Source organism: Amblyraja radiata, chromosome 9 (genome assembly GCF_010909765.2).
Source record: "Amblyraja radiata isolate CabotCenter1 chromosome 9, sAmbRad1.1.pri, whole genome shotgun sequence".
Taxonomy (NCBI): domain Eukaryota; kingdom Metazoa; phylum Chordata; class Chondrichthyes; order Rajiformes; family Rajidae; genus Amblyraja; species Amblyraja radiata.
The window spans coordinates 32383611-32612730 of NC_045964.1; the positions used below are offsets into that span (position 1 = coordinate 32383611).

At 42.7% G+C, this 229120-nt stretch overlaps 3 protein-coding genes across 13 annotated transcripts in view; all 3 read right to left on the reverse strand.

Moving 5' to 3' along the window:
• Positions 1–21387: 21387 nt before the first annotated feature.
• pld4 (phospholipase D family member 4) lies at positions 21388–87840 on the reverse strand. The gene is made up of 11 exons (XM_033027021.1): positions 86299–87840; positions 60160–60237; positions 55110–55261; positions 52979–53162; positions 50445–50568; positions 40497–40624; positions 36251–36451; positions 24731–24870; positions 24472–24634; positions 23521–23617; positions 21388–21782 (listed from the first exon to the last, which is right to left on the reverse strand). The coding sequence occupies exons 2-11, from the start codon at positions 60235–60237 to the stop codon at positions 21604–21606; spliced, it is 1446 nt and encodes a 481-aa protein (XP_032882912.1). The 5' UTR covers positions 86299–87840; the 3' UTR covers positions 21388–21603.
• Positions 87841–91215: 3375 nt separating this feature from the next.
• On the reverse strand, positions 91216–161707 carry cep170b (centrosomal protein 170B). Of its 6 annotated transcripts, none has more exons than XM_033027024.1 (20): positions 161618–161707; positions 160021–160164; positions 141763–141852; positions 141389–141467; positions 140578–140636; positions 140350–140491; positions 129882–129995; positions 122027–122509; positions 120631–121427; positions 118291–118491; positions 115372–115489; positions 113390–115276; positions 108690–108801; positions 104288–104420; positions 103616–103654; positions 103354–103494; positions 98380–98468; positions 97208–97301; positions 94918–94969; positions 91216–94612 (listed from the first exon to the last, which is right to left on the reverse strand). In XM_033027024.1, exons 2-20 carry the CDS (start codon positions 160123–160125, stop codon positions 94323–94325), a joined length of 5025 nt encoding a protein of 1674 aa, XP_032882915.1. In that variant the 5' UTR covers positions 160126–160164; positions 161618–161707; the 3' UTR covers positions 91216–94322. The 6 variants fall into 6 exon arrangements, with proteins under 6 accessions (XP_032882915.1, XP_032882913.1, XP_032882919.1 ...); XM_033027022.1 differs by having other exon boundaries at positions 108690–108906; XM_033027028.1 differs by lacking the exon at positions 118291–118491 and having other exon boundaries at positions 108690–108906.
• A 52112-nt stretch (positions 161708–213819) lies between these two features.
• Positions 213820–229120, reverse strand: part of zbtb42 (zinc finger and BTB domain containing 42) — a 16224-nt gene continuing 923 nt past the window's right edge. Inside the window, exons 2-3 of one of the 6 annotated variants that reach the window (XM_033027032.1) lie at positions 218136–218348; positions 213820–217207 (exon numbers count right to left, since the gene is read on the reverse strand). In XM_033027032.1, coding sequence (XP_032882923.1) covers positions 215766–217190 — 1425 coding nt within the window. In that variant the 5' untranslated portion in view covers positions 217191–217207; positions 218136–218348 and the 3' untranslated portion in view covers positions 213820–215765. Of the gene's footprint in view, positions 217210–217564; positions 218091–218135; positions 218349–218448; positions 218762–229120 lie in introns of those variants that run through there. The other 5 variants (XM_033027034.1, XM_033027030.1, XM_033027029.1 and 2 more) reach the window with 5 other exon arrangements.

Here is a 229120-nt window from a genome sequence, read left to right on the forward strand (position 1 = left end):
TCCCGGGAATTAACCTTGTAAACCTACGCTGCACTCCCTCAATGTCAAGAATGTCCTTCCTCAAATTAGGGGACCAAAACTGCACATAATACTCCAGGTGTGGTCTCACTAGGGCTCTGTACAACTGTAGAAGGACCTCTTTGCTCCTATATTCGATTCCTTTTGTTATAAAGGCAAACATGCTATTCACTTTCTTCACTGCCTGCTGTACCTGCATGCTTACTTTCATAGACTGATGTACAAGGACCCCCAGATCCCGTTGTATTTCCCCTTTTCCCAACTTGACGCCATTTAGATAGTAATCTGCCTTCCTGTTTTTGTTACCAAAGTGGATAACCTCACATTTATTCGCATTAAACTTCATCTGCCATGTATCTGCCCACTCCCCCGACCTGTCCAAGTCACCCTGCATTCTCATTGCATCCTCCTCACAGTTCACACTGCCACCCAGCTTTGTGTCATTTGCAAATTTGCTAATGTTACTTTGAATCCCTTCATCCAAATCATTGATGTACATTCTAAATAGCTGCGGTCCCAGCACCGAGCCTTGCGGTACCCCACTAGTCACTGCCTGCCATTCTGAAAGGGACCCTTAATCCCTACTCTTTGTTTCCTGTTTGCCAACCACTTCTCTATCCATGTCAGCACTCTACCCCCAATACCATGTGTCCTAATTTTGCCCACTAATCTCCTATGTGGGACCTTATCAAATGCTTTCTGAAAGTTCAGGTACACTACATCCCTTGTCCATTTTCATAGTTACATCTTCAAAAAATTCCAGAAGATTAGTCAAGCATGATTTCCCCTTCGTAAATCCATGCTGACTCGGACCGATCCTGTTACTGCTATCCAAATGTTCGGCTATCTCATCTTTTATAATTGACTCCAGCATCTTCCCCACCACCGATGTCAGGCTAACTGGTCTATAACTCCCTGTTTTCTCTCTCCCGCCTTTCTTAAAAAGTGGGATAACATTAGCTACCCTCCAATCCACAGGAACTGATCCTGAGTCGAGAGAACATTGGAAAATTATCACCAATGCATCCACGATTTCTAGAACCACTTCTTTAAGTACCCTGGGATGCAGACCATCAGGCCCTGGGGATTTATCAGCCTTCAGTCCCATCAGTCTATCCAACACCATTTCCTGCCTAATGTGGATTTCCTTCAGTTCCTCCGTCACCCCAGATCCTCTGGCCACTACTATATCAGGAAGATTGTTTGTGTCCTCTTTAGTGAAGACAGATCAAAAGTACCTGTCAACTCATCTGCCATTTCCTTGTTCCCCATAATAAATTCAACTGTTTCGGTCTTCAAGGGTCCAACTTTGGTCTTAACTAATTTTTTCCTCTTCCCATACCTGAAGAAGCTTTTACTATCCTGCGTTATATTCTTGGCTAGCTTACCTTCGTACCTCATCTTTTCTCCCCGTATTGTCTTTTTGGTTATCTTCTGTTGTTCTTTAAACATTACCCAATCCTCTTGCTTCCCGCTCATCTTTGCTACGTTGTACTTCTTCGCTTTAATTTTTATACTGTCCTGACGTCAGCCATGGTCGTCCCTTTCTCCCCTTGGAATCTTTCCTCCTCCTAGGAATGAACTGATCCTGCACCTTCTGTATTATTCCTAGAAATACCTGCCATTTTTGTTCCACTGTCATCCCTGCTAGTGTATCTTTCCAGTCAACTTTGGCCAGCTCCTCCCTCATGGTCCCATAGTCCCCTTTATTCAACTGCAACACTGACACCTCCGATCTACCTGTCTGCCTCTCCAATTGTAGATTAAACCTGACCATGTTATGGTCACTCCCTCCTAATGGCTCATTAACCTCGAGATCCTTCATTACATAACACTAAATCCAGAATTGCCTTCTCCCTGGTAGGCTCCAATACAAGCTGTTCTAAGAATCCATCACAAAGGCACTCTACAAAGTCCCTTTCTTGGGGTCCAGTACCAACCTGATTTTCCCAGTCTACCTGCATGTTGAAATCTCCCATAACAACCACAGCATTACTTTTGCTACATGCCAATTTTAACTCCTGATTCAACTTGCGCCCTATGTCCAGGCTACTGTTTGGGAACCTGTAGATTAGTCCCATTAGGGTTTTTTTACCCTTACAATTCCTTAGTTCTATCCATACTATCCCCATCTCCTGTTTCAATGCCACCCTTTGCAAGGGACTGAATTTCATTCCTCACCAACAGGGCACCCCATCCCCTCTGCCCACCTGTCTGTCTTTTCGATAGGAGGTATACCCTTGAATATTCAGTTCCCAGCCCTGGCCCTCTTGCAACCATGTCTCTGTAATTCTCACAACATCACACTTGCCAGTTTCTAACTGAGCCTCAACCTCATCTACTTTATTCCTTGTACTTCGTGCATTCATATACAGCACTTTGACCTCCGTATTCACTTTTTCCCTCGCACCGCTCGCAATTGGCCCTGACCGTACTCTATTGTCCCTTCTCGAGCTTTCCTTCCCATTAATTCAAGAATCTTTTGTAATTTTTCCTGTAGTCACTTCCCCTTCAACTCCATCTTTATACTCTCAATTTGTCAATCCCTCCCCCCCACTATTTAGTTTCAACCTATACGTGTAGCCCTAGCAAACCTGCCTGCCAGAATGTCCGTCCCCCTCCAGTTAAGGTGTAACCCATCCCTTTTGTACAGGTCACCCCTAACTACTATTAATTAAAAAATGGTTAACTTATATCGCAAGATGATCTGAATGTGAATTCAACATCAGGAAAAGGGAATCATTAGGTGAATGGAGTGTTCATAATGCACTTTTTTGCTTACTAATTAGTAAATGGTAGACTCTAGAGACCAAATTAATATTTCTAAGAGAAAGAAACAGCATTGTATTAGTGCTAATTGTGACACATTCTTCCCCAGTTGTTCAAAACAAGAGTATGATTAATCCCACTTCCTCATTCCCTCGTCTTCTAGATTCTAACTAGTCAAATATTCTTCCAGGCATATTTTACATTTATTAAGGATTTTCTACCTTCACCTTCTTTCAGGCAACAAGTTCCAAGGCTCCGTGAATTTTTTTGTAATTAAACTTTCTCAGATTTTCTCATTTCTTTCTACCAAATCTACTTCCGTTATTTTTCAATCTTTTGGCAGAGGGGAATAAGTTCTTCCTTTCCACCATGTCAAGACCCCTCATAATTGTATACGTAATTCAGTTTCCTGTGTTACTCATCACTCAGCTTCCTGATGACAGATATTACTATTCAGTGTGGTGTTTTTTTTCTCTACCATCCTTCCATCCTCACTCTAAATGTGGAAAATTCATGGTTTTGCTCCTGAAGATAAGATTGCACTTGAGTTTGAGTTGAATGAATTTATGTACAGTGTTATCTCATCTGATAGGATAGTATGCAAACAAAGCTTTTCACTGTATCTCGGTACACGTGACAATAATAAACCTAATCTGGCAGGCTCTTGAGCCAACCTACACAACCCTAACCCTAACTCCACATTGGAACACTGTAACCCACCTCTGGCACTACTTTGGATTTTTTATTTCTAACTATGTTTTTACACTAATGTGTATTTGCACGGTCTTCTTTCTTTTAGAATTTCATGTGTGATTTATGTATAATTTGTTTTTCCATGCGTCTATGAGCTTGTGATGCTGCTGCAAGATTTTTCATTGTACTTGTATCTCACTATACTCACAAACTTGATATGTATTGCCAACATACATGCAAAATTCAATGATATTTCAACATTCTCCGTCTTTTCTTGACATTTATAATGACAGTAAGGATTCTTGTACTGATGAACTAAATGGAAGAACCATATTTAGGTTTTTATAGCCTTTGTAACTAAGGGGAAGAATAGAATCCAAATTCACCTTATGAAATATGAATGCACCTAAAATAAAAGTCTAAGTATGCACAATTGAAATTAAACCATTTGATTAAGGTAGATGCACTCTTGTTCACAGGAACAAAGTGGACATATTATTGAACAATCATTCTGAAAGTCACAGTTGTACTCCATAGAAATAGGGCTTTCAGCCTACCATGTCTCTGCCACCCATCATACCTGTCTATACTAATCCCATTTGCCTGTATTAATTCCATATCCCTCATTGTTTGTTCATTCAAATAACTGTCCAGATGCCTCTTAACTGTTGTCACTGTTCCTATCTCCACTAACTCTTCTGCCAGCTCATTCCAGTTACCAACAACTCTATGTTGAAAATCTACCCTTCAGATCCCCCTCAAAATCTTATCTTTCTCCTTAAACGACTTCATATTCACATCAGGTAGAAATGAATGATTCAATTCAATGATACTTTACTGTCATATGCATCTGAGTACAAATGAATGCTTTGTTTTGCATATAACCAGGTAAAATCATGTAGCAAACTTCCACGAGGCAGTACACAAGTGTCGCCAAGTTACAAAGTTCAATAAACATTCCTATCTACTGCCTGCCACCATACGTGGCAGCGGCCCTCCTCCCCCCTGCAGTTCCCCTCATTCTTGCCGCCCCCCTGCCGGACCTCCCCTCTGTTCACCACGCACCCTGCCAGGACCCCCCCTTCATTCTCTCTGGCCCTCGCTCTCTGACAGCCCTCCATGCTCTCCCGACGCCCCCCTCCCCTCACGCTCCGATGAGCTTCCATACTCCCCGACGGCCCTCCGCTCTCTGACGGCCCCCCTCTCCCTCCGACACCCCTCCTCACTCTGCGATGGCTTTCCTCATTCTTCAAAGGCAATCCTCTCTCTCAGCCTCGCGCTCTCCGATGGCCCTTCTCGCTCTCCGATGACCCTTCTAACTCTCTGACGGCCCTCCTCACTGAGCGACCTTCCTCGCTATGCGACGGCCGTCGGCTCTCTCCGACGGCCTCCCCTTGCTCACCGACAATCCTTCTCTCTGACGGCCCACTTCGTTCTCCGACGGGTGTCCACGCTTCCCAACGACCCTCCTCGCAGTGCAACTCCGACAATCTTCCACTCTCGACAGTTGCTCATGGATCCCTCCTCATTCTCGCATCATGGGTCATAATGCCGGAGGCCCCGGGCCGACTTCGGTGTCTGCGTTAGGCCAGCTGGGCCTACTGGGCTGGTCCACCATCTGTGGCAAGTGAGCCAGGACCTGCTGGAGGGTTTGGTATCGCTTTCCAGGAACATTCCCAGCTGCGCTGTTCTTAATATTACGACAAAGGCAAAGAGGCTTAGAGATGAGATTGGATCTGGTAACATTATATTTGAATTCTCTAACATTCCTTTTTCTTAATCTTATTCTTCTAATATTTCAGATCCTTCAGTTAAGGAAAAGACAGTTGAAGATTTGGATAAAATTGTTCCTGAAATGTCCCCAATTGATGCTCGATTAACAACAAAAGACAGCTCCATATCAAAAGAAAAGACAAGTTGGTTTAAATTTCCAAAATTTAGCTTTTCATCACCATGGAGAAAAGAGCATAACACAGATGGACAGAAACAAGCTTCAAGTGAAATTACAGTGGTTAGCGCAGAACCAGATAAACTTTGTTCCGAAACTACTGAAGTGACCAGTCAGGGTGAGGACAATTTACTTCATCTGTCTACAAATAAAGCAGCAGTTTGTGAAGATGCTGCAAATATAGCTGCAGTTAATGATACTGGTCAAATGGTAGCTAAGTGCAAAAACATTGATGTCATATCAGCAGAAATGGATGCGAAAAATTCCAGCCATGTGGTAACATCAACTGCTAGAACTGAGCTTGCTTTGCTAGAATCGGATGATTCCACTCTAAATGTAAAGTCATCCAAAGCAAGTAAAATGCCATTGCCTGAAGGTTCTCATCAAGGCCAAGATCAAACAAATGAAACTTCAACTGGAATTTTTCAAACTTCTTTGATTGAAAGCGAAGTAACAACATCGTTCAAGGAACAGCAAAATATAGACAGTCAAAGATTTTTTCAAGGCCCTGACTTACCGATATACACGCATCCTGAAAATTTGACGATAATAAATCCTGAGGAACATTCCACAAGTATTACAAAGGAATATAGGATTCAAGAACATGCCGTCAGTGAGCTTTCTGGATTAGTGAGCGCAACAAAAGAACTTTCTTCATTCCCAGCTGATTTCCATTTTACTAGATCAAAATGCACTGAATCTGTTGAAGACCATCTCTTCTCCAGCAAGTATACCAAAACTGAAGAAACTGTACATATCTTAACTGAGAATCCTAAAGTACAAGAAGCCGCAGTTCCAGAAACAGCTGCTGCTGAAGAATCATCTACTGTTTTCCAAAGAAATAAACAAAAAAATCAGAGTGAACAAAAGTAGTTTTTCCCTTAACTGAAACATCTCAAGCTGCTTCAATTGCCACTTCTGTATCCGAATCTGAGACAACACAGGTTAAAAATGCATAGTAGGATATGTATTTCAATTGTGATATGAAGCTTATACAGTGTACGTTGTATTCATCTGCTATTTTCTGCATTTAACCAAATATTAACTTGATTAGTCTATGTAAAATATATGTTCCACAGAACAATAAATATATTTCACACAGCATTCGATGCTAAAAAAGAAAATCACATGTTCACACTATAATAGAATTTGATATAACATCTGAATTACTTCAGTAAATTGTATATTATTTTACACATTTGTGTACAGGTTGTTCCAAACTGTTTTGGCTTAAATGTAAAAAGGCTTCCTGCTTCCAGAACTTATTTTAGCACCACATGTCTGTATGTTTATTTTTCGGACTTCATGTAATTTGATCCTTTTAGAATAGTCATCTTCATAGCCAATTTCATGAATATCTGTTTGTAAATAAAATACCTTCTCGTGAAAATTTATGCATGCAGCTTCCAAATGCAATATTTTAAAAGTATGATACCAGAAAGATTTAATCAGATAAACATCAAATTCACAATCAAGTGTTCATATTAAACAATATGGACTTGAATTATCTTTCTAAAGAAAAGTAACAGAAATCTAAAGCATTGACCTGGATAATTATATAAGCCATATTATACATGAAGAATGGTGATAATGATCAGAATTAAAATGTCTTTTATATATATTTCATAACAAAAGGCAACATATATCAAACATTTGCAAAAGTTCCTTTGAATCATTCAGAAACAGACATCACACCAAATGTTGTCTTATTTCCCATCTTAATCCAGATTGGATCTCTCTGAGAGACATTGGCAATAAGAATCAATTTGGAAGCAATTTTGTGAAGATTTTCATCCAGGGGTATAGAGTCTATATCTCTGTAATAAAAGCTGAGTGCCTAATCTACTGTACCACCTGCTTTTCACAATAATTCTCAAATGATTATATTGTATTTCACATCATTGATCAACGTATTAATTACCATCACATATTATTTTAAAAGCATTCATGCAATGATTAATATCCAATCAATAAAAATGTCTGAGAAATGATCTTCAAAGCAGTTAACACCTAAATATCGTCGGAGCTTAGCGAATAGAAAGCTAATTTGTTCGTATACTGAATATCCTAAATACGTTCCAAGATTTGTGTGAATATTTTTGTTGTAAATATGATTAACAGAAATTTGTATTCTGAAACAGCTACTGATTTATGCTGTGATTACTTCAAGGTATTACCATTTTGAAGTATTAATTTTGCATTGCTAAGTTACCTTATAGTTAATGCATCTGCCAACTTTACATATGTATCATCAATAAATTTGGTGCAGACATAAAATTTGATTTAAAACATTTTTTATTTAAGTGCCAATGATGTTTTAAAATGACAAACATCATTTATAACCATATAGCCATATAAAAATTACAGCACGGAAACAGGCCATCTCGGCCCTTCTAGTCCGTGCCGAACACTTACTCTCACATAGTCCCATCTACGTGCACTCAGACCATAACCCTCCATTCCTTTCCCGTCCATATACCTATCCAATTTATTTTTTAATGATAAAATCGAACCTGCCTCCACCACTCCACTGGAAGCTCATTCCACACAACTACCACTCTCTGAGTAAAGAAGTTCCCCCTCATGTTACCCCTAAACTTTTGTCCCTTAATTCTCAAATCATGTCCTCTTGTTTGAATCTTCCCTACTCTCAATGGAAAAAGCTTATCCACGTCAACTCTGTCTTTCCCTCTCATAATTTTAAAGACCTCTATCAAGACCCCCCTTAACCTTCTGCGCTCCAAAGAATAAAGACCTATCTTGTTCAACCTTTCTCTGTAACTTAGGTGCTGAAAACCAGGCAACATTCTAGTAAATCTCCTCTGTACTCTCTCTTTTTTGTTGACATCTTTCCTATAATTTGGCGACCAAAATTGTACACCATACTCCTGAATTGGCCTCACCAATGCCTTGTACAATTTTAACATTACATCCCAATGTCTATACTCAATGCTCTGATTTATAAAGGCCAGCACACCAAAAGCTTTCTTTACCACCCTATCTGCATGAGATTCCACCTTCAGGGAACTATGCACAGTTATTCCTAGATCCCTCTGTTCAACTGCATTCCTCAATTCACTACCAATTCACTACCATTTACCATGTACGTCCTATTTTGATTTGTCCTGCCAAGATGTAGCACCTCACACTTATCAGCATTAAACTCCATCTGCCATCTTTCAGCCCACTCTTCCAAATGGCCTAAATCGCTCTGTAGACTTTGAAAATCTACTTAATTATCCACAACACCACCTATCTTAGTATCATCTGCATACTTACTAATCCAATTTACCACACCATCATCCAGATCATTGATGTATATGACAAACAACAGTGGACCCAACACAGATCCCTGAGGCACCCCACTAGTCACGGCCTTCAACCTGACAAACAGTTATCCACCATTACTCTCTGGTATCTCCCATTCAGCCACTGTTGAATCCATCTTGCTACTCCACTATTGATACCCAACCATTGAACCTTCTTAGCCAACCTTCCATGTGGAACCTTGTTAAGGGCCTTACTGAAGTCCATATAGACAACACCCACCGCTTTACCCTCATCAATTTCCCTAGTAACCTCTTCAAAAAAATCAAGAAGATTAGTCAAACATGACCTTCCAGGCACAAATCCATGTTGACTGTTCCTAATCAGACCGTTTATCCAGATGATTATATATATTATCTCTAAGTATCCTTGCCCACCACTGACGTCAAACTAACAGGTTTATAATTGCTAGGTTTATTCTTAGAACCCTTTTTAAACAATGGAACAACATGCGCAGTACGCCAATCCTCCGGCACCATTCCCGTTACTAATGACATTTGAAATATTTATGTCATAGCCCCTGCAATTTCTACACTAACTTCCCTCAATGACCTAGGGAATATCCTGTCAGGACCTGGGGACTTATCCACTTTTATATTTTTCAAAAGTGCCAGTACTTCCTCTTCTTTGATCCTCGTAGTTTCCTTAGCTACCCTACTTGTTTCCCTTACTTCACATAATTCAATATCCTCCTTGGTGAATACCGAAGAAAAGAAATTGTTCAATATCTCCCCCATCTCTTTTGGCTCTGCAGATAGCTGTCCACTCTGAATCCCTAATGGACCAATTTTATCCCTCGTTATCCTTTTGCTATTAATATAGCTGTAGAAACCCTTTGGATTTACTTTCACCTTACTTGCCAAAGCAACCTCATATCTTCTTTTAGCTTTTCTAATTTATTTCTTAAGATTCTTTTTACATTCTTTATACTCCTCAAGAACCTCATTTACTCCATGCTGCCTATAATTATTGTAGCTCTCTCTTTTTCCGAACCAAGTGTCCAATTTCCCTTGAAAACCATGGCTCTTTCCAATTATTACTCTTTCCTTTCAACCGAACAGGGACATAAAGATTCTGTACTCTTAAAATTTCACCTTTAAATTTCCTCCATTTCTCTACTACATCCTTCCCATAAAACAAAATGTCCCAATTCACTCCTTTTAAATCCTTTCGCATCTCCTCAAAGTTAGCCTTCCTCCATTCAAAAATCTCAACCCTTGGTTGAAGTTCTGACCTTCTCCATAATTATATTGAAACTAATGGTATTGTAATCACTGGACCCGAAGTGCTCCCCAACACATGACCTGACCTGTCTCATTTCCTAACAGGAGGTCCAGCACTGCCCCTTCTCTAGTTGGTACCAAAAATCTATCCTGCACACATTTTACAAACTCCAAACCATCCAGCCCTTTTACAGAATGTGTTTCCCAGTCTATGTGTGGAAAATTGAAATCTCCCACAATCACTACCTTGTGCTTACTACTAATATCTGCCAATTATCGCTCCCCATTAGGCGGTCTATAATACACCCCTATAAGTGTTGCTACACCTTTCTCATTTCTCAGTTCCACCCAAATAGCCTCTAATCTATCCTGCCAAAGCACTGCTGTAATATCTTCCCTGACAAGCAATGCAACACCTCCTTGCGGTCCTTCTCCTTAACTCTCTTCCTAACTCCCTAAATTCTCCTTTCAGGACCTCTTCTCTTTTTCTACCTATGTGATTGGTATCTATATATACCATGACCTCAGGCTCCTCTCCCTCCCATTTCAGGATATCTTGGACACGTTCAGACACATCCCAGACCCTGGAACCAGGGAGGCAAACTACCATCCGGGTCTCCTGACTGCGTCCACAGAATCGCCTATCCGACCCCCTAACTATAGAGTCCCCAATTACTATTGCCCTCCTCTTCTTTTCCCTACCCTTCTGAGTAACATGGCCAGTCTCTGTACCGGAGGCCCGGCCGCTGTTGCTACCCCCATGTAGGCTGTCCCCCCCAACAGTACTCAAACAGGAGTACTTATTTCCAAGGTGTACAGCCACCGGGGAACTCTCTAGTTCCTGCCTCTGCCCCTTGACCCTCCTAACCGTGACCCACTTGTCTGCCTCCCGTGGTCTTGGGGTGACCACCTCTCTATAACTCCTCTCTATGACCTCCTCACTCTCCCTGACCAGACAGAGGTCATCGAGCTGCTGCTCCAGGTTCCTAATACGGTCCCTTAGGAGCCCCATCTCGACGCACCTGGCGCAGATGTGGACATCTGGAAGGCTATCAGACTCCATGACTTCCCACATCTGACATCCAGAACAGTAAACTGCCCCGGCACTCATACTCCCCCCTTACCTTAATTAAGGGGGGAGTGCAGGGAGTGCAAAAAGGAACTGCAGATGCTGAACCCCGGAACAAAATAGAAAGTGCTGGAAGAAATCAGCAGGGCCAGCAGTATCTGGGGTTACTCCCAATCAGCTGCTTCCTCTAGTCCTTTTCTTCCACCAATCAGCGGCTTCCTCTAGACCACATATTTTGAAGTGTGATGGAACGTTGCAGAGTGGGCACTCCACCCGCTCCAACCGTTCCTTGGCCTCTGTCGAACAAAGCCCCACGCTCCGTTTTTAAACTCACCGCCCGCACGCTGCTCCAACCGCTCCAACCGTTATAATATGAAAACATGTTAATTTAATATATTACACTGTATCCAGAAGCAGAACTAGTTGATGTGGATACAAACAAGTAAAAATACAAAGAAACATCAACATATGAAATAGGTTAAATAACTTGAAAATAACATTAAGAACAATTGAGAACAATGGGCCAACATTAATATTCCTCTGGAATGATGATCATTTCATATGACCAAATGACCTCCTTCATCTATTGTAATCTTGTAAATGTCAAAGTGGTACAGAAAAAACTAACATCAAGATGGCAATGTGCATTTTGTAAAGTCAAAAGTGTTGTGACTTTTACAAAGATGTTGCCAGGACTCAAGGGCCTGAACTAATCGGGAGAGGTTGAGCAGGCTAGAACTTTTTCCCTCAGAGTTAAAGAGGCTGAGGGGTAATGTTTCACAGGTACATGATGAGGGGAATAGGAAATGTGAATGGACAGGGTCTTTTTCCCAGGATAATGAAATCAACTAAAGGGCATAGGGTTTAAGGTGAGAGGGGAAGTCGTGGTGGTGAAATGCTTTGAGAGGTTGGTCATGGCACATATCAACTCCTACCTCAGCAAGAATCTGGGTCCACTACAATTTTCCAACCGCCACAATAGATAAACGGGGGATGCAATCTCGCTGGCTTTCTACACGGCACTGGACCATTTCGATAATAAAAACACTTATGTCAGGCGGTTGTTCGTGGATTAGAACCCGGTGTTCAACACCATTATTCCCTCCAAACCTGTTACCAAGCTTAAAGGCCTTGTCCCACTTACGTGTCCTTGGCACGCAAATTACACGACCTCGTCGTCGCGTTGAGGCGCACGGGCATCGTGTGGCCGCACGGGGCCGGTTCCACTGAGAAGCGCGGAGGGGTATGGAGTAGTGCGCGATATTGCTTCGAAATTTTGTAGCGAACAAAATCTTCGCGCGCCACCGGCCTGTCGCGTAACTGACGGCCAAAGTGGGACAGGCCCATGACTCTGGCACGAAGCAACGTCTCACCTCCAACAGCAGCAGAAGCAGGCAAACGATAGTCGAACTCAGCCTGGGGCTCAAGGCGATTGCAGTCCGGATCCGCCCCCATTTCGACTCCCAGAGCGGGGCCAAGAAAATTGAAGATAGACACAAAATGCAGGAGTAACTCAGCGGGACCAGCAGCATCTCTGGAGAGAAGGAATGGGTGACGTTTCGGGTCAAGACCCTTCTTTCAGATTGAAGAACGGTCTCGACCCGAAACATCACCCATTGCTTCTCTCCAGAGATGCTGCCGGTCCCGCTGAGTTACTCCTGCATTTTGTGTCCATCTTCAAATGATATCACGCGCTCCAGACGGCTGTGCGGATGCATGAAGTCGCGCGCGACCTTCGTGGGACCGTCGCACCTCAACCCGACCGCGAGGTCGCGTAATTAGTGTGCCAAGGACACGTAAGTGGAACAGGGGCTTAAGGAACTGGATTTCTGAGTATCCTAGAGCAGAATCAAAACTGAACACAGTAAGTGTGACCTCAGCAATGTCTTGTACAACCCTAACATAACATCCCAACTTCTATACTCAATACCCTGACTGATGAAGGCCAATGTATCAAAAGCCTTCCTGACCACTCCATGTACCTGCGACGCCATTTTTAGGGAACTATGTATCTGCACTCCTAGATCCCTCTGTTCTAAAACACTCTCCAGAGCCTTGCCATTGTGAAAATCCTGCCTTAGTTTGACCTCACAAATGACAATAACTTGCATTAATCTGCATTAAACGCGATCGACTATTCCACCACCCAGTTGCCCAGCTGATCAAGATCCTACTGTAATTTTTGATAACCATTTTCGCTATCGCTAGATTGGGTTTTTTTATTTATTGAACTATTTTTATATTTTATATTTATATTTAAAAAGATGGCGGACTGCAGGAGTGGGGCGCCATTGTGTATGGCTGCTCTGCCTGCAGCCCGTCCTTTCACCCTTTTTTATTTTTATTTTTTGTCCTGTTAAAACAAAATGTTTGAGGTCTTCTTTTATGTGGTGGGTGGGTGGGGGGAGAGGAAGGAGGAAACTTTATTTCCTAGTCCCTACCTGGTCGGAGAGGCGGCTTCCCTCCGAGCTGCTTCTTCGCCCCTTCCTCGCGGCCTACCATCGGATTGGAGCGGCGTTTCCTGTCGGGATCGGCCGGGACTACAGCTTCAGCGGCGGCACAGCGCTGGGACACCATCACGGAACGGGCAATGCCTTATCGGATCACTGTGCGGTAATCTCCAGAGTGCTGTGACCGCCGACTCCAACATCCGAGGAGCTGTGGCTGTGGAGTGTCCAGCCGCGGGCGGTGCTGGATTTAAAACACCGCAGAGCCTGGGATCTGAGAACGCCAGAGTCGAAGCTCCAACCAGCGCGGCCTGAGGACTTCGGGTGCCTCGGTCTCCGGGGAGGAAGCGGCCGTTCCAGACATTTCCAAGCCGCTGAGGAGTGTTCACCTGACGCCGGAGTTCCATCTTCCCGGCAAGAGGGCCTGAAAACATCGGACTGGCTGAGGAGGCCACAAATAGGCCCCGACCTTGGGTGATCACAGAGGAAGAGGACTTAACTTTCTGATGCCTTTCTCCACAGTGGAAAATGTTGATTCTGTTGTGGGGGGACGTTTACGTTGAATTCTATAATGTGTTGTGTCATTTTTCTTTTTATTAATTTTTCTATGGATGTACAGAAACTTTATTATTTCTTCTATGTAAAGCACTTTGGTTTCAACGCGAGTTGATTTAAACATGCTATATAAATAAAATTTACTTACTTACTTACTTACGTTTGTTATGTTATCTATTGAATACCGTTTACAAAACCATTGTGCCACTGTAAGTAGGAATGTCATTGTTTCATTTTTAACTATCTATCCATCTATCTATCTATCTATCCATCTATCTATCTATCTATCTATCTATCTATCTATCTATCTATCTATCTATCTATCTATCTATCTATCTATCTATCTATCTATCTATCTATCTATCTATCTATCTCCGCAAAAACGGTACACAATAGCGCTACACGATAGGCTCAAATTACATTGTCCTGGGATGTGCAGTAGCAATTTTCGTTCAGATTGATGTTATATTTTACAAGTTATTGACGTTTAAAACTTAAAAAAAATTAAAACAGTGCCCCCATTTGCCGTCTTTACTTGACTGGCGTCACAAAGGGTATCCAAAAGGTCCTCAGACGCGCCTGCGCAGCACATCATCCGAGGATGTACCTGCGGCACATCATCCGAGGACATACACACCATTGAGGATAAATGGGGTTCTGTGGATAGGGTGAGCTGTTTTAAATATCTGGGAGTCCACATCTCTGAGGATATGACATGGACATCACACGCCGCAGCATTCGGGAGTAAGGCAAGGCAGCGCCTTTACCACCTCAGGCAATTGAGGAAATTCAGAGTGTCTCCGAGGATCCTCCAGTGCTTCTACTCAGCGGCTGTGGAAAGCATCTCGTCTGGAAATATTTCCATCTGGTTTGGGAATTGCTCTGCCCAGGACAAGAAGGCTCTGCAGAGAGTAGTGTGTTAGGCCGAACACACTATGGGAACTTCACTCGCCCCCCTGCAGGAACTATACATCAGGAGGTGCAACTCCAGAGCCAATAAAATCATGGGAGACCCCTTCCACCCCTGCAACGGACTGTTCCAGCTGCTACGGTCAGGCAAACGCCTCCGTTGCCATGCTGTGAGAACGGAGAGGTTGAGAAGGAATTTCTTCCCAGAGGCCATTCGAACTGTAAACTCCTATCTCACCAGGGACTAACTTTACTGAACCTTTTTCCTTCCGCCCACAATATTTAATATGTAAAAGAATATGTGATTCTGTTTGTAGTTTGTTTGGTTGTTTGTTTGTTTGTCTTTTTGCACAAAGTCCGCGAGCATTGTCACTTTTCATTTCACTGCACATCTCGTATGTGTATGTGACGAATAAACTTGACTTAACTTGACTTGGCCTTTGCCGATTTTCAGACCGCCATTTTTTCCCCCTTTCACCTGTACTTGCCTGACCTCACAACGGGGACACAACAGCTCCACAGGTAAGTTTCCTTCCATTTTACAGATGCCTTCACTGGTCCTCTCTTCACTTTACTAACTTTAACTTAATTTCTGCCATCAACGGCACAACTTTGAACGCGACAGTTGCACCTGCGCAGTGTGGGCCACCATTTTGAGATTGCCATTTTAACTTGTGTCACAACGGGGCGGGCCCGCCGCCATTTTGAAATCACCAATTTTAACTTGCGTAACAACGGGGATCTCTGGCATCAGAGCGGGTACGGATGAGTGGAAAGGGACCCGACGTTGGTCTATCTAAACTAAACCTCTCAACCATCTACAAGTCTGAACTAAATTACTCTCCCTCTCCCTCGCTCTCTCTCTCCCCCTTCCCTCCCCCTCTCTTCCCCCCCTCCCTCTCTCTCTTCTCCTCCTCCTCTCCCTCTCCCCTCTCCACCCCAGACACTTATGTCTATGATGGGTCTCTGGCACTGGGCGCAGCGGGTGGAGAAGTGTTCAAGGAAGTCTCTTCCACAGTTGGGGTGACCCCCCTTCTGAAGAAACCCCCTCTAACAAGAGCAGAATGACAGAGTGGAGGAGAAATAGTCAGGGTGCCAGTACTGACCCAAAGCCAATACTCTCTGGAGAGGAGAAGAGAGGAATGGTGTGGCGAGGAGAGGGGAGGACAGGAGAGGAGAGGAGAGGGGAGGGGAGGAGATGTGAGGGGGCAGAGAGGAGTGGGGAGAGAGGAGAGGAGAGGGGAGGAGAGGAGGGGGAGACAGGAGGGAGAGGACAGGAGGGGGGAAGGGAGGGGAGGAGAGGGGCGGAGAGGAGAGGGGAGAGAGGAGAGGGGAGGAGAGGAGAGGGGAGGAGAGAGAAGAGGGGAGCAAAATGCCTTTATAAACACATAATTGGAACAAAAAAGTGTGTGCAAAAAAATGTTGTCTGCTTGAATAAAACTTTATTGCAAATCATTGGACATTAAGAAAAAAATGACCTTTTTTTTAGATACAATTCCAATCAAAATGAAAACTATTTCAAAAACCAGTCTGGGCTATTTACGGTTGCCTTTGCCGATTTTCACATCGCCACTTTAATCTACTTAATCCACGGATCGTATAGGTTTGAACCAGAAATAAAGGTTTCTATAATGATCATATTCCAATAACACTTTTTAACTTAAAACAGCGCCTCCACTTGCCGGGTCCGTCAGCCGCGCCTGCGCAGTTGGCCCGATATCCGCGCGCACAGTTAGGCCTTTTGCTGATTTTCAGATCGCCATTTCTCACGTGTACTTGCCTGGCCTCACAATGGGGACCCAACGACTCCAAGGGTCATTTCTTTAAAAAAATTTAAATTACCTTTATACAGAGCGCCCTCCATCAGTCGCATCACAATTGTAAAATTGCGCCGGTGACGTGGCAGTCACACAAAATGATGCCCTCTCCCAGCATGTGCACAGTGGGCTCGGTATCTGCACGTGCCCAGTTGTTACAACGGAGATCTCTGGCGTCACAACGTGAATGGGTGAGTGGTGGAATATTAAGTTGGGGGAACGGCACCCAATGGGTCTGCGCTTGGTTTATTTCAAAACCTAATGAAGGGAACTGAACCATAACAAATACCTAGCATTTTAAAATCTGCAACCTGTTCTTCCAAGCAAAGTGGATGAAAAAGACACATTAATGTGATTGCTAAATACATAATGAGATTACTAAAAGTATTTCTGAAGAAGATCCTGAAAAACTAAAGAAAAAGGTTGAAACCAAGATGCAAGCCTTTAAGGCATCGTATTGTGGATGGGGTTATGTCTTGAGGATCTTCTTGGAGCAGAAAACGCAATTATTTATTTCTGTCAAAGATAAAAATACAAAGAGGAAATATCGATGTTGGAAGCTGGAGTACAGGGTGTCAAAAGAGACAGTTAATTGTACAAAGGTACACAAAAATGCTGGAGAAACTCAGCGGGTGCAGCAGCATCTATGGAGCGAAGGAAATGGGTGACGTTTCGGGCCGAAACCCTTCTTCAGACTGAGAAGGGTTTCGGCCCGAAACGTCACCCATTTCCTTCGCTCCATAGATGCTGCTGCACCCGCTGAGTTTCTCCAGCATTTTTGTGTACCTTCGATCTTCCAGCATCTGCAGTTCCTTCTTGAACAGTTAATTGTACAAGCTTGATCCGGTATTGGAAGAAGGACTTCTGAGAATTGGCGGACGCCTGAAGAGGCTAAGCATCCTATTATTCTCTCGAAGGACTTTCATATTTCAACATTACTGTTACGACATATCCATGAACTGATCGGATATGGAGGAAGAAGTTTCATGCTGTCAAAACTTTGGACTTTTGAGTTTTGGTCTATATACTGGGTATCATGCCTGATGTTAATGGTTTGGTGCGTACAGTACGACTTCAGACTAAGAACAATATTTTGGTAAGACCAATAACCAAGATATGTTTGCTTCTAGAGGGCGAAGATGAAGAAGGAAGAATCGCTAAAGAAGTCAGAATGCTGATATATATACATGTTATTTTTGTTTTTTGATATATGTTAAGCTTTCATTGTTCCTTTTTTTTTGTTACTCATCAGTAATTGCCTCATTATATACTCAGAACAATTAGGGGCCTGGTGTGTTGGAGCCCTTTAGCTATGATCAGCATTTTATGTATTCTGTCTAGTTGCCTTTAATTGTTATCAGCATGCTTACGTGAAGGGGTGTGGCTTTCGGTGGAGCTAGGGGCTTTTTAGGTTAGTTGCAGTTTAAATGTTGCGGGACTAAGATGCCATACAGTTTTTTACCACACAAGCACTGAGTTTTATCGTGCTCTGAACCATGTGCTGAGCTATGGATTACAGATTTAAAGCAAGTTTATGACGTAATGGAACAGCAATTGAGATCGGAGTGTGATGAACCATGTCTTTGCTTGTATTACTTTATTAAAAGCCAATGAATCAAGATTCAATGACTGGAAGACTCGTTTTGTTATCACTGAAGATCGTTGAGTGCGTAAGCTAAAGCCATTCACAGTCGCCATGGGTTTTTATGGCTATCAGGGCAAGGCCTTGAGAACATTATCTATACGGCCATAATACCATCCTTGAACACAGGGATCAGGGAGTTAAACAACTAATCTTTTATTCTTAAAAAACACCTCGGAAATCTAATCTCTCAGCTAAAGGGAAGTTTTCTAGAAACAAAACAAAATTGGACAAGCTACCAGAGAAAGTGGCAGTAAGTACAATCATGACATTTAAAAGATATTTGGACTGGTAAATGGATAGGAGAGGTTTGAGGGATACGTGCTAGACATAGGCAAGTGGGACCAGTTCCATGAGGCAACTTGGTCTGCATGGACAAGTTGGGCTGAAGGGCTCGTTTCCATGCTGCACTGTTTTTTGACAGAGTGACTAAATGGAATTGACAAATAGTTTTGCATGTAATGCAGCAAAATTACGAGTCATTTTAAGAAAGTCCTAAACGGATCCTGACTAATCAGACACATAGTTTTATTTGGAATACCGACTGTAATCCTTTCAAGCACATCACCCTGTATTAATGCCTAATAAGGTGAGAAGTCTGAGGTTGCTGTTCATGAGTAAACTTGGCAGACGTGGGCAGCATGGATTATGTAAGCCTGTTCGACTTCTCTAAAGCAATACACAAAATTATGTAGAGTTTTGTTCTTCTACAGACATTTCTCTTCAGTTACAGCACCAGTCAATAAAGTTGAAAAGACTAGAAAAATACAATCAACCTTTATAAAAAAAAAGGAAACCGCTCAAAGGGAAATTTCAATTTAGTTATGAAGATTTGTCAATTGTATGTTTACTTTTATTATATTTGTAGGATGTTAGTATAAATTAAAACATTTCTTTCAACTTTGCGGTGATGATTTTTGAGTGCATGCAATAAGTATTCAATCAACATAAATAACTGAATTGATACAGTTAATTTTTGATGAGACAAATAGCTTCAATTTTTTGTGATACTTTTGACATATCAAAATCTAGCAGAAATACTGTGTGATCTGTTGAATGTTATCAAAATAATTTAATTAGTAAGAACCATTGGCAATGAGTTACAGAATAAAAAAGTACTGTAGAGCAGCATCTGATTAAGTAAATCATTTGTTGAAGCCAGTGACTGATTGTGCAGGAACTTTATTACAATTGCAGTTAAACTAAACTAGAGAGAAAAGCATATGTGCAAGAATGAAATCAGCCCAAAATTTACAAATTAGCTCCCCAATTGATATCTTTTATTTGATTGAGCTTAATCCAATTTTCTGCATTCTTATGGGGCTGTCCCACTTAGGCGATTTTTTAGGCAACCATAGGCGACTAGTTTGTTGCCACATGTTCGCCGGTGGTCGCTGGGAGTAGTCTCCTTAGTCGCGCAAAAAGTCGTAGCATCTTTCTGGTCGCCACTAAATTTTCAGCATGTTGAAAATGACTATGACAGTCGCAGGCAGTTGCCTAAAAAAATGGCCAAGTGGGACAGGCCCATTAGCATTTTGCTTTACATCAGCTCAACTTTGAACACCTTACCACCAGAAAGGTCATTTCTTCCTCATCAACAATATGTTACACTAAAGGGCATGTCCCACTTGACCGTCAATTGCGCCTCATTTATGCGTCATATGTAAAATAGGTCGACGCATTGTGACGCACGGGTAGTGTGTGGGTAGCGCGGGACGGGCGCATGGAGAGTGTGGAGTTGTGAGCGGTATCGCGCGGCGCTCCAGGATTTCGTACTGCACTAAATCCTCACGTGCCACCTGCGTGACGTATCGAGTATGCACGCTGATGCGTTGGGTACGCACGCTGACGCATTGGTGTCGCACGCTGCGTCCCGATATCTCACGTGTATCGCGAGGTGACGTATGGTTACGTCACCATGGGTAACCATGCGTCGCAGGGTATTCAAATGATGTCATGCGCACCAGACGGCATGATGACGCGTGATTTGCGCTCGATATCGCGCGTAATGACGTGTTGACCTATTTTACATATGACGCGTAAATGAGGCGCAAATGACGGCCAATTGGGACAGGCCCTTAACACTAACTTAATACTTAAGCCCATTGTTAACTTAATTTCTTCTCAACAAGGTTAAGTTCCAAAATGCCAGCATTTGGGTCAAATCAGTAATTCTGACATCCATATTACAATGTCACATTGCACAAAACTCTTTGATATTGACTACATACAAACAAACTCTTATCGACGCATCATTCAGAAGCAGCTTCTTCGTTACAACCATCAGGCTATCAAACACAACCTCCAAATAAGCTCCGAACGACATAGACTTGGGGGCTTATTTTTGTCTTTGCACTATTGTTTGTTTATTTGTATGTTTATATATGCGCGCACACACTCGCACACAATTTTAGCTATTTATTATGGATTTTACAGAGTAATATGTTTAATGATCCAAAAATACTTTATTGTCACGTGTACCTAAATACAGTGAAATGCTGTTCTGCATACAACCCAGTAATATCATGCAGCAAACCACCGAACAGTCCAAGGATGTGAGGATGCGATGGAACTCACATTCCACAGTGAGTTCAGTTCAGTAACAACACCCCCTCCCCCCCCTCCCCCTCTCCGCCTCCCCTCCCTCCCCTCCCTCCCCCCCCCCCTCACTCAGCTGCCATCAACAATCAGCATGTACCAAAAGCCTAATTACTCGTGGCCTCTGTCTCCTGCACTAGTCTTCACTGTAGGGAGACCCTGCCTCACACATTCCTCCAACTATTTAAGTTTAGTTTTGAGATGCAGTGTGGAAACAGGCTCTTCAGCCCTCTAAGTCCGAGCCGGCCAATGATCACTAGTTCTATCTTACACCCTAGGGACAATTTACAGAAGCCAATTAACCAACAAACCTGCACGTCTTTGGAATGTGGGAGGAAACCAGAGAACCTGGAGAAAGCCCACACAGTCACAGGAAGAACGTACAGACTACGTACAGACAGCACCCATAGTCAGGATCAAACCCAGGTGTCCGGCGTTGTACTCTACTGCTGTGGCACTCTTAACCCTTTGTGTTTAAGAGGAGCATGGGAGACAGAGGCAGTATGAGTTCAAAAGATCCTGTTAGTCTTTCACCCTGAAGGCACCTACAAAGAATCATTTTAACCATTAATTTTACACAAAAATCAACTAATCTTTCAAGTCGTCCAGCGTTATGGAATAGTTAGAATTCCAGTCTCTTTGAAACAGATTTTTTAGCTGAAGGTGAACTGTATTATCAGCCTCTTCCTTATCTTCTGAAGTCTGATTTATCAGCAAGCTCACGCCAGTTGTAGAATTGAAATAGTCAAAAGACCAATTTGAAGTACCTGGAAGACATTGTAGTGAATGAAATCAATGTACTTGCAGCTTCAAGTAAAGTAGAAACTCCCTCCCTCCAAAAGCTGAGAAATACTTATCAGTATATACTGTATAAAAACAATTGGGAGTGATTTTTTATTTTGCAAGTGTAAACACATTTTCTCTTGTATCCTACTACATAATGCAAGAACATTTTTGATTATAATTTCTATAGCATATCAAGGACTCTAACCATAAATCTCAGCACTGACTGGCAATCAAGGCCATCCACGTCTCACCAGTCCTCAATCAACGTATTGGACAGGCTGCATTGGATGTGGTACATTTAGTGATTTGCACACTCTGTGCTGATGATAACAATTGTTCCGGTGAACTAGAACTAGCGAGGCGAGTCCTAAATTACAACTCTTCATATTTAATCTGTTTACCAATTGCTGATTCAAGTGTAATTGACGCTGAAGGACAGTTCCTTTGCTATATTGTTCTACGTTCTACATTTTACAATAAACCACATTTGGTATTTAATCACCTCTACAATATTGGCATTTGTCCATATCTAAGATACCAAATTAAGATTTGAATTTATCTGCGTATTTCACCAATGTTTTCACTCTTCAATTTATTTTGAAGTGTAAACTACAGGGTCTGAAGAAGGGTTCACATATTCACCTACAGGGTCTGAAGAAGGGTTCACATATTCACCTACAGGGTCTGAAGAAGGGTTCACATATTCACCTACAGGGTCTGAAGAAGGGTTCACATATTCACCTACAGGGTCTGAAGAAGGGTTCACATATTCACCTACAGGGTCTGAAGAAGGGTTCACATATTCACCTACAGGGTCTGAAGAAGGGTTCACCGAAACGTCACCTATTCCTTTTCTCCTGAAATGCTGCCTGACCCACTGAGTTACTCCAGCATTTTGTGTCTACTAAAGGACATAGGTTTAAAGTGAGGGGGGAATGATTTAATAGGAACCAGAGGGGCAACGTTTTTACACAAAGGGCCCAAGTACGAGGGGGTACGAGTACAACGTTTTTACACAAAGGGTGGTAGGTATAAGGAACATGCTGCCAGAGGAGGTAGTTGACGCAGGTACTATCACAATGTTTAAGAAACATTTAGACAGGTACATGGATAGGATAGGTTTGGCAGGATATGGGCTTAAACGCAAGCAGGTGGGACCAATGTAAATGGGGCATGTTGGCCGGTGTGGGCAAGTAGGTCTGAAGGGCGAGTTTCCTCTCTGTTTGACTTTATCACTCTAATACTATTTGTAGCCTTTTTCCATTTATTGATCGATTAGAACACCAAAGCTTTGAGACAAGGACAATGCTCTTACCTTTCCGTATACATTTCAAGACCCGCCTCTATTTCTACAAAGCCCTCAATGGGCTTGCCCCCTCCTACATTAAAAGTCTTCTCACCCACCACTCCACCTCCAGGTCCCTCAGATCGGCCGACTTGGGGCTGCTGAATATCCCGCGGTCTCGGCATAAGCTTAGGGGCGACCGCGCCTTTGCGGTTGCAGCTCCTAGACTGTGGAACAGCATCCCCCTTCCCATCAGAACTGCCCCCTCCATCGACTCCTTTAAGTCAAGACTAAAAACTTATCTATACTCCCATGTATGTATGTATGTAGTTTGTTTGTTTATACTATTCTAATAACAAATGTAAAGCACTTTGGCCAATGAGAGTTGTTTTTTAAATGTGCTATATAAATAAATGTGACTTGACTTGACTTACCTATATATGCAATATTTTCTGTTACAAAGTATTTGCCATGACTCAGTCTTGCAAAAGGAATGTTGCTAAAGTTCCCCGTTGGAACAATGAAGAGCTTCTAGAAAAGGGGAATATTTCTGTTACTATTAATCAACAAGAATGTACATTGTGCATAAAATATTCAAAGCACACTGCAAGTTTAAGAACCTCCCCAAAATAATTTAACATCCATAGATTTTAAGAGCCCTAAAATGATTTTTTTTTAATTGTCTAAATATTCCTCACAACAACATTCCAAATATTTAAATGGCACGTAGATTACATTGGCATCGTTTCAGAGTACCAATTAAGTGTTTAAAATAAGAATTGATGTTACACCATATACATTTCTGTATTCTCCTTACATTAATCACAGGATTCGTCCCCTAGAACGGTTTACAATCTGAACAGTTTGTTAATCGGAAATGCAGCTGCCCGAAAACATCGGCCAGCCTAGGGCAATGTGTAGTTCAACTCAAATATTGTGTTTAACTCAACTATGAACTTTTTCACACAAGGGTGGTGGTGTATGGATCGAGATGCTGGAGGAGGTAGCTTAAGTAGGTATTTTTGCAACATTTAAGAAACATTTAGACAGGTACATGAATACGACAGGTTTGGAGGGATATGGGCCAAACGCAGGCAGGTGGGACAAGTGTCTGCGGAGATGTTGGCCGGCGTGGGAAAGTTGGGCCTAAGGGCCTGTTTCCACATTGTAAGACTCTATGACTCTATTCAGATATACTGCAGTCTGAGTTTCCACACAGCAGCCGGCAAACCCATCCCTCCTCCCCTCCAGACTCTCCCAAGCATTCGATCAAATATATATTAGTCAGGTGTTCTTAACCTGGGAATGACCTGTGAGAATGAATCAATTCTCGGACATTGTTAATGCAGCAAGTATTTTTTGAAGTAAAGAGTCATTTTAAATACCACATCAAAATGGACTTTCTTGATGTCTCTTAGAGCCTGCAGTGACTGAAGATAGGCCAGCATGGATTTATCTGAATGCTTCCAGTAACCGACCAAAAGTTGGATGTGAACACAACGCTCTATAGCTGCTTTCCTCAGTGAGTCATCAATAAGCGGCCAATATCTAGGTAAAATGCGAGATTTACAATCACATAAAAGGTTCCAATTACGTGAATACTGTAATTGTGTCCTTGAAGTACAAGTAATCCCTTTTACTTACAGTATATGCTTTAGAAAACGTGATGTTGGAAAATATTCCATGACAGAAATAAAGATAAACAGTCTGGCAGCATTTATGCCACTGAGAATAGCATCAAGGTCGGTAGTCCGGCCATTAGGACACATCCTTGGAGGAGAACTCTAGATAAATCAACAATTATAATTAGTACCTGAAAAGTGTTCTTTAATATCAGTTACAATCCAGTGATTGTTAATTGTTAGTTTGAATTGATATCCCTGGTTTCTGTATAATGGCTGAGATAGAGTGGATATGGGAAGGATGTTTCCAGTAGTGGGTTAGTCCTTGACCAGAGTGCACAGTCTCAGAATAAAATGATGTAGCTTTGGAATGGAGATAAGGAGGAATTTATTTAGCCACAGGATGCTAAATCCATGGAATTAATTGCCACAGAAGGCAGTGGAGACTTCTGCCTTGGTATTTTTAAAGTAGAAATTGATAGACTATTGTTCAGTAGTCAAATGTTATATGGAGAAGGCAGGAGAATAAGGTTGAGAGGGAAAACAGATCAGCCAAGATCGAATGGCGAAGTGTCTTGATGGGCCATATGGCTCAATTCTGCTCCTATGTCTTATGAACTATGTCTTATGAACTATATCTTATATCTATATGGCTCCAATAGTGCAAGTGCATTAATATAAATAACATCCTTGACATTTTAAACATGGCTCCTTGAACGATCGGTATTGGTTTTATTGTCATGTGTACAGTGCTAGCCAGGCAAATCATACCTTGTATCAGAACCATCAAACCATACGCATGTATAACAGGTAGTGCAAAGAAAAAAAATGAACATAGTGCAGAATATAGTGTTACAGCTGAAGTGAAAGTACAGATTTTAAAAAGTGCATGGGCACAACAAGGTAGACTATAAGACAGGGCTGTGGAGTTGGAGTCATCGAGTCGGAGTCGGAGTCGAAGTCAGAGCAATTTTGGTGATGCTGGAGTCGGTTAAAAAGTCCCGACCCGACCTCAACATAAATTTCAGAGACTGCGTAAATCGGATCAACAAATTTTGCTATCAAAGCAAGATTTTGTTGTTGAAAACAATAAAATAATAACTCAAACATTAGGAGTAAAGGTCACCAAGGCACATCATGAGAGCATTTATCTCCAGAACTTAGTGGAAGAAATTTTGAAAGATTTTGAAATTAAGAAAGACCAGATTCTATGCATCATCACTGCTGCTTCAAATATGCTAAGCACAATAGAAAAGGTTAATAACGTTGAAGAAGAAAAAGTCACTACTGAAAGGAAGATCTCTGATGCAGATTGTGAAACTGAAACAGCAGAAATAGAACACAATGATGAAACTTTAGATGATATTGTTGAGGGGGCATCTCAGCTCTGTCTAATCCAACATAATAATAATAATAATGGATGGGATTTCTATAGCGCCTTTCTAATACTCAAGGCGCTTTACATCGCATTATTCATTCACTCCTCAGTCACACTCGGTGGTGGTAAGCTACTTCTGTAGCCACAGCTGCCCTGGGGCAGACTGACGGAAGCGTTGCTGCCATTCTGCGCCTACGGCCCCTCCGACCACCACCAATCACTCACACACATTCACACACATTCACACACAGGCAAAGGTGGGTGAAGTGTCTTGCCCAAGGACACAACGACAGTATGCACTCCAAGCGGGATTCGAACCGGCTACCTTACGGTCGCCAGCCGAACACTTAGCCCATTGTGCCATCTGTCGTCCCAATGCATTGTGCTGTACATACATCACAACTAGCAATAAAAGATGGATTGAAAGAACGCCATGCAGCTACTCTGATACGTAAGAGAGGCAAATAGCCACAGCAGCCAGGATTCTAATATTGATGTTATCCTCCAGAGACGTGCAGGAAAGAGAGCTACTTTGGACCAAGCAACTCGCGGGGGCAGCACATATATGATAGTTAAGCGTTTGCTTGACCTGAAACCCTTTCTAGAAGACATTGATAATCCCAGTGTTTTACTGACTAAAAGTCAATGGAGGTTGGTATCACAATTAGAAGCTCTGCTTGCTCATCCTTATGCAGTCACCAAAAAGCTGCAAGCAGAGGATTTAACTCCTGGTACATTCATATGGGAGTGGAAAAAAATAATATTTCACTTATCCAAAGCTGGAGGATTAATTGCTGAAGGAATTGTATCGTCAGTGAAGAAAAGAGAGGGTCTGCTACTTGAAAATCAGATCTTGTTAGCTGCTGCCTACGTAGACCCAATGAACCGAATCTTGTTGAGCGAAGATCAAATTGCTCGAACAAAAGAGGCCCTCTGTGATGTTGCAGTTCAGAATAAAAGGGCTACTACCTGAAAAGTCACAACCACACAATGAAGATGGGAGTTCCAAATCCTTCTCATCCTCTTCAAATGATGGTCAGATTTTGCAAAATATTTAGATAGAATTGAACAGTCGATAGCAAAGCGTTCCCGTTTAAACGTGCGAAGGCAGCCTTTTGATGTTAAACTAATGGAATTTAAGCAAGATTTTCTTGGTGGTTTAAAAGAAGTAGAGAAATATGATCGCACATCTAAATTTACAGTACAAGAAGTCATCTCTGCTTATCCAGAAATAGTGAAATTTGCAGCTATGATAGTAACAGCCATACCACCCACTCAGGTCAGCGTGGAGAGACTGTTCTCCGCACTGAAAATAATTAAATCAGATTTAAGGGCTTCAACGAAAGAGGATCTGGCAGAAGCAATTCTGTTCCTCAGGAAGTTATTAATAAATTTTAGGTATGTACTTTTGCAGCAAACTTTACCTATGCAGTTAGTTTTAATTTCTATTGCACTTGAGAAATTATTTTTGTCATGATTTAGCCATTTAGCTCATATCTGTGGCCTTAGTTTAATACATTTTGGAATAATGCTTTTATAACTTTTATTTAATTCAATGGAATTTTAATTTTTTCATAGTCCTATATGTATTTCTTTCTTTTAGCATAATGAATTATTTATTTTTCAAGAATAAACAATATTCAGGGCGGTCACGGTGGTGCAGCGATAGAGTTGCTGCCTTTCAGCGAATGCAGCACCGGAGACCCGGGTTCGATCCTGACTACAGGTGCTGTATGTATGGAGTTTGTACGTTCTCCCCGTGATCTGCGCGGGTTTTCTCCAAGATCTTAGGATTCCTCCCACACTCCAAGGACGTACAGGTTTGTAGGTTAATTGGCTTGGTAAATGTAAACATTGTCCCTAGTGGGTGTAAGATAGTGTTAATGTGCAGGGATCGTTGGTCGGCGCGGACCTGGTGGGCCGAAGGGCCTGTTTCCGCGCTGTATCAATTAGCAAAAAATAATAAAGCCACAATAGCATAGCTACAACCATTAGACTCAAAACTTCAAGGACATGGGTTTAAAAGGTAGCCCGATGATTCATGTAGTTCTTATGAAATGCCATCTTTTGTAATGTCATCATAGAAGATTTAGAATTTTTATACCATGGGTTTGGAGTCGGAGTCGGAGTCAGAGTCAGAGTCGGATACACAAGAAATCAAGGAGTCTGAGTCGGAGTCGGGTGTTTTGGGTATTGACTACACCAAATGAACAAATCAAACAAAAATACATTAAAAGACATCCGTCAAGTATCAGGCTTATATAAGCTTTACTGTGCTCTATTACATTTCCACCAGACGTAGGGGAATAGGATCAGGGTGGTGAGGTGAAGGGGAAAAGGATTGGGCAAAAGTGTGAAGGAAAATGGAGGAAGAGGAAAGGAATGGTGTGGATAAAGGAAAGCAAAATGGAGGAAGAAAAGCAATGTACAGAAGAGACAGGAGAGAGTTGGAAAGCAAAGCAGTATAGGAGAAAAGAGTGAGTTTTGAAAAAATGGAAAGAAGGAAAAACAGCATGTAAGAGTGGGAAGTTAAAACTAAGGGGAGAACAGGAAATCCATTGCTTTGAAATGTATCTGCTTGGAATATCTGCCAAGAGAAGACACTGCGCTTTCTCAAGTAAACAAGGAATGTATCCAGCTCTCTAATAGTTTCCTCTGACTTGTGACTACAGGTTTGTGCACAGCTCTTTGGAAAAAGGATTTTGTAAGCACATCTATTATTTAGAAAGATTCAATAAATTGTTTTCAGATAAAGCCTTAACAGGGTGGCACAGTGATGCTGTGGTATAGTTGCTGCCTTACAGAGCCAGAGACGCGGGTTCGATCCTGACTACCGATGTCGTCTGTACAGAGTTTGTACGTTCTCCCTGTGAATGCGTTGGTTTTCTCCGGGTGCTCCGGTTTCCACCCGCACTCCAAAGACGTTCAGGCTTGTAAGTTAATTGGCTTTTGTAAAATTGAAAAGCTGTCCCTAGTATGTAGGATAATGCTAGTGTACGGGGTGATTGCTGGTTGGCATTGGCTCGGTGGGTCAAAGGGCCTGTTTTCGAACTATCTCTAAACTCTAAAGCTTTCTCCTAGAATTTTGAAAAACTGTTAAGGCTTTAATTGAAAACAATTTAGTGAATCATTCTGAATAATGGATGTACTTTTGACACACCTAATAGATCAAATATTTGTGGGAAGCATGGTACTGGGTGACCATATTTCTTACTGGTCAAAATCACCTCCATCTTCTAACATGTTAGCATTATTGCTTCATGTGCAGATAACTGCTTATAACATCAGAGGCTACAAGCACACAGTTCCATATTTGTAAAACTTATTTTCATGTCCTTATCACGATATTTCAAAACATTTTGCAGCCAATAAAGTACTTTGAAAATGCAGTTTCGTTGTAATGTGGGAAATTAAATAAACATATGCAGCAAGCTCCCACAAACAGCCATGGGTCATTAATAAAGTAATCAATTTATTTTCAAGCATTAATGAATGAAGAGTAAATTTTGGGAAGAACATTTAGATAATTATTTGTAATAAATAGATGTAATAAAAAGGAACTGCAGATGCTGTTTATACCAAAGATAGACAAACAATGCTGGGGCAACTCAGTGGGTTTGTCAGCATCTCTGGAGAAAATAAATAGGTGACAATTGGGTTCAGGACCTATACCTTTTCTCTGGAGAGGTTGCCTGATCCGCTGAGTTACTCTAGCATTTTGTGCCTTTCTTAGAAATTTATTTTGCTCTTTTTCAAAATAATTCTGAGTCATTTACATTAACTTAAAAGCACATTTGGTATAGATTGATGGAAACCACGCGTCACATGGAGAACATGCAAACTCCACACAGACAGTACCTGAGGTCAGATTGAACTCGGGTCTCTGCGCTGTGAAGCAGCAGCTTGACCAGATGTGTCACTATGCCACCCATAAAGGTAAAGGTTTTACATATTATCCAAAGGATGGTTTCCATGACAGACATCAGTGCAATTCTCCTTCAGGACTCCACTCAGGACTCAAGAAACAGAAGATGATATTTAATTTTACTTCGGAGTCACGTGAATGACTACGTGAAGAACCCGCTCAGCGCGCATGCGCGGCATTGCGTTCAGCAGTGCAACAGCGGCCGCAGCGGGAGTCAGGCGCTCCCGCTGCAGTTTAAAAGACGGACCGTCAGGTAAGTTACTCTGAGGTCGGCTTTTCTTTTGCAAGGAGAGCCTTCTGATTTGTTTTTCAGACATGAGTTCGATCAAGAAAAGGCTCTCGAAGAAATCTGTCCCCCGCTCGACTCCGACGGAGGAGCGTTCCATCTGTGGGGGGCAGCAGGCGGTAGGACCGCTTACCCGGCGCTCCGCCATCCCCGACACCGGGCCGAGCCCAGTCCCGCTAGCGCCTGAGCAGCGGACTGGTTGTAAAGCCACCAGGAAGAGCATCCGGCCGGTGATTTCCGACTCGTCGGACGGGGACGTCTCACCACCCGTTCGGGGGAGAGACAGCCGCCTGAGCCGCATGGAGCGGCTCCTGGAGCAGCTGCTCCAGCGAGACTCGCTGCGTGAGGGGCAGTCTCGCAGGGGGAGTTCAGGCACTCCCTCCACAGTGCTTTGTGCACTGGCCATCGCTTCCTCCTCACCCGAGGGCAGCTTTGGCGACCAGGACAGGGCTGGTCAAGAAGAGGGGACGCTGGCTGAAGAAGTCGGGAGTATGCAAGGGGTGCAGGACCAGGAAGAGCTGCTGGGTGTGGTGGACCGCTATGTGGCAGCCCCACGTGCAGGAAGGCCATTAGAGCCTAAACTAGCGGCCAGCATTAACCACCTCTCCAACAGGCCCTACAGGAGAGGGTGGTTAATGAGGCCTTAGAATTGTACACTGCTCCAGAAAATTGTGAGTCTCTCAAAGTGCCGGCTGTCAACAGCCAAATCTGGGGGCACGTCGGGACAAATATTCGGAACCAGGAGCTGAAACTGCAGCGGATCCTCAGGCTCCTGACGTCAGCCATCACATCATTTGCTCGTTCTGTGGACAATACGGAGATGACTACAAACCAACAGAACACTCTCGCGCTGTTGTGCAACACACAGTTCGAGATAAATAACCTCCGTAAAGAAATTATAAGACCTGCCCTAAATCCAAAATTCGCGGGGTTGTGCAAAACCCCAGCCACTGAGCCAGACATACTGCTCTTTGGCAAAGACCTCACGAAAAAAGTAAAGGATATGGAAGAGGCCTCTAAAACGTTCGGTCTCATGAGGGCAGGCCCCGGGACGAGCAAACCCAAAACAACAATACCCAAGCGGCAGCACCCCATCGCGTCCACCAGTCGACGTCTACCATATGGGACTGGTGAAAGCTCGGGGTCCGCATATTATCACCGGAAGTCTTTTTTAGACCAAGGCCCAGAGCGAACCCCATGGAAAATGCGCCACCCCCAAACATCACCGCCACGTCAGACAACGCGCAAGACTCGCTGGTCTGGGAAGAGACAGAAGAAACACCCATAACCATGGAGGTAGGTGGGTCTGGTTCCTACCAGCATATAGAAAGTAGGGGCGCAATACTAACAGGGGGGCGATTACACCTGTTTAAGGGAGCATGGGAGTCTATCACGAGTGACAAGTATATACTCAATAGCATTAGTGGATACAAAATCCAATTTATACTAGAAAAATTGCCACCAGTTCAACATTCACCCCAGAGGGTCTTTTCCCTCTCAGTTAAAGAAAAACGAGAGGGACAAGCTGAACTGGTGAGGCTAATCACTAAGGGTATCATCGAAAAAACAAAACATGAACCGTTGGAATTTGTATCAAATATATTCACTAAAACCAAAAAAGATGGTGGATGTCGCATCATCATTGACTTAACTTCACTAAATATGTTTGGTAAGTATGTACATTTCAAAATGGAAACGTTTGTTACTGCCAAACAACTAATTTCCTAAGGATACTTCATGGCAAGCATTGACCTCAAAGATGCTTACTATTCAGTACCCATTCACAAGGATCATCGCAAATACCTGAAATTTACCTGGATGGGGCAGCGATGGCAGTTTAAAGCGTTACCCAATGGTTTAACATCAGCCCCAAGATTATTCACCAAGATACTAAAACCAGCCCTGGCAATATTAAGAAGACAAAAACATATTGTCATGGCATATCTTGATGATATCTTAATAGTAGGCAAGACCATGGAATTGGCAATATCAGCTGTGTCAGCTACCAAACAGTTGTTCGAAACCCTGGGATTTGTCTTACATCCAGATAAATCTAAGTTGAAGCCATCCACAACCATGGACTACTTGGGCTTCACAATTAACTCAGTCCACATGTCTGTAACTTTGCCAAAAGACAAAACAGTTGAATTGGCACAATCATGCAACAATTTAATGGTCAACGAGCGACCAACTATCCGACAAGTAGCAAGAGTAATTGGGAAAATTGTAGCAGCATTTCCGGCTACACAATTCGGACCTTTGCACTATCAAAACTTGCAAAGAGCAAAGGTACAGGCACTAAAACGACATGCAGGTCATTATGATCGCATCATGAAATTACCCACTGAAGCAATATCAGAACTACAGTGGTGGGCAGAAAACGTTTGGCATAGTTTCAGCCCCATCATCATCATTAACCCTACTTTAGTTATCCAAACAGATGCCAGTGCTCAAGGCTGGGGAGCGACTAACTCCATATCCAGCATAGGTGGTAGATGGACTAACCCAGAGTCATCATTACTACTTACACTGGGCATTAACTATCTAGAGATGTTGGGTGCCTTTTATGGTTTAAAAGCATATGCATCAAATATGCATCACTTGCATGTACGGTTACAAATAGACAATACTAGGTGGTGGCCTACATTAACCATATGGGCGGCATAAAATCGATACCATGCGACAAATTGGTCAACACAATTTGGCAATGGTGTGTCGAAAGACATATTTGGCTATCAGCAACTTACCTGCCAGGTAAGCTAAATACAGTGGCAGACACCAGGTCACGCAAATTTAATGACAACACCGAATGGATGTTAAACCCCAAAGTGTTTGCAAAGATTATTAAGCAATATGGCATGCCAGATATCGACTTATTTGCATCAAGGCTAAATCACCAGGTACCTATGTATGTCGCTTGGGAACCAGACCCTGAGGCAGCAGCGGTAGATGCGTTCGCGCTGGATTGGGGAAATTTCTTCTTCTATGCATTTCCTCCCTTCTGCCTCATCAGCCGGGTACTACGCAAAATACAAATGGACTCTGCTTCAGGTATTTTGATAGTACCCGACTGGCCTACACAGCCATGGTTCCCATTACTCCACGACATGGTTGTTGAAACCCCGATGATATTTCCCAGTGACCCAGAGTTATTAACACACCCAGTGTCTGGCATAAGCCACCCGTGCCATGAAAAAATCAAACTCCTGGGTTGCAGATTCTGAAAAGACCGTTACTGGGACTGGGATTGTCAGAACAAACCGTCAACACCATGTCAGCATCCCTCCGAACATCCACTAAAAAACAGTACTTGTCCAGCATCAAAAAGTGGGAGAAGTACTGCTTGGATACAGGGACCACCTACTCAACCGCTACAGTTACCAACGTACTGGAATTCCTGGCGAACCTTCACCACGGTGAAGGACTCAGTTACAGTGCCATCAACACAGCTAGAAGTGCCCTGTCTGTCTATTTAAAACAAGCACCAGGACAACAGGCCATGGGGTCCCACCCGCTGGTGGTCAAACTAATGAAGGGTATTTTCAACTCTAACCCCCCTAGACCAAGGTACACCCATATATGGGATGTCAGTGTGGTCCTGACATACCTCAGGGGATGGCCACCAGCCGGATCCCTCAACCTGGAACAATCTACGCTTAAAACTCTCATGTTGATGGCACTTGTATCCGCACAGAGGGTCCAGTCACTACACCTATTGCGACTGGACAACATGATAACAGCTCCAGACCAGGTCTCTTTCATTATCCAGGGACTGATCAAACAGAGCAGACCAGGAACACCTAATCCAGTCGTGGAATTCCGGGCTTACCCGCTAGAACCACGGTTATGTGCCATGACCCACCTACTGTCCTACATAGATACAACCAAAAATATTCGAGGGAGTGAAAAAGCCTTATGGGTCAGTCATAAAAAACCTTATGGCCGGGTGACGAGCCAAACCATTTCGAGATGGCTCAAGCAGGTGCTAAAAGCTGCAGGGATAGACACTAACATGTACAAATCTCACTCCACCAGGGCAGCATCAACGTCGACGGCCAAAAGAATGGACGTGCCTATAGACCACATCCTGGCTACAGCAGGATGGTCGGTGAAAGAACATTCCGAACTTTTTATAATAAGCCGTTGGCAAAACCTGCTTTATTTGCAGAGAAAATTTTACAGACTGCAAATATTTAATTTAAGCCCAGGGGAGCAATTTAATTTCTTTGTTGTTATTGTTAATGAATACCGTTGTGTTTTTCTACAAACAGATTCATTGGTTGATTACGATAACACACTTCCTCCCTCAAGGACTTCGGCAGTGAGTGAAGTAATAACTGTTACACGGTTTGAAATCACAGAGCTTTAGAATCTTCACGTAGTCACTCACGTGACTCCGAAGTAAAATAGTAAGATTAAACGAGAACTTACCAGTTTGAAGTTTGATCTGTATTTTATGAGGAGTTACGATGAGGGATTACGTGCCCTCCGCTCCCACCCTCAATAATATGGGTCAAACTGATAACTGATGCCTCCTTTTCTTTACTATGTTTATTTCAATAACTGTGTCTATCTGTGATTCCACACCGCTGCTTTGAAGTATGCCGCGCATGCGTGCTGAGCGGGTTCTTCACGTAATCCCTCATCGTAACTCCTCATAAAATACAGATCAAACTTCAAACTGGTAAGTTCTCGTTTAATCTTACTATTTCAAATCCTTCACTACCCAGACATCCAATCACAGGCAATCTGCCAAAGATTCAGGCTTGAATTTATTAATGTTATTCTTTTTGTTTGTCCTAATAACTCATATGCGTACTTTGCAAGAAAATACTACACAAAGATATTGCGCAGTTTTGGTCACCCTGCTATAGGAAGGAAGTTGTTAAGCTGGAAAGAGTGCAGAGAAGATTTACGAGGAGGTTGCCAGGACTTGAGGCAGGTTAGGACAGGTTAAGACTTTATTCGTTGGATCACAGGAGGAAGAGGGGTGATCTTACAGAGGTGAAGAAGATCGTGAGGGGAACAGATGGGGGAAATACAAAAGTATGCATATGTCTTTTGCACAGAGTAGGGGAATCAAGTACCAGAGGCGATAGGTTAAAAGTGAGAGGAGAAAGATTTAATAGGAACCTGAGGGGCAATATTTTCACACAGAAAGTGGTGGAAGGAGTTCCCAGAGGAGATGGTTGAGGCAGGTACTATAGCAACATTGAAAATACATTTGGATGGGTTCATGGATAAGAAAGGTTTAGAGGGGTATGGGTTAAACGGGGCAGGTGGGACGAGTGTAGATGGAGGATCTTGGTTGGCATGGGCAAGTTGGGCTGAAGGGCCTGTTTCCATGCTGTACGACTGTAATATTAGTATTTATTTCCATTGTGTGTGTTTCAGCCTCAGAAGTGGAACTTAACGTTTCTTTCATATGTGTCTGCACAAATACCTCCCTTCAGTAAAGATGGTTTGGGTAGCACTGAAGCCATTGTTAAGGTGCAAACACCCTACTGGGAATTAGTACAGATGCACCCACATTAGGATTTAGATCCATGCTCACAGATGAAGTCCAGAAGCGACAATTAGAAAAAGGTGCTGATGAACAGTTTTAGCTAACCAACCTAGCCATGTAGACTTCATAAACCTTGTATTTTACAAAGTAATAATCCAAGCATTAACGATTTCTATAGCCATTATAGAATGCAGACTAAGCAAGGTCTGAGGGTCGATCTTCATAAATTCCCCAGTAATTGAAAAATATGCTCTCAAACCTTATGGCAATATCAATACCAGCACTTATCATGGGGTCTCGACCCCAAACATCACCTATCCATTTTCTCCGGAGATGCTGCTTGACCTGCTGAGTTACTCCAGCATTTTGTGTCTATCATGGACATTGTTCTTTCAGTTCACAGGTTGTTCTATCCAACACCCTCCTTTATAAAAAAAATCTACTCACTGAGAAGTACACCTTTGCAGCAGTTCCATTCAGTTTAACCTCAAGAGGTGTTTCTTTATTAAACTTTGTGGAATAAGAAGATGGCCATGGTGTGGGAATGGTGGCATTTGGCAGCCCAAGACTCCAATAAGCTTCAAATATTTTGGCAAAATCATTGGCAAGGCAGCTGCAGTTGTATATCACAGCTCCCAGTTCCTTCACCTGGGAAAAAAATACATCAAATAATATATGACCGTACTTGATCATGTAATAAGGTCTAATATCCCATTCATCAGGATGTGGGGGCACTGCAGTGGCAGCAGGCCTGTCAGCGGCGCGTTAGTTTTTTCAACTTTAAAATTTTTTTTTAGTATGTTTTAAAGTTTGTTTTAATGTTCCTTTGTGTGCTGTGTGTGGGGGGTGGTGTGGGGGGGTAAGGGGGAAACCGCTTCGGTCGCCTCCTCCACGGAGAAGCGACTTTTTCCAGGTCGCCTCCCCAGTGGCCTAACAACAAGGATCCGGCGGCCTTTCCCGGAGACGCGCTCAGGGACTTCAGCGGCGGGCGCAGCGTGGACTCTCGGCGTGGAGCGGGTGAGCCCTCGCTGGGGCTCGACGGAGGGGAGCGCCCCGTTTCGCTGTCCCGGGGCAGCCGGCAGCCTGAAGCCGCGGTCTGCACAGCTCCAGCTGGCGCGGCGTCTACAGCCCTCGTGGGGGACCCGGGGGAAGAAGAAGCTCCAATTGCCGGCCCGCGGCCAACTTCTACCGCGGGCCCGGCATGGACTTAACATCACCCCTGGAGGGGAGCTTCGACCGCCGGCCCTGCGGCCTACACCAGCCTGAAGCCGCGGTCTCCGGTGGGGAAGAGCCGATCCTGGACTTACCTTGACTTTGACTTTGTCCCTTACCATCTGGACGCCCGCAGCAACGGCTGCGGAGGGTGGAGGTCCCGACCACGGGGGGAAATGGAGGAGGACTGGCCAAGTTCTGTGCCTTCCATCACAGTGATGAATGCTGTGGTGGATGTTTGAGTTACATTTTTATTGTGGTTGTGTGTTCTTTATTATTGTACCGCTGCTGACAACCCAAATACTACCGACCCTGGTTGCGTGGCAATAAATTCTTTCTTTCTATCTATCTATCTATCTATCTATCTATCTATCTATCTATCTATCTATCTATCTATCTATCTATCTATCTATCTATCTATCTATCTATCGATCTATCGATCTATCGATCTATCGATCTATGGTTTAGAGTGACTAAATAAGTCAATTACGACAGCTATTAAAAACAATTTCACCGTTTTTTTAATATTGTGAAGATTACGTTTCTTGTTTCTCTTTCTTCATTGAACTGCTGGTTTATGGTTACTGAACAATTTAATTTTTACGGCAAGGTGCAAAGTGCTGGAGTAACTCAGCGGGTCAAGCAGCATCTCTGGAGAAAAAGAACCAATTTCTCCTATTCCATTTCTCCAGAGATGCTGCCTGACCCGCTGGGTTACTCCAGGTTTTTTTGTCTGCCTTCGGTTTAAACCAGCATTTGCAGTTCCTCCTTTTACTCTTCTTCAGACTGATTGCCAGTTATGAAGTGCTAATAATCCCAATTTTGTCCAAATGTCCATCATTCAGTCTTTTGCAGGGTGGGAGGATATTGGCATGGCCGTCCGAAGGGGGGGGGGGGGTGCGCTGGGTGCGACTGCACCCCCCTTTTCCCCCCCCCAGAGTAAGAAAAAATCCCCAGAATTTTTTTTTAAATCGGAGTACAATCAGCGTTTCCACTTTGTTGGAAATTGCCCGAAATTCTGGCTCCGGCCGCTGGTGGAGAAACAAATGCGCCCATCCGCGCCTGCGCAATTGGGGAAGCGACACAAAATGGCGCCGTCTATCCGCGCGTGCGCAGTGGGCCCGGGCGGGATCAGACTGCCATTTGGACGTCACCCATGCCTCGCGTCTACTCCAGGTAAGTTGTGGATAGAGGGGGGGTGTGCGGGTGCGGTGTCGCGGTGTCTGCCCGCCCGGTCCAATGTTTCCATCCGCGGCGCCGGAGCCTCGCCATCGGCCAGCCTGGCGACCACCAGTCCCTGCCTCTGCCCGTTGCCCTTCCTAACTGTGACCCAGTTTTCTGTCTCCCGTGGTCTTGGAGTGGTCTTGGAGTGACCACCTCCCTGTAACTCCTATCTATGACCTCCTCGCTCTCCCTGAGCAGACAGAGGTCATCGAGTTGCTGTTCCAGGTTCCTAACACGGTCCCTTAGGAGCCCCATCTCGACGCACCTGGCGCAGATGTGGACGTCTGGAGGGCACTCAGACTCCATGACCTCCCACATCTGACATCCAGAACAGTAAACTGCCCTGGCCCTCATTCTCCCCCTTAACCGAATACAATAAAGCCTTACCCGGGATACAAGCCAATCAGCTGCTTCCTCTAGTCCTGTAACGGCTGCTTCCTCTAGTCCGTTCGACCAATCAGAGGCTTCCACCAGCCCCCTTAATTTGAAGTGTGATCTTCGAATGAAACGTTGCAGATTTTGGTCGCTCCTCCCTCTGTAACGGCTCCCGGGCCTCTGTTGAGACAAGCCCCGCGATGGGTTTTTTAACTCACCACACGAAGGTCGCTCCTCCCTCTGTAACGGCTCCCGGGCCTCTGTTGAGACAAGCCCCGCGATGGGTTTTTTAACTCACCACACGAAGGTCGCTCCTCCCTCTGTAACGGCTCCCGGGCCTCTGTTGAGACAAGCCCCGCGATGGGTTTTTTAACTCACCACACGAAGGTCGCTCCTCCCTCTGTAACAGCTCCCGGGCCTATATTCAAATCCTTTTCCTATGAATGCTAACATACCATTCGCTTTCTTCACTGCCTGCTGCACCTGCATGCCTACTTTCAATGACTGGTGTACCATGACACCCAGGTCTCGTTGCATCTCCCCTTTTCCTAATCAGCCACCATTCAGATAATAGTCTACTTTCCTGTTTTTGCCGCCAAAGTGGATAACCTCACATTTATCCACATTATACTGCATCTGCCATGCATTTGCCCACTCACCCAGCCTATCCAATTCACCTTGCAGCCTCCTAGCATCCTCCTCACAGCTAACACTGCTCCCCAACAACAGGAAATCACTTGTCGTCAAGTCAAGGTAAGTCAAGTCTATTTGTCACATACACATACAAGATGTGCAGTAAAATGAAAGTGGCAATGCCTGCGGATTGTGCAAAACAACGGAACAGGTGCTCCTGAATGTATATTGCCATTTACCACTACTTCTACTAATGCAAGGGCATTCGTTGGCCTTGCCCTGTAAACCAACTCTGGTTCCGCAAATCCTGTCATGTCACCCCCCTTTTTGAAAAGCTTCGTACGGGCCTGATTGGGGGTTATCATTTTCAACTATGCACACAATTGGAAACTTGTAATTTCAGGTTCCGATTTTTGGGACCTCGTGATGTATAACATTAAGAAAAAACATACAAAGGGACCACTTTATTATGTAACAAGAGAGGAGGCTGATAGTAAAGCGTAAATTCCCTCCACATCCTTCCCTTCGGCTTTACATTTCACTGCATCTCTCCTCTCCTTATCTGAAACCCTTTTGTCTTTTATTCACCTCTGGCCTTACGCACACCGCATCCATTCACCTATCAATCCCCGTCTCCCACCCTCCCTATCCTCTCACCTGTATCCACCTATCACTTGCCAGGCTTTGACTACCCACAGCTCTCCATTCCAGCTTACTTCCCCTAGTCTGAAGAAGAGTCCTGACCCGAAATGGCATCTATCCATTCCTTCCACAGATGCTGTCTGTTCTCCTGAGTTCCTCCAGTATTTTTAGTTTTACATATATGTAATATTTGACAATAATTTTCAATTAGGATTGATGGAGATCTTACAAGGAGGACTACTTTATATTCTTCACAATGTAGATGCCTCAGGTTTACATTTGAGTTTGACCAAATTGTGCTGCAGACTAGATTAGTTTATTGAAATACACACCAGGGTGCAATTAAATTCATTGTTCACATGAAGCACTCAAACTCACACGTAAATACAATGACAGGCACAAGAAAGCCTCTTAAATGTCACATTATATCTGCTTCAACCACCAACCTTGGTTAGCGTGTTCAAGGCACTCACCACCCTCTGTGTAAAAAAAGTGTCAGCCGCATCACCTTTAAATTCCACCCCCCCCCCCCCCCCCCCCTCACCTTAAAGCTGTGTTGAAGATAATAATCAATGGGACGGTTTTATGACCGAATAGTTCTGCATACCTGAGTTAATGCTCTCCAATCCATATTAGCACTTCCAATATAAATATGTTTGTTGTCAACAATCCAGAGTTTTGAATGAAGCACACCACTCGATATTTTTTCAAAATTCACTTTCCTGATTTGAATTCCTGTAATTTAAAATACCTTTCTCAAAATGAAACATTACTTACAATGTTACACAATTTTATGTTCAAATAAAATGTTAGGCAGCATCTTTGGAGAGCTTGGATAAGTGATATTTTGGATGATGGTACCTTCTTCTGACAGGTTTTCGTGGAGGGGGGTAAGAAAGCTGTAAAAGAGGTGGGGTCAGAACAAAGCCTACTGGATGCGAAAGGTTTTTGTTGCAGTTCCTCGTTTCTACAATCTACCACATCCGGTGTTCCTGATGTGGTCTCAATGCATCGGCGAGACCAAATGTAGACCATTTCGCTGAACACCAATGCCCGCTAAAGCCCACTGGATCTTCTGGATACTAACCATTTTACCTCCCCTTCCCATTCCCACACTAATCTTTCGGTCCTGGTCCTTCTCCATTGCCAAAGTGAGGTTACACGCAAACTGGAAGAACAGCACCGCTCATATTCCGCTTGGGTAGCTTAACGGTATTAACATTGATTACTCCAATTTCAGGTAACTACCAAAACCTACCCATTCCACTTTCTTCCCCCTCCACCCACCCCACTCTCCTCTGTGTTCCACCTGGACTGGCACCAATTTCTCCCCTCCCCACCTCTGCCCTTTCCACATCCATTCCTTCCACTAACAAATCACTCCACCCCCCTCACCTGTATCCACCTCTGTCCTGCTCCACCTGTCTTCTAGCATTCCCCCCCCGCACCTCACCACAATCAGTCCCAACCTAAAACCTCACCTATTCATGTTCTCCAGAGATGCTGTCTGACCCGATGAGTTACTCCAGCACTTTGTGTTTTCTTCCACAGCACAGTAAAAGTTCTACCAAATGATATTGCACCAAAATATGTTTTCTTCCAGAGATTATTATCCCATGTACCAGGGTACAGTGGAAAACTTTTTGTTGTGTGCTATCCAATCAGCAAAAAGAGTATACATGTTTACAATCAAGCCGTCCACAGTGTACAGATACAGAATAAAAGGTATAATGTTTAGTGCAAGATGAATTGCAGTCTGATTAAAGATAGCTCAAATGTTCCCAATGTAGTAGATGGTAGCTCAGTACAGCTCTTTGGTTGGTGAGAGGACTGTTTAGTTGCCTGATAACAGCTGGGAAGAAACGGTCCCTGTATCTGGAGTGATGGGTTTTCAAACTTCGGTACATCTTGCCCGATGGAAGAGGAGAGAAGAGAAGAGGGAGTGACTGGGGTGATTGTCCTTGACTATGCTGGTGGTCTTGCCGCAGCAGCGCAAAGTGTACATGGAGTTAATGGACGGAGAGTTGGTTTGCGAGATGGTCTAGGCTTCCTTCACTACTCTCTGCAATATGAATAATAAGCTGGGTCTTTCACTCCCAGGCAATGCTCCTGCCTTGCTCTACCATGTTTTAAGGTGGAAGTCCTGACATACAGCATTCTGTAGCCAAAGACGACACCACATTATTCACACTACCAATTTCAGTATCACCTGTGAACTTACTGATCTTCTCTCTTACATTCATGCTCAGACTGTTAATGCGTCATTATGCGTCCGTAGAGCTGAGTGGTACCGAAGACGCCGGAAGGAAAGAGCCAGGAAGCGAGCATCCGTCATAGCCAAACCCTTCGGCTTCACCAAACTACTGCCAGGGCAGAAGTGCAGTGGGAGTTTGGCTTGCTCTAAGGAGGAGATCGACCGGCACATCCACACCACCTACAGGAAGGAAGAGCTGGGCCAGTGCAACATCCTGATAAAACCATCTCCATCCATCAAGGGATTTGATAGTAGAGAGCCACTTCTGAAAGAGGTCCAGGACGTTGTGAAGAGAGCAGTTCTAGCTCAGCCCCTGGCCCAAGCATAGTTCCCTACAGGGTCAACAAGAACTGCCCCTTGTTACTGAAACGGCTGTGGAAGATCCTGAAAGTCATCTGGAGGAGAGGAAAAGTGGCGCAGCAGTGGCGATTCGCTGAAGGAGTCTGGATCCCAAAGGAGGAAGATTCCAAGAAGATCGATCAGTTCAGAATCATCTCCTTGCTAAGCGTTGAAGGCAAGATTTTCTTCAGCATAGTGGCGAGGCGGCTGACCAACTTCCTCTCCAGCAATGGTTACATCGACAGCTCAGTGCAAAAGGGAGGCTTATCTGGAGTGCCGGGGTGTCTAGAGCACATGGGAGTGGTGACCCAGCTCATCAGAGAAGCCAGGGAGAACAATGGGAGACCTGACAGTGCTCTGGCTTGACCTGGTCAACGCCTACGGCTCCATCCCGCACAAGCTGATCCAGACAGTCATGGCCAAGCATCATGTGCCGGGCCAAGTGGCAGATCTCATCCTGGACTATTACAACCAGTTCAGCATGAGAGTCTCATCAGGGTCAGTAACATCAGAGTGGCACAGACTGGAGGTTGGGATCATCACAGGTTGTACCATCTCTGTGATCCTTTTTGCCTTGGCGATGAACATGATCGTCAAGTCTGCTGAGCCAGAGTGCCGGGGCCCTCGGACCAAGTCAGGAATGCGCCAACCACCAATCAGAGCCTTCATGGACGACCTGACTGTCACCACTGAGTCAGTGCCAGGAGGCAGGTGGATCCTGCAGGGGTTGGAGAAACTGATTGGATGGGCAAGGATGAGGTTTAAGCCAGGAAAATCATGGTCACTGGTGCTGACTGCTACCCAGTCCACCTTCAATTCACAAGTGGACATCAACTCATACACCTCAACAGTTATGGACTATATAAAATTCTGCACCGATAATGTCACTACACACAAAGAAATAAAGACCTTCCCTAACCAGAAGCCGTGGATGAGCAGGGAGGTCAGACTCCTACTGAAGGCTCGCGATGCCGCTTTCAGATCTGGCGACGCTGAGGGATACAGCTCATCTAGGGCCAATCTGAAAATGGGAATTAGGAATGCCAAATTCAATCACAAACGGCGGATTGAGGAGCACTTCCATAACAACTCTGACCCCAGGCGCATGTGGCAAGGAATCAAATGCCTTGCCGATTACCAGAAAGTTAACACCCCTCCCCCAGACAACGCCACCCTTCCTGACGAGCTAAACCATTTCTATGCTCGCTTTGACCGTGATAACAAAACCCCAGCCATCAAAGTTGCTCCACCCCCAAATGAACAACCCCTCAGTCTCTCCACCTCTGCTGTACAAGATGCACTGAGCAAGGTGAATGAGCGCAAAGCTGCCGGCCCCGATGGCATCCCTGGCCGGGTGCTTAGGGCATGTGCTGGACAACTATCCCAAGTCTTTACCGACATTTTCAATCACTCACTGGCCCAGGGTGTTGTCCCCACTTGCCTCAAGACATCAACCATCGTGCCAGTGCCCAAACAGTCAGCCACAGGGAGCCTCAACGATTTCCGCCCAGTGGCACTCACCCCTGTCATTGCTAAGTGCTTTGAACGGCTGATCTTGGCTCACCTCAAAGCCAGCCTCCCCCCCACACTGGACCCCCATCAGTTTGCCTACCGGGCCAACAGGTCTACAGAGGACGCCATATCGGCGACCCTACACTCTGCCCTGACCCACCTGGACAACAACAACTCCTACATCAGGTTGCTGTTCATTGATTTCAGCTCCGCTTTCAACACTGTCATCCCCGCCAGCTTGATCACCAAACTCAGCGGGCTTGGCATCTCCACCTCCCTCTGCAACTGGACACTGGATTTCCTCACCAACAGACCACAGTCTGTTAGGGTCAACAACCTCAACTCCACCACTATAACACTGAACACCGGCGTGCCACAGGGCTGTGTGCTCAGCCCTCTCCTCTACTCCCTCTTCACCCACGACTGCATCCCTAAGTACGGATCCAACGCCATCATTAAGTTTGCTGACGACACCACGGTGGTAGGACTGATCAGTGACAATGATGAGTCAGCCTACCGAGAGGAGGTCCAGCACCTGACAACCTGGTGTGCCAATAATAACCTCGTCCTCAACTCCAAGAAGACGAAGGAACTTATTGTCGACTTCAGGAAGGTCAGAGGGGGCAGACATACCCCCATCCACATAAACGGGACTGAGGTGGAGCGCGTCTCCAGCTACAAATTCCTCGGGGTACACATCTCGGAGGATTTGTCCTGGTCCCTCAACACCTCCAAGCTGATCAAAAAGGCACAGCAGCACCTTTACTTCCTGAGAAGGCTCAAGAAAGCCCACCTGTCCCCCCAGATCCTGACCAACTTCTACAGGTGTACCATCGAGAGCATCCTGACCGCCTGCTTCACGGTATGGTACAGCAGCTGCACTGTTGCGGACAGGAAGGCACTACAACGGGTGGTGAAAACCGCGCAGCACATCATCGGCGCCCCGCTCCCTGCCATGGATGCCCTCCACCGAAAACGGTGTCTGAAACGAGCTGGGAAGATCATTAAAGGCCCCTCCTACCCCAATCATGGACTGTTTGCCCTCCTCCCATCAGAGAGGCGGTACAGGAGCCTCAGGTCTCGTACCAGTAGGATGAGGAGCAGCTTCTACAATCATACCGTCGCATTGCTGAACTCGGAGTCCCGCCGATAGATTCCTCCGGTCCCTCCGTCCCCATTGTTTAATTATTCTGCATTTTCTATTGTTCTGTATCCTCTTTTTTTTTAAATGTCTATATTGCACTACTACGGACTGACGCAAAACTGCATTTCGTTGTACCGATACTCAGTATTTGTGCAATGACATTAAAGTTGAATTGAATTGAATTGAATTGAAGAAGGGCAAAGTCATGGACAGGTTCCGCTTCAGCATCGAAGGGACACCAATCCCAACTGTCTCCATAAGGCCAGTGAAGAGTCTTGGCAAGGTGTTTAACAGCAGCCTGAAGGATACAGCATCTGTCCAGGCAACTTGTCAGGAGCTGGAGAGCTGGTTGAGAGCGGTGGACCGGTCGGGGCTTCCCGGCAAGTTCAAGGCATGGATTTACCAGCATGGTATCCTGCCAAGGATACTCTGGCCACTGCTTGTCTACGAAGTCCAAATCTTCATCGTAGAGAGATTGGAGAGGAAAGTCAGCAGTTTTCTCAGAAGGTGGCTGGGACTGCCCAGGAGCCTTCGCAGCATCGCCCTTTACAGAAATAACACCAAGCTCCAGCTGCCCCTGAAGTCCCTGGAGGAGGAGTTCAAGGTGACTCGGGCCAGAGAGGTGATGATGTACTGGGACTCCAGCGACCCCAAGGTGGCTCAGGCAGGGGTGGAGGTGAAAACTGGGAGGAAGTGGAGAGCCGGCGAAGCCGTGCTGCATACGGAGTCTCGGAAACGCCACAGAGTCCTGGTGGGAGCAGTGTCTCAGGGAAGAGCAGGTCTGGGAATCTTCCCAACGCCCCAGTTTGACAAGGCCAAGGGGAAGGAGAGGCGCAGGTTGGTCCAGGAGGAAGTGAGGGCAGTGGTGGAGGAGGAGAGGTCTACCAAAGCGGTTGGCTTGAGGCAGCAGGGAGCCTGGACAAGATGGGAGCAGGCCATGGACTGAAATGTCACATGGACAGGTTCCGCTGCCTCAAAAAGGCTGCCAACATCATCAAGGACCCATACCATCCTGGCCACACACTCATCTCTCCGTTGCCATCAGGTAGAAGGTACAGGAGCCAGAAATCTGCAACATCCAGGTTCAGGAACAGCTTCAGCCTATTAAACACAACTTCAAACAAACTCTGAACTATAACAGTGCACTTTATCTGTATATTTTTGAGTGTATATATATATATATATTCAATGGTATATGGACACACTGATCTGAGCTGTATTTATGCCTACAATATCCTATTGTGCTGCAGCAAGCAAGAATTTCATTGTCAAATCTGGGACACATGACAATAAACTCTCTTGACTTGACTTGACTTGACTTGACTTGGACTGAGCTCTGGCAGGCTGAATCACAGCGCATCAAGTTCCTGGTCCAGGCAGTATATGATGTCCTGCCCAGCCCATCGAACCTCTTCATCTGGGGCAAAGCGGAATATCCGGATTGCCAGCAATGCTCAGACAAGGGGACGTTGGAACACATCCAGAGCTGTTGCCCAAAGGCTCTTGAGCAGTGCCGGGTCACCTGGCAGCACGACCAGGTTCTTAAACCCATTGCAGAAGCCATCAGCATGGGAATCAGCAGCTGCAGACGAGAACGCCCCACCACCCAGATGATCACCTTCGTGAAGGCCGGAGTGCAGCTGCCAAGAACCACAGCAGCCAGGAATCAGTCAGGAATCCTGGCGACTGCGGAGGATTGGCAGCTTTCCGTAGACCTGGTGAAACAGCTGAAGTTCCCACAGCACATTGCCACGACCACCCTGAGGCCAGACATCCTCCTGGTCTCAGAAGCGACCAAAAACATCGTCTTGTTGGAACTGACTGTGCCGTGGGAGGACCGTCTGGAGGAGGCCCACGAGCGGAAGAAGACCAAGTATGAAGAACTGGTCATAGACTGCCGCATGCAGGGCTGGAAGGCAAGGTGTATGCCCATTGAGGTTGGCTGCAGAGGTTTTGCAGGGCAATCGCTCTACAAAGCCTTGAGTTTCCTGGGCATCAACAGAATGGCGAGGAGAAGAGCCATTAAGAACACCACAGAGGCAGCGGAGAAAGCCTCGAGATGGTTCTGGATCAGGAGAGGAGGTCCATAGGGAGGATCAAATGCCACCTGAACACAAGTCGTGGTCTGATCAACCATGACTGGGTCGCCTGGGTGAGGGTGTCTGATGTTGAAAGACCCGAAACACCCAATTTATTTATTTAGCGAATGCAAAGTCCTTTAGCCAAGCAGTTGCCTCTTGATCTGCTGTATGAAGGGTGACAAGTCCTCCTTTGAGTCTTTGTTGAGGGCATGCTTCAATGATGTGTTGCATTGTTTGCTGCTCTCCACAAGCACACCATGGGGTTGGACTGCTGCCCCATTTGTGAAGGCTGGCCAAGCAGGGGCCATGTCCAGTCCTGAATCTATTCAGCGTCGTCCACTGCTTCCTTGGGAGATTGGTGCCAGGGACCGGTAGGGTGGGGTCTGACACCAGATGTTTATTTGGGACGTCCTTGGACTCCCATTCCCTTTTCCAAGCTGATTGGATGGTGAAATCAGCTGGTGGTGGGTTCTTCCAAATTGGTCGTCTAGATGGAAGTCGAGCAGTGGGTGGGTTGAAGATGTCCATGTGAATTGGCAGATGAGGGGAGTTTTTGGTCTTTTGGAGCATCCTTTGAGTGAGGACTACTCGCCGGATGTGTGGAGGGGCTATGTTGGATAGGACCCCAGGTTACATCACTGATGATGTGTTCAGGAGCATCAAGAGATGTATTTTATCAATCACCAATCCCTGCACAGATCACATATAAAATAACCATTGGCCATCGCTCACTATCTCCTTTCATTAACCAATTTGAAGGGTCCTGACCCAAAATGCCACCTATCCATATTCTCCAGAGAAGCTGCCTGACCTGCTGCTACTCCAGCACTTTTCTTTTTTTTTTTGTAAACCAGCATCTGCTGATCTTTGTTTCTCCAATTTCATTTCTTGCCTTGCATTCCGTAAATGTTAATCTTTTGTACAATATCCCACAGGGCAGCTTGTCCAAGTCCTTATGGACGTCTGTGTAAACCTCATCACCTGCACAATTCTTATTAACACTCTTAGTCATCTCTGCAAAATGTTTGATCATCTATCAGTCTGGATCTCCCTCAACAAAACCATACTGACCATCCTCAATTAATCTACACCTCTCCAAGTGGAGATAAGCACTGTCCCTTGGGACATTTTGCAAAAAAAATCCAATCAATGATGTTGGAATCATAGACGTAGAAGTTGTGCATCTTGAATATAGATATTTACTGCCCTTTAGACATCTGTCATCTCCTCTGTGGCCAGGGAATATATGAATATGAAAAAGTAAATTTCAAAATTTGTGAGCCCCAAGGTCTTTAATGTGCCTTGTTGGAAAATGAAGCAATGCCCTTTAAGCTTACATTTTGCTTTGCAGTTAAAAAAATGTACTTGATGGGGGCTCTATGAGATTGGGAAAAGATCTTAGAAGAAATGTTGGTGACTGTGTGGGAGACAACGTTCAGATGTTCAGTGTTGTGATTATGATCCAGAGGGAAGTATGATAACGCATTGGCTCTGCCATTCGGGAATGCCGTAGAGTTGTGGGAAGAATATTCCTTGGATTTTAAGGTGTAAAGATTACAGAGAAAACTTATGATGATGTTGCCAGGACTTGAGGGCCTGAGCTACAGGGAGAAGTTGGCCAGGGTAGGGCTTTATTCCTTAGAACGCAGGAGGTTGAGGGGTGATCTTATAGAGGTGTATAAGATCATGAGGGGAATAGATTGGATGAATGAAGTGGCGTTTACCCAGAGAAGGGGAATCAAGAACCAGAGGACATAGATTTAAGGTGAGAGGGAATAGATTTAGTAAGAACCTGAGGGGCAATTAATTTCACACAGAAGATGGTAGGTATTTGGAATGAACTGGTTAGTTGAGTTAGTTGAGGCATTTAGGTGGCATTTGGGCAGATACATGGACAGGAAAGTTAGAGGGGGATCTTGGCCAAAAGCGGGCTGGTGGGGACAAGGGTAAATCAGGCATCTTGATCAGCGTGGGCAAGCTGAGCTGAAGGGCCTGTTTGAGCTGATGGCTGTATGACTGTGAATGAATAAGTTGAGAGTCATATCTTATTCCTGAGACCCGAACACAAAATCCAAACTGAACTCCCCAGTCAGTACAAGACCGAAGGAAAGCTGTTGTGTACCTTTAGATGATTTGCTGAAACATTTATACCCTGTCTAGTCCCTCAGTTGGACATTAAAAGTCACCCTTGTCAACAACTATGAGTGCAGGTAGATAGGACTAGGGGAGAATAAGAGTTCGGCACGGACTAGAAGGGCTGAGTTGGCCTGTTTCCGTGGTGTAATTGTTATATGGTTATATGGTTAACTAATAATCACCTGATTTTTGTGGCATCTTGCCCTGCATAAATTGCACAGCAGCCGATTACAACAGCAGCACTTCATTTGCTGTCAAATATGTTGTCCTCCATTTTCCTTGCAAAAAATAAATGCCAGTTTTGCAAAATGACAATTTCTTCCCAGCTGTTACCAATGCTCTTCTCGACTGATTACAAGATTGCTCTCCATTCATAGCAAATGGATTTGAATATAGGAGCAGGGAGGTTCTACTGCAGTTGTACAGGGTCTTGGTGAGACCACACCTGGAGTATTGCGTACAGTTTTGGTCTCCAAATCTGAGGAAAGACATTCTTGCCGTAGAGGGAGTACAGAGAAGGTTCACCAGACTGATCCCTGGGATTTCAGGACTTTCATATGAAGAAAGACTGGATAGACTCGGCTTGTACACGCTGGAATTTAGAAGATTGAGGGGGGATCTTATAGAAACTTACAAAATTCTTAAGGGGTTGGACAGGCTAGATGCAGGAAGATTGTTCCCGATGTTGGGGAAGTCCAGGACAAGGGGTCACAGTTTAAGGATAAAGGGGAAATCCTTTAGGACCGAGATGAGAAAAACATTTTTCTCACAGAGAGTGGTGAATCTCTGGAACTCTCTGCCGCAGAAGGTAGTTGAGGCTAGTTCATTGGCTATATTTAAGAGGGAGTTAGATGTGGCCCTTGTGGCTAAAGGGATCATGGGGTATGGAGAGAAGGCAGGTACAGGATACTGAGTTGGATGATCAGCCATGATAATATTGAATGGCAGTGCAGGCTCGAAGGGCCGAATGGCCTACTCCTGCACCTATTTTCTATGTTTCTATGTTTACTTCCTCGCAAAGCAGAAATGAGTTTTCAATGACAGATTCTGTTGAGGTTGGATAGGATGAGAAGTACTTATCAAGCTCACCTTTCTCTTTCAGGATTTCAAGGTCGGTGGAATATTGATGTGGGAATTTCTTCATACTTGATGCAACACGCACATTGACTCCCTTCGATGGCAATTTCCCCAGTTCTTCAAGGATAATTTCACCCTATTGCAGCACATGTTTAAAAAGAGGATAACAAGGTAAAGGTCACTCAGTCCTTTCCTCTGATCAGGTAGTACACACTGCAACACTCACCAGACACATGGCCAAGAGGAGCTTGACATAAAGACAACATTAATAGCATTCAGGCAGGTGGAAGTGAGCTACTGAAATTGACTCATGAGATGGGAGAGATTGAGAGAGGGTGCTGCAAGTTTGCAAAGACTGAGGAGGGAAATGGCCAAAGAGGCGGGAAGCTGTATGAATTGGTGAAGAATCAATAACGCAGAGATGTTTTCCGAATTATGTTTTTGCACTGTCTTGTTTTTTTGCACACTTTCTGGTCCAAATGTTCAATGCAATTTTTCTATAATTCACTTCACTTTCCCTCTGGCTTTACATTTCACTCTTCCTCTTCTCTCATTACCTGATACTCTTTTGTCTCCTTTTGATCTCGAGCATTTATCATTCATTCCACCTATTTGCCAATCAAACCCTCCTTCACCTGTATTCACCTATATTCATCTATCACTTGCCAGACTTTGTCCCAGCCCCATCTCTCCCAGCTTTCTCCCCCCTAGTACAATCATCTGAAGTAGGTCACGATCCAAAACAATGCCTATCCATGCCCTCTATAGATGATCTACTGTCTGATCTACTTACGTTACTCCAACATTTTGTGTTTTCTGGAAATTAATTGCATGAATAGACCCCTGTGGAGAGTCGCTGTCTGCTTTCATAATAAAACCCAATATCTTCCACAGTAAAAATTATCCCAATACAAAAAAAGATTATAAAGGGGAATAGTGCTACGATTTTGAGGATCACAAAACATGCAGCTAATGCTCTCTAGTGGTGTAATTCCCTTATTGTCATTCAGTGGAATTTTTATGAAAACACATTGGAGTACAAATATTTAACCATAAGAGCAGCACTTCCTCATGCCTTCTAACCCCCACAACAGTCAGGATCCTCAACCTTCCCTCATTATCCCAACATCCCATGCAGATCAAATCCCTCTATCCTCTGCACTTCTTGTGCCTATCTAAAAGCTATCAAATCCCGTCAAGTCTATTGTCAAGTACACAAGTACAGTGAGGCACAGGTACAATTACAAATTATTTTTGCAGTAGCATCACAGGCACATAGACTCAGACAGACACACAAAAACAAACTATACATATATTGCACATACAATTCCTAACCCTTATAAAGAAGGCATTGGTGCAAAACCAGAATTAGGAAAAAAAAATCCTGCTCTGTTGATTCTTCACCAATTTCCCCATTGTCTTCCCACACTCCCCCTACCATTACCATAGCCACTACCATTCTCCCCCTTAGTCTTTGCAAATTCAGAGCATTCTCTCCCAACCTGCCCAGTCCCTTGAGCCAAGCTTCAAGATCAGGACCCACCACTGGTCCTCACTGCCCGACAATACATTTCACTCACCTCCCCCCCCAGCCGGTTATCTCTACCCAAATAAATGTTTCCTTGTCCATAAGTCACCTACCATATTACTTCCTCTGTTACTTTATCAGAGAACTCAGTAAGGTTGAAACTCAACAATTCAATGCTGACTGTTCTTGGCCAACTGTTGCCTGGATGAGAGGGTATTACCGTAGCTACAGGGAGAGGTTGCACAGACTTGAATTGTTTTCGCTGGAGCACCAGGGGTTGTGGGGAGATTTGATAGAAATATATAAAATTATTAGAGGTATAGATAGGGTAGAGAGATAGAACCTTTTTTTCCAGGATGGAAAAATCAAATACAAGAGGGCATATCTTTAAGGTGCCAGGGCAAAGCTTAAAGGAGATTTGCAGGGCAACTTTTATTTTGCATAGAGGGTGGTGAGTGCCTGAACACACTGTCAGGGTTGGTGGTAGAGACGTAAAATAGTGGCATTTAAGGGACTTTTGGATAGACACATGGATATGCAGGGAATGGAGGGATATAGATTATGCGAGGATAGATGATAGATGATCTTGGCATCACGTTTGGTATAGATATTGTGGACCGAGGGGCCTGTTCTTGCGTTGTACTATTCTATGTTTATGCTTCCCCAACTGAGAATTGATTTTCTTTCTGATAAAGGCCTCACGTGGCCTCACCATCGGTAATAATAGTCACTGCTTCGTAATCTACTAATTTTTCCCTCTGCTCCATTTTGAACACTCCTCCAGCTCTTCAGTGTCATTGAAGAATCCAAGGGAGATTGAGTGCGGCCAATATCTCCATTCCAACTTTGCTCAGAAATCCTCAGGATTCATCCCTCCAACACTGACTTGTTGACCTTGAGCAAAAATAATCTAATTTTAACCTCATCTAATTTTACATTTCAGTTAGGCTCAAAAGATTCAAAACCAAGCATTGAATGTAGGCAGGCATACGGCAAAAGGAAAACTGTGTTTACTTACATATTTAGAAGTAGGATCAGTCACATTTATATCACTTCCAGTAAGAGTCCAATAGAATGCAGCAATGTCCAGGCTGTTGTTGGCCATTTTGATCAGGTTCATCCAGGAGTTGTATATCGATTGATATCCTGTGGCATTTTCCGCATAGACCAACCCATCAGGGACAGTCTCTACAAGAACAAACCTAAAAAAAGTGAGGTTTGCCATTAAATATTCCGCAGCATTGAATGGTGTCATCAAAAACAGTTGACGAACAGTGGGACAGAAAATATCAGAGGGATGCGCAGGAGAAAATATCTAATGATATTAATAAGATGAATCTAATTAATACTGAGAAGTTTGTAGGTGCAGATGTGAACATTAAGGATGAAATTGAAAGTTATAAACAGTTAAAGAGATTCCAGTTTCTAGGAGAATATTAAACGAATAGGTCTGCAAGTGACGTTGATTGCATGTTATAAAGAATGTTTTAAAAATTGGTACTATAATCAGTGCAGCAGGAACATGCAAGAATGGATGTTCCAAAGTGATGATTTTTCCAAGGCTAGAAATGTCCAACTCTAGAGGGCATAGTTATAAGGTGTAGGGGGAAAGCTTAATGGTGTGTGAGGCAAGTTCTTTTTTACTCAAAGGGTGGTGGGGGCCTGGAACGCACTGCCAGAGGTGGTGGTGGAGGGGATGTGATAGTGGCGTTTCAGAAGCTTTTAGATAGGCACAAGAAGTGCAGAGGATAGAGGGATATGGATCATGTACAGGGAAATAAGATCAATTTAACTTAGCATCATTCCTGTGCTGTACTGTTCTATATTCTATGAAAGATTTTGAGAAGACAAACAATAAATGGTTGTTTCATTGGTTGCCAAATCACACACCAAGTAGCAAAGATACAAGATAATTCCTTTAAGAATGGATGATATCATTATTTTTATTTTCACAGGGTTAATGAAATAGTGTTTGCAGGGGGTTAAGAAATACAAATGCAGGGGTCATTTTCCCTGATCTTTGTCCGAGCACATGCCTGAAATGAAGGGTGAGAAAAGATTGGCTTAGTGACGTAACCCAGCAAGAATCTATTACTTTTATTTTTCACTGGGATCCTTGAGGAGAGGAAGTTTGAGGTACAGTTCGAACAGATGGAATAATGTGAATATGAAGCACAGTGATGGGTGAGAGTATGGAATGGGGTTAATGTGAAGTTCCCTGCCTTGATTTGTCATTCAGCAGACCCTGGCCTGCTCCTGTTCAGACATCCAGTCTCATTACTCATTTTGTTACAGACCCTGGCACAGTAACAGTAAGAGACGACAAAATCAGTGGGCGAACTACATTTGGGCAGCACCAGAGCGGAAAAAGAACACCCAAAAAAGTGGTTAATCTGACAGCAGTTAAAGTAAAATTGGATACAAGTTCATGTCATATCCATGGAGACTACTCCACATATCAATCATGGTTGATCTATCTTTTTCTCTCAGTCCCATTCTCCTAACTTCTCTCTGTAACCTTTGATACCTTACTAATCTAGTACCTGTCAATCTCTGCCTCCACAACCGTCTGTGGCAATAATTTTCACAGATTCACCACCCCTCTGGCTAAAGAAATGTCTCCTTTTCCCCTTGCTAAAGGTACATCCTTTTATTCTGAAGCCATGCCCTTTGGTCCTAGACTCTCCCACTGGTGGACACATCCTCTCCATATCCATCCATCTCCATAGGCCTTTCATTATACGGTAAGTTTCAAATGATATTCCCCTCATCCTTCTAAACTCCAGCGAGTATCTATGCAAGGAAGGAAAGCAGCCGGCAAACGAGCTAACATGGCAATGAAATTAGAGTTGATGGTACAATGACAATGACTTTGGGACTGTGTTGAGTGTTTGTTTTGTTATTTATTCTATGTTATGACTGCAGGCTAAACCATTCCGTTGCACTGAAAAGTGCAATGACAATAAAATTGAATCCAATCCAATCCAATCCAAAAGTTGAGGAACCTTCACCTTAAAATGTGCAATGCCCAATTTTTCTTTAGTCACTGGGATTTCAGTGATACCTGATAAAACTAAATTCAATTCCAGCGATTGTCGTGACAATTTCATAATTTTCTTTCAACAGAATTGGTGACACTAGCTTCTCACCTGCAAGGATCACCACAAGTTGTGCCATGATGTTCTTTCCAAGCTTTGTCAATGCCTGGAGGATTTTCCGTTAATTTGCTTCCAATCTGGATAACTGCCAAGCTCAACAAGCAAAGGATCATAAATGACAAGAAAACAACCGATCCATGCTCCTAAAATGCAGCAGAATACAACATTGTCTTTTAAAATATGTTGAAAATAGCAAATGACAATCTGAGTTTCATATGTGTGTTTCTCTTGTTTCTTTGCCTTTCAATATGGACCTTAGATCCATTGGGTCAATTATTAAACTAAGCATCATTATAGCTAAGTATTTATAAATATCATTAATCAAGTCAAGTATATCTTTATTGTCATTTTCCTGAGTACTCACATACCCAGAGGAAACAAAAAAACGTTGCTCAACCAGTGTCCATTCAGTGTGCAGTAAAAAATAAATAGAAATAAAAATACATATATCATGGACAAATTAAACACTCTACTCTTTACTAAACATCAACAGGCGTTCCGATCAGCAGCGGCACGACAGTGGCTCTGCTGCAGTGTGTCCAGGTTGGTGGTTGGTGCGCGATACTTTGGCAGGGGGCAAAGTCCGTTTATCAGTCTTATAGCCTGCGGGAAGAAGCTGAGGAGCATCCTGCTGGTTTTGCAGCTAATGCTCCTGTACCTCTTCCCAGATGGCAGGATGGAGAATATGTGATGCGATGGGTGGTAGGGGTCTTTGATGATGGAGATGGCTCTGCTGATACATCTCTTCCTGTATATGTCCAGCAGGAAAGGGAGTGGAGCACCAATAATCCTGCTGGCGGTCTTCACAATCCTGTCTAGTTGGTGCCGTTCGTACGCCTTGCAGCTCCCGAACCAGGAAGTGATGCCGTAGGTTAATGTGCTCTCGATTGTCCCCCTATAAAAAGTTTGTAGGTGTGTAGTGGGGAGACCTGCTTTCCGTAGTCTTCGGAGAGGGTGTAGTCGCTGCTGGGCTCTCTTGACCAGTGCTGTGGTGTTGGTCGTGGACGTCAGGTCATCTGACAGGTGGAATGCTAGGAACTTCACACTGCTGACCCTTTCCACATCAGCTCCATCGATGTGCAGAGGTGTATGATGTTGTTTTCCCGCCCTCCTGAAGTCAACCACCATCTCCTTAGTTTTTCCCACGTTGAGAATGAGGTTGTGGGATTTGCACCATCCTGTGAGCAGCTCCACCTCCATCCTGTACGCCGACTCATCATTGTCACTGATCAATTTGCTTAGTTTACATATAATGAGAATAAGTGCAAAGATAAGTTGAAACAAAGACATTTTGTTTATTGAAAAGATTAAGTTTATTATAAAACTGTTCTTCATAGTTTACATCCAATTTAACAACACTAAGCTAAAATTTTGCTTGGGGTAGTATCTTCAAATTTCTAATCTTTATCTATGGTCGATCTTTGGGATAACTACCAGAGGCATCATGATCGTAGGTCACTTCATTAGTTTAAGTCTACATTAACATTGGATTAATCTCCAAAACCTTTAGAGATATATTTTCCAAATTTCAAAACTAGCAAAACATCTCACCAGCAAGGTTCTACATTTAATGTGCTGCTGCTGATTGTGGAAGAAATTGATTTAGAGGGAAATTAATGGAAAATGAAAAGCGTAGACTTTGCAGATTTGCTTCGAGATTTTATTGCATGATATCATGGAGAGATGGCTTCAGTAAAACTGACCACCAGTTCTCTGACTTCACAGCAGAATTAGCCGACAATTATACTGTGCAGTAAACAACTTTTATTTTTTGTTAGATGCAGCTATACATAGAAACATAGAAATTAGGTGCAGGAGTAGGCCATTCGGCCCTTCGAGCCTGCACCGCCATTCAATATGATCATGGCTGATCATCCAACTCAGTATCCCGTACCTGCCTTCTCTCCATACCCTCTGATCCCCTTAGCCACAAGGGCCACATCTAACTCCCTCTTAAATATAGCCAATGAACTGGCCTCGACTACCCTCTGTGGCAGGGAGTTCCAGAGATTCACCACTCTCTGTGTGAAAAAAGTTCTTCTCATCTCGGTTTTAAAGGATTTCCCCCTTATCCTTAAGCTGTGACCCCTTGTCCTGGACTTCCCCAACATCGGGAGCAATCTTCCTGCATCTAGCCTGTCCAACCCCTTAAGAATTTTATAAGTTTCTATAAGATCCCCTCTCAATCTCCTAAATTCTAGAGAGTATAAACCAAGTCTATCCAGTCTTTCTTCATAAGACAGTCCTGACATCCCAGGAATCAGTCTGGTGAACCTTCTCTGCACTCCCTCTATGGCAATAATGTCCTTCCTCAGATTTGGAGACCAAAACTGTACGCAATACTCCAGGTGTGGTCTCACCAAGACCCTGTACAACTGCAGTTGAACCTCCCTGCTCCTATACTCAAATCCTTTTGCTATGAAAGCTAACATACCATTCGCTTTCTTCACTGCCTGCTGCACCTGCATGCCTACTTTCAATGACTGGTGTACCATGACACCCAGGTCTCGCTGCATCTCCCCTTTTCCTAGTCGGCCACCATTTAGATAATAGTCTGCTTTCCTGTTTTTGCCACCAAAATGGATAACCTCACATTTATCCACATTATACTGCATCTGCCAAACATTTGCCCACTCACCCAGCCTATCCAAGTCACCTTGCAGTCTCCTAGCATCCTCCTCACAGCTAACACTGCCCCCCAGATTAGTGTCATCCGCAAACTTGGAGATATTGCCTTCAATTCCCTCATCCAGATCATTAATATATATTGTAAATAGCTGGGGTCCCAGCACTGAGCCTTGCGGTACCCCACTAGTCACTGCCTGCCATTGTGAAAAGGACCCGTTTACTCCTACTCTTTGCTTCCTGTTTGCCAGCCAGTTCTCTATCCACATCAATACTGAACCCCCAATGCCGTGTGCTTTAAGTTTGTAAACTAATCTCTTATGTGGGACCTTGTCGAAAGCCTTCTGGAAGTCCAGATACACCACATCCACGAAAATAAACTACTACATGGGTACCAATTATTTCATTAGTAATAACATACTTTTCGCTTATGTTAATCTTATTCAACAACAGATGGTTAATACAAGTCAAACACAATACAAGGGAATCTTGACATTATTCTCTCATTTTTCAAGCAGCTCACATCACCATCCCCATTCTGAGCCAATCATAAGCCTCCCATTTACTGCAACGTATCTACGTTACAAGCAGTAGGGGGCGCGGGTGATCTACTGTAACTTCTCAGAGAAAGTTAAACACTCTTTGTTAATTTCTTCGACTATTTCACCGCGGCGTTGGAGACTCGCCGCTGGTCAACCGGGGAGACCGTTCTCCTGTCGCTGGACGGAAGCAGGAACGACCGACTCTGAACCCAGTCCAGGCAGCGGCCATGACCCGACACCAGGCGCTGCTCCAGACGGGCCCCCGCCACGGGCGCTCCAGCGCTGCGAGGGAGGAAGAGAGAGGGAGGGGAGGGTTTCCCATGCCAACCAAGGTGCCCCATCTACACTAGTCCCATTGGCCCATGTGTGGCCCATATCCCTCTAAACCTTTCCTAACTATGTACCTGTCCACATGTTGTTAAATGTTATATCCAAATGCTGGGTTTTTTAATATATTTCTTTGCAGAATAAGTAGTTCCATGCACTTGAGTATCATTGGATCTGGTGCAAATATACCGCTGCTCCTCAATGAACTAATTTCTAATTATAGTTATCACAAGATTCACTTCGTCCAATTAATGTTTTTGCATAATGATAGAAATTAAAGCTCATGCCATAATTCTCATATTAAAGGGCTGTTTTACTTATTTCAACATTTAAAATTTCAATAGACAGTAGGTGCAGGAGTAGGCCATTTGGCCCTTTGATCCAGCACAGCCATTCAATGTGATCATGGCTGATCATCCCCAATCAGTACCCCGTTCCTGCCTTCTCCCCATGTCCCCTGACTCCGCTAGTTTTAAGAGCCCTATCTAGCTTTCTCCTGAAAGTATCCAGAGAACCGGCCTCCACCACCCTCTGAGGCAGAGAATTCCACAGACTCACAACTCTCTGTGTGAAAAAGTGTTTCCTCGTCTCCGTTCTAAATGGCTTACCCCTTATTCTTAAACTGTGCCCCAGGTTCTGGACTCCCCCAATATCGGGAACATGTTTCCTGCCTCTAGCGTGTCCAAACCCTTAATAATCTTAGGTGTTTCAATAAGATATCCTCTCATCCTTCTAAACTCCAGAGATTGCAAGCCCAGCCGCTCCATTCTCTTAGCATATGACAGTCCCGCCATCCCAGGAATTAACCTTGTAAACCTACGCTACACTCCCTCAATAGTAAGAATGTCCTTCCCCAAATTAGGGGACCAAAACTGCACACAATACTCCAGGTGTGGTCTCACTAGGGCTCTATATAACTGCAGAAGGACCTCTTTGCTCCTCTACTCAACTCCTCTTGTTATGAAGGCCAACATGCCATTCGTTTTCTTCACTGCCTGCTGTACCTGCATGCTCATTTCTACATCTAATCAGAAGCTAATCCAGCATTGTAGCCTTTGTGATATTGTTGTGCCTTTTTCTGACAGCTGTCATTCATCAAAGAATCTAAAACAGTGGAACATTTTCCTGAATACATAATGAACTGATCAAATTCCTTATTCATTAATCTATGCAGAAAACAATTTTAATTTAGTCTTTGAATTATATTTTTTCCAGTTGCCTCTCTCTCACCTGTATCAACCTATTACCTGCTTGGCTTTGTTTTGTTCCTCCGTTCTCCTTACAGGCTTATAGGCTTTGGTGAGAATTGTAAATTGTCCCTAGTGTGTAGGATAGTGCTAGTGTACGGTGATGGCTGATTGGCGCGGTCTTGGTGGGTGGGCCTGGTTCCGCGCTGTATCTCTGAACTCGAAAACTTATCAAAACAAAAAAAGTATAGATGGGGCATCTTGGTCGGCATGGGCAAGTTGGGCCGAAGGGCCTGTTTTCGTACTGTATGACTTAATGACTCTAATTGTGTGCATCTTGGGCTTTGCATTATTACTCACCCATTTGTTGAAGTCTTTCCTGCTTTTAACATTCAGCATGTGCAGCCGTCTATGCACCAGGTTTCTGAAAGGCTTCATCTGTACAAAAGAAAGGTCATACTGTAGCTTGGCATTGCATTGTGGTGTTACGTTTACAGCTCTCTAAGATAATTGAGGTCACACAGTAAACTTCTGTCATCATAAGTAATTAGGTATGCAGGGCTGCCAACATTGGGTTTGAGTTGGGAGTGAGTAATTGCGAGAGACCAAGCCCGAGGTAGCATAGCAACCAGGGGGGGGGGGGGGGTCCCCCTCCCATTGGAATTGTGCAATATGGTGCATACTGCAGCGAGTCTTTTAACTTACACTTGAATACAATATATATGCTTTAAATTGGATTGGAGCGTTTTTGAAAGGGGGGAGGCTGTGCGATCACTGATCACTGGCCTTGGGGGTACCCGGTGAGGGAGTGGAGCAACCGAGTGGGGATAGGGTGTGGAAGAAGGGGGTCCCCCCTCCAAGGGTAGGAACTTTTTGAAATTTGATGTATTAAAATCATGTTTTAGTGCCGTTTAGAAGTATGATTTCAATGTTTTTTGTATGAAGTATTTTTAAGAGGTAACTTTTTAAGGGGTAACTTTATCCACACAAAGGGTGATGGGTGTATGGAACAAGCTGCCAGAGGAGGTAGTTGAGGCAGGGACCATCCCAACATTTAAGAAAAAGTTAGACTGATACATGGATAGGACAGGTTTGGAGGTATGGACCAAAAGCAGGTAGTGTAGCTGGGACATGTTGGCGGGAGTGGGCAAATTGCGCCGAAGGGCCTGTTTTCACACTGTATCACTCTATGACTACATTATACCTCCACCATGCATGAATGCTTCAAAATCAAGTGATCGAGTTTTATTGCCATATACTCAAGCACAGAAACATAGAAAATAGGTGCAGGAATAGGCCATCGGCCCTTCGAGCCAGCACTGCCATTCAATATGATCATGGCTATTCATCTAAAATCAGTACCTCTTTCCTGTTTTTTCCCCATATCCCTTGATGTTGTTAGCCCCAAGAACTAAATCTAACTCTCTCTTGAAAACATCCAGTGAATTGGCCTGCACTGCCTTCTGTGGCAGAGAATTCCAGATTCACAACTCTGCGTGAAGAAAGTTTGTCCTCCATCTCAGTCCTAACTGCCCCCCCCTTTATTCTTAAACTGTGACCCATGGTTCTGAACTCCCCCAACATCGGGAACATTTTTCCTGCAGTTACAGTAAGTGGAAATCTAGCAGGCAAGCAGGATGCTTTCTCCAACCACCCCCATTTGAAGTCCACTATCTTCCACCGTTTCTACCCAGTGCTTGGTACTTACTTCCAGCAGCCACTGGTTGTCCTCCAGGATGCACTCTCTCTCCTCTCAACCCCCCTCTCTCTCTCACCTATCTCTCCCCTCCATCTCTCCTTCCCCTCTCTCTCTCCTCTCTCCCTGTCTCCTCTCACCCCTCTCTCCCATGTCTCCCCCCTCTCACTCTCTTCTCTCTCCCCCCTCTCTCTCTCCCCTCTCTCTTTCCTCTCTTCCCCTCTCTCTCACACTCTCCGACCCACCTCAACCCCCCCCCTCTCTCGTCCCCTCTCTCCTCTGTCCCCCCCTCCCCTCTCTCCCTCTCTCTCCCCTCTCCCATTAACTCTCTCTCCCCTCTCTTCCCCCCTCTCTTTCTTCTCCCTCTCCCCCTCTTCTCTCCCTCCCCCTCTCCTCTCTCCCCCCCGTGCTTCCCCCTCTCTCTCTTTCTCCCTCCCTCTCTATCTCCCCCTCTCTCCCTCTCCACACTCTCCCCTCTCTCTCTGTCTCTCCTCTCATCTCACTCTCTTCCCCCCCTCTCTCTCTCTCATCTCTCTCTCCTCCTCTCTCTTTCTCCTCTATCTCCTCTTTCTCTTTGCCCCCCATCTCTCTCTTTCCCCCGTTTCTCTTTCCCCCTCTCTCCCTCTTCCCCCTCTCTCTTTTACCACCCCTCTCTCTTCCCACTCTCCCATTCTCTCCTACCCTCTCCTCCCTCTCCACCCCCTCTCACTCTTCCCTCTTTCTTCCCTCTCAGCCCTCTCTTCCCCCTCTCCCATATCACTCTCCCCCCCTCTCTCTCCCCTACCTCTTTCCCCCTCTGCCTCTTCTCTCTCTCCATTCACCCCCCACCCCCCCCCCCCCCCCTCTGTCTCTCCCCCCTCTCCTTTCACCCCTCTCTCTCTCCCCCCTGTCTCCCTGTCTCCTTTCCCTCTCTCTCGCTCTCCACCTCCCTTTGAGAGTCTGTCCCTTCGGCAAATACTCGTCAGCCGCTGCAAACTCGCCAGCCCCGGCTCCCCGCATCTGTATCCATCCGCTGCTTCCATCCCTCCCTCAGCCCCGGCTCTCCAACACCCGCGGACCATGCAGTTTATCCGAGTTTTGAAATTTTTGTTGATCACAGAATTTCTCACCACAGAGCGTGAGAAATTTCTGATCAGCGTGAGGGCGTGAGAGTTTGCTTGAGGGCGTGATTCCCACGCTCAAAGCGTGAGAGTTGGCAGCCCTGGGTATGTCACAACTTAAATGACTCATCTATGTTTTCTCTCATGGTTGTATGCAAGGACTACACTTCCATAACACTAGGTGGCAGATCAAAGCCATAAAATATATCAAACATTGAAAAGCTTGGATTTCCCATTCAAACATGGAATAATTCAGTGGGTCAGGCAGCATCTCTAGAGTCACTCCACCACTTTGTGTCTTTTTTTGTCAACCTGTATCAACTTTTCCTCATATCTACCTTTGGATTTTCCATTGTAAGGCAAGTGACGTGCAAGATACATGAAGGGAAATCAAGAACATGTGGACACAGGTTTAAAGTGAGAGGGGAAAGATTTGATAGGAACCCCAGGGGCAACTTTGTCCTTTCACCAGGCAAAGGACATTTATTGTCACATACACCATTTCTGGTGCAGTGAAATTTGAGGGTGGTGGGTATATAGAGCTGCCAGAGGAGTAGTTGAGGCAGGTACTATAACAACATTTAAAATATATTTGAACAGGTACATGGATAAGGATGGTTTAGAGGGATAAGGGCCAACACAGACAGGTAAGACTAGTACAGATGGGGCATCTTGGTTGGCATAGGCAAGTTGGGCCAAAGGGCCTTTTCAGTGCTGCATGACTCTATGACACTACACAGGTTGGTCAACTTATTTTTACAATGGTAAGAACTAGTATGTATCCTATCTGCTGTTCATTCAAGGTTGCAATTAAAGATATCGTGAAATATAAAGTCACATTATTTTTTATAAGCACAATTTTGCTGATTTGAAAAATTTAGTTACAGATAATAATTTAATTTTAAAGAATTTTGAACAGCATTGAACTTTTGTTTTGAGCAGAGCTTGGTGTGAAATGGTGAAACATCAACATAGAGGGGAAGGGATTATTCCAGGGTCATCTACGTGTGCTTCCCGCGGAGAAAGTATCAGCAGAAACAAGAGAAATGGAGGTAAGGGATGGGGTGAGACCTAATGGGTCAGATATGCTGGAAAGGTTGACTATGCGTGGAGCGAACACGTTACCTGGAGTTTCACTCCAGTTTTCTTAGAAAAGTGTATGAGGACATGCTGCAAACTAAAGGATGATCAACTTACAATTGGTGGTGGTTAAGTATCAAGAACAATAATCTGTGAAAATAAAGTAACAGGTACTTGGAGAGAAGAAAAGACACATTGTGCTGGATTAACTCTGCAGGTCAGGCAGCATCTCTGGAGAACATGGATAGGTGACGTTTCTGGTCAGGACCCTTTATCTAATACCTATCCATGTGCTCCTGAGATGCTGCCTGACCCGCTGATTTACCCCAGAACTTTACATGTGTTTTTGCCAGATTAAATAGTTGAGGCAGGCAACATTTAAAATACATTTGGACAGGTACATGACGAAGGAAGGTTTAGAGAGTTATGGGTCAAGTTCAGACAAATGGGACTTGCTTGGATTGGGCACCTTGGTCGGCATGGCCGAGTTGGGCTGAACGGCCTGGCTCTGTGCTCAGATATCTAACATGCAAATGTTGCACATTCAGCACTGAACCCTGGTCGCTGAACCTGAGGCAGCAGCTTCAGCTGTGCCACTGTGCTGCCCACTTTTTTGTTTTTGTTTTTTTTTTAGTTTAAAAAATCAATACACATGAGAATAAAATATTGACCAATCTCTGTTACTAATATGAGTAAGACACTATTTTGAAATCCTAATATACAAGTTGAAGAAGTAGGAATTTACAAACAGGAAGCAGCTACGTACACCAGATAAAGCACTTTTGGAACTAAATTAAGCAATGGCCAAGATTGGATGGTGATAAATAACTGTGCAGCGATTAATATCACTTTTATAATGGAAAACAAATTGGCAGCCACATCTAGTTAAAGTGCAAATAAGAATTTAACTGCCTTCAGTTCCTCTGGGCTGCCGGTTAAGTTTGGGTTTAATGAATGTTTGTACAACAGGGAAACTGAATTAAACAGAGGGGATTTTATTTAGTGAAAATCAAAAGTTAAAGCTGCTGGTACTGGAAATTTAAAAATCCCAGCAAAAATACTTTGATTACTCAGAGGGTCAGTCACCATCTGTGGGAAGAGACACTGAGTTAACGTTATAGGTAAGGACACAAAGAACTGGAGTAACTCAGCCAGTCAAGCAACATCTCTGCAGGAACATGGGTCCCTTCTTCGGACCGATTGTAGAAAGAGAGGAGAGAGCTGGAAAAGGGAAAAGGCTGGACAAAATGTGGCAGGTAATAGCTCAAGATGGGAAGGGGTGGTTTTGATAGGCTGATGCTTGGAACAAAGGCTGCAGATAAGAGCAGAAGGTGTGAGACAGGTTTGAAGAGTTACGGATTGTGAAGCCAGAGGGAGCAAAGTATCAAGAGGCTACATTACAGGACGAAGTTTCAACGGTGAAGAGGCTTTAACCAGAAATGTTAGCTCGGTTTCTATTCCTACATATGCAGTTGATCTGTTGAGCATTTTCTGTACTTTATTTAGCTCTGTTTGAGCCAGAAACATTATCGGCTTCAATCAGCAAAAGAACATAGAACTCACAGCACACAGATAGGGTCAATATTAACACTGAAAGACATAAAATGCTGGGTTAACTCAGCGGGCCAGTCAGTATCTCTGGAGAACATGGATAGGTGACGATTCGGGTTGGGACATTTCTAAGGAATTTAAGGGTCCTGATCGGAAACATCACCTATCTATGTTCTCCAGGTATTGCTGTCTGACCCGCTGAGCTACTCCAGCACTTTGTGTCTTTCTTTGGTAAACCAGCATCTGCTGTTCTTTTTTATTCCAGTAGTAACAGTGGGCTGAAAAGATCAGCACCAACCTTCTTCCTTATTTTTCCCCCTTCCTCTCCATTACCATGTCTTCAGTAGCATATTTACTCTGGGATATATTTATCCCCTTCTTCTGCTCAAATACTGCTCGACACCATACCCTCCTTAATTGTCCCTGGACTTTTGATCCTCCAAGAAATCCCACAGAAAACATTCAAATTTAAAACAAAAGCTTAATTTTTATCAATCTACGGAGGAGTTGTTGCTTTCGGGCATGCTCTAGCAGGGCCAAATTCAAGAATGAGGTCAGTAGATGGAAACCAGCGAGATCTCCAAGAATTTAGAATCTCTCCAGTAAAAGGTAAAATTAGAAATGTGCAAAATTCAGCAGCAAATTTAGAAATAGTTTGGACTATTGTTTAAACTATTGAAAAGAACATCATAGTGACCTGAAGAAAACAAATTATTAAATAAAATTGAATACGGTTATGTAGAGAATGAGCAATGCATGAGCCTGTAAAATACACGCAAAAAATTGACACAAGCAAAATATATTGTTAAGGAAAGACCTGCAGATGCTGGTTTAAATCAAAGACAGACACAAAATTCTGGAGTAACTCTGACGGACAGGCAGCATCTCTGGAGAGAAGCCAAGGGTCTGAAGAAGGGTCTCGTCCTGAAACGTTACCCTTTCCATCTCACCAGAGATGCTGCCTGTCCCACTGAGTTGCTCCAGCATTTTTGTGTCTATCTTTCATATTGTTAAGGACGCTAGGACTGTTAACTTCAAAACTGACAGATCTGGATAAAGTGGCATTTATTTAATTGACGGCAGAATGTAGACCTGGAGCCATTTGTTAATGTGCACCAATGTACATAAGCTTGAAATTATAAGGGCACTTTGGGAACAGCTATGGAGAAAGCTTTTTGCGGAAAGGTAACAGTTGGCATGTATTCCTGAAGATTACAAGTCAAGTCACGAGAGTTTATTGTCATGTGACCCAGATAGGACAATGAAATTCTTGCTTGCTGCAGCACAACAGAGTATTGTAGGCATAAATACAGAACAGTTCAGTGTGTCTATATAGCATAGACCACACATATACACATAAATAAACAGATAAAGCGCAATTGGATGTTACAGTTCAGCGTCTTTGTTGGCGAGTTTAATAGGCTGATGGTTGTGGGGAAGTAGCTGTTCCTGAACCTGGATGTACCAGATTACAGGTTCCTTTACCTTCTACCTGATGGCAGCGGAGAGATGAGAGTGTGGTCAGGATGGTGTGGGTCCTTGATGATGTTGGCAGCCTTTTTTGAGGTAGCAACTGCGATAGATCCCTTCGATGGTGGGGAGGTCAGAGCCGATGATGGACTGGGCAGTGTTTACAACTTTCTGCATTCTTTTCCACTCCTGGACGCTCAAGTTGCCGAACCAAGCCACGATGCAACCTGTCAGCATGCTCACTACTGTGCACCTGTAGAAGTTTGAGAGAGTCCTCTATGACAAACCGACTCTCCGTAATCTTCTCAGGAAGTGGAGGCGCTGATGTGCTTTCTTTATAATTGCATCAGTGTGCTGGGACCAGGAAAGATCTTCAGAAATGTTCACACCCAGGAATTTGAAGTTCTTGACCCTTTCCACCATCGTTCCGTTGATATAAACGGGATTGTGGGTCCCTATCCTACCCCTTCCAAAGTCCACAATCAGTTCCTTGGTTTTGCTGGTGTTGAGAGCCAGATTATTGTGCTGGCACCATTTGGTCAATCGGTCAATCTCACTTCTATACTCTGACATGTCTCCATCAGTGATACGTCCCACAACAGTGGTGTCGTCGGCGAACTTGATGATGGAGTTCGCACTATGTCCAGCTACACAGTCATGAGTATAGAGTGTGTACAGCAGGGGGCTGAGCACGCAGCCTTGAGGTGCTCCCGTGCTGATTGTTATCGAGGATGACACATTTCCACCAATACGGACAGACTGTGGTCTGTGGATGGGGAAGTCGAGGATCCAATTGCAGAGAGATGCGCAGTCCCAGTTCTGAGAGCTTGGTAACCAGCTTGGAGGGGATGATTGTATTAAATGCCGAGCTGTAGTAAATGAATAACAGCCTGACATATGAGTTTTTGTTGTCCAAGTGGTCCAGAACGGAGTGGAGAGCCAGTGAGTTTGCATCCACCGTTGATCTGTTGTGGCGGTAAGCGAACTGCAGTGGGTCGAGGTTCTTGTCAAGGTAGGAGTTGATATTCGCCATAATGAACCTCTCAAAACACTTCATCACCACAGACGTTAGTGCCACTGTCCGATAGTCATTGAGGCGTGCACTCACCTTCTCAGTAGTTGTGACCAGGATAAAAACAGCTCAAGACCCTCCAAAGATAAGGTTGTGAGCCAGAGGCCTTGATTGAAGACCACTTATGAACAGTGAAAGTTAAGCAAATATGGATTTGCATAACAATAAATCTCAGCCTCACATGCTCTCAACATTAATTTCAACTTTTTGTTTGTATCTGTTGGTACTTCCTTAATAAGGCTTCATTTCCATTATTTATTCCAGCTGCTCAAATTTTTGTGGTTTGTGGTGGAAAGATGGAGTCTTTTAGAAAATGTTGGCATATGTTCATGTCACAGTGGCAAACATGCCATGGGATAATATTACTGCAGCTAATCTTCAAAGTCAAAATAAATTAATCTTATTGTACTCTTGGTTGATTAAACTACATTCAATTACTTAACAAAAGGTCTTGAACCAACTTGAGAGACTCATGAAGGGCTGGGTGCTACAATGGAAAATATATTGCAAAGTGTTCCAAACTCTGTACTTTTAAAATAATGCATGCCAAGCAGGAACGTGTGCAAAGAAAGACACAAAGTATTGGAGTATCTCAGTGGTCAGGCATCTCTGGAGAACACAAAAACAGGATATTCAGCCCACGGAGTCCGCGCCGACCAGCGGTCACCCCGTACACCAGCACTATCATACACACACTAGGGACTATTTATATTTTTTACCGAAGCCAATTAACCTACAAACCTGTACCTCATTGGAGTGTGAGAGGAAACCGGAGCACCCTGTGAAAACGTATGTGGTCCTAGGGAGAACATAAGGGCCTGTCCCACTTAGCCTATTTTTTAAGGGACTGCCGGCGACTGTCATAGTCGTAGCAAGTTGCTGAAAAAACTGAGACTGGACCCCTCCTATGACAATGTCTACGACAAGCTACGACATCCTACCACCTAGTCGACGTCAAGCTCCCGACAACCAGCAACGTCCACCTACAACCACACCTATGACAACCTACGACCACACAGGCGACAACCTACGACAACCGAAGTCAACCTATGCCCACCCGCGACAAGCTACGATCCTGTCGGCGACAACTGAAGACAATTCAGTCGCCGGTACCTGTCGCCGGTTGACGGAGGTAGTCGCCAATGGAATTCACCGAAGTCAGCACCAGCGACAACCTACGTCACCTGATGACAACCTACGACAGCACCTATGTCAGGAGAAGTCAAGCTGCGCTCATTGGCATCAACCCACTGTTGCCGAAAATTTTTGAACATGTTGAAAATCCAGCGGCGACCAGAAAGACGCTACGACTCTTTGGGCGACTGAGCTACTGTGCCGAGCTGGTGGCCGTTATTGCCGATTGTCTGTTACAACCGAGTAAGGGATTCGCTCCAACCAGCAGTCACTTAGTGAAACAATGGGTAAGAAGGAACTGCAGATGCTGGTTTAAACCAAAGATAGACACAAAAAGCTGGAGTAACTCAGCGGGACAGCCAGCATCTCTGGAGGAAAGGAATGGGTGATGTTTCGGGTTGAGACCCTTCTTCAAAGTTCTTTTTAACAGTTAAAATAATATTTTTGTTATTGCAAGCTAAAACAACTAAAGGTCATTTGTTACATTGTGTAGGAGCCATTCATGCTTAGGCTAGTTACTGTTAGCATATTTTATTGTTTTATCTAGATATTTCTAGCAATATTGTTTTGTACGTCTGGGGGTGGGCTTTTGATATGAAGATGAACGTTACATATAGCGTAGTCACAGGGAGTGGCTAGATTAGATTGAAGCCAGCACGGGAGAAAGAATACAGTTTTTACCAGATCAGATAGTAAGAACGGAAAACTACGATTTATAGAAGGATAAAGAGGATCTGGTATGTTTTCTTTTTTGTCTGTACAACTATTTCAATAAAGATTTATACCAGATCTTTGCTATCAGCTGCGTACGATCACTCCTCCTTGCTTGTGTAGTAACGGCAATGGAAAGCTGAAGCTTGGAATAGTTTGAAATTGCCATTACACATTGTAGTAGCCATTTGGCTTAACTCAATACTATAACCAGTTGCCTTTAATTTTTTTCTGCCTGTAATTACGTGGGTGGGATTTATACGTAGTCTGAGGCGTGTTTGCGGCGGGGATTCTCGCGCAGACTTCCAAGGAGTTTAGTTTAGTTTGAAGAAGATCGGGGAAGAGACATCGTTTTTGACCGTGCACGTGCATGACCACGAGTATGATTGAAATGTACTTAGACAACAAGATGAATGTTCTTACTGTTGGTACTACTACAATAAAGAAACTATTAATCAAGAGACTGTTTTTGGAAGATTTATCTTTTGACGGCATTGAATGTCTCGTGGAGAGCTTGTGAATAATGAACAGCTTTTGTATTATGCTGTAAATGTGAAAGCTGGAACGCTTTAATTTGAACAGCTTCTTAACGAGATGCTGTGAAAAGTTCTACTGATTTGTTGAATCTTAAAGTGGTTAAAAAAGGGCAAACGTAAAGTCTGTGATAGAAGTTTAAGTTCTGTCAAGTTTTGGAAAGCAGCCAAGAAGCCTGTTTGCTAGCCAGCCTGGATAAAGCCAGGTACGTGGCCTTGGAAATAATTGGATGTTTTCTGAAAGTCCAGTTTTGTTTTGGATTCTTTCGGGTGTTTATGGAACACTGCACCAGAATGAACAATTATTATGGATTTATGCTCAACTATTGAATGTTTATAAGCTGAATGAAAACCACCTGTTTTTCTTGCTAGCAGATTTGGCAGTCTGCCAAAGACCTGTTTAATTCAGGGAGCAAGAAGAAGCAGGTAAGCCATGCAAAGAGGTGCCACCAGAGGGAGCCATGGAATCTTCGACAGGTAAGTCAGGCAGAGAAGAGCCACAGGGGTATGAAGAAGATCCAGAAGGTGGAGCTGTGGGGAGAAGATATGAGAGGAGAGCAAGCGAACTGAGAAAGGGGAACTATCCTACCTGGAAAAATGCCAGAAGGACAGAGAGAAGCTGTGGAAGAAGACTAATAAGTCAATTGAACACCAGAGGGAATGAATGAAATCAGAGGAGAATGCGAGCGAATTACACGCCGATCTGGAACAATTACTCAACCTCTGCCGTGAGGTTGGAGAAAAACAAAATGTAATATTGAGAAAACAACTGTCTGGGGAAGAACGTGAATCGCATGTTCAGTAGTCTCAGAAGAGAGCAAAACATTTCCTCGGTTTCATGGAAGAGACGGAGAAGTGGTCATCAGAAATCATGACATAAACGCGCTCTGCATTGGGAGAAGCTCTGCAACAAGGTATCCAAATTGAAGAAGAAATGACATCACATGACCAAAATCTGGTTCCGTATCCAGTTCATCCACAAGGGTCTCTATTCGTATGGAAGCTAAAGCAACTATGGCTACTCTTGCGCTACAAGCTGCCGCCTTGGTGAGAAAGCATGAGATTGAAGCAGAGGAAGAACTGTTGGAACAGACGAGGAGAGAGGCCGAGGCACGTGCAGAACAAACGAAGAGAGATGTTGAGAACAAAGAAGGCCGTTAAAGAGAGGGAAGGAAGTTGGAACTGGATACGAAGTTGGAAGAAGCCAGGACGAAGATTGAGATATTGTACGGTCAAGGTTTAAGGAGCGGCTCTAAAGTATCTGATGGGATGAGCTCTTATTTTAGAAAAGGAGCTGCTCAAAGGAAAACAACAGCTACAGCCAGAGGGTATCTGGCCTCGTGACTCACCACTAGCACTGACAGGTTGGATGGGCGATAAAACTTCATCTAAGCAACCGGGTGCTAGACCGAAGCAAAGCCATTATGGGCCATCTGTTGAGACTCGTGACAAAACTTACCCAGACCAGCACTCTTCTCAGAGGCCTAATATACAGGCTCGAGCAAGCCAAGATTGGCGGTTGCTGCTTTTGATCCATTGACGCCCAGCCTAGGACAAACTACTAGCCATGGCGCTCGTGACGAAGCTTACCCAGGACAGTACCCTTTACAGATGCCTGTTCAATATACATCTGGGCTGGGTGGGAGATTGCAACCTTCACGTGGTCCACCCTGTTTCGACGAATGCGTGCACAAACAGAAGATCAAACAGAACAAGTTGTCTTACAAATTTAGGCTGTGCACGCTACATGCAAGAAGAAGAAGAGATACATCTGTGCCCAACCAGAGATCTCACAATGAATTCTTTGAATTGGTGAAGAATCAAACAAAAATCAGTGAGCTCATAGCTCAACAAAATATCCTTTCCACCTTAACTCCAAAGGAGATTCCTACATATGACGGTGATCCTTTGCATTATGAAACTTTCATAGATAGAGTTGACAATTCAGACTTAGAGAAAAGTGGAGAGATAAGTCAAAGGTTCTACCTTTACTAAAACAAAAGGAAGACCAGAACCTAAGGGAAGTAGTTTTGCTACCGCTGTAATCCATACAGAAACTAAATACAAAAAGAAAGGAGATACATCTACTGTCAAGCTAAGATGGTTCTGCTTGTCATGTAACGAAGTTGGTCACACCATAAGGTGGCGTCGGAAATTCAAGAAGAAGGAATATAAAGAAAAGATGGATTTCTTAAAGGAGAAGGGAATCTGTTTTGGATGTTTGAAAAAAGGACACATGGTTAAAGACGGTAAGAGTCCTGTAACTTGTGATAAGTGTAAGCAAGATCATCCTGAAGCACTTCACATTGACCAGAAGAGGCCAGAGCAAACAGAACAGAAGAAGAAGCCAGCTACGAGTGATGCTGTCACCTCACCTCAGATATCTGCCCATATTGGGGCCGGGGTAGAAACCTGTATCTTCTCCATCTTAAGGGCCTGTCCTACTTTCACGACTTAATTCAAAACCTCTGCTGAGTTTAAAGGACCTAAAAAAAAATTAAGATCGTGGTAATCTACGAACTCCTAGGACCTTCTACGACTATGTTCACAAACTCCTACGAACTCCTACGAATATGTCTACGAATTCCCACGACTATTTCGATGCCCTCCTTACGAGTAAAAAGTTGCAATTTCTTTCATCCAGACCATTTTTTTACTCGTGGAAAAAACATCCCGACTTACCTGATGCCACGAGTACCTACGGCTAACATAACGAGCCGCTACGAGATATCTACGAACTCCTACGACCTCCTACGGACTCGTTACGAACATTCTGCGAGTTTGAATCAAGGGGAAAACTCGGGAGAATTCGTGAATTACCTCGTGAAAGTGGGACAGGCCCTTTACCAGTACAGGTAAGGAATAGCAAGATGAATACAGTGTTGCAAACATATGCATTTTTGGATCATGGAAGTTCGGCTACCTTTTATACAGAAAGCTTGATGAGGAGGCTGGACATGACAGGAGAAAAGATTAAGATTCTAATACGTACCATGAATGAAGAGAAAGAGTGCATTATTCATCACATTACAAGTATGGAACTATCTAGTCTGGATGAAGACAATTTTATACAAATATCTGAGGTGTTTACACATGAGACCATGCCTGTTTGTCTACAAAATATACCCAGACATGTGGACTTGAAACAATTACCTTACTTGAAGGATGTCAAGATACCTAAAATAAATTCTGGTATCGACCTACTTATCGGAACAAATGCTTTGAAGGCATTGAAACCTATACAGACTGTGAGAAGCCAAGGGAATGGACCGTTTGCTGTGAAAACCCTACTCGGATGGGTTATCTATGGCTCCTTGAGAATGAACAATGAAAGCAGGAACCAGAAGAACCACCCGGCTGCTGCTGTTAATCAAATATCTACTGTTAAATTAGAAGAGCTGTTGATCAAGCAATACAATCATGACTTCGGTGAAAGTACCAGTAAAGGAATCGGAAGAAATGTCCAGAGAAGAATCCAAGTTTTTGGATATTATGAACCACTCAGTAAAGATGATAGACGGACACTATTGTCCAAGCTTACCTTTCAAGCAAGAAAATGCTAGTCTGCTGAATAATCGTCGCATACAATACAATACAATACAATTCAATTTATTGTCATTTGGACCCCTTGAGGTCCAAACGAAATGTCGTTTCTGCAGCCATACATTACAAAACAAAAAGACCCGAGACACAACACAGTTTACACAAACATCCATCACATCGTTGTGATGGAAGGCAAAAAAAAAACTTATCTCTCCACTGCACTCTCCCCCCCATGTCAGAGTCAAAGTCAAAGCCCCCGGCTGGCGATGGCGATTGTCCCGCGGCCATTAAAGCCACGCCGGGTGATGCAAGGTCGCGCACCGGGTCTTGGTGTTAGAGCCCCCGGCGTGCGCTCGCAGAGTCCCGCGGCCACTACAAGCCGCGCGGGGCGATGGTGTAAGGCCCCGCTCAGGTAATCTTCAACCCCGCAACTCGGGCGGGAGAAGTCGCCGCTGCGGAAGCCCCGAAAAGCGGTCACCCAGCAGGGACCCGCGGGCTCCCGGTGCCGCCGTCCGCCAAACCCGCAGTTGCAGCCTCCGAATCTCCGGAGGTCGGGTGGCAGCAATGCTCAACCACAGCTCCACCCGCTCCGGACTCGGCCAGCCCCGTGACGGTGAGTAGTCGGCAGCTCCGCAGCTGGAACCCCAGGTCGTTCCTGTTGGAGCCCGCTCCACGTTGCAGCCCCAACGACAACGGAGACCCGACAAAGAAAAGGTTGGGTCTCCCGTGCAGGGGAAAGATTTTAAAGTTACCCCCTCCCCCCCACACCACCCCCACACACATACCCCAACAGAAAAAATAACAAAAACGACATAAAAACGAGACAAAAAATAATAAAACACAGACGGACTGCAGAGGCCGCTGCTGACGAGAGTCGCACTGCCCACCGAATAGCAGAGCAACGCACCCAGAATCTGAAACGCAAGTTTGGCAAGAATACAACATTTCATGAGGAATATACATCTTTCCAAAAGGACATGATTGACAATGATTATGCCGAAATGGTACCAACAAACCAACTAAATCAAAGTGACGGAGAGCTTTGGTATATTCCGCACCATGGGGTGTATCACTCAAAGAAAGGGACCTTGAGGGTGGTTTTTGACTGTGCTGCAGTCTTCAAAGGGACATCACTCAACTGTCAACTACGGCAGGGTCCAGACCTTACAGACTCACGCATTGGAGTTCTTATTAAATTCAGACAAGAACCAATTGCTTTGATGGCTGATATTAAAGCGATGTTTCATCGTCAAAGTATCAGAAAAACACATTGACTACTTGCGATTCCTATGATGGCCTGATGGGGATGCACAACAAGATCTCGTTGAATACCGGATGAAGGTGCATCTCTTTGGAGCAGTGTCATGACCAAGTTGTGTGAACTTTGCATTAAGGAAGACCGCAGGGGACAATAAAGCTCACTTTCCAGAAGAAGTGATAAACACTGTGAAGAATAATTTCTATGTGGATGATTGCTTGAAATTCATGTCTACGGAGCAGGAAGCAATTCAAATGGTAAAACATCTGACTTCCCTCTGCAATAAGGGAGGATTCACGCTTTCCAAGTGGATCAGCAACAGTCGTGTTGTATTGGAGAGCATTCCACAAGATGACAGAGCCAAGGAGACCAGAGAGTTGGAATTGGACAAAGACAATCTGCCAATAGAAAGAGCATTGGGACTGCACTGGTGCATTGAAACAGATGTGTTCAAGTTCAGAATCAAGTAGCATAATGCAAAGGAAAGAACTACAGGTTCAACTGGAAGAATCTAATTTCTGGACTGATAGTACTTCAGTGCTTAAGTACTTCAACAATGAGAACAAACGTTTTCTATCATTTGTAGCAAACAGAATCTCTTATGTAAGGGATGCTACTAATGTTTCACAGTGGAAATATGTTAACACAAAGGAAAGTCCTGCAGATGCAGCTTCTAGAGGACTAACAACAGACCACTTCTTAAGCAATGAGTGATGGATCAATGGACCAGAGTTTCTCTGTAAGCCAGACAGAGAATGGCCAAAGCTTGAGCTGGGATTTCAAATCTCTGTTAATGATTCGGAAATTAAACAAAACATCACAGTGAACATCTGTCAGGATTGAATGGTAAAATAAGCAATGAATATAGAACAAAACCGACAGGAAAGATGTGCATCAATTATCACCAATGAGTAAATAAGTGTAAAAAGAGGAATCGAGACCTAAGTTTCACATCTGTTCACTTGTTAGGTTGTTACAGCTGAAGGAATTTGAGAAGCTTGCTGTTATTTCCTGTTTCTGTTGAGAGAGGTAGTGTTATCACTTCTGACAATTTGACTTGTATTTAACTTTAATTTAATTATGATGTTGTGGGAATGCAAGTATGATGTTGTGGGAATTACAGAGACATGGCTGCAAGAGGACCAGGGCTTGGAACTGAATATTCAAGGATATACGTCCTATCGAAAAGGCAGACAGGTAGGCAGAGTGGGTGGGGTAGCTCTGTTGGTGAGGAATGAAGTTCAGTCCCTTGAGAGGGGTGACGTAGAATCAGGAGATGCAGTGTCAGTATGGATAGAACTGAGGAATTGTAAGGGTAAAAAGACCCTAATGGGAGTTATCTACAGGCCCCCAAACAGTAGCCTGGGTATAGGGTGCAAATTAAATCAAGAGTTAAAATTGGCATGTCGTAAAGGTAATACTACGGTTGTTATGGGGGATTTCAACATGCAGGTAGGCTGGGTAAATCAGGTTGGTACTGGACCCCAAGAAAGGGAGTTTGTGGAGTGCCTCTGTGATGGATTCTTAGAACAGCTTGTGCTGGAGCCTACCAGGGAGAAGGCAATTCTGGATTTAGTGTTGTGTATTGAACCGGATTTGATAATGGAACTTGAGGTTAAGGAGCCATTAGGAGGTAGTGACCATAATATGATAAGCTTTAATCTACAATTTGAGAGGGAGAAGGGTAAATCAGAGGTGTCAGTATTACAGTTGAACAAAGGGGACTATGGAGCCATGTGGGAGGAGCTGGCCAAAGTTGACTGGGAAGATACGCTAACAGGGATGACAATGGAACAACAATGGCAGGCATTTCTGGGAATAATACAGAAGGTGTAGGATGAGTTCATTCCAAAGAGGAAGAAAGATTCCAAGGGGAGTAAGGGGCAACCGTGGCTGACAAGGGAAGTCAGGGACAGTATAAAATAAAGAGAAGAAGTATAACATAGCAAAGATGAGCGGGAAGCCAGAGGATTGGATAACGTTTAAAGAGCAACAGAAGATAACTAAAAAGGCAATACAGGGAGAAAAGATGAGGTATGAAGGTAAGCTAGCCAAGAATATAAAGGAGGATTGTAATAGCTTATTTAGGTATGTGAAGAGGAAAAAAATAGTTGAAAGTTGGACCCTTGAAGACTGAAAAATGTGAATTTATTATGGGGAACAATGAAATGGCAGATGAGTTGAACAGGTACTTTGGATCCGTCTTCACTAATGAGGACACAAACAATCTTCCTGATGTACTATAAAGGACTGAAGGCTGATAAATCGCCAGGGCCTGATGGTCTGCATCCCAGAGTACTTAAGGAAGTGACTCCAGAAATCGTGGGTGCATTGGTGATCATTTTCCAATGTTCTATAGATTCAGGATCAGTTCCTGTGGATTGGAGAGTAGCCATTATCCCACTTTTTAAGAAAGGCGGAAGAGAGAAAACAGGGAATTTTAGACCAGTTAGCCTGACATCGGCGGTGGACAAGATGCTGGAGTCAATCATAAAAATGAAATAGCGGCACATTTGGATAGCAGTAACAGAATCCGTCTGAGTCAGCATGGATTTACAAAGGGAAAATTATGTTTGACTAATCTTCTGGGATTTTTTGAGGATGTAACTAGGAAAATGGACAAGGGAGAGCCAGTGGATGTAGTGTACCTGGACTTTCAGAAAGCATTTGATAAGGTCCCACATAGGAGATTAGTGGGCAAAATTAGAGCACATGGTATTGAGGGTAGAATGCTGACATGGATAGAAAATTGGTTGGCAGACAGGAAACAAAGAGTAGGGATTAACGGGCCCCATTCAGAATGGCAGGCAATGACTAGTGGGGTACCGCAAGGCTCGGTGCTGGGACAGCAACTATTTACAATATACATCAATGATTTGGATAAAGGGATTCAAAGTAACATCAGCAAATTTGCAAATGACACAAAGCTGGGTGGCAGTGTGAACTGTGAGGAGGATGCTATGAGAATGCAGGGTGATTGAGTGGGCAGATGCATGGCAGATGCAGTTTAATGTGGATAAATGTGAGGTTATCCACTTTGGTAGCAAAAACAGGAAGGCAGATTATTATCTAAATGGTGTCAACTTGGGAAATGGGGAAGTACAACGAGATTTGGGGGTCCTTGTTCATCAGTCAATGAAAGTAAGCATGCAGGTACAGCAGGCAGCGAAGAAAGCGAATGGCATGTTGGCCTTCATAACAAGAGTAGTTGAGTATAGGAGCAAAGAGGTCCTTCTGCAGTTGCACCTATTATCTATTGTAGCACGACAGTCAATGTCATCGACTGATTGTACCAAAAGAAAATTAAGCCCTCAACATAGTCATTTGAGTGGAAACCATTCAACCCAGCACCACAGCTGTACACTCTAAGAAGTTGAGTAGTGACATTTTGCATTTTATTCAATGTTAAAAACAAAAAATAGAACAGTACAACGCAGGGACAAGCCCATTTGGTTAACAATGTCAGTGCCGAATATATCAAATTAAACTAATCCCTTCTGCCTGCATATGATCCATATCCCTCCATTCAGGAACAGCTTCTTCCCCACTGTACTGAATTCAAACTACTGAATGGTCCTCCCATAAGCTAGGATGTAGTCCAGATCTTCCACCCAACCTGATTGCGGATCTTGGACTTTTTCCTCTGTAACTGTAATGTTATTGCACAATATTCTGTACTCTGGTATTTTTCTCAGCTCTACCTGTTGTACTTGTGTATGAGCTGATTGTACTCATGTAGAGTATGATTTGACTGGATAGCATGCAAACAAAATTTCTCACTGTATCTCAGTACACATGATAATAATACACCAATACTAATATTCTTGGTCCTATCTCAAAGCCTTTTAAATGTCACTCATATCTGGTTCCACCACCACTTCAGTCAGTGCATTATAGGCACCTACCACTCTCTGTGCAAAAAAATAAAATAAAACTTGCCCATCATATTTCCTTTAAACTTTTCCCTTCTCATCTTAAAACTCTGCCCTCTAGTATTTGACATTGCCACTCTGGGAAAAAGTTACTGATTGTCAACTCTATCTATGCCTCTCATAATTTTATATATTTCTATCAGATATCACCCAACCTCCGAAGGTCCAGAAAAAATATCCAATCTCTCACAACAAATGCCCTCAAATACAGGTAAATCTCTTCTGAATCCTCTCCAAAGCCTCCGATCCTTCCTGTAATGTGGTGATGACCAGAACTCCTCACAATACTCTAAAACGTAGCCTAACCAAGGTCCTATAAAGCCGCAACATGACTGCCTGACGCTTATACTCAATGCCCCGACCCAATGATGCTAAACAGTAAATATGCCTTTGTTACCTCTCTCTACTTGTGTTGCCACTTTCTGGGAGCTAGGTACTTGAAGCCCAAGATCACTCTGTATATCAATGCTGTAAGGGACCTTCCATTAACCATTTATTTTCCCCTTACAAAGTTCAACACCTCACATTTAAACTCCATCTGCAATTCCTCCACCCATGTCTGTAATTTCCGTGCTGTATCATTTGTCAGCCTTTTTCACTGTCCTCAATTTCACCAATTTTGATGACGTCTGCAAACTTACTAACCAACCCATCTATGCTTTTAATGTCATAGAGTCATACAGCAGGGAAACAGGCCCTTTGGCCCAACTCGTCCATGCTGACTGTGTTTTTCCCCCCTCCAAGTCATTTGTATATCTCACAAACAATACAAGTCTCAGCACTGAATCCTGTGAAACACCACTGGTCACAAACCTCCATCTAGAATAACACCCATTCACCTTCTACTCTCTATATTCACGTCACGGCATCTTAATCTTCTGAATCAGCCTACCATGAAGGACCTTATAAAATGTCAATGTTTCAAGATAAACATAAATTATTTTGTTTAAGTTTCCTATCGCATGTAAAACTGCAGTAGAATATTTTATCCTGCAAATTAATAATAGTATTTTGGAATAATATCACTATTTCTCATACTCTGCCCCCAAACAATTTTCTACTCTCCTCTTCAGAAGGTGGTGACTATTGCTAGGATCCAATGGCAGAAACTCATCTTTCTGTACTTTAATCTGATGGTTACTATTCTCTTTACATTTTAGCCAAGGTAATGACAATCTACAGATGGAAGGGAGGGAGGGGACTTGTTCTTGTTCAGCCCTGACAACCCTAACCATAATCACTGGAAAGGTGAGAAGCTTGGGTTTTGAATTGTGGCATCTCTAGCCTGTGGTTACATTTCAGCACTTCAGCCAAAGAAGCAAGTATGAATGGCCATGTGCGCTGGGAGAGACGGTTAAGGTTATGCCCAGAGGGTGAGGAAAGTGACCAGGAGAAGGTATTAACAGAAAGCCACCAGCCTCATTTCCCAGCAGCGCAGAAGATACAAGGAGACTTCAAGGTAATATAGAAACAAGGAACTGCAGATGCTGGTTTAATAAACAAAAGGACACAAAGTCAGCAAGTCAGGATCTGAAGAAGGGTCCCAACCTGAAACATTCACTATCCATGTTCTCCTGAGATGCTGCCTGAACCTGCTGAGTTACACCAGCACTTTGTGTCCTTTCAAAGAACATAACAGCAGTAACAAAATGTGGATCTAATACAGCAAATAAAACAAAAAGTGTCATTTTAAATGGTAAGAGACTGGAACATGCTAATGTTGAAGGAACCCAATTGACATTGAAAGCAAACATGCAGGTATAGGAGGAAATAGGAAGGCAAATTATGATCACACTGGATTTTATTGTGAGAGGATTCAGGTACAGGAGTATTGATGTTTTAGTGCATCATTAGCATTGGTGAAGACAGATCTAGACTCCGCTATTCTCTTTCGTATCAGACTTCAATGTTCATTCTTCCTGTAGTGTGTAAAGGCATGTAGCAGATTCACGTGCTCAAGATTCTTAAAATTGTGATTTCACGTTTAAATCTGGTTATGACCAGATATCATTTTGAATCATTTTATTATATGCTCTTTAAAGAATTAACACTGCTTAATTACATACACTGGCATCACAAAAAGAGAAGTGATTAAAAACGTGGTTTTACATCCGGTAGCAAATAATATGAGTATCTTAACAGATTTACAAAAAGCGTTACCTTAATGAATTCCAATAATTTAAGAAAATCATGTAGAGCTGAATACATTGGAAACAAAATTAAGGACATTGTAATTCAAAATCTTGTGGTGCTGATATTTTAATTACATGTGGGATTTGCAATAAATGATTTCAAAACACAACAGTCAGAAGGAAAAAAAAATGTGTGGAAAGATTACATAGCAATTCTCAAAATGGCATGCCATTCTCAAAATGGTAAATTAGGGCAGTAATTTTGTTCTATAATTATATATCAAAATGTATTTGCAATGAGTTGACAACTAACATGGAGAAATCCTAAAACTGCTCTCAATATATTACATTATAGTTTATGAATTTACTGAACTTTCCATTTTATAAGAAGCATTGGGTGGCATAGTTTCTGCCTTACAGCACCAGAGACTTGGGTTCGATTCTGATTACAGGTGCTGTTTGTACGGAATTTGTACATTCTCCCTGTGACCTTGTGGGTTTACTCCGGGTGCTCCGGTTTCCTCCCACAATCCAAAGACGTACAAGTTTGTAGGATAATTGGCTTCAGTAAAATAGTGAAAAATGTCTCTAGTGTAATGGATAGTGTGATCGTTGAATAGGTGATCGCTTTAGTCTAACGTAAAGGGGAACCATATAAACTCTGCTGTACTTAATGTGATTAATAAGCATAAATATATCTGGAAGAAGGTATTCTGGGGACATCCAGGAATTTATTGTTATTTTGTAAGCTTTCCATCAGTTGCTTTTTAAAATTGTTAGTAAATAATTGTTATATTAATTTTTCAATGAATTATGGTTTGTGCAGTTTTCTTAATGGAGGAACAATGAATATAAGAAATAGTGGACAAAGCCAACTCACCAATGATTGTGAGAAAAGTCTGTTGGATAACAACAATTAGAAGACATATGGACAGGTACATGCGTAGATCAATCACTATTGCTGATTTGATTCATGTCTGGTTTTGCTATTGCTGACCCGATCCGTAATCCATGTTGGGTTTCCAATGTGCCATATTGTGGAATGTGAGCAGCCATGCTTTCAGTTTTAATCTATAACTTCGAGCCTACAGTGCCTGTTTCTATGGTTCCTGTATGTATTCTTATTAAAGAAATTATTATGAAGTTTTACGACTCAGTGTCAATGGTACTTTATACATGGTGTCAGAAGTGAACTTTGGCACGACCGGCTGCTATTTATACGAGTTTTTACACTTTCGGATATGGGTGAAGTTTTCCGAAACCCGGAATGTCTCCGATAGCAGAATCTGCTGTCTCCGATAGCAGAAACGTCTTCGATAGCAGAATCAAAGAGTGTTGGCGCCTCTTCGAATGACAGTATGATGTCTTCATCGCTGCATCTTACTATGACAAGCCAGCTAAGGCCCGTGCTAACCTGCTCCTCAGTCTCGCAAGAGACGAAGCTTACGAACGAGCACAACAGTTTGCGTATGCTGGAGAAATAACTCATCCACCTGTCGATGGTGAAGCTCCGGTCGTTACCCCTGCTGAAACGGCGGTCGACCCGGAATGTCTCAAAAGAAGGTTTCGACAACTGTGTAACCCTCAAGCCAATCCTCCCATCGAGCGGGTAAAGTTCTTCTCACGGAACCAAAATGAGGGTGAGACTATTGAATTGTTTGTGTGTGCGATAAAAAAGGCAGCAAGAAGCTGTAGATTTGGCGAGCTCCAGGATGAGTTCATTAGAGACAGATTAGTGTGCGGTCTTGTTAACGATAAACTAAGATAACTAATAAACGTGACCCTGCTGTAACTTTAGATAATGCTGTCTCTATCTGCGAGAATTATGAACTGCCTGTTCTTAACGCCAGAACGCTGACAGAGGCTCAGCATTCATCTCTAGGAATTGATACTGTACAGACTGCGATTCCAAGACGACAGATGCCTGCAATAGCGATGAAAACACAGCTTGATAGGCATGTGACAAGATTTATTACAAAGTGCACAAATTGCAGTGGGTCTCATGTTGCAAGAAGGGAGAGTTGCCCCGCTTTTGGCCAAATTTGCCATGGTTGCAAAAGACAAAACCATTTCTGGAGATGCTGTAGATCTCAACCATGCGGTATCAGTAAAGTGCAGACAAAACAATCCGTGAATCTGCTACAGGCCGAGCCTTTGTCTGAGTTATCTGATAGCAGCACTGATGATAAGCCTAAAGTGGATGGCATGATTCTGCAAACACATTCCATTGCAAGACAAAATGTGCAAAATAGTGAGCCCATGGCCACTGTGAAGGTAAACAACAATATGATTGAAATGAAGATCGACACTGGAGTGAAATGTAATGTTTTGTCTCACGAGGAGTTTATTCATGTTTGGAATGCAGAGCAATTAAAAACTTGCAGTGCTACTCATTTTTTACACAGAGAGTGGTGAATCTGTGGAATTATCTGCCACAGAAGGTAGTTGAGGCCAGTTCATTGGCTATATTTAAGAGGGAGTTAGATGTGACCCTTGTGGCTAAAGGGATCAGGGGGTATGGAGAGAAGGCAGGGATGGGATACTGAGTTGGATGATCAGCCATGATCATATTGAATGGCGGTGCAGGCTCGAAGGGCCGAATGGCCTACTCCTGCACCTATTTTCTATGTTTCTATGTTTACTCTTGTGGCCTATAGTGGAAGTGAACTTAACCCGGTCGGTATTGTAATGCTGCTGTGCCATCTAGGGAATCAATCATACAAGCTGGAGTTTTATGTCATTGACCGCAAGGTCGTGCCACTTTTGTGCTATGATGCCTGCAAAGTTATGGGACTGGTTTCCTTCAGCAAGGCTGTGCATCAACTAACTCTAATTCCTGATTGTACACAACGTATTCTTACGGATTACCAGATCTTTTCACTGAGGAGCTGGGCAAGCTACTAATAACCTACTCTATGACTTTAGACCCAGAGGTACGACCCGTGGTTCGTCCTGCTCACTGTGTACCCATTGACATGCGGGACCGGGTCAAAGCCGAACTGGACAGAATGGTAACATTGGGAGTTATCACACCTGTTTTAGAACCCACCGATTGTGTGTCCTCGATGGTGGCTGCTACAAAGAAGAATAAACAGGAGATTTGCATATGTATTCATCCGATGGACCTAAACACTGCACTCAAAAGGCCCCATCACCCCATGCGTACCGTGGAGGAAGTAGCTGCCCACATGGGTAAGTCAGCAGTGTTCTCTGTGTTAGACGCATGAGCTCCTTCTGGCAAATCCCCCTGGATCATGCATCATCTATGCTTCCAACTTCAGCACTGCTTTCGGCCGCTACAGATTCTTGTGGATGCCGTTCGGTATCAGTTCGGCCAGTGAGGTGTTTCAGCGTTCTATGGAGCAACTCTTTGATAGATTCCCTAGTCTAGTACTCGTTAAAATTATAATACATGTTGAATCACAATTTGGTGTTGTGCTAAACATGTTCTTATGTAATATCAGAACGTTAACAAATACACATTTTGCCGATAATTAAAAGTTGTGTTCATAATGGCAAGAATAACCTCATAAATATCCTCTACTAATCACAACCATCTGGGTTTGCATATGGAGTCATTAATTGAAATGCTACTAAATCAAAAGCACAATTTTAATTGTGCCTCATATGATCTATTCAGTACTACTGTATGAGTAGTAAATTCTACTGTATGCATCAAAGAAGATACTCCTACACAAAAGAACTGAAAATAATACAAACAACCCAAGGATATAGATTAACGTATCTGTAGACTATACATTTGGATTCTTATCTGACTGCATTAGTCACATTTACCAATTCACATGCTAGCAGCTGCTGACCCTGCTCCATAGCATGCTTTGAAACTCATTTACTATTGTCAATCACGTTAGTCAATAGTTAAACAAGTTTAGTTTATCAATGTATTAGGTGCACTACACAGAACATGGTCATGGGCCCAATTTGTGGCAAATTAGTTAAACTCAAGTGTTCAAAGCTCTGCATTTGTCCAATCTGTCAGGTTTCCTGGTTTCGTTTAGTTTAGAGATACATCGTGGAAACAGGCCCTTCGACCCACCCAGTCCGTGCCGACCCACACATTAACACTATCCTGCACACAGTAGGGACAATTTTCAATTTTACTAAGCTAATTAACCTGCAAACCTATATGTCTTTGTAGTGTGGGAGGAAACTGGAGCTCCCGGGGAAAACCCATGCTGGTCACGGGGAGAACGAACAAACTCCGTATAGACAAGCACCCGTAGTCAGAATCATACCCGTATCGCTGGCGCTGTAAGGCAGCAATTCTACCGCTGTGCCACCCGGTGATTAGTAAGGGCGTCAAAGGTTACAGGGAGAAGGCAGGAGAATGGGGTTGCAAGGGAAAGATATGTCAGCCATGATGGAATGACAGAGCAGACTCAATGGGCTGAACGGCCTAATTGTGTTCCTATGACATGAACATTATTATTGCCTAGTGAAGGTAAGAGAATAGACATTGGGCACGGAGAGAATCAGGCTAATGTGTGTTTAGTTCCATGGGCAGTAATCACAGTTGATACTCAAGTATGAATTGTGAAACAACGTCATATTGAAATGTTAAAAGCAACATCAGCTTAAAATCTTGGGAGGGAAATTGTTTAAAAACGATTGTAACATAGGCAGTAAATTCACAGGCATCATCTGGATGCTTTAAATCACAGGATTAATTAGAAGGCCCTGTGGGAAGGTTATATGATTACAATTGTTGGAAGAGTACATCCCAGTGGGAGTCCAATAATTAATCTCATCCACAAATGCTGATGGTGCAGTTCATTTCAATGGTGAGACTCAGCATATTAGTAAATTCAGAGGAATTTAATTAATTAAAAGATAGTCTGAATTCTTTAGGAAACAGGATACCAAAATTATATTCATTTAATTTTCTTTTTAGAACCACATAAAAAGGTTGGTAAGAGCACTTAAATTCACTTGACGGTCTGAAGAAGGGCTCTGACCCGAAATGTCACCTATCCATGTTCTCCAGAGATGCTGCTTGACTTACTCCTGCATTTTGTGTCTTTCTTTGGTAAACCAGCATCTGCAGTTCCTTGTTTCTACTTCTATACTTAAATTCACGATACATTTGATACCAAATACCTTTTATCTTACCCTTTATAATAGTGCACGATAATTATGAAAATTAAAATTAATTAAATAAAGAATTCAGTTGCACAAAATCAGAAACTTTATAGTAAGAAAATTGTATACAAAACAGAAATACTTTCAATTCAGTTTTGGAAAATATAAAAGTAACATATGAACTTACCAGTATAGAATAGCTGGATTGTTATTCTGTTTGTTGAACATCTACAGATATTGACTGCTCACTTCTGAATAACCTGTTGCTGTGACGTGAAGGAAACGTTTAGTCAAACATCTGCTAAGTTTCTGTTAGTTCCCCTTTAAGTTTCAGTAACATATTACAAGCTTTGCTCTTCTTTTTTGGTCATTTGGTTTTGGGCTGCATCATTATAACCAACTGCCACTTCACTTTCATTTGCACGTGATTGAGTCTTAAAAAGCTCCCCGAAATGGCAGAGTTGGCCAGTCAGTTTAGCGATAATGGGGTGGGCCATAAATGCTGACCTTGCCAGTAACACTCATATCTTGAAAATGAAATAAAAAATTAAAATAACTGTCATAAATTGCATTCCCAGACTCGCCGTCTAACTAGTGTGGCATCCTCATAACACATGCCAAAGCATCTTGGTGCCTTGCAATTCATTTTCAGTAACTAACTACACCGGTTGCCTTAGGACATTTAATTTAATTTATTATTGTCATGAGTACCGCGGAATAGTGAAAAGCTTTTTTGTTGATTGCTTTACAGTTAGCAAAGAAACTATAAATGATTACAATTAAGCAAGTTGTCCACAGTGTGGCAGATTTTGTGTAAGAAATTCTGCTGTTGAAGTAAAGGTTTAAAACTGTGGAGCGATTGTAATGAATGATAGCAGATCTCCTTCTGGGACCAGCTCACAAAGATTCGTCTGGCTTCAGCACAATCTTATCTTGACAAGTGCATTATTAAACCAATTATTATATAGTCAGGGACTTAACCATGCACAAGTCTTCCCCAATACAACATCTGACGAGGAATCAAACTTGAATCTCAAATTGTGTAAATCTATACATTTGCATATACCTGTAATAAATTTTCAATTTGGTCATGTTATTACTGAAAATATCACCTGAAATGTTGTACAATGCAAGTAAAATAAAAGTCGAAAGCATTTGATGTGCATCTATTCTAGCAAATGAATATATTTTCAGTGTGAAATAAAACTAAAATGGTCAGCTTTCTATAAATAGGATTTTAAAAAACAGCGATCATCCCGATATTGAATGTCATTACCATTACGGAAACCCCCCCCACAATCAATATCCTGGGGATTCCACTGACCAAAAACTGAAGCAGCCATGTACACAATTAACAAGAGCAGTCAGAGGCTAGGAATCCCGTGGTGAGAAATTTACCTCCTCACTCTGTCCACCATCTACAAGGCTCAAGTCAGGAGAGTGATGGAAAACTCTCCACTTGCCTGGGTTAGTGCAGCTCCAACAATGATGAAGAAGCTCAACACCACACCGGACTGTACAGTACGGGAATTGACGGCAATGAAGACGCTATTTTTTACCCAAAAATAAGGCACGAAAATTTACCTGCGTCTTGGAGGCCGAAGGTTAGGTTGTTAGCCAAGAAAGATAGACTTGGCTATCCCTCAGTACAGCAACATAAAGAATGATGTTGCTGTACGGAGGGATAGCCCAGTCTATCCCTCATTGCTGGCAGCCGATGGGAAGCGGCTGTAAAAGGACAGTGCCGCTGGGGGGCAAAGAGTTCCTTTCACAGTGTGTGGGGAGTCTGGCCCTGCTCAGCTCGGCCTGGGCTGCACAAATTGGCTGGGCCGCCAGGGTTAAAGGTACGGGGAGGGCAGGAGTGTTGAGAAGAAGGGGGTCGGGGATCATGCCAGAAACTCACTCACCGCTGCCGCGGCGCTCTGGGCGCGGAGCCACCGCATTGTGGCCGGGGAGTGAAGTAGCTCGGGTGGCTACGAGCGGCCGCCGGGACCGGACAGCAGAACCGGCCGTCACCTCAGCGCCTTCAGCCGGTCCGCTCACCTCTGGCAGTGCTCTCCGTCTGAACACCTCTCTCCAGCCGCTCGCCAGCCTCGCTCTTCTCAGCCACTTCCCGCAAATCCTTAAATTCCGACTGCCCCCGGGAGCAAGACATGACCTCACTGGCTGCGCTGGGTGACACTGCATGGCATTCACTGCCCGGTCCGTGTCTTTCAATGTAAATTTGCATGAGGACATGCTTTGGAGATGTGTGGCGGTTGTCGGTCAAGTGAGAATAACAGAGAGAATAAGAATGCTGGGATGGCAGGATATTCATATGAAGAAAGACTGGATAGACTCGGCTTGTACTCGCTAGAATTTAGAAGATTGAGGGGGGATCTTATAGAAACGTACAAAATTCTTAAGGGGTTGGACAGGCTAGATGCAGGAAGATTATTCCCGATGTTGGGAGGTCCAGAACAAGGGGTCACAGTTTAAGGATAAGGGGGAAGTCTTTTAGCCTGGAAGGTCATGTTTAACTAATCTTCTTGAATTTTTTGAAGATGTTACTCGGGAAATTGATGAGGGTAAAGCAGTGGATGTTGTGTATATGGACTTCAGTAAGGCCTTTGACAAGGTTCCTCATGGAAGGTTGGTTAAGAAGGTTCAATGGTTGGGTATTAATGGTGGAGTAGCAAGATGGATTCAACAGTGGCTGAATGGGAGATGCCAGAGAGTAATGGTGGATGGTTGTTTGTCAGGTTGGAGGCCAGTGACGAGTGGGGTGCCACAGGGATTTGTGTTGGGTCCACTGTTGTTTGTCATGTACATCAATGATCTGGACGATGGCGTGGTAAATTGGATTAGTAAGTATGCAGATGATACTAAGATAGGTGGGGTTGCGGGTAATGAAGTAGAGTTTCAAAGTCTACAGAGAGATTTATGCCAGTTGGAAGAGTGGGCTGAAAGATGGCAGATGGAGTTTAATGCTGATAAGTGTGAGGTGTTACATCTTGGCAGGACAAATCAAAATAGGACGTACATGGTAAATGGTAGGGAATTGAAGAATGTAGGTGAACAGAGGGATCTGGGAATAACTGTGCACAGTTCCCTGAAAATGGAATCTCATGTAGATAGGGTGGTAAAGAAAGCTTTTGGTGTGCTGGCCTTTATAAATCAGAGCATTGAGTATAGAAGTTGGGATGTAATGTTAAAATTGTACAAGGCATTGGTGAGGCCAATTCTGGAGTATGGTGTACAATTTTGGTCGCCTAATTATAGGAAGGATGTCAACAAAATAGAGAGAGTACAGAGGAGATTTACTAGAATGTTGCCTGGGTTTCAGCAACTAAGTTACAGAGAAAGGTTGAACAAGTTAGGGCTTTATTCTTTGGAGCGCAGAAGGTTAAGGGGGGACTTGATAGAGGTTTTTAAAATGATGAGAGGGATAGACAGAGTTGACGTGGAAAAGCTTTTCCCACTGAGAGTAGGGAAGATTCAAACAAGGGGACATGACTTGAGAATTAAGGGACTGAAGTTTAGGGGTAACATGAGGGGGAACCTCTTTACTCAGAGAGTGGTAGCTGTGTGGAATGAGCTTCCAGTGAAGGTGGTGGAGGCAGGTTCGTTTTTATCATTTAAAAATAAATTGGATAGTTATATGGATGGGAAAGGAATGGAGGGTTATGGTCTGAGCGCAGGTATATGGGACTAGGGGAGATTATGTGTTCGGCACGGACTAGAAGGGTCGAGATGGCCTGTTTCCGTGCTGTAATTGTTATATGGTTATATGGTTTTAGGACCGAGATGAGAAAATCATTTTTTACACAGTGGTGAATCTGTGGAATTCTCTGCCACAGAAGGTAGTTGAGGCCAGTTATTTTAGAGGGAGTTAGATGTGGCCCTTGTGGCTAGAGGGATCAGGGGGTATGGAGAGAAGGCAGGTACAGGATACTGAGTTGGATGATCAGCCATGATCATATTGAATGGCGGTGCAGGCTCGAAGGGCCGAATGGCCTACTCCTGCAACTATTTTCTATGTTTCTATGAATGCCGCTGCCTTGTCAGCAGACCCGCACAAAAGCAGTTGGTATTAGTTTTGAAATTCTCGTTATCCCTATTTTTGACCTGGCTCAGAGACTGGACAGTGAGGGGACCAGCTCAAGAGCAAAGATCATAGACTGGAGCGTGTCAGCGGTCGGTGGATAACAGGACAGCGGGTGGTGGAGCTTACTCCTGTGTCAGCGCGAGTAACTTCAATTGGTCCCTTGAACTAGTATTGTCATTCAATATGATCACAACTGATTCAACTTGTCCCGGGGTGCTCCCGTTTTTCCCACCATCTCTCCACCTGCCGTCACGCTCCACCCCCCCACCCATTCAGTCATTCAGAATGGAGGTGATCTGGAAGCCTTGGGCCAATTGAATTGTTACTTTCATTATTTTTATTTTTTATTTTTTTGAGCGTGAGAAATTCTATGTCCTGCCAGCCTTTTTTCAAAATATAGCAACTCAAAATGGGGGTGCATCTTCGACGCAGGTGCGTCTTCATTGCCGGGAAATACGGTAATTGATTTGTAGATGGGTTTAAGAAGAAGTGAAAGAAGAGTAATTTAACTTGGGAACAACACCGAAAACAATGCTGGAGGTAGAAAATCTTGCCACATTTATAAGGGTTATATACCGGGTAAATCACTTGAAAAGCAATAATCTGCAGAGCTGAGGTGTGATTTTTGGTTGGATTCTGGAAACTGTTTCTCCAACAGTTCTGCTCAAGATTTCAGGATCTGCAGTCTCATGTCCATGTACATTTTTACGACTATTTAATGCCCCAGGATACTCGCCACCAGACTTAAGAAGTGAGAAACTTAAGGCATTTAAAAAATCCTTTGGTTCAAATTTCTTCCCTCGTCTGATCCAAATGAACCTATGAAAAAGGTACTATTATATTTGAAGAGTGAAAATAAATGTAAAGCAGCCAACATCTCAGTTTACCACAAACTAGTGTGATTACATGAGATGACACGACTCTCTTTTAATTGTAATTACCGAATGTGTCATCTTGCAGCCTGCTCAGTTTAACATTACATTGGTAACATGGACTTTCAAAGCACAAACATTTCACTGCTATGAAGAATGGTTTATTGTCATTTGATTCTACGGAAAAATTAAATAGAAATTTAAAGTTCTAGCGTGTGCAAAACAATTTAAAAATCAAATGCTTTCATCTCAACAAAATTTACACATGATATTCATTATAAGGCAACAAAATAAATTACATCGTTGAAACTGGCCAAAAATGGAAGAAAGCCAAGTATGTTCAGCTTTGTACAATTGTGCAAAAAGTGATATACAAAACAAAATCAAAGCTGGAGCGTGTACAGAAATACAACATTTCAAGATTGGCATGATCCAGTTTGAAATCAAATGCGGCATGATTGCCATTTCTCATTTAAATAGAATTTGTTGCAAGTAAAATAATAAATGTGCCACTGAAGAGACAATACAGGATCAGCAGGCTAGCAACAAGTGCTTAAGACACTTCAGCACAGGGCATTACTTATGAACAGTGTACAACAATATTGAAGGAATTACATTTTTTTTCTGCAGTGATGAAAATTTAGTGTAAGCATACTACAATCTGATTTTTAAACTAACTAATCATTTTGGATATCAGTTTCTGATTCAGAATCTTCCAAACTGTTTGGCAAAATTGTTTTCAGTCAACTATTAAAATAGCAAAGTCCTCGTGAAATGTAAATTATGAACGTACAGGAGACACTATTAAAGCAACATACAATAAACATGTTCAAATACTGCTGCACCAAACTTGCAATGCTGCTGTTAATTTAACTCACAGTGAAAGGAGATGATAATATATTGTTTCCATAAAGTCAGTGTATTTACTGAGAGCAACAAGTCAAATCTGGACCAAGCTGAGGGGCCACAATATGTACTTAAAAAAAACCCCGGTAGTATCTAACCGTCTGCTGCATGTACATTAAAAAGGGACTGAGATTTGGACAATATAACTTCACTTTTCTGTTACCATTTAAATTTATAATCTAACTGTTATGTGGAAGACAAGTAGAAGACAACTCCATCCAAAAAAAAAATACTTCTTGTCTTCAAATTCTCACACCTCACAGATGCCTACAGTGCACACGAGATTAAAGGCAGATGTAGAATAATAGCTGCACACTGGGGTGAAGTGCAGAAAAATTCACATCAAACATAGCAGTGCTGCCCACATGAAAGATTAGTCACTGATAATTCTTGGCTGGCATGCCACCAAAATAACTTGCATCTACCCTCAAAAAACAGCTTTTGTTCTTTGTGGTGAGGAGTCAAACCTATGCTGAAACAAAACAATACATATGCAGCATACAGACATGAATACACACACATAATCCACAGATGCCATATTTATGATCATGCATTATGTTGTGGACAACAAGTGGCCTGACACTCTCATCTGTTTACTTATAATGTTTCAGGAGACGGTAATATGAAGGTGCATAATCATTGCAAGAACTGATCCATGGCCTTGTGGAAGTATTATTAAACCAACTGATGTAAGAGAGTGAATTTAAAGAAAATACAGGCGAGATGCTAAGATCTTTGGCTCTAACTCTGTCATAGGTCGGGTGGATCGCCTATCATGACGACAAACTTTATAAGAACCAAACCACCTAAATAACTTGTCACAGTTACCAGTACAGGCGTTTACAATATAATTTATCGTTCCAATTATCACAGAACATTGCTGCTATTGTTTACACATTTTGGTAATAGCAGCATAAAAGGATTTTTGTAACTAAAATCAGAATTTTTAGTGTCTTTACCGTGCAAAAATTCAATGCATGTTTCAGTTCTGTTGAGGATATCATAGAAAACAAATTATTGAGTATTGTTTGGTTAGAGCTACAGAACTTGTGCATTAAATTTCTGAAGCTTGTAAGTACAAATGTTTCTGCCCATAAAGAACAGGAAATATTTTCTCATTATTAAAGAAACTTTTCCAAAATTAAGGTTACTTTTTGTTCTTTGCGAATTCTGATTTTACAATTTTAAACCATCATGCATGTTATCCCAAGTTCAAATATCGCTCGGACAAATTCTTCCCTTTGAAAGAATTCTGTGATCATTGGCATGATAAATCAATGCAGGTTAAACTATGCACAAAGGCAAGCTGCCAGTTAATCTACGATATTGGAGTTAGCTATTTCTATGGCAACTTCATGGAAGAATGTGTGCATGCCCAGCTGAAAGAGGATAGTGTGAGGGGCAAAGGCAAGCATGTTAAGTGGAGGACAGCTTGAATGAAAACACCTCTTAAAACACACACACACACACAACTGAAAATAGTTCCAAGTGCAGCATTTTGCAAGATACACCTTGATATTTCAAAGTATGGGATAAATGTTTGTGCATTACTGTTTCTAGTTGGAAAGTCCCAACTTTGCTCTCACAGGATTTACTGGCTGAGCAGGTTGTGTTAATCTTAAGTGGTTACAATTCAAATTGTCTGGAAGGCTCACAATTGTATTATTGACGTGATTTGTATAGATTTTCTCCATCAAAATTAAAGCCTGTTCAACATCAGAATAGGATTTGAAAACCTTATGTATTCATGCACAGTACCAAGGTGACCAAAGAATACCACAAGCTTGATCGGAATATAACTAATCAACTATTACATATGTTTATAATCAAATAAAGATTAGTTTAGAGGAAAATGATTGATTGCTCTCCCTCTCAAAACATTTAACTAATATTGCAAACACCACTATGTTAAATATCGGTCCTGTCCATATCATAACATGATATAAAAAAACAAAGAACAATGAATGTAACAACTTGTTAAACATGAAGCTATTGTTCAATCATTAAGTTGGTGCTGAACTTGACATGCAGGACGGAAGTTGTGGAACTAGTGTTCTTCAGTGCATGGCAGTTACATATTATTCAATGGCACGATTTAGCCCCAAACTCAAGTGTTTTCAGTGTCAGTCAGTTTCCTTTTGCACTAACGCCAGATGTACATTGCCACAGTGTAACGCAACCTAGCTATGTATTTTTTTGCTAATTTACATTTTTTCAAAAAGCTTTTTTTTGTGCAATATGTCAGTCACAACGTTATTCTATACATTTTTTTTCCACAATCACACTCACATAGCAACAATGACAATGCACACTGGCACAATAATGGCCAAAACAAAACATGCTCTTTCAAAGCATTGTGATGGTATCTTCCATATTTGGCTCAACAATGGTGTATTGAGTATTACACTCAGAATCAGAGTCAATGCTGTCAGCATCAGATGACATTTGGGATAGTTTAGGGCCCTGATGGGCATATGCCATTAGCATCCGAGTTGTTGATTTTGGCAAATCGTTTGGGGAGATCATTGTATTACCAGTCCTTTCTTTTATCTTCATTGATGAAGCAGAAGTTGGTGACATCTGATTAGTAGTCAAGGCATCCAGAGATCCATCAGGGTCGATGATTGTATTGATCACTGTAAAATATGAGACATGTTAGTTGATCTACCCCTTTTGCAAAATAAGGAAAAAGACAATATTTGAACTACCATTCTTATAAACATCTTTTCATGTATGACAGTTGGTAAAGATCAGTCATACTGTGTGGAAACAGGCCCTTTGGCTCAACTTGCCCACTCCGACCAACATGCTCCATTTACCTTCCTGCATGTGGCCCATATCCCTTTAAACCTATCCTGTCCATGTACCTGTCTAAATGTTTCTTAAACATTGCGATTATCACTCAATTGCATAAAAAGAGCTTCAATTAATTTTTACTAACCATCCAATTGCTTTTGAACTCTTCTCAAGTCTTTAAAAATTGAAGATATTTCCTATAATAGAAAAATAATAAGTTTTTTAAAATCAGAAGATTTTTAGTTAATACTAGACCAAGGGGGACCTGTTGGGTCCCGTCCTCAATGCGCGGTTGCGGGGGGCGGGGGCTGCGGCGTCACACACACTTACCACCCCCCCCCCCCCCACACACACACACTAACCACCCATCCCACACACACACTAACCCCCCCTTGATATTATATTAATATTATTAATTCTCGTTTTACCCCATCCCCCGCCCTATCCACTCACGCATAGCCCCCAACAGCGCAGTCACAGCTAGAGAGAGAGAGGGCAAAGAGAGAGAGGCCAGAGAGAGAGGGGGGGCAGAGAGAGAGCGAGAGAGAGAGAGAGCAGAGAGAGAGAGAGTGAGAGAGAGGGCAGAGAGAGAGAGGGGGCAGAGAGAGAGAGGGGGCGGAGAGAGGGGGCAGAGAGAGAGAGAGGGCAGAGAGAGGGATGGCAGAGAGAGGGAGGGCAGAGAGAGAGGGGAGAGAGAGGGGCAGAGAGAGAGAGGGGCAGAGAGAGAGAGAGAGAGAGAGAGAGAGGAGAGATAGAGAGAGGGCAGAGAGAGAGAGAGGGCAGAGAGAGAGAGAGGGCAGAGAGAGAGAGAGGGCAGAGAGAGAGAGAGGGCAGAGAGAGAGAGAGGGCAGAGAGAGAGAGAGGGCAGAGAGAGAGAGGGCAGAGAGAGAGAGGGCAGAGAGAGAGCACACAGAGAGAGAGGGCACACAGAGAGAGAGAGGGCAGAGAGGAGGTGCAGGAAGAGAGGGCAGAGAGAGAGGGGCAAGAGAGAGAGATGGGCCGTAGAGAGAGGGCAGAGAGAGAGAGGGAGCAGAGAGAGAGAGGGCAGAGAGAGAGGGGCAGAGAGAGCGAGGTCAGAGAGAGTGAAGGCAGAGAGCGAGGGCAGAGAGAGAGGGCAGAGAGAGAGAGGGCAGAGAGAGAGAGAGGGCAGAGAGTGAGAGGGCAGAGAGAGAGAGGCAGAGAGGGAGGCAGAGAGAGAGGCAGAGAGAGAGAGGCAGAGGGAGGCAGAGAGGGAGGCAGAGAGGGCAGAGAAAGAGAGAGGGCAGAGAGAGAGAGATCTAGAGATCTAGATCCTCTCGAGAGAGAGAGCTCTCTTTCTTTCTCTCTCTTCTCCTCTCTCTCTCTCTCTCTCTCTTCTCTCTCTCTCTCTCTCTCTCTCTCTCTCTCTCTCTCTCTCTGTGTCTCTGTCTCTCTCTCTATCGGTCTCTCTCTCTCTCTCTCTTTCTCTCCTCTCCTCCTCTCTCTCTCTCTCTCTCTTTCTCTCTCTCGTCCTCTCTCTCCCTCTCTCCTTCCGCTCCTTTCTCTTTCCCCTCTCTTTCTTTCCTCTCTCTTTCGGTCTCTCGATAATGGTGCAGAGACAGGGAGAGATGCGGCAGGTAAGAGGCAGAGACAGATATAGAGTGGCATAAAGAGAGAGAGGGCAGACAAGAGAGAGGGCAAGAGAGAGAGAGAGGGCAGAGACAGTGAGGGCAGAGACAGAGAGGCCGCGGGCGGGTGTCAACCCGAGGACGCGAACCCGAGCGAGGATGTTGGCGGGCGTGGACCCCGAGCGAGGATGTTGGCGGGCGTGGACCCCGAGCGAGGCCGCGGGCGGGCTTCATCCCGAGGACTCCGATTGAGGCGGCAGGCGGGCGTCGACCAGAGGACCGCGAGTTCGACCGCTGCAGTCTCCAGTCCAGGGCCCGACTTCATCTCCGGGCTCGTCCTTTCTGTCATCGGCAGCGTCTTTTCACAATTTATCACTGATATTTTGCAGATTTTAATTAATATCCATCCTTCAGCATTTAACATTAAGAGATGCTTGATAGATCACTGATCAAAACCTCAAGCAGTATTGGATTTTACAATACAGAGTTGTTTGAACTCGGCCTAGGAGGAGTGTTAGGCGAGCAAATTAAACATTGGTGGGATAACGTTAGTCGGGAAAGGATATATTTCAGCAGAGATAGCATCTTGACGCTCACTGCGTAGGCTCAAATATGAATTCTGAAGATTTAGGTCATTTATCAAAAGGTGGACAGCTCCTTGGGAATAAAGGGAGAGTGTTTTCTAAGGTGTAGCAAATAGCAGACAGGAAATGAAAGAGAATAATAGCGATACCATAAATTGAAGTTGGAACCCAGGAAATGAGGAGGGTAGCACTGACAGGAAGCAAGAGTATAAGTAGTGCAAGAGTATAGACCAGATACAAGTGATGTGGAAAACAGAATGATTACCTTATTTGATGTTTTGAGAATTGGCACTTCATCTTCAGAGTTCATTTTGGCCTCAATTTCTTCCCAGTTTCTATCTTTATTTTGAAACAGAATTCTAAAACAGAACAGATGACTTTTACAAAACAAATATGACGCATCGTCTCCATTGCACCATATTTTAGGATATGCTAGCACTATAAATTTTCTCATCGAAAAATCCTATTGAAATTTACATGCAAAGAAATGTATCCAAGTTGTCCCTGGTGGGATTAAAATAGAGCCTCAGACAAGATTTACTTTTTTCAACTACTGCAATGGCAAAACAGGTACTGGTTTACCTCTTCACTATCATCCATTTCACACTACTATTGAAGTCAAATTTTATATTTCCCAAATTTATACTTATTAAGACCGATTGCCTAAGCAGGGAAGAGGAAAGGAGAATGTAGAAACAAGGAACTGCAGATGCTTGTATAAAAAAACCCATTTAAGTGCTGGAGTAACTCAGCGAGTTAGGCAGCATCTCTGGAGAACACGGATAGGTGACGTTTCGTGTTGGGACCTGAAGAAGGGTCGTGATCTGAAACACCACCTATGTTCTCCAGAGATGTTGCTTGACCCACTGAGTTACTCTAACACTGTGTCTTTATAAGAGAAAAAGAAAATATTAGTCAACCTCCACATAGTCAATGGGGAGGAAAATCCAGTTGAGGAAAGGCTAAATTCCCCATGGAAATTCCTCCGTGGAAATGAGAGATTTGAAATGTATCAATTTTCTAAGTATCAAAAAAAACTACAGCAGTTTCAACTGGGATAGCAAGGTTTAGAATTGCATTAATGGGGATTGATGGCACCACATCTGTTAATAGGTGCTTTACTCATCGAACTACCTTGACAAACGTGGATTGTTTTTTACAATATGTAAGTTTTAGGAACTATCACATTATAGCCTTATCAGCAACTATGAAATTAATTGATGGACCACATCTTTCAGAAATCTCCTTCACAATATCCCATAATAACTTATATGTACGGAAACAGACAGAGTAACGAATGTTTCATTTGATCTAATCTCAAAGCCTCTATGCATTATCTCAATATGCAATAGTTTTGACTTTCATTACCTGATTAAAACAAATATTTTAATACTCATTTCACAGATAATACACCCAAAAAGCCACTGATTTACTCACTTGATTTTTGCTGCTGTCTGTTCCATATTTTCACGTATATACTGTGACAACTGGGAAACTGAGTTCCACATCAGATTATCCAGTATGACCTAAAATATGACATATGTTCATAATGTGTTTTTGAACTGAAAGAAAATATTCAATAACATTCACAGAAAGAGAAAATGTTGCAGTTATCATGAATGATAAATTAGTTTTGGCTTGGGGTAGATTTTATGTACTTGAATAGTACCTCCTAATATGTCTGCTACATCTTATAAAATATCTAACCAAGGTGGTACAAATACTGATTTAATTGCAAATGAAAGGCCATGCCTATAACTGAATGTGCAAAGGACAGCTGAAAAGAAAGGCAAAGCAAAGACATATTTTTGACCATGACCAAAACTCTCACAAAGCTCTAGAAATCTATTGTGAGAACTTGAAAGTTGAGTTAACCAATTTTGATGATGGAAGGTGCAAAGGCAGAAGTGAATTACGAACAGCAAATTTGGGATTTTCTTTTTAAACAAACAAATTCCAAAATTTGTTGCCAGCTTCACGTAGTTTTGTCATAATTACAACAACAAAAATCTGGGTTATTAACACTAAGTATGTTAAATATTTTATAAAGTCCATAACTCCTTTTGGTGTGGTTTGGAGGAATTCTGGTGAATAGGTCAAATTATTGTGTACAGTTGGCATGGTGCCAAATTACAGAAATAGTTTGAGATCCTCTGTGCAGCATAATGTACGTCAAAATCTTTGCAGAAGCCAGATTATTGAAGAATAATGTATTTTACAATGCAAAGACCAGAACAAATACTTTTTTGTGATTTTTACTTTTATAATAGCAAACATTCAATGAGCATGTGCTTATAGGTGGGACCAAGAATGGATTTATCTTGGAACTCAGAAGAGCATGAATTATGCAATTAATTTCAGGAGGCACATGCAACTAGGGCACTTCCTCAGACAATTTATACACACATCCTCACTCCTCAGATTGGTGGAAAGTGTAAGTTGTTATTTGAGCAGTAACTTCATAAAGTCTTTAAAATTGCTCTGCCTGTCAAATCAAAATTCATCTAGAAACTGTAAAAAAAAATCTCTAGTAAATTCATGGGAATAATTCATAATCTCTAAAAAAGGTTATCATAAAATAGTTATTTTGTTTTAAAAGGGATCAGTTTGGAGAATTGCTCAAAATTGGGATCTCTGTGTAAGTCCTATTAATTCATGCATTAACACTTGATCATTTTTAGAGCAATATTGGTTCTTTGTGAACTATCTGTGAGCAATACTTTTCAATCAGAAAGTTAAGATCATAATTTGATGGTTTACAGGCATCATTAAATTGCTCATCTTCAAATACATTAACAGATGTATTATATATTTTGAGTTGCATATTCATTTTAATGTTTTTAATCATTTCTTTGAACATTTATTTCCTTGGTTAGGCAGTATAAAAAAATAAGTATTTCAGGCTTGTTTAGCTCCTTTACTTGCTATCATAAAACAAACTATTTTAGATTTGAAAGATATTTTATAATTTGAAAATGTAACCTGAGATGAAGCAAATTAAAATGTAGTAATTTAAATCAGAATAGTTAAAGCATATTGTTCATATGAGCATATTCTACGACAAAAGCTTCCTTGTATCGGGTGAAGGGACGGAATTAAAACAAATGTGCAAATTCCTAATTCTAGGTAGAAACGCAGAATTAAACATAAAAAAACAATTCTTAAATAGTTGACAACATTCAACAAATAAATTAATCACACCTTTGGCATTAGTGATTAGAAATGTAACACAATATATTAGTGGTATTAACACTGGGTGCAGTTTGTATAAAGTTACCTCATTGGAATGTGATCGCATTGTCGGTGATTCTCTGCCATGTAAAATAAAACCACATGCAAGAATGACCTGGTCATGACTATAATCATGTCATGATTTAAACTTTAGAATTCTAAAGCTCAATTGGGTTAAAGGAAATAAAAGCCAGTTTGCAACCCAGGGAGATATCATAACAGATGGACCCTGTCTCAAAAATTATTATTCCAAAAGAATCAAAATACCAAAACTGTTTCGTCAAAATAAAAGAGCCTTATTGTGAAAATTGACCCGCAACTTGTGATGAACACGAGAAATCACAAATTTTCTCAGGTTGTTTCAATTATATTGAATAAAATTTTAAGTCTTGTGATTATCAGTGCAGGTACCCTTTTAAATATATATCTGGAATTCATACTCTCTTGACCAGAAAGTGCAGATATAATCATTTCTTTTGGTGCAAATTATTTTACATTTTTCTAACCACTTCAGCCTCAAATATTCAGAGTGGCCTCCTCCATGGCCAGAGTGAGCACCACCGGAAATTGGAGGAGCAGCACCTCATATTCCGCTTGGGCAGTTTGCACCCTAGCGGCATAAACATTGACTTCTCCAATTTCCGGTAGCCCTTGCTGAGTTCTCCCTCAACCCTCGCGCTCCTCCTCTTCCTTTCTCCTTTCTCCTTAATTTTGAACATTTTAAAACGTGATCACTATAAGATGGTTGGTGCTAAAAATGTTGAAGGCATGAGTCACATAGCAAAATAAATACTTGATCTGCATCTAACTGAACTACACCTGTGGGCTTTGTGCCAGTAGCATATTTAAATTTGATTTTTAATATGACCTTGTTTACGATGCAAGATTAGTACTGAAATAATGAAGCTCTTAATTTGGTAACTGCATTAGTGCAACAACATCAATACTTAATTTATCATTATATGGTTAAAATGTTATAGAGCTTTTCAATGGCATCATTTTTAGAAGGCAATTGATAGGGCAGGCGAGGACATCGCAGTTGATGTTGTGAATACAGACTTCAAAAACCAGTTCATAATGAACTATGTTATAGCTCATTGGAGAAAAAGTGAAAAATAGCAACACAGATTCAAAAATCAGTAAAGGATATTATTATAATTAGCTGTTTATCAGATTGAAGAGATATAGAGATCTCCTGGGTTCTGTATGAGGGGATCTATACTATTTTTTTTATATTAATTACTTAGAGTTGGAAGAAAAGCAGTTTCAAATTGTTTGGATAATATATGGTACGGAGATTCCAGAAAAAAAAAAATCAAGAGACCCTAGACAAAGGAATGTGCAGAACATTCAGAATGAAATTCAACGCAGAAAAACGTGATGTGCTATATTTTGGTCTGGTTAATGTCAGGAATGAGGAACAAGAGCTGGCTAAAAGGCTATGCAAGAACAACAACCCCAAGCACGATTATGCACAAATTCTAGATTAACAGATTAGCAATGCAATGAATTAATCATCTTTGCTCTGTTTACATCCTTGGCAAGGCAGTAATTAATATCCATCCTAATTATCTTTGAATTGAATGCCTTGCTCAGCCTTTTCAGAAGACTATTAAGGGAGTGAGGATAGTCTTAGGCCAATATCAATCAGTTAGTAAATTGGACAGAGCAGATAGAATTTAATCCATATAAATGGGAGGTATGCGAGTAGTAACAGTTTTCTCGGAGGTCCAATAGGAGTAGGGCATACACAATGAATGGTAGGAACCTGGGGGTATTGGGGAATCGAGGGGCCTTAGCTTACAAGGTGTGAAAGATATCATATGAGATGTTAGCCTCCATTAGCTGGGACTAGAAGCATGCATGGTGCAACTTTACTGAAAGTATTCTGTGCAGTTCTGGTTGCTACACTATAAGTGTCATGGTTGCGTTGGAGAGGGGCCACAAAAGATTTACCAGGATGCTGCCTGGAATAGGACAGTTATCAGAGACTGACAGGCAGGATTAGCTTTCCTTGGAGCAGAGGAGGCCGAGGAAAAAACCGAGTGAGGTATGCAAGTGCATAGATCGGGTTGATGGTGAAAAACCGGTAATAAAATAATCCTGGGAATCCTTTCCCATCAACACAAAAATATATCTTCACCTCAAACTGAGAGAATGGAGCAGCTGGGCTTGTACACTCTGGAGTTTAGAAGGATGAGAGGCGATCTCATTGAAACATATAAGATTGTTAAGGGCTTGGATACGCTAGAGGCAGGAAACATGTTCCCAATGTTGGGGGAGTCCAGAAACAGGGGCCACAGTTTAAGAATAAGGAGTAAGCCATTTAGAACAGAGACGAGGAAACACTTTTTCTCACAAAGAGTGGTGAGTCTGTGGAATTCTCCGCCTCAGAGGGCGGTGGAGGCAGGTTCTCTGGATGCTTTCAAGAGAGAGCTAGATAAACCCACACGTCTTTGGGATGTGGGAGGAAACAGGAACAAACCCACGTGCTCACAGGGAGAACGTACAAACTCGACACTGACTGCACCGAATGTCAGGATCGAACCTGGATCTCTGACGCTGTGAGTTTGAAATCTACCAGTCTCGCCACTGTGTTATCCCATGATGGATTGAGATGGCAGAATTAAAATTAGAAACAATTTTCCGATGGCTAAAGGGCAAATAGCCAGAAGGTGCTAACTTAAGATGATTTTAAAAGGACTAGTGGGAACATGATGAAATTATTGTTGTGTCCCAGTGGTAATTAGAATCAGGAAAGTATTAAATAAGAATGGTGGAGTAAAATTCAATAGAAGTAATTAAATAAAAATACTTTTAAGGAAAGGAAGTTGCTGGGATAGGTGGAAAGAACAAAGCTGATCTTTGAATGAATGCATGGAGACCCAATGGAGTAAATGGGTGCCTTTGACATCATTTTACACTAATTAATGTCTTGTTGATGCTCAAATCATGACTACACTGGCACATTTCATAACAACCAGTATATCTCAATAAAATGCATTGGTGATGGGATGTAAAGAAATTGCACACAAAACACATTGACATCATTTACACACATTCATTGAGGGTGCTTTACTACTTTATCCCATTATATTAGTTAATATAAAATGATGCACCCACACATCAGAAAATAAAATAGTCATGGCATTTCTCAAATATAAAGAAAACATTGACAACCTCTTCTCTGTTCCAGCTTCTTCTTTTTGAATCTGGATCTTTGCTATCATTCATATTTTGATCCAAATTTTTCCTAATTCCCGAAGATTCTGGAGGAACCTTCTGGAAGTTCAGACTTGCTTCAGGAATGTGTTGCACCAACTAAAAAAATGTGTAAAGTGTATTTAAAATCTTGGTTTAACAATGTGTTCTTTAGGTGATTAAGTAAATATGAAATCATATGAAATATGAAAAAATGAACGATGAAAACTAAATGATGCACCTGTGAGTTATGGGATGCCCGTGATGATGGTTTTGGAATCTGGGTCAACGAAAAAGAAAGTGAGAGATAACAACATGTTACTTGATTATAACTTAAATCATTTTTTTTGCAATAGACTTGAATGGAACTAAGTTGTTTCAAAAGATTGCCACTTTACGCAAACAGACTGTAAATGAGGTTTAAATTGTTATAATAAAAGAGGCTCAACAGTAAAATAAGTGTATTTTAGATAAAGTTATCGATGTCTACATTCAGGAATACTATTATGTTCTCATCACGTTCCCCTTCCAAACTCCATACAAACTATTTAAAGTATATAGTATTTGTGCAAACATTTGATTGCAACTAAGCACAATTGCTCAAATTATTCCCAATTCAGATGTGTTTATGATACGCAGGCTCCACTCATCTTTCTTAGTAATTGGTTTTCAATTTAGAAAAAGCAGCTTGTCAACTTGCAATATCTATACTTGCTTACTTATGAGTGAAATAAAGTTGCCATAAAGCCAGATAACAGAAATTGAAAAAGGGAACTAAATTTGATAATTTCCCATTAAATTGATTAATTTTACAATATTTACTTTCTTATTACGTATACGATTACGATTTCAATATACGTACCCGAATTCTGCAAAGTGCAACGCTGGAAGTAACTTAAAACTGTGACATTACCTCTTCTCTAGCTGAAATTGTGGAGCCAAGGGTGGATGTAGTTGGTAATGAACTTAAAGAATCTCCATCTCCTGCCACATCATGAATCTCTCTGGCAAGGATTGCCAAATCTTTAGCTAAATCTTGGCTGAGTCTGAAAAGTAGATTAATATTTAGCATTAACCAAACCTTTTAAGTGGATACATGTGGTATCCAATGAAATTTATTAGAAATAAAAACACTCATGTTGAAACAAATACACTTTAATAATCTACCAACGTAGATTTGAATGAAGTGTCAAAACATTTTTTTACATGACCTAATTAATTAAGTGCATCCATTATCACAACCAAAAGCAATTGCCATTTGTTTCAATCAGATGCCTGGGACAGGTTTTCCATGAGCTGACTTCCAATGTTTATACCATTACCTTCAACAGCATTTTGCCAGCCATAAAGATGTGAATTCTGTTTTGTGTGACGTGCAAATCTGATGAGTATAATGGATTCAATTTCACTAATGTTAACAGTGGGAGGTAGCTCTCAATGTTTGTTCTTCCAGAATCCAAGCTGAAGCAGCCACATTATAACAGGAAAATCAGGATGTTATATGCATGGCTCAAAAACCCAATATGTCGGAAAGGGTGCCCAAGAGATTCACCCCGAGGTTACGCGAATTTGGGTTATAGGGAGAGCAATTCAGGGCTGTGTGCTCAGTACCCTGCACAATTCTCTCTATACCCATGACTGTGTATTCAGACAGGGCTCCAACACCATCTTTAAATTAATCGTTGATACCACCGCTGATAGAGGAAGAACAGGTCAAGATGAGTCAGAGTACAGGAGGAAGATCGATCGTCTGATTGAATGGTGCCAGAACAATCTTGCTCTCAACGCCAGCTAGACAAAGGAACTGACTGTTGACTTCAGGAGGGGAAAGCAAAGGATCCACAAGCCTGTCATCATCCACAGGACCGTGGTGGAGACAGTCAAAAGCTTCAAGTATCTGAGAATGAATATCTCTGATCTGTCCTGGGCCCAACACATCGACGCAATCACAAAGAAAGCTCATCAACGCTTCTACAGTACATCTTTAGAAGGTTGAGGAGATTTGGTATGTCAATTAATACACTATCAAACTTCTACAGATGTAGAGTAGAGCATAACAATGGTTGCGTCACGGCCTGGTTCTGTAACTTGAATGCCCAGGAACTAAATGGATTACAGAAAGTGATAGATATTATCCGGTCCTTCACGGGTACTGACCTCTCCACCGTCAAAGTGATCTATAGGAGGCACTGCCTCAAAAAGACAGCTGATATCAAAAACCCACACCACCCTGGCCATGTTCTCATCTCGCTACTTCCATCGGGAAGATGGCACAGGAACCTGAAATCATGACCACCAGATACAATAATAGTTTCGGCCCAGCAACTATCAGGCTCTTAAACATTACATTACATTAACCTCAGCAACTACGATCTACTATGGACTGTGTCTTTGTTTGCACTACAGCCAAACTACACGTTTTGGCACTATTATGGTTACCTGGTATTACAGTTATTAAGTTATTATATTTTAATTATTTTATGTTATCTGCATATTATTGTTTACAGACCTGTTAACCTACAGCAAGAAAGAATATAATTGTTCTGTCATCAGTACATATGACAATTAAACATTTGACCCTTGAAGTTGGATAAGCTGAGACTTGAGGGCAGGAGGCTGAGGATTTGAGGTGTATAAAATCTTGAGGAGCATGGATTTTCCCCCCCAAAGTAGAGGATTCTAAAACTAGTTGACATCAGCTAAAGGTAAGAAGGGAGAGATGCAAGAGGGATCTCAGGAGCAACATTTTCACACAAAGTTAAGTTTAGTTTAGGGTAGTCCATATCTGGAATGACCTGCCAGATGAATCTATAGAAGTGGGCACATTTAGGCATTTTAAAAGACGTTTTGACAGATACTTGGACAGCAGGAGTTTAGAAGGCTGCGAGCAAAATGTGGGTAAATGGGCCCAGGCCAGTCTACCAACTTAATTGGCAAAGACAGGGTTGCCCTAAGGACCCATTTCCATGCTGTATTGCTCTGTTTAGTTCTGTACACTGTGGATAGCTCGGTGGTAATCATTGTCTTTCCACTGACAGGTTAGCACGCAAAAGCTTTTCACTGTACCTTGTTACATATGACAATAAACTAAACTGTACGACTCTTTAACCCCAATTGAATTATATTACATCGTGATATATTAAAATGTTATACAGCTCACTAAAATATTAATAAAACTGATATGATTTGTTAAACTAGTGATCTATCATATTACTTTCAATAATGAAGCTATATTTATAATGAGCACAGAAATTATGCAACAATCAGATTAAAACATGTTCTGCAACTACTTTTGAGTGAACACACCCCGAAGTAACGGATTTCAGGCACTTTTTCCATTGAAATATTTTTATTTTATGTTTAGTTTTAAGAACATCTAAATATTTCATAGTCTCAAAAAACAAATTAGGTAGTTGACTAGCTGGCACACTATTAGTCAATAATTTTTAAAACAGGGTGTTAACACAGCAATCTGTTTTTAAGATAATTGTCGAATATCCTTGGAACAGGATCTAATCTTAACTCACTGTACTGTTGCCTGCAAGATACCTAGAAAATCCCAACACCTAAAGGAGTTTTTAATAGGAACTTAAAGTTAATTGGTAACAGTTTATTCAACTTAAATATATTATTTTCCCCCCAAAACCAATGCTGAAAAACAGGAAAACTCATTCCATCAGGGACAATTGGCTGTGAAACAGATATCATCATGCATGCAGATTTAATGTGTTCTGTTTTCTGGTTTATCAAGACTACCATCAAGTATGTAGAAACAAAGAACAGCAGATGCTGGTTTATACCAAAGATAGACACAAAGTGCTGGAGTAACTCAGCGGGTCAGACAGCAGCGCTGGAGAAAAAGGTTAGGTGACGTTTTGGGTCGGGAGCCTTCTTCAGACACAGTCCTGACCCGCTAGGTTAATCCTGCACTTTGTGTCTATCACTAAATATGGTCACCTTTTCTTAACCAAAAAGATGGATAATGTTAGTTTTTAAACTAGTTTTTCTTGAATTTCCAACTACAATTGGAATCATCTGGAAAGCAGGCCTGTGTACATAACATTTTATTGCTGCTCAATAATTTGATGCCAATGGGAAAGTTTCCAGAGACCAAAGTGAACAGAGAAGAAAACAATCCTTACCATTAATCTCTTCACAAACTAGAGAAGTATTTAATAAGAGACAATTTATTTCTTCAATTATATATATATTTTAAACTGCATTGAAATACTAGTGTAACTCATCCTATCAAAAGGTTAGGAGTTTCAAAGAATGCAACATGAATTTTATCAAAAAACATAATTTGAGTTATTTGGCCGAGTTCCAATTAATAGTTCTGCAACCATTTACATGGCAATTAGAATTTCATCGGCAATCAGTTAACTTCCAAAGGTAATAACACAGAAGAGACATGGTGCATCATTGCAATATTATGGTATACAGTGTCAAAGATAGTGGTCTGTTTTTCTAATTTATCTTGGAAAAAGAGTTGTGCTGACTAAAGGGGGAAAAAAAAACACAAGCTTAGGAATGAAAACACAAAATTGCAGATGTTGGAAATCTCAAACACAAGTATTTTTGTTTTTTTGTTCAAGGTTAGGAAAATGTTTTACTCAATTCTTCCACACAGGGTACTTTGAATTAATTTACATCACTTGTACTGCGACATTTGGGAGTGCAAATATACATGAGAATTAAAAATTATGGAACATCAGAAATCACATTATTGCAAGGACAGATATAAAGAGAGGCTTTAAGACCTTTTTAAAATTACAGTCTTTGGTATTTTCAACAAAATTAATGCGGGACGTCCTCTGAAACTGGCATCCGCATAGAAGCTTTGCACAGAGAAAGACACCACGTAAGGGTCTCCATGCCAACAATGAAATTGATAACATTTATGACATCTAATGCTTTCTTTTTAAAAGTGTAATAATTTAAAGAAAAATATACAGAACTCAGCCTATCATCAAATATGAGTTATAAGTACTTGGTGTGTTATATCAGCTCCTGCTTTTGTCCTTAATTTCAGTTGAAAAACTTCTGATATCATCTTTGCCATGGGAGTATAGGTCACGTGGCTAGGCATTTCCTCTCAGCGAAAGATATCAGACTGGGGCTCTACCAGCATATTTAATAGCTGCGTTAACGGGAAGGATACGAGCAAATCAGGAGCAATCACAAACCTATGATCCTTACATCAGATGATGCATGATATTGAGGAAGGTAGAAAGGGAAAGAAAAATACACATCTAAAATACACATCATAGGTTTTCAGTTCCAGGAGCAATAGTAAAAAGCAAAATTCACAATACCTTGCAATTTCTGCACTGTGTGTAGTCCAGTTTTCATACGGATCGTCAACATCATTCACGTTTTGTCTTGTTCTCCCTGAATTGGAAGATTGTGCTCTACTGCTGTGGGTAGCTGTTGAGGCATGCAAGCGGTTGTGTTTAGGAGAAGTGTGATTTGAGTTATACTCCTCCTCTGAAGTAGAAGTGTAATCTGAAGTTTGTTGCCTCCATCTTGAGTCTTGTAAAAGAATTAGTTTTGAACAAAGAAAAAGGTGATAAAAGAACAAAGATAGAACAACCCAAGATTTATACAAAAACAGATAATTCTTACAAATGGAGACTGGTCAGATATTTGGTGATCAATTCACACAACTTTTTACAAAGACAATTTTGCCTCCTTCTGTATATCCCATTTAAATCATCTTCCTATTTAAAAAAATAACATCAGCACTGATAGGTTTATTGTTTCAATAAACATCTGGGAAATATGAATGATTCCTTGGCCTTGGTAAGACAACTCTGGTACAGCATAGCAAGGATGGAAACAACAGAAAAATATGAACAGCCAGGGCCCAAGTCTGCATATGAATTACCAAAACATACAGGTTTAGGTAAAAAAAAACAAAATGAGCAAATCGAATATTGTAATTTTAACAACTTAAGGATATAAAATAGAATACATTTGCTGTACCCGTAATACTGCACAAAGTTCTGGGAAATGTTCCTTATCAAAGTTCAGTTGGACTCGGAATGAAAGTAGCACCAGAATGTGATCTGGGCATCAACGATATGATATAGAAAAGTTACTTTTTTTAACATTCTATACAAGTTATGGAGTGATTCAATTTGGTCTTTAAGATTTTGAAAGAAGCTGTGGGAGTAGATAGGCAAAAATCAGTTTCACTGGAGGGAGTAAGACTGGAACAAGAGAAAAATCAACATGGATGGCAGATCAGTTCTTTGAACCAAAATGTTGACCCTTTCTTTCTCTGCGGATGCTCTCTGATCTACTGAGATTTCTCTTATAACTTTGAAGAGAGCAAAATAGGAAACATTTCTTCAAATTACTACTAGTGGAATTCTTTCCCCGTGGAAGTAATAGGTGCTATCCGTGGCAGGTGTTTTCTTTTAAGAAGCTCTGATTAAATCGGCATCCACAAATCAACCAAGTACATTCCAAAACCTAACCATCCATTCGGTTAAAACAAATTTGTCCTTAAGTCGCCTCTGGTTCTTTTGCCAATTATTTAAAATCTGTGCCATTTTTTAAACAGCTTCACCAAACTTCCACCAAGCTATCTCTGTTCTACATAGAACCGCTTCAGCTTCTCCAGTCTATTCAGGAATGTCAAATCCTATTCCTGCAGCTATTCTAGTTCTTCTGTACCTCCTCTTTTGTAATCATACCTTTCTTAATTTGGGACTTAACACCCCAGGTGAGGTGCAGCAAATATGTTTTTTTTAATAGGTCACAGATAAGGATGGCGTAGTAGTGCAGCTGGTAGAGCTGCTGCCTCACAGTGCCAGAAACCCAGGTTCAATCCTGACCTCAGGTGTTGTCTGTATGGAGTTTGCAGCTGTGACCAAGTGGGTTTCCCCCAGTGCTCTGGTTTCCACCCACATCCCAAAGTCATGTGGATTGCAGGTTAATTAGCATATGTAAATTGCCCCTAATGTATAGGGAGTGAATGAGAAAGTGGGATAACATAGAACTAGTGTGAATGGGTGATCGATGGTGGGCATGAACTCAGGTGGGCCGAAGGGCCTGTTTCCATGCTATATATCTAAACAAAACGAAATAACTCCTTTGCTCTGGCACTCTACATCTAAAGATAGTTCTGTTCTCATTGTGTTATTAAACATCCTATTACCTTTAACATAACCCTGGGCCTCCCTCTAAACATTTCTTTGAAAATTGCATCAAATAATGCTTAGCAATCAATACGGTACTCTTAAGACATGTATCTGGGCCGATTATCATACTCGATAGCCATTGAATGGTATTATTAGTATTGCAAACATTATATGGTTTTTTATTATGAATAGTAATGAGACACTAATCCTCTCGCCAGACAAATGAAATATAATGTTTTTAAACAACTGATAAGCAACTTAAGCCAGCTGAGAAGTGAAATAAAAGTTAAAAATGCAGTTGAAGCACAAACCCAAGTTTTAATCTCCATTTGTAAGAATCTGGTTATAAAATGGCTAGGGACTTACAATAGATTAGTATATGAAAAAGCGAAACATTACTTCATCATGCTCAATAAGTACCTACGATTTTCTTTAGTAATAGAATACCATGACTTGTCACCGAAATAATAGTTATTAATAAACCTTGTGATAAGGTTAATCAGATTATGTTAGTCAGAGGTAATAGTTAATCAGAGTAGTTAAGAATGTGAAATAAAAACTTAAGTCCTTTACAAGACATCTGCTAATATTAATCCTTTTTCAGTTAACTAATTCATTGATTTATTCAATGAATACTATGAAAATAATGCAATTACAAAGTTTATATGATACATTTTGTAAGCTGCTATATTAATGTGTAGTAACATTATTATGGAATTTGGAATTTGTTAATTTCTCATTAGGTTCATCTGCTCTGCACCCATTTAGAAGGTGTGAAACGCATTAAAACAAACTTTACAAAAGCCCAAGCATAATCGATAATTGACAAAATATTTATTCCCCTTTGAAATATCACTCTACCTGTTAACAAAAAATTCATAACATTTGTCTTGCAGCCCAAGTTGCGAATAATAATTTTCAACATGACCCAGTTGTGTAAAACTATTCTTCCCCTTGGGTGTACTGATACATTCAAACCATTTGCAACCCACCACTGAACCATACTCAACGGGCAGCACAACAGTGCAGCAGTAGAGTTGCTGCCTTGCAGCGCCAGAGACTCGGGTTTGATTCTGACTACGGGTGTTGCCTGTACAGAGTTTGTACTTTCTCACTGTGACCGTGTAGGTTTCCTCCTGGTGCTCCAGTTTCCTCACACACTCCAAAGACGTACAGGCTTGTGGGTTAATTGGCTTCTATAAATTGTTCCTACTATGTACGACATTGCTAGTGTACAAGGTGATCGCTGGACAGCGCGCACTCTGTGGGCTGAAGGGCCCGTTTCCACGCTGTAATGCTAAAGTCTAAAGATTTTAAAAGCATCTCAAATCATAGATTAGGAGATGAATTAGGATTAAGCAGACAAAGTAAGTATAACAAAGGTTGAATATCATTTCATAGAGCTGTTGGTCAGGCAAGCATTGCTTTGGAAAGTAAATTCTGTTTGAGGATAGGGAGACTAATCTCAGACTATGCTTGCTGACTTTCAGCAAGATGAAGGCAGTTAAGGCTTTGGATTTTACTTTTCTGAAGAAAATTGTCTTGTTTTTGATCATGGGAGAAGATAGATAGCAAGTGTCTTTCATTTGATACATTGACAGAAACTCTCTAGATTGGCTAAACCATAAATGTGTTATAAAAATTGGATTATTGTGATAGTCATAGCTGTATTTTGTGTTTTTTAGACATTATAATATCAGGAAGAGTGAAAAGGCTCTCCAATTTGTACATTAATCGAATGCAAGTTTTTTTTCCACCTGTTCATGAATTCTTTATGAGGGTCTTAAAGCTTCACATTGATCTGTTAATTGATATAGTGATGGGTGTGTAAGCAAGAGACATTTAGGTCTGGCCTCATTTGTCATCAGAGAGGACAGGGCAGCATATGAAGATTTTTTCTGTTGAGGGAGACATTAAAGATGGATATAATTGGAAGGCTGCAAATCAAGAGCTTATTGAGAAAAACAGAGGGCTAAAATCAAGTTTGCTGTAATTGTGAAGCACTAGGTTGGAAAGTTAGTAGATTGTGTACTTTGAAGACTTTATGCAAGAACAAATGAGGACCAGGAGAGCTCATGATTGCCCCATGGTTCAGGAAGGATGGTGTATAATTGTCAAGAACAGTCACCTCCAGCATCCCGCCAAGTTAGGGGGCTGTGTGGAAAAGAGTGGGAAGGACATACAGAGAAATGTATACCATAGAATGAAGAAAGCTGAGAGAGGCATGGAGATTCAATGATGGGTGGTATAGCGGCGCAGCGGTAGAGTTGCTGCCTTAGAGCGCCAGAGACCCAGGTTCGAAACTGACTGCGTGTGCTTTTTAAATGGAGTTTCAACCCGTGACCTGCATGGGTTTTCTCCAGGTGCTCTGGTTTTATCCCACACTCCAAAGACGTACAGGTTTGTAAGTTAATTGGCTTTGGCTAAATTGTAAATTGCCCTAATGTGTAGGATAGTGCTAATGTACGGGGTGATCACTGGTCGGCGCAGACTCAGTGGGCCGAAAGCCCTGTTTCCGCACTGTCTCTCTAAACTAAATTAAACTACAAAATAGGAAGAGATAAGAGCCTCTGGAGGTCAAAATTATCAAGATCGAGATAAATGAAACGGGGGGGGGGGGAACCACCGAGCATGTGGAAGGACTCAAATGGGAATAAAAACAGATCTCAGGGGGGACTGGGTAACAAAAACGAGTTGGATTCAGAGGAAAATACCTGGGTAAACATATGGACAGTTGCAGGTTATGGAGATTTGCTCATAAAGTTGAAACATAGGTCTCCAATCAAAAACAGCCAACGATTCAATCATTTTTTAATAGCATTCAATGGAAATTATGTACTTCTGATATTCTTTAAGAATATACTCACTAGAAGCTGATTTTGTACCATTACCACGACCTCTCGTCTGTTTCACTGTGTTTGTAGTAGTTTTTCTGGATGCAGTTTTTGAATCAGTGCTGGTTGACTTGCGACTTGTAGCAGTTAAATCAACACTTTTCATACTAAAGCTGCTCCTCAGCACTGAAGTTTCCGTGTCGCTGTTTACAGTGAATGAACCTGCTCGTTTTCGTGGCAGCGCCAGCATATCAAGCCGTGATAATTTCTTATCAGTTGGCTGCTTTGAAGAGGTAGAACTTGCGGTGGACAATTCTGAAGCCAATGAAGATTTGTCCACATCTGCACCCTCATTGTCTGAAGTATCCCCGAGCCGAGCCCGGCGCAGCAGAGATGCTCTGGTTGGCCTGGGCGTCGAGAGGCTGTTCGATCGGGTTAGAGTTGTTTGCACTGAAGCTTTCGCTGTCTTGTTCAAATCCTCCTTTGTGCGCAGAGAACCAGAAAATCTTTTGCGCATTTGAGATTTACTGGTCTGAGAGTGCTCCTGATCAGAAGAGACTGTGTCTGTCGTTGGTACATATGGAAGGCTGGTGGACCTCTCGTCGTCAGTGAAGTCTGTGGAGCCACGCGATCCTGTGCTACGTTTCAACTGAAAACGCCGACTACTGTCCGATTTATTGGTTGAATCCAGAACCTGGGCTTGGCGCTTCTCCGACAGTCTTTCCCGAGCATTGGCCTGCTGTGGATGCCCTTGAACTGATGTGGCCGTTTTCCCTTTGTGCGCACCAGTTACGTTTTTCTGTTTCTGCACAGAACTAGTTGTATTTTTACTTTTCAAACTTACAGAACTGGTTGTGTCATTATCTGATTCTCCAGAGAAGGAATCACCTTGGACATGGGAATTACTTTCTTGTTGACTAAAATGGAAGTCTTGAGACTGGAGCTTTGCTTCTAAGGCTGCCATTGCATCTTCGGTATCCTTCAGAAAGAGATGAGTGTCCTCTGTGCTTTCTGTTCTGTGGGAGCTTCTTGTATGATCTTTAACTGACATCTGGCTTGAAATAGTAGGAACTTTATAAGTTGCAGTATCAATACTTGGTCTGTCTTTAGTAAAGCTTTCTTGTCTGATAACAGATACGCGGGAATCTCTTGTCGACATCTTCTTTCTTTCCTGTGAGGGACTTCTATTATTTATTCGAGTTGTTTTACTGGTGGAGCTAATTGTATCAATGCTTTCCATAACAGTCTTATTGATATCCAGACCAGATCTTGTAGAGGATGAAACAGTAGATGATTTTGAGCTAAAATCTCGTTCTTTAGTCTTTTTTTCAAAGTTTGTTAATATCACTTTAGCTACTGAAGTTTGATTAGAAGGGCTTTCCAACATTTTTTCTTTTGTACTATAGGAAGCCGATTTCAGATTATGTTCTGAGACGCATTTAGTGCCACTTGAATCTGAAAGCTCTTTGGCTGTGCATTGTGTGTATGCATCAGTCACCAGTGGCCCTTCCTCAGATGTCCCCTGATCATTCCACGTCTGGTCTTGATGCAATTTCCTAATGGCCCTGGAAATTCTATACTTCCTACCCTTCCCTTTTACAACATGGGAAGAGTCATCAGGCTTATCATCATCGCTCAAACTGTCAGGCTCCAAGTCTTTGTCTTCACGAATAAACAATCTTTCATGAGGCTGTGGAAAGGACCGTAAATCCATTTCTAATTTCTTTATTGATTCAGAACTAGGAGGCGAGCGTTGCTGCAGAAAGTCTTTTGCTTTTGGAATATCAAGTTTTTCACTGGGTGGCAACTGTGGAAGTGTTCGACGTTTCCGTGACGACTGGCTGGTTGTTGACGTTGCATCTGAATCCAGGGTTTCAATGCTCTTGCTGTACGTTCCAATATCAACTGTAGCTGCGTCTTCTACAATAGATAAATATGGAGAAAAGATAAGAATGGGAAAAAAATGATGGTATTATTGCAACTTGGTCTAAGTCATCACTAACTTGAATACTCACTCCCTTGAAGGTCCTGGAACCCAGTAACTGGCACCGTGCCATTATAGCCATCAGCCAGGCTTGCCCATCTTGAGACCCACTTCTGAGATGCCGGGTATATGGGGCCGACTGGACGCGCCTAGAATTTGTACCAAGAGGATACAAAGTATTGAATGCATCTTGTAAAACTATGCCTGATTAATTACCTTAAATTCTCATTCATAGTGGGCCTAGAATTTCTCAAAAATGTATATTTTTTTGTAAAATTGTAGTGCCACATGACTGGATGGACACCATCCTCTGTGTGGAGATGGGGTTTTGTCTCGTGTTTATTCCCTCGCAATGCAGCAGCATGCCAAGCTATTTCTCAGAGACAACTTCAGCTTTGTTGGTATGCAATCATAGATGGGGGTCATAGTCATAGAGTCATATACAGTGGCCTCCATAATGTTTGGGACAAAGACCCATCATTTATTTATTTGCCTCTGTACTCCACAATTTGAGATTTGTAGTAGAAAAAAAATCACATGTGGTTAAAGTGCATTGTCAGATTTTATTAAAGCCCATTTTTATACATTTTGGTTTCACCATGTAGAAATTACAGCAATGTTTATACATAGTCCCCCCATTCCATAATGTTTAGGACACAGCAATGTCATGTAAATTAAAATAGTCGTGTTTAATATTTTGTTGCATATCCTTTGCATGCAATGACTGCTTGAAGTCTGCGATTCATGGACATCACCAGTTGCTGGGTGTCTTCTCTGGTAATGCTCTGCCAGGCCTGTTTTGCAGCCATCTTTAGCTTATGCTTGTTTTGGGGGCTAGTCCCCTTCAGCTTTCTCTTCAGCATACAAAACGCATACTTAATTGAGTTCAGATCGGGTGATTGACTTGGCCACTCATGAAATGACAATTTTTTAGCTTTGAAAAACTCCTTTGTTGCTTTAGCTTTCTACATGGTGCAACCGAAATGTATAAAAATGGCCTGTAATAAAATCTCACATTATTCTCACAAAGTGCACATTAATAAAAATGTGCACTTTAACCACATGTGATTTTTTCTATTACAAATCCAAAATTGTGGAGCACAGAGGCAAATAAATAAATGATGGATCTTTGTCCCAAACATTATGGAGGGCACTGTAGCACGAACACATGTCCTTCGGCCCAAATCTTCCATGCAGAGCTACATGCCCTATATAAGATAATTCAAGCTGCCCACATTTGACCCATACCTCTAAATGTTTCCTATCCATGTTCCTGTCCAAGTGTCTTTCCTGAGTGAAAAAGTTGCCTCTCCGGTTTCTATTAAATATTGCCCCTCTCATCTTAAATCTACAAGCATGATATTCACCTCCAGAAAAAAAGTAGGAAGTATTGGCCAGGGGTCCAGGAGGTTGGCTAGGCCCCCGGCGGGGTCCAGGGGCAGTGCCCCGGTGGGGGTCCGGGGGCATTACCCACTGAAGCTCCTGCTTTTTCAATAAATTGAAAGTGATTCTCAAGCTTTCTGCTGGTAGTTTACATAACAGAAGCTTAGACTTTCTGACAAGCAGTAAAATAACCCCAAAAGATATATATTTCATGAAATAGACAATAGACAAAAGGTGCAAAAGTATGCCATTCGGCCCATCGAGCCAGCACCGCCATTCACTGTGATCATGGCTGATCATCCACAATCAGTACCCCGTTCCTGTCTTCTCCCCATATCTCTTGACTCTGCTATCTTTTAGAGCTCTATCTAATTCTCTCTTGAAAGCATTCAGAGAACGGGCCTCCACCGCCATCTGAGGCAGAGAATTCCACAGACTCACAACTGTGTGAAAAAGTATTTCCTCATCTCCGTTCTAAATGGCTTACCCCTTATTCTTAAACGGTGGCCCCTGGTTCTGGACTCCCCCAACATCGGGAGCATGTTTCCTGCCTCTAGCGCGTCCAAACCCTTAATAATCTGATATGTTTCAATAAATGACCTCATACAGCTAAAAACATCTTTACAAAAAATGTTACCTGAAATGGCTCTTTGCCTAGCACTGAGATGAGAAAAAACTTTTTCACCCAGAGTAGTGATATTTGTGAAATTCTCTGCCACAGAAGGCAGTGGTCTCATCTCCTTCACCAGCACCTCGGTCTCCCTTCCTGAGCTCAGTCCCAGCCTGCCCAACCTCTCCCAACAGCTCGGGCTCTCAAATCCTGGCAACATACTCGTAAATCTTCTTTGCATTCATTCCATCTTAAAGACGTCCTTCATATAGCAGGGTGACCAAAACTGAGCGCAATGCTGCAAATGCGACAACACCAACGTCTTATCAACTGTAACGGTCATCAGGCATGTCACCCATGTTAAGACTCCAGTTTATCTGCTTAAATGGTAATGGTCAAGAAATAAATGTTGCCCTTAGAACCCCAGAGCCAGGCAGAACATTAAGCGATGACGGCAGTAGCTTGAAGAAATTCTACCAAAAGCACACTACATGCACATCATGCAGAAAATGCTATTACATGAACTTCTTCGTGAAATTATCTTTGCCTCCTGTTGAAGGACTACAAGGTTAACACTTTATTTTAATGGCTAGAGACCCATAAACTAGACAAAGGTGCCATCTGCTTTAACGGGAAGGGGCGGGGGCATTTGCAATCCCAGAAAAACAACTGTATTGCGAGGTTCCATAACACAAAGCCACATCATCGGTGCGTGCTTCAAGGAATGAGAGTTGAAGAGAACTAACATTTTTATTTATATGGGCTTTTTCTTCACGTATATTTCATGACAGCATTTATTCGGTATCTCAGATCTTTTGGTAGTGATTTGTGAATTACGCAAGGGTTAATTTTCATTCCTTGACCTGCTATAACATGAGGATTGGCTGCATTGTAATACAAGGAATTTCATTGCACCCTGGTGTCTATGACAATAAGCTAATCTGATCTGACCATTACCTGTGGCACAGTATCAGAGCCAGTAATGGCTGTAGTGCGATACGCCTGTAATGTAGGTGTTTGCTGGTAAATGGTGCTAGCATTTTGATTACACACATTATCCTCATCCCTTAGTGTAGGAGAATCTTCATCACAGATTACAGGTCTATAAATTTCAGAGCTAATTCCGGAAAAGTCAGATGATTCAAAAACACCAAACACCTGGTTAAAGACAAATAAGAGTTAATAAGCCACAGCTTTTCAAACAAGCAATATATTAATTTATTAACCACAAAGCCAAGTCAATTGATGGGAACAATGGTTGAACATTTTGCGCTTACATCAGCATGCATCAAATTCATAAATGTATGAAGCAATCATTTCTGGAACTCCCTCATCATTTAAATTGACCTTATTTGGCTCTGCTTTATGAAGTCACCTTGTTGATCATGTAATTGTATTGGTTGCTGTAGTTAATATTGTTTGTGCTTATTGGGTGATCCAATTTTAATTATCTGAATATTCAAAAACATTTTTTTTAAGACATTCTTTTGAAAGTGCTTAAAAAACATTAGGTTATTGAAAATACCATAAGGAATACGCCAACCCTAGAAAAGGTTTCAACTTTGCAAATTTGAATTTCTGATCTTAGCTATGTTGCCCTATTTGATGATCCTGGGAGTCTGGTAAGGATAGAAACAACATCGTTTTTTTTTATAAATCAGACATTCATAACAGAGCAATGTTGGAGAAAGACTGGGAAGGTTTTTTGCCAGATTCCTCTGCTGACAAGGTACACAAGAGAGTAAAGGCATAGAAATAATAAATGCCTCCATTCATGTCCAAAATATACATCTTCATGCAAATTAATTGAATCATGGGCTGACTTTACAGTTTTTTCACATGTTTCTATGACCACCATGTTGTTCCTATATTTTTCTGAAATCCTATAAATCTCTCAGAAAGAATTCTTCTGATCATGTATTAATTTCCAGTGTTTTCTGTGAAATGGGCCTTCAGTTGGACAGATGATACAATATTGCAACATCCCGGTGTAGCATAGAAAACAGTTAATAAGTGTTGTACAGCCACCAATTAGAATACAGGAGATGGAGGAATCCAACAGAAATAGGCTAACCTCAAGGGCCTGTCCCACGAGCATGTGACTCCATGCGGCAAGCGCGACCTAAAGGGCTGGTCCCACCAGCATGCGCCTGCATGCGGCAAGTGCGACCAAACCAGAAGCGGGAGCCGCGTGGAGGTCGAGTGAGTGACACGGCGTCGAGGTGGCTGCGGGCCGGCAGGCCGTTGCCACGAGGAATTTTTAAACACGGTCAGTTTTTCGGAGCCCTGCGCAATGTCGGGACCAGCTCTGCACAACTCCATACGGCTCCGGCGATCGAAGTGGGACCGGCCCCGCGAGGCCATACGGCTCAAGTGACCACGTTAGGTCACGCTTGCCGCATGCAGGCGCATGCTGGTGGGACCGGCCCTTTAGGTCACGCTTGCCGCATGGAGTCGCATGCTCGTGGGACAGGCCCTTAATTCACAAAAAGAACCGGTCATCTCCACCACCAAAACGGACAAAATGACAGCATGGGAAGCTCATCCCATCCTACCATCTTGGCTTGAACAAATACTTATTCATTGACTAATCAGTCAAAATCCTGCTTTACCTATCTAAAATAAATGAGGGAATAACTTTAGGAAGGACATTTCCAGCATGCAACACACGTAAAAGTGTGGCATTCCCAACATTATCTATAGGGTTGCCTAAGATTTAATGGGAACTTGAGGGGGTAACCTTTTTTACACAAAGGATAGTGAGTGGGTGTATGTAATGAGTTGCCGGAGGAGGTCGTTGATGCAGGCACTATCTCAATGTTTAAGAAACATTTAGACATCTACATGGATAGTGTATGTTTAGTGCGATATGGGCCAAAGGCAGGCAGGTAGGACTAGGATAGATGGGGCACGTTGGTTGGCGTGGGCAAGTTGGGCCAAAGGGCCCATTTCCATACTGTATGACTATATCCAGAGTATGTGGAAAAAGTGGCTTAGTTTCCCCCAGGTGATACATTTAATTTATACAACAGCTAATAACCATCAACGATATTAATCGGTGATCCTTAAAAGTAGATTATTGTCATAATTCCACGATTAATCCCATCACTATCGCCGTGAAGGACATGTATTACAAATGTCTATTTCCATGCTCTTTCCGAGCAATTCAAAATCAGATGATTGAGAATAATTAGGTCACCACTGGATTATGGAATTAAAGACTACCGATTGTATCAGAAGATCATACTTTCTTTAAGTAATATTCTTTAACTAGTTTTCTTTAAGTAGTTTTCTTACCTTATCTATCATCTTACGAGCTTCTTCAACCTCTTTGTCCTGAGCATCTGTTTCAATAGTATAAGTGCCAGTGTCACTTAAACTATCTTGATCACCCTGTTTGGAGATTGGCTTTGCTGAATCAATTAGTTTCAAGGTTGCCTTTGTTGAAGTTGTTGGTGCTGATACTGGTGTTTCTGGTAAAGGTGCTGCCACTGGCACATGTGCAACTGTCACAGGAACAGGATCTGTTTTTTCTACTTTAACACTTTTTGCAGTTTCTTTTAATAGTTCAGCAGCAAACTCCTGGCTGAGTTTACTTTTTCGTCCTACACTCCCAAAGCTCCGAAGTGAACCTTTGAAGCTTGAGGTAGCAGAGGCACCTAATCGTTCTTCAGTCTTTTCTCTCTTTAGAGAATTAGACCTTTGGGGAAGTGACGAACTAGCGGTAGATTTGTTCGTTTGCACTAATGATTGTGCTTGCTGTACTGCAACCTTCTCACAGGTTGAAGTGCCTTTTCGTTTTTCTAGTTTAGCTCTAAGAGCAATATAAGAATCATTGTGCATGGCACTTGCGTTTTGTGTAAAAGAGTGTGCTCTACGTTTACGAGGATTATCATCGTCAAAGAATTCAATAACAAAGGCTTGCTGACCCACGGGCATGTCTTGTTGGTCATGTTGGAGCTGACACATTTTACTATCACTGTAACTCGTCATTTGCTCTGGAGGAGAATCCAGGGGTGAGTCTCCTTTATCCTGTTGTTGAGATACTATTTGATTCTCTGAATCACTTTGAGTCCCATCTTCATGTCTATAACCTAAGAAAAGCAAAGAAAAATAATTAGTGTTCCTGTTGAAAATTAATTTAATAGATTAGCATTTTCCTGTTATTAAGAAGTAAACACACTGAATGTGCTGGAAATGCTCAGCAGGTGAATACTCCATAGAAGAAGAGGAAAAATAAACATTTCAGGCACAGTGGCGCAGCGGTAAAGCTGCTGCCTTACAGAGCCAGAGACCCAGGTGCGATCCTGACTACGGATGCTGCATATACGGAGTTTGTACGTTCTCCCTGACACCGCGCGGGTTTTCTCTGGGTGTTCCGGTTTTCTCCCATGCCCCAAAGAGGTATAGGTTTGTAGATTAACTGGCATCAGTAACATTGCAAATTGTCCCTAGCATGTAGATAGTGCTAGTGTACGGGGTGATCGCTGGCCGGCCCGGACTCGTTGGGCCAGAGGGTCTGATTCATCGCTGTATTTCTAAAATCTAAAGTCTGAACTGCATTCTGGATTAAGGCAATATATTTTTAGTCATCTGAAAAGTGTTTTGAAAAAGAATATTCCTCTATAGTTGAATGTTACCACCAAATTTTAAATTCATATCAAGCTTCAATATCAGTAAAGACAAATAATACCTTTTAGAGCCTTTGTCTGAACCTGGTAATCACTCTTGGCGATATAAATATCTCTTGATGCCTGTCTCTTCAGCATTAAGCTTGGGTCATTCTGAACCAGCCAGTCAACCACTTTATTCTCTGCTGAGAGTACATCTCCCTGCACAGGAACTTTTTCAATCTGTTGAGCCTTTCTCGGTCTTGAGGGAAACTTAGTTACATGGTCCTTAATTTTCATTTTGCCTGGGGTATCATCATCAAACTCAATAGTGAAGGAAGCATGACTCTGAATGCGAGGTGACGGAATTGTATCAGTGTCCTTTGTTGGAATTTCATGAACTTCGCAGTCTGGAGACTTGGATGGCTGTTGAAATTCTTTTGTTGGAATTTCAAAGTAGCTGGGTTCTCTGCGAAACGAATAAACAGATTTTTCTTCAAAGTCCTTATAATCAGTATGGTTTCCATTAATTTCTTGCTCATTTCTTGAGGTCTCTTTGGAATTATCTATGGAGAAGAATACACATAAATTAATTTCCCAGGTATCTTTTAATTTGAAATCAATGCTTCCTATGTCTCACTCACTGCCCCTAGTACCACTGTGCCTATTTTGGGGATTTTACACTTCCAAAGATAGACACAAAAAGCTAGAGTAACTCAGCGGGACAGGCAGCATCTCTGGAGAGAAGGAAAGGATGACATTTTGGGTCGAGACCCTTCTTCAGACTGTCATTGCTGTACGTGGCTAATATTGCTATGTCGCTGCTCCATCTCCAGCAACAGGTTTTAATAAAGCACCTTTAAATGTAGTAAGACATTGCAAAATGTTTCACAGGAGTATTATCAAACAAAAGTTGATATCTCAGCACGAAAGGTGATATTGGAGCTGATGGGGTAGGTTTTAAGGAATGATTAGAAGTGTGAAAGAGCGGTGAAGAGGTTAACTGCAGGAATGCCAGAGCTTGGATCCTCGTAAAGTAAAATATAGGATTAGGCAAAACAACCCTTCAAACCTGTCCATGATCGAATAGGATAACAGCTCGTCACGCGCTGACTTCAACTCCACATTCACTCTCCATATCCTATGACCCCTTGATACACCAATATGTGTCTCACTGCCATAAATATACTCAGTGGCTCCTTGGGGGATAGATCATCCTCACAGAAACAAATCACTTCTGTCTTAAACAACTGAATGCTCATTCTGAAATTGTGCTCCCTAATTCCAAATAACCTTGAGGGACAACCTCCCCTCCGCTTCTACCACATTGGGAACCTTTGGAATTTTCTGTTTCATTAAAATCACATTTGAGCCTTTCAAAATATTATATATAGGCCAAAGCTGGTCAAAGTATCTCCATAGAAAAAACATTTTATTTCTGGGACCAATTTAGTGAACCTTCTCTGAATTGCTGTCAATTCATAGCCTCCTTTAAATAAGGAGCCCTGAACTATGTAGTAATCCAAATATCACCAATTTCTTGTGCAGCTGTAACAAGACTTCCCTTTTGTTTTATATTCCATTCCTTTGTAATAAAGGCAACACAAGGCAAAAACATCAGTGGTGAATGACCAAAACATTAGTCATAAAGAATAGGAGTAGAATTCAGCCCATCAAGTCTTCTCCGCCATTCAATCATGGCTGATCTATCTCTCCCTCCTAACCCCATTCTCCTGCCTTCTCCCCATAACCTCTGACACCTGTACAAATCAAGAATCTATCTCTCTGCCTAAAAATATCCACTGACTTGGCCTCCACAGCCTTCTGTGGCAAAGAATTCCAGATTCACCACCCTGATTAAATAAATTTCTCCTCATCTCCTTCCTAAAAGAATGTCCTTTACTTCTGAGGCTATGACCTCTAGTCCTAGACTCTCCCACTAGTGGAAACACCCTCTCAACATCCAGTCTATCTAAGCCTTTCACTATTCTGTATGTTTCAATGAGGTTTCCCCCCCCCCCCCCTCATTCTTCTAAACTCCAGTGAGTACAGGCCCAGTGCCGACAAACATTCATCATAGGTTAACCTACTCATTCCTGGGATCATTCTTGTAAACCTCCTCTGGACCCTCTCCAGAGCCAACACATCCTTCCTTAGATATGGTGCCCAAAATTGCTCACAATATTCCAAATGCGGCCTTACCAATGCCTTCGAGCCTAAACATTAAATCCTTGTTTTTGTATACAAGCCCTCTTGAAATAAATGCTAGCAATGAGTTTACTTTCTTTACTATCGATTCGACTTGCAGATTAACTTGCACCAGCACTCACAAGACCCTTTGCACCTCCGATTTCTGGATTCTCACCCCATTGAAGAGAGAGAGCAAGGGCTACCTGACGTTAGAGAAGACAATGGTCATACCGCTGAGATGTAAACTACCCAAGTGAAATATGAGGTGCAGTTCCTCCAATTTGTGCTGGGCCTCACTCTGACAATGGAGGCGGCGCAGGACAGAAAGGTCAGATTGGGAATGGGAGGGGGAGTTGAAATGCTGGGCCACCGGGAGATCAGCTTGGTTAAGACGGACTGAGCGGAGATGTTCAGCGAAACGATTGCCGAGCCTGCGCTTGGTCTCGCCGATGTAGAGAAGTTGACATCTGGAACACCAGATGCAGTAGATGAGGTTAGAGGAGGTGCAAGTGAACCTCTGCCTCACCTGGAAAGACTGTTTGGGTCTTTGGATGGAGTCGAGGGGGGAGGTAAAGGGTTTAAGAAGGAACTGCAGATGCTGGAAAATCGAAGGTACACAAAAATGCTGGAGAAACTCAGCGGGTGCAGCAGCATCTATGGAGCGAAGGAAATAGGCAACGTTTCGGGCCGAAACCCTTCTTCAGACTGTGAGGTAAAGGAGCTGTGTTGCATCTCCTGCGGTTGCTGGGGAAAGTACCCGGGGAGGGGGTAGTTTGGTTGGGAAGGGACGAGTTGACCATGGAGTTACGGAGGGAACGGACTCTGCGCAAAGCAGAAAGGGGTGGAGATCGGAAGATATGGCCAGTAGTGGGATCCCTTTGGAGGTGGCGAACATATTGGAGGATTATATGTAGTATGCAACGGCTGATGGGTGGAAAGCGAGGACAAGGGGGACTTTGTAAAAGTTGCAACAGGATTGTTACCAATACCCCAGCAAAGGCATTCTTAAAGGCTGCAATTAAACACATCGGATGATGTTTAGTAACTGTGTGAAGAGTGTTTCAGGAAGTAGTCGGGAAATCAGGAAGAATCCATACTTCAAAATAGTAACACCTTAGTTTAATGGTGACATTCACCTCTTAGTCAGACAGTGTTTCCACTTTGAACGAAATTACCCCAAATTTGGGAAATTCTGGTTGTCTTCGAGTTATGTTATGGAAATTAAATAATAATTTAGGGAAATTTCACAGCCGGTAAGCCTTCCCCAACTACGCATGTGCGACTGCCGGCCCAACTGCGCACGCACGGATACCCGGCCCATTGCGCACGCACGGGGAGACGCGAAGGGATTTGGGGGGAAAAAATAATTACGCCCATCCGCGCCTGCGCAGTTGGGGGAGGCCCGTCAGCTGCGCACCATTGGAAATGGTGCCGGTGACGCGGTAGGGATGCAAAATGACGCCATCCGCGCGTGCACAGTGGACCGGGTATCCGTGCGTGCGCAGTTGGGGTGGCAGTCGCACATGCGCAGTTGGGGAAGGCTTAGATTTCAGGAAATACCATCAAATTCCAGGAAATTTCAGGAAAAACATTTTTGAGGTGTGGAAGCACTGAAGTCAGAGGTTGTGGTTCAAACCACAATCTGGGAAAGAAATCACATAATTCAGGCTGATATACAAGTGCAGTGCTAATTGCACAATAATGCTCAGGTGTAGCGTTAATTACAGTGTTGTCTGAGTTGTTCTGTTTCAGATGTGTACATCCAATGGCATTAATGAGAAAGCAGATGTTACCACAATATCCTGCCTGAAAATACTATTGAGAAAATATTTTCCAGACATTCTTCTGCTTAACACAAATTGGCTTGTGGTTTGCATCGGTGATAGGGCCACAACTTCAGAAGTATTTTAGTGACAATTTAGCTGCACCCACTCATAGTATGTAGGGTTTGAATAGTAAATTCTGTGGATAGGGATATGCCATTGGTGTCTTTAATGCATAAAATGAGCTGAAGAAAGTAAAGGTGGCCAAGTTCTTTGATCTGCCAATAATACAAATTATGAATTGCACGTAGTTCATAAGAAATCATTCCAGATATCAACAAATATATCCTGTTCAAAACACAAAGTGCTGGAGGGTTGGGCAGCATTTGAGGAGTGAATGGATAGGTGACATTTTGGATCGGGACTGTTATTCATAAGTAGGGCCAAGATCCAAGTTACTCCAGCACTTTCTGTTTTGCTCAAGATTCCAGCATCTGCAGTTCCTTGCATTTCCAAACATATCCAAAGGTTTCAAAGGTCTTTTATTGTTAGGTGTACCAATTAAGGTACAGTGATATCTGAATTACCATACCAAAAAAGAGCAACAAGGCACACAACTACATAAAAGTTAACATAAACATCCACCACAGCAGACTCCCCATGTTCCTCACTGTGATGGAAGGCAATAAAGTCCAACCTTCACATTGCCAAACTGGATGAGATATGCTAATTCAGCACAGGCTTGACATGGAACAAATCTACAGTGTCTCCTTGCATGCCCTTCAGTCTTTTTCAATAGAATCTGACCAAATTAAATCCTCCAAATCCTGACACTAAACCTTCAAGTTCATTTAGTTAATAAAATATTTTAAACAAAGCCCAAAACAAATTCCTAAGTATTCAGTATACACCAGGCAAGTGTGTTCCAATACAAACAATTGGCAGATTAAAGCATGAGACACATATTTAGGCAGATGTTTGTACAGCTACAAAAGATGATCACATACCTGTTTAATGTACACTTGTTTACCCATTACATCTGAAGACAAAACACAAGGGTAATCTTGGGAAACAAAAATAAACTGCTGGATGAGCTCAGGGAATTGAGCAACATCTGTGGGAGGGAAGGAATTGAAAGGAACCATCCCGATTCCAGGGCCACAAACCGAGACGGCGACGATTCCTTTCCCTCCCACAGATGCTGTTTTACCTCGCTGATAATTACATTTACAAAATGGGCAGAAAAATAAGAAGCATCCTTTAGATATTAAATAACATTGTGGGCATCATATTTATTCATTTAGGATATTTTAACTGCTGAGCCACACAGTACATAAATTCTTACCTGTCATGGGATACAAGGCCGATGACCTCAAAATGTGGAATCTGCTGGTGGACTGTATGACTAGCTCCCCACTCCTTAATCTTCTGTTGCTGGTACTGCCTGCCATTATGCTTTTGGAAGGCACTCTATGCTAATGCCATCTATTAATTTCCACTGTGCCAGCCACAACAAATATAGTTGTCAGACGAGGGATCTCATGAAGCAACAGTGCCTCTCTTACATCGGGGGGTGGGGCAGAACAGCGATAGAGTTGCTGCCTTACAGCACCAGAGACCAGCGATCAATCCTGACTACGGGTGCTGTCTGTTTGGAGTTCGCGCGTTCTCCCCGTGAGCTTTCTCCGGGTGCTCTGGTTTCCTCTGACACTCCGAAGACGTACAGGTTTTTAGGTTAGTTGGCTACGGTAAAATTGTAAATTGTCCCTAGTGTGTAGGATAGTGTTAGTACAGGGCAATCGCTGATCAGCGTGGACCCGGTGAGCCGAAGGGCCTGTTTCCACGTTGTATCTCTAAAGTCTAAAGTAAAGTCTAATCTCTCACAGTCCCTCTGGATTGAGGGGATTGCAGTGGGGCGTTTATGGGGCAACCAGAAGCTCTGAAATGGATTGAGGTGCACAGGGAAGTTTATCTCTTTGAAATTGAGTGTGAATACCTGGTAGCACCTGGAGAACTGACTGTGTTCTGTTGAGTGTCACTTACAGTGCCGTCCATAATGCTTGGGACAAAGACCCATCATTTATTTATTTGCCTCTGTACTCCACAATTTCAGATTTGTAATAGCAAAAATCACATGTGGTTAAAGTGCACATTGTCAGATTTTATTAAAGGCCGTTTTTATACATTTTGGTTTCACCATGCAGAAATTACAGCAGTGTTTATACATAATCCCCCCATTGCAGGGCACCATAATGTTTGGGACACAGCAATGTCATGTGAATGAAAATAGTCATGTTTAGTATTTTGTTGCATATCCTTTGCATGCAATGACTGCTTGAAGTCTGCGATTCATGGACATCACCAGTTGCTGAGTGTCTTCTCTGGTGATGCTCTGCTAGGCCTGTATTACAGCCATCTTTAGCTTATGCTTGTTTTGGGGGCTAGTCCCCTTCAGTTTTCTCCTCTGCATATAAAAGGCATGCTCAATTGGATTCAGATCGGGTGATTGACTTGGCCACTCAAGAATTGACCATTTTTTAGCTTTGAAAAACTTTTTTGGTGCTTTAGCAGTATGTTTGTGATCATTGTCTTGCTGTAGAATGAACCGCCAGCCAATGAGTTTTGAGGCATTTGTTTGAACTTGAGCAGATAGGATGTGTCTATACACTTCAGAATTCATTATGCTACTACCATCAGCAGTTGTATCATCAATGAAGATAAGTGAGCCAGTACCTTCAGCAGCAATACATGCCCAGACCATAACACCCCCACTACCATGTTTAACAGGTGAGGTGGTATGCTTTGGATCTTATGCAGTTCCTTCTCTCCTCCATACTTTGCTCTTGCCATCACTCTGATATAAGTTAATCTTTGTCTCATCTGTCTGCAAGACCTTTTTCCAGAACTATGGTTGCTCTTTTAAGTACTTTTTGCAAACTGTAACCTGGCCATCCTATTTTTGCAGCTAACCAGTGGTTTGCATCTTGCAGTGTAGCCACTGTATTTCTGTTCATGAAGTCTTCTGTGGACAGTGGTCATTAACAAATCCACACCCGAATCCTGAAGAGTGTTTCTGATCTGTCGTACAGGTGTTTGGAGATTTTTCTTTATTATAGGCAGAATTCTTCTGTCATCAGTTGTGGAGATCCTCCTTGGCCTGCCAGTCCCTTTGCAATTAGTAAGCTCACCAGTGCTCTCTTTCTTCTTAATGATGTTCCAAATAGTTGATTTTGGTAAGACTAAGGTTTGGCTGATGTTTCTAACAGTTTTATTCTTGTTTCTCAGTCTCATAATGGCTTCTTTGACTTTCATTGGAACAACTTTGGTGCTCATGCTGATAAACAGCTATGAAAGTTTCCAAAGGTGGAGGAAAGACTGGAGGAAAGACTAGGTGCTGAGAGCTCTCTTATACCTGCATTAAGGAGGCAATTAAACACACCTGAGCAATTACAAACGCCTGCAAAGCCATGTGTCCCAAACATTATGGTGCCCTGAAATGGTGAGACTATTTTTCAACACAGCTGTAATTTCTACATGGTGGAACCACAATGTATAAAAATACCCTTTAATAAAATCTGACAAAGTGCACTTTAACCACATGTGATTTTTTCTACTACAAATCTGAAATTGTGGAGTACAGAGGCAAATAAATAAATGATGGGTCTTTGTCCCAAACATTATGGAGGGCAATGTATCTGTTTTGGGATTTATTTCACCATTTAAAAATCAATGCAGAAGCATGTATGTAAAAATAACTATATTTATTGTAGCAGTTTCAATTTCTCTGCAAGCAGCTCTTGACATGAATATCACTGGTTACATCCACTTAAATTGATCAGTAAACTCAACTATAATATCATAATGGTTTGCAGACTAATTAACATTCACGTCCATTTCTTTGCCTCTACTAAAGTCTAAATAAGTCCAAAGATCAAGTTGACAAATAAACGGAGCAATCATTAGGCTAATTTTATAAATCAATTACCTTTGCTAGAATCTGTTTTCTTCAGTTCACTTCTTCCTCCTTTATTGTCTACATCATCATCACCCCACCACGATGGTTGGCCGTACAGAGGAGTAGGTCTAATTGTGGCACTTTCTAAGGAAAGGAAAATTAATAAAAACATTATCAAAATGTATCAATGTTCACAAAATAACACAAACTATTAGAACTACTAAACCAAAACTGAATAAACATGCTAGAAAAATACAGATCTTCTGTCCTCCGGTGTGGCAACCAAGGACACTGAAATAAAAACAAAATCCTGGGGATTCTCAGCATCTGTACAGATGGAAATAGAATTAAAATTCTAGGTCAATAATTGGAAAATTGAGGAAATGGGTACGTTTTTACACAGAGAGGCAGAGGTGGAGAAACTAGTCTGTTACGAGAACAAAACCAAATGCAGAAACCGCCAATCAATATGCAAAGCCAAACCTGAACTTCCAGTGACCCATCATTAAAATTCTCCATAAAACGGGACACAGTGTTGTAGTAACAGAGCAGCATCTTGGGAGAACATGGATAGATGGATTTTGAGTTGGGATCCTTCTTCAGACTGAGGAGGGGCCCCGATTCGAAACGTCACCTATCCATGTTCTCAGAGACACTGCCTGACCCACTAAGTTACTCCTGCATTGTCTTTTTCTGTAAACCACTGCCCAATAAAGGCTTGAACAGCACTTCATCCTCCATCCAACCGTGATGTTGCCCATGGGACGATAATAAATTCAACAATTTCAGGTAACCAACTTGTATTGGTCAGAATTGGCAAGTTCTGATACAAGGTCATCATCCACCTGTAACGTTAGCTCACTTTTTCCTCGGTCTACAGATAGTATCAGATCTGCTAAATATTGACAGCATTATCTATCATTCCAGATTTCAAGCATCCTTTGTCTCAGTTCCAGCATGCTGACATATTCTCTCCATCTCTAAATGTACCCTTTCATCCTCCTCTAGTTACACTGATTCAAATAGATCAGCTATGATTAAGGAGCATTCACTTCCCTTCCTAAGTGTCAGAAACAATTGCGTCACCTGGACAACCTTTGTTTCCACCCCAATTCAGACAATTTTGTCCTTTCAGCCACTCCCTCTCTCTGTAACTTCAAATATGCTTGTTTTCTCACTTTTCCAGTTCTGATGATGCTCATTGACCCAAAATGTTAACTCTATTTCTCTTTCCACAAGGTGTGTAAAAAACAGATGCTGAATTTCTGTTCCTTATCTGATTTTTACCATCTGTAGTCTCTTGCTTGTCGACAAAGTCTTAAAATCAGCTCAAAGCGAGTTAGTATTGAACCCAGAAAACAATTATTTACAAAAATTCTTGAATAATTTTGTCTCACGCCCGAAAAGACACTGGATCAACTGAAACTATTGATAGAGTTTAATAACTTTTTCTTCTCTTCACAACCTCAACAATAGTTATGTTTTGTTCCAAATTATTCAAAATATTAAAGGTGTACGGAAAAGAGTTAGATAAAGTTAGATAAAGACAGACAACTGTGATAAAATTGAACGGTGAAACAAATTTGAAGGACTGAAGGTACCTTTTCAGATTTGTGTGTTATGCTTTTACCTCATTGCTTTTGTTATCAATAATTCCATGGCTAAAATCTCCCTCTTCTCTGCAACATTACCCAAACTCGATTTTCTAAAACATACAATTCAAAACCTAATTTAAGTGCACGATACAGGAGTGACCCCCTTTTCTTCATTGATGTCAAGGACGAATATAGTTTCTATTGATTTAATGTTTTCAACTATTTCTATAAAACTTGCCCTGCTGTTTACTACATTTTTTAATAAAATATTTCAGGATTACTTTAAGAGACTATAAAATAATTTTATTATTTGCTTTATATAAATATTTTATCCTATTAAAAAGTAAGAACTGATTAAATACTGAAGACAAAATTACAAATCATGAAATGCAAGTATATGACTGATAGATTTGATACCAAATAGTTTCTTACAGGTATTGTACCGATTTGTTTATAAAGGACAGTTATAAATGGAAACGTGTCCTAACACAACAAAGCCTTTAGTTTTGTCCTAAGTCTCAAATAATAACATGTTCACATGTCAAATCTTTGTTTTTTTCCTTCCTAAAATCCATAGTGGACATTACTCGTAATATTGACAAATGTACGAACCTCGGACTGGTACCGATACAAAGCATGCTGTGACATGTACCGCTTCGATGTAATTTACACAAAACACTATTCATGAAACACTAGCTGGTGGAGGTTAGCTTAAAACTCCAATTCCATCCTACAGTGGGTTTGCTTTCAACTCAATGGAAGTCAATAACCTTGAATGTCACTATTAATTTTTGTTGGATGTCTAATACATATTTCACTAAACTAACATATATAACAGGGTATATATTTACAAAATAATGCTTCTATATGTTATTAGCGTGGTTACTATTTTTTGTTAGATAAACAATATATATTTCAAAAAAGTAACATGTTAGGTTATATATTTACAAAATAATACTCCTAATGTTCCGAGATATTTTCACATCACAAATGCAATACATTTACCAAATAATCTTTCCAAAAAAATATGGTGACCAAAAGAATAAACGTAATCTGAAAAAGTCAGAAATCCAAAATATTCACAACAATGGAAACTGTTACTTTTATATAATATTCAGGGATTGTTTTTTTTTAATCTTGTAAGACACTGGGGAGAACTCCACACTGAGAGAGCTGATAACACCTCAGGATTACATCTCATCTGTGTGGAATTTGCAAGTTCTCCCTGTGACTGCTTGGGTTTCCTCCGGGTTCTTCGGTTTACTTCCACGTTACAAAGACGTGCAGGTTTGTGGGTTAATTGGCCTCTGTAAAATTGCCCCCAGTGTGTAGGGAGTGGATGAGAAAGTGGGACAACATAGAACTGGTGATGGTCGGCATGGACTCGGTAAGCCGAATGCCTTGTTTCCACGCTGGATTGCTAAATAAAACTAAACTTTTGATGCAAAAGAGGGAGTGCTACTTAGCAAACAAAAAAAAACTTGTTTGCAAATAATTTTACCAATTTGCAGTACAAATGATCACAATGGGTGATATAGTGATGCGGCTGGTAGTGACTTGAGTTCAAGGATATTGAGTGCAATCTATGTAGGGTTTGCCTTCATAGTGGATTATCATCCATATCAGTGGATTAAGTGGCTGCTGTAAATGATCCATAGTGGAGATAACTGGCAGGAGAATCTGGTTGATGGACGTGTGAGAGAACATGTTACAGGGAAACAAGTGCAGGATTAAGATCAATGGAATTGTTCTGAGAGCAGCAACTTAGGAGGAAGAACAGCCACCTCCTCTATCGAGAGTTAATAATAGGGGAATCTATAAATTGACTCTAAACTTCAGCCACAAAGTAGAGTTCTGAATCTAGCTAACCAGAATCCACCCACAGTTCCATCAGGATTGCGCTTCAACAAACCATTTATAGAACCACTAATTCTGCAATGCCAAATTTGCAGCAATTTTTTCAAAGATGGGAATGAAGTGTGTGTTCCCTGCCCTTGGACCATGTTGCTTAACTCTACACTGTACTCTGTGGCTGATTCATTGTCGTGGTCCAAGCACACCAGAGCAGAGTGCAGAATCTTCCCAGATTCTAGTGACCAGCTGTACTCCCAGAAAGACCTTGACAACAGGGACAAACTGTGCTTCACTAACAGAGCTCTCATCCATGAAGGCATAGGATTGGTCAAAATGTTCTGGGTTGAGATTGCAGAGACTGCAAGATTTTGCTTCTCTGTGCCAATTTGAGAAATAATTTACAACAGTATAGAAGGTAAAGGACAAGAGCATACGTCGTGAGTCTACGAAATTAGTACTGTATTATAAATTTAGTAAATTTGTTACTCCTGCTGAGACACAACTGGATATACAGTGCCCTCCATAATGTTTAGGACAAAGACCCATCATCGATATATTTGCCTCTGTACTCCACAATTTGAGATTTGTAATAGAAAAAAATCACATGTGGTTAAAGTGCACATTGTCAGATTTTATTAAAGGGTATTTTTATACATTGTGGTTTCACCATGTAGAAATTACAGTTGTGTTGAAAAATAGTCCTCCCATTTCAGGGCACCATAATGTTTGGGACACATGGCTTCACAGGTGTTTGTAATTGCTCAGGTGTATTTAATTGCCTCCTTAATGCAGGTATAAGAGAGCTCTCAGCACCTAGTCTTTCCATCACATTTGGAACCTTTTATAGCTGTTTATCAGCATGAGGACCAAAGTTGTGCCAATGAAAGTCAAAGAAGCCATTATGAGACTGAGAAACAAGAATACAACTGTTCGAAACATCAGCCAAACCTTAGTCTTACCAAAATCAACTATTTGGAACATCATTAAGAAGAAAGAGAGCACTGGTGAGCTTACTAATCGCAAAGGGACTGGCAGGCCAAGGAAGACCTCCACAGCTGATGACAGAAGAATTCTCTCTATAATAAAGAAAAATCCCCAAACACCTGTCTGACAGATCAGAAAGACTCTTCGGGAGTCAGGTGTGGATTTGTCAATGACCACTGTCCGCAGAAGACTTCACGAACAGAAATACAGAGGCTACACCTAAAGATGCAAACCACTGGTTAGGATGGCCAGGTTACAGTTGGCCAAAAAGTACTTAAAAGAGCAACCACAGTTCTGGAAAAAGGTCTTGTGGACAGATGAGACGAAGATTAACTTATATCAGAGTGATGGCAAGAGCAAAGTATGGAGGAGAGAAGGAACTGCCCAAGATCCAAAGCATACCATCTCACCTGTGAAACACGGTGGTGGGGGTGTTATGGTCTGGGCATGTATGGCTGCTGAAGGTACTGGCTCACTTATCTTCATCGATGATACAACTGCTGATGGTAGTAGCATAATGAATTCTGAAGTGTATAGACACATCCTATCCAAGTTAAAAAAATGCCAAAAAACTCATTGGCCGTCGGTTCATTCTACAGCAAGACAATGATCCCAAACATACTGCTGAAGCAACAAAGGAGTTTTTCAAAGCTAAAAAAGGGTCAATTCTTGAGTGGCCAAGTCAATCACCCGATCTGAACCAAATTGAGCATGCCGTTTATATGCTGAAGAGAAAACTGAAGGGGACTAGCCGCCAAAACAAGCATAAGCTAAAGATGGCTGCAATACATGCCTGGCAGAGCATCACCAGAGAAGACACCCAGCAACTGGTGATGTCCATGGATTCCAGACTTCAAGCAGTCATTGCATGCAAAGGGGAGGACTATGTATAGAACACTGCTGTAATTTCTAGGTGGTAAAACCAAAATGTATAAAAATGGCCTTTAATAAAATCTGACAATGTTTGACTTTAACCACATGTGATTTTTTTCTATTACAAATCTCAAATTGCGGAGTACAGAGGCAAATAAATAAATGATGGGTCTTTGTCCCAAACATTATGGAAGGATGGAAGGCACTGTATCTAAATTGAAAATAAGAGAAATTATGTAAACTATAATAGAACTTTGCAGTTATTGTCCAAAGAAGTAGAATGCAATACAATTATTAAACAGTTACTGTATTCTTTTGTTAATTTTACTGCCTTTATGTTGGACAAAAGGATCTTTTGTAGGATTTGCAAAACTATTAGTTTTGTCAGAATGCCTAAATCTGCAATTCCATACACTCCTACATGAAAATTAAAATTGGCAGTCAGAACAGAACTGCATTTCATGTATGTTTTGAGACTAGAACATAAAGTGCATTAACGTCAGGAACTCCAGGATAATGTCTTAACTGCTTTCGCCATAATTTACTCAAATTCATTTCTCCGTGTTTTCTGCATGGCTTGAAATAATGTCACAAGCAAGTGAACATCAAATGCAGAGTTGATATAAATGGGCTGTTTGTAAAGGAAATATTGCAAAGGAATTTTAAAATATGTTGCATAATATTTGAATGTAAATTAAAGCTACAAAAACATAAATAGAAGCCAGGTCTAGACCACCAATCAACAATATCATAATTGATAGCTTATCATCCATTTTGCTAGCCATTCCTCAGATTCATTGGTTCATAGTGCCCAAAAATCTGCTGATTGGCCTCAAGAATTCAGCATTCACAATTTACTGAGATAGACAATTCCAAAGATTCACCATTCTCTGACTGAATTACCTCATTCTTAATGTGCTCACATCTTACACTGTGCCTCCCAATTCTAAACGCGCAACACACAGAGGAAGCAGACACTCAACATATGACCTCTCAATCTCACTCAAAATCTTACTAGGATGATCAAATCTCATTCATCTAAATTTTCATCTCTCAAACTCCTGCATCCTAGAAATTAGTCCAGTCAATCCACACTGTGCCAACTGAATATTCAATGGTATATGTCCTATCGAAAAGACAGGCAGTTGGGCAGAGGGGGTGGGGTAGCTCTGTTGGTGAGGAATGAAATCCAGTCCCTTGAGAGCGGTGACATAGAATCAAGAGATGCAGTGTCAGTACGGATAGAATTGAGGAATTGTAAGGGTAAAAAGACCCTAATGGGATTTATCTACAGGCCCCCAAAACAGTAGCCTGTATATAGGGTGCAAATTGAATCGAGAGTTAAAATTGGCATGTCGTAAAGGTAATACTACGGTTGTTAGCGGGGATTTCAACATGCAGGTAGGCTGGGTAAATCAGGATGGTACTGGACCCCAGGAAAGGGAGTTTGTGGAGTGCCTCCGTGATGGATTCTTCGAGCAGCTTGTACTGGAGCCTACCAGGGAGAAGGCAATTCTGGATTCAGTGTTGTGTAACGAACCAGATTTGATAAGGTAACTTGAGGTTTAGGAGCCATTAGGAGGTAGTGACCATAATATGATAAATTTTAATCCACAATTTGAGAGGGAGAAGGGTAAATCGGAGGTGTCGGTATTACAGTTGAACAAATGGGACTATGGAGCCATGAGGGAGGAGTTGGCCAAAGTTGACTGGAAAGATACCCTGGCAGGGATGACAGTGGAACAACAATGGCAGGTATTTCTAGGAATAATACAGAAGGTGCAGGTTCAGATCATTCCAAAGAGGAAGAAAGATTCCAAGGGGAGTAAGGGGCAACCATGGCTGACAAAGGAAGTCAAGCACAGCATAAAAATAAAAGAGAAGTACAACATAGTAAAGATGAGTGGGAAGCCAGAGGATTGCATAACTTTTAAAGAGCAACATAAGATAACTAAAAAGACAATACGGGGAGAAAAGATGACGTACGAAGGTAAGCTAGACAAGAATATAAAGGAGGATAGTAAAAGCATCTTTAAGTATGTGAAGAGGAAAAAAATTGTTAAGACCAAAGTTGGACCCTTGAAGACTGAAAAGGGTGAATTTATTATGGGGAACAATGAAATGGCAGATGAGTTGAACAGGTACTTTGGATCTGTCTTCACTAAGGAGGACACAAACAATCTTCCTGATGTACTAGTGGCCAGAGGATCTGGGGCGATGGAGGAACTGAAGGAAATCCACATTGGGCAGGAAATGGTGTTGGGTAGACTGATGGGACTGAAGGCTGATAAATCCCCAGGGCCTGATGGTCTGCATCCCAGGATACTTAAGGAAGTGGCTCTAGAAATCGTAGACGCATTGGTGATCATTTTCTAATGTTCTAGAGATTCAGGATCAGTTCCTGTGGTTGGAGGGTAGCTAATGTTATCCCACTTAGAAAGGCAGGAGAGAGAAAACAGGGAATCATAGATCAGTTAGCCTGACATCGGTGGTGGGGAAGATGCTGGAGTCCATCATAAAAGATGAAATAGCGGCACATTTGGATAGCAGTAACAGGATCGGTCCAAGTCAGCATTGATTTACGAAGGGGAAATTATGCTGGACTAATCTTTTGGAATTTTTTGAGGATATAATAAAGAAAATGGCCAAGGGAGAGCCAGTAGATTTAGTGTACCTGGACTTTCAGAAAGCATTTGATAAGGTCCCACACAGGAGATTAGTGGTTAAATTAGGCCATATGGTATTGGGGGTAGAGTGCTGACATGGATAGAGAAGTGGTTGGCAGACTGGAAACAAAGAGTAGGGATTAACGGGTCCCTTTCAGAATGGCAGGCAGTGACTAGTGGGGTACCGCAAGCTATTTACAATATATATTAATGTTTTAGATGAAGGGATTACAAGTAACATTAGCAAATTTGCAGATGACACAAATCTGGATGGCAGTGTGAACTGTGAGGAAGATGCTATGAGAATGCAGGGTGACTTGGACAGGTTGGGTGAATGGGCAGATGCATGGCAGATGCAGTTTAATGTGGATAAATGTGAGGTTATCCACTTTGGTAGCAAAAACAGGAAGGCAGATTATTATCTGAATTTGTGTCAAGTTACGAAAAGGGGGAGTACAATGGGATCTGGGGGGGTCCTTGTTCATGAGTCAATGAAAGTAAGCATGCAGGTACAGCAGGCAGTGAAGAAAGCGAATGGCATGTTGGCCTTCATAACAAGAGAAGTTGAGTATGGGAGCAAAGAGGTCCTTCTGCAGTTGTACAGGGCCCTAGTGAGACCACACTTGGCGTATTGAGTGCAGTTATGGTCTCCAAATTTTAGGAAGGACATTCTTGCTATTGAGGGAGTGCAGCATAGGTTCACAAGGTTAATTCCCAGGATGGCGGCACTGTCATATGCTGAGAGAGTGGAGCGGTTGGGCTTGTATACTCTGGAATTTAGAAGGATGAGTGGAGATCTTATTGAAACATAGAAGATTATTAAGGGTATGGACCGGCTAGTTGCAGGAAACATGTTCCCGATGTTGGGGGAGTCCAGAACCCGGGGCCACAGTTTAAGAATAAGGGGTAAGCCATTTAGAACGGAGATGAGGAAATACCTTTTCACACAGTGGAATTCTCTGCCTCAGAGGGCGGTGGAGGCCGGTTCTCTGAATACTTTCAAGAGAGAGCTAGATAGGGCTCTTAAAGATAGCGGAGTCGGGGGATATGGGGAGAAGGCAGGAACGGGGTACTGATTGTGAATGATCAGCCATGATCACACTGAATGGGGGTGCTGGCTCAAAGGGCCGTATGGGCTACTGCTGCACCTGTTGTCTAGCTCCAAGGCAAATATACTGTTGTTTGTTTAATACTCAGAATGTTTCCTAAGGAATGGCAGGGTTAGGGAAATTGGTACTAAAGAGGGTCATTATTTATAGAGAATAGGTTATTGATGGTGCTGCTGTGTGGGTACCTGTGCAAACACTTGCCCTCCTCCCTGCTGCATTCCTGTAGCTATGAAATTTGTTGACCCACAACAAGGTGGGAACGGGAGCATGGCTTAGCGCCAAGTTCCGGACACAGCAGTGTGCAATCCAAACAGATGCTTTCATGGTGTAACATGCCTTTGAGTATTCAGTTAGCAAGACCATGAGCACTGAAACAAATCACACTCTATGGGATATTAATAAAGGCAGGTTAGAGACCTAACTGCTCACAGCTTTCCATAAATTGTTATCTACAACTGCCACAAATGTGCCTTTCTTTTGTACAGCAACTTCCCTGCAGTAAAGGCCAACACACCATTTGCCTTTCTAGCTCCTTCAGCACCTTGAGGTTACTGCTGAGCAACTGAATATTTGGACATTTTTTGTCACAAGTAAGAATTTTTGATTTCTGATTCTCTTAATACAATACACAATATCAATATAGTGTAATTGAAATGGAACACCAGAGTGGGAGGTGAATTTACACTAGTAGGAACCTACAAAATTGTCATGGAAAAGGGGAACATCTGAAAGGCCCACGTGAGGTTGCTACATGTGTTTGCAGGAGGACCTAATAGAATTAAGCTCCAATAATCCAAAATGAACATGCCACCCATACTACTTGACTTCTAGATAAAGACATGCCCATAATTTGTCTACAATTTCTAAATCAGGAGAACCAAAAAATAAAATTAATACTCCTTAATGCAGTTAGGAGTTGGCTTACAATTTCTGCACTAAAGTGCAAAGGAAAAATTTAACACTCCTGTTTCCATATTGGCAGCTGAACAATTCCTCTATTTTGTAAGGAGCCAGCATTCTTAAAACTATTGAAATATTTTTTTCCTTCAGATTTATTAGACACAGCTAATTCTCTAATTAGCTAAGTTGCTAATATAACTGCCTGCTGTAGAAATACTGACTCAAAAGGCTACACCACAGTTCCAGTGCAGTTTACTGGAGTGACTCTAGAATATCAATCTCAATTCTACCTCAAGGATAATTCTTACTTTTAGCATGCAATTTTCCTGCAGTAAACTCAATTGTACTTTAGAATTCTGACTGGATTGAAATATTTCATTTATTTTAACTTGAAACATTCGTATCCATCTAGAAGTTTAATATAATAGGTTAATATTCTTACATCAATAACCACTATGCCAGGAAGATTGGTACAATTTATTCATTCAAATATATTGTCATTAACAAATATGCACACCTTTCTTCTCAGTCTTTTCAAGATTTTGTTGTGGTGACTCCAATTTTGTACTTGACTGCTCCTGCCCCATATCAGATTGTTCGGCCTTCTTGTCCTCTGCCGCTTTCACCTGTATCTGAAATTGACTGGTATATTTCTCATGCTAACAAGGCACAAAAGAAAAACACTGTGAGATAGCAATTTTTAATATATTTTTGTTCATTTAAATGTTGTCCGAGCTCCACGTACCTTTAGAGCCTCTTCAGGGACTATGTGTGTACTTTTTTCCAACATATACATGTTTGAATGTGACATTTGTTAAGAAAGCAAAATTATCAATGACCTCAATAACAAATCAATTTACATTACTAAATCTAGCTATTTTTGATTCTGTAAATTAATTACACAAATAAATCCCCAAATCTCATTAAATGAAACCATCCTGAAATTTATGTCTACCTATATTCAAAGGTAGACACAAAATGCTGGAGTAACTCAGCGGGACAGGCAGCATCTCTGGAGAGAAGGAATGGGTGACGTTTCGTGACAAATCCCTTCAACCCGAAATGTTAACCCTTCCCTCTCACCAGAGATGCTGCCTGTCCCGCTGAGTTACTCCAGCATTTTGTGTCTACCTTTGATTTAAACCAGCATCTGCAATTCTTTCCTACAAAGGTATATTCAAAGTATTGATATTGCTCTTCCCACAACCTAGATGCTATTTTTAAGGTTTACCTTCCTGTGGAAGATTTTTTTTTAAATATGGACTAGAAAGTTGGTGCAATGGTGAGTTTGGTGGTCTTCAATATTAAATACTTTGGCCAACGAGAGTTGTTTTTTAAATGTGCTATGTAAATAAAAGTGACTTGACGTGACTCCTTCAAAATCCTCATGTCTTCAATTAGATCATTTCAAAGTCCTTCAAAAATATATACCAGACAAAACAAACCAAAATTGTTCACAGTTCTTTGGATTTGATCTCACTGTACATCAAGACTTTGTTACTGACATCATAATTCAAATAAAGGCTTCAAGGTTCGACAAGATTAAGAAAGGATATCATATCCAAATCGAACCGTGTCATTCACTTTCAGCGTTACGTACATTTGGTCAGGAATCCTCACATCATTTACAAAGGTCTGCAGAGATAAATGCAAAAACACAATACAAAAAGTATATGAAAAGTGTTCAAATTAAAAAGGATAAGTTATGGCAATTCTATCAATGTGAGGGAAATAAACAGCAATCTTAAAACAAAAGGGCTGAATCACAAATTAGAAATCATATCGGAAGCTTTTGAACTAACAGCATATGCTTACCATTATTTGAAACACGCCTTGATGGAATGAAACAATAGTCTGGGCCAGTGAACTGCATTAACAACATGAAAATACTTGTGGTGTGAAACAATGGCGTTATTGTTTCTCTACATACCCCATTCAGACTTCCAAGGTCCTTTACCCGGTGTTCATCTGTAGCTGTTTCATAGTTGATTACTGCGTGCTGCTTGTCTACACTGCGAGACTGCAAGAACACATATGAACAATTATAAGCCAGTCAGAAGGAAATAACTACCTTCAATATCGTGCTAATCGGTTCCAATTTAGCATGGTTCTCCTTGCAATCTAACCATTTACAATTAAAGTACTACAGTATATGCTTCGAAAGTCTATCAATTTTTATATCTTTAGAGAACAGTTTCTAATTAGCATCAAATGCATCCTGGATAAATGTAAATAATATTTAAAACAATCATAGGAAACCTTCAAACTATCTTTAATCAGACTCTACAGGACTAGCATTTTCCAAACATTATTCCCTTTATCCTGCATCTGTACGTAGTGGACGGCTTGATCGGATTCATGTAGTCTTTCCACTGATTGGATAGCACACAACAAAAGCTCTTCACTGCACCTCAGTGCACGTGACAATAACAAAGTTAACATTAGCATCAACATGATGAAAAATGCATCTGATGTCAACAAGCTTGTGAAAAGCAGTGGAATAGAGGCCTCTAGCCCAGCTTTGCCAGTAGGTGCCACAACCAGAAGGTACAATTGTCCATGTGGTATACAAAAATGCTGGAGAAACTCAGCGAGTGAGGCAGCATCTATGGAGCGAAGGAATAGGCAACGTTTCGGGTCGAGACCCTTCTGGGGAATGGGTTTCCTCCTGATGCTCCGGTTTCCTCCAATGTATGGGTTAATTAGCCTCTGCAAATTGCCCCTTGCGTGTAGAGAGTGAATGAGAATATGTGATAGCATAAAACTAGTGTGAATGGGTGATCGATGGTCAACGTGGACTCAGCGCGCCAAGACTCTTCTTTTCAGACTGAATACGAGTCTCGACACGAAACATCATCCATTGCTTCTCTCCAGAGATGCTGCCTGTCCCGCTGAGTTACTCCTGCTTTGTGTCCATCTTCAAATGACGTCATGCGCTCCAGACGGCTGTGCGGATGCATGTAATCGCGCCCGACCTTCGCGGGACCATCGTGGCTCAACGCGACCACGAGGTCGCGTACTTTGCGTGCCATGGACACGTAAGTAGGACAGGCCCTTTAAGCATTGAATATTTGCAACATCATATCCTTTAGTACTCCGGGATGCAGAGGTCCTGGGATCCGGACATCAATCGACCTACATTCCCTTCCATTTCCCTGACACCGTTTCTTTATTAATACAGATTTTCTACAGTTCCTTTCTCTCATTGGTCACTAGGTTTCCTAATAGTTCTGAGAGATTACTTGCAACCTTTTTGAAGTGGAAGCAAACAATTTTTTTCAATTTGGTCTTCCGTTTGTTACTTAATAAATTTCTCTATTTTGTTTGCCTTCATTTGTCTCTTAAAATTTCAACCCAACCACAAGGAAAGAATAGCAATTTATTTTTCAATTCAGGTTGTTGTGATAGGAATTAAATTGAATATTAATGATTGACATCAATTTATACAATGTTTAAGAAGGAACTGCAGATGCTGGAAAATTGAAGGTAGACAAAAATGCTGGAGAAATTCAGCGGGTGAGGCAGCATCTATGGAGTGAAGGAAATAGGCAAGTCTGAAGAAGGGTCTCGACCCGAAACGTTGCCTATTTCCTTCGCTCCATAGATGCTGCCTCACCCGCTGAGTTTCTCCAGCATGTTTGTCTACCTTCAATTTATACAATAGTTATTTTGTGTGTTTCTGTATCTTTGAACCTTTAAATTGCATGTTACTTTTATCACTTCCTTTCATAACCAATACATTAATCTAATTTTCAATCAGCTACCAGGTGTTGCAATAAAACAAATGAACATGCCAAAGTTCTATACTTTAAGCTACATGTAAACACCTGACGAATGGACCAAGAGCAAATTAAAGTGCTGGGAAATTCTTGACAGCTTAAGGTTTAAATTATGATTTAAAATGGTGAAACCATTTTAAAATTTACTTTTTAAATGTAGTAGTCAATCAGTTGGAGCTAAATATGCACATTAGAAAATTGTTCTTTTGTTTCTTGAATTCATATTAAAATTCAGTCCAATCTAAAAACCAACCCGAGATTAAAAGTTAATGCTTCCCTTTGTCTGATAAATCTAACAAAACGAGTTTGGGCAGTCTCCGTTCAGTTTCGAATAGGAGTGGCTCAAAACAGCTCCAAACAACAATGTCACAAGAATGTAGAAAAAAGTAACTGCAGAAAGACACAAAATGCTGGGTAACTCAAAAGAGGTTCAGGCAGCATCTCTGGAGAACGTGGATCAGTTACGTTTCGGCTCAGGATTCTTCAGTCTTAGTTTAGTTTATTGTTATTATTGTCATGTGTACAGTGAAAAGCTTTTTTGTTGCATGCTATCCTGTCAGTGGAAAGACGATACATGATTACAATCAGACTGTCCATAGTGTACAGACACAGGATAAAGGGAATATTCTGTGCCAGATAAAGTCCAATTAAGTCTGATAAAAGATAGTTTGAAGATCTCCAATGAGGTGGATGGGAGGTCAGGATCGCTCTCTAGTTGGTGAGAGGATTGTTCAGTTGCCTGATAACAGCTGGGATGTAACTGTCCCAGAATCTGCAGGTATACATTTTCCATCTTCTGTAGCTCTTGCCTGATGAGGGGAGAAGAGGGAGTGACCGGGGCGAGACGCGTCATTGATGATGTTAGTGGCCTTGCCAAGGCATTGTGAAGTGCAGATAGAGTCAATGGAAGGGAATTTGTTTTGCGTGATGGTTTGGGCTATGTCCACAATTCTCAGCAATTTTGTGTGATCTTGGATGGAGCTGTTCACAAACCAGTCATTCTGAAGAAGAGTGTATCAAGGAACTACAGATTCCTTCCTTCTCCCCGCCACCCCCTATCAGTCTGAAGAAGGGTATGGCCCGAAACGTTACCTATTTCCTTCGCTCCATAGATGCTGCTGCACCCGCTGAGTTTCTCCAGCATTTTAATGTACCTAAGGAACTACAGATGCTGGTTTAAACCAAAGATAGACACAAAATGCTGGAGTAACTCAGCGGGACAGGCAGAATTTATGGAGAGAAGGAATAGGTGACGTTTCGGATCAAGGCCCTTCTTCAGGGGGTGGGGGTCCGAACAAGGCGAGAGCCAGACAAACGAACTGGCCATCATCCCTCGTGACTGACAACAGGCTGGCCCAATAGGAGAATGAACCGCCCTCTGGGCAATCAGCTGTGGCCAATGAGGAGGGAGGGGGCGGGCGCTGAGTGGGATGAGGTTGCGCGGTGCGGAGTGGCTGGGAGCTGGGTTTGAATGCTGTGAGGAAAAAAACAACATTGTAGCAGTGCGGGCTGCGTGGTGGATACTTTTGTCTTTACACTGTGTGGAGCAGAATGGCAGAGGAGAGAGCTCAAGCCGACTGCAAAGCGTCTCTGTTCTAGGCCCTCCCCGGTCTCCCGATCATCCCAGAAACTTGCACTGACTGGGAGAGGCCACAGCCTCTCTTGGATGGTGGCGGAGAAGTCTACATTTGTGTCTGCTAATGTTCAATTTCCAATGGTTTATTAATGGAAAGGGTGTAGCTCCCAAAACAATCTTAGCCAAGATAGCATTGTTTTTTCTCTCTCTCATCACAACTTTCTTGTAGCCTTCAACTGTAAGTTAATACCAATCATAAAAGTAATGCTTGCTAGGCAATCTTCTTCATAAGAAACAAAATTCAGAAAGTGAAACACTTTGTAGATATAGCAGAGACTGAGACACACGAGAGCAGGTTGAAAAACAAACGTAGACAACTAAGTCAGGCCCGTGACCTAAAATGAGTTTGACACCCCGTTAGGTCCCCCTCCCCGAATGCAATATTCCCTCAGTTGCACTCACCTATACACAATGCTGGATGTTAAAATGGCGACCCCTGCCCGGCAATCCTCCCCCAACTGCGCTGGCGCGACTGACGGATCCCTGTTGTGACGCCAGAGATCGCCATTGCGATCTCCAAATGGCGGCGAGCCCGGCAACCCCCAACTCAGGGGTTCATAGCAGAGACATGAAAATTATTTCAAGGGTTCCACAAGGGTAAAAAGGTTGAGAACCGCTGCTGTACACTAAGGACAATTTACAACTTTGCCAAAGCCAATTGACCTACAAACGTGTACATCTGTTTTTGGAGTGTGGGAGGAAACCGGAGCATCTGGGGAAAACCAATGCAGTCACAGGGAAGGTACACAAAAATGCTGGAGAAACTCAGCGGGTGCAGCAGCATCTATGGAGCGAAGGAAATAGGCAACGTTTTGGGCCAAAACCCTTCTTCAGACTGATGGGGGGTGGGGGGAGGGGTAGAAGAAAGGAAAAAGGAGGAGGAGGAGCCCAAAGACTGAGGAATGGGAGGAGACAGCCCGAGGGCTGACGGAGGAGACAGCAAGGGCTAACAAAATTGGGAGAATTCAATGTTCATGCCCCCAGGATGCAGACTCCCCAAGCGGAATATGAGGTGTTGTTCCTCCAATTTCCGGTGCTCGCTCTGGCCATGGAGGAGGCCCAGACAGAGAAGTTGGATACGGAATGGGAGGGGGAGTTGAAGTGCTGAGCCCCCGGGAGGGCAGGTTGGTTATTGCGGACCGAGCGGAGGTGTTCGGCGAAACGATCGGCAAGCCTCCGCTTGGTCTCACCGATGTAGATCAGCTGACATCTAGAGCAGCGGATGCAATAGATGAGGTTGGAGGAGGTGCAGGTGGGGAAAATGTACAAATTCTGTACAAATATAACCTGTAGTCAGGATCAAAGCTAGGTCTCTGGCATTGTAAGGAAGTGACTCTGCAGCTGTTCTGCCCCCACACACATTCCTTAACACTATCTACTTAAATTGCTGCTTTCAGAGAGCTATGGGTTGACCCTAAACTCCCTGTGTGCATCAATGTTTAAGGGTCCTACCATGAGCCTTCACCTCACATTTTACCTCACAAAAAGCAACACGTAACACTTACCCTGACTAAATTCCATCTGCTATTTCTCCACCTGTGACTGATCTATATCCTGCTACATCTGCATTTTTCAATGTCCGCAACTACACCAATTTATCTGCACAAATGGCCAATCATCTACATTTTGGTCCAAGTTATTTAGATATATCACACAAAAGGCTCAACCAAGATATGACCTGCCCCACACAAAGCCATGCTAACTATCCCCAATAAAAACATTCTCTTCCAAATGTGAGTAAATGCTGTTACTAAGAATCCTGTCTAACAGCCTCTCTACCACTGATGCAAGGTTCACATGCCTATAATTCCCTGGATCATCCCCCATTCCCTTTTTCAATAAAGGTACAACATTTGCTATTCTTCTGTCCTTTAGGACCTCGTCTGTGGCTAGAAAAGATACAAAACCCTGCATCAAGATCTCTTTCGCCTCTCTCAACAACCTGGGATAGTTCCCATCAGGTAATGTGGACTAATCCCAGGACTCGAAATTAACGGTTGCCCGGGAGCCAATGGCAACCTAAAGTCCTGCCGGGCAACCTGAAAACAGTGCCAGTTTGCCCGGCTTGGCACCTATCGTTCAACTCTGAGCGGGCCCCCTCTCTATCTCTCTCTCTGTCACTCTCCATCTCTGCCCGCCATCCGTAACTGTATCCGTGTCCGTTCCGCCGGTTCTCCGCTCTCCGCCTGCTACTCATCCGCCGACACGGCCGGCCGCCTTGCACATGCGCACAACCACGGCCAGCACATCATCCGCCGTGGTTGTGCGCATGTGCCGCCCTGCACATGCGCACTGCCACGGCAATTGGTCGGCACTAGGCACTTTCTCCCTCACTTTGCATTGTGGGAGATCTGGCCGCCTTACCACGACTGCTGAAAACCAACGCAGAATCATTCCCTGGAGCTGGAGTAACTTCCTGGAGTAACTCTTGCTTCTTGGTTTCCTGGTCCTCCAAAAATATTCCAAATGGAATTTAAATTGGAGTGGACACTCCACTACCAAACTCTGAAAAATAACAGCCTATTGCACTTTATCTGTTTATTTATTGTCTATATATATATGGTCTATGGTATATAGACACACAGAACTTTTATCTCCTGCTTTGTATTATGTTTACATATTCTGTTGTGCTGCAGCAAACAAGAATTTCATTATCCTATCTGGGACACATGACAATAAAACTCTCTTGACTCTTGACTTGGACTTAAGCAAAAAAGGGATCTAGGGGAAAAAAGAGCTACCTTAAATTTAGTTGCGTCTGGTGGGGTAACTATGGTAGGGTGAAGACTATTCCATGCTTTAATTGTGCGGGGGAACTCCATGGAGCAGCCAGCATCTCTGGATAGAGGAAATTGGGTGACGTTTCGGGTAGAGACCCTTCTTTAGATTTCCTCTGGTTTTAGTGTTTTTAGTTTAATTTAAAGATACAGTGTGGAAACAGGCCCTTCGGCCCACCGAGTCCATGCCGACCACCGATCACCCGTACACTAGTTCTATCCCACACATTAGCGACGTAGGTCAAGAGTGTTTTATTCTCTCACATCCCAGTTAGAACAATGAAATCCATACTTGCAGTAGCACAACAGAATATGTGAACATAGTACTCTGTGAACAATGTTAGAAACGAGAAAACAAAAGTGTATATTTATATATGAATATATAATGCTGCATAATGCTTTTAGACTGAAGAAAGGTCTCGACCAGAAACGTCAATATACGTATATATCTATATTACTAAAAGTCTGATCTTGACCACTTCCTGTTGTTCTGTATATTGATTTTAGAAAAAACGCTGCCACTTACGGCTGTGATTTTTGGCCATCTTACTCAGTCCCCCTCAGCTGCGCAGGATAAGAGGATTTTTCCCATCGATGAAAAATAAGAGTTTAATAACTCTTTTATTTTTCATCGATGGGAAAAATCCTGTTCTCTCTCCTGAAGGCCACGCCCCTTCCTGAGGGTCAACCCGGAAGTGTTGAGTGCCTCAGTCAGTCTCTGCAAGATGGGGGAGCAAGAGGGACACGTCTCTCACTCTCAGTGAATAACACTGAACACATGTCTACTAAACTGTGAGTGCCCTTAATGTGGTTTGAAAATGCATGCTAAAAGTGTGTTTTGGTTTGAGTATGATAAAGTTGCCTTGCCTAATTGAAAAGTTGGTTTCAGAATGTTAAAGTTGCTTTGCCTAATTAAAGTTGCCTTGCTTAATTAAAGTTGCCTTGCTTAATTAAAGTTGCCTTGCCAAATGCAACAGGTTTGTTTTGAAAATGTGCCTTTTAACTGTGCCTTATTGAAAAGTGTGCAACAGTTTTTGGAAAGAAAAACCGTGAATAAACGTTTTATTAGATCAGGACTGTGTTTAATGCAAAATTGCTGCTCATTCCGTGACTTCCGCTTAGTGGAGAGGTGGCGCTGATTGCGTCATTTCCGCTTAGTGGAGAAGTGGCGCTGATTTCGTAATGTCCGCTTTGTGGAGAGGTGGCGCTGAGTGCGCAAGGCCCACAATGAAGATGCCACCCTGAACCGTTTGAGAAAATTCAAGAGAGCTTACTGCCATGTATATGGTGAGTGTGTTTGTTGAAAGTTATTTATAGCACGTTTTTGCCGTTGCAGCAGCTGTAGAGGAGTGCTTCAGAGTAAAAATGGTTTTAAACGTTTGAATCATTCGGTTTAGACACAACTGTGTTCTTATTTTCAAACTTCTTACATAGAGTATATGGTTAGTAACAGGATTCAGTATGCTTACCATGTTCTGAAGTTACTTGGCATTTTAGTATTGTGTGTGAGTGTCTGTGTGTGTGTGTCTCCCAGCCCTCCCTATATATATATAATGTGTGTGTGTGTGTGTGTGTGTGTGTGTGTGTGTGTGTGTGTGTGTGTGTGTGTGTGTGTGTGTGCGTGTGTGCGTGTGTGTGCGTGTGTGTGTGTGTGTGTGTGTGTGTGTGTAAGTAATATATATACACACACACCCAATTTCTCTCCTGGGATTAATAAAGTTCTATCATATAGTATCGTGTGTGTAGGAAGGAACTGCAGATGCCGGTTTAAACTGAACAGGTCAGACAGAATCGCTGGACAAAAGGAAAATATTACGTTTTGGGTTGGGTCTAAAAAAGGTTCCTACACACCTTTGGAATGTGGAAGGAAACAAGAGCACCCGGAGAAAACCCATGCGATCAAAGGGAAAAGGAGCAAACTCCATACAGACAGCACCCATATTCAGGATCAATTCCGGGTCTCTGGCACTTTTAGGCAGCAACTTTGTGACCAATGTACTGCCCCATAGTCTTGAACTGAATTAAAACATACAGTAGCTATAAAGGGGGACATAGCGTCTCTTAGAGATTTAAGACTGAAAATGGATAGTTTCTTTTTTTTTTAGTAACCAATGTTATCAACGAAAATGTTTTTGTGTGTTGGAAAACAAAAAATAGTGGCATAACTGGTGGATTTGCTGCCTCACATGCCAGAGATCTGTGTTCGACCCTGTCCTCGGGAACTGTCTGTATTGAATTTGCACATTCTCCCTGGAAGCGTGTGGGTTTCCTCCCACATCCCAGAGAGGCATTGGCTTTGTAGGTTAACTTGTCTCTGTAAAATTGCTCCTAATGTGCAGGGAGTGGGTGAGGAAAGTGGGATAACAGAACTTGTGTGAATGGGTAAACAAAAATGCTGGTGTAAACTGCCCAAGCAAAAAATGAGGTACTGCTCCTCCAATTTACGGTGGGCCTCACTCTGGCCATAGAGGAGGCCCAGGACAGAAAGGTCGGATTCCGAATGGAAGGGGGAGTTGAAGTGCTGAGACACCGAGAGATCAGGTTGGTTATTGCAAACCGAGCGGAGGTGTTGGGTGAAGCAATCGGCAAGCTTACGTTTGGTCTCACCGATGTAGAGCAGCTGACATCTAGAGCAGCGGATGCAATAGATGAGGTTGGAGAAGGTGCAGGTGAATCTCTGCTGCACCTGGAAAGACTGCTTGGGTCCTTGAATGGAGTCAAGGGGGGCGGTAAAGTAACAAGTGTAGAATTTCCTGTGCTTGCCAGGGAAAGTGCCAGGAGAGGGGGTGGTTTGGGTGGAAAGCCGACAGGGGAGGAGATGGGAAGATGTAGCCAATGGTGGTATCCCGTTGGTAGACAAAAAAGCTGGAGAAAATCAGCAGGTGAGGCAGCATCTATGGAGTGAAGGAATAGGCGACGTTTCGGGTCGAGACCCTTCTTCAGACTGATGTGAGGGTGGGGGGGCGGGAAGAAGAAAGGAAGAGACGGAGACAGTGGGCTGAGGGAGAGCTGGGAAGGGAAGAAGAATGTAGAGACTACCTGAAATAGGAGGTCAATGTTCATACCAGCCCAGCCGCCGAAAGGACTCTCCCGACGCCGGGGCAAGACCACCTGGTGAGAACGGCCAGGGACATCGAGCCTCCGTAGAGGCAATTGCGGTGGCCTCAATAGGCCTGACTTTGGGGTGAACATGGGGTGGGGACTGGACATTGTGCCTTCCTCCACAGTGCTATCCACTGTGGGGGGATGATTTTTTTGTCTAATTGTAGTCCTGTAGGTCTGTGTCCAAGATGGCTGCCGTGTAGAGAGAGTGGACGCTGGCGCGCTTTGGCTGCCGCTGCTCTCTCTTCACACTGTGTTTTTGATTTTCTGTTTTTGGATTGAATTCTGTTTTTAATTTGTGTCTCTGTGATGTCTTTTTTTTACCTGTTCTATTCCGATTATATGTTTTTATTCCGATTACTATGTAAGGTGTCCTTGAGATGTCTGAAAGGCGCCCATTAAATAAAATTTATTATTATTATTATACCGCTGGGGTGTAAACTACCCAAGCGAAATATGAGGTGCTGTTCCTCCAATTTGCGGTGGGCCTCACTCTGGCCATGGAGGAAGCCCAGGACAAAAAGGTCGATTCGGAATGGGAGGGGGAGTTGAAGTGCTGGGCCACCGGGAGATCAGGTTGGCTTCGTCATAGCAAAAGGATTTGAGTATAGGAGCAGGGAGGTTCTACTGCAGTTGTACAGGGTCTTGGTGAGACCACACCTGGAGTATTGCGTACAGTTTTGGTCTCCAAATCTGAGGAAGGACATTATTGCCATAGAGGGAGTGCAGAGAAGGTTCACCAGACTGATTCCTGGGATGTCAGGACTGTCTTATGAAGAAAGACTGGATAGACTTGGTTTATAGTTGGAAGAGTGGGCTGAAAGATGGCAGATGGAGTTTAATGCTGATAAGTGTGAGGTGCTACATCTTGGCAGGACAAATCAAAATAGGACGTACATGGTAAATGGTAGGGAATTGAAGAATACAGTTGAACAGAGGGATCTAGGAATAACTGTGCACAGTTCCCTGAAAGTGGAATCTCATGTAGATAGGGTGGTAAAGAAAGCTTTTGGTGTGCTGGCCTTTATAAATCAGAGCATTGAGTATAGAAGTTGGGATGTAATGTTAAAATTGTACAAGGCATTGGTGAGGCCAATTCTGGAGTATGGTGTACAATTTTGGTCGCCTAATTATAGGAAGGATGTCAACAAAATAGAGAGAGTACAGAGGAGATTTACTAGAATGTTGCCTGGGTTTCAGCAACTAAGTTACAGAGAAAGGTTGAACAAGTTAGGGCTTTATTCTTTGGAGCGCAGAAGGTTAAGGGGGGACTTGATAGAGGTTTTTAAAATGATGAGAGGGATAGACAGAGTTGACGTGGAAAAGCTTTTCCCACTGAGAGTAGGGAAGATTCAAACAAGGGGACATGACATGAGAATTAAGGGACTGAAGTTTAGGGGTAACATGAGGGGGAACTTCTTTACTCAGAGAGTGGTAGCTGTGTGGAATGAGCTTCCAGTGAAGGTGGTGGAGGCAGGTTCGTTTTTATCATTTAAAAATTAATTGGATAGTTATATGGATGGGAAAGGAATGGAGGGTTATGGTCTGAGCGCAGGTATATGGGACTAGGGGAGATTATGTGTTCGGCACGGACTAGAAGGGTCGAGATGGCCTGTTTCCGTGCTGTAATTGTTATATGGTTATATGGTTATACTCTCTAGAATTTAGGAGATGAGAGGGGATCTTATAGAAACTTATAAAATTCTTAAGGGGTTGGACAGGCTAGATGCAAGAAGATTGCTCCCGATGTTGGGGAAGTCCATGACAAGGGGTCACAGCTTAAGGATAAGGGGGAAATCCTCTAAAACCGAGATGAGAAGAACTTTTTTCACACAGAGAGTGGTGAATCTCTGGAACTCTCTGCCACAGAGGGTAGTCGAGGCCAGTTCATTGGCTATATTTAAGAGGGAGTTAGATGTGGCCCTTGTGGCTAAGGGGATCAGAGGGTATGGAGAGAAGGCAGGTACGGGATACTGAGTTGGATGATCAGCCATGATCATATTGAATGGCGGTGCAGGCTCGAAGGGCCGAATGGCCTACTCCTGCACCTAATTTCTATGTTTCTATGTTGGTTATTGCAAATTGAGTGGAGGTGTTGTGCGAAGCAATCGCCAAGCCTGGGCTTGGTCTCACCTAGGTTGATAATATGCTGAATAATTTTTGTTCGGAAGTGGATAGAAATAGCATTCATTGCAACGTGTAAAAAGAGTTGAGATACTGTATATACTGAATAATCATTTTGCTGCATGTCATTATGGTATATATCATGTCTTGATTGGTGAATATGTTTAGTTTGTGACTTTATTTGAAGCAGAAATAGTGTGAATGCTTCATTGAGCATAATACCGACTGGTTACTATGCACTTCGTCCGAGCACATTATCGCATGCGTCATGCAAGCCGTCTTAAATGACCACCTAAACTGTCATTTGGCAACCTAAAAGCTGCCTAGGTTGCCCGGCTAACAGAGAAAAAAAGTTAAGTGAGAGCCCTGAATCCCCTTAATCCTCTTCAAGATTACATTTATATTTCTGAACAGTGAGAATGGATCTTATAAGAACTGAAAGGTAGGACTGGGCTAAATGCAGATAGGGCTGCCCAATGGTGGGGGAAGTCCAGAACCTGGCATTATAGCGTAGGTAACGGCGCATGCCATTCAGGACCAGAATGAGGAATTTCTTCACCTACAGGATGGTGTAAGAGCAGAATTCTCTACACAGAATATTCTCATGCCTAACATGATCAAGGGATATGGGGAGGAAGCAGGAACAGGGTACTGAATTTGGGTGATCATCTGTTATCATACTTAACAACAGATCAGGCTAAATGGGCCAATTGAATGACTCCTACTTACAATGCTTCGAATGAGACTACAGATTATTGTGGTACAAAGGGGATCTGGAGGTCAAAATACAAGAAATAAAACGTTAGGAGTCATGTGCTGCAAGTAATTAGGACTCCTGGAATATTAGCCTTTATTGCAAGGGGTATCTTTATAATTATAAAACTCTGATCTTGGATCTGAATGTATTTATTTGTGTATTTGTTTGTCTGTGATTCACATCACCTCGAAAACACGACGCGCTAATGGTGACATTTTTACATATTCCGATATTTACCCAACTATGTCAAAAATGACCTCATCTGAAAATTTGATGCATTATTTCCCGAGTTATTTATGAAAATGTTCAAAATTTTCAAATAACTTGGTAAATAAACGAGATGGTCTCGCTGATGACGTCACAATGGATCCGACTGCCTGCCTCTGCTCGCGCTGCGAGTGACGTCACCCCTGTTCTGTCTTCTGTACTTCTTGACTTCATAACTTTCACTTCTTTAAATTTGTCACTTAGCGTTTTTACACTGCTGGTCAGGTTGTGCTGCGCGCTCCGCTGGGCTCTTTGAAGTTCTACAACATTGCAGCGGGGGCCGTTATCACCGTGGGTGAGGGACAACGCGCTGGTGAGGGACAGCGCGATGGGAAGTTGATCGTTGCGGGCCTTACTCCCTCTGGGAGAGGCCATGTATGGAGACCTGCGAATCCTCCATCGATCGCAGGGACTCGGGGAATCGTGACGCCTTTTCCTCGCTGGTGATCCCGATCACACCTGGCCGTCACGGGGGACGACCTTCTTTCCGCCTCTGGGTGGGTGGGCTTCCACTCGCAGAAGCCACGATCGGTCGGCCCTCCGCTGCTTTTGACCATCCTCAGATCGCTCCGGGCCTCGCTCTGATCCACGCCGGCCGCAGCCGAGGGGGGGGGGGAGAGGAGAGGGGGAGGGACGGGGAGAGGGGGAGGGAAGGGGAGAGGGGGAGGGAAGGGGAGAGGGGGAGGGACGGGGAGAGGCGGAGGGAAGGGGAGAGGGGGAGGGACGGGGAGAGGGGGAGGGAAGGGGAGAGGGGGAGGAAAGGGGAGAGGGGGAGGAAAGAGGAGAGGGGGAGCCTCGCTCGGGTACATGCCCACCCGCAGCCTCGCTCTGGCCCAGCGCCTGGAGGGGAGGCTGCTGCTCTACGACCTGCGTAGGTGCTGCCTCTACCCCCTCCATCTGTGTCCCCTCCCTTTCTGCACCCCCCTCCCTCTCTGCTCCCTCCCTCTCCGCCCCCCCCCCCCCCACACCTCTCAGGAGTGGTGAATATTGGGACCTATGGGTGAGTGGTGGAGTATTGCGTTCGGGAACCAGCCCTCCCCTGTGACGACGCGCAACTTCCACCCCTCAATCTTTACCCCCCAGCTGTACCTGCGCAGTTGGGGGTTATGCTTGAGTGGATAGGGCGGGGGATGGGGTAAAAGGAACAAATTAATAATATTTATATAATATCAGGAGGGGGTTTAGTGTGTGCGTGGAGGGGTGGTTAGTGAGTGTGGAGGTGGTTAGTGTGTGTGTGTCGCTGCAGGCTGCCCCGCCCCCCCATCGCAACCGCGCGTTGATGGGACGGGACCCAACGGGTCCCCCTTGGCTAATCAATTATAAACGTATGGAAGTTCTGATGTAACTTTACAGGACATTAGTTAGACTGCACCTGAATTACTATGTATGGTCCTGGTCTCCATATTTAAGGAAAGCTATATTTGCATTGGAGACAGTGCAATGAAGACTCGCTTAAATGGAGGCCACCATCGACTCCACAGTCAAAAAGGCACAACAGAGGATGTACTTCCTGCGACAGCTGAGGAAGCACAATCTGCCACAGGCATTGATGGTCCAATTCTATAAGGCCATCGTAGAGTCTGTCCTCACCTTCTCCATCATGGTCTTGTTTGGCTCAGCCACCAAGCACAACATCCGGAGGCTGCAGCAAATAATCCGATCAGCTGAGAAGGTTATTGATTGCAACCTTCCCGCCATTGACGAACTATACACTGCAAGGGCCAGGAAGTGTGCTGGCAAGATCATCTCTGACCCCTCTCACCCTGGCCACAAACTCTTTGAATCACTTCCCTCTGGAAGGCGACTCCAGACTTTCAAAGCTGCCACAGCCAGACATAAAAACAGATTTTTTTCCACGAGTAGTAGCTCTACTCAACAGCCAAAAATCTGTAGCCTCCCTTTGCTCTGGTATTTTATTTAATTCACATGTTTAATCAATAATGTTTTATTATTAATGTTTAATGTTTTATGTGTCATTCCTAACTGTCACTGTATACCATGTTGTCATTTGCGGGCAGAGCACCAAGGCAAATTCCTTGTATGTGAATACTTGGCTAATAAACTTATTCATTCATTCAATCACGGTTGATTCCTGGGGAAAAAAGGGTTGACGTATGAAGATAGGTTAGCCCCATGTTCGTTGTAGTATAGAAAATAAGTAATCTTGTGGAAACATCTAAGATTTTGAGGGGGGTTGACAAGATGGAATCTACAAGGATGTCCTCTGATTGGGTTATCAAGAACTAGGGGGATTTGTTTAAAATTAACGGGCCCACTTCAGTTGCAGATGATAAGGAATTTATTTTTGCTCAGAATCAAGAATCTCTAACATTCTCCATCCCACAGAGTTGTGCAGCGTGAATCATAGATTATACTCAATGGAGAAACTGATAGACATTAAACTGCAGTAGTAAAGGATATGATGGGGTGAGAGCAAGTAAGTGGTTTTGGGGCAAAGACTGAATCTCTTATGATCTTCTTGAATGATGGAGAGGGTCAAGGGGAATTATTGGCCAATTCCTATTTCTAACATATTTAAATAAAAAGGAGGATATATGCATTTGATTCAACTCGTGAAATACTCATTTCAGTCATTTCTGAACAGCCACAGCTAAGGCAAATGTATTTCTTACAATCAGGACCATTGCAGGATACTACCATTCAAATTTTGGTTCTGACAGATGAATAATAATCCTAAAATTTAGTTTTAGGGCCTAATGGACACACAATACCTTCATTTACAAGAATTCAGAGAAATTAAACCTTATGGATTTGCAACATACCTTAAGCGTCGCTGCAGATCTGTCCCAGCCCGTGTGCGTGATTTTGGCGCCGTTGAGAGGGGGGCGGATTTAAAACGCGATTTTCCCTAGGCTATTCAAATCGAGGTTGTTCAGCCTACTTAGTTGCTGACGAAAAATCGCTGGGAGATTCTTTCGCTGGAGCTATTTTTAAATTTAATGGGTTAATTTAATTGTTATAGTAGGTTAAAAATTATCCTCTAAACCCGCGACCGCCGACAACGGGACGGATCTCATACAGGGGACAACAGAAGGTAGGTTGTTTATTTTTACATTAAAAAGGGCTTCTTAAGATCCCTTTATACAAAGTTTTATGTTGCGTATAGCTAATTTGGGGCCCATTAAATCCCGCAGTATTTTTCTGGGCATATGGGGTACAAATCTACCACAATGGGAACGTTCTAAACCAGCGCGTTCCACGGAGTTCCACAGGATCCCACTTGAAAGCCGATTTAAATGGCCAGTAATTTATAGCAATTGAACACTAAATTCCTTCCATTTGGCCTATAAATTAATGTTAATGAGATTTTAAAATCATGTTTTATTGTGAATTCTTTGTGAATGTTATTTGGACACTTAGGCTATTTTAAAATGTTAATCTTTTCTTAAGAAATGGATAGATGTTTAGATCTAGTAATTGAAGTTTGGAATTAGCTACAAGATTCAAGATTCAAGATACATTTAATTGTCACATGTGCCAGATGGCACAGTGAAATGAAATTCCCATACAGCCATAAAAATAAAGAACACAACACACTATAGAATTTAACATAAAACATCCCCACACAGCAGAATCAAAGTTTCCCACTGTGTGGGAAGGCACCAAAGTCAGTCTCTTCCTCCACTGTTCCCCGTGGTCAGGGCCTCCCCGAGCCCTCCGCAGTTGCAGCTACGGGCGGCCCGATGTCCAGGTCCGCTCGCCGGGGTGATACAAGTCCGACGTCGGGGCTGCGGGACGTCCTCAGCGGCGTGGACACAGAGTCGGCCCCCTCCTACCGGAGTCGGCGGCTTCCAAAGTCCACAGACCGCGCCGGGTAGAGACTGCTGCTGTAGGCCCTCTGCAAGGCGCCCCAGGACTCCACGATGTTGTTCAGTGTCGCCCGCATTGGAAGCTCTCCGCACCAGAGCTCCACGATGTTGGAGCAGTGGCCCAGCGCTCCGGAGCTCCAAACGGCGACCCAGGTAGGCATCTCCCGCTCCGCGGTGACTCCAGCGCTGCGCCGCCGCTGTAGCAGCCCCGGTCCGGTTCCCGGTCCCCGGCAGGAAAGGCCGCTCCGATCCAGCTGGTAGGCCGCGAGGTGGGGGACGAGGACGCGACTCGGAGAAATAGTCGCGTCCCCGCCAGGAAGAGACTGGGAGACGGTTTCCCCCTTACCCTGCCCCCTCCCCCACATAGAAAAGTTAAAGTTCCCCCCCAAAACAGACATTGGACTAACTGAAAATAAAAAAAAGATAGAAATGACAGACAGGCTGTAGGCAGGGGCTGCTGCCAGTGCAGCGCCCCTAGACACAATTGGGTAACTAACTAATTATATGCTTTAATTTCAGGTCATCCAAGTAAGATTGTTTCATATTTGTTTCAGAATGCTTCAATCTATAATATCTGAAAATTTCTTTCAGTTCTCTTAATTTTTAAGAAAATTATGGCCATTTCACTGTCCTCGATCACAGCTTTTCTGTTAAGTCAATGGAAAATCAATAGGGAACAAGATGCTAATTTCCGAGTATGAAAATGGCCATAACTTTTTTAATACTGAAGATATGAAAGTGAATTAGGTGTCAAATTAAACTTATTTTTGTGGTTTATCTGATGGGATAAATTGCAGACTTGATTTTTTAAATCTCAACATTTTGTAACATTGCTACTTATGGCTTGAAAGGGACACATGCTTATTTACTTTTGTACAGTCAATGGTTCTGCTTCTTTTAAAACAGCATGTCTGATTTTCTGTTAGTATTAATGTCACTAACATTATGTCAGTTGGTGATCAACTGGTGAATTAAAAAATATAAGAAAATTGGAACCACCTTGCAATTCCATGGAAAAGTTACACTATCCCAGCAATCGATGTGAATCTAAGCAGGAACATCCCACAAAGGCACTCACACCACTCAACTTCATCACCCTAAAGATGCACACACTATATAGAATCACTATGCCACCTTTGCACCAATCCTGCATAATATTTGGGAGCATGTGGACCAAGCATCTTTAAATCAGCACAGTAAGCCCAAACAACTATTTGACTTTTGATAAAAACACAAGTGGTATGCAAAGATAACTCAGTATTAGCTCCTTCTTGTTACCCGATTTTTTCTGCCACCAAAAAAAAGTCACAAATGATCTAACAACTGCACGGTGAAAATATTTGCATATTAATTCAGAAGTCTTCAGAAGGTAATGTTTAAAAGAACCAGCAGAAATTCTTGAAAATTATCAAACACAAACTGTAATTTCCGTGTATGCACAATAGTAAGGCTAAGTGTTAAGTGAAACCTATCCCCCCCCCCCCAAAAGGAAAATAAAAGAGGTTCATAATGCAAATGTATCTCTTTGTACCATTGGCAAAAATTGTGGAACAGGGCTCAATACACATGTAAGAAAGAAAAAACAAAAATTGTTGGAGTCACTCAGTGGGTCAGGCAGCATCTCTGGAGAACATGGATATGTGATGTTTCCAGTCAGGACATTTGTTCGGACTATCCCTGTTCTCCAGATGGTGACTGACCCGCTGAGTTATTCCAGCACTTTGTGCCTTTTTTTGTTGTAAACTAGCATCTGCAGTTCCTTGTTTCTCTATTCAGATGTACTCTTGCCAGTGAGTTGTACATGAATATTCAAAAATGTGGCAACCGCAAAAAAAAAGAATTAAATCTTCTTTTTTTTCCTGATCTTCTCTCTACAGATTGCTTTTTTGCGAACAAGCTAATTCACAATTACTTACCTGAAGCATTAATTCACAATCTTCTCGCCCAACAAAAATCATTTCTTTTGGGAGTCGGTGGCGAGAGCCACAGCTGCTCACCAGGAACCACGAAGTAACACTCATTCTTGGTGTCTTGGCACTTAACTTCCACGATTCAACATGCTAAACAGAGGATCAAATACAACAGATTGCATTTGTAATTTGCAGAATTTTTTCAAAATTCATGTATTAAAAAATAAATTGGGGTAAAGGGAGAAAGAAAATGTTATTCCTGTATAAAGCAAAATTGATTAGCAACAAAATATGATACATATGATTTTATATTAATAATAGTTTCACAAAAGCAGTACTAAAAATATCAGTCACTATATCCACATTCAATAACTATGAATGTCTTTACAAACTAATGGAAACTCTGGCATTCTTTCTTCAAAAACGATATGAATAAGTGAAACGTACAATTGTAACAAGATGGGTAAGATTTGATATCAGGAAATAATTACAAGCACACAATTCTCTTCCAAGGTCTTGAATTATTTGAACTACAGGGCTGAGATAACTTGAAATTCCTCTCGGAAATACAGCCCATTCACTGTAACATTTCTTATGGAAGCTTGCTTCGGGAGGAAAAGATGAAGGAGAGAAGATAATTTCCAGCACGTTTTGTAACAGAGATAATATGGTGAACACTGAGTACTGGTGACTCCTGTTTTAACTATGCTACTGAATACCCACAGTAGATTGAAACAATGTTTCATAGCAAGAAAGTAGGTCGTCCTGTTCAGTTCCCACCCATTTTTTTCAGTTATTTGCCCCGTGCAACCAAAATAATAATGGAAAACGGCAGCACCTTGCTGAAATTAACCAAAATTACTCAGAAAATAGGAGGCGCGAATTTCACATTATATTTGCAAAGCAATTTTATTTTTTTAGGTTTAGGTTTGGCCTGTAGGTTTAGGTTTATTTTACAGATTTGAAGATGGAAGTGGGGCCGAAATGTAAACTGTACGCTGCCTGGCTGAATGAAGATCCGTGTACATTTCATCATTAAACGTGAACCAAAACAATATCGAAAGAGACCGCTATCTGTGTAAAACTACAAAATGTACGAGTGTGGCTGATCCTCTTGTATTTATATAATTCTGGCGCAATTGTTCTTTTCTCCCCATTCAATAAATCAGGGTCTATGCTTCAAATATTAAATAAAAGGGGGATACAATCAAGCCCTCCTGACAATCCGCAGCACATCGTGCAGTAACAGACCGTCGGCTGCTCCTCGCCACCATCTGTCATTAAATATTAAAATAATCTCAGCTTCGAGCAGAACAATTAATTAGATGCGGGGCAAACATTATAATTAAAACATTTGATCAAATACCACTCACTACAAGAGACCGAGGGCTGGCAGAGGCCGGGAACTGGGCAATAGGCGGCTGAGGATGTTGACAGGTAGGTGATGGCCGGGCTGAGGCCAAGCCGCCATCAACCCGGGCCGGGCCGCAGCCTCGGCCTCTCCCACACGCTTCACCCACCTCGCTCGGTCTCCAGCTGCTGGAGATCGGCTGCTTTGGCTGCCCCCGCCCGCCCGCCCGCCAGCACCAGAAGCCGCTCTCACCTTCACTCAGAGACGGTGCTGGGTCGCTGCCTCAGGTGCCGCCGCCGCCGCCTCAGCCGCCACATCCCCGGCCACCGCCGCCTCCTCCACCCACCTCCCTCCCTCCCTCCGCCGGCACCAGGTTCCTGACGTCAGCCCCACCTGACAGCGGCAACGGCGGCAGCGCTCCCCACCCGGGGCAGGGAAGTGACTGGTCGGGTCTCCGCAACGAGCCTCCCCTTCCTGCAACCGAGCTGCCCAGCCTATTCACCTGGGGCACGGACGCAGCGCCACTGAAACACACAAGGTGCACGGACGCAGCGCCACTGAAACACAGCCTGCTCAACATCTCTTTAAAGAATACTCGGTATGCACCAATCCTAAATACATTAAAATAAACAAATAAATGATGCCATCCAGCTGACTCTCTTTACAAAATATGCATCAGACCTAAATTGAAAAACAAATAAACTATGCTATCTTTAAAAAACACTTGGTATGTATCAATCCCAAATACTAAATAGACTAAACTAAATAAACGATGCCATGCTGTATGTATGTCCACATCTCTTTCAAAACACTATGTAACAATCCTAAATATTAGATAAACTATTTTTGTTTAAACAATGAATTTGCCATCCTATCTGGTGTCATAGTCGTAGAGTCGTCTAGCACGGAACAGACCCTTCGGCCCTTCAACACTACTCCCTCCTGCCCGCGTTTGGCCCATATATCACTGTAAACCTTTCCTATCTGTGTACACGTCCAGGTATCCTTTAAATGTCGTTTTAATGGAGCTGTACAAAAGGCCGAAAGGCTCCCTATGTGTTTTTCCCCCCAAAAGTAAACATTATTCAGAATTTAAATTAAACAAAATAAAAACTGCAAACAAACTCCAGGCATTCTCAGTGTCTGTACATTCAATCACGTCAGAGTCATACAGTACGGAATCAACCCTGTGACCCTCTTCCTCCTTTTCCCTTCCTTCTCCCCGCCACCCCCCATCAGTCTGAAGAAGGGTTTCGGCCCGAAACGTTGCCTATTTCCTTCGCTCCACAGATGCTGCTGCACCCGCTGTGTTTCTCCAGCATTTTTGTGTACCTTCGATTTTCCAGCATCTGCAGTTCCTTCTTAAACACTGTGACCCAACTTGTCCATGCCGATGAAGAGGCCCCATCTATACAAGTCCCACCTGCCCGCGTTTGCCCCATGCCCTTCTAAACCCTTCCTATCCATGTACCTGTCCAAATGTATTTTAAATGTTGTTATAGTTGTTACATGTGCTATAACAATATGTAAATGTTGTTACGTGTACTATAAACACCATTTAAAATACATTTGGACAGGTACATGGATGTACTTCCTCTGGCAGTTTTTCATATATCCACTATGAAAACGTTGCCCCTCGGGTTCCTTTTAAATATTTCAATTGTCACCTTAAACGTAGGTGTAACGAGAAGTAGAAGCCTTATCCCTCCAATCTGTACTTTATATTTCTCATAAATATCATTACGAATCAATACAGCTTAGTTGGTTTGTTCAATTGAGTGACCAAAATGTTCACTAACAATGAAAGAATACCCAGAGGTACGGTATGTTCGCTTGCGGCCATTACTGTCGGAGGGTTGTCGGATCAACCTCAATGTTATTTTTCCAAGGCGGTGAATAATGTCAACACATCAATATATGAAGATTAGACGTCAAAAACAGCACATAGACGTAAACGCTAATGCTGATGACATGGGATCGAACTAGAAAAGCGGGATCCATTACCATTTCTGAAATAAAATAGGTTAAGCATTCTGTTGTTGACTCCCTGATCTTAAGAAGTTATTTGCTGGTGTCATATTTAACCTCTTTTATCAGCCTTCGACACGCGAGAATAAAGTCTATCCGTTCTATTTGCATCGTAACAACGGTATTCTATGTTTCCTTGTCTATGTTGTGGTAAAACACGCGTAACAAACTTAACTTGAAACGAAGTGACCGGGTCCCTGCTCATAGTTGTAGTATACAATATGGCAGAGGATACGTGGTTGATATCACAAAAATATTATTAGTTCTTCAATTTCAAACATGAGACCACCGAACCTTTTAAACACCAATTCACGCTTAAAATGTAACAATATTAGATCAGCGTTGTTACTGTTGTAGCCAATGTGAAAATCCACAGCGTGGTGGGGAATAGTGCGGAGCAAAGATACTAGTATCTTTGGTGCGGAGTACTCCAGTTCCACAGACACGATAGACACTTGCGCCGATGTCCTTGTAGGTTAACATACAGGCATTAAAATGGCATAACAATAGGCATTAAAATGGCATAACAATAGGCATTAAAATGTGACTGTATGAAATTGTTTCAGACATAATTATTAAATCAATATTTTTCTCATAATAGTACAGAACAGAGGTGAAACAGGCGTGTCTGTTTCATTTCACAGTAAACATTTGCAGTCTTAAAATAAATCATACCCTGAAATTAAGGTTTTCAAAAATGCTAGCATTTGAGGTCAGAACTTAGGAAAACTATCCAATTTAAATGAGTGGCAAAGAAAGTGGCTTCAAATCAATGCAAATTAAATATGTGACAAAGACATTCATGTTGCAAGAAACAGAAGATTGAAGATTCCCAAACCTTGAACAAAATAAAAGTGCTGGAGCAACTCAACAATGGGAGATAGAAAATGCTGGAGTAACTCAGAGGGTGAGGCAGCATCTATGGAGAGAAGAAGAGTTGGGCAAAGAAAGCTGGAAAAGAGAGGTGGGAGTCTGGCAAGTGACTGATGGATACAGGACCAGGGAAGGGGGGGGGGGGGGGGGCAGGGGTAATTGGCGGAACGTGTAATTCCCGTTGACTATTTGAGGGTCTAACATGGAGACAATTCCTTTTTTACCTCTAACTCCACCTATAGTCTCACAGGACAATCCCCCAGAATGTCGTCTTGGACTACTGCCATAATGCTTTCCTTAATAAATTGATTGATTATACCTTTAATAATCCTTTACAGGAAATTACAGTGCCACGACAGCTTCAAGACAGACATAACACCACACATTTCCTCAAATAGCTTCCATACTTAACAAGTTAAAATACAAGTTAAAATACAATGAATGAAAAAAAATGCAGTTATTTATGCGCATTATATAACCTTATAGCAGCTGGTATACAAGACTTCCTATGTCTCTCAGTTTTGCACTTTTGAACTTTCCCCTCCTCTTTTACCCCTGTCTACCTTGCCTATAGACCCATACTCTGAAACTATAAACTGCTAACCCTGTCCATCCCATAGCCAGATTTCCATATATAACATCCCTGTCACAGGTACCTATCCATGCCCCGTTCATCCACCTTACCAGTCTGGCCTTCTGCATTGAAATAAATGCAATTTAAACCAAAGATCTTTCCTTGCTTCCTGCCATGATCCTGCCTGCCCTGTCTATTGAACTTGCTGCCATTGACTTCTGTATTGACATCCAGCCTCCCACCTGCCTCACAACAGCATTGGATCCTGTCTCCCTGCCAATCTAGTTTAAAATCTTCCTAGTTGCACTTGCACACTTGCCTGCCAAGATATTGGTCCCACTCCAGTTCAGGTGTAACCTCTTATACAGGTCGCCTCTGTCCCAGAAGAGATCCCAATGGGAAGCAAACAAAAGTTAAGCAAAGCTAAGTTAAACAATGTATATTTTTTAAACATTCCAAAAGTAAGGGAGACAAATACAATAATTAATTGCCCAATTTGTATTGATAATGATTTATTATTGTCACATCTACCAAGATACAGTGAAAAGCTTTCGTTGGTATGCTATCCAATTAAGTCAGATCATACTATTCACGAGTACAATTATACCATGCACAAGTATAACAGGAAGGGCAAAGATAAAAATACTAATGAGCAGTATATAGTTCTTCAGCCTGATGGAGTAGGGAGAAAAAAAGCTAGAAAAGAGAGATAGGGGTGGGACAAAGCCGGCAAATGATTGATGGATAGAGACAATGAGGGGAGAGTGAGTCAATTGGCAGATGGGTGGAGATGGTGACAAAGGCTATAGGCCAGCGGTGAATAGTCACCAAAAGGGTGTCAGATAAGGAAAGAGAAGAAGTGAAATGTGAATTATTCTAATTTGACAACCCAGGGTACTTAAGGAAGTGGCTCTAGAAATCGTGGATGTATTTGTGATAATTTTCCAATGTTCTATCGACTCAGGATCAGTTCCTGTGGATTGGAGGGTAGCTAATGTTTTCCCACTTTTTAAGAAAGGCGGGAGAGAGAAAACAGGGAATTATAGACCAGTTAGCCTGACATCGGTGGTGGGGAAAATGCTGGAGTCAATTATAAAAGATGAAATAGCCGCACATTTGGATAGCAGTAACAGGATTGGTCCGAGTCTGCATGGATTTATGAAGGGGAAATCATGCTTGACTAATCTTCTGGAATTTTTTGAGGATGTAACTAGGAAAATGGACAAGGGCGAGCCAGTGGATGTAGTGTACCTGGACTTTCAGAAAGCATTTGATAACGTCCCACATAGGAGATTAGTGGGCAAAACTAGGGCACATGGTATTGGGGGTAGAATGCTGACATGGACAGAGAAGTGGTTGGCAGACAGGAAACAAAGAGTAGGGATTAACGGGTCCCTTTCAGAATGGCAGGCAGTGACTACTGGGGTACCGCAAGGCTCGGTGCTGGGGCCGCAGCTAGTTACAATATACATCAATGATTTGGATGAAGGGATTCAAAGTAACATTAGCAAATTTGCAGATTACACAAAGCTGGGTGGCAGTGTGAACTGTGAGGAGGATGCTTTGAGAATGCAGGGTGACTTGGACAGGTTGGGGGAGTGGGCAGGTGCATGGCAGATGAAGTTTAATGTGGATAAATGTGAGGTTATCCACTTTGGTAGCAAAAACAGGAAGGCAGATTACTATATAAATGGTGTCGTTGGGAAAGGGGAAGTACAACGGGATCTGGGGGTCCTTGTTCATCAGTCTATGAAAGCAAGCATGCAGGTACAGCAGGCAGTGAAGAAAGCGAATGGCATGTTAGCCTTCATAACAAGAGGAATCGAGTATAGGAGCAAATAGGCCCTTCTGCAGTTGTACAGAGCCCTAGTGAGACCACACCTGGAGTATTGTGTGCAGTTTTGGTCCCCTAATTTGAGGAAGGACATTCTTGCTATTGAGGGAATGCAGCGTAGGTTTACAAGGTTAATTCCCGGGATGGCGGGACTGTCATATGCTGAGAGAATGGAGCAGCTGGGCTTGTACAGTCTGGAGTTTAGAAGGATGAGAGGAGATCTTATTGAAACATATAAGATTGTTAATGGTTTGGACACGCTAGAGGCAGGAAACATGTTCCCGATGTTGGGGGAGTCCAGAACCAGGGGCCACATTTTAAGAATAAGGGATAAGCCATTTAGAACGGAGACAAGGAAACACTTTTTCTTACAGAGAGTTGTGAGTCTGTGGAATTCTCTGCCTCAGAGGGTAGTGGAGGCCGGTTCTCTGGATACTTTCAAGAGAGAGCTAGATAGGGCTCTTAAAGATAGCGGAGTCAGGGGATAAGGGGAGAAGGCAGGAACGGGGTACTGATTGGGGATGATCAGCTATGATCACATTGAATGGCGGTGCTGGCCCAAAGTACCGAATGGCCTACTCCTACACCTATTGCCTATTGTCTATAATAATCTTGCAATCTCCCAGCATATTTGTTTCTCGGATTTCCATTGGTAAAGAGAAAAATACAAGAGTGCAGAATATAGTTTTGCAGCATTGTCGTTTTATATTTACAGAGAAAATAATCGAGCATCCGCAATGAAGGGAGGTTGGAAGATTGGAACTTTCCTGTCACCATCAGGCGAAAAAAACACTACAATGTTCAAATAGGCTCTGAACTCTATAGACTTGGGAGCATTTATATTTGACTTTGCTATTATAATTTGTGTGTGTATGTGTGTATGTGTATGTGTGTGTGTGTGTGTGTGTGTGTGTGTGTGTGTGTGTGTGTGTACATATTTTACACACACACATATAATATATACACAAAGACACACACACACATTTATACACACACATATACAAGCGCACACATATACACACACACACACACACATATATATATATACACACACACACATATATACTGTATATGTACACACGCACATATATACACACATATATATATACACACACACGCACTCACATACATAATATACATATACAGTTAACTTATTTTTGTTGCTTTCTATGGGTTTTATGTTCTGTTGTGCTGCTGCAAGTAAGAATTTCATTGCTCTGTTTTTGGACATATCATAATAAAACACTCTTGACCATAGCTCTCTGATAACAGAGGGGAAGAAACTCGTCCCGAGTCTGGTGATACATGCTTTCAAGCTTTAAATGCAGTATTACAAGTGTACTCATTTCAGTGACTTAAATCACAGTATTTGTTTCTTAAAGCTATTCGTCAGCAAAAGCTTAGGAATTACTAGTTCCTTTATGAAGCCGCAAATTCCCATGGTGATGTCATGAAGTTCCACCCAGCTCTGCATTAAAAAAAGGGAGAGGTGGGTGTTATTGAGAACAAGTGAAGTGAACAGTATTCTCATTCATTGCCCAACTAAAGCTTTCCCCAGAGACCACCATCTTGGACACAGTTACTCACTTCTGGGCCAACAGGTTTACTTTAAAGAACTTACATTTGTGAACCTCTGGAATGTTTTACTTTGCTTGAACTAAATAATTTATTCCAGATACATTGAAGCAAAAACGTTCAAACTTTTCTGTGCGGTGGTGAGTCATTGATCCAAATATACTGTAATTCCTTTATTTAAGAAACATGAAAGGAGAGGGATTTCAGGTAATTTACTAAATAATTAGAACTGAACCCAAAGCAGTAACACAGTTTCTCTTTCCATCAATGTTGCCAGAGCTATTGAGTATTTATCTTATTTAGTTTTTGGTTTCACAGGGCAACGATGATGGAATTAGCAAAAATAAATTCAACGTCACTGCTCTTTAAATAGTTGTTGTCGAGGATTACCCAAAAGCCAAGAGTTTCTTCATAAAAGTGAATTTATTGAAATTTATTGCAAATTTAAGAATAGCTTCTGCCCACTGTTATCAGACTCCTCAACCAATCACCTCTTTCACACCACCTTCCCAGCAGTGATGTCATGTAGACAAATTTCAACACACCCTAGGGTATATGACATTAAATTAATCAGAATCTGATAGGACCCATTATATTCAACAATGGTTGAAAACACGGTAGAAGGTTTTCTGTGGTTATATAGGTCCACCACTGATTTTCCATCATGCTCTGTTTCAGGACTTTGCCGTATTATCCGTTTTTTGATCCGCATGGATCACTGCTTCAGGTGGGGGTGGGGGGGGGGGGGGGGGGGGGGGGCGAGAAACCGGCCTGCAAAGTCAGCCTCGGAAATCGACTATGGGAATGGATCTTCCGGAGTTCCAGAGTCCTGGCCGCAGGCAGCAAATTCGACCTGTCAATCGGCAAGGAAGCCCCGATGAGGGAGAGATTGGCACCCTCACCAAATCGAGGCACCACAATTTTGGGGGGACTCCCAGCTGGGGGAGATTTCAAGTGCACTCTCGGAATTTTATCCGGATTAATGGAGGCGCCAGACCACCAGATGCTGGAAAATTGGTGGTGGACCCGTAAATTTTAATTACAGGTCATTCATTTGGAACAAAGATGAAAAGATATTTGTAAGCAGTTACTTATTTAACCATTTACTCCATGGTGATAAATTTTGTTGATACATTTATTTTTAATATGATATTCTTGGTGCTTTCACCTCTCCTTGAAACAAGTTGCACTGAAGGAAGCTGTCAGTCTTTAAAGAGGCAGCTGATTAGTCCCAAACCTCCTGTCGTTTCCCATAACTGCGCAGATGTCTCCTTTTCTAGTATATATATTCATTTCCCTTCTGAACGTGTTATCTTCTTCAACCATCTTTAAGGAAATACTCCAAATTATAGAAAGTTACTATTTAAAATGTAGACACAAGACACCACAAATGTTAGAACTGGAACAAAAACAGCTGGAGGAACTCAGTGGGTCAAGCAACATTTATGGGGGTAAATGAGTTGTCGACGTGTTGGGCTGGAGCCCTGCATCAGTTCTGAAGCAGGGTCTCAATATAAAATGTTGCATTTCCTTTCCCCCAATAGTTGTTTGAGGAGAAAAAAATGTCTCACATGGATTCCCAATCCAATTAAAATTAATAATGCAGTTTTATAAAAAAGCAACAGAGAAGTGCAAGACCACAGGAATAATACATTGAAAGAAATAGAAAGCCATTTTGTATATTGCACCATACAGAGTGTGGGTGTCACCCACATAACATATTGAGAGCTGCAAGTCAGGCCCAGAAGGCAAGTAGATTGTTTCATTGAGAAAGCCTTTCTTTTAATACAGCAAAGCTATCTGATTCAGTCATTTCGTGTGGCAGCCTTGTTCCCACCAGTCTGTACAAAGAATTTCCACCTGATTTTTGTTTTGTTTGGGCATCATACATTTTTGGTCTCATGTCTCAAATTCACCATTAACTATTTTATTTTGCAGGAAAGACTTAGAATGAATAGGGAACTATTAGTATGTAACACAAGGCCATTGCAAAGCCGCTTCGTGCTGTCTGTACCAGATTTTTCAGCTATAGCTGATGTGCAAAAATCAGTGGAAAAGGTAATGGATGAAAACCTCTGGCAAAATTAAAAAGTGGGATCTTTATTGTTTTAGAGCCATTCAAACTTGTTAACGAGGATACATTCACGCTGGTATTCACAATGGCACAGCGGTTGCACCATAGCGGAAGGAGTATGGTATAAATTCACATGTTCTTCACTGCTTTAATTACACCATAACAACCAAGTTGTAGGAGGAGGTCAATTGCCAACCCACAGGGAAAGAATGAAAGTGAAACGTTACCACAGGCTGCTCTCTTATCAAACACCCACAAATAAGTTTAAACAGACATTCCTTTACCCACAACAGTCTCTCCCAATCGACCTTTGCAGGTTTTTGCCTGATGCCTTCAACGTTAGTCTTGCCCCAATTTAGGACACTCTTATGGACCTCTCTTATCTTTTTCCTTAACTCTCTTGAACTAACAGAATTGAGTGAAGAGTAACTAAATAAATGAATTTTCTATTAGTTAATAGAATCATGAGTGGAGTTGAATAAGTTGTTCAAAATGATGACTAGTTCAACCAGTCAAATGAGCGTATTAGTGATGGGGATGCAGATTGGTGTTTGGAACAACAGGCAAATTACAAACACTTGCGGCCACAAACCAAAACTCAAGTGACTGTTGCCTGGTGATATAGAAGTTATTAGAACACACACAAGCTGGAGATGAGCAGGAAATTGAGAGAAGAAAATAGGAGGGTCCAAAATTAAATCATAGGTTCAATTGCAGAATAAAATCATCCAAGTTTGGAGTTTGACATGGGCTTGTATGAAGTCCTGAAGCACATTGGTAAATAGAGCACCAGATTCAGAGGGCGTAGTTATTTACAAAGGTAATGCAAGGAGAAATAAAAGCAAGCAATAGTGAAGGTTGAATGTCATTACAAGACCCGAGGTAATAGGGGGAGTGCACTTTGACCCAGGACTGAAATTTAAGCCAAGTAGACTTGGTTGAAAGCAAAAACACAGTCAAACCAGTTTGCAGTCATGAGCAGGCATGGTTATAAACTTAGAGTTACCTTTTGGTTTTGTAGCAATTATATCTATGTCTAGTCAGCAATTATTTTGGCACAGCATCACTACAACCCAGTATTACAGGAGATCTTGTACATCTCATATAATCTAAAGACCATTTGCTTTAGAGAAATACAGGGTGGAAACAGGCCATTCAGCCCAACTTGCCCACACTGACCAACATGTCCCACCCACACAAGTCCCACCTACCTGCGTTTGACCCATATTCCTCCAAACCTGTCTAACAGTTTCTTAAATGTTGCGATAATCCCTGCCTCAACTACCTCCTCTGGCAGCTTGTTCCATACACCCACCACACTTAGTGAAAAAGGTATCCCCCAGATTATTTTCCTGTTCACCTTAAACCTATGTCCCCTTGTCCTAGGTTCCCCTACTCCGGACAAGAGACTCTGCATCTACCCGATCTATTCCTCTCATGATTTTATACACCTCTATAAGATCACCCCTCATACTACTGCGCATCAATGAATAAAGTCCTAGCCTACTCAACATCTTCTCTGTGCCCTTTCCAGCTTGATAACATCTTTCCTATAACATGATGCCCAGAACTGAACTCAATACTCTAAATGTGGTCTCACCAACATCTTACTGTATACAAATGCAACATGACTTCCCAACTTCTACACTTTCTTGGTTATATGTGAGGAGCTGTGCAGAAAGCTCTGCTTTCTCAGGTGGACTGTCATGACCTTGTCCTTGGCAGAGCAATTTACTAGCTGCTGAACCAGGGCACCCATACCTTTCCATCACATTTACATTTTAAATACAGACTCCTGTATTATTATGAGGCAAATCACCTGTATTACTCAGTCAGCAGTATGACACACGATTACACTTGACACCAACATCCCCCTTGTGTCGGCAAATCTGTCATATGCAGGCAGATGAGATTAATTTATATTGCCATCAAGTTCGGCACATCGTAGCCCTGTTCTATATCTATGATCACACTATCATGACCATCTAAAGAAATTAGATCCATGTTGCTTAGCGTTCAGAAGGATGAGGTGATCATTTTAAAGCATAAATTATTAGGAGGTATGACAAGGTAGTAGGTGAGATGTTTCCACTAGTCGGAGGATATTGATCAAAAGGGCATAGTTACAAGGTTAAGAGGAGATATGTAAAACTGACATTGGCAAGAAGTTCTCATGGAGTGGGTGAAACCCCACAATTCTCTTCCATAGAGTTATAGAGACTAAATCCTTTGGCACATTTAAAGAGGAAGGAGATAATTTTTTGAAAGATTTAAGAATTGAGGACTGAGGGCAAGATGACATGATCATATTGACGATCATATCGCAGACGACACCACCAGTGTGGGCCAGATATCAAATAATGATGAGATGCAGTATAGGGAGGAGATTGAGAACCTCAAGCTTCTGTAATTTCTGCCAGATGGGAGCAGACTACATCTTACTGCTCCCATACTGACAACACTATCAGCAGCAGTGCTGCACTCTCTATGTGAGCAATTCCACTTTGTGGAAACAGTGGATGGGGGGGGGGGGGGGGGGGGGGGGGTGGGGGGGGGGGTTAAGGGGGGAGGGGGCAGAAGGGGGAAGAGGGGGCAGAAGGGGGGCAGAGGGGGGGGGCAGAAGGTGGGAAGGAGGGCAGAAGGGAGGGGGGGAGGGGGCAGAAGGGAGGGTCCACGCCCACTCGCAACCTCGCTCGGGCCCGGCGCCTGGTGGGGAGGCTGCTGCTCTACGACCTGGGTAGGTGCTGCCTGTGCCCTCTCCCTCTGTGTCCCCTCCCTCTGTGCCCCCCCTCCCTCTCTGCCCCTCCTCCCTCTCTGCCCCCCCCCCTCTCTGCCCCTCCTCGCTCTCTGCCACCGCCCCCCTTCCCTCTCGTGCAGTTTCATACCATTTCAAGCAGGGTGCAAGGCCACTAAAGACAGCGAGTCATAAACCTCTCCCTCCCCCATCTTGCAGAGACTGCGCCACGCCCACACTTCCAGGTTTTATAGTTCCTCCCCCCTCGCAATAGAAGGGGCGTGGCCTTCATGTTGTGATGGACAGGAGAGAGAATCTCAACATTTTTTAAACATTAATAACTCTTTTATTTTTAATCGATGGGAAAAATCCTCGGCACCTGATGAGTGGAGGGAAAATCTGAGTAAGATGGCCAAAAATCACAGCCGTACATGGTAGCGTTTTTTCGAAAATCAATATAAAGCGCAAACAGGAAGTGGTCAAGATTAGCCTTTTAATTAAATAGAAGGCAAGGCAGCTCTAATTATGCAAGGCAGCTCTAATTAGGCAAGGCAGCTCTAATTAGGCAAGGCAGCTTGCTTTAGCACTTTCAAAACCAAAGGCAAGGCAGCTTGTTTTAGCACTTTCAAAACCAAAGGCAAGGCAGCTTGCTTTAGCACTTTCAAAACCAAAGGCAACACAACTTGCTTTAGCACTTTCCAAACCAAAGGCAACACAGCTTGCTTTAGCACTTTCAAAACCAAAGGCAAGGCAGCTTGCTATAGCACTTGCAAAACCAAAGACAAGACAGCTTGCTTTAGCACTTTCAAAACCAAAGGCAAGGCAGCTTGCTTTAGCACTCTCAAAACCAAAGGCAACGCAGCTTGCTTCAGCACTTTCAAAACCAAAGGCAACAGAGCTTTAGCACTTTCAACCAAAAACACTCTTTTGCATTTTCAAACTACATTTTCAAACCACATTAAGGGCACTGACAGATCAGTAAAACCACTCACAGTTTAGTAGACATGTGTTCAGTGTTATTCACAGCTCAGACTGAGAATTGCGACCTCGTGCTCCCCCATCTTGCAGAGAACTGAGGCACCTCCACACTTCCAGGTTTTATAGTCCCTCCAATGGGGCGTGGCCTTCAGGAGAGAGAATCTCAACATTTTTTAAACACTAATAACTCTTTTATTTTTAATCGATGGGAAAAATCCTCTTGTCCTGCGCAGCGGAGGGTACTCTGAGTAAGATGGCCAAAAATCACAGCCGTAAGTGGCAGCGTTTTTTCTAAAATCAATATACAGAACAGGAAGTGGTCAAGATCAGACTTTTATTATATAGGTACACACACACACACACACTTACACTTATAATTTTCCGTGCCTTTCATCCGCAGTACTTGCAACACGTGGAAGTGCCGATGACGCAGCTTCAAGCCGTCAATGACAGGGAGAGCTGAAGGCAGCTGAAATTCTGCCTTTTCAGTACTGCGCATGCGCAGCGCAAGTTCCTTGGCGGGTTTTTCAAACATGGTTTGTCATTATCTGAAGAGTATCTTAGGAAACAAAGAGAGAAGAATGGAGTTCATGTACCGATAATGTGGTAAGTACATTTCTTGGTGCTATATGTTTTTAAATACTGTATTTCCCAGGGTGGGGGGGAAAGAGTTCCTTTCACAGCCTGTAGGGAGTGGCCCAGGGTAAAGTTGCAGGGAGGGCAGGAGTGTTGAGAAGGTGGGGGTCGGGGATCATGCCAGTAACCCACTTGCGACGCTCCGGGCGTGAAGCCACCGCATTGTGGACGGGGGGGAGAAGTAGCTCAGGTGGCTGTGGACAGCCCCTTCTGCCGGCCCGCGCTCACCTCTGGCAGTGCTCTCCCTCTCTTCTGCCGCTCGTCGGCCTCACTCACGTCAGCCGCTTCCCGCAAATCTTTAAATTCCGACAGCGCGATCAAGGGACCAATTGAGGTTACTCGGCTGTGGGAATTTAAGGATTTGCAGGAAGCGGCTGACATGAGTGAAGCCGGCGAGCGGCAGGTGAGAGATGTTCAGACGGAGAGCACTGCCAGAGGTGAGTGGGCAGGCAGAAGGCGCTAAAGTGATGGCCAGTTCTGCTGTCCGGTCCCGGCAGCCGCTCGCAGCCACCCGAGCTGCTTCCCTCCCCGCCCAGAGCACCACGGCAGCGGTGAGTGAGCGGGTTACTGGCATGATCCCCGACCCCCTCCTTCTCAATGCTCTTGCCCTCCCCGCAACTTTACCCCTGGCCAGACTCTCCATACGCTGTGAAAGGAGCTCTCCCCCCAATTGGTCCCTTGAATTAATATTAGTATAAACTTATTCATTCATTCATTCATTCATTCAGTCATTAGTTATTCAATAAGATCACAACTGATTCAACTTGGCCTGGTGTGCTCCTGTTTTTCACACCATCTATCCACCTGCCGTTACCCTCCACCCCCACCCATTCAGTAATTCAGAATGAAGGAGATTTGGAAGACTTGGGCAAATTGAATTGTTACTTTCTTTATTTTAATTTTTTATTTTTACAGAGAGGAGAACAATCTGCACATGCGCGGTTTAAGATTTTTTTTAAAAAGCCGACTGACTGCCTACCCTGAGTAATTACTCATGGCACGTGCCTGGTACAAACCGACCAGTCGGAATGGCACTTTGGTGTACAGTTGAGAGGGAGTTACCCTCCTCTACATTGACTCCAGATTCATGAAATTTCATCCCATCAAGTTAAAGATGGGCAAGAGAATATCCTCTTGAAAAGACTGTGCTGCCCCAATTCAGCCGTGAAATTAGTGCTGCTCAATTGTGCACATCGATTAGAGGAACTGAAAGTAGTGAGGGCACAGATTGTGCTCTGGAGAACGTCACCAAGGGAGGCCAGGTGGCCACTACTGACCAACTCTCGAAGGATACAACGACCATGCTGAGTGTGAAGCTGTTTGTGAGCAAACCAACACAAGGGATTAATTTACTCTAGTTCATTCTCAGCACACTCCACTGTTGGAGTCATATCTCATACATAGGACACGGTTTGCAGATGAATCATTCCTGCTCCATGACATCACTGCAGACGTGTCCCTGGATCATCCCCAGCTTTCTTCAGCTGACTCATCCATGATCTTTATTTCAGTAAAAGTCTAGAAATAGTTTGCTGATGACTGCATGATGCTCAATTCCACTCAAAATTCCTCAGCAATTGAAGTTTATGCCTGCATTTAGCAAGACCGAGACAATGGGTTGACAAGTGGCAAGTGTCACAGAGATTTCAGAAAATTACCACTTCCAACAAAGTAGAGTCTAACCACTAATTCAAATGTGACAAAGGGTCTTGACCCAAAACGTCACCCGCCCATGTTCTCCAGAGATACTGCCTGATAGAGTCATTGAGTCTTACAGCATGGGAACAGACTCTTGGGCCCAACTTGTCAACACTGGCCAACATATCCTATTTATACTAGTCCCACCTGCCTGCATTTGGCCCATATTCCTCTAAACCTGTCCTATCATTGGACCTGTCTAAATGTTCCTTAAATGTTGTGATAGTACCTGCGTCAACTCTTCCGGCTGCTCGTTCCATATACCTAACACCCTTCATGTAAAAAAGCTGCCCCTCAGGTTCCTATTAAATCTTTCCCCCCTTCAGCTTAAACCTATGTCCTATGGTTCTCGATTCCCCTACTCAGGGCAAGAGATTCTGTCCTCCAACTCGATTTATACCTCTTATGATTTTGTATGCCTCTATAAGATCACCCCTCCTCCTCCTGCACTCCAAGGAACAGATCCTAGTCTGCACAACCTCTCCTTACAGCTCTGGCCTTCGATTCGGGGCAAGACCATCGTAAATCTTCTCTGCACCTTTTCCAGCTTGACAACATCTTTCCTATGACATGGTACCCAAAACTGAACACAATACTCTAAATATGGCCTTACCAACATCATATATAACTGCAACATGACCTCCCAACTTCTATACTTAATGCTCTGACTGATGAAGACCATCATGCCAAATGCTTTTTGACCACTCTATCTACCCGAGGTGCTACTTTCAACAAACTATATCTCTCTGCTCTACAACATTCCCCAGAGCCCTACCGTTCACTGTGTAGGTTCTGTCCTATGTTATTGCTCCCACAATGTAACACATCACATTTCTCTGTATTAAATTCCACGGAATTTATCCGTGGAGTTACCCCAACACTTTGTGTCCTTTTTTTTTAAAACCAGCATCTGCAGTTCAATCTGCCAACACCCAGGATGTTACCATTGAAGAGACACATTACCTACAAGCCAGAAATTGGGTATCATGATGCAAGTGACCGTCCTTGACACCCCAAAGCCTTTTTTTACCATCTGCTAGGCACAAATCAGGAGCATGATGAAATACTCTCTACATGCCTGATGAGTGCAGCTCCAAAAACATTTAAAAGGGCCGATGCCATTCAAGACATAAAAGTGTACTTGGTCCCAACCCAAAACATCATCTGTCTATTACCTCCGCTGCCTGACCCACTGATTTACTCCAGCAATTTGAACTTTCCTCAGAACTGGGGAAGAGTGGAGGGAAGTCATTTGGGAGTTGTGCTTTGCATAACACTCATGACTAAATACAAATTGATAAAAATTACTTCCATTAATTAATGTTTGTATGTGCAATTGCCCAAATCAGCCCGCGTCATCAAAAACTATATACTAAGTGAGGCACCACATTGAACAGGTATAACTAATGATTTGTGTGCAATACAAGATGGCACTGGAAACGTGGGACACTTGCATAGCGCTTCAGTATAATCTACTATTCTTATGCCCCTGCCCCACTTAGGAAACCTGAACGGAAACCTCTGGAGACTTTGCGCCCTACCCAAGGTTCCCGTGCTGCTCCCGGAGGTTTTTGTCAGTCTCCCTACCTGCTTCCACTACCTGCAACCTCCGGCAACCACCTGCAACCTCCGGGAACCGCACGGAAACCTTGGGTGGGGCGCAAAGTCTCCAGAGGTTTCCGTTCAGGTTTCCTAAGTGGGACAGGGGCATTTACACTCTTGTACTTGGGTATGCTTGGGCACTAATAAGGAGCAGTTCATTTGCCAAACTCACTTTTTTTTCCAGCTTAGATTTTTGCCCGCAGATAAAATTTACATAGATTTCAACGTGATACCATTTTTGCATGTGGTGTAGAATAATAATAATAATAATAAATACTTTATTGATCCCCTCAGGGAAATTCAGATGTCCAGAAGCCCCCAACCAACAAACCCACAGATTCAAAACGAACGCAGACAGAAAATACATAGAATACAATGTGGACACTACCTGAGAGCAATAAATACTTAAAAAGACCAATAATTAACAATTAAAAATTAAAAATTGCAAAATGCATCCCCCTACAGCCTAGCGGTCCGAATTATAAAATCTAATGGCTGCAGGGGTGAAGGATCTCCTGAACCGCTCCGTTCTACAGGGCAGGGAGAGGAGCCGGTTGTTGTTCCGAGTGCTCTTTTGATATTCCGAGTAGCCATTGGATATTTATTGTTAACTTAAATTTGAATGCAATATTAATTTTAACATTTCATATTTTGCATCATTTTTAATTGATGTAATATCTAAAAAATGTTACACTCTGGTAATTAGATTTTGTTGTTGGAACCTAGTGAATTAATGTTATTCACTTCTACCTGACAATAACAAAAAAAGCAGTGGATAGCATCCAAAATATAATTTAAATAACAAATTTTAAATAAATATATAAACAAGAGTTTATTGAGGTCTTTCAAAATATACCACATACATGCAAAGGCCGGGTTCTGTTGCAGAATCAAGACTCCACTGGCATTTAGATATGAATACAGGCAGAAATAACTGCATGGAGAACACATCACATTATAATTAGGACAATAATCCACAGACTATAACCTATAGCTTCTGACTACAATTTATGAAGAGTTTTAAAATGTCTAAAAGATTAATTTTCAATTATGTTGGCTAATTATTATACATACCAAAATAAAATCAAAGCACAAAAATATTCTTGGGACACAGGGATAATGTGCAAATTCCAACAGGACCCAAAGTCAGGATCAAACACAAATCTCTAGGGCTGTGAGGTAGCAGCGTAAATCACTGTGCAATTGTGCTGCCCAAATTTATTACTTAATTACTATTTATTTCCTGCAAATTACGCAAATTGTATAACTGTTCCTAAATGCTGTGATTAATTTTAGTATATGTACAATTATATTTGGTATTTAATGGAACCTTTATTTATTTTTTCATCCATACAAAAAGAGCATATATTTTATTATATTTACACTGAGATTGCAAGGACCATTTTGTGCCACCAATGGCTTAAAGTGATGGTATTATATTAAACAGAGAAACCAACAAATACATTTTAAGCTTTCCTAGCAAAAGTATTTACTTTAGTAAGTCACCAATACACATGCTTTCTCCCCAGCAATTTTGTGTACATTCACATGCTTTCTTTGTTGTTTTGCATCATTGAGGTCTTTTATGCAGTTGATTTTAAAATTACACCAGGTCGAAGTCAAGAATATAAAGTTTCAGAATAATTGTCTGAATCATTTGATGTAGTCAGGAGGCCACAAAAGGAGCAACTGCATCACTGTTCTCCTGCCGTTACTATTCACCAAAGATCTTATGGCGCTATATGATCTTTGCTATTCACTGAATGAGCCAATGCAGGGCTCAATATATTGTATTTGCATAGCTGGTTAAAGGTAAAATGTGGCTTAGATACACAAAGGAGAGGTGATTACAGTGTGGTGCTCCTTTTACACTATTCCAACAATATCTCTCAAGAAAGGACACCTGAAGTGTTATATTACTGTTTTCCATGTGTCAAACCATGTGTGAAAGAATTAGCTATTGTATGACTAAACTGTAAGCAATTTAGTCCTTTAAAGTGACCTTAATCCCTACTTAGAGTGATTTCACTGAGGAATGTTTTATGTGGTAGAAGAATGTAATGTCATCTGACAGATTCTGGCACCCAGATCCTTTATAGAACTAATATTAATGAAGAAAGGATTATGAAATCTCAGTTAATAAACTTTATCCGAAATAAAATACCAGCACTGGAATAAAGTTTGGAGTAACCGTGACTAGTTTATGACTGAGAAACTGGTTTGACTACTTCTTTGCCTTCAGCCAAGTTTGCTTCTTGCCTCAAGTTTCACAATTGTAGGGCAAAGTGCACTCCTCAGTTACTTCTGGATGCCGTAATGAGCTTCAGTTTTTATTATCGTTCATTCTTCTCTCCAAATCCTTTACCTTAATTCCCTAACTCCAGTGCTTTTGGATCTGATGCTCTATTCCACAAGTACTTCCCAACTTCACTTGTCACACTCATCTCCAAACTTAGAGGTCTTTACTCTGCCATAGAACCACTGATTTTATGTCACATAATAGACCAAATTTCTACCTGATAGTCTTTGTTATGACTTTAGTTAACTACACAAAATACCACAATGAATGTTAACATCACATGTTCAGTGACAGTGTCCATTACTCTTGAATTATTTATCATCGCATTAAGCCCCTGTCCCACGATGCGAGTTTACCCAAGAGCTCTTCCGAGTTTCTAAAAAAATCAAACTCGTAATACTTCATCACAAGTATTTTTTTACTCTTGGAAATTTTTCACACTGTTGAAAAAACTTCACGAGTTTCCGCATTTCCAGAGTACCTGCCGCTAGCATTACGAGCCGCTACGAGACATCCACGAGTTCCGACATACCCGTTACGTACATTCTACGTACTTACCACAAGTTTGATTTTTTATTAAACTCGGGAGAGCTCTTGGGTAAACTCACATCATGGGACAGGGGCTTTAGTCTAATCTCAGTTATCAATTACCCACAGTTAATGCTTGTCATGGTTCTTAGTCTATTAATCTTCATCCTCTTATTATTTGTCCAATTGGAATTAACAGGTAATTCTAATTGGACAAATTAGAATTAATAAAACAAAAACACTCCCACACAGGACACTTAGTGCTAATAAAGGGGGTAATATTTTTTTAATCCACAGGTCACAATAATGCATGATCCTAGTGAATCAAGTACATGCAGATATATGCCCTTTTTATAGTTTTTCCAGTCATTGTGAAGCCAGTATCACTGAAAGACTTGACCTACCTTGTTCAGATCACTTCAAGATTTACATTATGCTAACTCACCCGAGTTTACATTTTCTACTCAGTTCCAGACTCAATGTGGTTTTAATGCATTTCCAATAAGAATTGTGGATTTATTATGTTAGTTTCTATCCTACCCTTTTCTCAGCTGGTAAATTGGATTAACATTAAACCATGCAAAAATGTGAAAGCATATGTTATTAACAGTACTTTGAGTAAGTGAAATAAAGTATGATGAATATTTTAATCATAAACTCATTTATCCCATAGGTGTAAATGTATTGTCTCTTCAATTGATGTACTCTTTCGAGCGCACTTGCCCCATCAAATGTGAATAGGCAGCGAGATATTGAATGTTGGCGTCGCTGGAATACTTGCGGCAGTTTCTTATCTAAATATTTCCAACAACCACTTGCCAGAGTGGCACGGTGGTGCGGCGGTCAAGTTGCCACCTTGCAGCGCCAGAGAACAGAGTTCGATCCTGACTACGTGTGCTGTCTATACAGAGTTTGTACATTCTCCCTGTGACCTGTGTGAGTTTTCTCCGAGAACTTCGATTTCCTCCCACACTCCAGACATACAGGTTTATAAGTTAATTGGCTTGGCAATATTGTGAATTGTCTCTAGTGTGTGTAGGGGAGTGTTAGTGAGCGGGAATCACTGGTTGGCGCAGACGGTGGGCTGAAGGGCCTTTTTCTGCGCTGTACCTCTAAACAAAGCTAAACAAAGGGAAAGAGTATGAAAGGTTTCAATGTGCATGAAAACTTGGCCATTCTAGAGTTTCTATCACACCACTGACACATGAAAGGTATGACTTAGAAGTAGAATTAGGCAACTAAACCCATCAAGCCTAATTTCCAGTAAGAATGGAGAATGCTGATCTAATTGCAACCACAATTTCTGACTGTCACCACACATTCTTGTCTACCATAGAATCATACGGCATGGAAACAGGCCCTTTATACCAACTTGCCCACTTCGACCAACATGTCCCAAGTGCACTTGTCCCACCTGCCTGCATTTGGCCCATATCCCTCTAAACCTATCCTATCCATGTACCTGTCGAAATGTTTCTTAAACGTTGCAATCATACCTGCCTTAACTACCTCCTCCGGCAACTCGTTCCATACACCCCGCACCCTTTGAGTAAATAAGTTAACCCTCAGGTTCCTATTCAATTTTTCCTCCTTCACCTTAAATCTATGTCCTCTAGTTCTCAATTCCCCTACTCTGGGCAGTAGATAAATCACTTTATACCCTGAAACCGATTTTCTGGCTCTCACTTAAAACCATTGCAAGACTTGCATTGCCCTTTTAAGAAGAGTTCTAAAGATTCATGCTCCTCTAAGGGAAAAAAAATCACCTCATCTTAATTGGATAGCCACTTATATTTAACCAATTCCTCTTAGTTCTAAATTCCCCCACAAGGAAACATCCTCTCCACACCCACTGTGTTAGTGCCACTCAGGAGCTTTAATGTTTCAAACAAATAGTTTCACCCTCTTCCAAACTCCAGCATATACAAGCCAAGCTTGTTCAATCTTTTCTCATTTAGACATTCAGTATATTCCAAGTTTAAGTCTAGAAAATGTGCTCCTGTAGCAAATTAGAATCGTGGTTGATGGAGCCCTCAGTTGCATTTGCTGCATGTCCTACATGTCAGCTCTTACCCTCTTCTGCCAGACTACAGAGATGGCCATCCCTTGGTCCTCATCTTTCACCCCACTGGTCTCCACGTCCAGCATACCCTCCTTTGCCACTTCTGTCAGTTACAATGGGATCCCTCAACCAGTCACATCTTCCCCTCTTATTCCCTTCCTGCTCTCCAAAAGGACCACTCTCTCTGTGGTCATAGTATCATAGGTCATAGGGGGAAGAAGGAGGGAGGAGAGGGAAAGGGGGATTATCTTTAGTGAGTTTGCAAAATTAAGGTAGGTTTTAGAGCAATTATATTTTCTCCTCCATATGAATAATATCAAACAATTGGAACTGCTTTCTTTTCCTTGATAACAATACTGAACACCCATAGGAGGGAGTACAGAGAAGGTTCACCAGACTGATTCCTGGGATGGCAGGACTTTCATATGCAGAAAGACTGGATAGACTCGGCTTGTACATGCTAGAATTTAGAAGATTGAGGGGGGATCTTATAGAAACTTACAAAATTCTTAAGGGGTTGGACAGGCTAGATGCAGGAAGATTATTCCCGATGTTGGGGAAGTCCAGAACAAGGGGTCACATTTTAAGGATAAGAGGGAAGTCTTTTAGGACAGAGATGAGAAAATCATTTTTTACACAGAGAATGGTGAATCTGTGGAATTCTCTGCCACAGAAGGTAGTTGAGGCCAGTTCATTGGCTAGCTTTAAGAGCGAGTTAGATGTGGCCCTTGTGGCTAAAGGGATCAGGGGGTATGGAGAGAAGGCAGGTATGGGATATTGATTTGGATGATCAGCCATGATCATATTGAATGGTGGTGCAGGCTCGAAGGGCCGAATGGCCTACTCCTGCACCTATATTCTATGTGCCTCCCCGATGCGTTCATACCTCCCAAGCTACTCTTCCCATGCTCTGTCGTAATGGCCACCCCGGAGCTCGCAGTTGCCAGTCATTTCAGCATCCCTTCCCATTCTGCCTTCTCCACTGCCAGGGTGAAGCCAAACACAAACTAGAAGAACAACCAGGGCCGGATTTACGTATAAGCTTCACAAGCTTAAGCCTAGGGCCTCGAGATCTAGGGAGGCCTCGGCAGGGCCGGATTTACCTATCGGCTTCATAGGCTGAAGCCTAGGGCCTCAAAATCTAGGGGGCCTTCGGCCAAGGTGTTTTTTTCCCCCAGAGTAAAAAAAATCCAGAGAAAAAAGAAATTGGAGCGCTATCAGCGTGTCCACTTTGATGGAAATTACCCAAAATTCTGGTTCAAGCCCGTTGGAAGTTTTGGGGAAAACAATTGTGACCATCCACGCCTGCACAGTTGGGGGATGCCGGTGACGCAGTAGTGACGTAAAATGACGCTGTCTATCCGCGCATGCGCAGTGGGCCCGGGCGGGTTCAGATCTCCATTTGCACTCCACACAATCATCTCGATGCCTCGTGTCTACCAAAGATCCTAGGTGTCTATTCCAGGTAAGTGGTGGAATATTGCGTTGCAGGAGTGCCCATTTCTCCGGGCCGTGGGTGAGGGGGGGGGTGGGCTGCGGTGTCTGTGGCGTGGAGTCGGAGCCTTGCTGCGTGGGTGGGAGAGAGAGGGAGAGAAAGGGGGGGGGATGTGAGAGGGGGAAAGGGAGGTTGAGAGAGGGGGGGGAGAAGCGGAGGGGGAGAGTGATTGAGGGGGAGAGAGAGAGGGGAAGGGGGGAGATAGAGAGATGGGGAGATAGAGAGATGGGGAGGGAGAGAGAGGGGGAGGGAGGGGAAGGAAGAAGGTGAGAGGAGAGGGAAAGGGGGATTATCTTTAGTGAGTTTGCAAAATTAAGGTAGGTTTTAGAGCAATTATATTTTCTCCTCCATATGAATAATATCAAACAATTAGAACTGCTTTCTTTTCCTTGATAATACTGAAAAATATGTATTCCATTGTTTGTGACTTTCATTTTGCATCATATTTTTAATGTGCACACACTAACACAGTCGAACAGTAATAGGCAATCAAACCAACAGACATTTCTAAAAAGAGGTTTTATTTACTGCAAAAACTTACAGTATTTTATTTGCAGTGTTTGCATGCTCCTTTATAACATTCTACATAACATTTTACAGTACAACTTGATTATTAAAACTAGGACAGCTTCAATTCTTGATTTTAAAAAAATGTATACAACAATGACCCACTCATTACTCTTGACTCAACCAAAATTATTTCTGAAATATTGGTCATAAATTTGGTGCAAAAATGCTCCAAAATAAGGCTCAGAATGCACCAGAGAGCATCTAAAACCCCAGAGCTTCCAGGGCCCTGGACCCCAGCCGCAAGTGTCTTTGAGCTTCGAGCTTGTGATATCCTTTGCGTGCACTTATTTCACACAAAATCTTTGTAATCCTGCCATGCTACCCCCCCCCTTTTGAAAAGCTTCGTACGGGCCTGGTGTATAATATTTTTGACACTGTCATAGGCCTTTCTTACATATGCTGTCACAACGCACTGTAGTCTCTAAACAACACTTCAGTAATTTTCCTTGCCCTCCATTTCAGAATAATAGTGTTTTAAGCCGATAACTCGACACTAGTACTGGCAATAAATAAAAAGCACAGCTTTACAGCCCTCATCTCATTGGCCATGCTCGGCTGCACATCGGTGTCAATCTGGTGGGCTCTTCCATCTTCCTCTCGTCGTGGGGGTGGGGGATTGGGAGGGTCCTCACGTGGAATAGCCTCGGGCCTTTCTTCATCTAAATCCAGCCCTGAGAACAACACATCATATTCCGCTTGGGTAGCCAACAACAACAAAGTATGCGCTAAATTTCTATCAATGTGTTAACATCCTTCCTTACATAGAACCAGTACTGTACATAATATGCTAGATGTAGTCTGACCAACATCCTGTGCAATTGAAGCGCAACCTCATTCTCAGAACTGTCCAATGATGTTAGCCTTGTCAGAATCATGTATCAAGACACCCTCTGCATCTCAGAACTCTCCAATCACTCAACATTTAGACAATATGCATTAAAAAAAAATTCTTGCCGCAATGTACAATTTCATATTTTCTAACATTATTCTTAATTTTCCAGATTTTTGTTCACTCTCTTAACCAACATGTAACTCTTCTGAAACGTCTTTATGTCCTCTTTACAATTTACTTTTTTACCTACTATGAAGTCTAGCAATCATTCGTCCAGGTGACAAATTACTCCAGCATTTTGTCTTTTGTAAACCGGCATCTGCATTTCATTCGGTACCTTCATCCAAGTCATTTATATAAATTGCAACTTGAATCCCCAGCACTGAACCCCATAACATCTTAAAAAAACATATTACATTAGCATTTTGGAAGTTCATGTCTGAAAGAGAGAACTTGGGAATTTGTATTTGTTTGAACTGCCTTAAATATAGCATTCAAGGAAACTCAACAGTATCTGCATCAGCACTACAAACTCAGCATTATTCACTATATTTTTGTCTTTCATCCCCACAAGTCTATTGTTGCGCATATACTTTATGAAAGAGAAATGCTGCAGATAACAATCTGCAATAACAAAAATGCTTTAAATACTGAGGTCAGGTTATATCTGCGAAGAGAGAAACAAGAGTTAACATTCCTGATTGTTGACATTCCAACATATGTTCAAAAAGTTAGAGGAGAAACAACTTTGAAATAAAGAGAGCGGGGATGGGGGGTTGGGAAGGAGGGGGTAAGACAAGTGAAGTTGCAGGAACAAAGAGGACATTTGTCATTCCACCTCGTTTCTAAAATTTTAGAAATGAAGAATGTTTAATTATACCAGTTCTGATGAAGGCCTATAAATTTTAAATGTTACACTTGTCGCTTTACCTCCCCCCTCGACCAGACAAGGACCCAAGCAGTCTTTCCAGGTGAGGCAGAGGTTCACCTGCACCTCCTCCAACCTAATCTATTGCATCCGCTGCTCTAGGTGTCAACTGCTCTACATCGGTGAGACCAGTGATCGCTTTGCCCAACACCGCCGCACAGTTCGCATTAACTTGTTTTTTTTCAAAATAGACCTAATTCAGGTAATAAATATATACAATACATGAACCGTGCAAAAAAATTCATCTGACATTTTCGGAGGCTATACAAAATATTCAATACAGTCTACATACATTGCTCAAATTTCACAAATTTATCCCCCACCCTTGCCACTCCACTGGCATGTAATCCCTTCCCTTATTTTGAGGGGCGTCTCCACCACACCCTGCCCCCCATGTCCAGCAGTGGAAGGAACCTAGACTGTGGTCCTCCCCCACTGAGCCTTGGCATTGGCTGCACTGAGCTTCAGTGCATCACTCAGCACGTACTCCTGCAGCCTGCAGCGGGCCAGTCGGCAACATTCCCCGACGGACAACTCGCTCCGCTGCGTGGTGAACAACGCTCGGGCAGACCAAAGAGCGTCTTTCACCGAGTTGATGACCTTCCAGCAGCACTCGATGTCAGTCCCTGAATGCGGGACTGGGAACAGTCCGTAAATCACGGAGTCCTCTGTGACGGAGCTGTTCGGAATAAACCGTGACAGGGACCCTTGCAGACCCCTCCAGACTCTCTTTGTGAATCCACATTCTGCAAAGAGGTGGGCAACCATCTCCTCTCCATAGCAGCCATCCCGAGGGCAGCGTGCGCTGGTAGTGAGGTTCCGAAGGTGCAGGCACGATCTGACTGGGAGGGCTCCCCTCATCACCAGCCAAGCCAGGCCTTGGTGTTTGTTGGTGAGTTCTGGCAATGAGGCATTTTGCCAGACAAGCTGGGCAGTCTGCTCTGGGAACCATGCCACCGGATCCATGGAGTCTTTTCCCTGCAGTGTCTGCAGGACGTTGCGTGCTGACCACTGCCCGATGGACTTGTGGTCAAAGGTATTGGTCCAGAAGAACCTTTCCATGAAAGACAGATGGGGCGGCAATGTCCAGCTGACTGGCACATCGCATGGCATCTGCGTCAGGCCCATCTTTCGCAACACCGGGGACAGGTAGAACCTCAGCAGGTATTGACACTTGGTGCCCACGTGCCTTGGATCTACGCTCCCCTGATGCAGCCACACACAAAGGTGGCCATCAGGGTGAGGGCGACATTGGGCACGCTTTTACCCCCGTTGCCTGCCGACTTGTGCATTGTGGCCTGTCGCACCCGGTCCATCCTCGACCCCCAGATGAACTGGAAGACAGCCCGGGTGATCCCTGTGGCATAGGAAGGAGGGACAGGCCACACTAGCGCCAAGTACAGCAGCCCCGAGAACACCTCACACCTGATGACCAAATTTTCCACGTTATGGAGAGGGAGCGTTGCTTCCACAGCTCCAGCTTCTTCCCCACCTTGGCTACCCGCTCCAGCCAATTCTTGTCACATGCCTCAGCCCCCCCGAACCAGATCCCCAGCACCTTCAAGAAGTCAGGCTTGATGGTGAAGGCGACGGAAGATCGGTGCATGGCCTCGCTCTTCCTGCGGTTCACTCACCCTGGCACCCGTGGCCGACTCAAACTGGTCGCAGATGCTGATCAACCTGCGGACTGACCCTGGATCCGAGCAGAAGACGCCGATATCGTCCATGTACAGGGAGGTTTTGACCCGAGTGCCCCCACTGCCTGGCAATGTCACTCCTCTTATGCTCACGTCCTTCCTGATGGACTCGGCAAAAGGTTCAATACAACAGACGAACAAGACAGGGGAGAGAGGGCAACCCTGCCCGACTCCAGACCTGACGGGTAAGCTGTCTGATTCCCACCCATTGATTTGGACTGCACTACGGATATTGGTGTAGAGCAGTTGGATCTAATTTCTGATTCCCTCCCCAAAGCCCATTTTGGAGAGCACGTCCCTCATGTACGTATGCAATATCCTGTCGAAGACCTTCTCCTGGTCCAAGCTGACTAGGCAGGCATCCACCCATCTGTCCTGCATGTAGGCAATGGTATCTCTCAGCAGCGCCAGGCTGTTTGAGATTTTCCTGCCAGGTACAGCACAGGTTTGGTCCGGGTGGATCATCCGTCCCAGAGCAGACTTGACCCGGTTGGCGATGGCCTTAGACAGGATCTTATAATCAACATTCAACAATGTGATGGGTCTTCAATTCCTTATATCCTTCATCTCCCCCTTCTGCTTGTAGATTAGGGTGATGCTGCCCTTCCTCATGGAGTCTGACATGCTGCCAGCTAGAAGCATGTCGTTGTATACTTCCAGCAGGTCCGGGCCCACCCAGTCCCACAGAGCCCAATACAACTCGGCCGGTAAGCCATCGCTTCCGGGAGTTTTACTCAAGTCAAAGGAACGGATGGAGCCAGTCAGCTCCTCTAGGGTCAGTGGTTGGTCCCGACTCTCACACTTGCTGCCCTCCAAGACCTCCGTGATAGAGGACAGGAGGTTCTGGGAGGTGGTGCTGTCTGTGGAATTTCTGTCGTACAAATCCGTAAAAAAGGATTTGCAGATCCTCAGCATATCCGTCTGCAAGGATGTTACCGAGCCATTCTCCTCCCTAAGGCTGTTCATCACAGAGCTCCCCCTGTGAACCTTATGGAAGAAGAAGCGTGAGCACGTCTCATCCTGCTCCACGTGGCGGACCCTGGATCGGAAGATGATTTCAGAGGATTCAGAGGTAAAGAGCCGAGCTTGCTGGCCCTTCAACTCTCTAAGTTCCTCCCTCACATCCTCCCCTCTCGACTGCAGAAGGAGCAGTTGCTGCATATCTGTCTGGAGTTGACACAATTCCCTCTGACTGTCTTGCTTTCTGGACCCCTTTAAATATGAAGAACCTGTTAATGTTCTCCTTGGTTGCTTCCCACCAGTGTGTCGGGGAGTCAAAGAGGGGCTTCACCATTCTGCAACATGCGTAGTCCCTCTTTAGCTCTTCAATGTTCTCTGGGGTCAACAGCTTCACATTTAACTTCCACGTCCCTCTGCCTGCCTTCCGGTCCTCCTGTAGGTGACAGGAAGCCTGAAGGAGGCAGTGGTCAGAGAAGAACACCAGCGTGAGGTCGGTGTGTCTGACCGTGACGGCTTTCGATGTTGTAAAGAAGTGAATCTCACACACTTGTAACTTTACTTAACTCTTTAATAAGCACACAGATTAAACATGATCCAGCACTAACTGCACGCAGTCTGTCACCGTGCTGGAGAGAGAGAGAGAGAGAGAGAGAGAGATAGGAAGAGAGAGCGTTATTATACTTGATAACTAAGGCGTGGTTAGTGGTACTGAGGTAGCTACATTATTGGTTGCATGCATAAACCATCTACATCCTTCCCCTTAGAAATCAGAATTGAAATAGAGCCATGGCAGTGTGATTATATAAAATATACGAATCTAAACAAAGTCACCATAGCGGACAGGCGGCTTAACAATGCGACCCGAACGCGTGCATACAACACCTTCCCCCCCCCCCATCGGAAAGAAGAGAAGGCGCAGCAGAGTAGGCGAGAAAGTTAAACCAGGAGGAGACGCATCCGTTGCAGGGGAGACAGGAGGGGAGGGAGAACGTGCAGGAGGGGAGGCTAACCGGCCAGAACCTGGCGGCAGCGGTGGAGAACGCAACAAGTGAGGGGTCTGGGGCATGCAGGGATCAGCAGGAAAGCCGGCAGGGGCAGGCTGGGACCGCAGAGGTGGAGCACAAGGACCCGCAGGTGGAGGCTTCGGCTCGTTCACAGCCAACAGGTGTTGACGGCTCCGACGATAGACAGTCCCTTCATAGTCCACCAGGTAAGAACGAGGCGAATCAGCCACACCAACTACGGTCACGAGACGGGAATAGCCGGTGCTAGTTTGCAACCGAACGACTTGCCTGGGCTGTAGGGACGTCAGCGGGCGGCAGGACCTGTCGTGGGAACGCCGTTGAACCACATGCTTCTGTTCAATCCGCTGCTGGACAACGGCAGGCTCGAATACCTTGGGTAGCAGGGTCTGTTGAGCGATCGGCATAGGTGGCCTGGTTGTCCTCGACATCAGACGCTGGGCAGGGGAACCCATGGTCGGGTCACGGGAGATATTACGGAGGTTAAGTAAGCCCAGGTAGAAGTCGGAGTTAGACAGGCGGGACTGCTCAAGCAGACCCTTAGCACTCCGCACTTGGCAAGGCCGTTGCTTTGTGGATACTCCGGGCTGCCAGTGTAATGATGAAAGTTCCACTTGGCAGCGAAAGATTTGAATTCAGCGCTGGTAAATTGTCGGCCATTGTCAGTTTGTAAACGGACAGGGGCACTGAAGGTGGTGAAGTGCCTGCGCAGTCTGCTGATGAGCATCTCGGAGGTGATTGAAGGAAGCAGGTCCACCTCGAACCAGTTGGAGTATGAGTCCACCAGGACAAGAAACTGCTTGCCCCGCCATTCGAATATGTCGGCAGCCAGCGATGTCCAGGGCATGGCGGGCGCCGGCTGCTGCAAAAGGGGTTGTCGCTGCTGGTGCGGGGCGAGGTTGTTGCAGGTGGAGCAGGAGGAAACTCGGTCCTTGATATATTTGGCCATACCAGGCCAGTAGAATTGTCCCTGAGCATGAGAAATAGTGGCATCGACCCCAGGATGACCGCTATGGGCTTGCTAAGAATTGTCACTAGTGGCTGGTGGTTGGTCTCGCCCGTGAATCTGCTGCCGAAAAGAAAATCTTTAAACTTGGAACAAGCAAACACAACCGCGAGGAGCTCCTTCTCGATTTGAGCATACCGTTGCTCCGTGTCGGTCATGGTTCGCGAGGCATACGAAACAGGTAACAGCGATCCGTCATCAAAGAGCTGCAGGCAAGCAGCACCGAGTCCAAAACGGGAGGCATCACAGGTAACAACAATGGGACGGCGCAGGTCAAAGAATTTAAGTGTCGTGGTGCTGGTCAGCTTGGATTTCAGAAATTTGAAAGCCTGTTGGTGTTGTGGGAACCAGGACCAGGCAGTGTCATTTTTAGTTAGTTGCCTCAGGGGCGAGCTCAGCTCGCTGAGATTAGGAATAAACTTACCGAGGTAATTGACCATGCCCAGGAAACGTTGCAGACAGAGGACATCGGTTGGAGCTGGCATCTCGGAAATTGCAGTAGTGTTTTGTGGGTCAGGCTTTAGTCCATCAGAAGTGAAGATGTGTCCGACGTAAGGCACTTCAGACGCGAAATCTGCACTTTTTTTATGTTCAGTTTTAAATTGATCTGTCGAGCCCGGTCCAGGACCCGGCGCAGGTTTTTGTCATGTTCGGCGGCATTCTCCCCGTAGACTAGGATATCATCCACGATGATGGCGCACGGCATGCCAGCGAACAGCTGTTCCATGGACCTCTGGAACACCTCGCTGGCAGAGTTGATTCCGAATGGCATCCGCAGGAATTTGAATCTGCCATAGGGAGTAGCAAACGTTGTAAGATCGGAGGAGCGTTTGTCGAGTGGTATTTGCCAGAAGGAACTTTTGGCATCGAGGACGGAGAAAACCGTGGCCTGGCTGACTTGAGCCGCAACATCTTCCACGGTTCTCATGGGGTAGTGTGGTCGCCTAATTGCGAGGTTCAGGTCCTTTGAGTTGATGCACACTCTTATCTCATTCTTGTCCTTTTTTAGCGTGGCAACCATGGTGGAGACCCACTCGGTGGGCTCGCTAACTGCCTCCAGCACTCCTATCACGACCATGCTCTTCAGCATCGATTCAACCTTGTGCTTCATAGCGAGGGATACTCTGTGTGGTGCACGGACCACAGGCGCCACCTTTGGGTCGGTGGCGATCTTGTAGACGAAAGGCAGTTTGCCCAGCTCATTATCAAACAGGTCCGGGTACTCAGATATCGGATCCAACATCACCCGCACCTCATGGACAGTGTGGTCGAACGAGACTAGTCCCAGGTCCTGGCATGCCTGGTTGCCCAACAAAGTCACACAGAGTCGAGAACATAGAACGTGAGAGCCCGCGATGGCCTCTGCAGCACACAATTGAAAATGGCCTTGCCCAGTGGCTTCTGCACCTCGCCCCCGTAAGCATGTAAAGTCGAACGGTCAGCACTTAGTTGCTCATTGTGCCTAATCTTTCTGAACAGGCTTGTTGACATAACATTGACCTTCGCCCCCGTGTCGAGCTTAGCAGAGAAGGTCGAATTGTTGACAGTAACGAGGACCGAAGGATCTGTGAGTCGAGCAGGTGCGTGTAGGAGTGTGAAAACACTAGCATCTCCTTGAGAACTAATTGGCTCAGAGTCGTGGGCAGTGTCGAGAGAGGACTGGGAACCAAACTCGCTATCAACTTGCACCAAGTTGTTTAGGACTTGTCTAGAAGCTGGGGGAAGTTTCCCACGGGAGCGGCAGACAGCCGAGAAATGGTTCAATTTCTTGCAGAAATTGCAGGATTTTCCGTAAGCCAGGCACTGCGACTGCATTGAATGCACATAACTGCAATTAGGGCATTTTTTAATGCCTTGGCCGCCGGGGACGTAGATGGCCCACGACATGGGTCTGGTGTTAACTATGTTAGGACGTTAAGACCTGTTGAGACCAGTTAAATTAATCGATTTATTATCAGACACCCGCTGTCCGAACAGCGGGTCAACGACTTCGGCTAACCTGCATGCGTGCATGGCTTCGGTTAGAGTAAGATCTGGTTTACTTAGTAGCGCCGATCGTAATTTCTGATCGAGCATCCCTGTCACTAGAATGTCTCTAGTAAGCTGTTCAGTCATATTATCAAATTGGCACCTCTGAGCGAGGTAACGCAGATCAGCAATAAAACATTCAACAGGCTCATCATGCTGCTGCTTTCTCGTAAAAAACTTGGCTCTCTCTAAAATGCGGTTAGAGGGCAGGTCACAAAGCTCAGCGAATTTTCGCAACAGACATACCGGGTCGTCGGCAGACTCTGCAGGTACTTGGACCTGATCATGTTCATCCCGAACTGCGGGACTGTAGGTGAAGGCTTGTGCTCTCCTCATGGCATCAGGACCAGCAAGATTTAGAAAAAGGGAAGCTTTAACGGCATCAGGATCGTTGCGATGAGCAATGTTCATGTAGTGGGTAAAATCCATCTCAAAAGTCGCCCAGCGCTCCGCTATGTCTGCATCAAAGACCAGGGGCGCGGGTTTGCGGCATGAGGATGCCATGGTGACACAAGGAGAGTAAAACTCCAACAAAGAAACAAACTCGGGAAATAAAACCCGATAAACAGGAGGCGCGAGAATTAACTTGCCGACACCATGTAAAGAAGTGAATCTCACACACTTGTAACTTTACTTAACTCTTTAATAAGCACACAGATTAAACATGATCCAGCACTAACTGCACGCAGTCTGTCACCGTGCTGGAGAGAGAGAGAGAGAGAGAGAGAGAGAGAGAGAGAGAGAGATAGGAAGAGAGAGTGTTATTATACTTGATAACTAAGGCGTGGTTAGTGGTACTGAGGTAGCTACATTATTGGTTGCATGCATAAACCATCTACAGATGTGAAGAGGAAGTCTTTTTTTTATTTTTTCAATTTTTTTAAAATATTTTATTTTATTAGAAGTAAGTACAGTCATATGGCACCAAAGTGCCTAATATATATTTTCATAATACATTTTATGTACAACTTCTTTTTTTTTTTTATTACACTGAAAAAAGATTAGAATAAGAAAAAGAAGTTAGATAGTAAAGGATAGAAAGATGTGAAATATATAGTGTGTGAAAAAAGAAAACGAGTAAATGAAGAAAGTTGAGAGAGAGAATAGAGAAAATAAAATAAAATAAAAAAAGAAAAGGAGATCATTATTTATAGTCTTGACCAACCCTCGTCCAGTCCTGAAACAGTTATTTTTTACAATTGTGTTGCACCATATGATTCCAAAAAAACGACGAATGGAGACCAACTCGTTATGAATTGGTCTGATTTATCCATTAGGAGGAATCGCATTTCCTCAAGATGAGCGGTGTCCAACATACTTGCAATCCACAGAGTGAAGAGGAAGTCTATCCGGGACTGGCCTGAACCGTCCGATCTCGACCAGGTGAACCTCGACTCGGACCCGCCTGCAGGGTTGCTGAAGGCGTTGCGCAGCTTTGCATCTTTTACCGTCTCCAGCAGGAGCTTGGAGGTGCTGTCCAGACTGTTGTCGGCACTGCCGGATCGTCCAGCCTCATCAATGATGCAGTTGAAGTCACCGGCCAGAACGAGCGGACGGGACGTGGCCAGCAGCGGTGGGAGCCGCTGGAGAACGGCCAGCCGCTCGCTCCGCACGGGTGAGGCGTACACATTAATCAGCCGGAGCGGAGAGCCCTGGTACATTATATCCACCACGAGCGGATGCCCCCCCAACCACCTCCCTGACTTCAGTGATGGTGAAGCTCCCTCCCCGCAGCAAGCTCGCTAGACTGGAAGCGCGACAGTCATTGCCTCCCGACCACACCGCCACCATCGCGACCACCTCCGATAGCAGCGGAGGTGTGGCAGCCCGCATACCTGCAGAAAAGTCACATCCGCCTTGACCTTGGCCAGGTACTGCAAGGTCTTCACACTGCGCACGATTAATGATGCCACTTTTAGCTCCATTGTCCTTTAGAGTCACTGACCGTCATCTTATCCCCTCATGCCAACCGCTTTGGTGAATTGCAGCACCTTTCAGGGGCTCAGATCCTGGGTGCCGGCATCCTCAAGGCGTAACCGGAGTTGTCGTCAGGGGGACCCACCTTGTTCCACCCCCTTCTGGGAGCACCACCCCATCTGTCTCCTGTAGCTGGGGTACGGTGGCTGATTCATTGCTCCCAGTCTCCCGGAGCTGGGGCCCATTGGCCGCTGCACTGCTCCCGGTCTCCTGGAGCTGGGGGACAATAGGCATGGCCTTTCCCTTTTCCTCACTCGTTTTCTTCCTCTGCCTCCGTCGTCGGGTTTTCGATGTCACCTCATCCTCCGACGAGGAGAGGTTGCTGGCGTCTGTCTGGGAAAGAACTCTTTTCTTGGACTTACCCGTCCCTTCTGGCCTTGGCTCTTTGGGGAGAACCCTCCGGTGTTTCTTCCTGTTCACCACCTGCCATTCCTCCTGCTGTTCCTCCCTCTTCCATCGACTCTCCCTCCTGGACAGGGCGCTGGGGCTCTCGAGGTGGTCGGGCTGTCCTCATCCCTGTTCTCCCTTTCTGCTGGTGTCTTGGCAGTGGTGGGGGGCGTCTCGCCCACCCTGGGGGTGTTGGCAACAGCCCCTCTTGTCGCCTGTGCGTAGGTGCAGGCTCTATTAGGGCAGGCCCTGTAGTGGCCTGCCTCCCCACACAGGTTGCATTTCTTGCGGACTTGCCAGTCCGTTGTCTCGTGGCCCTCCAGCTTGCAGTTCTTGCAGCCAACTGCACTGCATTGGGCCGCCACATGCCCAGGCTTGTTGCATTCCTGCACAGCCTGGGTTACCCCGCATAGGTCATGTACCCTTGGTTCCCTCCGATAGCGAACACCGAGGGAGGGTGCATGATGACTCCCTTCACGTCCACCCTCAGCTTCACCTTCACTTGCCGCTTGCTCGTCCAGCTCCCGAACAGGTCCTTCACATCCACACAGTTCCCTGCTCCCTCGACATAACGAGCCAGGAAGGTGAGGACATCTACGACGGGCACATGTGGGTGGAACATGTGCACCGTGATCATCCGTTCCTTCTGAGTGGGGGGTGAAGAGAGGCTGCACCTTTAGTAGTGACAGCTGAGCTTCGTTCCCCTTCGCCCGGAAGTCTTGCATCAACTTCCGCCATCCCGTCGGATATTTGAACGTAACGTCAAAGTATCCATTACCCGGGAAGTCCTGGATGCAGATGTCCTTGGCCTCGAATTTGCAGGCCTCTAACAAGACCTTCCTCACGAACAGGTCCCGTGAGCAGGGAGTCCGCTTGCTGAGGTTCTTCACACTGACTCGCCGGGTATTGCGGATACCCTGTCCACCTGCTCCAGTTGCTGCTGCCATTGTGACTGGATGAGGTGTTAGGTTGGTTACCCAACAGCATGGAACCACCTCTAAGCCAGCAACTGACAGACTCTTCGTCACCGACGTGACCTCCAATTTTGTTCCGTGATCCATGACCCTTGTCCTGGGAGAACCGCCAGAACTGTTCTGATAAAAACAGTCTCTTTTACTCGTAGCAACAAAAAACATCAAAGAGGAGGATGACTAAACTTTGGTGCCTTGGCAGGTGGGAAACTTTGATTCCGCTGTGTGTTTATGTTAAATCGTGTGTTGTGTTCTTTTTTTATTCGTATGACTGTATGGTGACCCCAAATATCACTGTACCAATTGGTGCACGTGACAATAAATGTCTCTTGAATCTTGAATCTCTTGACTTGATCTTAGCCAAAAGGCCTTTTTGATCACAGTCTCTCCCCTGCCAGGTAAGTCTCAGTTCGCAATAACCAACCTGATCTCCCGGTGGCTTAGCACTTCAACAGCATTAACGAACCCGATCTCCCGGTGGCTCAGCACTTCAACTCCCCCTCCCATTCCGTATCCGACCTTTCTGTCCTGGGCCTCCTCCATGGCCAGAGTGAGTCCCACTGCAAATTGGAGGAGCAGCACCTCATATTTCGCTTGGGTAGTTTACACCCCAGTGGTATGAACATTGACTTCTCCAATTTCAGGTAGTCCTTGCTTTCTCCCTCCTTCCCCTCCCCAGCTCTCCCACTGAAAAAGCTACTTTCTTAACTACTAAACCAGGTTCGCTTCTTAATAAACAGACACCACACAAACTGTTTGGTAGACCAGTTCAAAACTTTACTTAACATCGGCCGATGGAAGGGAGCGAGACCTCCAGTCAAGTGACCATTACAGACATTTGACCGTCCTCCGTTCACCTCACTGAACAACAGAATTACATTGCCTTAAATAGGGTTTTTTTGTCCCCTTAGCACATTTCAGACATTAGTCATGGTCAGAGGTACAGGAAAAGGTTTCCACAGAATGCATCACATCAAAGGCCTTTTGTTTACATAGTACAAGATAACATTGGCCATTTGGTTTACGACATTTTATCTTTCTACTTCCCTGGTTCCTTTCTCGTCCTTCATAAACATTGGCTATTTGGATAAGGCCATTTTATCTTCGCAGAGATCACCCTAGCTCTTTCGCTGCTTCCTCTCTGTCATTTGGTCCCTCATAAACATTGGCCATTTGGTTTATGGCATCTTACTTCACAGATATGACTAGCTGTTTCTCTCTTCCTTTCTCGCCTCCTCCCCCATAACATTGGCCACTTTGTTTACGGCATCTTACTTCAAAGAGATCTAGCTCTTCTCTGCTTGTCACTTGGGAGACAATGTTATGGTATTTATTATCTCACACACCCGCAACCTAAGGCAAGCCTAATTTGAGACTAAATATAAGCTGTAAACTAGCCCAGAAGCCAATTTAATATCTTCTTATATTTTAACTAAAATTCAGCTTCATCATTCCATCCTTTTATCAAATTTTTGATAACAACTACAGTCCTTGCTGAGTACATACGCAAGACCATAAGCATCTCATCAGACAAATTAATAGTACACTAGTAACACAATTATTTCATAGTGGACAATCGTTCCACAAGTCCCTCCAAACATTTTAAATGGCCACCAACCTCCCCCGAACGTGACACTAAGATACTACCATAGGACAGGAAAAGGATCATTAAAATTGCTCAGCCTTTATTCGGCTTCGCTTGGAATTCCCCGTGTGCTGGTGTAACTGGTTCATGCTTCTCTTGTGTGGCACTGCATTTGCAACATAACAATGCCTGTCACAAATATACTGTTTCCTAAAAATACACCAGTGCCTTGGTTGTGGCAAAAACAGGTAGATTTAACTGGCCTTTGCAGACCTCTTACTGTCTGTAGTCAGGCTATCTTTGCTGTGCTTGTCATGTTTGACTTCAATCTTGTTTAAAAGGAGGTGTGTACCATCCTTTAAATGTGGGTTAGTCCACAAGCTTGCCAGTCTGAAGAAAGTTCAGTCCATGTGGGCTGGGCCACCCCAGAATACAGGGAGCATCAATAGCCCATCGTCCTTGTTTCCACAAACTGTTCACAGTCAATCAAATGTATCCAGCGACGATGATCTTCAATCTTTACAGCAGTTCATGTTGTTAGCAACACTTGGTTGTTCTTTTCAACACAGTCTCAATTCTTCTTGTCCCAGCACCATCATCGTATAGCTTTTATGGCCTTGGTCACTGGTTTCCAGCAAAAACTCCTCCAACCTGGGAATGTAGATCTGGCAAGACATGGGTTAATTGCCGACCATACATAATTAGTTAATTGCCCAGGGCCTGTAAGTGGCTTCCCCCCACTCTCCAGGGGGTGGACACAGCAGCTTTTCCTGTATCAATAAAAAGTTGTGAATCTTGTTCCCCAGCTGAGTTTCTCCAGCACTTTTGTCTTCCTTTGATCTCTCAGCATCTCCAGTTCCTTCCTAACACTTCCCTTTGAATTTATTCTTTAATTCGATAATATCCGAAGAGGCTCTCTCCACCTAAATATTCAATTCTCCAAATATGTTCTCTTCCCCAATCTACTTTATCTTTTACCAAACAGTAATCTTGCTTCATTTGCATTTTAAAAGACAACTTCTGTTATCATCTCAAAACAATCTTTCCCAAAAGAACTCACTCAGAATCAGTAATCAATAATACATTTTCTTTTTCTCTGTAATTTTGACATTTCCAATCTCATTTAACACTTTAATCGGGATGAGTCTTTTTTAAACTTGGTTCAAAAGATTTATAATCAACCAACACATTTTATCATTCGAGTATAGCTTCGCCCCCCATTCATGCCTGTTTCTTAATGGAGCACACCATAAACTGTCTGTCCATTTGCATTTTAAAGGACAAACTTCTTAAAGCGATACACAACTTTGCTCATTGCTTCAAATTTCACACATTCCACATAAAACATTGTTTTACAAGCAGTACATATACAAAAACATTGTTTTACCAGCAGTATATATACAAAAACATTGTTTTACCAGCAGTATATAATATTTTATCTTCAAAGACATCTCTTTGTAATTTACTTTCCCTTTTTCTGACAAGATTTCTGTTTACCAAAATCCTGGTTACCTAACCCTAATTGGACATTGATCCAGATCATGATTAGTCAGACTCCCCTTGACTTTTCAGTCTCCCTAGCTCTTTCCTCATTTCTCCATCAAATTTCCCTTCATCCCCAATTTTTTTATAACATAGTTGCCTGTCAGAAAAAGGATTTACCTCCGGGGTAATTTTGTTTTGCAATCCCCATTGACTCTTTCCACCATCCCAGATGCCTGTGGGTCGTGTATACAGTGAAATTGCTGTCGAATATTAAAATGTGCACATTGTTCCTTATTAATAGTGGCAATAAAATGAGGACCATTGTCTGAGCTTATGACATTAGGTAGGCCAAACCTGGGAATAACTTCTCTTAACAACAATGTTACCATAGTTTCAGCAGTATTATTAGTGGTTGGTAGAGCTTCACTCCACCTGCTAAATAAATCTAAAATCACTAAGCAATATTTATAACACTGGGCCCTTGGTATTTCAATAAAATAAATCTGTATGCATTCAAACGATCGTGATGGCATTGGCGTCACCGCTGAAGGTATCTTAGTTGCTTTGCCTGGATTACTTTGTTGGCAAATTTTACATTCAGAGGCCTGCCACCACATTTCCTTTGTTATCCTATCATTCCCTCCTTACCAGCATGGGTAAGACGGGTAAAAATGTATCGTATACACCAACTTGTCCAAGCGGGGTGTGCTGAATCAATGGCACAGCCCTCTTGTTTCCATAGTTATTATTATATATGAGAGGCGTCCCTCTGTAATGTACATACCTCCTTCATGTTTGGCAGGACCGTTCTATTTGCTAGCATCTGTTTACGTGCTGTCACTACGCATTTGGATGTACAGGCTGCATTGTTTGGATACACTATCGGCAACTCATTGCCTTTTGCTATAGGGTCCCCAGCACCAGTGTGTGCAGTACATTTAACAATGACCAGCTGTTCTGGTAGCATCAATGCGTTAAACAAATTACGCACAGAAAGGCATTCCCGTGCTCCCAATCCTGGGGAGCTTTGTAAGGTCAGAACTTCAAGGTATAGGGATGTTACTGACGGAACTGTCCCAGGTAAAGATGCCATTGCTACTGGTAGGGCATAGGGAGGTGGACATCTCCCAAGATTACCTAACTCCTCATCTTCATTACCAAATAGGGTCGTCGTGCCAGACATGAAGTCTCCTCCAGAGGATTTACCAGTACTGGGTTTATTTTTACTAACCATCACCTGTTTCTCACCTCCTGTCTGTCTTTTAATTATTTCCTCTTGTTCCTCTGCCCACTGGCATTCTAGTTGCAATACGTTCCATCCTTTCCGAGTTCTATCCTTGTTTCTTAACTCTATCCCCTTCTGACATGCAACATCCATCCAACTTCAAACTCTATACTCTCCTCATGCTTCTTCACTGCGTCTGCGTCCCATGTTTTAATTCCTTTCTTCCATTTCTTTCCTGCCTTCCTTTCCCATATAAATGTCTCTACATTCCATGTTCCCCCTACTGGCCAGGCTTCATCCCCTAACCGTTTGGTCAACTTGTAACTTAACATTCTAAATTTCTTATTATACTTAGGATTCAAATAACACATATGTTGGACTGTTATCCAGAGCATTCCCCATAGATAGATAGAAAGAGAGAGAAAACAGACTTCTTAATTCCGAATCGTTCCAAATATATCAACTAGGCTGACCCGCTAATGAGACCCCAGTTTCTCAATTTGGCTGACTAATTGTTCCAAATATATCAACCAGGCCGACTCGCTACCCGAGACCCCAGTTTCTCAATTTGGCTGACTTTTTAACCCTTTAATATACGACCCAAGTGTCTCAACGAAGCCGACTCGCTAACCGGGACCCCCGTTTCTCAACCTGGCAGACTTCTTAAATCTTTAATATACAACGCCACTTATTTCTGAATCAGACAACTCTGCGGATGTCTCAATAAGCCAGACGCACACCTCACCCACCGTATCTCAACCCGACAAATCACGGATGTCTCAACGAGGCCGATGAGCCCTTAGTGGAGAGAGAGATAAAAAACAGAAAACAAAGAGAGATAGAAAGAGAAACCGCTCAAGTCCTTCTTAAAAATACACAAGCCCTTCTTAAAAATACATGCACAATACTGTCTTAAAAATACATACACAATCCCTTCTTAAAAAAAAACATATAAAGCCCAACTGGTCTTACCTTTGTCTGTTTCTAAGAACCTCGGCAGGGAACCAATTCAATGTCTGATGAAGGATCACAGATGTTCCCGGGAGTTTCTAGGGAGTCGGTCTTACAAGGGGGCCGATAGAGCTCAGTTATCTCCCTTCCAATCCCGGCAACCTCTGCAACCTCTTGCACAGTCAGCCGTTGATGTGGTCCCAGCGAGGCCTGCATAACTACGCCAATGAAACAGCTACTTTCTTAACTACTAAACCAGGTTCGCTTCTTAATAAACAGACACCACACAAACTGTTTGGTAGACCAGTTCAAAACTTTACTTAACATCGGCCGATGGAAGGGAGCGAGAACTCCAGTCAAGTGACCATTACAGACACTTGACCGTCCTCCGTTCACTTCACTGAACAACAGAATTACATTGCCTTAAATAGGGTTTTTTTTGTCCCCTTAGCACATTTCAGACATTAGTCATGGTCAGAGGTACAGGAAAAGGTTTCCACAGAATGCATCACATCAAAGGCCTTTTGTTTACATAGTACAAGATAACATTGGCCATTTGGTTTACGACATTTTATCTTTCTACTTCCCTGGTTCCTTTCTCGTCCTTCATAAACATTGGCTATTTGGATAAGGCCATTTTATCTTCGCAGAGATCACCCTAGCTCTTTCGCTGCTTCCTCTCTGTCATTTGGTCCCTCATAAACATTGGCCATTTGGTTTATGGCATCTTACTTCACAGATATGACTAGCTGTTTCTCTCTTCCTTTCTCGCCTCCTCCCCCATAACATTGGCCACTTTGTTTACGGCATCTTACTTCAAAGAGATCTAGCTCTTCTCTGCTTGTCACTTGGGAGACAATGTTATGGTATTTATTATCTCACATACCCGCAACCTAAGGCAAGCCTAATTTGAGACTAAATATAAGCTGTAAGCTAGCCCAGAAGCCAATTTAATATCTTCTTATATTTTAACTAAAATTCAGCTTCATCACCACAGCCCACTGTCTCCGCCTCTTCCTTTCTGGTTCCCGCCTCTCCATTAATCTGAAGAAGGGTCTCGACCCGAAACGTCACCTATTCCTTTGCTCCATAGATGCTGCCTCACCCGCTGAGTTTCTCCAGCATTTTTGTCTACAATCTGAAATGTTAGTTGTTTCTCTTTCAACAGATGATGCATGATCTTATAATCATTTAGAGTCATAGTGATACAGAGTGGAAACAGGTCCTTTGGTCCAACTTGCCCACACCGGCCAACATGTCCCAGCTACACTAGTCCCACCTACCCGCGTTTGGTCCCTATCCCTCCAAGCCAGTCCTATCCATGTACCTGTTTAACTATTTCTTAAATGTTGGGATAGTCCCTGCCTCAACTACCTCCTCTGACAGCTTGTTTCATACACCCAGCACCTTGTGGGAAAAGGTTACCCCTCAGATTCCTATTAAATATTTTCGCCTTCACCTTAAACCGATTGTTCCCCGTCCTCGATTCACCTATTCTGGGCAAGAGACATCTACCCAATCTATTTCTCTCATGATTTCATACACCTCTATGAGATCATGCATTGTTGATGCATTATGTTCTTCATAATTTTGGTCACATAATTTTTGATAAACAGTGGGTGTTCAATGAGAATTATGGAACAAGCATTTTTATCCTCATTTCTAATAATTGATAGAAATGCACTTACATTTTGTTAATTTTTTTAATATTCAAATTCAACCATATTTCCCACAATAAGTTGCTCAGTAGGATGTCCTATGCCCCATTTATGTTCATGTTCTGTTAAGCCAGGCCTTTTAGGGTTATACTTGGGTAGCCATATCAACTGCTCGAAATGAAAGCAGCCTTAACAGCAGTGCAGACCCATTATTGAAAATTAGTAAGCTGCATAAAAGAGAGCAATTTTATACCAGAAACAAAGTACCGCAACGAAAACACTTAATATGCAGGTCAAGGGCAGTTTACCCATTTGTCCAATCCCTGCTGAATTCAGATTCAGATTCAACTTTATTGTCATTGTGCAGTGTACAGTACAGAGACAACGAAATGCAATTCAGCAACAGTTAATCAAATCATAACTATTATCCCAATGTTTCAAGTAATTTGCTGCAAAATATATTGGAAAATAGAATGAACTAATTGAAAAATAAAATTCCCAGGATGATTTCTCCTTCTGACCCTAAAAAAATAAATCACTATCTAAAATCATGAGCAGTCATTGCCTCGGGATAAAGCGCTGACTGAGAGATGATATCAATAAACCTTGATTCTGGAGGATATGTGGTAGGATTGGAAATTACGATTGATGGACTAGTTCATCCTCAATTTGAATAAGTTATTAATCTGGTATAGTCCAGCTTTCCCATTCTAACGCTCTCTTATGATCCAGTTATATTATAAAATCATAAGATCCTAGAAATACTCATCAAGGCACACAGTTCTAATATGGTCTTTGTCCTAAAACATTAACTGTTTCCCCCTTCACCGATACTATTTACTTTGTTGAACACTTCCAAGATTTCTTGTATTTATTTCTGTCTAATTATCAGTAGCAGCAGTATTTTGCCTTTGTTCATGCTTAATCTCTAAAAGATTTCCAGCCACTTTCGGGATGCTATTTTCTATTTCACTTATTGATTTTGCTATTACTGTGAACCATATTTCCCACATCATTGCATCTGTGTTATTGGCCAATTCTTTCGACTACTGGGTGCAAGCTGGACAACTTGCCCACATTTATATTTTCCAGAATCTTTCCTATCTTTGGTTCCGAATCACCTGTGAACATTCAGCATAATGTTTTCCACGTTCACACGGCAGAGATATATCATGCACAATATCATACTGACTGCTATATAAATCATAAGACAGCTTTGTGCAGAACATGGAGAAAAATCTCATATTACTTACTTTTAACTATTTTTTAGTGAAGAAAGTCCAATCAATTTTCCCTCCAAGAGTTCTGCTTGACTCCTGCTCTGTTATTCTAAAAAATTCAGAAGTCAGTCTGTTAGGAATTATGGCCATGACTGTTTGTGGTATACAACAAACCTTCATCTGTATAATCGTTATACTCCGTTCAGTTTGTGGATAGACAAGTCTTGTTGGCATGAAAACTGATAGATAAAAGAGCAAGATATCATTGATCAGTTCTAACTCAGATAATTTAATAAAGTCCTTGTATCCATCAGTTAGATTGATGCCTTACAGTTTTGTGATTTTTGTTTATTCAAAGCTGTTAAAGAATACATTGTTTAAAAATGTAGGTAGTTGATCATTTATTATCTGCAATGCAGAAAATAAATCAGAAAATTCCATGTGCATATTGTTTTATTTCAGAAAATAGAGGCCACAAAGGGGTTTTGTAAATGTCTTAATAATGCCCTGCATGAGATGCCTTTAGTGGTATTCATTATGGTATAGAGAGTCAAAGCGTTGGATGAAAAGCTTCTTAGTTTAAAAGGTGAACAAATAAAGTGAAAGCACTTAAACAATATATACAATCATCCCCAGGGATGGTCATCTGGGTAACCATAGCCACACTGGCCCTTTTCAAGAGCAACTTTAACAGCAGCCCTAGTCCTTCCTCCACAGCCTTGCAAACCTTTGTCCACTATCCTCTGTGGTCACACTGGAACCTGTCTCCACCACATCTACATGCAGAAAATTCTTGATCTGCTGCATTTTATTTAATTTAAAATGTTTTTATTCATGTTACTCTTGCTTCATTCCTCCTTTTTGTTACACCTGCCACATTGACCCTCCCACTCTGTCCAGACCTCTGGCCATTTTATATACTTATATTAAAGCTCCCCTTGGAAATTTCAAATCTAAAGAAATCAGGCACAGCTCTCCAGTCCTTATACCCATCAGCCCGCATCCCAGGAACCTTTCTCGCAAATATTTTCTGCACCCTCACTAATGCCCTTGCACCCATCTTCTAATATGGAAACCAGAATTGAACACAATGCTCCTAAATGAGACTAAACCAGTGTTATGGAATGATTCATCTACTGCTGGCTCTTGTACATTTCACAAAATCATTCAAATTTTGCATCCAGGTATTACCAGGTATAATTGCCAGCAGATTGGCTAGAATAGGCACATGTAATTAATTTAGATATATACAGTGCATGCTGTTTGTAATCATATACAATCTATACCCATATTTCAGAATGTTCCAGTAGAAAACAAGGCTCTCCCAAAAAGATGTGTCCTACTCAATGCAAGACATTTCATACAAATAGTTTCCAAATGCATTCTTTGCTTCACACACATGAATGATAAACATCATGACTGGGGCATTCTGGTTTTGTGGAATCTCTATGCACGTTTGACCTCTATTGCTCAAGGAAATGCCAATTGCTTCCAAGTCACGCTTCCTCTGCTGAGAACAAGGTTGCTAAGGTTATTTCTGAAATACAACGGATAGGCTGTAAGCCGGGTTTGTTGATCGCAGTACAGGGAAATGTCATATAGCTGCTGGAAAGATCCCTCAGGAAGAGAGTTTAAATTAATTCAGAGGTCAAACTAACTACAATAATCTAGGTCATGTTGTGCACCTGAGCTGAAGAAAGCAGAAGACATTTCATGAAATGGCTCAGTAACAACTTCAACATTTTCTTAATTACTTCATCAGCTCTAAGGCCATAATTGTTTTTGAGACCTTTGAAAAGCTTAGTTAATTTATGTCTGGATGGGGTGGAAAAAAATTGCTATCTCTAACCACCTTCGCTAAAACCACAGCTAAAATGATCCATTCTCAATTTAAAATATAAAACCAGGGAACTGCAGCTGCTGGTTAATACACAAGAGGACACAAAGTGCTGGAGTAACTCACCGGGTCAGGCAGCATCTCTGAAGAACATGGAACGGTGAGGTTTTGTGTCAAGACCCATTCTCAACCTATTCTCTATTGAGAAAATCTACTATTTTCATACATCCCCCACCTTCAAAAAAGGTTGCTGTAAATTAAGAGGGTCTTGCTTCATATTTCAGTGCTGGCAACAAAATGGCAGTGCTGTAGGACATGCAAGTCAAGTTTTTAATATTTTTAGTTAATTGCTTTCCCTTACAAATTCCAAAAATGAAGAGCTGACAAGTTTAGAACATGTTCGGCACAGATATTGTGGGCTGAAGGGCCTTTGTTGTACTGTTCTATGTTCTCCCTTCCTTTTTGGAGAGCTAATGAATTATATCAGTTTACCATATTATTGAAGTATGTTTTTTTCCTGCCAAGTAGCTCTACATCTGGCCTTGCTTTGCAGAATTCTATTCTGGAAAAGCATCTTGACTATTTTTAGATCATCAAATTGCTTTTTGCACTGTCTTCCAAGTGTAAAGTCTACATAAACTTGCTTATTGGTGACATCTCACCCAATCTAATAAATGTGTTCTCATTTCTAATTAGTGGGGTTTCAGTAAACTAGTATACTTCACATCAGGACAGGATAAATTAGTCATCAATTATGGTCAAGAAACTGTCCAACTACAATTTATTTTAAAGTGTAGCTTCAAATAGTGAATTTAGCTTTTTGTGAAACTTATATTAGTGAATAAACTGTTGGCAAGTCTAATCCTGCCCTTCCTCAAGATCAATTCCCCACAATTAATTGTTATCAAATATAGAAACTCTGGCTGGCAAAAACCAACTACTCAGGAATGTTGAAGCCCATAAAAACATTCTTAACATCAACCAGCAAGATCATCCAACAAGTTTGTGAAATGAATCGAGCGAACAGAAAACGTAATAGTTTGCCAGGAAATGTGTAGCTCCATGCATGGCCAAGACTACAAGAAAGCAAATTTATTCTGCAGATAGCACTAAAAAAAAGAGAAAACTAGGTTTTGTAAATAGCATGATTACCAAAGCATCATGCAGTGACTTCAATTTCAAAATTTACACAAGAAAGGTAGCTGCAGAATCCCTACCCTAGAGAAGCATCTGTTGGATTGCCATTTGATCCCCAGCTGATAACCATCTCAAGGAACAAAACAATCCCAAGTTGAATGTGGAGATATCTGGTCTGGCCATAGTTTATTTCAATGTTAGACTCCTAAAACCAGCTTGGGGAAGACTGGGACTATTAATGCGTGCACCAGGGAGAGGAGGAGGAGGGGGGAGAGAGGAGGAGGAGGGGGGAGAGAGGGAGAGGAGGGGGATAGAGGAGGAGGAGGGGGAGAGAGGAGGAGGAGGAGGGAGAGAGGAGAGAGGAGGGGGAGTGAGGAGAGAGGAGAGAGGAGGGGGGAGAGAGGAGGGGGGAGAGAGGAGGGGGGAGAGAGGAGGTGGGAGGAGAGAGGAGGGGGAGAGAGAGGAGGGGGGAGAGAGGAGGGGGGACGAGAGGAGGGGGGGGAGAGAGGAGGGGGGAGAGAGAGGAGGGGGGGAGAGAGGAGGGGGGAGAGAGAGGAGGGGGGGAGAGAGAGGAGGGGGGAGAGAGGAGGGGGGGAGAGAGGAGGGGGGAGAGAGAGGAGGGGGGGGAGAGAGGAGGGGGGGGAGAGAGGAGGGGGGGAGAGAGGAGGGGGGGAGAGAGGAGGGGGGGGAGAGAGGAGGGGGGGAGGAGAGGAGGGGGGGAGAGAGGAGGGGGGGAGAGAGGAGGGGGGGAGAGAGGAGGGGGGAGAGAGGAGGGGGGGAGAGAGGAGGGGGGGAGAGAGGAGGGGGAGGAGAGGAGGGGGGGAGAGAGGAGGGGGGGAGAGAGGAGGGGGGAGAGAGGAGGGGAGGAGAGAGGAGGGGGGGAGAGAGGAGGGGGGGAGAGAGGAGGGGGGGAGAGAGGAGGGGGGGAAACATAACATAGAAAGTAGGTGCGAGAGTAGACCACCAGGTCCGTCGAGCCCGCACCGCCACTCGCTCATGGCTGAACACTAAACAGACACACTTACCCACAAACAGTAGACACAAGACACAGAACACAAGACACTACCCTCCCCTTTATACCGCTATCCCCCTCTCCACCCCAAGAACCACGTGATCTCCTGGGGGAGGCAAAAAAACGGATAAAAACCCAGGTCCAATTCGGGAAAAAAATCCGGGAAATTCCTCTCCGACCCCAATCCAGGCGATCGACACTTGTCCAGATCACTCAGGTCTTACTATACTAACCATACCTAGGTCCATATCCCTGCCCTCTCCCCGTAGCCCCTTATCCCCTTGGCAGCTAAAAAAACATCTATTTTAGACTTAAATATATTTAACGTTTCTGCTTCCACTGCTCCCTGAGGCAGTGAATTCCATAAATTAACCACCCTCTGGGTGAAGAAGTTCTTCCTCATCTCAGTTTTAAAAGAGCCCCCCCTTATTCTGCGACTATGTCCCCTAGTTCTAGTTTCCCCGATCATTGGGAACATCCTCGGTGCATCCACCCGATCAAGGCCCCTCATTTGTCTTGCGGACAAACATCCATCTGAACACCAGGTGGCATGGTTGTATCATATTATCAGCCACATGCAAGATTACAACCTAAACTCTGAAGTCTGATTGGTTCATTATTTAAGAGCACCTGATAAATGGTGAAAGAAAACATTAAACGTCTTCCTTAATAGCATATTCGCTCCCTTAAAATACTTCACGGTTCTAATCAATTCTTTCTTAGTCGTGAGAAATAGATTCAAAAACAGGCAAGTTCTGAAACGCCATTTGCTCATTCGTTTCCATTTTTTCCCATAGCGATGCAATTCTCCTCCCCTACAAGATACCTGCATCTATTAAGAAGGCCAAACATTGTTTAGTCAGAGAAGAATCAGATTGATAGGAAAACTGAATCATAGGATCATAGTTTTAAGATTAATTAATTATTGATAAGAGGTTAAAAGGAACACAGTTGCAACTTTTTAATTAATAAAAACCAATAGACAACAGTGATAGACACAAAATGCTGGAGTAACTCAGCGGGACCGGCAGCATCTCTGAAGAGAAGGAAAGGGTGACATTTCAGGTCGAGACCCTTCTTCAGAAGAAGGGTCTCGACGATTCTAATCAGGTTAGTCAAACACGATTACTTCAGTAAACCCACATGTTTCTTTTTAATCAACTCAAACTTCTCTAATTGCATATTAATGAGTTCCTTCACAAGATTACGGACTACAACAAGCAGCCTGGGGAAGAAGCATCAAAAATAATATACTTCAATAATAATTACAAACTTAAGTGTATAAAACCCCTCACACCTAACAACGAAATGTATTTAAAATCAGGACATACCAGAGCATTTAAAGTCAACCTGATTGATGCGAACACGATGTAGCCAGAATACAAACTGGATTTAACCCTCGCCCACAGCCTATACACCCGCACTTACCTCAACTAGATGCAGAAGGTCAAATGAGCTGAGACTGCAGGTTAGTTGAATACTATGAAGGAAAGAGACCTCAATGGTGACAACCTTTGAAGGATATTCAGGCATTTAGACGCTATAATTGAAAACATTAAATATGAAACAAAATAGATTGATTAAAAGCATTACAAGTTATCTGTTGCTTTATTTGAATAATTTTTTTGTTCCTTAGCTCTAGGAATCTATATTTAAATGAATGGAGATTCTAATCGTTCACTTTAAACAGATACCCCAGTGTAATGCTGGGGATTCCCAGAACTTTCTCAGGAGTCCACTGTCAGAAGACTAGGATTCAGCTATGTACTGAAGTGATGTTTGTGTTGGCATTTATCAATCAGCTCATCCTGGACCTACTGCAGATGTAAGGATTTTCCCTTCGACAGCCAAGTGCCAAGTGATCTTTTTGAACTGCCTGCACATTTCAGACCATTATGTTTATACTCACAAATCCCTTGCTCTAGGAAAGAAAGAAAAAAAAAGTTGGCAACAGCTCATCAGCTAAGCACTTAGTTTGTGAATGGCCATAAATTGTTTTATGTTTTAATTATATGTGTTAGCTTTTAAACATTAATGGTTAAGGTCTATTCTAACTTTGATTTCTGAGCCCCATTCATGATGTCTTCATCAAGATATCTTCAAAACAGGACTGATGGGTGCAACATCATCAAGCCAAGCAACCTCAGAAAAAGTATTATGCCAATCTCTTAGCTATTTCATTGGAAGTCGATAAAAAGATCCTATGGGACTATTCCAGGAATGGCCGACTCCTCAATCTCCCACTCGGTCTCCCAATCAACAATGATTCCTAAAACATGATTTTTAAAAAATTAATGTGTAGGAAGGAACTGCAGATGCTGGTTTAAATGGTCTGTCTTCATCTTTTTCATTCTTTGTGTTTTTAGTTCATTGTAAAATGTATGTTTTAGCTTATCTTTAGTTTTTTGTGGGGGGTGGTGGGGGAAACTTTTTTTAAAATATCCTTTTCCTCGACGGAGTTGCGACTTTTTCCATGTCGTATCTCCATCTGCACTGCGGCCTAACATCGCGGAGTTGGCGGCCTCTCCTTTGGGACTTCCAGAGCTCCAAAACCGCGGAGCCTGCAGACTTTAACATCTCGGAGCGGGCGATCCCTTTGCCAGGGGTCGGCCTTTGGTGCTCCAACCTGTGGGAGCTGTGGACTTTAATATTGTGAAGCTCGTGGTCCCTGGTTAGGGACCGATTTCGGGAACTCCAAGCCGCAGGAGTTTTGACCGTCCTGATGCGGAAGCTTAGACCGCCCCGAGGTGGGAGTTCGATCGCCGGCTGCGGATGGTTCGACTCCCCTGACCGCGGGTGGAAAGAAGATAAGACTTTATTGCCTTCCATCACAGTGGGGAATGTGGAGGAGCCGCTGTAGTGGATGTTTATGTAAAATTTTTATGTAGTTGTGTGTCTTGTTGCTTTTTTGGTATGACTGTATGGCAAACCAAATTCCTCATATGTTGCAAAACATACTTGGGTAATAAATTACGATTATGATTATGATTAAAAACCAAAGATAGACACAAAAACGGGACAAACAGCATCTCTGGAGAGAAGGAATGGGGAGGTGTTTCGGGTTGAGACCCTTCTTCAGACTGTTTAGGGATAACGGAATGGAGATATATAGAAGGCGATGTGGAGAGATATAGAACAATGAATAAAAGATATGCAAAAAAGTAACGATGATAAAGGAAACAGGCCATTGTTAGCTGTTTGTAGGGTGAAAACTAGGTTAGTGCGACTTGGGTGGGGGAGGGAGAGAGAGAGGGGGGGGGGGGATGCCGGGGCTACCTGAAGTGAGAGAAATCAAATTCATACCACTGCCCAAGCGAAATACGAGATGTTGTTCCTCCAATTTGCGTTTAGCCTCACTCTGACAATGGAGACCCAAGACAAAAGGTCTGTGTAGGAATAGGAAGGAGAATTAAAGTGTCCGGCAACCGGGAGATCAGGTTGGTTCAGGCGGGCTGAGCGAAGGTGTTCCGCGATACGATCGCCCAGTCTACGTTTGGTCTTGACGATGTACAAGAGTCCACATTTTGAACCACGGATACAATAGATGAGGTTGGAGGAGGTGCAAGTGAACCTCTGCCTAACCTGAAAGGACTGTCTGGGTCCCTGGACAGAATCAAGGGAGGAGGTAAAGTGATTGGTGTTGCATCTTCTGCGGTTGCAGGGGAAGGTTACCTGGGGAGTGGGTGGTTTGGGTGGGAAGGGATGTTAACCAGGGAGCTTCGGAGGGAACGTTCTCTGCGGAAAGGGGTGGAGATGGGAAAATGTGGCTGGTGGTAAGATCCTGTTGGAGAATTTTGGAGGATTATGTGTTGTATGCGATGGCTGATGGAGTGGAAGGCGAGGACTAAAGGGAATCTGTCTGTTGCGACTAAGGGGAGGGGGAGCAAGGGCGTCATCCAAAATCAATATTCCCTATGGTACCTTTATGTGCACAAAAGTGATTACATTTGTCGACTTTAAAATTTCTAGTTCCAACTGGAGTATGTTAATTTAACTTGGATTTTTATGGACCAATGCAGGGTAATATATTGGCATTTTTCTTCTGAAATGAATGTTTCTTGCATCTTTTCTTTGTTCAATAAATTTCATGTTGTATATTAACCCATAACTTATAACTTACACATTAAATGTTGTCAGTGATGGCACTAGATCAGAAGTTATGTAAATCTCGGCAAGTTCTGGCTTCAAAACAAATGAAGTGCTTTACCGAAAATGTTTACATTCCTCCTGAAATATAGCAGAAGTCATGAAAGTACAGTCAATAATTTAAGAGGTGAATATTAAAGTACTTTCTGAAGATTAGGCTCTTAAATGCTTATGGTATTTATTTGGCAGAAACCACATTATTTAGTTTAATGAGAGGACTTTGCTAACCTTCCTTCCGGAGACAACAGAAAAACCCTTGTGAACATAGTATATTACAACCCGATGTAAATATTTCATTATATTCTGGGAGCATTGTTATTGCAACCTCTTATTGATCCCGATAGAAGGACTCCTTTATCCTAATTATATCAAACAGTTATAAAACAATCAGCAAAAATAATCTTGTGATTTCCTTTTTGAAACAAAGACTTGATAGGCAACAAACACTGTTCACAGTGGAAATAAATGAATTATTAAGGCATTTTACAATACATGCATACACTGAGCACACTATTAGCTGGGCATTGTATAAATCGAGGCACTTTACCACTGAAAACACATTAAGTGTTGCTGAAATATCATGTGGAGAACAATGAAACGGACATCTGTAGTGTGGTGAGCACCACAGAAAGATATTTTTAAAATTGACAGAAATTATATTATTAACAGCAATGCTTAATCATAAACCTGGAATGGGAACCTATCAAGATCAATTTTTCAGCAAGGCACCAGATAAATCAAATCCAAACAAATTGCAAGACAAATACAATGATGGTTGCCAATATTGTTACCTTATATTTCATAATTTAAATTAAAGAAACACTCAGAAGTAAATGTCAGTTCTTTTAATAAGTTGTTCATTTTCTAAACAGAATGCAATCGTGCACTGAATATTCAATCCTTTGAATGAGGTAATACATGAAGGCACGTCTTCACAAAATATACAGGCATTTAGACTTTGTATTGAACAAAAATGTAAGCACACAAAATTAGGAATCTTAATATACAAAGTTTAAATTTTTTTTAAACTAAAAACACACAAGTTCTAGTCACGATTGTCACAGTTTTATAACACACTGAAACAGTAGCAAAGTAAAAACAATTGAAAAGACATCTTGTTGAATAAGCGCTAACAGGTTTAATCAATATTAAAAACCCTTCATTTTCCGATTGTCCTCTAAAGACCACACTAAAATGTTAAAATTTAAACAAGGAAGCAATTCCTATTTTAAAAAATGCAATAAAGTTTTTGTAAAAAAAGACTCCATTCTAATGCCTCTGCTACATTGTTACTAAAAAAATGCTCCATTAATATTTCAAGGATACAAATAATACACGCAACTCTGAAAAGATCACAAAAATCTATAAATAATTTTTTTTGATTATACAAAACTATTATGTATTTTACCTGTTTGACTTGTTGATAGTTTAGGTTAGGTCTCCAGTTTTTTAAATATTTATTTTCTTGAACTTGCCTATTTTATTAAGTTGTTATGGTAAATTGAATTTAATGAAATTCAAACAATAGAGTGCAAAATAGTTTCATGTGTGCAACACAATTTAAAAATATACCTTAAATGGTTTTTTGATATTCAATTTAAAATAAAAACTAAATTCACATTTTACCTCTTCAAAACAACTTTGTAGTTGTTCTGATACGGTTCAGTAATACCCAATAATGAACAGGAAACTCATTAAAAATATATATACCAGGTTTCATGAGAACAAGATTTATGTGGTTAAATATGAAAACTCTAAAAATTATCAGTAGTAATTGCTATTGTACGAATCTTTCGTCAGGCATAGAACTCAATTTTCATAACATTGACCATTTGCTGCATTGATATTTTTAAAAAGACCACTAGATTTGATGAAAATTAAAGTTCAAAAAATATTTTATAATTTAATCTTCTAAACAGAACATTAAACAAAATAACCACTGCATCCCAAACCATCAAAATGCTATAAATACAGTATCAAGTTTCATCAGGAGAATGCAATAACATTTAGTAGTTGTTCTTAGTGCTATAGCCCAATCACAGCAACAACAAAATGCAACACTTTATAATTGAATTTGTCCAGGCGGTAAGACCAGAGTGTCCCAAATTCACAGATAAAGACTGCAGTACTATATAGCAAAACAGCACAATTTATTTAAGTCTCATTTGGAATGGTATTTGGTAAGTAAAGTTTCATATTGTCATTGAGAATAACTATGTACTATAAAACCACTTTAATAAGATTTCTAAAAACCTTTGCTTAGTTTTTAAACAGACCAGGCTTAGCCATTTAACATATGCCAGTGCAAACTTTATTTTGCAAGGTCATATTTTATTTGACAGTAGCTTGTAAAATAAAGTATTGCTCAATTAGTGAATTGAATTCTTGATTTTCAAATGTGGTTACTATATTAATGATTGATAAAGACAGACTCTACACATGATATTTATTGTCCCCAAATGATGTATTGAATATGCATTGAAATCAAGGGGAAGATATACTTTAGTGACAAATGTTTCAGATTTTTTCATTTTTGGAAAGTATGATATAATTTTAGCATGATAATTCAGTATTAACCAAAATATTGAAAAATTGCTTGCTATTAAGTACTGCAGCTTTATGTATAAAATATTGAAAGCAATGTTCTTCCACACACTTAATGCAGAGACGCCATGCAATGGAATTGGTTCAACTTCAACTGAAACCATGCAAGTTTTCCAGAGATGCACATCAGTTTTAAATAGGATGTTTAGATTTGCTGCTAAACTTTGAAACATTATCTGATAGCAATGCTCTTGACAAGACCACAGTGGAACTTGCGCATATGCCTATACAGGTCACCCGACTGTGTAAATCGTCTTTCACACCATTTACAGGCATGTGGCTTCTCCCTGGTGTGTACAACTGCATGACGGCTGAGGTTATGAGAGTACTGGAAGCTCTTTCCACATTGACCACAGGTATAAGGCTTCTCGCCCGAGTGAGTTCGCTCATGACGCTTCAGCGTATACATGCAGGAAAAGGTTTTGCCACACTGCGAGCAGGTAGGCATGGAACCATCAGTAGGCATTTTGGCCCGAGGGCCATCTTTTTCCCTGAAGTGAGTACTCAGATGAAGCTGAAGAACATGTGGACTTGGGAAGCCTTTGCTGCAGAGAGGGCAAATAAAAATATGTCCCGTCGACATCACCATCCTGGTGTTTGAAATATCAGATGATGGAATTTCATCTTCACTCCCATCCTGTTCTTGTTCTATTCCATCATTGTGTGCCACACCATTCGCTGGAAACACAGGTCCAAAGCCTGGATTCATGCCATTGGCAGAATTGCCATTCTGACTTACTGGATCCATTTCTTCACTTCCCTCCTGGTCTGACAGTATCTCTTGTTCATCTCCAACAAGTGGTGCGGTGCCCTGCTGTTGCCTGTCGGAGGCCAGCTGTCCAGAAACGTAGGGGGAGTAAAATAAATCTCTTCCAGACACAGGTTTGAAAGACAGATCTAGAGCACAGTCCACATCAGCAGAAGCCTTGATATGGTCAACAGTTCTTTGAGGCAAAAGTCCTAGAGAACTATTGACACTTGACTTTGTTTTTCCAGTTGCTACATTGCATGATTCTGGCTCTGTAGATACAGAAGTTATACCTACAAGATCAGACAATCTCTTAGAATGTCCATTAATCTTTTCACTGACTGTGGGATTTTTATAACCCACAATAGTACAATTTTGCTTGCTTTGTGCATCAAACGTATGCAGTATCAGTTCATTACTTTCTGAAGAACTCTCTTCTTTGACCAATCGAAGAGCATTACTGTTCATTTTTTCATCGACACATAGTTCTTTATCTTTCAATTTCCCCTTACAGACTTTCACAATGTTGTACATGTGAAGGTAACTGGCTGCAGCTAACACATCTTCAACTGGTAGGCTATTAAACTGAAGTTTTCCTTCATACATGAATTCAAGAAGCAGGCCAAAGGCAGGAGCTGTGACAATGTCACTGTTTAAATGCACAATGTCTCTTTTGTCCAGCTGGTCCCTGTAGAATAGATGAAAGTACATGCTGCATGAAGCAAGCACTGCACGATGGGCTCGAAACTGAACGTCTCCAACTAGAACAGTACAGTCACAGAGAAAATCCTGGTGACGCTGCTGACTCAGACACTGCAGCAACTGCCGGCTATGGTCTGGAAACTCCATTCTTTCTGCATAACCTCCTAAAACATGAAAACCGAACAGAAATTAAAACCCCAAAAAAAATCCAGCCTGCATGCAATTAAAACTGTGCTATCAATAGTTTAAGATGCACTCCAGCCCAAAGGGCTGTAGGAAGAAACCAACAAACTTAACATATACACGAATTTCTATCGAGCGCCCAGAGTTGGTGCAGATGGCAAGTGAAACACGACAGCTGACAGGAAAAAAAATGTTATCAATTAAGCAAATTAGGCAATCACCACTCGAAGCAACTGGCTTCCTCCAGTAACCAAACTTTAGAGACTTAAAAAAAAGACAAAGTAAGTGTTACATCAACGATCACTCGAATTACAAGCAAACAACTGTTTACTTTATACCTTGTCCACAACAACGCGGATAAAAGCAAATTCTCACGCCCCCTTTGGGTTCCTCACTCGAGAGTCTGAATGTCCTGAACACATTTTGGTTTTTTTCTCTCTCCTCTTTTCTTCGGACACCCACGGAGGGAACAGGTTGGAAATCCGAAATGTATCCAGAGGAAGGTGTCCCAAAAGTAGGAAAGGCGAGAGAAAGCACAACACTGACTCCAGGAACAAGCTGGAGTGAGAGTCAGCTGCTCTGACATCACGGGCAATGTAAATGCTACCTCCAGCTGTGCTCCTTTTAATGCCATATGTTCCTTTAAATCGACTCGCAGCCAAAGCTTGAGAGGGGGGGGGGAGGAGGAAATAGTTTTTTTATCACCCACTGGCCGGACGAAGAAACATTTTCCTCTTTGCACCCTTCACCTCTTTCCTCCACCCACTCCCCCCCTTTTCGCTTAACACCATACAAACAAAAAAACAAGATATTGAACGTGCAAAAACAACTTTCTGAGGTAAAATAAGACAGATCGTGTAAAGGACGCAGTTCTAGAATTACAATATCGGTTGCAAAAGTAAACTCTACCTTATTACTTCGGCCTCAGGGGGTGGTGAGGGGAGAGGGGGAGCGATCAGCCTCCCCAGAGAAAGGAGGAAGTAAGGTGAAAATAAAGCGAGGCGCACACGCAGCATAACTCCCCGAGTTGCAGGAAAAGTTGGACTAGGGGAGGGGAGGGGGAAGACAGGCGAGGCAATGCAGTGTACTGCAGCGAGGCGGCTGCACGAGCTGCCCGGGCCGCTCGCTCTCGGGGACGGCAGTTGGTCAGGAGCGCGTGGCTGCGCGCGGGCCGGACCGGGGCACGCGCTTCCCGCCAGGTGCCGCCGCCGCTGCTGCTCACCTGGACACGGCGACTGGTGCGAGAGGCCGGTCCTTCGCCGCCACCGCTCCCGGGCCCCGTGTATGCGAAGCCACCGTGTGGTCCCTTCATCTGCGGCCCAGATATTGAAGGGCCGCGCAAGCCAACTGTTGGGGAGAGTATGTATGCGTGTGTGTATGTGTGAGACTCGCCTCAGCGCCCGCTCTCGCGATACTTACCTATGCTGGCGGCGCCCAGAAGGTCAATCGGTAGCGGACCGGAGCCGAAGCCGGAGCCGGCATTGCTGGCCGGCCTCTGCAGACCTGTCCTTCCACCGCCCCAGGCACCGCTGCTCGTCCGCCCCCGCCACTGCACCTGCACTGCAGAGTCCTGCTAGCACTCAGTACAAACAACAAACCTTACAAGACACGATGCACTGGAGTAACTCGGAGGGTCAGGCAGCATCTCTGGAGAACATATCCTCCCCGCTGAGTTACTCTAGTACTTTGTGTTTTGTATAAACCAGCATCTGCAGTTCCCTGTTTTTACATTTTGCTGTTCCACTGGGAAATCTCAAGATATGACTGCTTTGAAGAAGTTTTACCTATCCGTGTTCTCTAGAGATGCTGCCTAACCAGGCTTTGTCTTTTTTTTCTTGTACACCAACACCTGCAGTTTCTTGTTTCTACATTTCGCTGTTCCATTGCAAAATCTCCTCAAGGTGTGCCTATTTCCAAAAAATGGTCAAGTTCATCATGGGTACTGACCTCTCCACCATCAAAGAGATCTACAAGAGTCGCGACCTCGAAAAATGAACCATCATCATCACCCTGGGCACACTCATTTTATTTCTGCCATCGGGAAGAAGGTATATGAGTCCGAAAACTATAACGTTCAAGTTCAGGAGCAGCTTCTTCCCTACAACTATCACACTATGAAACACTACAACCTCCAAATAGGAGGCTCTGAACTATATCGACTTGGGGACATTATTTTTAACTTTGCACAACTATTGTCTATTTATTTGTCTATTTTTTATAAACACTGAACTTTTTTTTGTTTATTATGGGTTTTACATATATTTTACAATATCTGTTGTGTTGCTGCAAGTAAGAATTTCATTGTTACATTTCGGGACATCTGACAATAAAACCATCTTGACTACTTTGAAGAAGTGCTCCTGCCTAACCATGTTCTTCACATATGCTGCCTGAACTGCTGAATTACTGCAGCACTTTGTGTCTTTTTTTGTAAATCAGCATCTGCAGTTCCTATTTTCTTCAACTTAAAACTTTAACCTTGTTTCATAAGCATTAATATGTTATTCACTTGTCTTCTATATTTCCGGTAGCTTTTCAGGATTTTTTGCAAGGACATTTATGCTTTTGCTGTGTCTATTACTAAATCGAGACGGGTTTCCACCGTGTACAGTTAAGTCCAAAAATTCAAAGAAAAGTAAGAAGCACTAAATATTTCAGCCAATATTTGTCTTCATCAAAATCAATCCAAAACAATTATGCTTGTGACATCCTAATATGTGCAAAATACACCGGAATTTAGAAGGATGAGGGGGATCTTATTGAAACATATAAGATTATTAAGGGATTGGACACGCTAGAGGCAGGAAACGTGTTCCCTATGTTGGGGGAGTCCAGAACCAGGGCCACAGTTTAAGAATAAGGGGTAGGCCGTTTAGAATGGAGATGAGGAAAAACTTTTTAAACCAGAGAGTTGTGAATCTGTGGAATTCTCTGCCTCAGAAGTTAGATAGAGCTCTTAAAGTTAACGGAGTCAAGGGATATGGGGAGAAGGCAGGAACGGGATTCTGATTGTGGATGATCACAGTGAATGGTGGTGCTGGCTCGAGGGGCCGAATGGCCTACTCCTGCACCTACTGTCTATTGTCTATTTGAGTAGAAGAGATGGGATATCATGTTACAGCTGCACAGGGCATTGATGAGACCAGACCTGAAATATTGTCTGCAGTTTTTATCACCATGCTAAAAAGGGATGTGATTAAGCTATCATGGAGCTTTTAATCAATAGCAAGCGGGAGAGTCTGGACCAACTACAGACCCGGAAGGAGCTAACGGATTCTATCTATTCTTTTGAATAAAACGCTTAGAAGCGACAGCTTATCAACTGAGTAGTACTCAGCTCAGTGAGACTGGGAGGGCCTGGACTTGCTGGAAGCGTACAGTGCTATGATTCCGGCTGGCAGCATGTCAGACTCCATGAAGAAGGGCATCATCACCCTCATCTTCAAGCGAAAGGAGAGAAGAATACAACAGGAATTGGAAACCCATCTCACTGTTAAATGTATACTATAAGATCCCGTCCAAGGCCATCAGCAACTGGGTCACGTCTGCTCTGGGACAGGTGATCCACCCAGGTGTGAGATGTTCCTGGGCTGCTGTACATGGTGCAGATGTGGCCTATGCCCTGCTCCTCCGCTCTGGGAATCACTCAGGCCTGTTCAGCTGGGGGTCAAAGATTGAGTGAATCTGACGGGTTACAATGCACAAGTCCATGGCAAAAGGGAGCAACAGCATACCCAACTTCGCCCTCAACCTGATGGCTACCTTCCTGTGTGGCTGCATCAGGCTATGTACAGAGACAAAGTATATGAGCACTAAGTGTTACTAACTGCTAAGGTTCCATCTGTCTCCATGTTTTAGAGATGCAGCATGAGAACAGGTCCTTCGGCCCACCGAGTCCACACCAACCTTTGATCACCTGTTCATACTAGTTCTGAATGTGTAAAGAAGGGTCCCGATCCAAAATGTCACCCTGCCATGTTTTCCAGATCTGCAGCATTTTCTGTCTTCCCTTGATAAACCAGCATCTGCAATCTCTTGTTTCCATGCTAGTTCTATGTCATCCCACATTCTCATCCACTCCCTACTAGAAGGCAATTTTACAGAAGCCAATAAACCAAAATACATGCACATCTTTGGAATGTGGTTGAAAACTGGAGCACCCGGAGGAAACCCACATGGCCATAGGGAGTATATGCAAACTCCGCACAGGCAGCACCTAAGGTCAGGATCGAACCCAGGTTTCTGGCGCTGTGGGGCAGCAGCTCTACCATCTGCGCCACTGTTTCGAAGGACAGGTCTGGCACCATGACCGCACAATGTGCTAGTCAGCTAGACAATGCCGCACTACCCATCCATTATGATGCTTGATCATTGCATCTCAATTGTAATTTTTCTTCACACACGAGACAGATGAGAGATTCCTGGAGGGATAAACTCACATCAGTTTGCTTTGGAGCCGCTTGGACTGCAATGTCAGTGAAAAGTTGAACTGAGTGTGGAGAGTGCACGAGGACCTCCTGAGCAGTTTTCACATCCACATGTTGTATTCAGTATTTAGCCGCTGTGAGTACTGTCTTTGTGTGTAAACACCTGTGTTGAGTTGTCAGGAATAAAGAATTGAATTCTCAGCCAGGTACCGTACACAGAGTACTCACTTGCAACTTGCACTCAGGCAGTCAGATGTAAAGATAAAAATATATTATGTAATCTCCTATATAAATAACAGAATCATTTATATTTCTAGATTTTATTGTTGTGCTTTCAGCCAGCTGTGAAGGATGAAAACTGAAACATCTTATTGAAAGGAACATGATGTACCTTGACCCAACTATGGGTCAGAAGCGATACAAATTCTATTCAAAGGGGAAACTATTGTCAAGGTAATATTGGACTGATTGGTGAATAGTTATTGTATCAATAAACTGCAGATGCTGGAAATCTGAAACAAAAAAGTAGATAACAGAACCACTTAACAAGCACCCATATGAGTACCGTATTTCCCGACGTCGGAGACCAACCCCCATTTTGAGTTGCTAAATTTTGAAAAAGGGCTGGCGGGACAAGATCAGCGGGTCAGGCAGCATCTCTGGAGAAAATGGATAGGTGAGGTCTCGGGTCGGGAGCCTTCAAGCTCTATATATATGATCAAATAGTTAAGGCCAAGGACCCTCTATCAGAACAGGTTGAACGATAAAACAATGGGATTTTAAATTGCAAAGATTGGTGGGGGGGACGGTACAGAAGGAATGACTATGATAGGGTACTGACCAAAGTTGTCAAGGAAAGAGTTTAACATTTTTCAATTGGAGACTGAAAGAGAAGAGAAATAAAGAGACACAAATGAAATAGAAAAGCACAACCACACTTGTAATGCGGAAAACAAAAGGTGTATACCTTTTGGTCAATGTTGAGTTACCCCTGCGTTGAAACATGTGCAGTAGATGACTTATATTGGATGGTGTTGGAGCAATGTAGGAAACTACAGGCTGAGTAATCTGCAAGGTGGAGAGCTAAAGGAGACATGATGCTCCACTGAGACTTCAAAACTTCACTGGGATGAGATATTGCGGATTGATATTGGTGATCGTTGGTTGGTGTGGACCCGGTTGGTTGAAGGGCCTGTTCCCATGCTATATCTCTAAACTAAACTAAACTAAATTATACAGCCTGCCTTGGGATTACTTTGGAATCTTCTAATGAGTTTGTCCTCAATTAACAATGATCGTATGAAAATCATTTGGCGTGTTTTACATTATAGCTTAAGCTGTATCATTGTAAATGAAATCTTGTCTGAAGCTTCTTTTATTGCTGTTGTTGGAATCTGGTTGTCAATTTTACCCTGTAATCGGAATAAATGTCAGATATAAAAATTAAAAGAAATATAAAATCATATGTTAAAGATATGAAATAAAATGATCCGCTGTTTCTATTTAGCTTCTTCTTCTTATCGAGTCCACACACAAGATTAGAAGTTGTTCAGCCAGAGCTGAACACACTACAGCATCTGCATACAATGGTGTCTGTCTTGTCGCTTCTTGTGCGTGGTGGTGGAAAGATTAGTGGAAACAGGGCCGCGACGTGAACGCTCTTTCCTTGACCTATTTAGCTGATACCGCAGGATATTTGTGTTACAAATAATGTTCAAATGTTTCAACAGCTTGGCAGCGGAAGAATGTTAATACGTCGTGATTCTTTACAGAGCAAGTTCTCAAATTCAGCCATATTATTAGAAGAAGGCACCTTGCCATGGAGGGAGAGAGAGAGGGAGAGCGCAGGGATAGGCACCCTGGGCCACTCTTGGCAACCTCACGGCAGCTAGTTACAGAATGGCATTGGCAGAGTGCTTGGGAACAGATTGTCTTCTTCTCATCTTGGCTAAGATATAATGTATGACTCAGGGGAGGGGGCTAGAAAGGAGAAAGGGAAAATAAAATCTAAAAACAAAGGCCCAGGCAAATGTGTCTTTACAGACTGTTCAAAATTATTGTTCAAAAACATTTGAAATTGTATACATGTACACTATGAGCTTCATGCAAAAAAGGTATTTCATTGGGTCCTGGGGAATATGCCAATTTAACCTGAATCGCACCTATAGCTCTTACCTCCATACTTTAACAAATATAGACCGAATGAATGACATAAAATTTAGATCCTTTTATTTCACATAATTGCCCACTCAGATGGCTCAGATTTTATAGTTTTAACATACAGAGGATACTGCAGCAAGTTGGATGATCCAGGCAAGGCACTGATAAGGAGCTCTGTTTAATTCACTCTACTTAGCATATGGGAAGAGTAAATCAGTCAGTGTTCTTGCTCTTGGTGATTATTTAGTGCTTGTGTGCATGCGTAAAAAAAATTAGGATTAATCAAATAGTTTTCCAACAGTGTCTATGAGAAAACTATTTGGGTTAAGTATTGAACTGCATGCAAGGTACCTGTCCAAATATTTTAAAAACAGCGCATAGAATTATCATGAGAATAGATTCAATTTAAAATTCAATTTGAATGGTGAAAATAAAATATGATCATTTTTGAAAGTGATTACATGTGTGAAGCAAGTAGATTTGAACTCATTACAGTGTATACATATAATTTAGATTTATTTAATTATAATTTTAAAGACACTGGATTTTTACAACTTCCATAAAAGGAAATAATGTGAAGAGCAAAGAAAAAATGCTCAAAGCAGAAAATAAAACTGGCTGTATTTTGTGAGCAGAATGGTTATACTAATTAACTCTCTTTCAATATGTGTAACTGCATCAGCAGCATTCATAATATACTGTTAAGAGCTGTTAAGTTTGAGAGTGTATGTGCTCAGAAGCAAAACACCTCCGAAGGGTTATACCCCTAGCCAACGTATTTTTTCAGCACTGCTGGTCCATAGGGCACAAAAACGAATGTTAAATATACATTTAGAAGGATAGAAGTCTGAAGAAGGTTCCCGACACAAAATGTCTTCTGTCCATTCCCTCCACAGATGCAGCCTGACTTGTTGAGATTATCTTGCACTTTGTGCTTTGAGATAAATTTGATTGATGTGATTTGATTTGCTCGTGTTTATTCAAACAACCAAAAACAAGCTGTCTATTTTTCCCAAGGTATCATAAAGCCATTAAATCATTTCAATAATAGTTTCAGTTTATAACAAACATTTTATCTCTTCCTCAGATGCATGCAAAGACCCTGAAATAAAATGTATATTCCAACAAGCAAATTACATTTAAATAAAACAAAACCTGCTCATTTAAATCATGTGTTAATAATGTCATAGCAGTCAGCTAGGAGCTTCTTCCAGATGGATATTTCTTGGTTTGGAGTTTATGCTTGAGATGGACATGTCACTGAGCCCAAGATTTCAAGCTGCGCAAAAGCTCAGTGTGAAAACAATGACAATAAGATACAATACCAAAGGTGTATTTCAGCTTGTTTCACGTGTGCCATAATAACCTACACTATGTCACATCACCATCAGCCATGGAAAACAATGGGAGTTTCAACTAAAGTGATGACAGCCATTATGCATCAACTCCACATTGGCTCAATGCCTGAGCAATTCATGTCTTCCCACTCTGTCATTTCCCCCTGGTCCTGGAAATTGTTTTCTTTGAAATATTTATTTAGCTCTCTTTTGAACATGATTGAAATTCTTCAACTATTTGCAGTCAGACCGCAATCACCAAATACATAAATATTTTTGTGCCTCAGGTTAATTTTGTTACTTTTGCCAATCATCTTCATTCAACACCATCTATTTCCTGACGATTCTACCTAATGGAACAGTTTCTCTCTTATTTTCATGATTTTCAATACCTCTTATTATACACTTCTCAACCTGTCTTCTAAGAACAATCCAGCCTCTCTCATCTGTCCACTCGAATCATAGTTGATTTGAGTCTAAAAAGTTAAAAGTATGACCAACCATCATGAAACTTAAAACTGGGGATGCATGTGAGTCCAAATGTAGGGGTGGAGGAGAAGGTTTCAGAAACAGCGAGCACTGAGCCCACTATGCAATTTGAAAATGGTAAGAATCTTCAGCCGAGATCCTGTATGTCTGAGAGATGTAGGTCAGAGAGCACACGAGTGATGAGTGAATGGGATAATGAATTCCATCTATCTAGCTTTATTTACCCTCTCATTCTCACAAAGGTGCAGAAAATAAAGGAGAAATAAGTGAGAACTGCTAAATAAAACTATAATAAACAGCATAAGCTCACCAGACACTTACCTTGAACAATGTCAATTGAGATTACAAGTATTTGTGGAAAATATATACAGCATTCTATGTCAGAATTATATTTACATTGGAGCAAACATCAATGTTTGGAGCAGGTGATTCTTATATCATTATGTTTCTTTGTTCCATTATCAAGTGGAATATAAATACAACGAGATGTTTATCAATGGTTTCATCTTAAATATTATTGCAACTATAATTCAATTATTGGAACCTGACTATCTGATAGATATTATACCATGAAACATGCACAAGAACAAGAAAAAATGAAGAAGATTATCGTCTGTAGTTACTTGCCATTTCCATTAAATTAATGACTTGGGATCTGAGGAAATTCTGCAGAAGAGACTATTGATCATAATATATCATAATTTGAGGTGTTCTAATTATCTTCACCAAGGCTTTCCCACAGAGCACGATTTGCCATTTAAACAAACCTGCGTTTCTTGTTCTCCAACTGCTGATCTCATCACAAATAAAAATATAGTTCCAGGATGTGTTCTGATTAGTATCTTGTCTGTATGGTTTTTACCATTAGCAAGCAATGCTGAGTCATTTCACTGGAAGTGGGATTAGGACAATGCTGGTGGAGGAAGAGAGAAATGGCAAATAAGAGCTAGAAAGAAGGAACTGTTGATGCTGGTTTGCACAAAATGACACAAAGTGCTGGAGTAACTCAGCGGGTTACTGAGTGAATCCAGCACTGAGTAACTCCCCTGTACCCCCCCCCCCCCGCTGTGTTACATCAGCACATTGTGCCCGAATGGCAAATAAGAGCTGGCCTGGTGGTGGTGCAGAATTTCAAGTCAAAGAGTGTTTTATTGTCATATATCATATCATATATCCCAAACAGAACAATTCAATTCTTACTTGTAGTCAAATTGAAATCTTCTCTAGTAGATGGTTGTTACATTTTAAGATGTTGGATGAAGAAACAATGAACTGCAGTTGATGGTTAATACACAAAAGGACACAAAATGCTGGAGTAACACATCAGGTCAGGCAGAATCTCTGGAGAACATCGATAGGTGACGTTTCGAGTCTCGACCTGAAACATCACCCATCCATGTTCTCTAGAGGTGCTAACTAATTTGCTGAGATAATCCAGCACTCTGTGTCCTTTAAAGTTGGTGGATACTAGCTATAGGTACTGTCTACTGGATTGAAAGCTATGCTAAACTATGATTTAGGCTACCTATTATTGACTCACATAGAAACATAACTAAAGAAACAGTTATTTTATCTTCATCCTTAAGCAAATAACAGTTCTGCTACAAAATATAGGATTATTATAATGCTGTGCTAATCAGACTTTTTTTGGTAACTATTTAATAAGAAGGAATATTTTTTCATACTATAACATATTGGAATGCATTCCTCCTTCTTTAAACAGAGGGATGTGGACGTAATTTGTACCATAAAAATTAGAATCATAGAAAAAGTACAAACTAGAAGGAAGCCACTGTATCCTCATGTCTGTGCTGGATTGATAAAAATTCTAAATTGTAAAATTGGAGTGGAATTACCAGAAATCTATGATCAGGTATTCTTTCTTTTTTTCTTAATCTATTCACAATCTTGATCAAAGAATCATAGAAAATAGGTGCAGAAGGAGGCCATTCGGCCAATCGAGCCAGCACATCCATTCATATATAACCATGGCTGATCATCGAGAATCAATACCCTGTTCCTGCTTTCTCCCCATATCCCTTGATTCCGTTAGCCCTACAGTATATCCAACTCTCTCTTGAATACATCCACTGCCTTCTGTGGCAGAGAATTCCACAGATTCACAACTGGGTGGCAATGTTTTACCTCATCTCAGTCCTAAATGGCCTACCCCTTATTCTTAAACTGTGACCCTTAGTTCTGGACGTCCCCAACATCGGGAACATTTTTCCTGCATCTAGCCTGTCCAATCCCTTAATAATTGTATGTTTCTATAAGATACCCTCTCATCCTAAATTCCAGTGAATTTATGATTCATGATTATTCATGATTATTGAGTTATGATACTAGATCCAATTATACTAAAATAAAGATTGTAAACTGAATCAAATATTTAACTATTATCAGTGACCACATCAGAAAACTTAATACATTGAAAAATGAAAATGTAATTAAAATATCATAACCTAAACATAAATACAAAATGTATTTATTTGAACGTTAAAAAAAATAGAAGACAAAGGAATTGTGCAGATGAACGGTTAGTTATAAAAAAGGAACTATACATGGTTAGTTTTCTTAGAATCAGAAGTAATTGGATGGCTAAGCACAATGTTCCCTTCTGGTATTCTTCAAAGTGATGAAAGACAATACTAGTTAAAATACATATATATGTTCTCTTCCTCCTTTCTATTCAATGCTGCCAGCTGAAATGAAGCCAGGTCTCAGTCACAGTAAGGTCATACAAACTCGTTGCGCTGCATTCAAAGATATGCAGAGGTAATATATCATGTATTCCATGTCAAGAAGGCATTCATATTCCTGTAGGTATATTATTTGAATTGTTGGTCATTCACACATTGGGGTTAGTATATTGGGAGTGTGACCTGCATACCAGAATATATCTTTATGCAAGTTGACACTCCAGCACGGTATTAAAGGAATCCAATTATTTAATGTGATATTAAACTGATCATACCCTTTCCTATCCCAATAGCCTTTGAAAAGAAGATTGTTATGTGTGTTCCCCATCTGTCTCTATTGTCTGAAGAAAGGTCCTGACCTGAAATGTCACCTGTCCGTGTTCTCCAGAGGTGCTGCCTGATCTGCTGAGTTACCCCAGCACGTCGTGTCTTTTGTTTGCAAACCAGAATACACAGTTCCTTGTTTCTTCATGTCTCTCTGTTTGTTAGCCTGTTCCCATTAGCAACTGTTAAGGTGGATGCAAAAAAAGACTGATATCCAACAATAGTTTTTCCTGAATGCAGTATCTACTAAATAATTTTATCATCTATCTATATCTATATACTTTTAAAACTGTGTGTGTGTGTGTGTGTGTGTGTGTGTGTGTGTGTGTGTGTGTGTGTGTGTGTGTGTGTGTGTGTGTGTGTGTGTGTGTCTGTGTCTGTGTCTGTCTGTCTGTCTGTCTGTCTGTCTGTCTGTCTGTCTGTCTGTCTGTCTGTCTGTCTGTCTGTCTGTCTGT

Excerpts from the sequence above, each read along its gene's own strand:
- pld4 (XM_033027021.1), bottom strand. The coding sequence starts at position 60,237 with ATGAAGCCTTTCAGAAACCTGGTGCATAGACGGCTGCACATGCTGAAT. Across the intron at positions 50,569-52,978 it reads CTGATCCTACTTCTAAATAT|GGTGAAATTATCCTTGAAGA; the intron begins GTAAGTAAACAC and ends GTGCTGCAATAG. Across the intron at positions 36,452-40,496 it reads ATTGGAGAGCATTAACTCAG|GTGAAGGAACTGGGAGCTGT; the intron begins GTATGCAGAACT and ends TTTTTTTCCCAG.
- cep170b (XM_033027022.1), bottom strand. The coding sequence starts at position 160,125 with ATGAGTGTTACTTCGTGGTTCCTGGTGAGCAGCTGTGGCTCTCGCCAC. Across the intron at positions 103,495-103,615 it reads GGGCATCCCATAACTCACAG|TTGGTGCAACACATTCCTGA; the intron begins GTGCATCATTTA and ends ACATTTTTTTAG. Across the intron at positions 94,613-94,917 it reads AGTTCAAAAGCAATTGGATG|TGATCAATACAATCATCGAC; the intron begins GTTAGTAAAAAT and ends CATATTTTACAG.